Genomic DNA, 256,540 nt, shown 5'->3' with positions numbered 1-256,540 from the left:
TCCATTAGCTATTCTTTCTGATGCTCTTCTTCCCTCTGCCCCCAAGACAGGCCCCACTGTGTGTTGTTCCCCACCAGGTGTCCATGTGTTCTCATCATTCAGCTCTCACTTATGAATGAGAACATGCAGTGTTTGGTTTTCTGTTCCTGTGTTAATTTCCTGAGGATAATGGCTTCTGGCTTCATTCGTGTCCCTGCAAAGGACATGATCTCATTCCTTTTTATGGCTGCATAGTATTCTATGATGTATATGTACCACATTTTCTTTATCCAGTCTATCATTGATGGGCATTTGAGTTGATTCTGAAATCAACCAATTGTGGTTGTGAATAGTGCGCAGTGAACATTCATGTGCATGTATCTTTAAAATAGAATTATTTATATTCCTTTGCATATATACCCAGTAATGGAATTGCTGAGTCAAATGGTATTTTTGCTTCTAGATCTTTGAGGAATCGCCACAATATCTTCCACAATGGTTGAACTAATTTACACTCTTACCAACAGTGTAAAAGCATTTCCTTTTCTCCACAACCTCGCCAGCATCTGTTGTTTCCTGACCTTTTAATAATCATCATTCTGACTGGCATGAGATGGTGTCTCATCGTAGTTATGATTTGCATTTCTCTAATGATCAGTGATGTTGAGCTTTCTTTCATATGTGTCAGCCACATGAATGTCTTCTTTTGAGAAGTGTCTGTTCGTGTCCTTTGCCGACTTTTTAATGGGATTGTTTTTTTCTTGTAAATTTAAGTTCCTTGTAGACTCTAGATATTAGACGTTTATTAGATAGATAGATTGCAAAAATTTTCTCCCATTCTATAGGTTGTCTGTTCACTCTGATGATAGTTGCTTTTGCTGTGCAGAAGCTCTTTAGTTTAATTACATCCCATTTGTCAATTTTTGCTTTTGTTGCAGTTGCTTTCAGTGTTTTCATTATTAAATCGCTGCCCATGCCTATGTCTTGAATGGTATTGCCTAGGGTTTCTTCTAGGGTTTTTATGGTTTTAGGTTTTATGTTTAAGCATTTAATCCATCTTGAGTTAACTTTTGTAGAAGGTGTAAGGAGAGGGTCCACCTTCAATTTTTGCATATTGCTCTCTAGTTCTCCCAGCCCCACTTATTAGATAGGGAATCCTTTCCCCATTGCTTATTTTTCACTCTTCTTTTTAAAAGAACCCTTCAAAAAAGATAGACAATCTTTTAGAAAAAAAATAGATATAGGACTATCAACAGTAAAAAAGTTGCAATGCTAGTTGAGATAATGCCATAAAATTCATGTTTTAGTTATGAGAAAGATATAATATGGATACTATTCTTGCACTAGTCAAACTGGTTAATGAATATTTAGCAATTTTAATTTTAATTTTATTGTTGCAGTAATATACAATATACCAAATATTCATGATTATAAAAGGAGAGTAGAAATTAGCTAATACAGTAATGATTCCTTGACCACATAAGCAAGCTTTGCTCAGAGTTGGGGTTGTAAATTAGGTGACTCAACAAGGAGAAGTTAAATAATTTTTCAGTTTTTTAATTAGGCAAAATAAATTGCACAAAATCTGTCTGATTTCTAAGAATAAAATTTATCTTATTTGTGAGGAAGAGGAAATGGACTGAGATCAGCATAAAACATACTTCTGGGCAGTTGTGAATAATATGACAGGCTGGTTTAGAGCCTAGAAGAGGAGAAATTGAAATATTGTAGGCAAGTAAGTCTAGGGTAAAGCCATGTGGATGAACATATGGGAGAAGGCACTGCCAAAAGCTGTCCATTGGAAAAATTTTTTCTCGCCACTGTCTTTTAAGGTCAGTCTGGGCAATGCGTCTCCCATCTACCATAAGGAGAGATAGAGAATATTCAACAAATTAAAGAAACATTTAGAAGGTGATCGGTAAGGAAAAGAAGAAAAGCAAGTCTAAAAATGCTTTTTGTGTTAGGTGTTACTTGTGCTCACCAATAATGTCTGGCTCCTTTCCAGGCATTTGAGAAACTACACTTTCCAGCATCATTGGAGTTAGGCAGATTTGGGGACTAAATCTGACCAATGGCAGTTGCCATCCATTTTCAGATTGCACCCACATACCCAGGTGACCCATCCAGGAACCAAGCCCAAGTCTTTTCCTTCTGTGTAAGCTTGTTGTAGATATGAGCCAAAGAAGGGGCAGTGTCCAACACTGGTGGATTACATGGGAGTCTGGGCTCTCTGCTCAAGCATCTTAACTTCTGATATTGTTCATGCTCACATCTGGACTTACCAATTCTGTGTTATGATGGATTGCTGCCAGCTCTGTGAGGCAATGGATCTATGACAGACCCCAGTTGCTGACGGGCATTTGTAGAACATCAGTCAATTGGTATCCCACGGTCAGGTGCCCCATCTCCACCAGGGCATGCCATGAGTTGTTTTTCAAAGGTATATTGCATGGCCTTGTTCCAAAACTTCAGGTACATACATGTGATTCCCCATATTGGGCTTTCCAGAAGCTCCAAAGGTCATCTTTACCTACCACCAATACCTCTAATACCATAGAGTCTACCAGGTTGCATGGCCCAGACAGTAGAACTGCTTATACCACTGTCTAGACTTGCAGCCCAGCCAAGGTTTTCCTGTTCTGGGTCCCCCCAAATCTGACAGCCATTGGTATTATCCAGCATATGGGCCACAGCAGTAATCCCATGTGTAGAATAATGCGATATGCCACCCATATAACTCGGAGATGTTGAACTTTTTTTTTTTTTTTTTTTTTTTTTTTTTTTTTGTGGTGAGAACTAAAAGATGTGATCAGTTGTCTTTTATTTGAGAATGAATATCCTGGCATGTCCCCGTTCATAGGAACCCTATAATTTTAATAATGTGAAGGCCCCTGAATCTTTGTAGGGTTTATCTTCCATTCTGTAGAGCACTTGTGTCTTAAGGAGGATTATGATAACAACTTCTTGCCCATCTGGCCCAATTAACATAACAGCATTGATGCAGTAAATCAATGTACTCTTCTGCAAGATGTTCAAATAATTTGGAGGACAGGAGAGTTGACATAGTCCTAGGTCAAAACTGCAAATATGTAATATTGCCTATTCTATGTGAACAGGAGCCCTTTCTGACCTTAGCAGAATAGAATACATTCACCATATTAATGGATTTACATCATGTACCTGAGAACATAATGATCTCCTGTAGCAAAATACCACATCCAGCATGGCTGCTGCAATTGGGATTACAATTTCATTGAGTTTGCAGTAGTCTGCTTTCACTTTCCAGAATCCTTCCAGTTTTTGCAAGGGCCATATGGGTGAATTGATGGAGATTTAATACGGACCAACAACTCTGCATCTTCTAGATTCTTAAGAGAGTGGCACTAATTTTCACCATCCACTTAGGGATGTGATACTGGTTTTGATTTATTATATTTGCTGAATTTGTGTAACAATTTTAAAGACTTATACTTCCCCCTCTTCTATGATTATCTTTATGCCGCAGGCCAAGAACCCAATGTGAGGCTTGTAGCAATTATTTAGTATGTTATTCTCAATTATACTTTCAGGCACCAGGGAAATAACCACTTAAGAGATCTGAAGAAACAGTGGGCCCAAAAAAGCCAGATGTTTCCCAGGATTCCATTTACTATCTGGTCTCTATATGGGGGGGCATAATGATGCTTCAAGTCTTGAGTATGACTGTCATTTCTGACTGTGTCCAACAAACCTTAAATGTTTGGCTGTCCCCCTTTTAATGCATGGCAGTAGGGTGACTAACTCAACTCAGTTTGCTTGGGAGATTTCTAATTTTAAAACAAGAGTCTCACGTTCCGAGATACCCCTCAGTTCTAGGCAAATCTGGATGGCCAATTATTCAAAAAATTATCCAAGTAAATGACTTTTGTGGAAGAAGTGGGAAATGCATTTTTAAGTATATTGCTATAGTATTTCAATTTCCTTCCTGCTGGAGTCTTAGCCTCCTCAGCCAGTGGGTTCTGGGTCTGAAAATTACCTCAGGTCCAACAACTTGGCACTAGATTATGACTCTTAACCAGTGCAGCTGCCTTTGGTCTCCTGGTCATTCATCCTTGATTTCTTCTGACAGCACAAGCTAGAGTACCTTTGTTGTAGTCCCATCTGTTTTGCCCCTAGTGACAATTTGTTTAATAAACTATTTCCATCTCTGTGGGTCAGGCCTCCTGGCTGCTACTCTGACCCTGCCACTTATTACAATACTTGCATTCACTTAGATTTGCAGTTAAGTGGTACCACCTGGCCTTTATTAGGTGTTCAACCCACTGCTATCAGTGGACTTAGTAGTAAGAGCCTCTCCTACCATCAAACCTGGGTTATAGGAGAGAGCCACCGCCGAACTTTTACTGATGTCAAAGCCCCATACCAGCACATTGTTTATGACCTTGGTAATTGGTGTCTTTTATAGGCCTTCCCATAGAACATTACCATCAGGTGGGGCTCCTGGCTTTATAAAGTGTGTTTACTCCGGCATGCCCACTTCCATGTGCTTTTTAATCCTTTTATCTACTGTCTGCAAATATTGTCTATATTTGAACTTCACATAGCATTGGTCGTTGCTTTTTTCGTGCTTCCAGAAGCCATCTTGTATGTACCATCACCTGAAGTCCTTACCAAACCATTAAATCCTGCTTCACAAGAATGCTCCCATATCAATAAACTCTTCCCTGCCCAATTTTATTTTCGGTTCTGCTTGATTAAGTACTCTCAGGAGTCAAACCCACAGGTTCTCCTCCAGTACCTGGCAATACACAATGGCAAGGTCTTGCAGCTTCTTTAAGGTACTAAGCCCTATTAGAACTAGCACATTTTTTGGCTGGGTTATGCTATGAGTTAACCCTAGTGTTAATGCCTAGTGGCCATAACAGGAGGCACCTGTTGTTTTGTGAGGGCGAGGGCTCTTCATTACCTTCAAGTAAGGTGGGTGAGCAGCCCTTATGAAGAAGGGATGGCCCACTTCTGCATTTTTGAAGTTCAGAAGACTCTGGGGTTCAAAATTTCTAGGGACATTCACAACTAGATGTTCTCTTCTCAAGTGTCAGGATCCCATTTTTCCCAGCCATGCCTTGATATTGTCATAACTGACCTGCCTCAGTGGGGCATTTAACCTTATCTGGAGCTCTACTATACCATTCACTCCTGGTCCTCAGCTTCTCTGCCTTCTTGCAGCACAAGAGGTTTTTGTAAGCTATCATAAAGGTGCATTGGATTTCATGCTTGCTGTTCAATTGCTCATCATTTTTCATTATTTTTTTCTTAGGTTGTAATGAGCTTAGCAATAGCCATCTGTTCTTGTTATCATTTTGGTAACTATTTCCCCGTTGCTTCTTGAAGATCTGATACTTCACACCAGGTAGTGTGTACCCTCCCCACCCCCAATAGCATACCTTCATGACTCAGTAATCTAGAGAGTTTTAATAACAGAGCATCCACCCACCTTATGCCCAGAGATGTCTATATTCCACTTACCAGAGACAGGGTCCCCATCTCAGTGTGCTGAAAGTGGTCTGGCTCCTAAACCCTATCTTATCAGCCACTTTCTCAGACCCTTCTTGTTATCAACTTGCATAGGTTGTTTCTTCCAAAAACAGATGCTTAAATAGAATTTGTTATGCAGGCTCTGTATTAAACATTAACACATGTGCAAAGGGGCCTGATCTTATCTGTATTTAAAATGTGGGGTTTTTTTTTCATTTCTCCTCACCCTAATGCCTTCCCTGAAGAAAGAAAACAAGATTTGACAGAGGGGGGAGAGTTGGAAAGCACCAGTCATACTCTGCCACAAATAAATCGTGGGGTGTAGGCCATCTCAAGAAGGTTGTGCACTTCAGCTAGCTAGTGCCCAAGCTGAGGCCATGCAGCTGAGGCAGACCCTCAAAAAAGCAGACAGCTGCAGGCTGTCTGCTGAAAGCATTCTCAGCAGCTGAGGCAAAAAGCCCTTTCTTGAAGGCTTTCTGAAGATCTGGGCAGTGCATCTCTCATCTGCCACAGGTAGAGACAGAGAAAATTAGACATACTAAAGAAACATTTAGGAAGTGATGGTTACAGGAAAAGGGAGAGAAAGAAGTCATATGCAATAATTTTTGTGGTAGATACTACTTGTGCTCACCAATACTATCTGGTTCCTTTCTGGGTGTCTGGGAAACTATACTTCCCAGCACTATTGGAGTTACACAGAGCCCTGGGACTCGCTCTGACCACGTTACTTCCCGTCAGAGATGGTGAGAAGCTGCTGCACAATCCAGCCACTCTTCCCCAGCCACCGTAACTGGGGAGCTACATATCACAGATGGAACATCAAAAAAATAATGGAGCCTGTATCCTTGAGGTAAGCAACTATAAGTTGGGACTCCAGAAGAGAGATTTAGGTGCAAATATAAATTTATGGGTCACAAGCATGTAGACAAAAGCTATGTTAATTGCTGATACCTACCAAGGAGTGCATACTGAGTAAATACAGGACATTAGACAGAGCTCTGAAGACTCCAACATTTAAAACTTAGGAGAAGACGCTAGCAAAGGAGAAAGAGAAATGCTCTAATTTGGGAGTGAAGAATGCAACTTCACTTTAGTAATAGGAAGGCATTAGTGATTGTAACAAGGAGAGTTTAAGTGGCAAAGGCCAGATTGGATTGGGTTGAAGAGAGAATGGCAGGTGAGGCAGGGTGTATACATGTACCTAGAAGGGGGATTATGAATGACAGGAGAGAGAAAACAATAGCTGGAAGTGGGAATGTCTCTTTTAGAGACTTTATAAATGTCATTAAGACACAGCTGATGTGTGTGATGACTGATATGGTAACATTCCTGAGAGGGGAAGAATCTAGGCAGGGGTACTAAGATACGTTTCTGGTGTTCCCTGAATTTCTCTTAGCCCTTCTTCAGAATCACGGGGTTTAACAGCTGAAAGCAATTTTGGAAATAATTCTGTTATCTTTATGATGAAAATGAGGTTTAAAGTGTTTTAGTGTCTCATCTATGGTCACACAAAAAGTGAGGAGTCAAAACTACAGAAAAATTCATATTTCATTGCTCCTAATCTGAATTTCAGCTTTTTAATTGACGGAATATTGTACTACCCCATTTTAAACTAATCTTTTTTGATAATTTTGCTAGAGAATGTTTTCTGAAGTTCATAAAGGCAAAACACTGTCCTTAGTATAAGGTATAGTCAACTTATAATTAATAATATACTTAGCAAATACTCCATGACTAATGCGATTAATTACAACATAATGTTTGTTGCATACACGTATGATAAATTTTATTCAAAGAAACCATTAAATGAAATATTTGGAGGTACATATTTGCAGGAACATTTTCAAAAGCAATCAGAGGATTTAAAGCTGATGCAATTTCCTTTTTTTTAAAAAAAAAAAAGTGACTACTGTGAAACAAGTTCTACTTTTATGTGTTCTTTGAAGAAGTTGACCAATTTCTCTAAAATTAAAATGTCATTATTGGTGTCTTTCTTAAATGGAGAGAGCATTTTTCAAGCTAAAAATAGGAAACATTGATTCATATAAAAGACAATTTGGCATGACACGGGTTTAAATCACTAAAGAGGCTCAATGTTTTGAAGTTTAATTTCAGTTTGTAAATAAACTTTTCTGTTTTATGGTCATCTATTTTATAATTAAAACACGTTTCCAAGATGTATGGTTCAAACCCTTAAAATACTGAGAAAGCTTAGTAAGATATAACACTAAAGATCAACTTGAGCCTTGGATGCTCCAATAGTAGCTTTATGCTAGTGCATTCTTCTTATAGTATAAAGGAGCAAAAGGACAAAGAAAATTTAAATGTTTTGAATAGTTCCTTTTATTTGAAAATTGTCAGTAATAGACTAGAGTTATGTTTCAATGATAATTTAATATCTGGGCCTGACACTGTGGCTCATGCCTGTAATCCCAACATTTTGGGAGGCTGGGATGGGAGGAATGCTTACCACCAGGAGTTTAAGACCAGCCTGGGCAACATAGCAAGACCCTGTCTCTACAAATAAATACTAATATTATCTGGGCATGGTGGCACATGCCTGTAGTCCTAGGGGCTGGGGTAGCTGAGGTGAGAGGATCCTTGAGCCCAGGAATTCAAGGCTGCAGTGAACTCTGATCACACCACTGGACTCCAGCTTGGGTAACAGGGCAAGATCCTGTCTCTAAAATATATATGACCAAGATAATCAAGGTACAATGACAAAAATTCCTTCCTTACAATGAGTTATAACTTTAGGAGAAACAGGTGCAAGGGAGGAATAATAGGTTCCTTTTACACATTAAAAAGCCACTAAAATATAATGTCCCCCAAATTTTACATACCCATGACAATAATTCTTTAAAATAATGACTGGATTCTTTATTATTACTATTATTGTACTTTAAGTTCTGGGGTACATGTGCAGAGCATACAGGTTTGTTACATAGGTATACGCATGCATGGTGGTTTGCTGCACCCATCAACTCATCATCTACATTAGGTATTTCTCCTAATGCTATCCCTCCCCTAGCCCCTCACCCCCTGACAGGCCCCAGCGTGTGATGTTCCCCTCCCTGTGTCCATGTGTTCTCATTGTTCAACTCCCACTTATGAGTGAGAACAGGCAGTTCTTTCTGTTCTTGTGTTAGTTTGCTGAGAATGATGGTTCCCAGCTTCATCCATGTTCCTGCAAAGGACATGAACTCATCCTTTTTTATGGCTGCATAGTATTCCATGGTGTATATGTGCCATATTTTCTTTATCCAGTCTATCATTAATGGACATTTGGGTTGGTTCCAAGTCTTTGCTATTGTGAATACTGCCGCAATAAACATACATATGCATGTGTCTTTATAGTAGAATGATTTATAATCCTTTGGCTATATACCCAGTAATGGGATTGCTGGGTCAAATGATATTTCTAATTCTAGATCCCTGAGGAATCACCACACTGTCTTCCACAATGGTTGAACTAGTTTACAGTCCCACCACAATGTAAAAGCATTCCTATTTCTCCACATCCTGTCCAGCATCTGTTGTTTCCTGACTTTTTAATGATCACCATTCTAACTGGTGTGAGATGGTATCTCATTGTGGTTTTGATTTGCATTTTTCTTTTTTTTTTTTTTTTTTTGAGACGGAGTCTTGCTGTGTGGCCCAGGCTGGAGTGCAGTGGCACGATCTCGGCTCACTGCAAGCTCCGCCTCCCGGGTTCACGCTATTCTCGCCTCAGCCTCCGAGTAGCTGGGACTACAGGCACCCGCCACCACACCCGGCTAGTTTTTTATATTTTTAGTAGAGACGGGGTTTCACCATGTTAGCCAGGATGGTCTCGATCTCCTGACCTTGTGATCCACCCGCCTCGGCCTCCCAAAGTGCTGGGATTACAGGCTTTGGCCACCACGCCCAGCCTGATTTGCATTTTTCTAATGACCATTGATGATGACCTTTTTTTCACATGTTTGTTGGCTGCATAAATATATATATATGTATGTGTATATATATGTATATATATGTATGTGTGTGTGTGTATATATACGTGTGTGTGTGTGTGTGCGTGTGTATATATATATATATTTTTTTCCTGGAGACCGAGTCTTGCTCTGTAACCCAGGCTGGAGCTCAGTGGTGTGATCTCAGCTCACTGCAGCCTCTGCCTCCTGAGTTCAAACAATTCTCCTGCCTCAGCCTCCAGAGCAGCTGGGACTACAGGCACGCACCACCACGCCCAGCTAATTTTGGTATTTTTAGTAGAGATGGGATTTCATCATATTGGCCACGCTGGTCTCGAACTCCTGACCTCATGATCCACCTGCCTCAGCCTCCCAAAGTGCTGGGATTACAGGTGTTGGCCACCATGCCTGGCCCATAAATGTATTCTTTTGAGAAGTGCCTGGTCATATCCTTTGCCCAGTTTTTGATGGAGTTGTTTTTCTCTTGGCAATTTGTTTAAGTTCTTTGTAGATTCTGCATATTAGCCCCTTGTCACATGGATAGATTGCAAAAATTTTCTCCCATTCTGTTCACTCTGATGATAGTATCTTTTGCTGTGCAGAAGTTATTTAGTTTAGTTAGATCCCATTAGTCAATTTTGGCTTTTGTTGCCACTGGTTTTCGTGTTTTAGTCATGAAGTCTTTGCCCATCCCTATGTCCTGAATGGTATTGCCTAGGATTTCTTCTAGGGTTGTTATGGTTTTATGTCTTATGTTTAAGTCTTTAATCCATATCGAGTTAATTTTTGTATAAGATGTAAGGAAGGGTCCAGTTTCAGTTTTCTGCATATGGCTAGCCAGTTTTCCCAACACCATTTATTAAATAGGGAATCCTTTCCCCATTTCTTGTTTTTGTCAGGTTTGTCAAAGATCAAATGGCTGTAGATGTGTGGTGTTATTTCTGAGGCCTCTGTTCTGTTACATTGGTCTATACATCTGTTTTGGTACCAGTACCATGCTGTTTTGGTTACTGTAGCCTTGTAGTATAGTTTGAAGTCAGTGTGATGCCACCTAGATTTGTTCTTTTTTCTTAGGATTGTCTTGGCTATGTGAGCTCTTTTTTGTTTCCATATGAAATTTAAAGTAGTGTTTTCCAATTCTGTGAAGAAAGTCAATGGTAGCTTGATGGGGATAGCATTGATTCTTCCTGTCCATGAGCATAGAATGTTTTTCCATTTATTTCTGCCCTCTCTTATTTCCTTGAACAGTGGTTTGTAGTTCTCCTTGAAGAGGTCCTTCACATCCCTTGTAAGTTGTCTTCCTAGGTATTTTATTCTTTGTAGCAATTGTGAATGGGAGTTCACTCATGATGTGGAACTCTGTTTATCTGTTATTGGTGTATAGGAATGCTTGTGATTTTTTGCACATTGATTTTGTATCCTGAGACTTTGCTGAAGTTGCTTATCAGTTTAAGGAGATTTTGGGCTGAGATGATGGGGTTTTCTAAATAAACAATCATATCATCTGCAAAAAGAGACAATTTGACTTCCTCTCTTCCTATTTGAATAGTTTTATTTCTTTTTCTTGCCTGATTGCCCTGGCCAGAACTTCCAATACTAAGCATAATAGGAGTAGTGAGAGAGGGCATCCTTGTCTTGTGCGTGTTTTCAAAGGGAATGCTTCCAGTTTTTGCCCATTCAGTATGATATTGGCTGTGGGTTTGTCATAAATAGCTCTTATTATTTTGAGATACATTCCATCAGTACCTAGTTTATTGAGAGTTTTTAGCATGAAAGGCTGTTTAATTTTGTTGGAGGCCTTTTCTGCATCTATTGAGATAAGCATATGGTTTTTGTCATTGGTTCTGTTTATGAGATGGATTACGTTTACTGATTTGCGTATATTGCACCAGCCTTGCATCCCAGGGATGAAGCCATCTTGATCGTGGTAGATAAGCTTTTTGATGTGCTGCTAGATTCAATTTGCCAGTATTTTATTGAGCATTTTTGCATCAATGTTCATCAGGGATATTGACCTGAAATTTTCTTTTTTTGTTGTGCCTCTGCCAGGTTTTGTTATCCAGATGATGTTGGCCTCAAAAAATGATTTAGGGGGGATTCCCTCTTTTTCTATTGTTTGGAATAGTTTCAGGAGGAATGGTACCAGCTCCTCTTTGTACCTCTAGTAGAATTCAGCTGTGAATGCGTCTGATCCTGGACTTTTTTTTGGTTGGTAGGCTATTACTGCCTCAATTTCAGAACTTGTTATTGGTCTTTTCAGGGATTCAAATTCTTCCTAGTTTAGACTTGGGAGGGTGTATGTGTTCCAGAATTTATCCATTTCTTCTAGATTTTCTAGTTTATTTGCATAGAGGTGTTTATAGTATTCTCTGATAGTAATCTTTATTTCTGTGGGGTCAGTGGTAATATCCCCTTTATCATTTTTGATTGCGTCTATTTGATTCTTTTCTCTTTTCTTCTTGATTAGTCTGGCTAGTGCCTATGTATTTTTGTTGATCTTTAAAAAAAAAAACAGTTCCTGGATTCACTGATTTTTATAAGCATTTTTCATGTCTCTGTCTCCTTCAGTTCAGCTCTGATCTGTTATTTTTTGTCTCTCTGCTAGCTTTTGAATTTGTTTGCTCTTGCTTCTCTAGTTCTTCTAATTGTGATGTTAGGGTGCTAATTTTAGATCTTTTCTACTTTTACCTGTGGGCATTTAGTGATATAAATTTCCTTCTAAACACGGCTTTAGCTGTGCCCCAGAGATTCTAGTATGTTGTGTCTTTGTTCTCATTGGTTTCAAAGAACTTATTTATTTCTGCCTTATTTTCATTATTTACCCAGTAAATAATGGAGCAGATACAGGTTATTCAGTTTTCATGTAGTTGTGTGGTTTTGGGTGAGTTTCTTAATTCTGAGTTCTAATTTGATTGTACTGTGGTCTGAGAGGCTGTTATGATTTCCGTTCTTTTGCATTTGCTCAGGAGTGTTTTACTTCCAATAATGTCAATTTTAGAATGAATGAGGTGTGGTTCTGAGAAGAATGTATATTCTGTTGATTTGCGGTGGAGTGTTCTGTAGACGTCTGTTAGGACAGCTTGGTCCAGAGCTGAGTTCAATTCTTGAATATCCTTGTTAATTTTCTGTCTCATTAATTTAATATTGCCAGTTGGATCTTAAAGTCTCCCACTATTATTGTGTGGGAGTCTAAGTCTCTTTATAGGTCTCTAATAACTTGCATTATGAATTTCAGTGCTCCTGTATTGGGTGCATATATATTTAGGATAGTTAGCCCCTCTTGTTGCATTGATCCCTTTACCGTTAGGTAATGTCATTCTTTGTCTTTTTTTTTTTTTTTTATCTTTATTGGTTTAAATTCTGTTTTAGCAGAGACTAGGATTGCAACCCCTGCTGCTGCTTCTTTTTTTTTTTTTTCTCTCCATTTGCTTGGTAAATATTTCTGCATCCCTTTATTTTGAGCCTATGTGTGTCTTTGCATGGGAGATGGGTCTTTTTAATACAATACACCAATGGGTCTTGACTCTTTATCCAATTTGCCCATCCGTGTCTTTTAATTGGGGCATTTAGCCCATTTACGTTTAAGGTTAATATTGTTATGTGTGAATTTCATCCTGACATTATGATGCTGGCTGGTTATTTTGTCTGTTAACTGATGCAGTTTCTTCATAGTGTCAATGATCTTCACAATTTGCTATGTTTCTGCAGTGGCTGTTACCAGTTCCTTTCCATGTTTAGTGCTTCCTTCAGGAGCTCTTGTAGGGCAGGCCTGGTGGTAACAAAATCTCTTAACATTTTCTTGTCTCTAAAGGATTTTATTTCTCCTTAACTTATGAAGCTTAGTTTGGCTGGATATGAAACTCTGGGTTGAAAATTCTTTAAGAATGTTGAATATTGGCCCCATTCTCTTCTGGCTTGTAGGGTTTCTACAGAGGGTTCTGCTGTTAGTCTGATGGGCTTCCCTTTGTGTGTAACCCAACCTTTCTCTTTGGCTGCCCTTAACATTTTTTCCTTCATTTCAACCTTGGTGAATCTTACAATGATGTGTCTTGGGGTTGCTCTTCTCGAGGAGTATCTTTGTTGTGTTTTCTGTATTTCCTGAATTTGAATGTTCCCTGTCTTACTAGGTTGGGGAAGTTCTCCTGGATAATATCCTGAAGAGTGCTTTCCAACTTGGTTCCATTCTCCCCATCACTTTCAGGTACACCAATAAAATGTAGGTTGGGTCTTTCCACATGGTCCTATATTTCTTGGAGTCTTTGTTCATTCCTTTTCATTCTTTTTTCTCTTATCTTGTCTTCACACCTTATTTCTTTAAGTTGATCTTTAATCTCTGATATCCTTTCTTCCGCTTGATTGATTCAGCTATTGATACTTGTGTATGCTTCATGAAGTTCTCATGCTTCACAAAGTTTTTCAGCTCCATCAGGTCATATATGTTTTTCTCTAAACTTATTATTCTAGTTAGCAATTTGTTTAATCTTTTTTCAAGGTTCTTAGCTTCCTTCCGTTGGGTTAGAACACGCTCCTTAGCTCAGAGGAGTTTGTTATTACCCATCAGAAGCCTACTTCTGTGAATTCGTCTAACTCATTCTCTGTCTAGTTTTGTTCCCTTGCTGGTGAGGAGTTGTGATACTTTGGAGGAGAAGAGGCATTCTGGTTTTTGGAATTTTCAGCCTTTTTGCGCTGGTTTCTCCCCATATTTGTGGATTTATCTACCTTTGGTCTTTGATGTTGGTGACCTTCAGATGGGGTTCTGTGTGGATGTCCTTTTTGTTGATGTTCATGCTATGGCTTTCTGTTTGTTTGAGTTCTCCTTCTAATAGTCAGGTCCCTCTGCTGCAGGTCTGCTGGAGTTTGCTGTGGGTCCACTCCAGACCCTGTTTGCCTAGGTATCACCTAGGCAACAGCAAAGACAGAATAGCAAATATTGCTGCCTCTCCTTTCCTCTGGATGTTTCATCCCATCCAGGGGCACCCACCAGATGCCACCCAGAGCTCTCCTGTATGAGGTGTCTGTCAGCCCCTGCTGCGAGGTGTCTCCCAGACAGGAGACACAGGTGTCAGGGACCCACTTGAGGAAGCAGACTGTCCCTTAGTGGAGCTCAAATGCTGTGCTGGGAGATCCACTGCACAGAGCCGGCAGGCAAGGACGTTTAAGTCTGCTGAAGCTACGCCCACATCTGCCCCTTCTTGCAGGTGCTCTGTCCCAAGGAGATGGGAGTTTTATCTATAAGCCCCTGACTGGTGCTGGTGCCTTTTCTTTTCAGAGATTCCCTGCCCAGAGAGGAGGAATCTAGAGAGGCAATCTGGCTACAGTGGCTTTGCTGAGTTGTGGAGGGCTCTGCCCAGTTGAATGACTTTGTTTTCACTGTGAGGGTAAAAATGCTTACTCAAGCCTCAGTAATGGCAGATGCCCCTCCCCCAACCAAGCTCCAGCATCCCAGGTCAACTTCAGACTGCTGTGCTGGTAGCAAGAATTTCAAGCCAGTGGATATTAACTTGGTGGGCTCTGTGGGTGTGGGATCTGCTGAGCTAGACCACTTGGCTCCCTGGCTTGGTAGCCCCCTTTCCAGCGGAGTGAATGGCTCTGTCTGGCGTTCCAGGCACCACTGGGATATGAAAAAAACTCCTGCAGCTAGCTCAGTGTTTGCCCAAATGGCTGCCCAGTTTTGTGCTTGAAACCCAGGGCCCTGGTGGTGTAGGCACCCTAGGGAATCTCCTAGTCTGTGGATGGTAAAGACCTTGGGAAAAGCGTAGTATCTGGGCTTGGATGCACCATTCCTCACAGCACAGTCCCTCACAGCTTCCCTTGCCTAGGGGAGGGAGTTTCCTGACGCCTTGCGCTTCCCAGGTGAGGCGATGCCCCACCCTGCTTCAGCTTGCCCTCTGTGGGTTGCACCCACTGTCTAACCAGTCCCAATGAGATGAATCGGGTACCTCAGTTGGAAATGCAGAAATCACCTGCCTCCTGAGTTGATCTTGCTGGGAGCTGCAGACTGGAGCTGTTCCTATTCGGCCATCTTCACAGCTTGATTCTTATGAGTTTTTTCTCATTATATGGATAACAAAACTAATGATTTAGAAGATGCTAAAATTTTAAAGGTCCATTACAGAAGAAATAGAATAAGAATCTAACGGTCATGGTTCTCAAATGCGAAATTTCATAAAGCATGTTATTTTTTTAAAAATGTAAATTAAAATAGTACTCAAAATTTATTGAAATAATCTGGATCAAAGTAATTATGTAGTTACTTTCAAATAAAATAATAAAACCATTGTAAATGTGGCATCAATTTTGAAAATATGATACCAACATTGATTTATAATTTTTTGCAAGAAAACTCCTTTCAAAATCATAATTTAAAAAATTATACTTCCTGATTTTACTGTAGAGTGCTAAGGAATTGTGAGCAAAATATATAAGGTGAATATGATAGTGATAATTCTCAACTGTAATATTTTTTACCTTCAATTGATTATTTTGACAATAGGAAAATTTAAATTATATTTATGTTAAAAACAGTGTAAAAATTCACCCAAATTTCTTCTGGATAAGTGGTCTTTTATCTGATGTTTAACATGATGTTTAACATGTTTTAATTTAAAGTTAAATCTGGGCCAGGTATGGTAACTCATGCCTGTAATCCCAACACTTTGGGAAGCTGAAGCAGGTAGATCCTTTGAGGCCATGAGTTTGAGACCATCCTAGGAAATGCAGCAAGATCACATCTCTACAGATTAAAATATGTGTGTGTGTGTGTGTGTGTGTGTGTGTGTGTATACATAGGTGTATATATGAATATGTGTGTATATATGTATGTGTGTATATAAAATCTGAAATTCATCATATCTACATTTATTCTCTAGCTATCCAAATGTCTTCATCATTTTACAGGATAACATAAAACTGACAGTACCTGATTAACTAGGAGTTGTGGATGGAGGCCTATTATAAATTTCCAGAAAGTTGACATAGTAGTTCATTTATATTAATATTATTCCATTGAAGACATGTCCTCTTTTTCTTCTTGGAAAGGTATCTCATATAATAAGAACTATTTCTTTTCTGAAATAATTTTCATTGAGTATATTACATTGAGGTTCCATGCTTCTGACACTTTTAACTCAAGAGACTGTGTGAGTATACACATATATTTTGAAATTTTTCCTTGGGCTCTCAGAAAAGTATTAAAGAAGTAAATAAGTAACTACAGGAATAAGAAGATACAAATGTTCATGAAACAAATTTGCTATCTACCATAGGACTGAACCTGTATTCCAAGGGACAGAAAGTACCCTTTTCCTCAAGGACCTTACCACTGAGGGAAGGTGATAAATAGACAAGCTAATTTCAGATAGTGAAAGAAAACCGAAAAAAAAATAAAGACATAATATGTTAGGAAGTACCTAAGGATCGAGGATCAGAAGCCAATTTAGATGGGATGAGAGAAAGTCTCAGGAACTCAACAAAGATCTAAATAACAAAGACCGGAAACAGGAGCAAGGCAAGAAAGGGAAGTACAAAAAAAAGCAACATCTCATGGCTAGAAAAGTCTTCGAAGTTTCAATGAACAGAAAAAAAGAGTGAGCCTAGAATAATGTTCCAGTGAAGGAAACAGTGGTAGAAAGAAAGGTTTTCTTATGGGCCAAGGAGAGAAAGGACCATGGAGCTCACGTGGAAAGGCAATCCCTTTTCTAGATAATTAATCGAGTTCCCATAGCATGTAGTGGAGATCCTAAAAGATATTACTTAGCAGAGATGGACTTTAGAGTTGTTCTTCGCAAGCAGTACTGTGCTTACAAATCACCTAGGGGAGCTTGTTAAAATGCAAACATGAATTAAATATGTCTGGCTCAGCAGTTAAGAGTCTATAATTGTAACAAGTTCCTAGGTGATACCAATAAAGCACTTTCTTCACTTACCACCTGGGAAGTGAGGGGAGGTGATAGCTTTCCTCCATCAACACCCCCTCTCCAGAGGGCACATCATCTGTTTCCCGGTCCTGCTCTTACATTAATGGGGTTGGGGTGCTGTGAGTGATTAGCACCAATTCTGCTGAAAAGGCACCTCTCCGCAAACTTTTTGAGAAAGTGGCTGTCCTAATAATTGAAGGTTCTATAGACCTCTCTTCCATGGACTTGTCTCCAAGATAACAGGAAAGCTCCTACTCATGTTTTGGTCCATTCTCTTACAAGTTTTTGATTACATCCAAAGTATCAGTGAAGAAATTAAGAAAAGTTTTCTGGACACATATTTTTTCCTGAATAAAATTGTATAATTTTAAAACTTTAGATTTTAAAAATTTAGAGCAAAACTGCTACAGGGGCATGATTTAAGGACAACTCTGGTTCCTTTGATTTATGAACCACTGATAATAGGGTGTAAGAACCCTCTTCTTTATGCCTCTTATACAGTTGCTACTAAATCATTAGAAAACCATGCAGTTGTTATATGACACGTAATGTGAGGGTGGGAGACAAACTATGCATGAGTGCAGCTAAGCAACACATCTCAATCCTAATACATCCTCTAAATATTTTTAATAGTTCTCATTTCTGATTAAAAAGCATAACATAAGAGGCTGTGAGGAGTGATCTGTCATCTGAAGCCTACACTCTGATAACTATCACTGATATAGATGTTTGATAGCAATAATGATAATTAGATCTTCATTGAAGATTTACCCATTGGGTAATAATGTTGAATCATATAAGTGACTCCTTGTAATTTAATCAAGTTTAGTATTATAGAACAATCACTAATATTTATGTAGCCTATGCTTTTTTTTTTTTTTTTTTTGTGCCATCTTATATATGACATCAGCCATGTAAGGGAGGCGTTACTATCATGACCAATGTCAAACCCATATAGCAGAGGAGGAAACTGAGGTTTACTAGAGAGATGAACTACCACAACTTAGACTCAGATCTCCTAACTTGCTCCCCTGTTTGTTAAATATTTATCGAAGCTCTACACTGTGCTAAAGCTGTGAAAATGCAATACAGAAAAAAAAATCAAAATTGAGTAATGAATAATGAGGGGAGACATTAACATAAAAATTATTTACCACTTATTTTTAGATAAGATTCTACTTACAGAAATTGAACTTAAGATGTAAAGTGAAATGGTCATATTTATGAAATTTAAAAGGAGACAGTGAAGTCACTGGTTTTTTTCTTCAACTCAAATACATACCAGTTTGTAAAAATTAAATAGAATTGCTATTTTAGTGATATTTTAAGTTATTAACAAATAATGACATCAACAGAAATATTGTATCACCTTACATACTCTTTACCTGTAACTTCAAGAACTGCCTGGAATTTCCCAAATTTCTATTGCCTGCATCACAATAACATCTAAACCCAAGATTGATTCAGAGAAAATTTCCTAGGATCCTCACCACTACTTGTGGTGACTTGACTTGAAATATCCAAAAGAAAGTGAAAGCTCTCCCCCACAGTCAATCAACTCCTTCCCCATTCACCCAGTTACCCCCAAAGACAAAATGGAAGTCATCTATTACTCCTGTCTCTACTAACTTCATAAAATACATCCAGTCCTGAAAGTTGGAGCTCCCTGAGGAGATTTTAATTGATATACCTTCGCCATTGTCACTGCCATTCCTTTAGGAACCTAGCATCACTTCTTAGGTTATTTCAGGAGATTCCTAAATGGTCTTGACTTGCCTCCCTGATCCCTTCCCTCCTCAGGGGTGTTTGCTGTGAAGCAAATGATGTATAGGTTCAGGGCCCTCCATTTGCAGAAACCCCTTCCAAGGTTGTGGAGGGCACTGTTCTGTTCACATAGTAATAGATTTTAGAAAATTTGCAAAAATATTTTGAGTGTGATAAGACTACTATATCCACTCTGACTTTCACTCATAATAATTAACTTATCAAAGGCACTGAAGTGGCTGGAGGTACTTTCGGGATCCAGGTAAGTGGAGATTGAGTTGTATTGCCAGCCACCCCAGCACTGACTCACCTAAATTTGTGACATCAAATTTCATAGCCAGAGGTGATAGCATGGTCTGAATCTGTTGTTCTATGCCTCATCTCAGAAGGGCGTGTTTAGAGGAAGAAACAAAAGAATTTAAACATACTAAGCCAAGAAGTTATTCTGCAGAAAATTCCCCCAATTTTGAGCCATATATAATTGTAAGCAGAGGATTCTGTCCTAAACAATGGCTAGTCAGAAGGTGTTCTCTCAGGAATATATTCACAAATACGTCACATACATTTATAAACACATTACTTTTGGGGGAGAGTGGATTAGCAGGCAGCAATAATGTTTAATAGAATGCACGTGTTGATAGAATATAAACCAGTATCAGTACTACAAAGTGTGAGAACATGTGTTTGAAATCATTCTTTATGAATCAAAATTACCACTAATAAATTTTGAGCAGTCATACTAGAAGAAACACTGGATTATCTTCCTATGCTATCTGTAGAATGTATTACAAAATTTTCATATGAAAAGCACAGCTAAACGTTGAGGGAAAAAAATATAGAGTGGATTTCCTGGCCAAGATGGCTCCCTAGAAGCAGTTAGTGTGTGCTGCTCTCATGGAGAGGTGAAGGAGTGATGAGTAAACACTAGCCCTTGAACTAGATTGTCCAGGTGAACATGTTGGAATTCATCAAGAAAGCAATACAATCCACAGAGATCAGAGACAAGCAAGACAGGACAGCTGCCCACCTGGGACTGGCGTGGAGCCAGTGGAGGCTCCTCAGCATGGAGAAATGATGAATGAGAGCCCCCAGGGCCCTACAGTTCTGCCGTGGACCTTTGCAACCCTGAGCTCAGGAGATCTTGTGTGAACTCCCCTCCAACCAGGACCTCCAGACTGACGTGGAGAGCTATGCGGAGTCTGGGCATAACCACCACTCAGGTACACATGAAATCCCAGGGGCCTTGGACCCCTAGGCACCAGCAACTGCAGCTCCAGCAACAGGGGAGGCCAGACTCCCTCACACATCCCCAGGATAAGGGCTGAAATGACAGGACTGAGGAGTGGATGGACTGCAGTCTTCACCTCCATTGCACTTCAGTGTATGAGGCCAGCTGGCCTGGGACCCTAGCATGGCCACCGCAGTCTCATTTGAGCTCTCTAGCTGGTAGCAGTTCTGCACTTCCCTGAGATGGAGCTCCCAGTGGTAGCAGACAGGTCCACCATTTTGCTGCCCTGCAGCTCCTGCCCCTGCTGCCCTCAGACTCAGAAGGGAGAAAAGTGGTTAAGGACTAATACAGGCCCCCAGCACAGTACAGCTAGCTGCCTTACAGAAAAGCAGCCAGACTTTTCCACACAGTTACCTGCCCCTGTTAGTCCTCACAGGGCAGGGCCTCTTGACTTGGGCCCCCAGTGCAACCATTCTGCCCTTGCCTGAACACTTGGGTCCAGAGGCAGCTCTGCATTTCCCTAGGGAGGATATCTCAGAGATAACCCACAATGCAGCTGCAGTGGTAGCACTGTTACTGCCTTTCAACTAGGGAAGGAAAAAAGGGCCTGGTTGCATTTCTGGCACCTCCAGCACACTGCAGCCACCATACAGAGAGGAGTCCAGTCTCGTTTTCCTGTGAGCACCCACCCCCTACTCTTCACCAGGTAGGGCCCCTGGCTGGAGACTGCATGGCAGTTGTCCCACCTCCCACTGACCATAGCCACTGGTAGTGGCTTTGTGTTCCCCTAGGGTGGAGCTCCCAGAGGTAACTGACAGCTCCTCTTCCATTGTAGTGGTTCTCTCCTTGCTGCCCTTAGACTGGCGAAGGAACAAAGACCCTGAGTGCTTTATTCAAACCTCTAGCATACTGCAGCTACCCCAAGGAGAAGAGACCAGTCTGTCTTCCCTCAAACCCCCTACAGCCCCCCTGCTCATCACCAGGCAGGGCCCTCCAGCCTGGGTCCACAACACAGCAACCCCACCCTAGGCTGGTCACTCCAATTGGTAGCAGCTCAGCATTTCTCTAGGGTGGAGCCCCAAGAGACAAGTGAAAGGCCTTCTGCCATTACCACTGCTAAGGTCCCTGCCTCTGCTGCCTCCAAGCAGGAAGTAACAACCCTGAGCTCACCCCAGGGATGCAGTGTGCAGTCCAAGAGTGCAACCAGCACTGAAGTGGGAGAGGAGCCCACAGTCTCAGAGCGCTGAGAAGGAGGACAATTGCAAATTCTAGGAAATAGAATCGTATCTGAGCAAGAGTCTACCTACCAGTGATTACACTTCAGTGCCACATAGTGGATCACAGCCCAAACTTCAATACCAAAAATACTTTACTAATATACAACCCCTTGAAACCAATGACAAGAATTCAGCTACAAATAAAGACCCGGCACAAAGCCTTGGCTCTCTGAAAACATCCAGAAATGAGCCCAACTGACTTTACTCAAATGACACAACAGTTCAAGGAACATCAGCCCATACAAATGAGAAATAAATAGTGCAAGAATTCTGGCAACTCAAAAAGCAAGAGTGTCATTTTTCCTCCGGCCCTACTAGTTCCCCAGGAATGGTTCTTAACCAGGTTTAAATGACACTGAATTCAGAATACAAACAGGAACAAAAATCATTGAGATTTAAGGAAAGTGAAAACCCAATCCAAAGAATCTAAGTATTGTAATAAACAGTACAGGTACTGAAACACAAAATGGCCATTTTAAGAAGGAACCAAACTGATAGAGCTGAAAAACATACTACAAGAATTTCATAGTACAATCGGAATAGACTCTGAGCAGAATGGATTCTGAGGAAAGAAACTCAGAGCTCAAAAACTGGTTCTCTGAACTATCTCAGACAAAAATAAACAAAAATCAGTAAAACGGAATGAACAAAATCTCTGAGAAACATGGGATTATGTAAAGAGACCGTATCTATGACTCATTAGCATCCCTGAAAGAGGAGAGAAAACAAGCAATTTGGAAAACATATTTGAGGATATCATTCACAAAAATTTCCCCAACCTCTCTAGAAGGGTCAACATTCAAATTTAGGAAATACAGAGAACCCCAGTGAGATACTATACAAGATGACCATGCCCAAGACACATATTCGTCAGATTCTCCAAGGTCAGTATGAAAGAAAAAAATATTAAAGGCAGTTGTAGAGAAGGGACAGATCACCTACAAAGGGAACCCCATTAGGCTAACACTGAAACTTTCAGCATAAATCCTACAAACCAGAAGAGATTGGAGGTCTATATTCAGTATTCTTAAAGAAAAGAAACTCCAAGAATCTCATATCAGGCCAAACTAAGTTTCATAAGCAAAAGAGAAATAAGATTCTTTTCAGATAAGCAAATGCTAAGGGAATTCATTACCAACAGACCTGCCTTACAAGAGGTCCTTAAGGGAGTGCTAATTATGGAAAGGAAAAACCTTACCAGTCACTACAAAAACACACTTAAATATATAGACTATTGACACCGTAAAGCAACTACACAACCAAGTCTTCACACTAACCAGCTAGCAACATGATGATAGGATCAAATCTGCACATATCAATATTAACCTTGAATGCAAACAGACTAGATGCCCCAATTAAAAGGCACAGAGTTCCAGGTTGGATAAAGAAGCAAGACCCAACTGTATGCTGTCCTCAAGAGACCCATCTCACATGCAGTGATACCAAAGAAAAATCTACGAAGCAAACAGAAGGAGGGGGGGAAAAAAAAAAGACATGGGAACAGGGATTGCTATTCTAATTTCAGACAAGACAGACTTTAAACCAAAAACTCAAATAAGAGTATTACATAACGGTAAAGGGTTCAATTCAGCAAGATAACCTAACTATGCTAAATATATATGCACCGAACACAGAAGCACCCAAGTGCATAAAACAAGTTCTTAGATACCTATGAGGAGACTTAGATAACCATATGATAATAGTGGGAGATTTCCAATACCCCACTGACAATATTAGATCATTGAGGCAGAAAACAAAGATATTTGACATCTGAACTCCACATTTGCCCAAATAGACCTAATAGACATCTAAAGAACTCTCTACCTGTAAACAATAGAATATACACTCTTCTCATCTGCACATGGCACGTACTCAGAAATTGACTATACAATCAAGCATAAAATAATTCTCAACAAATTGAAAAAATCATACCAATCACACTCTCGGACCACAATATTGGGGGAACCAGCCCCCAATATTTCAATGTAAGTTCTTTTCTGGTTTCCCTAAGTGTCGGCCAGTCCAAGAAATAAAGGGGAAGAGTACAAAAAAGAGAAATTTTAAAGCTGGATGTCCAGGGGAGACATCACATGTCAGCAGGTTCCGTGATGCTCCCTGAGCTGTAAAACCAGCAAGTTTTTATTAGCAATTTTCAAAGGGGCAGGAGTGTAAAAATAGGTTGTGGGTCACAGAGATCACATGCTTCAGGGGCAATAAAATATCACAAGGCAAATGGGTAGGGCAAGGTCACAAGGCCAGGGTGAAACTAGAGTTGCTGATGAAGTTTCATGTCCCTCTGTGTACACATTGTCATTGATAAATATCTTAACAGGGTTCAAGAGCAGAGAACCTGTCTGATTAGAATTTGCCAGGCTGGAATTTCCTAATCCTAGCAAGCCTGGGGGCGCTGTAGGAGACCAGGGCGTGTTTCATCCCTATCTACAACTGCATAAGGCAGACATTCCCAGAACAGCCATTTTAGAGGCCCCCTGAGAATGCATTCTTTTCCCAGGGCTGTTAATTATTAATATTCCTTACTGGGGAAAGAATTCAGCGATATTTCTCTTACCCGTTTTCGGCAGTAAGAGAAATATGGCTTTGTCCTGCCCAGCTCCCAGGCAGTCAGAGCTAATGGTTATCTCCCTTGTTCCCTGAACATCACTGTTATCCTGTTCTTTTTTCAAGGTGCCCAGATTTCATATTGTTCAAACACACATGCTTTACGAACAATTTGTGCAGTTAATCATCACAGGGTCCTGAGGCAACATACATCCTCATCTTACGAAGATGATGGGATTAAGAGATTAAAGACAGGCATAGGAAATTATAAGAGTATTGACTGGGGAAGTGATAAATGTCCATGAAATCTTCACAGTTTATGTTCAGAGATTGCAGTAAAGACAAGCGTAAGAAATTATAAAAGTATTAATTTAGAGAACTAACAAATGTCCATGAAATCTTCACAATTTATGTTCTTCTGTCATGGCTTCAGCAGTTCCCGCCGTTCGGGGTCCCTGACTTCCTGCAACACCTCAGTGCAATAAAATTAGAAATCAATGACAAGAAGATCACTCAAAACCATACAACTGCAAGGAAATTAAACAACCTGCTGCTGAATGGCTTTTGGGTAAATAATGAAATTAAGGTAGAAATTTAAAAAAAAAAATAGAACTAATGTGAACAAAGATACAACATACTAGAATTTCTGGGACACAGCTAAAACAATGTTGAGAGAAAAGTTTATAGTCCTAAGTGTTCATATCAAAAATTTAGATCTCAAATTAAAAGCCTACCATCACACCTTGAGGAACTAGAACAAAACAAGAGAAAACCCCAAAGCTAGTAGAAGACAAGAAATAACTGGCTGGGTGCGGTGGCTCACACCTGTAATCCCAGCACTTTGGGAGGCCAAGGCAGACAGATCATGAGGTCAGGAGATTGAGACCATCCTGGCTAACACAGTGAAACCCTGTCTCTACTAAAAATACAAAAAAATTTAGCTGGGCATGGTGGTGGGTACCTGTAGTCCCAGCTACTCAGGAGGCTGAGGCAGGAGAATGGCATGAACCCGGGAGGCGGAGCTTGCAGTGAGCCAAGATTGCACCACTGCACTCCAGCCTGGGCAATAGAACGAGACTCCATCTAAAAAATAATACTAATAACCAAAATCAAAGCCAAAATGAAAAAACTAAGACATGAAAACCATAAAAAGATGAATAAAACCAGAAATTGTTTTTTAAAAAGAATAAGATACCACTAGCTAGAATAATAAAAAACGAGAAGATCCAAGTAAACATCAGAAATAAAAAAGGCTACATTACTACCAATGCACATAAATACAAAAAAAAAACCCTCAGAGACTATGATCAACACCTCTTTGCACACAAACTAGAAAACCTACAAGAAATGGATAAATTTCTGGAAACATACAACTTCCCAAGACTGAACCAGGAAGAAACTTATACCCCAAACATACCAGTAACGAGTTCTGAAATTGAATCAGTAATAAAAAACCTGCCAACCAGAAAAAAGCCCAGGAGCAGACAGATTCACAAATTTTTCCACGCATATAAAGAAGAGCTGGTAAAATCCCTACTGAAACTATTCCAAAACATGAAGAAGGAGGGATTCCTTGCTGTTTCATTTTATGAGGCCAGCATCATTCTGATATCAAAACTGGGCAAAGACACACACAGCAAAAACAAAAAAAAGAAAACTTTAAGCCAATATCCTTGAGAAATATAGATACAACAATCCTCAAAAAAATACAAGCAAACTGAATGCAATAGCACATCAAAAAGCTAATCCACCACAATCAAGCAGGCTTTATTTCTGGAATGCAATGTTGGTTCAACATATGTAAATCAATAAATGTGATTCATCTTATAAACAAAACTAAAAACAAAAAACACATGATTATCTCAATAGATGCAGAAAAAGCTTTCAATAAAATTCAGCATCCCTTCATGCTAAAAACCCTTAAACTAGAAATCAAAGGAACATACCTCGAAATAATAGCCATCTGTGACAAACCCATAACCAATATCATACTTAATGGATGAAAGCTGGAAGCATTCCTCTTGAAAACTGGAACAAAACAAGAAAGCCCATTCTCACCATTCCTATTTAACATAATACTGGAAGTCCTAGTCAAGGCAATCAGGAAAGAGAAAGAAATAAAAGGAATCCAAATAAGAAGAGAGGAAGTCAAATTATTTGTTTGCAGATGATGTGATTTCATACTTAGAAAAACCCATAATCTGAGCCCAAATGCTCCTAGATCTGATAACTTCAGCAGTTTCTGAATACAACATCAGTGTATGAAAATCAGTAGCATTTCTATATACCAATAACACCCAAGCAGAGTGCCAAATAAAGAATACAATAAAATCCAAAATAGCCAAACACAAAAAATAAAATACCTAGAAATACAACCAGAGAAGTGAAAGATCTCCACAACAGGAATTACAAAACACTGATGAAAGAAATCAGATACGATACAAATGGAAAAACATTTCATGTTCATGGATAGGAATAATTGACATCATTAAAATGGCCATGCTGCCCAAAGCAATATACAGACCCAATGCTATTTCTATCAAACTACCAACAACATTCTTTACAGAATTAGGAAAACACTATTCTAAAATTTCATATGAAACCAATAAAAGAGCCCAAACAGCCAAAGTAATCCTGAGCAAAAAGAACGAAGCTAGAGGCCTTACATTACCTGACTTAACACTATACTATAAGGATACAGTAACCAAACGGCATGGTACAGGCACAAAAATAGTCACATAGACAAATGGAACAGAATGGAGAGCCCAGAAACAAATCTACACATCTACAACTATGTGATCTTTGACAAAGTAGACAGAAACAGGCAATTGGGAAAGGACTCCCTATTTAACAAATGGTGCTGGGATAACTGACTAGCCATAGACACAAGATTAAAACTGGACCCATTCCTTATATCATATACAAAAATCAACTTAAGATGAATTAAAGACTTAAATGTAAAACCTAAAACTATAAAAATCCTTGAAGAAAGCCTAGGAAATATTATTCCAGACATAGGCCTTGGTAAAGGTTTTGTCATAAAAACTCCAAAAGCAATTGCTACCAAAAAAAAAAAAAGTTGGCAAATGGAAACTAATTAAGCTAAGGAGCTTCAGCACAGCAAAAGAAACTATCAACAGACTAATTAGACAATCCACAGAATTAAAGAAAATATTTGCAAATCATGCATCTGACAAAAGTCAAATATCCAGAATCTATAAGGAACTGAAGCAAAAAAAAAAAATTATTAAAAAGGGGGCAGTGTATGAACAGACACTTTTCAAAGAAGATATACATGTGACCTAAAAGCATATGAAAAAAATGTTTATCATCACTAATCATTAGAGAAATGCAAATCAAAACCACAATGAGATATCGTCTCACACCAATCAAAATGGCCATTATTAAAAGTCATAAACAACAGATACTGGCAAGTCTACAGATAAAAGGGAATCCTTATACATTGCTGGTGGAAATGTAAATTCGTTCAGCCACTATAGAACACAGTTTGGTTATTTATCAAAAAACTTAAAACAGGCCTAACATTAGACTCAGCAGTCCCATCATTGGGTATATACTCAAAGGAATCTTAATTGTTCCACTATGAAGACACACGCATACATATGTTTATTGCACACTACTGACATAATAAAGACATGGAATCAACCTAAATGCCCATCAACAGTAGAATGGAGAAAGAAAATGTGGTACATATACACTATGAAATACTATGCATCCATAAAAAGAAATGAGATCATGTTTTTCGCAGCAACGTGGATGGCGCTAGAGACCACTATCCTAAGAAAACTAAGGCAGTAACAGAAAAACAAACACCACATGTTCACTTATAAGTGAGAGGTAAACATTCAGTACACATACACACAAAGAAGGAACCAATGGACACCAGGGCCTACTTGAGGGTGGAGGATGGGAGAAGGGTGAAGATTGAAAAACTACCTATTGAATACTATGTTATTACCTGAGTGATGAAGTAATATGTACACCAAACCCCTATGACATGCAATTTATTGTAGAACAAACTTGTGCATGGACCCTGAAACTTAAAGTTAATTTAATAAATAAAATAAATTTAATTAGCTCTTCCTCCACTTGTCTGTCCCAGTGCAAGGGATCTATGTGGCTGCTGGTATATGAAAATACTAACTAGCTTGTCCTTCCTCACTTACCAGAACTTCTAACCAGCAGTAAATTAATACATTGCTCTTGTTAACCTGGAGCATACACAGAGAGTTGAACTGGTTAGTAGGTTAGTCATAAAATCCTTACTAAAGCATTTGTGAAGACTGCCATTATCATCAAGGCCCACCTCTGCCCCACTGTACTGAATTCAAGTTTGGTGAGAATCAAGCTAACTGTATTTATTTGTTTTTGTCTGTCTGTTTGCTTGTCTTTTGTTTTTTGTTTTTGTTTTCTCCTGCCCAGCTCAGGGCCCAGGTTCTCACTGGTGGTGGTACCTGCTCCCAGACTGTCCTACCTCATTTTGTGTGTGTGTGTGTGTATGTATGTATATATATATACATAATATATATTATGAAAAAAATGTTTATCATCTGGGCAGAATGTGCAGGTTTGTTACATAGGTATACATGTGGCTTGCTGCAACTATCAACCCATCATTTACATTACGTATTTCTCCTAATGCTATCCTTCCCCTAGCCCCCCGCCCCCTGAAAGTTCCCAGTGTGTGATGTTCCCCTCCCTGTGTCCACGTGTTCTCACTGTCCAATTCCCACCCATGAGTGAGAACATGCAGTGTTTGGTTTTCTGTTCTTGTGTTAGTTTGCTGAGAATGATGGTTTCCAGCCCCATCCACATCCCTGAAAAGGAGATGAACTCATCTTTTTTATGGCTGCATAGTATTCCATGGTTTTCTCCCCATTTTGTGGATTTTTCTTGGATCTACCTTGGGTGTTTGATGTTGGTGAACTTCAAATAAGATCTCTGAGTGGATGTCCTTTTTATTGATGTTGATGCTATTCCTTTCTGTTTGTTGATTTTCCTTTCTAACAGTCAGGCCCCTCTGCTGCAGATCTGCTGGAGTTTGCTGGAGGTCAACACCAGACCCTGTTTCCCTGGGTATTACCAGCAGAGGCTGTAGAACAGCAAAAATTGTTGCCTGTTTCTTCCTCTGGAAGCTTCATCCCAGAGGGCTGCCTGCCAGATGTCAGCCAAAGCTCTCCTGTATGAGGTGTCTGTCAGCCCCTACTGGGAGGTGTCTCCCAGTTAGGAGACATGGGGGTCAGGGACCCACTTGAGGTAGTCTGACCCTTAGCAGAGCTCAAATGCTATCCTGAGAGATCTGCTGCTCTCTTCATAGCTGTTAGGCAGGGACATTTAAGTCTGGTGAAGCTGTGCCCACAGCCACCCCTTCCCCCAGATGTTCTTTCTCAGGGAGATGGGGGTTTTAGCTATAAGCTCCTGACTGGGGCTGCTGCCTTTTTTTCAGAGATGCCCTGCCCAGAGAGGAGGAATCTAGAGAGGCAATCTGGCCACAGTGGCCTTGCTGAGCTGCGGTGCGCTCCACCCAGTTCAAACTCCCCAGAGGCTTTGTGTACACCGTGAGGGTAAAACTGCCTACTCAAGCCTCAGCAATGGTGGATGCCCCTCCCCCCACCAAGTCCGAGCATCCCAGGTCGACTTCAGACTGCTGTGCTGGCAGCAAGAATTTCAAACCAGTGGATCTTAGCTTGTTGGGCTCCACGGGGGTGAGACCTACCAAGCCAGACCACTTGGTTTCCTGGCTTCAGCCCCCTTTCCAGGGGAGTGAACAGTTCTGTCTCACTGGTGTTCTAGGTGCCACTGAGGTATGAAAAACTCCTGCAGCTAGCTCGGTGTCTACCCAAATGGCTGCCCAGTTTTGTAGTTGAAACCCAGGACTCTGGTGGCATAGGTATCGTAGGGAGTCTTATAGTCTGCAGGTTGTGAAGACCATGGGGACAGTGCACTAAATGGGCTGGAGTGCACCATTCACAGTCCCTCACAGCTTCCTTTGGCTAGGGCAGGGAATTCCCTGACCCCTTGCACTTCCCAAGAGAGGTAACATCTCACCCTGCTTTGGCTCGCCCTCCATGGGCTGTACCCACTGTGCAGCTAGTCCCAGTGAGATGAACCGGGTTCCTCAGTTGGAAATGCAGAAATCATCTGCCTTGTGTGTTGATCTCGCTGAGAGCTGCAGACCAGAGCTGTTCCTATTTGGCCATCTTGCCAGCAATGCATCTTTATTTGTTTCTTATTTGGTTGTCTGCTTTTTTCTTGCAGTGGTGGCAGTAGAGTTGTTTTTGTGGTTATTGTTGTTCAGCAGTACAGCTTTTAAAACATAAAACACTTGACTGTATTTATAGGGAGACCAGCTGGCCCAGTAGGCCATGCTCTGGAGCAGCAATGTGCACTATAGAAGTCACTTGCCACCAATGGTTGTTGATCATTTGAAATGTGACCAGGTCAAATTGAGATGAGCTGTAAATGTAAAATTCACATCAAGTGTTGAAAACATAGTACACAAGAAAAAAGAATATAAAATAACTTGTAATTGTTATATTGATTTTATGCTGAAATGGTAATATTTTGAGTCTGTTGGCATAAATGAAACATTACTAAATTTTCTTTTTTTTTTTAGATGGAGTCTCACTCTGTCACCCAGGCTGGAGTGCAGTGGTGGAATCTCAGCTCACTCTAACTTCTGCCTCCTGGGTTCAAGCAGTTCTCCTGCCTCAGCCTTCTGAGTAGCTGGGATTGCAGGCAGACACTACCATGCCTGACTAATTTTTGTATTTTTGGTAGAGATAGGATTTCACCATGTTGGTCAGGCTGGTCTCGAACTCCTGACCTCATGATCTGCCTGACTCAGCCTCCCAAAGTGCTGGGGTTACAGGCATGAGCCACCACGTGTGTCTTCAATATTTTTTCTTTTCTTTTCTTATTTTTCTTTTCTTTTTTTTCTTTTTTTTTTTTTTTTTTTTGAGATGGAGTCTTGCTCTGTCACCAGGCTGAAGTGCAGTGGTGCGATCTCGGCTCACTGTAATCTCTGCCTCCTGAGTTCAAGTGATCCTCCTGCCTCAGCCTCCCAAGTAGCTGGGATTACAAGCACGTGACAGCATACCCAGCTAATTTTTGTATTTTTAGTAGAGACGGGGTTTCACCGTGTTAGCCAGGATGGTCTCAATCTCCTGACCTTGTGATCCGCCCACCTCGGCCTCCCAAAGTTTTATAGACATGAAAAAGATGCTTGAAAAATAAAACAAAACAAACACAAAAAACCAACACTTGTGTGGTGTGGCCAAGGGAAAAAATATGGAGGGAGAGACAGTGTATGTGACCAGGAATTTAATATTGTTTCTCTGGAACTTGTGATGTTTGTGTTTTGTGTTAGATTTTAAATTTTATAATATATTGTGATTTCCTTTCTCTTTCTTTTTTTTTTTTTTCTTCAACATTTGTGTTCCAGGATGCACGTGCAGGATGTGCAGGTTTGTTACACAGGTAAAATTGTGCCATGGTGATTTGCTGCACAGATCAACCCATCACTTTGATAGTAAGCCCAGCATCCATTAGTTATTCTGGAGGCTCTCCATCCCCACATCCCACCCGCTGACAGGTCCCAGCATGTGTTGTTCCCCAACAGGCATTCATGTGTTATCATTAAGCTCCCACTTATAAGTGAGAACATGCAGTGTTTGGTTTTCTGTTCCTGCGTTAGTTTGCTGAGGATAATGCCTTCCAGCTCCATCCATATCCCTTCAAAGGAACATAATTTTGTTCCTTTTTATGCCTGCATAATATTCCATGGCCATTGTGAACAGGGCAATAATGAAAATTTGCATGCATGAATATTTATAATATAATTTATTTTTTCATTGGATCTGTGAGTGTGTTTCTTTTTTGATTTTTTATTATACTTTAAGTTTTAGGGTACATGTGTACAACGTGCAAGTTTGTTATATATGTATACATGTGCCATGTTGGTGTGCTGCACCCATTAACTCATCATTTACATTAGGTATATCTCCTAATGCTATCCCTCCCCCCTTCCCATGACAGTCCCAGGTATGTGATGTTCCTCTTGTGTCCAAGTGTTCTCATTGTTCAATTCCCACCTATGAGTGAGAACATGCAGTGTGTGGTTTTCTGTTCTTGCAATAGTTTGCTGAGTATGATGGTTTCCAGCTGCATCCATGTCCCTACAAAGGACATGAACTCATCCCTTTTTATGGTTGCATAGTATTCCATGGTGTGTATGTGCCACATTTTCTTTATCCAGACTATCATTGATGGGCATTTGGGTTGGTTCCAAGTCTTTGCTATTGTGAATAGTGCCGCAATAAACATATGTGTCCCTGTGTCTTTATAACGGCATGATTTATAATCCTTTGGTTATATACCCAGTAAAGGGATGGCTGGGTCAAATGGTATTTCTAGTTCTAGATCCTTGAGGAATAGCCACACTGTCTTCCACAATGGTTGAACTAATTTACAGTCCCACGAACAGTGTAAAAGTGTTCCTATTTCTCCACATCCTCTCCAGCACGCCTGTTGTTTCCCGACCTTTTAGTGATCGCCATTCTAACTGGTGTGAGATGGTATCTCATTGTGGCTTTGATTTGCATTTCTCTGATGGTCAGTGATGATGAGCATTTTTTCATGTGTCTGTTGGCTGCATAAATGTCTTCTTCTGAGAAGTATCTGTTCATATCCATTGCCTACTTTTTGATGGGATTGTGTGATTTTTTCTTGTAAATTTGTTTGAGTTCTTTGTAGGTTCTGGACATAAGCCCATTATCAGATGAGTAGATTGCAAAAAAATTCTCCCATTCTGTATGTTGCCTGATCACTCTGATGGTAGTTTCTTTTGCTGTGCAGAAGCTCTTTAGTTTAATTAGACCTCATTTGTCAATTTTGGCTTTTGTTGTCATTGCTTTTGGTGTTTTAGACATGAAGTCGTTGCCCATGCCTATGTCCCGAATGGTATTGCCTAGATTTTCTTCTAGGGTTTTTATGGTATCAGGTCTAACATTTAAGTCTCTAATCCATCTTGAATTAATTTTCGTATAAGGTGTAAGGAAAGGATCCTGTTTCAGCTTTCTACTTATGGCTAGCCAATTTTCCCAGCACCATTTATTAAATAGGGAATCCTTTCCCCATTTCTTGTTTTTGTCAGGTTTGTCAAACATCGGATGGCTGTAGATGTGTGGTATTATTTCTGAGGGCTCTGTTCTGTTCCATTGGTCTATATCTCTGTTTTGGTACAAGTACCATGCTGTTTTGGTTACTGTAGCGTTGTAGTATAGTTTGAAGTCAGGTAGCGTGATGCCTCCAGCTTTGTTCTTTTGGCGTAGGATTGTCTTGGCAATGCAGGCTCTTTTTTTGTTGCATATGAACTTTAAAGCAGTTTTTTCCAATTCTGTGAAGAAAGTCATTAGTAGCTTAATGGGGATGGCATTGAATCTATAAATTACCTTGGGCAGTATGGCCATTTTCACAATATTGATTCTTCCTATCCATGAGCATGGAATAATCTTCCATTTGTTTGTGTCCTCTTTTATTTCATTGAGCAGTGGTTTGTAGTTCTCCTTGAAGAGGTCATTCACATCCCTTGTAAGTTTGATTCCTAGGTATTTTATTCTCTTTGTAGCAATTGTGAATGGGAATTCTCTCATGATTTGGCTCTCTGTTTGTCTGTTATTGGTGTATAAGAATGCTTGTGATTTTTGTACATTGATTTTGTATTCTGAGACTTCGCTGAAGTTGCTTATTAGCTTAAGGAGATTTTGGGCTGAGATGATGGGGTTTTCAAAATATACAATCATGTCATCTGCAAACAGAGACAATTTGACTTACTCTTTTCCTAATTGAATACCTTTATTTCTTTCTCCTGCCTGATTGCCCTGGCCAGAACTTCCAACACTATGTTGAATAGGAGTGGTGAGAGAGGGCATCCTTGTCTTGTGCCAGTTTTCAAAGGGAATGCTTCCAGTTTTTGCCCATTCAGTATGATATTGGCTTGAGTTTGTCATAAATAGCTCTTACTATTTTGAGATACGTTCCATCAATACCAAATTTGTGGAGAGTTTTTAGCCTGAAGGGGTGTTGAATTTTGTTAGAGGCCTTTTCTGCATCTATTGAGATAATCATGTGGTTTTTGTCTTTGGTTCTGTTTATATGCTGGATTACATTTATTGATTTGCGTATGTTGAACCCACCTTGCATCCCAAGGATGAAGCCCACTTGATCATGGTGGATAAGCTTTTTGATGTGCTGCTGGATTTGGTTTACCCGTATTTTATTGAGGATTTTTGCATTGATGTTCATCAGGGATATTGATCTAAACTTCTCTTTTTCTGCTGTGTCTCTGCCAGGCTTTGGTATCAGGATGATGTTGGCCTCATATAATGAGTGAGGAAGGATTCCCTCTTTTTCTATTGATTGGAATAGTTTCAGAAGGAATGGTACCAACTCTTCCTTGTACCTCTGGTAGAATTTGGCTGTGAATCCATCTGGTCCTGCACTTTTCTTGGTTGGTAGGCTATTAATTATTGCCTCAATTTCAGAGCCTGCTATTGGTCTATTCAGGGATTCAACTTCTTCCTGGTTTAGTCTTGGGAGAGTGTAAGTGTCCAGGAAATTATCCATTTCTTCTAGGTTTTCTAGTTTATTTGTGTAGAGGTGTTTATAGTATTCTCTGATGGTAGTTTGTACTTCTGTGGGGTCAGTGGTGATATCCCCTTTATCATTTTTTATTGCGTCTATGTGATTCTTCTCTCCTTTCTTCTTTATTAGTCTTGCTAGCGGTCTATCAATTTTGTTGATCCTTTCAAAAAAAAAAACAAGCTCCTGGATTCATTGATTTTTTGGAGGGTTTTTTGTGTGTCTGTCGCCTTCAGTTCTGCTCTGATCTTAGTTATTTCTTGCCTGCTGCTAGCTTTTGAATGTTTGCTCTTGCTTCTCTAGTTCTTCTAATTGTGATGCTAGGGTGTCAATTTTAGATCTTTCCTGCTTTCTCTTGTGGGTATTTAGTGCTATAAATTTCCCTCTACACACTGCTTTGAATGTGTCCCAGAGATTCTGGTATGTTGTATCTTTGTTCTCATTGGTTTCAAAGAACATCTTTATTTCTGCCTTCATTTCATTATATACCCAGTAGTCATTCAGGAGCAGGTTGTTCAGGTTCCATGTGGTTGAGCGGTTTTGATTGAGTTTCTTAGTCCTGAGTTCTAGTTTGATTGCACTGTGGTCTGAGAGACAGTTTGTTATAATTTCTGTTCTTTTACATTTGCTGAGGAGTGCTTTACTTCTAACTATGTGGTCAATTTTGTAATAAGTGCAATGTGGTGCTGAGAAGAATGTATATTCCATTGATTTGGGGTGGAGAGTTCTGTAGATGTCTATTAGGTCTGCTTGGTGCAGAGCTGAGTTCAATTCCTGTATATCCTTATTAACTTCTGTCTCATTGATCTGTCTAATGTTGACAGGGGGGTGTTGAAGTCTCCCATTATTATTGTATGGGAGTCTTAGTCTCTTTGTAAGTATCTAAGGACTTGCTTTATGAATCTGGGTGCTCCTGTATTGGGTGCATATATATTTAGGATAGTTAACTCTTCCTGTTGAATTGATCCCTTTACCATTATGTAATAGCCTTCTTTGTCTCTTTTGATCTTTGATGGTTTAAACTCTGTTTTATCAGAGACTAGGACTGCAACCTCTACTATTTTTTGTTCTCCATTTGCTTGGTAGATCTTCCTCCATCCCTTTATTTTGAGTCTATGTGTGTCTCTGTATGTGAGATGGATCTCCTGAATACAGCACACTGATGGGTCTTGACTCTTTATCCAATTTGCCAGTCTGTGTCTTTTAATTGGACCATTTAGTCCATTTACATTTAAGGTTAATATTGTTATGTGTGAGCTTAATCCTGTCATTATGATATTAGCTGGTTATTTTGCTCGTTAGTTGATGCAGTTTCTTCCTAGCATCGATGATCTTCATATTTTGGCATGTTTTTGCAATGGCTAGTACCGGTTGTTGCTTTCCATGTTTAGTGCTTCCTTCAGGGTCTCTTGTAGGGCAGGCCTGGTGGTGACAAAATCTCTAAGCATTTGCTTATCTGTAAAGGATTTTATTTCTCTTTCACTTATGAAACTTAGTTTGGCTGGATATGAAATTCTGGGTTGAAAGTTCTTTTCTTGAAGAATATTACTACTGGCCCCCACTCTCTTCTGGCTTGTAGAGTTTCTGCCGAGAGATCCACTGTTAGTCTGATGGGCTTCCCTTTGTGGGTAACCTGACCTTTCTCTCTGGCTGCTCTTAAGATTTTTTCCTTCATTTCAACTTTGGTGAATCTGACAATTATGTGTCTTGGAGTTGCTCTTCTTGAGGAGTATCTTTGTGGAGTTCTCTGTATATCCTGATTTTGAATGTTGGCCTTCCTTCCTAGATTGGGGAAGTTCTCCTGGATGATATCCTGAAGAATGTTTTCCAACTTGTTTCCATTTTCCCCCTCACTTTCAGGCACACCAATCAGACTTAGATTTGGTCTTTTCAAATAATTCCATATTTCTTGGAGGCTTTGTTCATTGCTTTATCCTCTTTTTTCTCTGGACTTCTCTTATCGCTTCATTTCATTCATTTGATCTTCAATCATTGGTACTCTTTCTTCCAGTTTATCAAGTCGGTTACTGCAGCTAGTGCATTTGTCACGTAATTCTCATGTCATGGTTTTCATCTCTATCAGTTTGTGTATGGCCTTCTCTGCATTGATTATTCTAGTTATCCATTCTTCCATTCTTTTTTCCAAGATTTTTAGCTTCTTTGCGCTGGGTACGTAGTTCCTCCTTTAGCTCTGAGAAGTTTGATCGACCGAAGCGGCCTTCTCTCAACTCGTCAAAGTCATTCTCCGTCCAGCTTTGATTCGTTGCTGGTGATGAGCTGCATTCCTTTGGAGAGGGAGATGCACTCTGATTTTTTTGAATTTCCAGCTTTTCTGCCCTGCTTTTTCCCCATCTTTGTGGTTTTATCTGCCTTTGGTCTTTGATGATGGCGATGTACTGATGGGGTTTTGGTGTGGGTGTCCCTTCTGTTTGTTAGTTTTCCTTCTAACAGTCAGGACCTTCAGCTGCAGGTCTGTTGGAGTTTGCTTGAGGTCCACTCCAGACCCTATTTGCCTGGGTATCAGCAGCGAAGGCTGCAGAAGATAGAATATTGCTGAATAGCGAGTGTTGCTGTCTGATTCTTGCTCTGGAAACTTCGTCTCAAGGTGTGCCCAGCCATTTGAGGTGTGAGGTGTTGGTCTGCACCTAGTGGGGGATGTCTCCCAGTTAGGTTACTCAAGGGTCAGGGACCCACTTGAGCATGCAGTCTGTGCGTTCTCAGATCTCAACCTCCGTGCTGGGAGAACCACTGCTCTCTTCAAAGCTGTCAGACACGGTCATTTACATCTGCAGAGGTTTCTGCTGCTTTTTGTTTAGCTATGCCCTGTCCCCAGAGGTGGAGTCTACAGAGGCAGGCAGGTCTCCTTGAACTGTGGTGGGCTCTACCCAGTTGGAGCTTCCAGGCCACTTTGTTTACTTACTTAAGCCTCAGCAATGGCGGGCGCCCCTCCCCCAGCCTTTCTGCTGCCTTGCAGTTAGATCTCAGACTGCTGTGCTAGCAATGAGGGAGGCTCCATGGGCATGGGACCCTCCAGGCCAGGTGTGGGATATAATCTCCTGTTGTGCCGTTTGCTAAGACCCTTGGTAAATGCAGTATTAGGGTGGGAGTTACCCAATTTTCCAGGTGTTGTGTGTCTCAGTTTCCCTTGGCTAGGAAAGGGGATTCCCTTCCCCCTTGTGCTTCCCAGGTGAGGCGATACCTCGCCCTGCTTCAGCTCTCGCTGGTTGGGCTGCACCAGCTGACCAGCACTGATTGTCCAGCACTCTCCAGTGAGATGAACCCAGTACCTCAGTTGAAAATGCAGAAATCACCCGTTTTCTGTGTCATTCGCACTGGGAGCTGGAGGCTGGAGCTGTTCCTATTCGGCCATCTTGCTCCGGGAACCAGGAATATATTGAAGAGACATCTGCACCCTCAGATTTATTGCAGCACTATTTACATTAGCCAAAATATGAAATAAGCCTAGGTGCTCAATAACAGATGAATGAATGAAGAATATGTGGTTTATGTACACAATGGAATAATCTCTAGCCATAAAAAAGAATTAAATCGTGTCATTTATGGCAACATGGATTGAACTGGAGGATATTAAGTGAAATACACCAGGAACAGAAAGTTAAACACTGCATGTTCTCATGCACATATGGAAGCTAAAACGTTGTTCTCATAGAAGTAAAAATAGAACAAAGGATCCTAGAGGCATGGGGCGAAGGAGGGAATAGGGAGAGAATTGTTAAAAGACACAAAATTACAGCTGGATAGAAGGAATAAGTTCTAGTGTTCTATAGAACTGTAAGATGACTATAGTTAATAACATATATATAACATATGTAGTTAACATAGTAACATATATACAACATATAGTTTCAAATGGCTAGAAGGATATTGAATGTCCTCAACACAAAGACATAATAAATGTTTGAGATAAAAATGTTAATTACCCTAACCTGATTACTATACACTATATGTCTCAAAACATCACTATGTATCCCATAAATATGTATATCATGTGCCAATTAAAAATGTGAAAAATTAAAAAGGGTAAGAAGTTTCAGTTAACAGAAGAAATAAATTCCTGAGATGAATTGACTAGCATGGTGACTATAATATTGTATATTTTAAAATTGCTAAGAGATTAACTTTAAATGTTCTCACCACAAAAAAACTGATAAATATATGAGATGATATGTTCAAATATTATACAATGTGGTACATACATCAAGCACTTTTTATACAATATATACAATTTTTATTTGTCAATTAAAAGAAGAAATATGCTGGACATGGTGGCTCACATTTGTAATCCCAGCACTTTGGGAGACCAAGGCAGGTGGATCACGAGGTCAGGAGATCGAGACCATCCTGACTAACACAGTGAAACCCCATCTCTACTAAAATTGCAAAAAAAAAAAAAAAAAAAAAAATTAACTAGGCATGGTGTCAGACACCTGTTAGTCCCAGTTACTCAGGAGGCCAAGACAGGAGAATGGTGTGAACCTGGGAGGTGGAGCTTGCAGTAAGCCCAGATTGTGCCACTGCACTCCAGCCTGGGGTGACAGAGCAAAACTCCATCTCAAAAAAAAAAAAGAAGGAGAAGAAAATAATTAAGGTGATAAAATGAATGTGCTTAGATCACTCTGAAAGTAGTCTCAAGAATGCATGGGAGGGAAGGAAAGATCCAGATTTTGTCCAGCGGAGAACCAAATTATACAATTTTAGGGGTTCTTTTTAAAAAAGCAACATTCCACATGTAGATATAAAACATAGGATGAAGAAGATGGCCAACTAGCTACAGTCTGCAGCTCTCATGAAGAAAAATGAAAACAGTGAGTGAATTCTGCACCTTAAGCTGAAATTTCCAGGTTCTCACATTGGGACTGACGAGGCAGATGACTCAACCGACGGAGACTGGCAAGAAGCAAGGTGGAGTGATGGCCCACCTGGGAGCAGCAAGGAGCCGAAGGAATCTCCATCACCAGCCAAGAAAAGTGGTGAGTAATTGTGTGGCCCCACCTGGGAAACCATGCTTATCCCATGGATCTTTTCAATCCATGGATCAGGAGATTCCTTTGTGAGCCCACACCACCAGGGCCTTGGGTGTGATACACAGAGTTGTATAGAGTCTTAGCAGAACAACCTCAGGAGTTTTATACACTCAGGAGTTTTATACACTCTGGCACCAAGAATCCTGGCAAGGTGGGAGATCTACTCATATACTTCCCGAGGAAGGGGGCTTAATCCAGAAGCCAAGCAGCAATGTTCTGTGGGCCCCATTTCCATGGCACCTCATCAGTTAAGACCCACTGGCCTGGAATTCCAGACAGACAGTGCAACAGGATGGAAACTGCCTGAGATGGATGAGTTCTCAAGGGGAAGGATGGCCACCATTTCTAAGGTTAGGTCAATTCAGTCATTCTAGCTTGCTGGGTCTTGGGAGTCCAGGCAGTCTGGATGAGAAGGAATCCCCCATAGTGCAGCACAGTTGCTGTGCCAGATTGTGGCCAGACTGCTTTTTTTAAGTGGGACCCCACTTGATTTCTCTTCACTGGCCAGGGCCTCCCTGTGGAAATTTTAGCAACTCCAGTTAAGGTTATATAAACAGAACTCTGATTTCTCCCTTAGATGAAGACTGCAGGGGGAGGGCCAGCTGACATCTCTATGGTTTTGTCAACTCAGCCTTTCCAGTTTGCTGGCTCTGAAGATTCAGGTGGTACAGATGAGGAAGGGTTCTCCCAGTGCAGGACACCTGCTCTACCAAAAAGCAGCCAGACTGCTTCTTTAAGCAGGTCCTTGATCCCATCCTTCCTGACTGGGTGAGAATTCCTAACAGAGGTCTCCAGACAACTCCTACAGGAGCATCTGGGCCAGCAACAGGTCAATACTCCACCTGGGATGGAGCTCCCAGAGAAAGGAGCAGACTGCCATCTTTGCTGTTTTGCAGCCTTCTCTGGTGATACCTCCAAGCAAGGGAAAAACCAAGGCAAGTAGGGTTTGGAGTCACCACTCAGCAAATCACAGCAGCCCTACAGAAATGGGGCCTGACTGTTAAACAGAAAGCAACAACAACAGTAATATCAACAAAAAAAGAGCCCGCAAAACCCTCAAAGTTTAGCAACCTCAAAAATAGAAGGTAAATAAGCCCACAAATATGAGAAAGAATCCATGCAAAAAAGCTGAAAACTCAAAAAGCCAGAGAGCTGCTTTTCCTCCAAATGACCACAACACTTCTCCAGCAAGGGCACAGAACTGGTCTGAGGCTGAGATGGCTGAATTGACAGAAGTAGGCTTCAGAAGGTGGGTAATAATGAACTTCACTGAGCTAAAGGAGCATGTTCTAAGCCAATGCAAAGAAGCTAAGAATCATGATAAAACATTACAGGAGCTGATAACCGGAATAGCCATTTTAAAGAAGAATATAAATAACCTGATAGAGCTGTAAAACACTATACGAGAACTTCACAAAGCAATCACAAGTATCAATAGCAAAGTAGACTAACAAGAGGGAAGAATCTCAGAGCTTGAAGACTATCTTTCTGAAATAAGACCAACAAAAATAGAGAAAAAAGAATGAAAAGAAATGAACAAAGTCTCTGAGAAATATGAGACTGTGTATAAAGTCTGAACCTACAACTGATTGGGGTACCTAAAATAGACAGGGAGAATGGAACCAAGTTGGAAAATATACTTCGGGATATCATCAAGAAGAATTTCCCCAACCTAGCAAGACAGGCCAACATTCAAATTCAGGAAATCCAGAGAACCTCAGTAAGATACTCCATATGAAATTCAACCCCAAGACACATAATCATCAGATTCTCTTAAGTTTGAAATGAAAGAAAAAATGTTAAGGGCAGCTGGAGAGAAAGACCAGGTTACCTACAAAGGGAAACCCATAAGACTAACAGTGGATCTCTCAGTGGAAATCCTACAAGCTAGAAGAGACTGAGGGTCAAATTCAAGATCTTTAAAGAAAATAATTTCCAACTCAGAATTTCATAGCAGCCAAACTAAGCTTCATAAATGAAGGAGAAAGAAGAACTTTTTCAGACAAGCAAATGCTGAGAGAATTCATCACTACCAGACCTGCTTTGCAAGAGGTCCTGAACGAAGCACTAAATATGAAAAGAAACCTAATGAGCTACTACAAAACACACTGAAGTACACAGACCAGTGCCACCATGAAGCAAGCACATAAACAAGTCTGCAAAATAACCAGTTAGTATCATGAAGACAGGATCAAATCCACACATATCAATACTAACCTTAAATGTAAATGGGCTAAATGGCCCAATTAAAAGACAAAGAATGGCAAGCTGGATAGCGTATAGACTCATCAGTACACTGTCTTCAAGAGACCCATCTCATGTGCAAAGACACACAGGCTCAAAATTAAGGGATGCAGGAAAATTTACCAAGCAAATGGAAAACAAAAAGAAGAGGGGTTACAACCCTAGTTTCTGACAAAACAGACTTTAAACCAACAAAGATTAAAAAAGACAAAGAAAAGCATACATAATAATAAAGAGTTTAATTCAACAAGAAGACCTAACTATACTAAATATATATGCACCCAATACAGAAGCACCCAGATTTATAATGCAAGTTCTTAGAGAACTGCAAAGAGACTTAGACTCCCACACAATAATAGTGGGAGACTTTAACAACCCACTGACAATATTAGATCATTGAGACAGAAAATTAACAAAGATATTCAGGACCTGAACTCAACTCTGGATCCAGTGGATCTGATAGGTATCTACAGAACTCCCCACACCAAAGCAACAGAATATACATTTTTATCACCACATGGCACTTAATCTAAATTGATCACATAACTGGAAGTAAAACACACCTCAGCAAATTCAAAGGAAATGAAATCATAACAGTCTGTCAGACCACAATGCAATCAAACTAGAACTCAAAACTATGAAATTCACTGAAAACCACACAACTACATGGAAATTGAACAACCTTCTCCTAAATGACTTCTGGGTAAATAATGAAATTAAGGCAGAAATCCAGAGGTTCTTTGAAACTAATAAGAATAAAGGAACAATGAATCAGAATCTCTGAGATATGGCTAAAGTAGTGTTAAGAGGGAAATTTATAGCAGTAAATTCCCACATCAAAAAGCTGGAAAGATTTCAAATTAACAAGCTAACATCACCACTAAAAGAACTAGAGAACCAAGATCAAACAAACGCCAAAGCTAGAAAGCAATAAATAACCAAGATCAGAGCAAAACTGAAGGAGATAGAAACACAAAAATGCTTCAAAAAATCAATGAATCCAGGAGCTGAGTTTTTAAAAAATCAATTAATAGAATACTAGCTACATTAACAAAAGAGAGAAAAATCAAATAGACACAATCAGAAACGGTAAGGGGGATTATCACCACTGACCTCAGAGAAATACAAGCAATCATCAAAGAATACTAAAAACACCTCTATGCACATAAACTAAAACTAAAAAATCTGAAGAAATGGATAAATTCCTGGACACATACAGCCTTCCATGACTGAACCAGGAAGAAACTGAACTCCTGAATAGACCAATAATGAGTTCTGAAATTAAGGCAGTAACAAATAGCCTACCAACCAAAAAAAGCCCAGGAGCAGATGGATTTACAGCTGAATTCCACCACAGGTACAAAGAAGAGGTGGTACCATTTCTTTCTTTTACTTTCTTTTTTTTTTTTTTAATTTTACTTTAAGTTCTGGGATACAAGGGCAGAATGTGGTAGTACCATTTTTGCTGAAATTACTCTAAACAATTGAAAAGGAAGGACTCCTTCCTAACTCATTTCATGAGGCTAGCATCATCCTAAGACGAAAACCTGGCACAGTTACAACAGAAAAAGATAACTTCAGGCCAATATTCCTGATGAGCATTATGCAAAAATCCTTAATAATATACTGGCAAATTAAATCCAGCAGCACATCAAAAAGTTTATCCACTATGATCAAGTTAGCTTCATCCCCAGGATGCAAGGTTGGTTCAACATATGCAAATCAATAAACGTGATTCATCACATAAACAGCATTAAAGACAAAAGCCACATGATTATCTCAATAGATGCTGAAAAGGCCTTCATGTTAAAAACTCCCAATAACTAGGTATTGAAGGAACATACCTCAAAATAATAAAAGTCATATATGGCAAAACCATAGCCAATATTACACTAAAGGCAAAATCTGGAAGTCTTTCCCTTGAAAACCAGCACAAGACAAAGATGTCCTCTCTCACCACTCCTATTTAACATGGTATTGGAGTTTCTGGCCAGGGCAATCAGGCAAGAGAAAGAATTAAAGGGTATTTAAATAGGGAGAAAGGAATTCAAATTATCTTTGTTTGCAGATGGCATGGTTCTATATCTAGAAAAAAATCCCATCATCTCAGCCCCAAAACCTGTTAAGCTGATGAGCAACTTCAGCAAAGTCTCAGGATAAAAAAATTAAATGTGCAATAATCACTAGCATTCCATATGCCAACAACAGGCAAGCAGAAAGCCAAATCATGGATGACCTCCCATTTACAATTTCTATAAAAAGAATAAAATATCTAGGAATACAGCTAATAAGGGAAGTGAAGAACCTCTTCAAAGAGAACTACAAATCACTGCTCAAGGAAATCGGAGAGGACACAAATGAAAAAACATTCTATGGTCATGGATAGAAAGAATCAATTTTGTAAAAATGGCCATATTGCCCAAAGTAATTTATGGATTCTATGCTATTCCTATTAAACTACCATTGAAATTCTTCACATAATTAGAAAAAACTATTTTAAAATTCATATGGAACAAAAAGAACCCAAATAGCTAAGGTAATCCTAAGCAAAAAGAACAAAGCTGAAGGCATTACACCACCTGACTTCAATCTATACTACAAGGCTACAGTTATCAAAACAGCATGGTACTGGTACAGAAACAGACACACAGATATTGGAACAGAATAGAAAACTCAGAAATAAGATCACACACCTACAACCACCTGATCTTCAATAATCCTGATAAAAAAAACAAAAAAGCAATGGGAAAAGGATTCTCTGTTTAATAAATGGTGCTGGGAGAACTGGCTAGCCAAATGCAGCAAATTGAAACTGGACCCCTTCCTTACGCCTTATAAAGAATTAACTAACGAGGAATTAAACATTTAAATGTAAAACCCCAAACTATAAAAACCCTAGAAAAAAATCTAGCAATACCATTCAGGACATAGGCATGGGAAAAGATTTCATGATGAAAATGCCAAAAGCAATTGCGACAAAAATCAAAATTGACAAATGAGTTGTAGTTAAACTAAAGAGCTTCTGCATAGCAAAAGAAACTATCATTAGAGTGAACAAAAAAAAAATCTACAGAATGGGAGAAAAATTTCTTTGTCCACTGACAAAGGTCTAATATACAGGTTGTACAAGAAATTTAAATTTATAAGAAAAAAACAACCCATTAAAAAGTAGGCAAAGGAATGAACAGACGCTTCTCAAAAGAAGACATTTGTGTGGCCAAACATATGAAAAAAAGCTAAACATCACTGATCATTAGTAAAATGCGAATCAAAACCACAATGAGATACCATCACATGGCTGTCAGAATGGTGATTATTAAAAAGTCTAGAAACGATAGATGCTGGTGAGGTTGTGGAGAAAAACTGACACTTTTACACTGTTAGTGGGAATGTAAATTACTTCAACCATTAGGGAAGACAGTGTGGTGGTTCTTCAGAGATCTAGAGGCAGAAATACCATTTGACTTAGCAATTCCATTACTGGGTATATATGCAAAGGAATATAAATTATTCTATTGTAGAAGGGGGAAGGCAAGATGGCTGAATAGGAAGAGCTCCAGGCTACAGCTCCCAGTGTGAGTGACACAGAAGACAGGTGATTTCTGCATTTCCAACTGAGATACCAGGTTCATCTCACTGGGGCGTGTCAGACAGTGGGTACAGGACAGTGGGGGCAGCCCACCAAGCAAGAGCCGAAGGAGGGAGAGGCATCGCCTCCCCTGGGAAGTGCAAGGGGTAATGGAATTCCCTTTCCTAGCCAAGGGAAACCGTGACACATGGCACCTGGAAAATGGGGCCACTCTTACCCTAATACTGCGCTGGTCCAAGGGTCTTAGCAAACAGCACACCAGAAGATTATATCCCGTGCTTGGCTTGGAGGGTCCGACGCCCACGGGGCCTCCCTCATTGCTAACACAGCAGTCTGAGATCTAATTGCAAGGTGGCAGTGAGGCTGTGAGAGGGGTGCCCGCCATTGCTGAGGCTTGAGTAGGTAAACAAAGTGGCTGGGAAGCTCGAACATTTGCCGTTCAGCAATATTCACTCTTCTGCAGCCTCTGCTGCTGATACCCAGGCAAACAGCATCTGGAGTGGAACTCAAGAAAACTCCAAAAGACCAGCAGCTGAGGGTCCTGACTGTTAGAAGAAAAACTAACAAATAGAAAGGACATCCATACCAAAACCCCATCTGTACATTACCATCATCAAAGACCAAAGCTAGACAAAACCACAAAGATGGGAAAAAAACAGAACAGAAAAGCTGAAAATTCTAAAAATCAGAGCGCCTCTCCCCCTCCAAAGGAACACAGCTCCTTGCCAGCAATGGAACAAAGCTGGACAGAGAATGACTTTGATGAGTTGAGAGAAGAAGGCTTCAGATGATCAAACTTCTCCGAGCTAAAGAAGGAATTTTGAACCCATTGCAAAGAAGCTAAAAACCTTGAAAAAAGGTTAGACTAATAGCTAACTAGAATAACCAATGTAGAGAAGTCTTTAAATGACCTAATAGACCTGAAAACCATGGCATGAGAACTACATGACAAACACACAAGCCTCAGTAACTGATTCGATCAACTGGAAGAAAGGGTATCAGTGATTGAAGATCAAATGAATGAAATGAAGTGAGAAGAGAAGTTTAAAGAAAAAAGAGTAAAAAGAAATGAACGAAGCCTCCAAGAAATACGGGACTATGTGAAAAGACTAAATCTATGTCTGATTGGTGTACCTGAAAGTGATGGGGAGAATGTAACCAAGATGGAAAACACTCTGCAGGATATTATCCAGGAGAACTTCCCCAACCTAGCAAGGTAGGCCAACATTCAAATTCAGGAAATACAGAGAAGGCCACAAAGTTAATCCTCGAGAAGAGCAACTCCAAGACACATAATTGTCAGATTCACCAAAGTTGAAATGAAGGAAAAAATCTTAAGAGCAGCCAGAGAGAAAGATCAGGTTACCCACAAAGGGAAACCCATCAGACTAACAGTGGATCTCTCAGCAGAATCTCTACAAGCCAGAAGAGAGTGGGGGCCAATATTCAAATTCTTAAAAGAATTTTCAACCCAGAATTTCATATCCAGCCAAACTAAGTTTCATAAGTGAAGGAGAAATAAAATCCTTTACAGATAAGCAAATGCTTAGAGATTTTGTCACCACCAGGCCTGCCCTACAAGAGCTCCTGAAGGAAGCACTAAATATGGAGAGGAACAACCGGTTCCAGCCACTGCAGAAACATACCAAAATATAAAGTCCATCGATGCTAGGAGGAAACTGCATCAACTACTGAGCAAAATAACCAACTAACATCATAATGACAGGATCAAATTCACACATAACAATATTAACTTTAAATGTAAATGGACTAAATGCTCCAATCAAAAGACACAGACTAGCAAATAGGATAAAGAGTCAAGATCCATCAGTGTGCTGTATTCAGGCGACTCATCTCACGTGCAGAGACACACATAGGCTCAAAATAAAGGGATGGAGGAAGATCTACCAAGCAAATGGAAAACAAAAAAAGGCAGGGGTTGCAATCCTAGTCTCTGATAAAACAGACTTTAAACCAACAAAGATCAAGAGAGACAAAGAAGGCCATTACATAATGGTAAAGGGATCAATTCAACAGGAAGAGTTAACTATCCTAAATATATATGCACCCAATACAGGAGCACCCAGATTCATAAAGCAAGTCCTTAGAAACTTACAAAGAGACTAAGACTCCCATACAATAATAATGGGAGACTTCAACACCCCCCTGTCAACATTAGACAGATCAACGAGACAAGTTAATAAGGATATGCAGGAATTGAACTCAGCTCTGCACCAAGCAGACCTAATAGACATCTACAGAACTCTCCACCCCAAATCAATGGAATATACATTCTTCTCAGCACCACATTGCACTTATTACAAAATTGACCACATAGTTAGAAGTAAAGCACTCCTCAGCAAATGTAAAAGAACAGAAATTATAACAAACTGTCTCTCAGACCACAGTGCAATCAAACTAGAACTCAGGACTAAGAAACTCAATCAAAACCGCTCAACCACATGGAACCTGAACAACCTGCTCCTGAATGACTACTGGGTATATAATGAAATGAAGGCAGAAATAAAGATGTTCTTTGAAACCAATGAGAACAAAGATACAACATACCAGAATCTCTGGGACACATTCAAAGCAGTGTGTAGAGGGAAATTTATAGCACTAAATACCCACAAGAGAAAGCAGGAAAGATCTAAAATTGACACCCTAGCATCACAATTAGAAGAACAGAGAAGCAAGAGCAAACATTCAAAAGCTAGCAGCAGGCAAGAAATAACTAAGATCAGAGCAGAACTGAAGGAGATACAGACACAAAAAACCCTCCAAAAAATCAATGAATCCAGGAGCTTGTTTTTTTTTGAAAGGATCAACAAAATTGATAGACCGCTAGCAAGACTAATAAAGAAGAAAGGAGAGAAGAATCACATAGACGCAATAAAAAATGATAAAGGGGATATCACCACTGACCCCACAGAAGTACAAACTACCATCAGAGAATACTATAAACACCTCTACACAAATAAACTAGAAAACCTAGAAGAAATGGATAATTTCCTGGACACTTACACTCTCCCAAGACTAAACCAGGAAGAAGTTGAATCCCTGAATAGACCAATAGCAGGCTCTGAAATTGAGGCAATAATTAATAGCCTACCAACCAAAAAAAGTGCAGGACCAGATGGATTCACAGCCGAATTCTACCAGAGGTACAAGGAGCAGCTGGTACCATTCCTTCTGAAACCATTCCAATCAATAGAAAAAGAGGGAATCCTCCCTCACTCATTTTATGAGGCCAACATCATCCTGATACCAAAGCCTGGCAGAGACACAGCAAAAAACGAATTTTAGACCAATATTCCTGATGAACGTCGATGCAAAAATCCTCAATAAAATACTGGCAAACTGAATCCAGAAGCACATCAAAAAACTTATCCACCATGATTAAGTGGACTTCATCCCTGGGGTGCAAGACTGGTTCAACATACGCAAATCAATAAACGTAATCCAGCATATAAACAGAACCAAAGACATAAACCACATGATTGTCTCAATAGATGCACAAAAGGCCTCTGACAAAATTCAACAGCCCTTCAAGCTAAAAACTCTCAATAAATTTGGTATTGATGGAACGTATCTCAAAATAATAAGAGCTATTTATGACAAACCCACAGGCAATATCATACTGAATAGGCAAATCTGGAAGCATTCTCTTTGAAAACATGCACAAGACAAGGATGCCCTCTCTCACCACTCCTATTATGCTTAGTATTGGAAGTTCTGGCCAGGGCAATCAGGCAAGAGAAAGAAAGAAAAGCTATTCAAATAGGAAGAGAGGAAGTCAAATTGTCTCTGTTTGCAGATGACATGATTGTATATTTCGAAACCCCATCATCTCAGCCCAAAATCTCCTTAAGCTGGTAAGCAACTTCAGCAAAGTCTTAGGATACAAAATCAGTGTGCAAAAATCACAAGCATTCTTGTACACCAATAACAGACAAACAGAGAGCCAAATCATGAATGAACTCCCATTCACAATACCTTCAAAGAGAATAAAATACCTAGGAATGCAACTTACAAGGGATGTAAAGGACCTCTTCAAAGAGAACTACAAACCACTGCTCAGTGAAATAAAAGAGGACACAAACAAATGGAAGAACATATGCTCATGGATAGGAAGAATCAATATCGTGAAAATGGCCATACTGCCCAAGGTAATTTATAGATTCAATGCCATCCCCATCAAGCTACCAATGACTTTCTTCACAGAATTGGAAAAAACTGCTTTAAAGTTCATATGCAACAAAAAAAGAGCCCGTATTGCCAAGATAATCCTAAGTCAAAAAGAACAAAGCTGGAGGCATTACACTACCTGACTTCAAACTATACTACAACGCTACAGTAACCAAAACAGTATGGTACTGGTACCCAAACAGAGATATAGACCAATGGAACAGAACAGAGCCCTCAGAAATAATACCACACATCTACAGCCATCCGATCTTTGACAAACCTGACAAAAACAAGAAATGGGGAAAGGATTCCCTATTTAATAAATGGTGCTGGGAAAATTGGCTAGCCATAAGTAGAAAGCTGAAACAGGATCCTTTCCTTACTCCTTATATGAAAATTAATTCAAGATGGATTAGAGACTTAAATGTTAGACCTAATACCATAAAAACCCTAGAAGAAAACCTAGGTAATATCATTCAGGACATAGGCATGGGCAAGGGCTTCATGTCTGAAACACAAAAAGCAAAGGCAACAAAAGCCAAAATTGATAAATGGGATCTCATTAAACTAAAGAGCTTCTGCACAGCAAAAGAAACTACCATCAGAGTGAACAGGCAACCTACACAATGGAAGAAAATTTTTGCAATCTACTCATCAGACAAAGGGCTAGTATCCAGAACCTACAAAGAACTCAAACAAATCTACAAGAAAAAAAACAATCCCATCAAAAAGTGGGCAAAGGATATGAACAGATATTCTCAAAAGAAGACATTCATACTGCCAACAGACACATGAAAAAATGCTCATCATTACTGGCCATCAGAGAAATGCAAATCAAAACCACAATGAGATACCATCTCACACCAGTTAGAAGGTCAATCATTAAAAAATCAGGAAACAACAGGTGCTGGAGATGATGTGGAGAAATAGGAACACTGTTACACTGTTGGTGGGATTGTAAACTCATTCAACCATTGTGGAAAACAGTATGGCGATTCCTCAAGGATCTAGAACTAGAAATACCATATGACCCAGCCATCCCATTACTGGTTATATATACCCAAAGGATTATAAATCATGCTGCTATAAAGACACATGCACACGTATGTTTATTGAGGCACTATTCACAATAGCAAAGACTTGGAACCAACCCAAATGTCCATCAGTGACAGACTGGATTAAGAAAATGTGGCACATATACACCATGGAATACTATGCAGCCATAAAAAAGGATGAGTTCGTGTCCTTTGTACGGACATAGATGCAGCCAGAAACCATCATTCTCAGCAAACTATCGCAAGTACAGAAAACCAAACACTGCATGTTCTCACTCATAGGTGTGAATTGAACAATGAGATCACTTGGACACAGGAAGGGGAACATCACACACCAGGGCCCATTGTGGGGAGGGGGGATCGGGGCGGGATGGCATTGGGAGTTTTACCTGATGTAAATGACGAGTTGATGGGTGCTGAGAAGTTGATGGGTGCAGCACAGCAACATGGCACATGTATACATATGTAGCAAATCTGCCCGTTGTGCACATGTACCCTAGAACTTAAAGTATAATAAAAAAATAAAATATATATATGTGTGTGTGTGTGTGTGTATGTATGTGTGTATATATATATATATATATTCCTTTCCTTTGGATAAATGTGCAGGAATAAGATTGCTGGATTATATGGTTTTTCTTTTGGTAGTTTTTGGAGGAACTTCCATGATCTTCTCCATAATGCCTGTACTAATTTACATTCCAACAAACAGTGTATAAGAATACCCCTTTCCCTGAATACTCACCAGCATTTGTTATTGTTTGTCTTTCTAATAGCCATCCTAACTGGGGTGAGATGATACCTCATTGTGCTTTTGATTTGCATTTTGTGATGATTAGTGATGAATATTTTTTCATATACTTGTTGGCCATATATGTCATTGTGTGAGAAATGTCTGCTCAGATTATTTGCACATTTTATTTGAAATTTTGGTTGTTGAGATGTTTGAGTTACTTCTATATTCTAAATATTCTGTTGGATGAATAGTTTGCATATATTTTCTCCCATCATATAGGTTTCATCTTCACTCTGTTGATTGTTTTTTTTGTTGTTCTATAGAAGCTATTTAGTGTGATATAGTCCCATTTGTTTATTTTTGCTTTCGTTGCCTGTGCTTTTGAAGATTTTACACAAAAAATCTTTGCCCAGACCAATGTCCTGAATCATTTCTGCTATGTTTTCTTCTAGAAGTTTTAAAATTTATAGTCTGAATTCAATCTGTTTTGAGTTGATTTTTGTATAGCATGAGAGATGGGGCTCTAATTTCATTATTTGGATTTAAATACCATGTTCCCATTATCATTTATTGAAGAGACTGTCTTTAATGGGTGTCATTAGCACTGTTGTCAAAAATCAGTCGGCTCTAAATATGTGTATTAATTTCTGGCTTCTCTGTTCTGTTACATTGGTCTGTGTGTCTGTTTTATGCCAGTGCCATGCTGTTTTGGTTACTGCAGCTTTGCAGTATATTTTGAAATCAGGTAGTATGATGTTTCCAGCTTTGTTATTTTTGCTCTTTGGAGTCTTCTGTGGTTCCACACAAACTTTAAGACTATTTTTCTATTTCTGTGAATAACATCTTGGTATTTGATAGGGATTACATTGAATCTGTAGATTGCTTTGAGTAGTATAGTCATCTTAACAATATCCTTATCCGTGAGTGTGAGATATCTTTTCATTTGCTTATGTCTTCTTCAATTACTTTTATCAGTGTTATGTAGTTTTCATTGTATAGGTCTTTCACCTATTTGGTTACATTTATTTCTAGGTATTTTAGGTTTCTGGGTTTTTTTTTTTTATTTTTTATTTTTTGTAATTATTGTAAATGGAATTACCTTTTTTCTTTGTTTTTCAACTAGTTCATTATTCGTATATTGAAACACTACCAACTTTTGTAAGTTAATTTTGTAGCCTGTAACTTCACTGTATTTATTAATTAATTTGAAGACTTTTTTGATAGAGCCTTTAGGTTTTTCTATATATAAGACCATACAATCTTCAAACAGAAACAATCTGAGTTCTGTCTTTCCAGTTTAGATATATTTAGGTTTCTTTCTCCTGCCTAGTTGCTCTGACTAGGACTTCCAGTACTATATTAAATAAGAGTGGTATGAGTGGACACTCTTGTGTTCTAGTTTCTAGAGAAAGAGCTTTCAGATTTCCCCCATTCAGTATGATGTTAGCTGTAGGGTTTTCATATATGGCCTTTATTATATATCTAATTTATTGACATTGTGTATCTAATTTCCTTGTATATCTAATTTATTGACAGTTTATATCATGAATGATATTTGGGTTTTATAAAATGCTTATTCTATTGAGATGATCATATGATTTTTATTCTTCATTCTGCTTATGTAATGAGGACGTTCATTGATTTTTGTATGTTGAACCATCCTTGCATTCCTGAGATAAATCCCATTTTATCATGGTGTATCTTTTTGATATGTTGGTGGATTTAGTTTGTTACATTGTATTAGGGTTTTTGTGTCTATGTTCATCAGGAATATCAACCTGTAGCTTTCTTTTTTGTTATGTCCTTATTTGTTTTGGTATCAGAGTTATGCTGTTCTCATAGAATGAGTTAGACCTCAATTTTTGGAATAGTTTGAGAAGAATTGGTATTAATTCTTCTTTAAAAGTTTGGTAGAATTCAGTGGTGAAGCCATCTGGTCATGAACTTTTTATTGTTGGAAGACTTTTAATTACTGATTCAACCTCATTACTTGTTATTGATCTATTCAACTTTTCTATTTCTTCTTGGTTTAATCTTGGTAGGTTGACTGTGTCAAAGATTTATTCATTTCCTCTAGGCTTTCAAACTTATCAGCGTATAGTTTATAATAATCTCTAATGGTCCTTTGTATTTCTGTGGTATCAATTGTGAAATCTGCTTGTTCATTTCTAACTTTATTTGGATCTTTTCTCTCTCTTTTTTTTTTTTTTTTTTTTGACGGAGTCTTGCTTTTTTGCCCAGGCTGGAGTCTAGTGGCACAATCTTGGCTCACTGTAAGCTCTGACTCCCAGGTTCATGCCATTCTCCTTCCTCAGCCTCCCAAGTAGCTGGGACTACAGGTGCCATCCACCATGCCAGGCTAATTTTTTCTATTTTTAGTAGAGACAGGATTTCACCATGTTAGCCAGGATGGTCTTGATCTCTTGATCTCGTGATCCACCCACCTCGGCCTCCCAAAGTGCTGGGATTACAGGAGTGAGCCACTGCGCCTGGCCTAGACTTACCTCTCAATACTGCTTTTGCTGTATTCCATAGGATTTGGTATGTTGTGTCCTATTTTCATTTCTTTCAAGGAATTTTAAAATTTATTTCTTAATTTCTTCTTACCCATGGATTGTTTAGGAGCATGTTGTTTAATTTCCATGTATTTGTATGATTTGAAATGTCCCTTTTTTTAAATTGACTTCTAGTTTTATTCCATTGTGGTCAGATAAGATTTTTTATATGATTTCAGTGTTTTAAAATTTTTTGAGACTTCTTTTATGTTCTCACATGTGGTCAATTATCTCCTGCCAGGGAATTCAAGATGATGGGGAAGCTGGTTGTCTGCCTCAATCTCACTTTTTCCAGTTTAGAAACCACAAGTTGGGGATAATTTTTCTGCATACTTGGCTAGAGTGAGAATTAGGTGGATAACCAGCAAAATTGGTGAAAGGGCATGATGGATGTGGAAATCTAGTTCTCTTATGAGTTGCTCCATTTTTTTCACTTTGCTGTGGTTCCAGAAACTGTCTCATCTTCATATCAGTACATCATACATTTCTCTTTGCCTTTTTTATTTTTATTTTGAGATGGAGTCTTGCTCTGTCACCAGGCTGGAGTGCAGTGGCACAATATCGGCTCACTAAAATCTCCACCTCCTGGGTTAAAGCAATTTTCCTGCCTCAGCGTCCCAAGTAGCTGGGACTATTGTGCATGCCACCACACGCAGCTAATTTTTGTATTTTTAGTGGAGATGGGGTTTCACCATGTTGTCCAGGATGGTCTCAATCTCTTGACCTTGTGATCTGCCCACCTCAGCCTCCCACAGTGCTGGGATTGCAGGCGTGAACTACCACCCTTGGCTTATCTTTGACTTTTGACCAGGGGTATTCAGTCTTTTGGCTTCCCTGGCCACATTGGAAGAATTGTCTTGGGCCACACATAAAATACACAAACACTAACGATAGCTGATGAACTTTAAAAACAAAATTTGCAAAAAAACAAACTTACCTTGTTAGGGTCAGTTACTGGTTCCTTACTTTGTTAATTTGGAATGATCATGATTCCCTGTTTGCTGTTGTTTCTTATGTTTATATATCTATGTCTTTGCATTGAATGATTCATTATTTATTCCAGTCATCTCTAGCTTGTTTTGGTTTTTATTCGATATATTTACTTAGACGTACTTTACCACTAGGTCCCTGACTCCATTTTGGCTCTAGATGGCATCTTAGGCTAAGGTTTGCCTCAGGTGGAGCTCTGCCCCTCCTGAATGAGGGAGGTCTGTTATATCCTAGCAGTATGGGAAGGTTGGCTAGGGGGTTTGTGCCCAGGGAACCTGTGGGATGAATTTTCACAGTGCTAGTGAACAGTCACTCTGATCTGACAGCTCCTTAGGCTGAGTTATAGGGCAGAGTTTCCAAGGCTGGGGATGATATTCCTGCCTACCCCCTTTGTTTCTGTCCTCAGGGGTATTTCTCCCTTGATGCTTCGTGTGAGTTAAGACAGGGTAGATCTCCTGCCCAGGAAACCCAAGATGATGGGGAAGCTGGTTGTCTCCCTCAATCTCACTTTTTCCAATTTAGAAACCACAGTTGGGAAAAAATTTTCTGCATACTTGGAAAAAGTGAGAATCAGGAGACAACCAGCAAAATTTGGGGAGGGGCATGATAGATGTGGAAATCCAATTCTCTTAATGAGTTGCCCAGTTTTTTCACTTTATTGTGGTTCCAGAAACTGTCTCATCTTCATATTTGAGTTCTGGGATATTTCTGGTAATAATCTTGGTGCTGTATATATGTATTTTTGGTATTCTGTTGGTTGCGAGAGACAGAGGCTAGGCAGTGCTTCAGCTAGCTTCTACACAGCAATTTGGAACTCAAATTCTCTCTCGTTTATTATTTTATTAAATGTGTTTTCTTTACCTTTTCCCTTTTCTTCTTCTGGAATGCTCACAATGTGAATATTTGTTCGTTTAATGGTGTCCTATACATAAATTTGTAGGCTTTCATCATTCTTTTTTCTTTATCTCTTTTTCTTTGGTCTGTTATTTCACAATAACTGTCTTCTAGTTCAGAGACTTCTTTCTTCTGCCTAATCTAGTCTGTTTTTGAAGCTCTCAATTACATTTTTATCTCATTAGTTGAGTTATTCAGCTGTGGAATTCATATTTGTATCTTTTTATTTTCCAGTATCTACTTTGTTGAATTTCTCATTAAATTCCTTAATTGTTTTTCTGATTTTATTGAATTGTCTATCTGTATTATTTTGTATCTTCACTAAATTTCCTTAAGATTATTATTCTGAATTTTTTTGTGACATTTTGCTTATTTCCTTATGATTGGGGTCTGTTACTGGAGAATTATTGTGGTCCCTCAAAGGTGTCATGTTTCCTTACTTTTTCATGTTTGATGTGTCCTTCCATTGATTTCTATGCATCTGGCAGAAGGGTCACCCTCTCCAGTTTTATGAAGTAGATGTTGTAGAAAAGATTTATTCATTTAGATGGGTATTGGGCTGTTGGTTTGATGAGGTGTGTTGGCTTTGGTTCTAGGTGGATGCAGTAGTGTAGGCTGTATATAGTTTCTTCAGCTATAATCTATATTAGTAATGTTTGTAAGTGTGTCTGTGGCTTAAGCTGAGAAACATAGTGGTGGCAGTGCAGCTTTGCCAGAAATAGGCTTGCTGGGCTGTTTCTCAGGTCAGAGCACATGATGGGTCAGCCAAGGAGTCTGGCTTATTGGAGTTGAGGGTCTGCTACTCCAGCTGGGGCACAAGCATGTAGTTGCTTAGCCAGCCTGGGGACATGCCTGTCAGGTGTAGCCTCTTTTTGTTTCTCAAGCCTGGGACATGACCACCCAACTACTTAACTGGCCTGGGTGTGTGTTTTAGTGGTGGCCCTCAGGGCTGTTTCTCAGGCCCAGGAGGTCAGTGCACAGCTACTCAACTGGCTTGAATGCATGTCTGTCAGGGATGGCATGTGGAGTTGTTTTTCAGTCCCAGAACACAGGTGCACAGCTCACTGGTCAACTTGAGGACATTTCTGCCAGGGGCTGTTTCTCGGGTGTGAATTGCAGGCAGAGTTTTTGGGCAATCCAGGGCAGGGGCATTTCTCTGTGGGTCAGGCATGCCACAGGGCTGTTTCTCAGGCATTGGACATGAACATGTGGCCACTCTACCAGCCTAGGGGTACGGCACCTGCTCAGTGGGGGACCTTTGGGGGGGATGGGGAGTGAGGCACACAGCAGTCTGCTGGCTCAAGAGTAAGTTCACCCTGGGTGGGTGTGCAAGACTTTTTTCCAACTGGAAGTGTAGGTAGTGGTGGCTGGTTTGTTTCCCTGCTTTGCAGGACCAGGGTCACAGCTGATCCTGGGCCCAAGCTCTACACAGCTGGGTTTGTGGTGGTCAGCCCCCCGCTCCCCACCACCCGGTGTGGGCTTGATGCAATAAAAATGGAGCCCCAGTGCTTCAGAAGTGCAGTGGCTACTTGCCCCCAGAGGAAGACACACTCCAGAGAAGGCCCTGATCTCAACATGGCACTGTGCTGCAGCAGCTTGACTGGGTGTAGGGTGGGAGTATACATCTCATGCTCCTAATCTGGAGCAGTGCACCTATGTGAAGCCCTAACAGCTCTTTCAATTGGGCACAGGGCTTTGAGAGAACTGTATGATACTCCTGTACTAAGGATTTTAGGTATTTACGGTGGCAGTGGGGGCTGATGGGATTTTTCTGCTTACCTTCCTCCCTCACCTCCTCCGCCTCTGCAAGTGGAAGTCCCTCTTGTCTGCACCAATCTGATCTGGGTGGGGAAGATAGGACTTCAGAGGCCAGGTGCCTCCAGACTGCCTTCCTGAGTTTCAATCACCATAGATACATCTCCACTCCCCTGCCGCACTCCAGTGTTTTCCCTTCAACACCTGAGTCAATTCTTAGCTGTATTTTCATTGTCTTGGTCTTTTCTTGCAGGGGGAATGAGCACCAAGCATCTGCAGTCAGCCATCTTGCTGATGATGTCACTCCCATTTTGTACCTTGACCAATATGTCCCAATCCCCACTCCCACTCTCCAGCCCTTAGTAACCACCATCTACTCTCTATTTCTATGAGTTTCATTTTAGAGTCCATGTATAAGTGAGGTCTCACAGTATTTGTCTCTCTGTGCCGGACTTTTTTCACTTAGCAAAATGTCCTCCAGATTCATCTATGTTGTCACAAATGGCAAGATTTCCTTTTTTTAAAGGATGAATAGTGTTTATTTTGTAAATATACCATAGTTTTTAATCCATTCATCCACTGATGAACACTTAGGATGACTTTATAATTTGGCCACTGTGAATAATGCTGCAATGAACATGGGAGTGCAGATATCTCTTCAGTGTACTCATTTCTTTTGACTGTATACTCAGAAGACTACTTGGTGGATTATATGATAGTTCCGTTATTAATTTGAGGAATCTCCATACTGGTTTACGTAATAGCTTACCAATTTACATTCCTTCCAACAATGTGCTATTGTAATTGGGATTGTTTTCTTGATTTCTTTTTCAGATAATTCATTGTTAGTGTTTACAAAGGCAACTGATTTTTGTACATTGATTTTGTATTCTGAAACTTGATTGAATTCATTTATTAGTTCTAAAAGTTCTTTGAAGCCTTTAAAGCTTTTAATGCATAGGATTATGTCATCTGCAGAGACAGTTTACTTCCTTTGTGATTTTAATACTTTTTTTTTCTCTTGTTTAATTGCTCTAGCTAGGACTTTCAGTACTACTTGAATAGAAGTTGTGAGAGTGAATATTGTTCCAGATCTTAGAGGAAACGCTTTCAGCTTTTCATCATTGAGTATGATGTAAGCTGTGGGCTTGTCACATATGGTTTTGTTTTTTTTTTTTTGAGACAGAGTCTTGCTCTGTCGCCCAGGCTGGAGTGCTGTGGCCGGATCTCAGCTCACTGCAAGCTCCGCCTCCCGGGTTCCCGCCATTCTCCTGCCTCAGCCTCCCGAGTAGCTGGGACTACAGGCGCCCGCCACCTCGCCCGGCTAGTTTTTTGTATTTTTTAGTAGAGACGGGGTTTCACCGTGTTAGCCAGGATGGTCTCGATCTCCTGACCTCCTGATCCGCCCGTCTCGGCCTCCCAAAGTGCTGGGATTACAGGCTTGAGCTACCGCGCCCGGCCTCGCTTATGGTTTTTATGATGTTGAGGTGCATTCCTTCTGTAACTAATTTATTGGTAGTTTTTATCATGAAAGGATGTTGAATTTCATTAGATAATTTTTCTTGATACATTCATAATATATTTGTCCTATATTCTGTTAATGTGGTATATCAATTTATTGATTTGCATATATTGAACCATTCTTACATCCCATTAATAAATCCCACCTTACCACAGTGAATAATCATTTTAATGTGCTGTTAAGTTTGGTTCACTAGTGTTTTGATGAGGATTTTTGCATCTATGTTCATCAGAGATACTGGATTGTAATTTTCTTGTAATGGTATTGTCTGGCTTTGGTATCAGGGCCTCATATAATTCACTTGAAAGTTATTTCTTTTTCTTTGATTTTTGGAAGACTTTCAGAAGGATTGGTATTAGTTCTTCTTTAAATGTTTAATAGAATTCAGCAGTGAAGCCATCAGGTCCTGGGCTTTTTTTGGTGAGTGATTTTTTAAAAAAAATTATTAATTCAGTCTCCTTGCTTGTTATTGATCTGCTCAGATTTTCTACTTCATAATTCAGTCTTAGATTGTATGTATCTAGAAATGTATCCATTCCTTCTAGGTTATCCAATTAGTTGGTGTATAATTGGTAATAGTCTTCTTATTAACCTCTTTATTTCTGTGTCTTTAGTTGTAATAGCTCCTTGTTTATTTCTGATTTTGAGTCTTCTGGCTTTTTCTTAGTGAAAGGTATATCAACTTATCTTTTAAAATATAACAACTCTTAGGTTTATTAATCTCATCCATTATTTTCCTAGCTTCTATTTTTTCCTGGCCTGATCTTTATTATCTTCCTTATACAAATTTTTTCTTGGTTTGTTCTTGTTTTTTCAGACCCTTTTGGCGTAATGTTAGTTTGCGTATTTGGATTTTTTCCTTTATAATGTAGGCATTTACTGTTTTTGATGCATTCCACAAGCTTTCATATGTTTTGTTTCCATTTTATTTTGTATTAATATAATTTTTAATTTCTATTTAAATTTCCTTTTTTTTTTTTTTTTTTTTTTTGAGACAGAGTCTTTGCTCTTTTGCCCAGGCTGGAGTGCAGTGGCGTGATCTCGGCTCACTGCAAGCTCTGCCTTCTGGATTAACACCATTCTCCCACCTCGGCCTCCCGAGTAGCTGGGACTACAGGTGCCCACCACCACGCCCAGCTAATTTTTTGTATTTTTAGTAGAGACGGGGTTTCACCATGTTAACCAGGATGGTCTCGATCTCCTGATCTTGTGATCCACCCGCCTTGGCCTTCCAAAGTGCTGGGATTACAGGTGTAAGCCACCATGCCCGGCCTTAATTTCTTTTTTGATCCATTAGTTGATCAGAAACCTATTGCTTAATTTCCACATATTTATGAATTTTCCTATCTTCCTATCATTGCTTTTTAGTTTCATATTATTGTAGTTGAAAGAGATATTTGAGATGGTTTCAATCTTCTTAAATTTGTTTTGTTTTATGACACAACATATGATAAATCCTGGAGAATGTTTCATGTGTATTTGAGAAGGATATGTATTCTGCTGCTGTTAGATGGAATGATCTTTCTATATGTCTGCTAGGTTCCTTTGGTTTATCATTCAAGTCCACTTCATCCTTATTGATATTTTTTCTTTTTGGTATGGATAATATATCCGTTGTTGAAAGTAGAATATTAAATTCCCCCACTGTTATATTGCTGTGTATTTCTCCTTTGTGTTAATATCTGCCTATTATATTCAGATGATCTGATAGTAGGTGCCTATATATTTATAATTGTTATAACCTCTTGATAAATTGACATCTTTATTATATATGAACACTTTGTCTAATGCAGGCATTTACTACTACATTCGAATTTTATAGTTTTACAGTTTTTGACTTAGTCTTTTTTTTTCTTTTGTAAGTATAGGCACCCCTGCTCTCTTTGGTTATAATTTGCTTAGAATATCTTTTTTCATTCATTTACTTTCTATGTGTCCTCAAGCCTAAAGCGAGTATTTTGTACACAGAATGTTATTGGATCATATTTTTCAACTTATTAATTTTTTTTTATTTCAATAGGTTTTTGGAGAACAGGTGGTGTTTGGTTACATGAATAACTTCTTTAGTGATGATCTCTGAGATTTTGGTACACCAAACATTCAGGCAATGTACACTGTACCAGTGTGTAGTCTTTTAATCCTCTCCCTGCTCCCATCCTTACCTTAGGTCCCAAAAGTCCATTGCATTATTTCCACACCTTTGCATCCTCATAGCTTAGTTCCCACTTATGATTGAGAACATAAAATGTTTGGTTTTCCATTCCTGAGTTACTTCATTTAGAACAATGGTCTCCAGTTCCATCTAGATTTCTGCAAATGCCATTATTTCATTCCTTTTTATGGCTGAGTAGCATTCCATGGTATATATTGATATGATTTGGCTGTGTCTCCACCCAAATCTCATCTTGAATACCCACATGTTGTGGGAAAGACCTGGTGGGAGGTAACTGAATCATGGAGTAGGTCTTTCCCATGCCATTCTTGGGATAGTGAAAACGTTTCACAAGATCTGATGATTTTAAAAAATGAGAGGTTTCCCGCACAAGCTCTCTTTCTTTGCCTGCCACCATCCATGTAAGATATGACTTGCTCCTCTTTGCCTTCCACCATGATTTTGAGGCCTCACTAGTCACGTGGAACTGTAAGTCCATTAAATCTCTCTTTTTTTTTTTTTTTGTAAATCGTCCAGTCTCGATGTGTCTTTATCAGCAGTGTGAAAAGGAACTAATACGTATATACACCACAATTTATCCATTCATTGATGAGCATTTAGGCTGGTTTCATATATTTGCAATTGTGAATTGTGCTGCTATAAACATGCATTTGCAAGTATATGTTTTGTATAATACCTTCTTTTCCTCTGGGTAGACATCCAGGAATGGGATTGCTGGATCAAATGGTAGTTCTACTTTTAGTTCTTTAAGCAATCTCCACACTGTTTTCCATAGTAGAATGATTATTCCTTCAAATATGTTGACCAAACTTTTAGATTTCTCCTCAGGAGCAGTGATTATTCTTAGGTTTGTTCTTTTAACATAATCTCAAACTTCCTGAAGGTTTTGCTCATGTTTTAATTTTTATCTTTGTCCTTATTGGGTTGGGTTAATTCAAAAGCCTTGTCTTCAAGCTCTGATGTTCTTTTTTCTGCTTGTTCAATTCTATTGCTGAGACTTTCCAGTGGATTTTGCATTTCTCTAAGTATGTCCTTCATTTCCAGAAGTGACTGTTTTTTATTTATGCTGTTTATCTATTTTTCTATTCATATCCTGTGACATTAAAGTTTCTTTAAGTTTGTATTCACCTTTCTCTGGTGCCTTCTTGAGTAGCTTAAAAATCAACCTTCTGAATTATTCTGGCAATTCAGAGATTTCTTTTCAGTTTGGATCCATTGCTGGTGAGTTATTGTAATCTTTTGGGGGTGTTAAATAACCTTGTTTTTCCATCATTTCATAAACCAGAATTGTTTTTCTGGTTTCTTCTCATTTGGGTAGACTATGTCAGAGGGAAGATATGGTGCTCAAGAGCTGCTGTTCAGATTCTTTTGTCTTATGGGGATGTGGTGCTCTCCGCATTCCCCTAGGGATGGGGCTTTCTGAGAGCTCAACTAGAGTGATTGTTATTTCTCTTCTGGATCCAGCCACACAGCAGAGCTACTAGGCTCTGGGCTGGTTCTGTGGAGTGTCTGCAAAGAGTCCTGTGATGTGATCCATCTTCAGGTCTCTCAGTCATGGATACCAGAACCTGTTCCAATGCGTGTAGCAGGGGCGTGAAGTGGACTCTGTGAGAGTCCTTGGTTGTATTTTTGCTTAGTGTGCTGGTTTTGTGTTGGTTGGCCTCTGGCCAGGAGGTGGTGCTTTCAAGGGAGTATCAGCTGCAGTATTACAGGGAGTATATAAGCTTGCCCTAAGGTCATCTGGATAAGTATTTGGGTGTCTCAGGTGGTGGGTGGGCCACAGAGCTTCCAAGAAATTATGTCCTTTGTCTTTAGCTACCAGAGCAGGTAGAGAAAGACCATCAAGTAGGGGTGGGGTCTGGTGTGTCTGAGCTCAGACTCTCCTTGGGCAGGGCATGCTTCAGCTGTTGTGGGGGGTGGGGGCATGGTTCTCAGGCTGATGAAGTTACATTACCAGGGAGATTATGGCTGCTTCTGCCACATCATACAGGTCACCAGAGAAGTGGGGGAAAGCCAGGAGTGACAGGCCTTACCCAGCTCCCATACAGCTGGAAAAGCTGGTCTCGCTCCCACTGTGTCCCCCTAACCACACTGAGTTTATTTCCAGGCAGCCAGTGAGCAGGGCTGAGAACTTGCCCCAGGCTACAAGCCTGCCTTCTGAGAAAGTAAACAAGGCTTTCAGGTTTCAGGCCTCCCCAGCTTCTGCAGCTTCTATGTTCATATCTGTTCTCCAGGTCACTCCCTCCCCCAGTTTCTGTCCAGGAAACTTCACCTTCAGTTGAAATTGTTACAAAGTTCAGCTGAATGTTTCCTTTCCCCTCATCTTTCCCCATTTCCACTGCCAGCAAGGACCCCTATGAGATAAAGTCAGAAATGGCTTCCCTGGGGACTGAGAGGGCCCACAGGACCCCTCCCTGTGCTTCCTCTACCCCCATATTTTGCTCAGCTCTCTAAATTTGTCTCAGCTCCGGGTAACGTCAGATCCTTCTCCTGTGATCTGGACCTTCAGGTTTCCCAGGGAGGATGTGTGTTTGGGGGTGGATGTTCCCTCTTTTACACTTTGAATACTCACATTCTTTCGGCTGTCTCACAGAACCTGCAACAGCAAGCCGCTTCCTTCAAAGGGCCTGTGGAGTCTCTGATTTTCTTGGTATGTTACTGTACTAATTCTTGGAGCAAAAGTTCACAGTGTGAGCCTCCACACGCTGCTCTGAGTGGGAATTGGAAGTTAGTCCTGTCTCCTATCTGCCATTTCTTTCCAACTGAGATCATATTTTTTAATCCATTTAAACACTGTGTCTTTTGATTGGAAAATACATTCATTTGCATGTAAAGTAATAATCGATATGTAAGAACTTTTGCCATTTTGTTTACTAATTGTTTCATCATTCCTTTTTTCCATTATACCGTTCTTTTCTTCCTCCTTTGTAATTTGTTAAATTTTTAGAGTGCATGCTTTGACTTTTTTTTTAAATCTTTGTGTATTCACTAGAGGTTTATTTTTTCTTTGTGTTCACCACGGGACTTATATGAAACATCTTATAACATTCTATTTTGAACTGAAAACTTAAGTTCAATAGCATACAAAACCCACACTTCTACTTCTCTCCTCACCGCCTTTTAGGCTATTGATGTTACATTGTATATCTTTCTACTTTATTTATCAGCAAATTGTAGCTATAGTTATTTTTAATACTTTGGTCTTTTAACTTTTGTATAGAGTCAAAAGTCATTTACACACCATTATTACAGTATTAGAGTATACTGGATTTGACTAAATATTTACCTTTACCAGTGAATTTTGTACAGATGGTCCCCAACTTACATTGGTTTGACTTATAATTTTGTGACTTTATGATGGGTTTATTAGGATGTTTCCCCATTATAAGTTGAGAAACATTTGTACTTTCATACGTTTTCATGTTGCTATGTAGCATCCTTTTGTTTCAACTCTAAGAACTTCATTATTTCTGGTAAGGCAGGTCTACTGGTGATGACTTCTCTCAGGTTTTCTTTGTCAGGGAACGTCTCTCTGTCCTTCATATGTGAAGGACAGCTTTGCCATGTATAGTATTACTTGTTGATAGTTTGTTTTTTCTTTTTGCACTTTGAATATGTTCTCTCACTTCCCTTACAAGGGTTTCGTTGAAACCCTTACAAGGGTTTCGTTGAAAAGTCTGCTGATAGTCTTATGAAGGTTCCTTGTGTGTAATAAGACACTTTTCTCTTGGTGCTGTCAAGATGCTGTCTTTGATTTTTGAACATTTGATCATAATATGTCTCAGAATATTTTTCACTGGGTCTGATAGAGTTTGCATATTTGTCCCTGCCTAAATCTCATGTCGAATTGTAATTCTTAGACTAGTGGGAGGTGTTTGGATCATGGAGGTGAATCCCTTGTGGCTTAGTGCTGTTTTCATGATAGTGAGTGAGTTCTCACAAGGTCTGGTCACTTAAAAGTATGTGGCATGCCACCCCTGCTCCATTTTCTTTCTTTCTCTCTCTCTCTCTCTCTTTCTTTCTCCTACTTTCATCATGTGACAGGCCTGTTCCCCCTTCACCTTCTGGCATGATTGAAAGTTCCTTGAGGAGCTTCACCAGAAGCTGAGCAGATGCCAGCCCCATGCTTCCTGTAAAACGTGCAGAACCATTAGCCAATTAAGTCTATTTTCTTTATAAGTTACACAGTCTCAAGTATTTCTTTATAGCAATGTATGAACAGCCTAATACAGGGTCAATCTTGCTTAGGGGTTTTTGAGCTCCATGAATCTGGTTGTCTATAATCCTCTCAATATTTGGGAAGTTTTCAGCTACTATTTATTTAAATAAGTGTTCTTTAACTTTCTCTCTTCTTTCAGAAACTCCCATAATTAATAATATATTTGTATTTGGTGGTGTCCCATAAGTCTCTTATGCTTCCTTCATTCTTTTTCTTCCTACAATTGGGTAATTTCAACTTTTCTGTCTTCAAGTGCACTCAGACAACTAGCCCATCACCAGGTGCACAGACTGGTGTGGCTTCCTGTGGGTTTCTGGGAAGGCTTCCCCTGGGTCACTGGGTAGTTCTCTGGACAGGCAGTGTTGGCCCCAGCCCATAGATGAGAGGGACTTAAAACAGTTGCAGGGCTGCTTCAGGTTCCACAGCTGAGACTAAGTTTGACAGGTCTGCCTCCAGGAACTCAGACAAGCATGTCTCCCCCTGGGGACCTCATGGGGCAGGACTGCTTGCAGTCTGCAGCTGACAGAGCTGAAGACAAGTCTCTTAGCCATTTCAGGGTCCACAGGAAGAAACAAAGTCAGCAGGCCAGTCACTCAAGGCATAAATGGCATGACTTTACCTGGGTTCCTTGGTGGGTGATTGTGGTAGGAGGATCAAGGCCAAACATGGCTGCAACTGAGTTCTGAGGATGACAGGGCCATTTCCAGGTCTGGAACTGGGACCATAGCCTGTGAGATTTCTACATGGGCACAGTTCTACCCTCTAGAATGGCCTCACTAGGTCTTGAGCTCCAGTAGGGTTTCACAAACTCCTATCTGAATTCCAGAGCTCCCACAAAGGCACTTTTGCCTTTGTTGCTTGAGAGGATACAAGCAGGGGAGCTCCTATTTTACCATCTTGCTGATGTCACTCTCTCCCTTTCTCAAAACACTTCCAATTATTCCACTGAAAAAAAAAAAATCCATTATCATTCATCTAATTCATTACTCCATTAATCACTATTTTTTGAGTACATACTATAACAAAGGTACTGTTAAGAATTGGAGGAATTATAAAGCATGGTTTGTGTCCATAAGGATCTTGCGGTCTAAGAAGACAAACATAAGCAAGATATCAACATAACAATTTAGTACACACAATCAGGCAGTATTTGCTTTAGAAATGAAATGAGCTCATCTTGGGGCAGATGGAATTTTTGAAATTTCCTGATTCAGATTAGTTTCTTACTAAGGCTAATTTTAATAGTATCAAATCTCACCCTGACTTAAAAAAAGAAAAAGGCAGGAAAGGTCCCAATTTCAAGAAGAGTAAATATAGTTCTCTTATCACTAATTCATGACAGCTTGCTCTTATGTCTCATTATGAAAAAAGAAAATGATAGAACAGTAGCAAGGATTACTTTTTGAGAAACCAGAATTTCAGAAAACAGGTATGTGTTAAAGATTGTTATCATGAAATTCACTTTCAATATTCTTTTCTTGTCATTTAAACATTAAGAAAAAAAACTTATTCAGAGAAATAATTTTTCCGTTCCTTTTATAAGTATAAGCACTCCCTAAAAATAATTGGTAAAATCCTTAATTATAGATCTCGTCTACTTATTAACATCCTCTTCAATGGTCAATATTCACATCAATAGTGTTTTGTTAAATAATCCATGGAATAATGACAAGCAACTCTTTTAAAACTAAGAAATACTAAATTTTTAAAAGTAACAATGAGAAAATATTTGCAAAAGTATGTTTTTTTGTATTTTATGGACACAAACCTTTCAGAAATTACCTAAATCAGAAATCAGGGTTTTGCAATAGTCTTTATTATAAAATTTTGGATACTGAGTAGCTAATATTTTAAGTTAATTTTTTAAAGTATTTTTCTATGAAAAAATAATCTACATTATTGGACTGAAATATGGAGATATGTAAAATAAAAATTCTGAGATACTTACTCTACATTGCTTAGTAGCCACTATTACCCTTTCAGTATAGTATTTAGAAAAGGTTTCTAACTAAGCTGTTCAAGTGTAATAAGTCCAGAGACTCTTGGGAATGTAATTATCTTATTTGTTTTGAATCAGACTGTCTGCAGTTAGTCTAGTGTTTTAATAAGGTCTACAAGGATTAGAACTAGTCAACATATGAATTATGAAACCCCTAATCAACCTGAAGAACAGAAAAAAATCAACTCGTAGGAAAAATGTGGTACTCTTGCAAGACTGTGGAACACCATTCAGAACCATAGCAGGGGTAGACTTGAAAACCAGGAAATATAGTTTCAACGAAGAAAGGTTTTGTTACCTAGGGGGATAAAATAGCATATGCTTCTAAAGATGTGAACTTTCTTTTTAAAAAATAATCTGTGAGTTTACATCATCCTGTAAACTTTCCCAAAAGAAATAGGAAGCTATTCATCTACTATAGCTAACAAAGTGCAGAAATGTGTTATTGCAATATTTTAACAAACATCACAGGTAGTTTTAAAATGTAATCCTTTAGCTTACCTTTTTTGGAAAGAAAATAGTTATTTTTTTCTAAGACATGTACCATCATATACTTGATGAAAATGTTTTTCCATAATTTGTCATTGAGATTATTAGCTTTTCAGCATTTAATATGGCAAATTGTGGTTAACTTCTAGCCTATTTTCTTCTAGTCAAACTCTGAAGATGTTATGTTTTAAAAATCTTAATAGGCAGAAATCTACAGTCCTCAAACTGAGGCTCAAAATGAAAAAGACAAGTCAAAGAAAGAATATTTATTTTGATGGAGCAAACACATTCAAAACTAAGAAAATAGGGCAGTTTTCTCAGAAGAAATTAGCCCTCCAGTTGATTTAGAGAGAACTTACTAAGTAAGCTGTCTCATTGTGTATCCATCTATTAAGAAATCCACCTATAAAGAGAGGTCCACAAGGTGATTTCATGGGGCCTAGATAAAGAAACACTGTGGTGTAGTTTAAATATTTCTCCAACATTTACTTCAAGGAAAGGATCCCTGATTATCTGCCAGTTATTAAGTACCGAAAGGTGAATCGCTTTTGATAAACTTGTTAAAATGTCTCTTAATTCCATCCAACTACTTTTCTTACAGTTCTTACATCTCAGTCTTCCCATATTAGTTTCTCTTCTGAGATGAGAATGTGATGATCAGTTTGTGAACATCGTCTGTTTGGCAGCTGTTTCTGATTTATGTTTTGTTACAAACCAGTACCATGTGAGTTAGGGTCCCCTATGGCTCCTCCAGGGGCTGTATCATTTCTGATAAGACTAAGACTCTCTTAGATGGAGACCAGGCTCCCTAACAAAGGTAGCCATAGCTTGGCTAGCACATGCAGGGATCCGAGTGAAACTATTTATCATAAAGACAGTGCTGGAAATTACAATCTCTATTGGTGAGTGGATTCAGAGTCCAATTCCCATTAGGACTGACCCAAGCTATTTTTAGTACCATATTCATTTATAAAAGTTACAAGAAATGTCTAAAAACATGGCAGTCAAGATAATTCTACAAAGTATTCTAAAGTCCCCAAATACAAACTGCCTGAACTTAAATATTGTTCAACTGATTAAGCAGATAGGTTATTGGAGAGCTAACTCTTTAAATATAAACAGCCTTTATGTTATCATTTAGATTCAGGTTTAGAGTTCAAAGAATATTTTTAAAAGGGGTTGAGGGTTTACTGTATCATTTTCTCCCTTAGGTGTTTTGGGATTTGTAATTTATTTTAGATTTGATCAGATTGTCTTAAGTCTCCTCAGTGGATGGAAAACAATTTGTCTACACTCAGCTCTAACAGTAAAAATGGGAACTTTGGAGACATGAAGTATAAAGAAATATCAAGTTCATTATATAAACAAAAGGGGTTATTTTACTGTAGATGTAATAAGTAATAATTGAATATTTATTAGATTAAATGGCAATGTAGGGAGGAATGTTTTCTAGTTTACCAAAAATTAAACAATGCATCAAGCACATTTTAGATTTATTTTATTATTTTTAATGAACTATGTTTAACATTTTACAAATCTTCAGGTTGTTACAATTTTCAGCAGTAAATATAGTAGTAACAGCAATAAATACACCGAAATATGAGATTTCTCTGAAAGAATACAAAAAATAGAAACACCTGGAAATAAGAAGGCAAAATGTCAATTCTAGATCTGAAATAGAAATTAATACAGCTGAATTCCTTTACAATGCTGGTACATGGGAAAATGAGAAACTCATGCGCCTTATAAATGAATGTGTGACTTTGAGCTTCACCTTTCTGGGAAGTTTTGAGGGACATCATTTGACCCACAGATCTCTAAAACCCTATAATACATATCAATACCAGAGGATTCAAACACATAGTGGCCTGAAAATGATTGCCAAAGCAAAGAAGTGCTTTCATTCCTCAACATTTGTGATCTTTGTGGTATACTATGTATTATAAAAGGGCATAATCCCTATACAACTGCATAAAGTCATAAAAATTGATTTATAAAGTCTCAAGATCATAATATGTATTCAAAAATACATATAGCTGTGCTTTAGTAAATGAATCCATCAGTTAGTCGAGAGATAGTTTTGCCTTTAATATATATCCAAAGTATATACAATGGATCGACAAATGTTAACAATTTGTGACCAAAATCATCTAGGTTTATATTTGAAAAAACCTTAGTTTTCAATTTAAAAATTTAAGAAAGTTGTGAATATTGTTTATTATCACTTGGGTTAAGAAAAGGTAGATGGCTTCAGCTTTTTAACAGGAAATTTGTGAACTACTCACAAATGAGAAGTCACACTCTTTTGATCATTAGAAAAGATAAATTGCCTATAATTACCAATTGCGAACAGCATGTGCAGTGTAAAAATAATGTTTTATTCTGAAATCAAACAAGTAGTTCCAGAAAAGCCCTTGGGATACATCATCTCATTTCCCTTACACAAAAATGAATAAAATAAGTGGCATACCTGAATGGTATACCCTTACACCAATATGTGTATTTCATTACCAAGCTGAGATGAAACATTTTTATTTAAAGGTGGGAAAAATAAACACTTAAAATATAAAGTTTTGCTATATAGTTTCTGACTTCATTCCAACATAATTTATCATCAATATATACTGTATTCAAAAAACAAGAAATACTACTCACATGCAAAATTTATTGTTCCAACATGAAACACTAGGTCTATATTTTTAATAAAACTGCACATCTGTTTAATTTGGTTAACTGAAAGAAAATGCACACTTAAAAAAGATGTTATATCCTTCTACTAATGCAAGTCTATATCAAAGGCACTTCAGCAGAGCACTAACTTTAACCTTTTCCAAATCATTTTCATTCGTGCTGCTTTTGATGTATCTTTCTGTGTAAGACCAATAAGAAGCCTTCTCTAATTGTTATAAGCCTTATCACTTAAAAAAAAAAAAAAGAAAAGGAAGCCTATGTATTACCCAAAACATTTATTTCTTCTATGGATTGGAGTAATATATAGCAAATATTTACCTAGGGTCTTTATGTTCTTTGGGTTAACACAGAATGGTAGGAAGGTTATTTGACAGGTTAGATGTTGCAGAAGTTGCAGGAAAAAATTGCACATCTAGCTATAATTTTACTGAAGCAAATGGGCTATTTTGGTTCACTGAACTTGTTGACGGTCTCTATGTTGCTCCCATGTTGAATAGCAGGGAATGAAAAACAAAGCAATTTAGGATTTTTACCCCCACAAGGGAAAGGTGCTTCAGACATTTGCCTTCAGGGAAATTTTAAGAAAAATGGGATCAGTTGATTTTAATGAATAATGAGCTTTTTATTTTTAGGATGTATGAATGGTAATTGAGTTAATTAAAAAGTTGTTCACATTGAATGCTTGCTATGATGAAAAGAATATAGATATATTACTTACAAAACTGAAAAAAGAAGTTGCAAAGGCTATAAGTAACTTAGGGAAAAGCTTTTACTTTCCCCCTGAAATTGAAACTGTTTTTCTTAAACATTTTTTAAGCAAATCAATATCTGGATATACAACTACTATACTGAAGGTATTTTTGAGCCTCAGAAAAAATGGCATTTCTTTTTCTTCTCATCAACATTTAAGAAAAATAAATCAATGTTTATTTTTATCTCCACATATTTTATTTTAGTGTTCAAAAGAAACTTTCACATCATTTTTTAAAATTTCATAGCCTTTAAGTGACTGAGTTCAGGTTTTTAGAGTAGAAGAAATATATTAAAACCAATTTAGCCTAAAAGTATCAGTGAGCCTTAAATCAAAGTCATAGATTATTTTTTCAGATTTGTAAAAAGTTTTCCTTGACAGCTAAGCTTGCTTCATTGTTGAGGGGAAGAAAAAATAATTAATTTTTAAATAAAAATTGCCAAATTTCTAAATTACAAATTAATACCTTACTTATTTTGTGAAGTTATATCCAAAAACAACCAAAGAGCTGGTGTCTCCCTCTCTAATGACCAAGTAGCTTCTTGCTCATATTATATAAACGTAGGATTTACGTTTGGGATGATACAATACGCATGCTGTTTAAAGACCAAACAACATTTTCTTTGAGATAACTCCAGAGTAACATCAGTCCAAGTCATTTATCAAGTTATTTTTAAGTATAGGCAGAAGAGGACGTAATAGTAACATTTAAAAGAATATGATGCCTGAAGTCAGTTTTGTTTCTAAATGTTCCATGGGGTAGTCACCATGGCAGAGGCAACATTTTTGGAGGCAACTTGAGGAGTATATATTTCACTGTTTATTCTTAAGAGAGTCAAGGCCAAACTGGCTGGCCGAGCAACATTTTCAGAAAACTAACATCTTGATGCTATTTTACATTTTGAAAACTTGGATACTGTAATTCATTACCCAAAAATAAATGAATAGGCCAGAAAAAGCATTCCTTGGTATCTTTCTCTCTGATTACTGAATTACCATTTACTCTGCTTGAGACATGTCCAAGAACCATGAGATTGCTCAGTCTCAACTTCTTAAGTTCATACTGCAATTTACAACAAGAAGCAAGAATAAACGGCATGAGACAGCAGACACACAATCCCTGTTGGAGTTAATTTATGGGAATCAGTGGGCGTTCCTCTCGCTTCTTCCAGATGTTAGTCTTGCTATCTCTTTTGGCTAGTGGTGGTCTGCCCCTTCTTTTAGTGGGGGATGTATTAGCTTCAAAATCTTCAACAGTGCTTTTCCTTCCTAGGGACTCTTCCCCAGGGTGCTCCATAATCACTCCACTCCCTCCATCCAGGATGTGCCTTAAAGTTGGGTCCTCAGGGGAACAGACGGTGGTTCCACTCTCACTGCTGCTTAGGTCTAAATCTTCTAAGTAAAGGATCTTGGGCTGATGCATGCTTTTGATGAATGTTTTCTCCCTCTCGAGCTTTCTACTTGAGTGAAGCTCATTCAAGTCCACCCCAGAGTCCAGACTGGTGTCATTGCTCTGGGTTCTCTTGCCCTTTTTCAGGTCTATAAAGGAGTGCCTCACTTGCGCAACTGGCTTTCCATCAAGAGACACAAACCAGGCTCTGGGATGCGGGGAGGGCTTTCCTTTGGACAGCTCCAGGAGGGTCTGTTCTGAAATTCCTTGAAGTTCTGATGAAAATGGAGTCATGACAACAGCCTCATTTAGTGTTCCAGGAACAGAGACGGATTCCAGTAAACTGCTTGAATATCGGCTCCAATCTGAAGCTTGGGATGGCAAGCTCTGTTGACCTTCAAGTATGATATCCTCTTCCCTGGCATCTGGGGGCTGTGCATGAGAATGAATTGGCATTTTGGGCAAGGTCTGCGTAAAGTTCTCTCGATTTACTGGTTCCATCAGTTGGCCATAGACTAACTGTCCCTTTCTTGGCAAAGTAGCTGACTTAGCAGTATGTAGCTGTTCCGGCGTGGAGAAAAGGTCAGATGTTTGAAGAATGGCAATGGGCTGGCTGTAAATATGCATAAGCTGTTCAGGAATATGGGAACGCCCATAAGCCTCCTCATTACCTGTGAGATACCTCTTTTCATCTTGAGCATCACCTAGAGATGAAGATAGATTGTTGTTAATATGTTTAGGTTGTTTGGACCCTACACTGGGCTCCAAAGACTGTGTTGGGTTTCTTGAGTAATTATTTTGATTGACTGATAGAAATGCAACATCTTCATTGTAGATTTTAAAATCGTCCCGAGTTTTTACCATGGAAACTCTTTCTTCTGTTTCTGCCTTTGATGGTTCCTTTTTCTGAGGACTATATGAGGAGTTTTTGGCATTGAATAACTGTGACTTGTCCTCAGCTTTTAATGCAACTTTAACTGTACTGATATGATTTATGTGTGTTGTTGAAGTTGTCTGGTCTCTCTTGAGGACCTCAAGTTTAGTGATATTTCTTTCTCTTTTCTGTGGAGTACCACACTTATCCCTAGAGTAGAAGAGAAGGCAAAAACTATTTAAAAGTTATGACACAAATGGTTCATTTTTTAAAAATCACTCCACAATCTACACATCATATATGTGCAATGCTATTGTGAGATATGCAGATTAAAAATAAAGATATATTGTAAAATTAAATTTATTTCTACAAATAAACTTTTCAATGTACAGAATACACTGAAATGATACCATACCTTGATAATTTCTGTTTATAGCCATTAATATTTTCTTACCTGCAATAACAAAGTAGTACAGCAAAAAATCCAATGACAATGACTATTGTTCCTCCTAATATGGCTGTAAGAAATACTGTATGGTAGGCAGTTATGTCCTTGGAATCTTCATTTATACCTGAACCTACATGGTTCAATATAAACAAAGAGAAAATGTTATTTTAGATCAAATTCTCAACTATGTCACATGCTGGGTGAGGCACATTGAATAGGTTACACACTTTTATTTGTTTGCTCCCCTCCTATGACAGATTTCCCTATGGGTGAAGTAAACCTTCCCTATCTGTTGGCTTCATTGACTGACTCGCTTTAACCAATGAAATGTGAGCATATTAAATAAATTTGCATGGTATGGCTCTGCCCTCTTGCTCAAGCCTTCTAATATGTGAATAGCATATCCCAGAGAGTTTTCATTCCTTCAACCTGGCGTCTAGAATGAGAGTATCTGTTGAACTGAATGAAGCCAAGTCCAACAGTGTAGCAGACAACCTGAAACACTCATGAAATGTAAGTAGCAAATAAGTGTTTGATATCGTTAGCCACCGAGACAGCAGGGTTGTTTGTTACTGCAGCAATGGCTATGACAGAAGATGCTGAGATGCTGCTATAGAAAGCTTAAAACATACGACATTGGCTTCCAGGCCAGGCAGTGAGAAAACTGTTTCAACAGGCAGTAAAACTGGTGATCCAAGTAACAAAAAAATTGGTAAAATAAACTGGGAGAAAATATTTTTAACTAATTTGAGCTTTGTACAAAGAGATTTTAAGATAGAATGTTGATTATCAGCTGTATTTACTATTTTATTTAATCTTTAAAAATTTTAAAGACAAATTCAAAAAAAGGATTTACCAAAGCAAGCAGGGGTATAAAGAAATAGAATCCAAAAATTCTAAGACTTGAAGGATTAAGAGTTGCATCTCCTTCTACCTGGGCTCTAGAGTAAATGGAGCACAACTGACCCACTATCCTCCTGCTATGAGAACATACGTATAGGAATGGCATTGTGATAAGCTTTACTGCAGTAAAAGCTGACTAGGATGATTTCAACATAAAAATGAATGCTAGTGGTAAAAACACACATATTAAGACCAATGGAACAGAACAGAGAACCTATAAATAAATCCATACATCTATAGTGAACTCATTTTCAACAAAGATGCCAAGAACACATACTGGGGAAAGGACAGTCTCTTCAATACACAGTGCTGGGAAAACTGGATATCCTTATGCAGAAGAACGAAACTAGACTCTTATCTCTTAACCATATACAAAAATCAAATCAAAATAGATTAAAGACTTAAATCTAAGACCTCAAATTACAAAATCACCAAAAGAAAACACTGAGGAAACTCTCCAATAAATCTGGGCAAAGATTTATTGAGTAATATCCTGCAAGTACAGGTGACCAAAGCAAAAATGGGATAACATCAAAAGCTTCTGTAGAGCAAAACAAACAATCAACAAAGAGAAGAGACAACCCACAGAATGGGAGAAAATAATAACCAGAATATATAAGGAACTCAATTCAACAGGAAAAATTCTAATAATCCCATTAAAAAATGACTAGAAGACTTGAATAGAACACTTCTCAAAAAAAGACAAACAAATGGCAAACAGGTATATGAAAAGAAGCTCGACATATTTGATCAGAGAACTGCAAATCAAAACTACCATAAGATCATCTTATCCCCCCCAGTTCACATGACTTTTATCCAAAAGACAGGCAATAATGAATGCTGGTGAGGATGTAGAGAAAAGGGAACCCTCCTACACTGTTGGTGAGAATGTAAATTAATATAGTCACTATGGAGAACAATTAGGATGTTCCTCAAAAAAAATAGAGCTACCATATGACTCATCAACCCCACTGCTATATACCCAAAAGAAAGGAACTCAGTATATCAAAGAGATATCAGCACTCCCATATTCATTGCAGCACTGTTCACAGTAGCCAAGATTTGAAAATGACCTAAGTGTCTATCAACAGATGAATGGATAAAGGAAATGTGGCATATATACACAATGGAGTACTATTCAACCATAAAAAAGGATGTGATCCTGTCATCTGCAACAACATGAAAGGGAGTTTAGGACATTGTGTTAAGTGAAATAAGCTAGGCACAGAAAAATAGACTTTGCATGTTCTCATTCATCTGTGGGAGCTAAACACTAAAACAACTGGAAATTGAGGGTAGAATGATGGTTTACCAGAGGCTAGGAAGGGTAGTGTGGGGTTAGGGGAGAGTAGGGATGGTTAGTTAATTAGAATGAGTAAGATCTAGTATTTTGATGGTACAACAGAGTGAATACAGACGATAATTGTACATTTAAAAATAAAGAGTATAATTAAAACATTTATAACAAATAAATGCTTGAGGTGATAAATACCCCATTTATGTTGATGTGATTATTATGCATGATTATTTTGCATTGTATGCCTGTATTAAAATAGCTCATGTACCTGAGAAATATAAATACCTATTATGTACCCACAAAGATAAAACATTTAAAAACATGATAAAGATGAATGCTATTGGGCAGCTAATCTTGAGGTAATCTGCTTCAATATCACAAAGACTTCAATATCACAAAGCTCAAAAAGGTATATAATAAGTCTACTTATCAGTACCAATTATATTCTAATATGTATTCAGGGAGATAGGGTAAGAAGAGTGAGTGGTGGGGCAACTGGTTTCTGGTCATCTTTACCATGAGAAAACATCCAGAATGAGGCTCCCACCTGCACTGAGGACACTGAAGAATTTGAGGGACCACCACCTCTTTAATTTTATCTTTCAAATTTTGCACTAAAGATTTGGAGAAACAGTATTGCAGTTATGCATGTAGACTTTACAGCCAAAGTGTCTGAATTGGAACTCTCACCTCACCACTTATTTTTATTCAGTCTTGGGAAAGTTTCATTTCTTTTGTATCTACTTCCCCTATCTGTAGAGCAGTAACAGTTATTTAATCCTCAGCAGTTCACATGGGTTAGATATGAGTAAATACTTGTGAAACACTTAGACCAGTGCTTGGCTCATGATAAGCGCTCAGTTTTAGCTATACCACACTATTCTTGAATGAAGCTTTAAGGTTATATTAAAACGGGCACTCTACTATTGGCCATGATTTCACAGATGGTGACTGATCTATCTTATTTAATAGACAAACACAACACTGTACGATATGAAATTTTGTCAAACAAGAAATGAGAGTAACTTTCTGCTATCTGTAGATTTGTATGGAGGTTTGGTTTGATTATAACTGGGCATAAATGAGTTTGTTTCCAGAATGGAATAATGCTAACAACTCCACAGGAATCCAACAAAACTCACATTTGGAAACAGGATGTTGACATATTGAGTTTGCCCCAAATCCTATATGTATGGCAGTAGCAAGAGAATGCATCTGTCTGTGTGCATGCATGTCTAAAAGGAGTTAGGTAGAAAAACATTGTTTTTCATTCAAGTATATTTAAAATGCACATTTAAAACACTTGCTTATTAAACTGTACTCAACCACCTACTCTCCTACACCAATCTGAAAAATTAATCTCTTGCACTTAATATTTTTCCAAGGAATTCTAGAATTCTATTTAAACTTTAAAAAACAAATTAACCACATTTATAACTAAAGAAGCTCTGCAAACACTAGCTCATCATAGGCACAATTTTGAGATTTTATGTATCTTAAAATGTTTAAGGACATTAGGAATTGTGTCATAATCAACATATAGATATTTGGTCTCTGTCCCTAGTTTCTGGCACAGAGCTTATAAAACACTTGGAATTTCCTGAGCAACAGGGGTTCTAGGAGTGTCTTTTGTTCTATTATGTGGTCTTTGACCCTGTTTCCTAACATAGAGCTCCTAAATCCCTTGGAATTTTCTGGGTGTTGGGAGTATCTTTTGTTCTAACTTGACTCTGGGCGGGCTCATGCCTGGGGGCTGGTGACCAACAAGCCATGCTTAGAAGCTTGTAGCTTTCAGCACCACCCCTCATACTCCGGGAAGGAGAATGGCTGGAGATTAAGTTAATAATTGATCATGCCTGCACGAGGAAGCCTCCATCAACATCCCTCAAGTGTAGGGTGTGTAAAGCCTCTAGGTTGATAAACACATCCACGGGCCAGAAGGGTGATATACCCCAACTCTATGGGGGAAAAAGCTCCTGTACACAGGACCATTGCCCTATGTACCTTTTCATCTGCTCTTCATCCGTATCCTTTATCGTTTCCTTTATTACAAGCTGTTAAGTGTAAGTAAGTGTTCCCCTGATTTCTGTGAGCTACCACAGCAAATAATCAAACCTGAGGAGAGAATTGTGCAAACCCACCCATTTGAAGCCAAATCTGAGAACCTGCTGCTTGCAATGGGCACCTGAAATGGGGGCAGTCCTATGGGATTAAACCTTTAACCTGAGGGGTCTGATGCTAACTGTAAGTAGACAATGTCAGGACTGAATTGAATTATAGGATATAATCAACGTCCACTGAAAATTGGAGAATTGGTTGGTGTGTGGAAAGACCATGTGAAGACACCTTGAGAAAATGGCCATGTAGAAGCCAGGAAGAGACCTCACCAACCCTGACAGCACCTTGACCTTGGACAGTAGCCTCCAGACTGTGAGAACATAAATTTCTGTTAATAGCCAGTTACTACTCTGCAGTTATTTTGTTATGGCAGCCTGAGCAGACTAACACAATATCCAACTCTCCCAATTTAGAAACAAGAAAACTAATGCTCAGTTGGGTAAGTACCTATTTCAAGCTCACTCAGTTAATTACAGACAAAGTAAGGGCTATCATCAAGTTATCCATATTTCTAATGTAGTATTCCTTTGATTGATATGCTTGCAGAATAAATTCTTCAAAAGCATCACTAGAAGATCTCTAATTCAAACTAAACAAGAAGCCCCTACTTTTATTTTCGTACTCATCCAAACAACATCTTTTCCAATAAATAATCTGGAACAGAACTTCCACGTGGTTTTAGAAAATAATTTTGGCTTTTGTAATTCATAAAGCTATCTTACGTAATTCAGTTATTTTAGATATATTTTTAGTGTAAGTACATTTCTCTATAAAACTGAAATGCTCCATAGGTTATTTTTATTAAAAATGAAATGAGTTGTATGAAATTAGTTTTTCATCGATATTTCATTATAGTTGCAAATATAGAATGGGATAAGGCCAGACAGCTGGCAAGATTGTATGATATTTTGCATCATGAAAAGCAAAAGTAACCACCCTCTGGTTTCTGAATAAATAATCTTGTAAGCACTAAGTTCAAATAGAAATAAAAAGAACATTTCTCGTGATTATATATGGCTACCTAGTCCCAGCTTCTCAAGAGGCTGAAGTGGGAAGATCCAGAGTTTGAGCCCAGCCTGAGCAGGCAACATAGCAAGACCCAATCAAAAAAGAAAATTCAAACTTGCCAACACAGAATGAAAATAAAAATCAAACTTGATTTTAAAAATTAGAGAAAACCGATAGCCTTCAAAATAATAGATAGTTATAATAATGTTAGATGACAAAATGCTGCAGATAAACATATGTAAAATGCCATCCATGTTCTGGATCAGGGTAAGTACTAGGACTATTCCTAATCAGTATGAAATACCCAGGTAGCAACTACCCCTCAGCTGTGAGCCAAAACACTTGATAAACCAAAAGAATTATCTCTAATGCATGTATATCATAATCTTCAATCATGTAGTCAACTTTCACTCTAAAATCTTCACTAAAATAACACTAAACTTTTGCTTTGTTTTTAATCTGTAAAAACACAAACCTACAAAAATAAAGGAATATAAGCTATCATAATTGACTCATGAAAGCTGGTGGCAGGGAAAGCCAAGAAGCAATTTGATTTATGCCAACACATACCCAAAAGGCCCAGGGTAGCAGGCTGACAGTGCAACCAGTCTAGACTACTGCAGGTTAGAGAATTTTTCTTTTTTTCAAAATTTAATGGCTAAAATATGCAATGTTTGAATATTTTGAGGAATGTACACAACTTGAGATCAATGTAGGGTTTCCTGAGGTACAAATTACCTAGATAATTTGACAACATGTTAAATATAAGGAAATAAAATTCTCATTCTTCCTAGAATATGAACAGATCTTCCCTAGGGGACAATTCATGGTTTTGCTCCCCAGCCTCCATCTTCCTTCTGTTCAAAATGTCAGACCAATTTTCATTTAGTACGGGGGTGTCCAATCTTTTAGCTGCCTTGGGCCACACATAAAATACATTAATGATAGCTCATGAGCTCAAAAAAAAAAAAATCACAAAAAAACTCAATGTTTTTAGGAAGTTTACAAATTTGTATTGGGTCTCATTCAAAGCTGTCCTAGGTTGCATACAGCCTGTGGGCTGGGGGTTGAACAAGCTTGATTTAATACATCCTCAGTCTTTTCTTGAATGATGGTGTCTGCAGACTTCCAAGAGCCCTTCCTCTCCTCCTCAATCCCCACCAAGTAACATGTGTGCTCATGACCCAAAAGTGGGCCAATGGGATGATCATTCTTCAGCCCTAGAATGACCAGGAATAGTATAAGGAAAATATTGGAAAGGGCTGGAAAGGGTTGGAGCCAGCCACCACACAGCAGCAACCTGGCAAAGGTTGTCAAGCAGGCTGCTAACTAGGCCATCTGGCACGGCAAGGAGTCCTGCCTTTCAGCATGTGGTTCTTCAGCCTTCCCTGGGTTCCTGTGAACTCCCTACATCCTTCTAATATAGCATATTTTTAAATTACTCAAAGTATTTTTCTGTTGCTTGCAACCCAAAGCTCTGATTTGGACAGAATTTATTCATAAAAAAAAAGTAGACTAAGAAAATACTTGATTTGAACAAACTTCACTCTTCACAGATTCATCAGATATAACTATAAGAGACCTTATACACATGAAAAAAAAAAAAATGCTGAGATCAAGTTCCTATCCCATTGTCATACAGCTTGTAAGTGGCAGTGCTTAGAATAAAACTGAGGTCTGCTGCTATCAATTCCAGCAAGACTATTTGGATTATATGTTTTAATTACTTTCATATTTTACAATACCTCTAGTTCCTGGAAGTGGAGCTGCTATCCAGTAGCCCAAATGTGGTGCATCATATGTCCAGATTAAATGACTGTTATGTTCCTTGACCATTCCCCGACCATGATTTACCCAAGCACCTAAAAAGGAAGGTATGTAAAAAATACCAGTTAATTACAGTTATATATCTTAAGAACTGATGGTCATGCATAGAATACGTTATGGGACTTTTTCAAAGATTATGAAAACTGTGGCAATATATTATCATAGGCTAATAAATATCACATCATATTATAATATGGTATATACTGTAATAGAATAATTTGGATCATTTGTCATGACCAAAAAACACTGTAAATAAACTAAGGATGGCCAGGTGCAGTGGCTCAAGCCGGTAATCCCAGAACTTTGGGAGGCCAAGGCATGTGGATCACAAGGTCAGGTGTTCAAGACCAGTCTGGCCAACATGGTGAAACCCCGTCTCCATTAAAAACACAAAAATTATCAATTACGACACCTATTATTGTAATAGGTACTGAAATAAACTCACCTTAGAATCAGACCTTCAAAAAACTGGATCACTAAGCCTTAATCACAGAATTCGTGAAAAACTCATCTATTAATTTGGTGAGTTTTAAAATTAAAAAGTACTAAATTTTCACATTTTTGATATTAATACATGTTTTTGGCATACAAATTAAGAATTGTCATTCCAAAAACATTGTCATTTTATATTAAAACAAAATAGTTATTTTAAAAAAACACAAAAATTAGCCAGGCGTGGTGGTGCATGCCTGTAATCCCACATACTCAGGAGGCTGAGGCAGGAGAATCGCTTGAGCCTGGGAGGTGGAGGCTGCAGTGAGCTGAGAGTGTGCTACTGCACTCCAGCCTGGGTGACAGAGCAAGACTCTGTCTCAAAAAAAGAAAATAATAATAATAAAATAAACTAAGGACATAGACATACTTAGAAAAATCATGACTCTCCAGATTCTATTTAAACTGCATATTAAGATAGCTTGTATCACGTGTTCTGATATTCTGATTAAATATACTGTTTTATGGCCTTAATTTTTTACTAAATATTGTTTTCGTCTAGTACTGTTGATATTGTTCTTATAGAACTAGATCTTCTAAACTTTCAATAAATGTTACCTCATCCAGTAAAATTTGCTGTCAGAAGAAAAAAGAATTCAGTAAAACCTATACCTCTTATGAAGTTTTATTTATAAATAGCATAACAAAGCTATTTGAGTTTGGTGTATATTTGTATTATGGTTTATTGATTTATTATAGGGAATTATCTACAACATGTAAAAAAGTATTTTAATAAGGTAGAGAAACTTGAAAATGATGAGAATAATTTAATCTATTGCTTTTAAACAGTCCACAAGTGTTACATCAGTGATAAATCAATTCAAAAAATGTTGCCACTGAAAGGTACATTAGAGATAAATGCCTTGGCCAGAAAGAACAATCAGCAACCAGGGACTCAAACAACAGATATTCTTTTTTTAAGTGCCTTAACACAGCTTCCTCATTCAACAAATCAGGAAACTGAGGCCCAAATAAGTTAAATGACTTATTCCAAATAGTACTGCTGGTAAACAGACTAGACTCCTAATCTTAGAGTTTTTAATCTAATGATTTCAGTAGCATACTATCATGGTTATATAGTTTCCACTCTTTCTTTAAAACATAGATACATTACTGCTTATATTCTATAGTGAAAACATATGTGTTTTGGGGGTCTTATTACCCACATGAAATCCCATTTCAAGTCTCCTTTGAGGATCTATTGTGCCCTATTCTCCATCAACATGATCAGTATAGGGTTCTACCCCAGCTTCAACACGTGACTTGAAGTCTAAATAAATCTGTGCATTCAATTTGCAGGTCACAAAGACAGGTTCTAAGATGGGCATGCAAACTCCACTCTACAACTACAGTGAGTCCAAGGGCTTCTGCTATATATAGCTCCTAAGAAAATCTCTGCACTGGCCTTCAACCTGGCAAAGTATAACATTAGAGCACCTACAGCCTTCTTGTCACTCTGAAGGGAATTCCTATCCTAGAAAGGTGCTAATACAGAGCAAACAGATGGGAGTTGGGGAGGAGAGAAACCAAGCCCAAGCCCTGTGAAACTAACTAGACTGTACATGACTCACCCAAGGAAGTCCTACCTCTAAACTTTTCAGCTGTGGGCTGATCATTTTCCTTTTTCTTTTCTTTCTTTTTTTGGTAACTTACACTCCTACCTTATTTACATGGGAACCCATGAACAAAACAAAAGGAAGCTGAGGATGAAAATATACATATATTTCCAGCTGCTATTTAGGAGGCAAAACCCAGAGAACAAAACTAGTATCTAAGGGGTTTCTTTGGAAAAACAATTACTCTTTCTATCTCTTAATAACATAATGTTATTTTTTTTCATGAAACTAGCATACATTTCCCAATTGCCTTAAACCATGCTCTTAGATAGGTATTATGAGCTTATCAAAACAAAAGCAAACTTCTAAGAACAGAGATAATTTTAAAAAATTATTTCTACCTCAGAATGGTGGTGCTACAAAAAGGTAATGGAATGAATAAATAATGCTATTTTTTGACATGTGTATTCCCATCATTTCCCCAATAGTTGTATTATATTAAAGTGAGGTCAATTTTGGTCACTAACAAATACATTTGTGATGTTACTGAAAAACTAGAGCTGTATCAAGTTCTAAGATAAAATAGTCAGCTAGTCAATTGACAAATATGCAAAATATTCAGAATATTTTAAGCTAGCTCACATACCTGTGTTCATATCAAATGTCCAAGCAGGTATGCGATCCCCTGCACTTACATCATTCAGACGTAGAAGAGGAAGAGAAATCTGAATAGAGCCATTGACTTTTAGTTCTTTTCCTCCAGAATATATTTTCACACATATTGCAGCAAGAGGGGTCAATTCAATGTTTTCAAAACCTATAAAAGAGGACAGTTTATTAAAATCATATATAAACAGAAGTGGTAGTTACCTAATTATTATGGGTCTAAAATAAGTAGTTCCTCTATTTCACCAAGGGTTATCTATTTTAATATCAAATAGATACTGAATACACATTAAGGATTTTTAAAACGTAATTTTAAAATATTGTCTAAATATAGGCTATGCAATGTAACATAAATCAATATGAACCTAAGTTATCTAAGTCATCTGATACAAGGGCACTAGAATCCAATTCAATATTTTTATAAATCTAAAAAGCAACAACCAAAAAAACCCCATCTCATACAGAACCACACTCAAATAAAGGCTCCATCATACACCATCAATGCAGATGTGGATTTGAAATATCTGGCCCTCTCTTTTCCAAGACCATCTGTTTCAAGGAGTGCTAGAACCCACAGATCCAGCTGCACTTCTTACATAAAAAGCATTCAGATTAAAAGTATAATTTTTAATGGATAGGTTTAGGCAATTAAACATGAAACAAAATCACTGTAATATTACTTGATAAAAATTATGTCTTAATATACTTGATTATTCATACAATTGAAAGAATATAAACTTAGATTTTAAATCTAATACTAGACTTCCAAGCTTGAAAAGTAGGAGAAAGGGAGATAACAGAATTGGTTATATTGTTTTGCCTAAGGTTTTAAAGATTTAATTATACAATTTATAGTAAGGCTTCTTAAATATCAGGAACTATCTACAGATATCTGTTACACTCTGGGCAGAGAGAGGGAGCAGAAAGTGCCTTTCTTTTGCTTTTGAAATATTAGCAATGCCAAACAAAGTTATAATATATACCAGAATATTTATGAAGAATAAAATTATAGATTTTTAAATTACAGTATTTCTACAAATAGATGGTGAAAGTATACTTTTTATCTATTTGCTTTTGGTCTACACTTTTGAATCTTTGGCTTCAAAACTAGAATTTTGTTCATTCATTTAACAAATATTTACAGAGTCCCTACCAGCACCATGCACTCATATGGGCCCCAAAGACACAGTAAATACATAATTTCTGATATTGTCTGCAATACTTTCTTCATAATTCCTATCAAATATCCTTTTCCCCCCCATGTATTTACTCCTCATCAGTTTTTTCCCCCATCCAAATGTAAGTGCATGATAATCTAGAAAAGGAACATAATTAGGTGGTCAAAAAAGGCCTCCTGTCTGAGGAGGGCACATCTGGGCTGCAGCCAAATGGGAAGGACCTCCAAGAACTTTCCAGGCAGAATAAACAAGTCCAAAGCCTCCAAATTAGAAGTGATCTTGGCAGGTGCAGGAAAGAAAGGTGGCCACAGGGCTAGAGGGCAGCACGGGAGACAGGCAAGAGTGGAGGGCCTTGGCAGCCACAGAAAGGGTACTCATTATCATGACTACTTATCATCTGGAATGGCTTCAACCATCAGACAGGGCAAGTAGTGGCTTATTGAAAATTTTCAATTAAATATAAGAATTAACTGTAGTAAATTACCTGAAGGACTAATATTAAATGAGCAAAGCAGTGCCATATATATTTTATAGGCTGGTATTGCTAGTAAGTCATCCACTGCAAGCACAAATCAAATGTTGTATAAATTGTTAAGTAACTACATCAAACTATTCAGTAAAACCAGTTGGCTGGCTTTCTGAAGTACCTGCCTCAACCCCACCCTTCAGCTCTGTGCAGTCAGTGGCTTTACAAACTGTTGACACAGACACACCAGCATTTGAGATAAAGCCAACTCGGAGGAGAAAAGCATGGTGCAAGGGGAAAAAGACTGATAAAAAAAATGAGAAGGAGAACAAAACTTTTATGAAAGAACATTCGTATCCTCACTGAACTCTAGAACTGTGTAATCTTAATAGAGTGACCACTAGCTGCATGTGGCTATTTAAATTAAGTTCCTCAGTGCACTGGTCATGTTTCAAGAGCACAACAGCCACATGTTGGACAGAGAAGAGTATTTCCATTTGGCAGCACTGCTCTAGAACTTTTTAAATGAGAGCAGCATTCTCAGGATAATCCAAACTTTTAATGAATACTCTCAAAAGCAGGTAATACAGTGTTGGGGGACAGAGTTCATTGTGACCCTTTTCCACTGGACCTAATGAGTCTTGGCCATGAACACACTTCAGAGCCATGAGCTTCATTTGTGATAGTGTGTACAGATACCATTCTAGTAAACGTTTTTATTTACAGCATGCTGTAGGTTACATCTGGAAAATCTTGGCAGATGTCTTAGTTTGGCTTCCTCAAGAAGCAGACCCTGAGATAATAATTTGAGTGCAAATAGTTTATTTTGTAGGTAAGCCCAGGAAGCACCTATCACTAAGAGAAGCATAATTCAGAAGGAAGGAAGGGAGCCAACACAGGATATGTTAACAAGCAGGTTATCACTGTGGTAACTCCAGCTCAGTTCCACTGGGGACATACACTGGCTCAGAGTTGTCCTAGCCACACCAGCTCTTATGTGTCATTAGTTGACAGCTTGCCCCATGTGATGGTCAAGTGTGCTTCCTGGAACCAAGGAATGCCCTCAGGCAGTCACAGATGTGTGCAGTAGGAAAAGCAGGTTTGTAACAGAAGAATGAGTGGCACCTGGCTGGGGCACTGATAGCATCAACTACAGCAAGCAAAACAAAACAAAACAAAACTATCTAACCAAAATACTTATTTCCTGTTATCACTCATTGCTGGCTGTTCCTCAAATGAAACAAAATATCTGGAAAAAAAGATGAAACTATCAGAATTATAGACTGTTTGAGGTTATTTTAAACAGTGGATTTTCAGTTAGGTTACAATGAGTGGTAAAAATGGTAGAACAGGCCTGTGATCCCAGCACGTTGGGAGGCTGAGGTGGGTGGATTGTTGAGCAGAGGAGTTAAGACCAGCCGAGGCAACATGGCGAAACCCCATCTCTACAAAAAATAAAAAAATTGGCTGGGTGTGGTGGTGCACGCCTGTAGTCCTAGCTACTTGGGAGGCTTAGGTAGGAAGATCACTTGAACCTGGGTGGTTAAGGCTGCAGTGAACCAAAATCATGCCACTGCACTCCAGCTTGGGAAACAGAGCAAGACCCTATCTCAAAAGAAAAAAATGGCGGAACAAGTATGGATATACAGAGGGAAATGATGTTTTTAAGGGGTTTATTTATGAATGTATTTTTAAATGTAAAATTCCATTGTTCCCCTAACTTTTATATTATGACAGCCTTATAGAAATGAGTGCTGTTGACTCTGAAATACATATATTTTCAGTATTTATATTTTATACAGAGAATAGCAAATATTTACAATAGCTTACTCCAATCTATAAACTTTTTTATATCTCAATTATTGACACTTCTCATCAGTTGGTTAAAAATGAATAGGTAGAATTATGAAAAAAATACAAACTGAATTTTAATTTTTAAATGTATTAAATTTTCAAAGCTATACAATAATCATAACTATTTTCTGTACCTTACCTGCTTTGGCTCAAATAAAATTTAATAAATTTAGAAGAAATCAAAATTTCCATGCATTTGAAATAATGTATGCAGAGTTTTTCTTTCATTGAATAATATATATTTAATTGGATAAAGGGAATTATTATATACATTTTAATAACTAGATTTATGTCTCAAGTGATGTGTATTATCCATAGCTTAAATATTGAATATTTAATAGCTATCTAAATAGCTAAATATTTGATGAAAGATTTGTGTACTAATGTTTCTAACTATATTATGCAAAAAGATAATACCTGGTTTATTGAGAGTAATTCCAGTTGTATGCAGAAAATTGTCCACTTTCAAAAACTGTTGTAGAACTGTAAGATAGCCGGTAACGTTGCTTATATGATGGTTGTCAGGAAGTTTAATTAAGGCTTTTGAAAACTGAACACTTGGTTGAGATTTGGCATCTGGAATAAAGGAAACCTTATTAACAAAGAGATAAAGGCATGTTGACCATAGCAGCATTGGTCAGGATGTTTTACTTTAAAAGAAGCAATTATAATTATTGCTAAATATCATTAGCATCTTCTCATGTAATTATTTTAAATGCAGAACTAAGAAATTTTCCTTTCTTTAGATGACACAACGCACCTTTGTAACTGATTGATTCTGCTGCCCAGAATTTCCTCACCCTTTTCTTTCCACTCTGGGGAACCCCACACTGACCATTTTTAGCCCATGTGTTTCATTTGGGGTCTCATTTCTGTAACAGTAGTGGAGTTGATGGTGCATGCCAGAATGGGCTGAAACCAATTAAAAGCATCTCATTCTCTTGGCCACAGTGATTTGTTCAATGATGGGCCCTGTCCCAAGCACAGTTAATGAGATGTAATGTGTGTTTTGCTTGGACTGTATTTTATGTGAGCAGGTATACATCCAGGAGTTGTAACAGCCATCTTGCAATAAAAAATGAAAGCTTGTTTAAAAATCGAGGCAGCATTCAAAGAGTGGAGAGTTGAGAAACTGAGAACCAGTTTTCAGTTATTTCTACTGAAGTCCTGATCGAGCCATGTCTAAAGTTTGTCCTATTCCTACAGTTACCATCTATAAGAGAAATAAATAAATGCTTCTTTTGGGCTTAAGCTAGATTAAACTGGGTTTTCAGTAACTTGCAACAGAAAAGTGTCTCTGATGATATTCAGCCACATACTTAAGTCGGTAAGCTTCTCTATCAGTTAACTAACCACGCATTAAAAGTCTTTCAAATTCCAGGTACTCAATTTATAAATATCTCAGTAACTGAATTTTTCCTAAGTATAAATATCTCAGTATCTTCTAACATTATTTATCGAGAATTCAGTGACAATATTGATATTTCTGTAATCAACAGATTTTGAATTTAATAATTCAAAGATCAACTCTTACACCTGAAAATTATCAGAAACATCAGCTTTTGCTTTGAACTTTAGTAAGGTCACCGATGAAGACAGAAGTAATCAATTAAATTATTAGAATAGAAAAGACATCAGTTTTTAAAGAGCTGCATGACAATAAATGATAAATGAAACAATGTAAGACTTCTCAGTTTGTAGTTTTTGTGTGTGTGAAGCTAGAAAAAGTAATACCTGGAAAATAGTTAAGAAAAGTAACATAATTATATGCTTTTGTTTGGTTGTTGAGGATACAATCTAAAGCCGTCTGATCACTCACAGGTACTACCTACGACTTGCTCTTTTAATATGTGGCTTAATTATTTTGAAGACCACATTTCTTAACAACTGAATACATGCACACTAAGCAAAATGTCTAGCTGAGCTTCTGTCAGGTTTTTACATTCCTAAATGTTCTAATTTCTCCTTTGGCCATAAATACATAAACACACAGGCTTAATTTCCACTGTACAAACCTAATGAAACATTTTATGGAAGTTTAGCAGTAAGGATATGTATTTTTCACAGAAAGATTTAACATCATTATGAAACATTCATACTTTCCTGCCTGGCCTTATGAATGGGTCACCTTTTAGGAAAATGAGACAGTAAAAGGAAGGGATTTGAGAATTCAAGAGGACTCACAGTGTTCTCACAGAAACCTGCCAAGGCATGGCCAGTACTTTCCAGACAAATGAGTGCTTACCATTGCTTGGCACAGTGGCAAAGGATTGGTACGGGACATGGTCACACAGATCCATTTCATGCATTCCAGCAGAAACTATGATTTTTAATGGGGTTTGAAGATGCCAGTAAGGGGTAGAGATGCATCAAAGCAAACACTGAAGAGGAACTGTGAAGAAGCTAATTTCATTAACGCCCCAACAGCATTAAACATAGCCTCTCTGTATACTTGTGGTTCTTATTTACTTTCCATTCTTTCACACAAGGCTCCACATCTACCATTCTGCCATACACAGCAAAAGTCACTAGCTCAAAATTCTGGCAAGGCCAGGCATGGCAGCTCCCAGCACTTTGGGAGGCTAAGATGGGCAGATCACTTGAGGTCAGGAGTTTGAGACCAGCCTGGCCAACATGGTGAAACCCCATCTCTATGAAAAACATAAAAATTAGCTAGGCGTGGTGGTACATGCCTGTGGTGTCAGCTACTTGGGAGGCTGAGGTGGAAGGATCACTTGAGTCCAGGAGGTGGAGGTTGCAGCAAGTCAAGATTGCACCACTATACTCCAGCCTGGGTGACAGAGCCAGCTGTCTCAAAAACAAACAAACAAACAAAAGCTGGCCAGGCACAGTGGCTCATGACTGTAATCCTAGCATTTTGGGAGGCTGAGTCGAGTGGTTTACCAGAGGACAGGAGTTCAAGACCATCCTGACCAACATGGAGAAACCCCGTCTCTACTAAAAATACAAAATTAGCTGGGTGTGGTAGCACATGCCTGTAATACCAGCTACTTGGGAAGCTGAGGCAAGAGAATCACTTGAACCCGGGAGGCAGAGGTTATGGTGAGCCGAGATCACGTCATTGTACTCAAGCCTGGGCAACTCAAGCGAAACTCCATCCCAAAGGAAAAAAAAAATCTGGCAAATGTCTTGGTATTTCATAAGTAAGAGATTCTACAGCCTCACTCAGTAAATTGCTTCAAGATTCAGCAAGCCCTAGTTTATTTTCTTCCCAAATAATAAATTTTCTGGTTTCATACTTTAGGAAGAGATAAGACAGCATCTAAATACGAAAAGAACTTTCACAGAGAGTTCTTTTTACCATGACGCTCTTACTGGACTCTACCTTGAGGGCTTTCTCACTTTATCAGTCATTCCTATTACACTTTAGACCTAAACATAAATTTACCAATACAAAATAAACAGGTAAATTGTTGTCATTTATAGAGGTTTCCTAAAATATGCAATCAAAGAGTCACAGAATTCTAAGGTTTCTACGGGTTGCGGGAAGTTAGGATGAAATGATCATCTTCATGGCTAGTAAAGCAGAATTGGAGGACACAGTTTGAATCAGTACCCAAAATATGATTTCTGCATTCTTCCCCTTGGGATACACAAGTGAGCCAAATCACATCTACAGAGCAGATACTTTACTACCAAGTCTTAGGCACCTCCCACGAAAGCGACAAATTTAATGCGGGAGGCAGGAAGGAGGCAATCTGCAAATTAGCCCCAAAGGCCTGAGCAATATGTCCTGCCCTTTCCTCAATTTCTCCCACCATGGAAGCCCCAGTAAGAAATGTGACTTGGAAAGAAGAACAGAAGTTCTCTACAATGTGCCTATTTGAGGGGCTAAAATAGTAACGGAAAAAATGATTCCTGTTACACAAAAAAGCCACACCATTCATTTGACAGTAAAATAAGTATCAATTCAGATCAACTTATAGTCAGTACTAATCATACTGAACAATTTAGATTTTCTCAAGTTATAATTCACACTGATTCTTGGTGAAGAAGTGCAGCTATACAACAATAACTTTAAGTGTTTACTTAGAAGTATGGTACTTACCAGCTAATTTTCCAGTAATTAAAACAGTGTCTTCAAATAGCCATATATTTGCTTGACTTTGCGGGAACAGTGAAAGTGTAACTGATGAATATACTGTGAAATATAGCACAGTTAGAATATTGTACTTAACGTGAGGGGGAAAAAACTAGGACAAATATAGTTTCATAACAGCAAGTCTCAAAAAGTGTGTGTGTCGCGGGGAACAACTGCTTGATGGGAAGAGCAATTCAAAACAAAGGAAGAATGAATATAAAATATGATGGAGGAAAAAGGTCACAATAAAGTAAGAAGAAAACATTGGTTAACACTATTTATTTTACTAATCTGTTCCATGTGATAGTAGTAGTCTATACAAAGGTGATGAATGATGTTCTGTAACCCCAGATATAAATGATCAAGTTAAATGCTTGAATAACCCCCCGATATATTTTCTCTAATTGTTACTTGTTATTAATATTAAAAAAAATTTTTTTGGCTCCATGATTCAAGCTTCTCTAGACTAAAACTATATCCACTTTTCATTTTTACCTTCTCACATAAGAGCACAGTGCTCTTCTGCACACGGTGTGGTTTGCCAAAACGATCCTGAGCTGGCAGAGAAGGAAACAATTTAACGCACAAAATGATTCAAAGTCAACCTTTAGTAGTAATGCAGGATGGAGGTAAACCTGCCTACAAGTGTAGGCAGCTGAACTACCTGTTGGGATGAGTTAAGTGCAGATTACCTGAAAGATATTATTTCAAGCTTGGAGCAAGAAGCTGGCACAAAAGACCATTTTACAAGCAAGATCAAATCAAACTTATCAATCCTTCAAAAGAAAAATCAGTTTTGAGGAGTTCCCAAAGCACAAGTTCTCGTTTGATATCTTTCCTCTATGCTGTGTATTTAAAATAGAAATAGGATGGCATCCTCAAATCTCTTAAGAGAAAACATAGTTGCATGGAAATACTTTTATTATTTTGAGATATTTCAAAGAATTTAAAGAAAATATGGAGAAAAGTAAAATACAAAAAGTATACAATGATGTATGGAGGTAAAATGAAATATACTTTTCTCCTTCCATAGGAAAAGAGAACTACCAAATAAAAATGTAATTTCAATTTCAGAATATATTAACATTTAGACTGATTAATGGATTAAATTGGAGAGGTGGGAGGGTCACAGTTTGAACGTCAAGGTGATTTTAAGTAAGACATTAACCCATATTTGGATACTTTCTCAGTCACACGTCTATTAAACATGAAGAGAATCTGAACCTCAAACACATTCAGATTTCTTTTCCCATGAAAATTGTTTCCTATTATAAACGGGATGTAATACCTACTGTGAAAAACTTGAGGAACACAGAAAATAAGATGAAAGTGATGATCTTTGCAATACCACCACAGGAACAATCATTAATAATATTTTATTATAGCTCTTTGTTGGGTATTCCTGTGATTTTTTAAAATAGTGAATTATGATATTGTATACAGAATACTGTTGCCCTGCCTTTTTCATTTAATAACGTATTTCTCTCAAAACGTACTTTTTGTAACATTTTTAACACACATATTTCATTTATTAAGGTATCAAGATTTACTTATTTACTGCATTAATCCCATAGATTTAGAATGTTTCCATTTCACTATTACAAAAATATTGCATCAACTTCCTGGTGCATGAACGTCTGTCCACTGTATTTAATATTTTAACATGCGTTTATTTGTGCAGATTCATAAAGTGGAATACTGGGTCAAAGTTTATGAAGATTTTGAAGACTTTGACACAAACATTTCAAAAATTTTTACCGAGGTAATTTTGCCAGTTTGTACTTCTACCGAGAATGTTTGAGAATGCTGATCCTATCTTGTTTGACAATATTAAAGATAATCATTTAACAACTTTTTTAAGGTAAAAAAAATCTAAGAAGTGTGTATTTCTTTGGTGTACTGATCTTAGATTATTAAAGCATGTTGTCATATTTACTAACCATTTGTATTTCCTGTTTTGAAAATTGATAGGCCATGATTTTGTCCATTTACCTTATTTAGTCAGGGTCTTGGCATTTTCATATTGATTTGTATGAATTCTTTACATATTAAGGACATTATGCCTTATTGTTCCAAATATATTTCCAACCTTAGTTGCTTTTTATGTTTATGACATACAGGAGTTTATTAAAATAATATGTTCATATATAGCTTATGGCACCTTTTATTGGTTTTAAATTTAAACAGACCATCCTAACTGAAAGGTCAGATAGTTTATTTTCTTATTTAATATAATTATTTTACACATTTGATCGATCTAAGCAATATATTTTCACATATGGATTCAATTAATTTATTCCAAATAGTTAACCAAAATATATCTATCATTTAATGACTATCCAACCTTTTCTCAATGATTTCTAATGGCATCTTATTATAGATAACATTTTTATAAATACTGTGTCCAATTTGCACCATAATACAACTTATAGCACAATATCACTCACTGTTAATTTTGTAGATATATAATATTTTAGTTGTCTGTAATGGCAAATCGCCCCTAGGAGATGTATTTTTACAAGATTCCCATGTATCTTTGCACATTTATTCTTTAAAGATTATTTTTGCCAATTTTAAAAAATGAATTAAATCTATAATATGTTAGGGAGGTTTCAGATAGTTTACCTGTTGGGACATAACACCCTGAACTAAAACAGGCCCAAGAGAACTTGTTTGCCCATTCTACTATGTGAGGATACCGAAGATATCATCTATAAACAAAAAAGCCCTCACCAGACACAGAATCTGCTGGCACCTTGATCTTAGACTTCCCAGACACCAGAACTACAAGAAATAAATTCCTCTTCTTTACAAGCTACCCAGCTTAGAGTATTTCATTATAGCAGCCTGAAAAGACCAAGACAATGTTTTCTTCAAAGTGGCACTCCCTTCTAACCTCTTTATACTGACTTAAGCTTTCTCATTTTCAGCTTACCAGAACAAGATATTCCCCAAACAGAGAAAAAAATTCATTTATATTTAGCAAAAACAAAACAAAACAAAAATAGTGTTTAAGTGCTTACTTGGCATTCTTCTGGTTTTCCAAGGCAGAGGGGTCAACACGTAGCCATCTTTGTAAGCAATAATAGTTAAACTAAGTCCTAATTTGTAGGGTACTTTTATCAGGACTGCTCCATTGCTTTTTGTTACTGTGGAATTTGTCTTCGTGTAGTTTACAAACACTTCTACAACTGCTTGGCTCAGGTACTGACGACTGATGATGTCATTCACCTGAACTTTCAGCATAAATACAGACACTGGAAAGAAAAAGGTAGAAATTGCAGCGTGTTGTATCCTATAATGCATATGTCAGTCTTTAAGTGTCATTCAATATATCTAAATAACAGTACAAAACTGTTGTTAAACTTAGGAACTACACATAAATACATATAATAATGAATAATTCATTATTCTTCCTAAAATGAAATAAATTTTAATACAGTAAAGTGCTCCATAACAACATTTCAGTCAATGATGGACCACATATATAATCTTCAAGAAGATTATGATGGAGCTAAAAAATTCCCATTGCCTAGTGACATCATAGCCATCATAGTGTTGCAGTGCAATGCATTACTCACGTGTTAGTGGTGATGCTGGTGTAAACAAACCTGTGCTGCCAGTTGTATGAAAGTATAGCATATATAATTAGGTACAGCATATAAAACTTGATAATCGATGACTACATTACTGGTTTATGAATTTACTCTACTGTTTAATCATTATTTTACAACGCAGTCCTTCTACACACAAAAATAAAAGTTAATTGTAAAAAAGACTCAGGAGGTATTCCAAAAAAATAAAGGCATCGTTATCTTAGGAGATGACAGTTCCATGCATGCTGCTGCCCCTGAAGACCTTCCAGTGGGACAAGATGTGGAGGTGGAAAACAATAATATTGATGATCCTGCCCTGTGTAAGCCTGGGCTAATGTTTATATTTGTGTCTTAGTTTTTAACAAAAAAAGCTTAAAAAGTAAAAAGTAAAAAATTTTAAAAATAGAAAAAGATCTTATCAAATAAGGATAGAAAAAAAATTTGTACATCTGTACAATGTGCTTCTTTTAAGCTAAGTGTTATTACAAAAGAATCAAAAAGTTTAAATTTTTTTGTTTATGAAGTTATAGTAAGCTAAGGTTAACTTATTGAAGAAAAATATGTTTTTCTAAATTTAATATAGCCTAAGCATACCACTGTGGAGTGTTTGCATAGTCTACAGTAGTATACGGTAATGTCCTAGGGCTTCACATTCACTCACACTCACTCATAGCAACTTCCAGTCCTGCAAGCTCCATCATGGTAAGTGCCCTTTACAAGTATACTATTTTTTTAAAAAATCTTTTGTATGGTCTTTTTGTTGTGCCTTTTCTATGCTAAGTTTAGATGCACTGACACTTAACATTGTGTTATAATTGCCTGCAGTATTCAGTAGAGTAACATGCTGTACAGGCTTATAGCTTAGGAGCAATAGGCTATACCATATAACCTAGGTGTGTAGTAGGCTATACCATCTAGGTTTGTGTAAGTACATTATGATGTTCACAAAACAAAATCACCTAACAATGCATTTCTCATAGTGTCTTGCCATTGTTAAGTTATACATGGCTGTATTTGTTATTAAGGCACAATATTACTCCATTTTTTTCCTATCAATTAAAAAAGGAGAAGAAAGGACAGCAGTTAATAATGGGAAGATTGAGGTTCTCTCTTAAGGAAAATACATTTTTATTGTGTTTCACTAACTCTAATGCTATCAATAGCAACAAGAGACAGACAAATTCCTAGACAGTCAGAAATGGGTCCCCTTTCAGTGCCAACCTTCAAGCCAAAGAAAGCCTGAAACCGGAAAACTGAACTGCCAGTTCTGGACAGTGTCCACGACCAGAGTGAGAACTACTATCTTTGTCTTACCCTCTCTCTCTTGATTGGTTCCTTTTGGATGATGGCTTTTCACCAACTGAATGGTGCTTTTTCCAAGATGACCCAGGGACTAGCATGTACTTCCCCATTCTAAGCCCACAAAAACTCCAGACTCAGACTCACAGATGGCTACCCTGCTTTCAGGGTCCCCTCTTCACTGACAGCTTTCCTTTTGTTGCTCAATACAATTCTTCTCTGCCCTACTTATTCTCCAGTGTCTGTGTACTTTATTCTTCTTGGGCATGGGACAAGAACCCAGAACTCACCAGACTGTGGGCAGCAGAAACAAACAAGCTGTAACCTTGACGTCTGCCCAATGGGCTGTGGATAGTGGGAATAAAGTAGCTGTAACATGCTCCCGCTCACCAAGCTATGGAAGTGGAGAGCTGCAACATTTCTGGAAGCTCAGACCTTGGGACCCCCTCAAGCCACAGTTGTAACATCCTTTGGGGCCCCATGATCACTGGCATCTCTGAATTCATGGCATCTCATGTTCCCCTAGTCTAGATGCCAGCACCCAACACAGAAGCCACTTGTGGCATGCCCAGTCCAGCCACAGGCTGAGTGTGGAGCCAGTGCAGGATCTGAGCAGGCGTGAGCCGAGCACAGCCTGCTGGGCTGAGCAACATGCAGACAGAGTCAGCTGCAGAGATTTCTGGTTGTCAAAGCAGCACCGTAGGAATCTTGTAACACTATCAAGTTATACAGATTTAACACATTCCAAATGTAGTCAAAGTTCTCAGAATAAAATGCCACTACTGCATGGCTCGCTCTTTTATTTATTTCCGCTGTCTGGAAAGCAGAAGATGTTTTTCAGTGCCAAATATACAAAATATCAAAAATCCTTCCCCAAAATATCAAAAAGCATTATCCATTAGGTATATAATAAAACAAGGCTGAGCACGATGGCTCATGCCTGTAATCCCCGCATTTTAGGAGGCTGAGGCAGGAGGATTGCTTGAGGCCACGAGTTTGAGACCAGCCTAGGCAACATAGTGAGATGCTATCTCTACAAAAAAAATCAAAATTAGCTGGGTGTACTGGCATGTGCCAGCTACTTGGGAGGGTGAGATGGGAGGATCATTTAGCCAGGAGGTCAAGGCGGCAGTGAGCCATGATCTCACCATTGCACTGCAGCCTGGGCAACACAGCATGACCCCATATCCTAAAAAAAGAGAAAGAAAAGAAACCAACATATCTTGAGGAAAATGAAAACTAAAGTCTGTTTTTTACTTAAACCTCTAGTCTTACTCCTTAAGTACAGATCTTGATAACGTCTGCCCAAGAAAGTTTGTACCACCATGAAAGTGCTTTTGTAAGCATGTATCACATCTCTGTGAAAGATGCTTTCTCTTCCCTGTAAAATGGGTTCTGGAGTCAGTCACTATCCACCTCTGCCATTCCCTAGACATGTGACGTTGGGTAAGTTAGCTCCCAAAGTCCACTTGCTCATATGTAAAATCAGGAAAATAGCTACTTTGAGATAATAAAATGAAATAATGTGTCCAGTACAAAGCTTGTGTATCACTTAATGTGATTGGTAATAAAAATTATTATTCCACGATTAGAGAGCACTTCACAAACATTAGAGTACACTGATAAGAAATACAAAGATTGATTATGCTGCAATGCATTTGCATAAACCTATTTTTACTCAAAATTTGTATCAAGAACAGCACATCAGATAAAAAATTCTAGTCAATGTTGACGGAGCCTCAATATTGCTATCAAAATAGTTATACCTTGTCCGTTCTTTGTTAAACTGGACCTTAAATTGCTTCTGGATCAAAACGACATTTCAAATACAAATATAACTTTTGCAATAATCACCCAGTCCTAGGGAAGGTTCAATCCACCAAACTAAAAAACAAACAAACAAACAAAAAGCTCTGATCCCTTCCAGAGTCTAAAAGGTTAAATGTTATCCAAACACTATTCTCTCTCTCTCTCTCTCTCTCTCTCTCTCTCTCTCACACACACACACACACACACACACAGATATAAACATATTTCGGTATATGTTTATGAAATATATTATGAAAATTTTAACCATAATAAGAACTAAAATGTGCTGGGGGTAATGAGCCATGCATTGTGTTAGTTTCTAAGTACATTATTCTACTTACTCTTCAAAAAAAACTCATTGAAGAGATATTGTTGTTTTATTTTATACATATTGGTAACTGAGAGTTGCAAGTTTGAAAATGAACCATGGCTAACCCTCAGTAAATGGAGGAAACAGGACATAAACTCAGGACACCTCTCATCAAAGCTTATCTTGTAAACCATTGCCCTACATCTGCCTGGTTCCTCTCTTAAAAGCAATTATCATCTCAGTTTAGAGTGTGGAGATGGGAAGAATTGATTGAGAATAGCAAAGAGAAGATTATATCAAGTCATACCTTAAAATGAGGTCCATTAGTCTGTCTGAAACAATTTCCTGAACAACAATCTCATATATATTCAAATATAAATATGAGGAAGAGATTCCAAGGTGATATAGAGATAAGTAAAGTTTATCCACACATCTGCTTTGCATTATTAATAATAATAGAAAACCTTGTGAGGGGTCAAATTACTTTGAGTAGTCATTAGTATCATTACTTTTAAGAGATAAATTGAAGAACATTCAGTAATAAAAGACCAAATAAGCTTTGGGTCTTAAGCTGTTCCTCAAACTATTTTTCCATTGTATCATAAATTCAGCCCATTAATAGTATTTTGTTATAAAACAAATATGTTTGTAACAACTTAAAATCAAAAAATGAAGGTAAAGAATAAATATATGTGCCTCAGATTACCTTTATAAAAATTATAACAGACAATTATAACAGTTGGGGAGATCTGATCTAACCAAACCCTTCCTCTTGCCTGTAGCCTTCAAGCTACCTTAATTATTCCTGGGCTAAGGCGGGCTAGCACTGTGAGATATTTAGTTTATAGTTTAAATAATAATCGCCCTTACTCAAAAATGTAACTGCCTTTGTAAAGTTAGTGAGATAATCGGGTTAGGAGGATGTGAGGAGCCTGAATTCTAAGGTGTAGAATGCCAGCCATTCTTCTGGAGGTCACAAGGTATGCAACTTCCCCAATTACTCCTGCAAATAACATCACTATTGTAGAACCTAAGGACTGGCCATTTGAGATATCTTTTCAGGTTTTTTAATGTCTGAATTGATGGCTCCACCACTCCTGTGGCAGCATCCAGAAGCAACTCAGCTCAAGAGGACAGCTTTGACTCCCTATGATTTCATCTCTGACCCAACCAATCAGCAGAAAGTACCCACTGCCTAGCCACTGCCACCCCGCCCCCTGCTTCCCCCAAACTGATAGCAGTGACAGCCCATGTGGAGCAGCCACTGTGAGGATGCCAGCTGCAGCAGGGGAGGCACAGCTGGGGCTGCACAATCCACAGGGCCAGAGGGACCCCTGCCCCTACCGGCAGGAGCCCACACTCCTGGGCACAGCTGCAGCTGCAGACCCCAGCATCTCTCTGCTCTCAGGGTCCCAGGAAGCTCCCTTCCCTCACAGGCTTGAAAGTGTCTGCTTCCACTGTCTGGCTTCTCCCTGCTCCCAGTGCCAGCTCTGGGGCAAAGCAAAGTTGTGGCCAAGCACAGGCACTTTTGCAACCCAGCTGAATGTGCACACACTTGGGGCAGCACTGATAGGCCAGCCCCCTGCCACCTAGGCCTCCTCCAGACTTTGGGCACTGAAGGCTACAGGAGGGAAACAGCAGAGGCTGAGGGTGGCTCCACGCGGGATTGTGGGTACTCCTCAGCACAAACAACCTGCGCACCATGGACAACATGATTGATGGTGGCAGGAGTCAGGTTCCTGGGCAGGAATGGGTGGGTCCCTGGTGAAGCCCCACCTTCAGGCCAGGGATGGTCTGAAGCATGGAGGCCAGGCTGCCAGTTCCACAGACCAGAATGAGAACTTACGGTGCATTTCCTGGCCCACTCATGGACCAATCAGCATATACTTCCTCTACTCTGAAGCCCATAAAAACCCTGGACTCAGCCAGACTCAGGCAGAGGACAGGATGATGTGCCTGCGGATAGGAGCTATTCACTCTGGATTGCCTCTGACTTGAGGGCCACAGAGATGTTAGGGTGACCTGCTTATGGATAGGAGCTACCCACTCCAGGTATCCTCTCTCCACTGACGGCTGCACAATCATTAAGATGACCTAACTGAAGACAGAAGCTACCCACTCCAGGTCTTCCCTCCACTGAGAGCTGTATTCATCAGGATAACCTGCCTGTGGATAAAAGCTACCTACCCGCTCTGGGTCTCCTCTCTGCTGAGGGTTATAGACATTGGGACAACCTGCCTCTGGATAGGAGCTACCCACTCTGGGTCTCCTCTCTGCTGAGGGCTGTCCTCATCGAGATGTCCTGCCTGTGGAAAGGAGCTACCCACGTCAGGGTATCATTTATACCTACACTGATAACACCCATCCTACAGTCTCCTGAGAGCTGTACTTTTGCTCAATAAAGCACCTCTTCACCTTGCTCACCCTCCAGTTGTCTGTGCACTTCATTTTTCCTGGATGTGGGATAAGAACTCAGGTCCCACTGAATGGTTGGGACTGAAAGAGCTGTAACACATACAGGGTTGACATATGCCCCTCCACTCACCACATTGCAGGTAACAAGAAGGAAAGAGAATAGCTGTGGTCCTTCAGGAAGCCCAGACCTAGGAGCTCCCTGAGTCAAGTCTGAGACACCCTCTTTGAGGCTCTGTGGTTCCTGTAGCCTCCAAGCTTCCAGATGCCACTGTGTTCCCTGGTGCCTGTAGTGGAAGCCATTTGAGGTACACCTGGTCCAGCCACAGCCTTGCAGGGAGCCAGCACCCATGCCAGCACCTGGAGCTGCCTGCCCTGTCACAGTTGGTATGTCTGACTGTGTGCAGTGGCTGTTCACTCACTCACGCACCCCTCACTGCTCTGTGCCTGGCTCACCCTTGGCAGGCATGAGATCCAGGCCAGTAGTGTGAGCTGAGTGCAGCCTGCTGGGCCAAGTGGGAAGGATGAGCCCAGTGGGCCTGAGCAAAACTCGAGCAAAGAAACCACCAGCCACAAAGGTTTGTGGCTGGCAAAGTGATACCCCAAGGATCCTGTGACAAAACAACCTTTGAAAAACCTCCAAATTCTTGGGGGAGACTGATTTGAGTAATAAATAAACTGGTCTTCTGTTCAGCTGGCTCTGTGTGAACTAAACTCTTTCTTTATTGCAATTCCCCTGCCTTGATAAATCGGCTGTATCTGGGAAGTAGGCAAGAAGAACCCATTGGTCAGTTATATCCCAAGTCTTATATGTACAGACCGCAAAAATCTCAATATACCTTTGTAAAATACATAACATCAAATCCATTTTATTCATTTTAAAAAATGAAGATTCAGATAGGTCATGGAAATTGACCAAAGTCTCACAGATGGTAAGAGGCCACGCCAGTCTTCAAATACACCCACTGTTACAGTCGGTAGTCAGACATGAGCAAGGCAGGAGAGGACCCACCCTCACCAGGAATGTCAGGCAAACATCAGGAAATGGTGATGCAGTTGTTAAATTGTCTCTCCATAATAATAATTGGTCACAGCCAGCACCAGGGAAGGGCAGTCTCCCAGTAGATAGAAAATCTAAAACTGGTGATCAGTAGCTTCCTGATGAGATCTCAGGAGTTGGGTGAGTGGGCCCAAGCAGGTGCACTAAGAGGTAAAATAGCAGAGTTTAACTGAAATATGACCTTCCTCTAGGAACGCTTGACTGGTGAGGGAAAATGCCTCAAGTGAGCATGTGTACAAGTTCAGTAAACACACTGCACATGCAGCCACTCCCAAGTGCTAGCAGGCCACTGCACATGCAGACAGCCCACTCCACAGGAAGAATCAGAGAAGTAAAGCAACCCTGGAAGCTGCCAATATGCAAGACCCCAAGTCAAAAGTCAAACCGTGCACTTGAATCTCAAGTTGCCTGCTTGACCCTCTTCCAGGTGCACTTTACTTTTGTTCCTGCTCTAAAACCTTTTAATAAACTTTCCTGCCTGCTCTAAAACCTCCCTTGCTCTCTCTCTGCCTTACATCCCTCGGTTGAATTCTTTCTTCTGAGAAGGCAAGAACTGAGGTGGCTGCAGACCCATATGGATTCACCACTGCCAACACCACGGAGGACTCCAAAGCCATCTTTGAACTATGGAACAGTGGGGCTTGGGGTGACACTACTAAATTAACTCAAGTAATATATGATTGCAATCATCATTGAGAATTTAAATTCTTATTTAACATCAATTAAAAAGAAAAAGCATCACCTGGCCAAATACACATATACTCATGCCAAACCATGTCCTCAAACTCAAATGGAAAATATAACACTTGGGTTTAAAAAAAAAAAAAAAAAGGTTATAATAGTAAGATATATCAGTGGCTCCCAACCTTTTTGGCACCAGGCTCTGGTTTCAGAGAAGACAATTTTTCCATGACCAGGTTAGGGGGATAGTTTCAGGATGATTCAAATGTATTACATTTATTGTGTACTTTATTATTATTACATTGTAATATATGATGAAATAATTATACAACTCCCCTCAGTGGGAGCCCTGAGCTTGTTTTCTTGTATCTAGATGGTCCCATCTCGGGGTGATGGGAGAGAGTGACAGATCATCAGGAATTAGATTTTTATAAGGAGCATGCAACCTAGATCCCTCACATGCTCAGTTCAAAATAGGGTTCATGCTCCTATGAGAAAGTAATGCTGCCACTGATCTGACAAGAGGCGGAGCCCAGGCGGTAATGTGAGTGATGGGGAGTGGCAGTAAACACAGATGAAGCTTCACTGACTCACCCGCTGCTCACTTTCTGCTGTGAGGCCCAGTTCCTGATAGGTCTCAGTATCTTTATCTGTCCGTGTCCAAGGGGTTTCAGACCCCTGATATATATGACATGATGGGCTTCTAAACCAAATGTACTTGGATAGGTACTTGGATAGTATTAAAAAACTGTATGTGTAGAGAAAAAGTAGCTGCTGCTCAATTTGAAATAATTCCCCCAGCCACCCAGTCCCTAATCCTTCAGTCAAAATTTACTGAGCCACCAGCATAAAGCACCCAACTAGTATAGGCCAGACAGATTCTATCTGGACCTCAAAATATGAATACAGTTACAGGGATGCTAATGGTTGCTGGAACTGAATTACCTTGGAAAGTCTATGAGGCCTTACCATTGTGCTTTCTAGTGCTTCCCTAGTCCCTCTCCTTCCAGAAGCTGGGCTGTACAGCCCTTCCAGCTGATCTGTGAACTACATAATAATCTTTCCTAGAAAGTCCTTTCATTTCTTGTAGCCAGAGTTTGTTTCTGTTGCTTGCTCCTTAAGTAAGCACATTAAATATGTACAACTGTAAATAAAGGATAATATTTACCAGGCCACTATTTTATAGACATAGATACCTGTTATAGAATGTGAAGGAATTAAGGATACTGTTGAGTACCAAAAGCATGATAAACCATAGGAGAGACAAACTGAACATAACTAACTCATAAGGGAATTAGGATTCTCTATTCAAATTCAATAAGAGATCTTGTTCAAACCAAATGTACCTACAGTGGCTCCTTCAACAGCATATTCAATAGGGAATTTTTATTAATTCATTTGTTTAAAAGATCAATTTCAGAGAGTCTGAGAGCCTTTGGATTTACAGACAAATCCCAATGTGTGGTAGGATCTTAAGCTAAATTCGCAAAAGAAAAAAAACTGCATATTCCATCTGTTTCATCCTTGTAAAAGTACAGTTGCCAAATTAAGACACACTAAAACCCTCCTGACATTCTGAAGCTGGATTTGATTTATAAAATGTTTTCTAAAACGTGTTCTAATCCAGAATGGATGATTTTATTTTTTCACATGCAATAATGTTAATATAAATCTGATGAGAAAATATCATATTTAGAAAAAAACAGATTTGCAAAGGTCAAGTCTTGATGATCCAAATCACAATCCCCTCTCTGATGAGATCGCCTATATCTATATCTTAAAGTGCTTAGTGGACTCAGTGCATAATACAGGCCTGACCAACGGGGTCCTCTCTAGCTCAAAATGGAAACAACCGACTTGCAGTTGTTTCCTCCTTAATCCCACTTAGTTAGAGCTGACATCATAAATCACAGGTTTTATACATACATACATGTTTAGTTGTGTGACACACACACATATCCAGCCCAGTGCTGGAAACTTTACACATATTATCCAATTTCATCCTAACACACACCTGTAAGACATTTCCCAACTTTAAAGCAAGGAAATTGCGGTGGCTCACGCCTGTAATCCCAGCACCCTGGGAGGCCAAGGCAGGTGGATCACGAGGTCAAGAGATTGAGACCATCCTGGCCAACATGGTGAAACTCTATCTCTATTAAAAATACAAAAATTAGCTAGGTGTGGTGGCACGTGCCTGTAGTCCCAGCTACTCAGGAGACTGAGACAGGAGAATTGCTTGAACCCGGGAGGCAGAGGTTGCAGTGAACTGAGATCGCGCCACTGCACTCCAGCCTGGCTAGAGAGAGAGATTCTGTCTCCAAACAAACAAACAAACAAGCAAACAAAAAACCGAAAAGCTGCACAGCTCATAAGGTTATAGCCAGGATTCACAGGCAAGTCCCTCTGACTCCAAGTCCCACGTTCCACATTAACTCTTACTGAAAAGCATTAGGGATTTGGTTTTCATCATATTTACTAACTTATTTTCTCACAACCAATGCTCAGAAGGAAATTATCATTGACTGACTCTCTGAGACTCTTTTCCCCATCCTCAGACTTGGTTTGTCTCTCACCTCAGCACAAGCCACAGCAAAAGCAGCATTTAAAAACAAACGAACAAAAAAAAAAAAAAAACCTCAGCTGAAAGCCTGGTCAAAGTAATTAATGAGGCATGAACAACTCTTTTTTACTTCAAGTAAAAGGAAAAGTTACAAAGAATTAGCTGCTTATGACTTCTGATAACAGGATGCTTCTGATTTCTATGATGTAAACAGCTTGATCAAGCAAGCAGCATAGTCAGCCAGAAGCAATATATATCCCTAGTAATCCTCTACCAGTTCTCTCCTCCAAAAAAGTAAAAATAAATAAATAAAATACTTTGGCATTTAGACAGGGCAGATTCCATGAATAAATATATGATTTTCAGCTGGAGGTGCTTTTGTCTACCTACCCTTCTCCAGTGTAATTGTTTAGCTTTCAATGAGTATATTTATTTTCTCTGTCACTTAATTATAATCATTATGTCTCGCCCACATAATCATCTTTTCCACATATCACTATTTGTTTTAAAATGGTTCAATATTAAATGATTCAACTGCACCCTTAGAAAACATAATCTAAATGTTGAGAGAAACAAGTAAAAATAAAATACATATCAGTGAGCTAGGTCCTGAGGTTGCTGGAGAAGATTTAACTATTTAGCAGATGGTTTCAAGCATCGTTAAGTAGTGAGAATCACTAAAATTCAAATAATAAATAGGTATAAAGGAATATTCTAGAAAAAAATATTAGAACCAATATTATATTACGGTCTTCCTATAGAATACAAATAGGTAACTAAAAGTCCAAAAGGGCTTAAAAAATACTGCTAACTATATATATTTGGGTGACGTTTACATTTTTATGTAGGTAGGCTGAAAATATCACAATCCCACTTCTTTTCAAGAGACTCTGACATCATCCTATTATGTTGTCACCATTATGTAGGTTACAACTATACACATGGAGAAGCTACCTCATTTTCAGATTTATCCAGTACAAAAACTCACCTACTTCATTTCCATTATGTTTCAAAAGCAAGTATCTATAATAATTTCATTTCATATGCTACAACTTTATCTCCTATAGGAATACATTGCTAAAATAAAAAGATTTTATAAACTGACTATAGGTCAAATTTTTAAAACAAGATTTTAATGAGATAAATTCAAAAAACTTTATTGAGGTTTATGTATCCTGAGAACTAGGAAAAATGGAGAACACAAAAATATAGGGGAATAAAATGGTTGGAAACAATAGAAATGTTCATTTACATGAATTCATTCAACAAATGTTTACTGATTACCTATTTTTGCTCAGACATGCACAAGATGGGGACTGGGGATACAGAAAGCAATAGAAAACAGACTTTCCTTGATGTATAATTCTGAGGGGAAACAACACGTGAGGAAAAACACAGAATTTCTGATATTACAATAAAGGAGGTAGAAAAGGAGTACTGAAACAGACAAAAGAACTTCCTATAGTATCAAACACAATCTTCTAGAAATTATGTAGAAATTAATTTAAAATATGTATAAAAATTCCTGTATCAAAAAATAATGACACTAATATCTACTTCGATATCAGTTTACACTATCATTTTTTTTTTAAACAGGAAGAATGTCAACATTTTGAGTCCAGATCATCTGAGGACTTGCCCATGAATTCTCACCTATTTTTCATGATCTGACTTTTTGATCTACTTCTGTGGAGATACTGTGGTAGGGACCCAAAAGATACCAGGTTTCTGCTTACCTCCCAAATCAGGCTTCTTGGGGTCATTCAGAGGCCTAGTTTGCTCTCTACCCACCATTTTCTTTTTTTTTTTTTTTTTTTTTTTTTTTTTTTTTTTTTTTGAGACGGAGTCTCACGCTGTTGCCCAGGCTGGAGTGCAGTGGCGCGATCTCGGCTCACTGCAAGCTCCGCCTCCCGGGTTCCCGCCATTCTCCTGCCTCAGCCTCCTGAGTAGCTGGGACTACAGGCGCCCGCCACCGCGCCCGGCTAATTTTTTGTATTTTTAGTAGAGACGGGGTTTCACTGTGGTCTCGATCTCCTGACCTTGTGATCCGCCCGCCTCGGCCTCCCAAAGTGCTGGGATTACAGGCTTGAGCCACCGCGCCCGGCCACCCACCATTTTCACACAAAATATTCAGTTACCAAGAACTCTTAGTTTTGAGGTAGGTATACAAATACCTGAAGAAATCTGGTTCCAAATTTAATTTAATTCCAAATTTAAATGTCTAGGTATTTAAATCATTAGTAGAAACATAACCATCATGGTTTCACTAAACATAATATCAACTGTTTTCTAACACTTTAGGCAAGCATTCAAAATTCTCTGAGATCTGACCACCACCTCCCTTTCTAGTCTTTTTTCCCCACTCATCATACTCATATCAGATATGGGCAAATTACAGCCTGCCTGCCAACTCTGACCCACTCTGATTTTGTAAATAAAGTTTTACTGGAACACGGTCATGCTATTTCATTTATACATTACCTGTGGCTACACTTGCTACGATGGCAAAGTTTGCTACAATGCTATCTGGCACTCTACAGAAAAAGTTTGCAGAACCCGGTACTATACTGTCTCATAAACAGTCATTGGTCACTAACCAAGACAACCCACTTTCCTGCTACAGTGTAATTATTCATCTCTTTCTTCCACCTGAAATACCCTTTTAAAAATCTCTACCTGTTAAAATCCTAACCTATCCTTCAAAGTATGGTCAAATGTCCCCTTTTCAAATAAATGTCCCCTCAGCCCAAGCAGATGGGATCTCCTCTTCTGTACTGACCAGATTAATGACACATGATATATTCTGGCATGTTTGCCTTTTCTGTGCATCTTCTCTCTGCAAAAGGCAGGTTCTTGACAGCCCCTATTGTTTCCAACTCAGTCATGAGTCATACTAAAGCTTGAGCTAAATAAGAGTTAGTGTGTGGATACTTACTAAATGAAAGAGGAGTGCGGGGGAAGAGACAGAAGAAGAGGAGTTGCAGAGAGAAAAGGAATGAAGGGAGAGAGGTAGAAAAAGGAGAAAGAGATCAGAAGTGGCCAGGCACCTGAAAAAAGGAATGATAATTGCAGGATTTCGGCAGGGGCCACCAGAAATTATAGCCAGCTTTCCAGCCCCAGTATTGGGTACAAAATTTTAAGCTTAATCCCACACTTGACAGTGAAAAATATTTTACATTACTAAAATAATTACAGCAAGAACTAAATAACAAGATTCCTCTTCCTTTCAGAAAGTAATACCATTTTTTTTTTTCATAAGAATCTTTAACCTGGAATTTTTGACTAGAAAAAAACAATTTTGACTGAAGAATGATACTAGGGAGTAGCAAAACTTCCTAAATAATATAAGGGAACTATATCCTGGCAAAGAGTAAATTAAACATTTTATTTTTACTACTATAAAACAATATCAACAAAGTAGTTTTATGAGTCTTTCTCCCAGGGTACTAGCACAATTTCCCTGTTTAATTGGAATGAGGGCTGAAAGTTCAGAAAAGAGTTGAGGACAACGAAGGAGCTTATAAAGAAAAAGGACCATATTATTAGGCATTCTGAAAAGTGGGATAGAAAGGGTTTAATCAGTTTACTCTCTGCAGCATTTCAAATATGGACACACAAGCCTCCTTCTTTTAAAGAAACAACAGGGTGCTGAATTAAAAAAAAAAAATCAGTAAAATAGAAAAGCCTCCTTTCCGTTGCTTAAGCCCCAGATTGGATCCAAACTCTTATTTGGCTTTGAGGTTTAAAAGAAAAAGAAAAAAATATGTGCGTGTTTGAATCAAAAACAAATTTACTTGCAGTAAACTAATATTTATTACAGAGAAAATGTCAATTCTACGAAGAAATTAATAAGATAGAATAAAGACATGATCTCCAAAGGTATAAAATGTTATGGAGCAAATAAAATACATTTTTTATCCATTAGGACTGAAGGCTTAAATAAGTGTGATTCGCCAGAGCTAATGAAATGGATAACATAAAAAGGACCTTTATAACTTAAGAACTAACACACAATAGACAACTCAACAGAGAACAAATGAGAGAGCTGAGTCATTACTATTCAGACTCCGGTCCTTCTTGCCTACCTAAAGGACCCTTTTTCCTCAATGGAAATCAATCAATCTGACCCAAGCTCCTAAAACAGATTGTTCAAACTCACTCCACAGGCATTTATCATCCTGACTTGTTTTTTCTTCCCAATTTTTCATCCTTCCTTAGAATCACAAGCATTTATTCACTAACTCAGACATTTATTCAAGATTTATTAAGGATACTTTATGTGATGGCACTAGGTAGAGAGAGACAGAGAGGCTTCAGCCCAGTGAGGAAAGCTCGAGATAATTTTAAGTGTTTGAAAAAGCACTGGTCACCACTGCCATGTAAGTACTGAGCACCTAACTCAGACTAACGTGAGAGTGCTCCTCTGTGAGGACAAAATCAGAATTGAGTTTTGAAAATGGGGTGTGAGGGGAAGGAGTGAATAGCACAGCTCCCTGAACCTGGGAATTCAATCACAGATACTTATCCTTAAGACCCAGCTCAGATATACCCTCTGCGCTGAGGCATGGTGTGACTGATTTCCCCTTCCTTTGAATCTGAGTTATCGCCTAAGATCAGGGTCATGTTTGGCATAATAGATGAAAAGAAGACAGAGAAAGTAAATTTTTTTCCTGAGGTTACTCAGCAAAATTTTTTTTTTTTTTTTTTTTTTTTTTTTGAGATGGAGTCTCTCTCGCCCAGGCTGGAGTGCAGTGGTGTGATCTCGGCTCACTGCAAGCTCCGCCTCCCAGGTTCACACCATTCTCCTGCCTCAGCCTCCCAAGTAGCTGGGACTACAGGTGCCCACCACCATGCCCGGATAATTTTTTGTATTTTTAGTAGAGACAGGGTTTCACCGTGTTAGCCAGGATGGTCTCGATCTCCTGACCTCGTTATCCACCCGCCTTGGCCTCCCAAAGTTCTGGGATTACAGGCGTGAGCCACAGCGCCCGGCCTACTCAGCATAAATTCTTAACGAGGAAAGAACAAAGAGGTTAAGAAGAATATGTAAAGGTTCTGCCAAAGATAGAAATACATGAGCTGATGAAACATAAGAAGATATTCCTCCTTAGAGGAAAGATGGGAATTTAGCAATTCATTCGGCAAGCATATGCTAAGTGACATCATCCTCTGCTCTCAATGTCCTTTTCTGAGCCCACTGCATCTCTCAGCTCATTTCCCCTTCTTTATCTTCATCCATTCTGATCCACAATGGCCTCCTGACACTTTCTTGAACACTCCAGGCATGCTGTCACCTCCGGGTCTTTGCATAGGTAATTCCTTCCTAGAATTGTCTTCTCCCTGAAATCCAAATGGCTTACTCCCTCACTTTCTAGAAATCTTTGTCAAAATGACACTTTTCATGACTCCTCTCCTCCCAATCTGACTTTCCTGTGTTTCGGTGGTCCCAAGACCACCTTAAGGTTGGTGATTCACCAAAAGGAATCAAATGTCCTTGCACTATGCTTTATTATAGAAAAGGATGAAGAGTAAAACAACATGAAAAACGTATTTCTTCTAGCTGTTAGCTGCAGGGACACAGGCAGTGTCTCTGCATAGGGAAGGCCAATAGAGTCTTAGGGTCCAAAGCTGTCAAGGCATTGGTCATGTGGACACATTCCTGTAACATAACTAGCGAGGGCAGCAGAAACACAGGACCCCCAGCATAAATATCAAGTGTATATCATGATCTTGCTAAATGATCCTGAAGTCTTGACAAGCTGGAACAGCATACCCCATTGCTCCAGGTATATAAAATATCATCATCAATCAGTAAAATAAAGAACACTCTGAGGGCCACATTCCCAGAAGCCGGCCAAGGACAATCATAGCTCCAGGCTTCATGACAAGCAAGGACAGAGCAACCAAACCTGCTGTGCTAACCCACTTCTCAACTTTGATCTATTCTTTCCATAATATTTTTCCATACTACCTTCTTAACACATATATAACTTTTTCACTAGGTTCATTTTCTGTTTCCCCAACTAGAATGTTAACTCTGTAAGGTCACTGACATTCTCATTTTATTTACTATATCCTCAAATATCAATACTTATTTTTGAATGAATGAATACTTGAATTAATGAATGAACTCCTTACTCTTGTACCAGTACATGGGACTACTGGCTCAAAACCACTTAATAATTGCAAGGAGAGATGCAAATATGTGAAATGAGGTAGAAGGCCTTGAAGTAGAGGGTGGGACAAGAAGATGGGTAAGCAATCATTTCTGGCACAGAACATTTGTAAGTTTTGTACTTTAAACAAAGTACAAATTCTTTAATTCTTTACCATTTTTTCCTTCGGCAACTTCTTCAATAAATATACTAATTCTTTTGATGTTAAAAAAGGATTTAAATGCAAGATTAGGACCACCATTGTTGCTCTGCCTTAGAAAAACAAACATATGAAGATTAAATTCATCATTTATCTGTTACCCAACTTTAAGTAATTAATTGGAAAAATACTAGAACCAAAATTGAAGTTGGCAATAAAAATGAGAATAATACAGTTGAAAATAATTTTAAAAAAAGACATAAGGGGGAAAGTCTCACTTGAGAAAACAAATTTTTGAATGTAGAATTACAAAATCTATTTCACACAGACTATTTATAATAAATTATTATTTAAAAGAGCCATTTGTTGGGACTCTTAACAGTATTGTTCATCCTCCAGGTGTTTCAAATTATTGATAATCTATATGAGAGAGACAAAAGGACCTTTGGGGAATCAACAATTACTGAATGTTCCCTCTCATGAATGTAACAATGGAAATCTGGTTAGATCCATTTGCTAGGGTACAATACCCCCTTGGGGATGAATTAAGTGTGAATTACTTGAATTGGATACAGAGTACCCTAGCCTCCTTTGCAGCTTAATGACTCAATGCCCCTAAGTATTCCCAATTTAGTATAATTGATGAATGAAGTCTGGAGACGACTGTATCATCTCCAGGCCAAAAGGAGAATCAGGCTATTGCTATTTATATAATTAATACCCTGAAAAGGATTTATTGTCCAAAACTGAAAATGCCCACAAAAAATTATTCCCCCAAAGTTCCCCAAAAGGATGCAATATCCCCAAACACCAAATAATTGTAAAACATGATTACCATTTTGAGCTGCACAACTCTGAGCCAGGGGAAATGGGGTAAGACGGAACTCATTATTGGAGTCTATGTTAACACTTCTCAATAGAATGAGCTTTAAGATAGGGTTAACTGTCTGTACCAACTGGGATGGCCAGTGGCCTCCACTTCCTGCCAAGAGAACTGTCTAGCACAGCCCAAAGGCCATCATCTCTATCTATGCCCTGTGCAACCAGACAACCCAGTCCTCTCCATCCTGCAGCAAAGAAGTTTTCTTAACTGCACGGTAAACATTCATTCGCTGTATGAATGCATGGCGTATCATGCATTCAAAACTTGATCACTGGTATATCATGCATTCAAGTTTTAAAAACATTAAAATGTGAAACAGTTGATCACAGAATAAAAAAAAATGGTGCTGTAAAGCATATATGACCACAGTGCCTTGAATCTAGTTAAGTCCCTTTTTTTTAAGCACCTATTTTTAGTGGTTCCATATCTTTAATGCTGAAAAGAAACAGTGTGATCTATCTTTTGTTAGAATGTATACAGGCTTGTCAATTCACATCTAAAATAAACAACATAATGAACAAAAATTTAGTAAATCAATTCTGTGTCATACCTAGAACAGAACATCATCAAAAGCCTGAGATTTGGGGCAGGTCCCAAACTATGCTCAAAGCTACCAAAGGTGATACAACGAACTCATAGGGTGCCAGAAGATATTTTAAATTTTCCATGCAAGCACAATGATACTAACATCTGTTAGATACCACAAACTCCAGGGAATTTACAATTTCAGCATTAGATCATACGATGTTCAATCAAATGACATGGTTCTTTGTAAAGCTGTGTTTTCAGTGACTGCTCTGATAGAAAGTAAATACTTCATGAAAATAAATTTGAGCAGGAAATGAAGGTGGAAATTTTCAGTCTTATTCCAATGTTGGCAAAGTTGCGCACACATATCCCATTAAGCAATTAGCAAATATGTTTTTTTTTCAAATGACTACTAAGTTAGACATTACATAGTCTGGTTACCAAACAACTACTGAGACACTGAGGGGACTGTGAACCAAGAAAGTTTTGGAGCCTTTGTTTTGTGCAGTCTTAATGCTACGTACTTTTATTAAGCACCTACTATATGCAAGATCTGTACTCGGCACTGAGAGAGACACAAATAAATTAGCTGCCTTTAATATGTATACAAGTCAGTAGGAAAGAGTGACAGTACCAAGAAAATTACAGGTAAAGTGAGAGTTTAGAGAATTGTAAAATTAAATTATTCTGGCTAACAATGTTAAGCAAGAAATCAGTCATTTATGAACTCTTAGTGTACATCTAACAGGTGCTTGTTCACTTTATTGTCTTAGTAAGAACATTCTAGAAAACATGTTTTGTTTGAAAAAAACATTTAGTATTCTAAATACACTTTTATTTTCTGAAAGCATGACTGATTGCTTGATTGCTTGAGTCAATGAAATGTTGAATGAGAATCTTATAAAACCTCAAGATTATCAATTTTCATAATGTGTTACTATTGTTAACCTTCTCTAGAATGCTTAACTCTCTTGGCCCAGAACAGCAGTTCTCAACCCTGGCTATACATTAGACTTACCTAGGAGACTAAACTTTTGCTACCTTCCCAGGCCCCACCCCAGTCCCAATTAAGTTAAAATCGCTGCAGATGGAGTCTAGAGAAGCACATTTTTAAAAGGTTTCAGATGATTACTAGTGCACAGCCAAGATGTGACCTAAAATGATAAACAGGTAATATCCTGAAGGGATAGGGATATGAGGATATGACCTAAAGCCATCTTCTTCGGTTCATATTTAATTGTTCTGTTTCTCTTACTATAACAATAAGAATTGAAATTACTTATCTTCAATATCATTGATATTTTATGACTTACTCCCAAATCCTGATGCATACCCCTAGAGGCACAAGCACCCCAGAATATCAGAGAGGTAGGATACTGACAAAAATGAAAGCTGACTTTTGATGGCTGCCAGATATGCTGATAGTTATTATTAATTTTTTTAAACAAATTACTGTTATCTGCCATTTTCTGCTCATTTATTTCTGCATCCTTCCCATATTAGAAATGTCTGCTTAACTCAGGGTTTGGGTACATTTAATGTGTTTAATTAGAGGGGTTTTGTTTGTTTGTTTGTTTTCTCTTTTTTTTTTTTTTACATGATGTACATAGAAAATTTGGAAAATATGAAAAACTATAGAGAAAAATAAAAATATTTCCTAATCCCGTTTTTCAGAGGTCACTTGATTTCCATCCAGCACTTTTAAAAGCATACTGAAAAAAGCAGACCTATAAAATTCAGATCATATTGTGATTACTTATGTCTACATTTGTATAAGCACAGTAATGTATTAAAGAAACTCACCAAATTGTTAATATTGACTATATCAGTAGGAGTCATTCTGGAGAGGGGATACTATGTGACTCACCAAAATGTATGACATGACAACTACAGTGCACATGTATTAAGCAGGAGGGGAAAAAGAAAATTAGACAATAAAGAATATTATGGCCAGGCGTGGTGGCTCACGCCTGCAATCTCAGCACTTTGGGAGGCCGAGGTGGGCAGATCACCTGAAGTCAGGAGTTCGAGACCAGCCTAGCCAACATGGTGAAATCCCATCTCCACTAAAAATACAAAAATTAGCCGGGTATAGTGGCAGGTGTCTGTAATTCCAGCTACTCAGGAGGCTGAGTCAGGAGAATCGCTTGAACCCAGGAGGTAGAGGTTGCAGTGACCGGAGATTGCACCATTGCATTTCAGAGCGAGACTCCATCTCAAAAAAAGAAAAGAATATTATATGCTGTGTTTTTCAGTTAAGATTATATTGAAACATACAACCATGGTACTAAATATTTCTAAAATTATCTTGTTTCTTATTTAAGAAAATCCTATGGGTTATTATTAACTATTTTCTTATTACTATATGTTTAGACCTAATTTTTCACATTTGCAAACAATGCTTTAATCAAAATCTATTTTCATATACCTTTGTCTGAATTTACAATTGCTTCCTGGGGAGGAGAAATAATAGGTCAAAGCTGTGAACTGTTCATAGCTTCTTGATGTGCATTGCTAAAATGCTTTCCAGAATGTGATGCCAATTTACACTGTAAACAGGAGAGTATTCCTACATTATTTTACTGTAGTCAATATATCAATGTGACTCCTCCTGTCTCCGCAGGGAGTTAACAGGGAAATGAATGCTCAGTATGCTTTGAAATCATTATATTTTCCTTTAACTTAGCTTTCATTCCCAAGATTGTTATTTTTTTTTCCTCACAACAGTCTCTTGATAGGTTAAGAGAGCTTCTTATAAAGAAAATTAAACACACAAACAATAGCCTGATAGCAACAACAGTCCAATATATATTATTTTGTTGTTTTGGGATTCCATTGGTGAACTCACATAATTTATTTACAGTGAAATAAAGTGGGAAAAAATGAAATATCCATTTTTCCCTTTTACAGAAACCTTTCTCTCCTTGTTCTATCAATGCGCAAAGTATGTTTAGATCAATGAAGAAAAAAATGGAACTCAGAAACTGCAAGATACATGCTTCAGCATGTCTTTCAGAAAGGGTTTGAAATCTTCTGTCAGCATTTCATTTAAGCAGATGAGACACACCATGCTGGGAGAGTGGGGAAAGTGGTTAGATTTAAACAGAATTAGATGGAGCATTTTCTCCAAAGTTTCTCTGACACTTTAGTAAATTGTAGGGTTTTCCCTGTAATTTAACATCTGAAGGGAATACTGACCAGTAAATACAAATTCAGGTGCTATAAGAACACTGAGTGCCTTAAAGAAGAGCACAGCATGAATAGCACAGCATGAATGAGATACAGTCTACAGCATTAGTAGATGGCAACTGTATTGCCAGGAAGGCTTGGAAATTTTAAGCAAAATAAAGAAAATATATATTAAATTGAAATGTCTTAAAAGAAAAAGCAGACATGACACAACACATGTGCAATACACATTTCATACGAAAAACGTCTGTAGGTAGCATCTCAGTATTTTAAAAAAATTAAGATATCAATTAAATTTGCCTCAGTAAACATGAATACTGACCAGGAATTAAGTAAAATGCCAGGTCCAGTAGAAGTATATGGCATAACAGCTTCTATTTATTCAACACCTTCTTTGAGTTAGTAGCTAGCTGTGTTAGATGTTTATGTAAGTATATTTAATAATCCCCAATTTCAAGCCTGAATTAATTCAAAATCTAATGGGAAAGGCATACAAAATTATACAAACAAAGTATTATAGGGATAGAGAAGAGGGAAATATGGATTCTAAATGAGGGAATATGGGATATTTTCAAGTAGGAAATAATTGAGACTGAATTTGAAAGAGTAGATTTGAAAACCTAGAGTTGAGTCAAGGGCACATCAGAAAGAAGGAATAGTGTGAGAAAAGGAGCAAAAGTGTTGTCTTTTTGTTTTGTTTTGTTTTTAAGGCATGTTAAGGGAATGACAGTCAGCTGTAGCAAGAAAAAAGCCTGGGAACAATGGAGGCGACTGGATTTCATTCCGCTGCTGATGTAAGGAAGGTGGAGCTGTGTGTGACAAGACCTTTCTGGTATAGAAAGACCTCTCTAGGAGCAATTTGTAAAATGGCCTTAGACAGTCAGAAACTGGATATAGCTATTGAAATAGTTTAGGAGCAAGAAAAGAAAATCAAAATTAGAGCAGAGGCGGTAACAAAGGAGGATCAGAAGCAAAAGCATTTCAGATTTGGCAAATGACACAATATTGAGATGGGGAAAATTTTAAACGATACTGTGATTTTTGAGTTTCGATAACCAGATGAACAGAAATAATAGTCATTTATTTATAATAACATTTATTGAGCACCTAATAATTGTCAGTCAAGGTGATAGGCACTATCAGCCAAACAGCAAAATAGCAATAGACCATACTCCATAGGACTGGAAAGTCTAGCAGGAGGCTGCAGACAAATCCATATGTCATGACAACTGAGCGTGAAGAAAGCGTGCATTAATAAATCATGGGATTTGGAAACACAGCAGGACACAAAGCCCGGACTGGGTCCAGAAAGATTCCTGATAGAAGTGAAAGGTGACACCAGAAAGTCTCTCCTCACCTTAGCGAGCAGAAGCTATCCAGACAGAAGAGACTTCCAGGCAGAGAGAGAAAAATCACTGAGGCCTAAGATAGCAGCTGGCAGAAACTGCAGAGAGGAAAGCCTGACTACAGCACGGAATGCAAGAGAGAAGGAGACAGAGAAGCGGGAGGGGCATCTGATCAGAAGCATCCATTACAGTAGACTCATATACGGTCCTCTTGGAAAGAAAAATAAATGAACCTTTTTTTTTTTTATCTTGGTGATTCAATGATGTAACTCCATGTAAAAGATCTCTCCTCTTAATACCAGAAAAGTAATTCTTTAATCCCTTTGAGAATCTTATTTATGTATGGATCTCTCCTTACTCCCATCTCAACTGCACCCCCAACAAAGAAAAGCATGCATCATAAATACATGAAAATTCTTCGTACAATTTCTTGGGCTAGGAGATTACCATAAACTAAGGTTCTAAATATTTATTTTTATTGTATTTATTTTTACTCATGTTCTCTTCTTCACATTTTTAAAAGAAGAGTAATTGTTTTCAGTACCACCGCTATTTTTCAAAAATGTGTTCTGCCTTCATGAGTAAGAATGGGCTCTTTTCCCAGAGAGGCTGTATAGTCTATTTTAAGAGCTAAACAGCCAGGGTTCTAACCCCAGCTCCATCTCTCACTACCCATATCATCGTGCCAAGTTACACTGTCTGCCTGAATTTTGTTCTATGAAATGAGGACAACGACAGCACCTAACAGACATACCTCACAGGGTTATAAGAGGATTGCATAAAATAATATAGTCAATGTGCTTAGAACAGCAACTGGTCCTGAAGTATTACTACAGTAAGTACAACAACAACAACAAACTCTCAGAAAAGAAAAATAGAAGAGGAAGAACATGAAAAATATTGCATTATTAACCACAAAAATGCAAACTGTACAACTACTTTTGAGGGGAACTTAAACAGACCTAGAAATGTTGAAAGTGTACATACCATATAATTCAGCAATTCCATTTCTTTGTATGAACTCTATATAAATTGTTATTTGCCTCTAAAAGGAGATACCTACTAAACAGATCATTGCACCAGCATACTACAAAGCCAAAGATAAAGCCTACCTGTCCATCAGTGTGACTTATTTATACAATGGAATGTTATGCAGTAATTATAGTAAGTTAATGAGATGCAAATATATCAATAAGGAAAGTCCTTCAAACATGATGTTAAGTGAAGAAAACTGCAAAAGCATATGTATAATATGTGTATATATCTATTACAGTTTTTTAAACAGAAAATGATTGACACCAATTCAAGACAGTGATTAATTCTGGGTAAGGAAGGAAAAGGGATGAAAATGAGGATTGATTCTATCTTTGATTTTTATTTCTCAAAGGAGAGAGAGGCCAGGCAAGGTGGCTTACACCCGTAATCCCCGTGCTTTGGGAGGCTGAGGCAGGATGATCCCTTAAAACCAGGAGTTCAAGACCGGCCTGGGCAATTTAGTGATACCCTCTCTCTACAAAAAAATTTAAAAATCAGCTGGGTGTGGTGGTGCACACCTGCAGTCCCAGCTACTGGGGATGCTGAGGTGGGAAGATCCCTTGACCCCAGGAGTTTGAGGCTGCAGTGAGCCCTCCAGCCTGAGAGACAGATCAAGATTATCTCCAAAAAAAACAATTCAAATTTAAAGTTTTGATTTTAAAAAGAGGGAGAGACAAAATTTGAAGCAAACACAGCAAAAAGCTAATATTTGATTAATCTCAGTGGTGAGCACATGGGGATCCATTACATACGGACTTTGCTTCTATGTTTGAAATCTTAAGGATTTAAAAATTTAAGAAAAACAAAAGTGGAAGAATTCATTACTATGCTGAACATGTGAATATAAAAATACAAACCGCAATCTTAGTTCCTATTTCCTGCTTAAGTTCTACTAGCTACACCTCTATCTAGAGACAAATAGCAAAGAAAACTTCTATTACTTTCCAGCCACCCTCTTTTATGTAGGCGATCAAAATACGCTGATCAAAAAGCAGGTAATTACATAGTAAATTGTTGGGAAATCAGTCCCTTTATAAATGAAAGTTTGTCTCTCCTTCCCTGAGTTCCCACAGCACTTTTAAATGTTAACAGAGCATATTATGACGGCCTGCCTTATATTTTTATGTTTATGTCCTCTCTGCCTATAAACAGTACCTTGAAACCAAATCAGTCCCAGCTAGGTATGGTGACTCATGCTTGTAATCCTAGCATTCTGTAAGGGGGAGGCCTGAGGATTGCTTGAGCCCAGGAGTTCAAGACCAGCCTAGGCAACGTAATGAGTCCCTGTCTCCACAAAAATTTAAAAATTAGCCAGGCGTGGTGGCATGTGCCTGTAGTCCCAGCTACTTGGGAGGCTGAGGTAAGAGGAGGATGGCTTGGGTGCAGGAGGTCGAGGCTGCAGTGAGCTGTGATTGTGCCACCTACACTTCAGCCTGGTTGACAGAGCAAAACTCAAGTCTCAAACAAACAACACACACACACACACACACACACACACACACACACACACACACACCCCCCTCAGTTCCTTTGAAAAGCAAGCCAAAGAGATTCTGGGCATAGTAAATGTTTACCTGCCCTTGCACTGAATGTGAGAGTTGTACTCTATGCCCATCTATTTGACTATTGAATAATTTTCCATTTTGCAGTTCAGCATATCATGTTGTTTTAATTACTGGATGTTACAGACTTTAAGGAATTACCACCTCTGAAGTAAATTTTTCTAATTCTTGCTCTTCTGACAAAGCCTTAGAGAATAACACAAACTGCTTTGGGTTAAGAACTGAGCAATCTTCAAATCTTTTATTTAGCTGGCTATCTAGACATGGTTGCCTTATTAGCCCTTGCCATACTTGTCAATCAGTTCCACCTAACCGATCGGCATAACTATTCAGGAAGCAATTACTGTGAACTCAATACAAGTCCAGGGGTGATGCCTTCCTGCCATTAGCCGGGCTCTGAAAGCACAGAGAAAAATGATCATTTTAATGTGACTGAATCCTTTATTTTCAGTTACAACCAAAGTGGACTAAAAATAATTCCTAAATAACACTCTGATTTATTTTTGTCCCACCAATTCTAAACTTTCATTTGATGTATTACTTTAATTTGGACACAATTTATATCATGACTAGTAATTTTTAGTAAACTCCTGGTGGATCCTGTTTGGTCTTTATAATTCATGACTTTCTTCTGCTTCCTACTTGTAGACACAGAATAAATAGTAAAATTTCCAGACACTTTTCTCTTAATGTGTAGTTTCTTTCATCTCATCTTTTAACAAAAGTCACATAAAATGTTGTTTTACTTGTGAATATTGTTAACATTAGAAAAATTTTTAACTATTTAGATGGAAATGCCCTACCAATTTGAGAACTCAACCAGCCTCAAATTTCACAGAACACTATCTTCCAGATCTAATCAATATATTAATCAGTCTGCTGCCTCCATTATGATGTTAATGCCCTTCTCTGTTGTGGAGTGGTAACTGCAATACTAGAGAGAAACACAATTTACTATTCCGTTGAGGTATTTAAAAAAAAAAGATTTCATCTGCTCCGCAGAATTCTAAAAAGACTGTTCAAAGTCACCATTTTAATGGACAAATGATACTGTCCAACACAATGCCACAATGCCAAGGCCAGCAAAGGAAAAAGAAAAATACTCTTGTTTTTCGCATAAAGAAGAACATTATCTTTTCAATAAAAGGTTTTCCACAGTACCACAGCCAGTATTTGTTGGCTTCTTAGTATGCTGGGAATATTCTAGCTCATGTTAAGATTTTCTGAACAGAAGAAGAATAAAAACTACTGTTTGAATTCAAAACAAAAGGCGTCAACAATAGTGAAAAGTCAAAGCTCAGATGAATACCTCACTGAATTTTGGCTTTCAAATATATTTTTCTTGCTTTCTTGCTTTAGGTAATGTTCCAAAGACAATATTGTTTCTAGGTTGTTTTAAAAGAAAAACAGTAATTTTATTCCACAATATGCTTTAATACTTCTTACTACAGAAACATATGTACTTTTAAAAGTGAATTTACAGGAAGCACAATTTGTTTTCATTAAAAAACAAATCTGGCCTCATTTATTAGAAAGTTATAAAATGGGTATATACCTTTTCTCTCTCCCTACCTATTCAACCCTTACTAATAGTATATAAATCAATGAAATAAAAGGTTTATACTTCTGATTTAATTTACTAAAAGTAATCTCTAATAATTATTGATAAGTATCTGTTGAATTAGGTATTTTACACATATTATCTCTAATACTTACAATAACTCTAAAGGATGTAATTCTATCCCAGAGGAAGTTTAATGAGTTTGCCCAAGATCATCCCCCAGAAGGGGAAGAACAGATTTTAAACTACAGTTGCCATCACACTAAAGCCCATGCTCTAGTCACCAAACCATGCAGCCCTAGAATGAGTCCTGCTGGTTACATGAATGGCAGATGCCCGTGTGAGTGCATAGAACCCTGACCATCCCTGAGCCCCATTTCCCTTAACCACCCCTCAGACCACTACCCTCTCACTTCATGCTCTCCAGGGCAGCCGCACAGGTCTTCCTTCAAGACTCAGACTCACCAAGGTCTTTCTTGTCCAACATGAACGTTGAGCTGGTCAGTTTTTGTTTTTTTAGACGGAGTCTTGCTGTGTCGTCCAGGCTGGAGTGCAGTGGCGCGATCTCGGCTCACGGCAAGCTCCGCCTCCCGGGTTCCCCGGGTTCACGCCTTTGTCCTGCCTCAGCCTCCCGACTAGCTGGGGCTACAGGCGCCCACCACCACGCCCAGTTAATTTTTTGTATTTTTAGCAGAGACCAGGTTTCACCTTGTTAGCCAGGATGGTCTTTATCTCCTGACCTCGTGATACGCCCGCCTCGGCCTCCCAAAGTGCTGGGATTACAGGCGTGAGCCACCGTGCCCGGCCACCCAGCTTTTTTAAGTGCCAAAAAGCAGTTGATTGATTGCCCTCATTTGTTATGCTATTTGTGAAAATAGAACTTTCATTTGATAATTATTGAAGACTGATTAATTAAATGTACTTGTTTGCAATATAGATTTAGAAACGTGTTTTTATAAGTCAGAGGCCCTTGGGCAGTATTTTGAGGAGAAAAAAAAGGATTCATGTTGGGAAGACAGAATCCAAGGACATTTAAATTAGTACTGTGAAGTGAACAAATAAATGAAAGTGAGAAAAAGGATGTGAGTGGGAGTGAGACGGCATGAGGTTATCATCACGGACCAAAAAGTAACAAAACTCAGTGCTAATAAGAGACAAAAACAAAGGCAGAAATGGAAAGAAACAAAAGTACGGAACAGGCAAAGAAAGTGACTCTAAAAAATGCCCCAGGTTTAAGAATTGTACTTCAGTATATTAATATGATTGACAGTTCTCCAACTCAAAGCATTTTATGGTATTACTCAAGTCAACATATTCCCATTCATTTTAACACCATCAGCATTTACCCCAAACTCATACATCTTAAATACTTTCTAATAAAAAAGAATGTTGGAATACCTATTATGTGTCTAGCACTGTGAGAGGCATGAGGATACAGCGGAAGAACAAAGAGATACAGTCCATGGAGCTTACTCTCACAAGGAGAAAGACAACTATCCATTAGTCCCATTTAAACATACGCTGGGACATACTAGGGGCACAAAGAAAAAGGTAGAATGAGAGATTATGTTTCATAGCAATGCACTTAATTAAACATTACAAAACTCTAGGAAAATTAGCAAAAAAAGGAAGATAATAACAAGTCAAGTAAATATTATTTAAATTATCCTGAGCATTTTAGAAGCAAATACATAAATAACAAAAGATACTTAATTCCTTGGATACTTCCCTATATATATATATATATATATATATATTCATAACATATTATGAACCAACATGCTTTTATAGAGCACTTACTGAGCACAAGGCATTCTGGGACATAAAATGAGTGAATACAGTACCAATGCCCTAAAGAAATTCATAAGCTCAAGAGAAAGACAAGATAAACACACCAGAAACAATTAGAAACTAATTTAAAAAGACATATTATCAAATATTGACTCACCAAATAGAGATTATAAGTGATACAGTTAGATAAAGATAATCATGGACCAGAAAAGCCTCATGGAGAAAGCACAGCTAAGTTGGTTTCTGCTGGAGTTTGGAATATAAAAGAGGTAGGGCAGTGTCAATGAGAGAAAAGTGTCAACAGATTAAAAATTTGCTTGAAGTTAGGGCTTAGTGTAAGAAATAACATATAGAGTCAGTTAAGACTTTTGCTTTAAAGTTATGGAAATACAACCAGAATTTGCTGAGGCCAAAAAAAAAAAAAAAAGAATTTATTAAGTCATGGAATACAAGGAAGGGTTATATAAGCAGGCCAGGGGAAGTTAACTATCCATCCAGATCTTAGGAATAACTGGAACCAGGAACTCCATTTCTGTGTACTGCCTGGCTGGCTTTCTCCACAGGGTGGGGACTGTGGCAGATGACAATTCCCAGTTTTTACATCTTACCATTTCCATCATCAAATATGGAAGGATGATGGTGTTATAATCAGAATAAAGTTGGGAAGAAGTACCAGACAGCCAATGCTATCTACATTCACCATAAAAGTTACAGCCAAAGAGTAGAGTTGACCAATGGGAAATGACCCCAGGTTGGTGGGAAATAAAAAACAAAATAAATGGAAAGCCTAGAAGAGAGTATGTAGCTAAATTATTACTTTCTTACAACACTTGGACTTACCACAATCTGGTGCACATATATTAGTATAAATAAAGTATGCTATTTGCACAAATAAAACAGGCCAAAGTAAACCTTCTTTTTGCCACAGAACAGTCTATAAGATTCATTTATTCATTCATTACTTGAAATTCTATACTTTTTCATTTTTACATCGCTTATTTAAAAGTTTTTAATAATTGTTTTACCATTACCATTTTTTTAAAAGTATGACTTGCACACTGAAAATTATCTAGATCTTAAGAAAGGTATCCTGAAGCTTTTAGAGATGAAAACTCCCGGTGTATATAAGTAAGCTTCAATTGGTTCTGCAATTGTGTGTGTGTGTGTGTGTGTGTGTGTGTGTGTGTGCATGTGGAAAGATAGTAATAGAGCAAATATGAAATTTTAACAACTGTTGTATCTTGGTGGAGGGCATATGGATTTTCATTACCCAATTTCAATGTTTCAGTATATTTCAAAGTATTCATTATAAACAATTGGAGGCAGATAGAAGCCTCATGGAAACTTCAACTTTATATGACAATAAAATGAAAATTTAGGAAAGACAACAATGTTTCAGCAAGATGCATGCAGCAAGGGTATGGTCTGAGTTACAGGGAAGCAAAAATGAGGAACTCTAACAGATGCAATCATCCAGACAGACGGTGTTGGGGCCTAGACAGGGAAAGTGGCCATAAAAATCAAACAGCAGGGACAAATACTAAAAACACTGTCATTGGACACTTACAAAGAGGGAAAAGACAGAATCAATGAAGATTCCATGCCCTCCAAGTTGGATGAGTAGAGAAATGGTGGAAATAAATAAGGTCTAAAGAGGAAGCAAATCTGTTGGGTTAAGACAGTATCTTTCGTTAAACAGATTTATACGTTGCCTTTTCACAATTCACACTCTGAATGGTGGTGCAAGTGGTATAAACTCCCGCTTAGTCTCTAAAAGCCAAAAAAGACAACACACCACACAAGTACCCTGAGAACACTGGGCTAGAGCCCGAGGGAGAACAGCCATAGTCAGCCCATATGCTTCTCCTCTTAAGCCACCTGTCTCGGCGTCTCAGTTCCCTCAGCCTGGAACAGTTACAGAATTTCAGAGATTTTTAAAAATGCAAAAACTGCATGACAGGTGCTTTATGTGATAAGAACAAACTTCAATTGTATCCACAAAATACATCAATGCATATAGCTTAAAATAAATATATGCCCTTTCTTCTGCTTCGATAATTTCTAGCTAAGTGGCCTCTTGCTATGAGTGCATCTCTAGGCTAACCTGAAAAAAAGAAAATTTCATGAATATTAAAAATTCTTGATATGTATTAGTTTTCATGAACTTTCCAATTTAACAGAAGCCCAGGCAACTGCTATGCGCAATTATATTTTTTAAAGTCTCAATTTAGATATTGCAACCACAATAATTAACAAAATATATTTTAAATCACTCACTGCCATGGTGGGGTGTGGAAATGAAATTTGAAGTCACTGAAAGGGAAATAAAAGAAGTTGTTTCATGATGCATTGGGGGAAATGGCCAGCAGGCTGGCGCAGGTGGGGAAGAGAGGTTATAGGAGATATCAACACACAACTGGTCTGTGGTGTTGTTTTCATGTTGAGGATTGACATGTTCAGAAAACAGCACAATCTGGTCAAGATGGTGACACTCCCACTGTTTTTGTGGCAGGGGAAAGTATTTCTATTATATATCAATATAAAGGCAAAAAGTACCAATTGCTAATTCATAGTAGATCCCAATAAATTGACAGAAATGGGGTTTATGTTTGAATTCTGAATACAGTTTCCTTATTTAAGAAAGGAAGATGCATTACCAGTCTGGTTTCTTCAAGAAATGTGGGTACTAGGGAAGAAGCTACATTTAGTTTTCTTTTCTAATCCAGTTAAGCCCTAAAAATAGGAAATAAAATGGAAAATTCTAGAGACTTGATGAACTTTGGATGTGTGTCCCCGCCCAAATCTCATGTTGAAATGTAATCCTGTGTTGGAACTGGGGCCTGGTGGGAGGTGACAGGATCATGGGGGCAGATTTCCCACGAATGGTTTACCACCATGCCCTTGGTGCTGTCCTTGCCATAGTCAGTACTGGCAAGATCTGGTCGCTTAAAAGTGGCACCTCCCACTTTCTCTCGGTCATTCTTCCTCTATGTGAAGCGCCTGCTCTCTCTTTGCCTTCTACCATGACTGGATGCTCCCAGAGGCTTCCTCAGAAGCAGATGCTTCTATGTTTCCTGTACAGCCTGTACAACCATAAGCCAATTAAACCTCCTTCCTTAAAAATTACTAAGTCTCAAGTAGTTATAGCCGTGCAAGAACGGCTTAATATACATAGTGTACCTTTTTCCATCCTTTTGCTTTCAGCCTAAGTATATCATGATATTTGAAGTAGCTTCCTTTAGACAACGTATTGTTGGGTTATATTTCTTTTGGTTGGTTGGTTTTTGTCCAGTCTTCCAATCTGTAATTTAAGTGCTATATTTGGATCATTGATACTTAATATAATTGTTAATATGTCAGAGCTTAAGTCTGCACTTTATTATTGTCACAGAAAGATAAAATAGATCTTAGACAAACATTAAAATAGTTTCCTTTTTCTTCCTTTCTACATAATTTTGAGACTCACTTTTAAGTGTGCTTTCTTCTGGGAAACTCAGGCCAAATTACTTTCCCCCAAACCTGTTTCCACAGTAGCCTATACATACTTCAAATATACTCATCACACTATTATTATGTGTGGTCTTCTTATCTATGTCCCAACTGACTATTCTCTGCAAGCAGTGACAATGTATTTTATTTCTATATATTTGGCACCATGCATGGTGCCTGGCAAATAGACATTCAATGAGTTTTGTTTAAAAAGAAAAAAAATAGTGAAATCAGTCTTGTAGGAATCTTGTATATTCTCACCAACCCCATAGATATACTGGCACATGATGTGTTGAATTTGCATAAATGCCAAATTTTGCTTTTCAAAGCAGGTATTGCTCTTCATCCAAAACCTGTATACTTTGACCACTTCAGTCCTAAGGTCCTACAGTCTTTTCCCCACATAAGAGCCTTTTCTTATATAATCTGGAGAAGCCAGCTCAAGCATGTGAATGAAAGAACATATTCAATTACCCAAATAATCATCTATATGGAGACCTTAATTTATTCATTCAATACATATTTATACAGGGATATAGCCCCAAGCAAAGCAATTATTGCACCTGGCCTGATCTGGCTTCCAAACTAAAGGAAAAGATAAATATGGAAATACGGAACAGATGCCTAGCCACCAATTAATTACAGACCTTTCACAAGTAGGAGGTGCCTCTGAGAGTGCATAACAGAGGAACCTAGCTCAGACAGGAAAGTCAATGAAAAACCTTTTTTTTTAAAAAAAAAAAAAAAAAAAAAAAAAAAAAGTGGTATTTAAGCTAATATCTGAAGTTTGAATGTAATTATCCAGGTAATTGGGGTGGGGGATGGGCAGTGCCTGTGTTGGATGTGGGTAGTGTTAAAAACCAGAGGAACAACCTGTGTTAAGGCACTGAGGCACAAAACCTGTCACTCCCGAGGTACAGAGAACTGGAGCAGTGATGAAGTGGGAAAGAAGCTGGAGTTGAGACTGCAGTAGTGAATCATGCAAAGCCTTACAGGTCACATTACGATTTTTGACTTGGTTCTCAATGTAACTAATGTGTACTTAAAAATAATCATTATAGTAATCAGCATAGGAGGGCAGGGTAGGGAACAATCCCCAAGGCTTTTCTGGGGAGTCTGGATTTCAGAGCATCAAGAATGGACATAAGGAGGCCGGTTGATGTGCTAATATGAGCTAGTGCTAAGAGTAACCTGAGCTAGAACAGAGGCAGTAAACATGGGGAAAAATTAACAGAGGAGGAATATATTTAGAAAGTAGACTCCTAAATGGATTTGCTGATAGATGAAGAGGAGTGTAGAGCTGGTAGCAAGCACAGCACCACTCTCTCTGGCTGCTGGAGCACTTCATTGGTTTTTAGTAACCATAAGGAAGGAAATATTTATTTTGGCTAGCATGGTAGGAAATCAAGAGTCTAGGTTTATTATTAAACTGTGATACCTGTGATATAGCCATATAAAGATATCAAAATAATTGGTAGATATATTCAGGAGTGAGCTCTGGGGAGTCTTAGCATATATATGATATTTAAAGCAACTGGAGTGGATATGATCACCTGGGGGTGAGGAGGATGAGAAGAGAGTCAGAGAATGTTAAACAGAAAAATAAATTTTGTTTCTACTTTCATGTTTTAGAATGTAAGGATATTTTAATGACATGCATATTATAGTTTCAAATGTGTTATGATTATAATATTAATATATAATTTTCAATATAATATAGAGAGCAAATTATTTGAGTTATAGACTTTCTACTATACTATTGATAAGGAGTATTGATAAAGAAGAAAGGGGAGTAAATTGGGCCAAGGTTGTTAGAGCCATGATGGGCCCATGTACCATCCCTGCATAGCGTCCTGATCTTTAAGCCAGTCCTTATATACAGAAAGCACAATCACCACAACAGGACTGCGATTTGTCAAGGGGTGTCTATATCTTTTTCACCTTCAGTTCTATGCCCTAGATTGTTCTCTAAAGCTGCAGCTTTCCAAGCTCAACACATGCTATTATTTATCTTTGGAACATCAGAATGTGCTGAGATACAAATTTCTCCTTTTGGATTTCAAAGTGAAAGATAAATTCTGTAAGATAGAGCTAGTCCTCAAAGTACAGAAATTCTCTCTGCCATTCACTCTTCATAGTCTCTTGCGTTTCCAATGTAATCAGTTATTAATGATACCATGAGAAGTGTGAATCAAAAAAAGAAAAATATGGGTTTCACTGAGTTTAGAGATGATATTAATTCCAAAAGCCTGGAACAGCATTGGTGATAAAAATAGCAAGTTAAATTACAGATTTAAATCACTGTAGACTGAAATTACCATTTTGACCCCAAAACAGCTTAGAGACCAAAGATTAATACTTATCTCAGGAGAGAGGAAAAGGTTTAGGTTTTTATAAATGCCTTCTTCGGGAATTACTAACAACCAGGGTAAGCCCTCATCTGCTAAAACTGATTGAGGTTTATAATCAGGCCTGGAGGGATTAGATGACTGGAAAATCATCAGAGCCCATATTAAGATTAACTCAATCTCAGTGACTATCTTTCAGTGGAAGAGCCATGAGCCAAATGCAGAGCTTCTGGATTGACTGCCAACAGATTCTGAACGAAGGGTTTTTTCAGGTATAAGGTATCCCACCTGTTTATTATATAACAAAACCTAGATATGAATCAATTCCAAGTCATGCGATTTATCAGAAGATATTTATTACATATTGGCAGCCATTGCACCAACAGAAGGGAGAAACTAAGGCTGAAAGAAGTGACCGAGATACGTGCATTCTAAGCAATCACAAATCTTTTAAGGGTTTAGAGCCTTCTGGTTGGATTGTTTATACGGCTGTCATGCTTGCTAATTTCACCCATCATATCTGCACAATAACAACAACAAAAAAATCTTCACATGTTAAGAAAACACAATGTTTTTTGAGTCTAAATGTTATTTGAGTTTGAATGTTACCTTTGTTCTCTTATTGAGTCCACTTACAAAGGCTTAATTAACCATGGTAGGTTTTCTGACCCCTTTCAGGGGTCGGAGATGCCTTTGAAAATCTCAAAGCACATTGAACACTCGATAATGGCAGATTGTCTAATTAATTTCAGGGTTCCCAGGAACCCCCTACGCCCTTCTATTGGCTCCCTAGAACCTCTGCGTTGCCATGAGGTAGAAGGCAGGACTTGGACACCCCAAACAGAGAACGAGCTAAAACAGGGACAGGGCAGAAGCAGCTTTCCATAAGACATGCTCACCAGTGTGCCATGGAAACAACCCGGAGTTACCACCCCTTTCCACAGCAATGACCCAATAACCCAAAAGCTACTACCCTTCCCTAGAAATCTCTGCATAAACCATCCTTTAACGTATATGTAGTTAAAAGTAAGTATAAATATGACTACAAAACTGCCCAGAGCTGCTACTCTCTGCCTATGGTGTAGCCCTGTGCTGCAGGAGCAGTCACGAAGTTGTAACACCATAGGAGCCATAACACTGATGGTTTAATCAAGCTGCGGTCTTCTACTCTACCACTGACTCACCACTGAATTCTTTCCTGGGTGAGGCCAAGAACCTTTGCAGGCTAAGCCCCACTTTGGGGCTTGCCTGTCCTGCATCAATAAAGTATAAAGGAATGAGAGTCCTTTACATATACATGGGGGGAAAAGGATTCACTACTTGGGAGGCCCTTCCTGCTCCACGGACTGTTGACTTGCCTGACTCCCTCCCTCGTCTCTTGGAGCCTCCAAAGTCTTCACTTCCAACATCTTTACATCCTACATTTGCCAAGCTTTATCGGTGCATAGACTTCTCTCCTATTTGAAATAGTATACTACGGTACAGAAGCAATTTTAAAATACACATTCTTTTGACTCCTCTGATTCACAAACTTGAAGCAGTTGATAGTGAAAGTTTTAGGTTATGAACAAGCTCAACCCTTGTCATACTTGCTATGAAGGAAATTAGCAAATTATCCTTAACAGTTTTATCAGACTTTGTAACTGCCAGTGTTACCACAATTTCTTTTAAGGGTGTCTACCTTAAAAGAATGTCTTTTAAGGGTTTCTAGCTCGTGTCTTACACTTTTCAAACACTGCCAGAGCAAAGAACATAAAAGAAGGTCATTTCTACCTCATTCTAGTTCTAAGAGCATATGATTCCAAGAAAGTTTATTATAAAGCATAGATATGAGTATAATCTTGGAAGGGAATACTTTTGTGTTTTTTTAAAAAAATTATTACATATTTTAATTAATATTAGGCATTGCTTTCTTTATTGTAAATAGCATTAGATCAGATTAGCTGTTTCATACAATACTATAAAAATAATGTTTATAGTCAAAATCTGATTAATATAAAGAAAGTGAAATTTTTACAAGTATTAAGTCATAGCTTTTCTGCTAAACTTCCAGAATTAAACAGCACAAATATATTGAAAAATATACTTCAGGAAGTACTTATTTTATGAAGAGAAGTTATTTGTCTTTAAATACAAATACTTTGAAAGTACCAGTTCATTTAAATATAAATAATTAGATGGGTTTTTTAACTTCAGGTGTACAAACCAAATTAACCATAATCCCTTGCATGACACACCCTTATCACTGATCCATGAATGGTTCATTTTACTTAAATAGTTAAATAAAGTCTACTATGCCCATTATTTTGGTGATATTTTTCCCCTTACACAAAAGCATGTTCTTCATCTATTTCATTCTTACAGTAAATGGATATTTTTCTGGTAATCTTGTTTCAGTCACCCAGACATTTATAAACAAACCCTACTCATGCAAATGTCAAAGAACATTAGCAGCATGTTTCAAGTTTTAAATAAACTTAATTCATTTAATTCTACTGAGCCATAATTTGACATCTTAATTTTTACCCTTTCCCAAAACACAGGAAAGGAGGCAAGGGTGGAATGAGTCACAAACCCCAGGACATCTGCTGTCTCTAACTCCTGGTTATAGTTAATCCATTAAGAAAAACAAATCACCTGTCTATCCATCCTGTTTCTGTTTGTGTCATGTTCCTATTATAAAAAGCAGAGGAATAGGTCAGTGGGAATAAAAGCATGAACACTGGTTTTATTTTATTTCAGAAAGGACAAAGGATATGGAATTTTATAATGTCTTTGGTGCCCAGGGTCCTCACAGCATGAGCTATGAGTTGAAGCTGAACATTTCTACCAGTTGACTGGTCAACTGCTTACGTAAAGACCAGCTAGCATATGGATCCACACATACGAATTGCTGTTGGTTTAGCCAAGTAAATGTTCTACATCTCAGCAGAGCCAACAAGTAAGTTAAAAATATGTAATTTGGCTGGGCACAGTGGCTCACGCCTGTAATCCCAGCTACTTGGGAGGCTGAGACACGATAATCGCTTGAACCCAGGAGGCGGAGGTTGCAGTGAGCTGAGACTGTACCACTGCACTCCAGCCTGGGGGACAGAGTGAGATCCTGTGTCTATATATATATAATTTATAAATGATATTTCTTTACTGAACAGGAACAAAACTGAACTAAGTACAAAAAGTGATTATACTGGCAAATGAAATATTAACTTAAATGTTATATTATTCCCTAAATTGTTATGATATAGAAATCTGCTTGAGGGAAAAAAAAAGCATATTAAATAGAAATTGAAATGTCACATATAAATGAAATTAATTTTAAATCTTACTTTCTGTGTAAGATATAGAACCTTAATGTGGAGAACTTTGGCATTATCAGCTCAAGGTTTGAAGAGTAATACATGACTGAGGCATGCTATAATTCTGGTTCACTAAGTCCCTGAGGCATATTTGACACATTAATAATGATGGAAAGTGATTACCATTTCCCTGACACTCGCTGCCCTACATGAAATGGCACTCTCAATCACTCACTCATTTTAGGCCCAAATAAATTGGCCTTATATTCACAGGCATTATTAACAAGAATGTAAAAATACAGCCTAGTCATTGTGACACGAACAATCATAAAAGAAAAAAAAATTAAATGGCACAGAATCTGATATGTCTTGGACATGTGAATTGTGCTGATGCAAAAGGCCAATTAAAGAGGCATCTCCAAACAGAATCTTCAAAGCAAACAGAGCTATTTTCTTACGCTTACACAGTTATATAGCAATTAATATTTTGGTCAACAGACTACATATATGACAGTGGTGGTCCCATAAGAGTATAATACCATTTTTACTTTGCCTTTTCTATGTTTAGATACACAAGTACTTAAAATTGTGTTACAAGTGCCTACAGTATTCAGTAGAGTCACATGCTGTACAGATTTGTTGCCTAGGAGTGATAGGCTATAACATATAGTCTAGGTGTGTAGTCGGCTATACCATTTAGGTTTGTGTAAGTACACCCTATGATGTTCACAGAATGACAGTCACCTAATGACGCATATTTCAGAAAATGTCCTTGTTGTTCAATAATGCAGGACTGCATTTTACTACCACACATATCTTTCATGGTTTTAGACTCTTCCAGATAAGTATTTCAAAGCAAACTTTACCAACAGCAAATGGAAAATAGTGTATCAATTTCCTAGCTAAGGCAACTTGGACAAAAGGAAATTAAGAAACATTACACTAAGCCAAGTAAATGAATGACAACAATACCAGAGCTAACCTAGTCAGACAGACATTGAAAGAGAATCAAGTTCAATATTTATATACTTGGGGGAAGAGCTTTATTACAGAAAAATAATTGGTACAGTTTCTACTTACTCACATTAAGAACACTATAAAGCTGCTACTAAAACAAACTGGACTCAAATTCAACACAATAACATATGTGTTATCAACACCAAGAAATAACTCCTTTTGGTATTAAAATCCTGGAAAGAAATAATAATTACCCCATCTGGGAATATGGCCTTTGAGGCATGATTACTTGGTTATTTTGAATTCCACTTTTCCTGTTGATTTTTCAAATTCCTTGAAAAGAAAAAAGTAAGTAAATAAGTGCTTTCATGGATGGGAGATTTAAGTGGCTACCAAGGGCAGGAGAAAATGGTGAGATGTAGGACAAAAAGTACAAAGTAGCAGATATGTAAGATGAGTAAGTCTAAAGACCTAAGGTACAGCATGAAGACTATAGTTAGAATACTGTACTGTATACTGGAAATTTGGTGAGAGTAGGTTTTGGTGTTATCACACCAAAAAAGGTAACTATGTGAGAGGATGGATATGTTAATTTGCTTGACTATAGTAATTATTTCACTATGTATAAGCCTATTAAAATATCCTGTTGTTATAATATATACAATTAAAAAATAAAGTTAGCCAGGTACAGTAGCCCACATCTGTAATCCCAGCATTGTGGGAGGCTGAGGTGGGCAGATCACCTGAGGTCAGGAGTTCAAGAACAGCTTGGTCAACATGGCGAAACCCTGTCTCTACTAAAAAAAAAAATACAAAAATTAGCCGGGCATGGTGGCAGGCACCTGTAATCCCAGCTACTTAAGAGGTTAAGGCAGGAGAATCACTTGAACCTGGGAGGCGGAGGTTGCAGTGCATCTGAGATTGCACCACTACACTCCAGTCTGGGCAACAGAGCAAGAGTCTGTATTTAAAAAAAAAAAAAAAGTTAAAAAGAAGTTTAAATTAAGTTATTTTAAGAAAAAGCATACAGTAATACTACACAATACATTTCATTATTTTTAAAGTAATCATCTTAAGAGAGGTAAGTTCCACCTACATAGAATATTGGGGAACAAAAACATTTTTCACTTCAAAAGTATATCAGTTGGCCAAGCAATTCCACTCCTAGGCATTTATCCAACAGATATGAAAACATGTACACACAAAGATTTGTATAAGAATGTAGCAGCTTCATTCAGTATAGCTAAAACTGGAAACAACCCAAATACCCATCAACAGAAAAATCAATAAACTGATCTGTGGTAATTCATACAATGGAATACTATTCAGCAATAAAAAGGAATAAACTACTAAATGTGCTACAAAATGAATAAAATCTATGGAAATTATACTAAGCTAAAGAAGCTGGACACATGCTATTTGATTCCATTTTGTGAAGTTCTATAAAATGCAAAATTAATCTATGATGAAAACAAAACCAACACAGCAGACATCGCCAGGTGAGGGACAGGAATTCTCTAGGAAGGGGCTATGAGGAAACTTTCTAAGGTGATATAAACATCTACATCTCAATAGGGTGATGTTTACATGGGTATATCTATTTGTCAAGAGTGTACAGTAAAATATGTACAATTCATATATGTACATTTTACCTCTAAAAGGACCTATTAAGAAAAAAAAAAAAACTCAGTCCATACTACCCAAAGCAGTTTCCAGATTCAATGGAATCTCTATCAAAATACCAATGGCATACTTCACAGAAATAGAAAAAAAAAAACCCTAAAATTTATGTGGAACTACAAAAAGCTCCAAATAGCCAAAGCCATCCTGAGCTTTAAAAAAAAAAAAAAACTGGAGAACTCACATTGCCGGACTTGAAATTATACTGCAGAGCCATAGTAACCAAAACAGCATTGTAACTGGCATAAAAACAGACACAGAGACCAATGGAACAGAATAGAGAACCCAAAAATAAATCTATTCATCCACGGTGAACTCATTTTCAACCAAGTTGCCAAGAACATACATTAGTGAAAGGACAGTCTATTCGATAAATAGTGCTGGGAAAACTGGATATCCTTATGCAGAAGAATAAAACTAGACCCCTATCCCTCACCATATACAAAAATCAAATCAAAATGGATTAAAGATTTAAATCTAAGACCCCAAACTACGAAGCTACCACAAAAAAACACTGGAGAAATTTTCCAGGACATTGGTCTGCACCAAGATTTATTGAGTAATACCCTATAAGCACAGGCAACCAAAGCAAAAATAGATAAATGAGATCACATCAAAAGCGTCTGCAGAGCAAAGGAAACAATTAACAAAGTGAAGAGATAACCCATAGAATGGGAGAAAATATCTGCCAACTATCCATCTGACAAAGGATTCATAACCAGAATATATAAGGAACTCAAACAATTCAATATGCAAAAAATCCAATAATCCTATTTAAAATTAGGCAAAAGATGTACATAGACATTTCCCAAAAGAAAACATACAAATGGCAAACAGGTATATGAAAAGGTGCTCAACACCACTGATCATCAGAGAAACGCAAATTAAAACTACAATGATAGCTCATCTCATCCCAGTTAAAATGGCTTTTATCCAAAGACAGGCAATAAGAAATGCCGATGAGGATGTGGAGAAAAAGAAACCCTTGTACACCACTGGTGGGAATGTAAATTAGTACAACCACTATAGAAAATAGTAGGAGGTTCCTCAAAAAATTAAAAATAGAGGTACCATATGATCCAGCAATACCGCTGTTAGGTATATACCCCAAAGAAAGCAAATCAGTATATTGAAGAGATATCTGTACTGCCATGTTTATTGCAGCACTATTCACAATCGCCAAGATTTGGAAGCAACCTAAGTGTCCATTAACAGATAATGGATAAAGAAAACGTGATACATATACACGATGGAGTACTATTCAACCATTAAAAAGGATCAGATCCTCTCATTTGCAGCAACATGAATGGAACAGGAGAACATTAAGTGAAATAAGCCAGGCACAGACCAACTTTGCATATTCTTACTCATTTGTGGGAACTAAAATGTAAAACCATTAAACTCATGGAGATAGAGATTAGAACGATGGTTATCAGAGGCTGGGAAGGGTATTGGGAGGGGAGAAAAAGTGGGGATGGTTAATGAGTATAAAAATATAGTCAGAATGAATAAGATCTACTACTTGATAGCACAACAGGGTAACTGTAGTAAACAATAACTTATTGTATATTTTAACATAACTGAAAGTGTAATTGGAATGTTTACAACAAAAATGATAAATGTTTGAGGTGATAAACACCTCATTTACCCTGATGTGATAATTATTCATTTTATGCCTGTATCAAAATATCTCATGTAGCCCATAAGTATATACACCTACTATGTTCCCATAAAAATTAAAAATTAAAAACAAATCCCACATAGTGGAAACAGGTAGAAGTATGGGTGAAAAAACAATGGCAGAATTTTGACTACTGTTAAAGTTGGGTGACAGGTATAGGCTTTTATTACACTATCCTGTTTACTTTCTATATATTTAACATCTTGCAAAATAAAAAATTTAAAAATAGATATCACTGAAATATGCAATCAAAAATTATCATACCATGAAAATATGCCTCTCAAGAAGCTTTCTCTGTACCGAAAAGACATTTCTATAATCCCTAGAGATCCCCTGTGTCTCTGCTTCACATGGAGAATTTTAAACGGAGCTCATTATTTTTCCCCAGCTCCTCTCGCCCTCAACCCCAGCATGCCTCCCATCTAATGGGCTATCAGAATGAGTATAATACAGTTGTACCAACTACCACTAGCCCCCAAATTAATTCTTCTCAGCACCCTCAAATATTTATTTCTAACAAATACGGGTACAGATGGAGAAATAAGAGCTGTTGTATACACTGGAGAAAACAATTGATTTGATGGATACCAACCTTAGTCTTTATTTTCACTGCTCTCTGAAGATGGTGTTTTTGTAAGTTAATGAGAAAATGGAAATGTACTTTTATTTGCTGATTTTTAAAAATTTTTTCACATTTAAGTTTTTTTGTTTCATCTTGCTTTCTTGTTTCTCAGAAATATAAAGAGGCATAAATTTTTAGAATAATAAAATCCAGAGAATACTAAGCAAGGGCAATGGTGAATTTCTCTACTATGGACAGATAAGGCTTAGTCATATATCAGTCATTTAATGTGTCATATTCATTTTCTAAATTTTGCCTGAGAAAAGTCCTACAGTTTTTCAAATGGTACGTCCAAAGAATCAGAAGCATCATACAGAGGTAAAGAATGAACTCAAGCTCAATCACAGCTATTTAAAGGTATATAATATGTTAAAATCCTCCTGGGTCATAAGAGGATTAAGTATACTCAGGTAAAGAATTTTGGTTCATGCTTGTAAACCCAACATTTTGGGAGGCTGAGGTGGGAGGATTGCTTGAGCCCAGAGTTCCAGAGTGTGAGACTAGCCTGGGCAAAAAAGCAGGACCCTATCTCTACAAAAAATAAAAAAATTAAAAATTAGCTGGGCGCAGTGGCATGAACCTGTAGTTCAGCTATTCAGGAGGCTGTGCCCAGGAGGTTAAGACTGAGTTGAGCCACGATCACGCCACTGCACTCAACCGTGTCTCAGAAAAAAAACCCGAAAATTCTTGATAGAACCTAATAAGTAGGCCCAAGTACTGGTATCAATCAGTTTTCTGTAGTCAGCATAAGATAAACACTGATATTAACTAAAATTAAAGATCCAAAATTTATATACTTTACAACTTCTACTTACAAATTTTACTACATAACATTTATTTTTATAAATCCCCTGCTAAACTCCAATGGAGAGTTTCTCCAATGAAGAAGAATACTGAGAAAGTGAATTCATTCATTCATTCATCCATTCAACAAATGGTTGAATGTCTATGGGTACAAACCAGGTGCTCTTCGAGATATTAGAAATATAGCAGTGAACAAAACAAAGTCCACGCTTTCACAGAGCTTATGTTCTATCAAGGGAAAACAGGCTTATTAGAACAGCTGAGAATAATGAGTACCATGGAGGAGAATGAATCCCGGTAAGAGCAAAAAGGATGCGCAGATTACTATTTTAAACACCTGGTCAGGAAAAGGTCTCTCAGTTACTGAGACACTTGAGCAAATCTGAAAAATGTGAAGTTCCAGAATTCCAGGCAGAGAAAATGGCAAGCGCAAAGGCCACACACTTGGGTCCACTTGCAAGCTAAAGAAAATAGAACTAGTGTGGCTACAGTGGAGTGAGTTAGGGTAAGGGCTAAAGGAGACGGGAGAAAAGGAGGATACAAAGGATCTAGACATTGGTAGGCCATTTTCACGATCTGGGCATCTAGTATGAGAGAGATGGGAAGCCATTGGAGGACTGTGAGCAGAAATTATCCTATTTATTTTATTTTTTTTTTAAGATCCCTAGCTGTGTGAGGAGAACAGACAGTAGGAAAACAAAGGTTGAAATAGGAAGACCAGTTCAATAGAGAGATCACAATGCATTCAAAGGAATATGTTAACTTCATTTGTCTATAAGCTGTGTTGCATTATAAGACTCAATATTCCAGTAACTAAAACAGCAGTCAATTGAATTGCTCCCTTGTTTGCCACTGGCTTGGGTAATTAGAGTTTTTGAGGAAGAAGAATCATCATAAGTTACTTTTCAGGTTCTAGTTTGATCTATTGAATAGTGTGGTTCCTTTATTCAATCTAATAAGTAAATAAAACAAAAACTGCTACTTTCCCAGACAATCATCTTTTTCAGAATATTCCCTCACAAATATCAGAAAGCAAACATTTTAATTTGCATGCTTGATTCAGGTTTCATATTATTGCAGTTATTCATAACCCTAATCACAACATGTATGTATTACAGTAGTCAAAACTTATTTAATATTCCTGAAAGGTACACTGAAATAAAAATATACTGCAAACCATAAAACCCACCAACACTCTCCCAGACTTCTGCTTCATAGTGAATTTATGAAATATCTCTATTAATGAGGCCAACCAATGTGATATATCCAATTTCCTTAAGTTCAGCGAATGGCATGTCTAACAGTAGCCTCACCCAAACCACGTTATCACTTTCAGTTATTAAAAGCTGGGTAGGAAAACCACCATACACTATACCTTTCAAGACTTTTAGCCACACTTGAGTGTTACTAATTGGTTTCAGAGGGTGTCAGAAACACATGCTTTCCTGCACACTTTGGTGATTTCATCCTATGCTCAGAGCACTCTGATAAATTAAATCATCCTGGCTGTGTCATGAATCGCAGCTGGCATGCCTGTGTACTGCTTTTTGATGATGAGCAAGCAATACAAAACGTGATGCTGATTCCACTCTTTAAAATCTCATTTTCAGCACTCATATAGTGTTACCAGGCAAGATTTTAAAACAAAAACAAACGTCATAATAAAATTCACTTTGGTTTCACAAAATCTAAGCCCTCGTGCCAGAAAATTGGAGGCTTTTTTTCTTTCCAAATAGCAGACAGAATCTACAGCCAGGAAGCGAAGTGGGTTGGGGGGTAGGGAGATGCAATATACATGGATAATCCAGCTATTTGCTTACCGATGGAGCTGTAATGGGGGTAGAGGGAGAAACTGCAAAACTGTTACAGCCACCTATACCACAGCCGTATTTCTGCACTTTCATTGAACAGTGTCAAGAATCTGCCTCATTTAAGTTCTACTGACAAGTAAGGAGATTTCCCTCTCCAGGGATAGGCTTTTGCTGTACTAATACCACTCCAGACTTCACCATATGAATCCCCCTCTCCTTTTCCCTTTCCTTCAATTACAAACTCCTATTTTGTTTTGCTTCATCTTATTGTACTAAAAGCATTCTTTGCAATAAGATGAACCCTTAAACCCTTCCTGGGGTAAGGAGAAAGAGAAATAAATAAAAAAATCAAGATTTCTCTCTTCATGGCTAAATTTAAATATAGCAGGCATGGAGAAATGGTGAAAAGGGATGTGTGGGTGTCCATGGCAAGATTTCTCAATCTCTAGGAGAGAAAAGGATAGAGAACAAAATGCTTAAGGGATTTAAGAACCTGTGTGTGTGTGTGTGTGTGTGTGTGCAGTCATTCCCACGGCGGAGGGTAGAATTCAGGCAGAAGGGAGGGAAAAGAAAATCAATCCAGGCAGTCACCCACCCCCAGCCTTCCCGACCCCTCTCCAACCCACTGCAGTGCTCTGAGCTGCCCAGAAAGCTCATTACCCGAAGAGCAGATTCCCTACACCAGATCAAGGGACCAAAGGCTGTGTAGCCAGTCTGGGGCGAGAGATCGGGAGGGATGGTGAGAGGAACGAGGATGGGAATGGCTAGGGAAGGGGCGAAGAAGCCGGCGAGGCCCTAAGAGATCGCCGGCCAAGACTGAAACGCCGGGCTGGGCAGCCAGGACCTACCTGGAACCGTCAAGGTGGACGTCGCCCCAGGCACCTCTGGCCTCTCCTCCTCAGCCTCCTCCAGCTGCTTTTGCTGTTGCTGCTGCTGCTGCTGCTGCTGTTGAATGAGGCTGAGGTCGGAGCGGCTGAGTTCCGCTCGGGCGGCCGCGGGGACCAGCCGCGCCTTCAGCAGCACCGCTGCCAGGCCGAGAAGCAGGGTGCAAGGGACACGCCGGCAGAGCCTCGCCATGGCCGAGAGCCAGAGGGCCGCGGCGGCATATTGCGGGGCTCCGGGCGGCGGCGGGCGCCAGGGCTGCGGGCTCCCGGCAGCGCCCGCTCGCTCGCTCCCCCTCGCGCAGTCTGCCAAGCACTCCCTCACCGGGAGGAGGAAGAGGCTCGGGAGGCGGAGGGGGCGGAGGAGGAGGAAAGGGGAGTTTGCATCCTTGCGCATGTGACGCGCGGGGAGGGGCGAGCCCAGGCCCGCGGCCCCGCGCCCCGCAGCCACCTGGGGCCGGGCTGCTCCGAGAAGACGCGAATGCTGGGGCTGCAGCCCGGGTGGAGGGCCCTAGGGGAAACAGAAAGGGGAGGCCTTCTGGGAGCTGGTAGACGCTCAGTCTCCACTTCCCACTGAGGCACGGGGAAGATTTGCAGAGAGTGGAATAAAATTCCCTCCACCTGAGCCCAAAGTAGCAGAGAAGGTGGTATATTGATTACTCCCATCCAGCACATAACGTGGCACCAACGGATCAAAAGGCCAGGATCTCAACCAAATAGGCTTTGCTGCATCACCGCCATCACTGGTTAGCTAGAAGTTAAACTGCAGCGCGCCAGATTTTGACTAAACTTCTTTTCTCTACCCTAGTGGGAATTTCTTTCCATATCATAAAATATTCTTAATTACATTTTGTCTAATTCTAGCCTACCCTTTTCATTTGTTAAAAAAAAAAAAAAAAAACTTACTAAATACTAGTTGCTTACCATGTGCCAGCATTTCCTCAGGTGTTTGGAATAAGTAAAATACAATCCCTGCATTCCAGGAGCTCATCATCTATTAGGGGAGAGGAACACAGAAACAAATTAGAACCCAATGTGGTGCTACAAACAGAAAAGCATTACAAGTCCAGAGGTCTTAGAATTGGAAGAAAATATCTCGTGTATGTAGGGGCTATGAAACACCAGGGGAGGTAGAATATAAAAAAGAGTAAGACTTCCACACGGGAGAAATCAGGAATGTGGAAGTGTGTGTGTGTGAAACCCAGAGGTGTGTAAGCACAGTGGGCTTGGAAAAGTGTGAACAATTATTCTAATGGAAGAATGACAGTGTTTTAGATTGAAGAGCCGAGTGGAGACCAGGTCATTAAAAAATAATAGTAATAACAAGGATTTCTGTAGTACTTACTGCGAGCTTAAGGACTTAACATTTGTTAACCTCTGGAATAAACTTAGATGCTGTATACAGAAATTGAAATTTACACTGTAGATGATAATGAAAGAAATTAATCAGGGAAGAAACTTGCTACCAGTTGTGCATTTTAGAAGAATCACTTTGCTCTCAGTATGGCAGATGGATTAAAGGGGGATAAATTGGAAGAGAAGATGCCAGTTTAGAGGTGTTTGCCAAAACCCATGAGGAGATGCCAAAGGTCATTGAAACTGAAAAGGAAAAGAGTAGGAGACACAGTATATAAGACTACAATAAACAGATACGGTTAATTGGGAAGAGGAGGAGATGTGCCTAGCGTGAACACCTAAATTGACAAATTGAGATCTTAAGTGGCTGCTTATGACCTTATCAACGTTAACTGGCCTAGAGTAATGAGCCCTGGCTTGTTCAGTTGTGGTCTCTTTGTATTTGGAGTACCTGTGGGACATCTCATAGTGCAATATAAATGTCATCTGCTGTGACATCACCCCATTTACCATGGTTGTTCATTGTCCTTTTCCACCCTCATCATTCTTACCTTGTCCCTCCCAGTGTTTTCAATATGCTGGAAAACAACAAACTTCTCAGTACTGGAAAAGTATTTTTTGGTTAAGCAGATGAAAATAGTGTATATATAACTAATGGTTTAGATATTTTGTCCCTTCCAAATTTCATATTGAAATGTGACCTCCAACGGTGGAGGTGGGGCCTAGTGGGAGGTCTTTGGTTCATAGGAGAGAATTCCTCATGAATGGCTTGGTGCGCTCCTCATGGTAATGACTGAGTTCCTGCTATGAGCTCACAAGAGATCTGGTTGTTTAAATGTGTGGCAACTCCCTTCTCTCTCTCGCTTGCTCCCTCTCCTATCATGTGACACTCTGGCTCCCTTTCACCATCCACCATGATTGTAAGCTTCCTAAGGTCTCACCAGAGCAGGTGCCGGCACCACAGTTCCATCGTACAGCCAGCAGAACTGACCCAAAGTAAACCGCTTTTCTTTATGTCACTGGGCTGACATAAAGAAAATGGACTGACACAATAACCATAAATAAAATAACAATAGGCATTTTGCATATATTATCTCATTATATCTTCGGATCATCTCTACAAATTAGCTCTCATTATCCTATTTAGCAAATGGAAACACCGGAGATCAGAGAGGCTCCGTGTCTTGCCAGAGGCTACATTTACAGTATGTGACTTTACCTTTCTGCACCGTTTGAGACTTCTGCTGTGAGTTTGTATTGCTTTTTTAGTGATTTTTAAACAAAAATATGGTATGTGGACCACATAATTTTGGGGAAAATAGACACTAAAGTGAGGCCACTCACACTAAGCATCATTCTTCCATCAGGACTTTATTTCCCTGGTCTGTGTGAGGCAGGAGCCCTGGGGAGAGGGGCTCCAGAGCTGAAGGCAGCAAGCTTCCATTAGTCTCATCAAGCTGTTTTTATTGCAATCTCTTCCAAGTTACCTCTGCTCCTGGAGAGAAGAAAGGAGAAAATGGAAATGGCTCCAAAAACCTGACTGGTGGATGAGAAGGAAAGGAATGCTGCCAGGATTTCTGTCATCCTGCCTTGGGGTAGCCAAGTTATTTTTAATATAGTAGAAGCAGATCTTCTGGAGGCAAAGCCAGTGGGTCATGGACCCCAGTAGAGGGTGGACCTCAACTCTTTCACTACTATGGACTGTTTCAAGAGATAAGTGTTGTCAATCAAGAGTATTTAAATGGTTTTTAAGTGCTTCATTATTTGTGTAGTTTATGCTTAATTTCTGTGCAATATAAAAAGCCATATTATCTGATGCAATTGGGGCTAGTACTTGGCAAATGAAAAACATTAATCAAGAGACCAAAGTCAATACATCCTAAATATATCTTAAACCACCTATTTTACCCGAGATAAATAAATATATATTCGTTCACGAATCTTTTGATGTAGGGCCAAGAATTTTTCTTTGAGTATTCAACCACATCCTAGAGTCGGAAGTCATAAACCACAATTATGATACACCACTATAATTTGCAGGTTTAGTTTAAGTGGAAGTTCTCAAAGACCCTTGCCACACAATCAGAGTGCCAAGTCATTCTATGTTCATTCTATGTTAAGTTGCAAAATAACAAAGAACACAACAATATTTAAAATGGGCCAAGGACTTGAATAGTCATTATTTTCAAAGAAGATATAAAAATGGCCAATAAGCACATGAAAAAATGCTGAACATCAACAGTCATTAGGAAAATGCAAATCAATCACAATGAAATACAACTTTACACTCATTAGGATGGCTATAATTTTTTTTAATGGAAAACACGTGTTGGCAAGGATGTGGAGAAATTGGAACCCTCACACATTGCTGGTAAACTGGTGCAGCTGCTGTGGAAAACAATTTGGCAGTTCCTCAAAAACTAGACTAAAATTAAGGGTTATATAGCAGGGAAGAAATGGAACTATGTGTTGGAAAATGGGGATTAGGGAAGAATAAGGAAGAGAAGATGGTCAACAGGAAGCAGGTGGTTGGTTAGGCAATTATGACAAATAAGAGGTCTGAGATCTCATTGTCCGGATGCCATGATCTGTTACGTTTCAGTTCCTTGATACTCTCTGGGAGGCCTGCAGGTGCTTTCCTGAGAAAGGAACTCAGATAACACAAATGTAAATTTTTCAAGTTTTAAGACTGGTAGGGTCAATTTCTATGTTTATTAAAAATAAACCATAAATATCAGTTCTATGGGACAATTGACCTCATTTCAGTAGACATAAAAATACCCCCCAAAGATGTACATGAGGTAATTCATAGAAGCTGTGAATATGTTACCTTACACATAGTTGGACTTTAAAATCCAAAGTGCCTTAAAAGGATTTGTCAGCAATGTAAAACTAATTTATCATTCAATACATGATAAAGTAATGAAGTTTATCCAGTGACAAGACTGCATGCAACTAGGAGAGGATAGAGAATTGGTAGGGAGAAGAGCTGGATTTGGAGAATTAAAAGTGAGAAGATGGGATTATTTCTGTATGGTAAATAAACCAGATTCTCAGTTCTGTCATTGAATCACTGCTATACTGCAGCTGCTTTAGGGTTCCCTTGAAAGGCTAGGGCTGTCCATTGGAAATAAAGTAAAATTAATTACTAGTATGTCATCTCTGTTTGTTGGGAATCATTAAATACTTGTGGAATGATTGAGAGAAGACCTTTCTGGTTCAGTTTGTGCTGGTAATTTAGCACCACATGGTGGTGAAGTGGTTGGTTCTGGTTTAATAGTCAAGGTGCAAGTCAGAAAGTCAAAATTGGTATTACAAAATAGGAAATTTACTTATTTAATACTTTTTTTCCTTTTTGTTTCCTCACTAAAGTATACTGAAAAATTCAAAATTACTGATTTGTCTCCAGAAGAGGTGATAATATCCCTGAATTTTAAAGATGTTTATGTCACTTATAATCTCAAAAACAACTTTATCTGCATTGTTCAAAGATGAAAAAAAGTATAAGCCACCAGAATTTTCTATGAAAAATTTACCATGTACCATACACAAGATCGAAAATAATTTCTATTACTCTGGTGAAGAGCATAATTCTCCAAATTGAAAACTACTAATAATAATGTAGATCAGTTGACACTTTTTGAATAACTTAGTGGTAACTAATTAATATTCTGAATACAGGATTAACTAAAAAGTAACCCCTAAAGACTCCATTTTAACACCTAATATCTGAGAAAGGAAGTAAAATAACTTTGAGATTAATTACTTTGAAACAAAGTAGGCATTTTTAAATAATGTGAAGGTAAATTGCTATGTAATGACCAAAGTCGAAACCTAAATATTACTTTTATTAAAACTGATTATATATTTGTCATGCTTCAGGAAAATGGGGTTGACAAGGAAATGGTATGAAAGGGACCATAGCCAAGTAACTTTCTAGGAAAGTCAGAACACTTTAGAGAGTGAATAAAACATTACTTGGAAAAATATTGTTGTTGCACCAATTGATATTCAGGCATTGCAACGTATTCACTAGATAACAGCAATTCTATTTTATGAGCTATGTTTAGTAATCTAGGTAATGTTGCACAGCAGAAAGCATCCTGGACCAGGAATTTGAATGTGTAAGCATTAGTCCCAATCCTGCTAGTAACTGCCTTGGCCAAGTAATGAATTCTCTGGGCATTGTTAACATTAAGGGGTGGAGTCAAACTTCTTCTAACTTATGACTTTTAGGAGTTTGACCTTGATGTGCCTAAAAGTTGTCCTGTTTAGGGTTCACTGAGCTTCCAGAATTGTAGGTTGCTATTTTTTAAATCAAATTTGGAATTTTTGACTTCAAATAATTTGTCTGCCCCATTCTTTCTCTGAGACTGTTTTTCCACCTAGTTAGGTTGTACCATGAGTCATTGAGGCTATTAATTATTTTTTCTTTTTTTTCTGCTCTGTGCTTCAGTTTGGATAAATTCTGTTGATCTAAATTCATTGATCTTTTATTCTATGCTACCCCACTCTATTTTGATCCCCCCTCCAATGGATTTCTGATTTCAGATATTACTTTTAATCCTAAAATATTCATTCAAGTGTATTTAATTGGTTTCCCAATCTTTCCTGAAATGCCCATCACTTCATCCGTAATATTCATGTTTTCCTATAGACTTTTGAGGATTTTCATCATAGTTATTTAAAGTCATGTCAGCTATGGGTACACAAAGGCATACAGAATGGACCCTGGAGATTCAGAAGTGGGGAGGGTGAGAGGGAGTGAGGGATAGCAAACTACACATTGGGTATGATGTACACTGCTCGGGTGATGTGTACACTCATATCTCAGACCTTGCCACTTTACAATTCATCCATGTAACCAAAAACCACTTGTACACCAAAAGCTATTGAAATAAAAACAAACTGAAAGATAAAATGTTTTTAAATATAAAAATAACAAAATTAAAGTCATGTCTGCTAAATTGTTTGTGGGTCTGTTTCTATTGACTGATTTTTCTCAAAACTCTGGGTTATATTTTCTCACATTTTCCCATTTCTTCGCATTCTTCCCCACCCTTCTCCCCTCCACAACATTGTGAATGATACATTGCAGAGTCTCTAAGTTGTGTCATCTTCCCCTGAAAGTAAATCTTTACCAGCAGTCAGTTAAATTACAAGTGTATCATAAACTTGGGGAAGCTTGGTTTTATGATTTGGTAGGGTGGGCCTGTTTTGGCTTTGCCCTTCATCCTAGGGTGAATTAATTAATCTTTGGATGTACTACTTATTCCTAAGGCATAGATCCAATGGGGTTTCATTGGAAAGATAGGTTTTTCCAAGCCCTGTAACTGAGTAAGACTTGAACTTCCATCTCTTGTTTCTCGTGCAGTGGATAGTAGTAGCTGGTATAACTGCCCTGTTCTTTCAGCTCTCCCTCTGTTGTTTTCCTCTGGGCCCCTTATAGCTTCACTCAGTGCTGGGTTCAGCCAAGGATTTGAGGGAAATATTTCCCACCTCCCACGCTGTGGCTGCTTCCTTTCGTGGAATTTTCTCCTCAATTTCTAGCCATAGTGGCAGTCTCATCATTCCAGGAAAGAAAGACAGCTTTCTGTTGTATTCTATCCGCACCATAGGGAATAACTTCAGGGGAAAGTGTAGCTGCCTTCTTTAACAGTTAAATCCCCTTCAATTTCTGCCTGCTTTCAGTAACTTCAATGTCTTCAAAGGATTGTTTTCCACTGTATTTTGTTCAGAATTAATTTATCATTGTTACCTGACAAAGCTATCCTGCCATTATTGAAATTAGAAACCTCTATTAAACTTTAAATGCCTATGGTTCTGTTCTTGGTCACTAAAATTATTTATAATCTTTTTTTCTAATCAAGCATATCAAAGTATTATGATACCTGTCATCAAGTTGCTTTGTTTACAAGAAAGTTTTTAATTAAAAAAAAATTTTTTTGTAGAGATGGGGGGGTCTGTCTTGCCCAGACTGGTCTAGAACTCCTGGCCTCAAGCAAACCTCCTACCTTGGCCTCCCAAAATGTCAAGATTACAGACATGAGCCGCTGTGCCCAGCTGGTTGCCTTGTTTTTAGATCTAGCTTATGTACAAGTAACAGACTGAACAAATGCAAAGGGTATTTGGGGTATAACCTAGCCAAAGAGTGTTTGGTATGGTAAACTCAGCAGGTAATTCTGACCCATTCATGATTTCAGCAGGCTCTTCATCAGGAGTTACAAACTCAAATTCCTACAATGGCTAGGCAAATGAGTAATGAGAACTTAGTCTCATGAAATAAACAGAAGTCTCTCTAGGATTTATGCTAACCCCAAAATTGCTTGACCATCTTAGTGCAGACCTTGCTCGGTTCCAACGTTGTATCCAAGCAAGAACACAGGCTCCTATCCTCAAGAATACTGCAGCTCTTAGAATTCAGAATATCTGTCTTTGGGGTATTCATAATACATTAATGGTGCCAACTAGTTCATTTATTTTTAAAATACTTTGAGGCCAAACAAAACATCAGGCCACTGTTTTCAACTTGTGATTTTGCTCCTGATCCCAAATACTCCCTGGGATTGTTCTACCTCATCTCTTGATGCTAATTCTGACCCTCCTTCTCCCAATATGTTCTAGATCTGCTTTCCTTTCCTTATCCACATCATTTCATTTAAAATTTATTTTGTCCCTTAATGTATAAAACTGCTCAAGTATTTTCCATCTGTAAAATGAACTTTCCTACTTTTGCTTTCACCTCAAACTACAGCCCTTTCTCTTCCTTTCTAAGCCAAGCCAAGCATAATGCCTATCCATTGCTTGACCCACTGGAATCTGGGTTTAGTGCTTGACCACGCCACTGAAATGGCTCTCTGTAAGGTCACCAATAACCTACTCTTCTTCATTCATCTTACTTCATTTCCCTATGGTCTTGTGTCACAGTCTTTCTCGACTTTCTTTTTACTTCTATAGCCAATCCTCGCGGCTCCTGGCCATCCCATCCTCCTTTTAAATGTAAAAATTCAGTGCACTGCCTTCTTCCTGTCTCCTTACTTTACACATTTCTCCTGAACCGTCTCATCCAATCTCATCCATTAACTTCTACTAATACCTATATTATTTCTCTGGCTTTGATCTTTCTCCTGAATACCAAGGCTTATGTTTACAAGAACCTGCTGGAAATTTCCATCTAGATATGCCATAAGTACCTCAAATGTAATGTACCTTTTCCGCTCCTAAACTCTCTGCTCTTCCCTAAATCTCTGCCCCTTTGCTCCTATTTCCTGTCTCAATTCTTAGTCCAGCCAATCACCTAACCCAGAAACCTATGGATTCTACATCATACATTATCCTAAATGTCTCCTTTCTATTCCCAATTGTTACTAGCCTGGTTTATTTAAGCCCTTATCACCTCTTTTTGGCAGTAGTATGAAAATATTGCCAGCCATCATTCTATCTTCTAATATGTTAATATACTAATATATGTAATTACTTTGCATATATTTAATATTTCCAAAGATAACGCTACATAATGAGGTAGATATCATGATGTCTATTATAAAGGGTATAATAAAAAGGTATGGAGGGTCTAGGTGGTTTGTGCAAGGAAAGACACTACTGTAGAACACATTAAGAAAGAACAACCCGGGGGCATAAATCTCTACCACATGCTAGTGTGAGAGCTTAATCACTCTCTGAGCTGATTTTCAAATCAGTAAAATGGGTATCAATATAGTATCTATAATATTAGCTGTTATGATATAAATTATTCATAATAAATAGACATATCACCAAAGCAAAAAACAAAGAAAGCTACTTCCTAGAAATAAGTAGTATAATTTCTCTTTCTAAAATGCATACAGTTCTGTCACTTTTTGCCAACCTGGCTGCTGGTGGTTGAATTTTATCATATTTCAGGCCTGTTCAAAAATGTTTCTTCATATGGTTTGGCTGTGTCCCCACCCAAAATCTCGTCTCAAATTGTAATTCCCATAATCCCCACATGTCAAAGAAGAGACCAGATGGAGGTAATTGAATCAGGGGGGCAGTTTCCCCCATGCTGTTCTCTTAATAGTGAGTTCTCACGAGATCCAATGGTTTATAAGTGTTTGGTAGTTCCTCCTGCATTCATTCTCCTTCACGCTGCCTTGTGAAGAAGGTGCCTTGTTTCCCCTTTGCCTTTAGCCATGATTATGTTTCTGGAGGCCTCCCCAGCCATGCTGAACTGTGAGTCAATTAGACCTCTCTCCTTTATAAATTACCCAGTTTCAGGCAGTTCTTTATAGCAGTGTGAAACAGACTAATACAACTCTCTATAATGGCTTTCTTCATTAATGATTTATCACCATGATAAGGTTCAAAGAATGTTTAAAATTAATCTGGGAAAAGAGAATTCCATGGTTCAAAATTTTCTTCTTGGACCAATCAAGTGAATGAAGGACGAGACTTACTGGATAAGCACTTAACATATGCCTTTGATAACCCCTTTTCTGGCATTTTCACAAAATCCCCACAAATTGACCCTCTGTGGACCAAGATACTCCCACAGAGGGTAAACTTGCAAGTGACTGGGAAGAGCTTTGAACTCAAGTGGTTTGAACAGTTTTCAAAATGATTTCAGGCAGGATGTGGTGGCTCACACCTGTAATCCCAAAACTCTGGGAGGCCAAGGCAGGTGGATCACTTGAGCTCAGGAGTTTGAGACCAGCCTGGACAACATGGTAAGAACCCATCTCAAAAAAATAAAATCATTTCATTTGTGTTATCTCATTTGATCCTTAAGAGCAACTAGTAAGTCAGGCAGGACAGAAAGGCTCTGCCCATTTTCTAATTCTCACACTCAAAATACTTCCATGTGTAGGTGCTGTACATTTTACATCTTAATTACAGCCAAAATATCAAGTATAGTGGTCAGGATAGGGGTAGTTATGACTTGCTGGTCCAGGGGAACTATCACATCTAACTAAGCATATAATGTTAGAAGCAAGGACAGTGGTTACTTTTGCAGGGCAGGGGTGAGATATGATTAGAAAGAGACAGAAGGGGGCTTCTGGATGCTGGCAATACTCTTATTTCATTTCCATAGGAATTTATGGTGGTGTATTATGCTACTTCAGTGTAATTTCCCAAGCATCTCAAAACTTAATTTTCTTCTTGGTACTTTTCATTTATGAAAATAGGTATTTTCATACTAGAATTGCATATGTATACTGCAATTGCATATATGCAATGGCATATATACACTATAATTAAAAATTATAAAAGAAAGATGTAAACGTGCATTTTAAAAGGATTCTGATAATGTAAAAATAATAAATGTTAGCATAATGAATTTAGAAATGTTTGTTTAGAAATAAAATAATTCTTGTATTTCAGGCAGATACATATTTGCCTTTCTAAGGATGGCTTTTAATGTGGTACATTTGGCTCTTTTTGTGTTTCTTTTCCTCAAATAATTGACATTCAAGACTTGAAGTTTTAGAGAAAGTTACCTCTCTGAGGTCATCCTTTTATCTCATAATTGCTAGCTCATGTAATTAAAAAACAAAAACACATCACAGAAAGGATAAACCCCATACACAAAAGTGGCACCATATGCTTATGTTTATTGTACAGTCACAAGTTACATGTTGGAAATCAAGCGGAACACTGTACCAGTTTTCACTAACTCAAATCAAGTTAGCAAATTACAAATTTTAGAACAGATTCATTTTCTGTCTCACCCAATGTGGGTGACCACAAACATATTTACTTTCTATGTTATTAGGTAGCAAATTAATTTGATACACTACACAGCTTCCAAGTTACCTCAGGATATTTCAAAGTGTTTCAAAACTAGTAAAGAATAATTCATTTCCAGCCTGAAATACAATGCAGAATGGACCATTTAGGGGTAAATAACCTCACTTAATCGCTCTTTCCTGCTAACAAAAATAATACAAATATTTGTTTATATTAGGCTTAGTACATTAATGACAACTTTGAGATTATCTAGATTTGGTTACATTGTTATATTGCACTTGAGAAAAATGACAAAAAACATCAAAGATTCAGTACCTCTCCCAAGAAGTTCATTACATATCAGAAATTACAATGAAATATAAGCATATATTCCATGCTGCATATTTCTATTGCTCAAACCAGTCAACCAACAAACTAAAAGGAATAATCTCCGAAACACTGAGTATTAAGTAATTTCATCTACCTTTTTTGATCCTACAATCATGTTTCAAATTTTAGGTGTTTTTCTTTAAATTAGTCATCAAACTACTATATATACTAGCTATCCAAGAATACAAACAAGGTGATACTGAGATGGGTAGTGGCTGTACACAGGTATTCCAAGAACGACTCATTCTTCTCCACCAAGCTCATCATTACATTTTGCAACTTAGGAAGTTCTACCAACTTAGGAATTCTGTTTGCCTTACAAAAATCACTAATCTATTATATATACAATGCTTTTATCACACAAATCTCTCCCTTAGGGTCATGATTCACTATCAAAAATCTTTCACAGCCCTCTTAAGCCAGTAAAGTCTCTTTTACTAACACTTGAGTTTTCTTTATGGAAACGTAAGTGTTAATGAGAATTAACTACGAATAAGTAGTTTAATAACACAGGTAGAATGATGGCAATAATATTTTGACTAATTGTTTTACCTTTCAGATTCAGAATTACAGTGATAATCGTTAAGGGAAAAGAGAAAGAAAGAGAAAAAATGATTCACATGTATTTTTCTCAAAATATCAATTTTGAAATAAATACCTATATAAAAATCAAAATCGGTATATTTCTTAACAATGTCAAATGTTTTCAATATCTTCTAGTTCATTTATGTGCTTTCTTAAAACTGAATCAGATCGTAAGAATTTTATACTTCAAAATGGATTTTTATTCTCAATAAATCACAAATACAGTAGTATTTCAAATGTTTTAGAAATTTAAAGTTTTCATAGGGCAAGTTTTTGATATTTAATCATGATAAAAAGAATCCCAACATTTTCTTCAGAAAGTAGGCTTTCAAATTACACTTTTCCATATTTTTGTAGATATATAAATGTTCATTTTTTGAAGGAAAATCTATGCTATTATACAAAACTATATTTCATAAAGGTAATTTAAGAAATTATGTTAATTTCCAAATTACAGCATCTTTCAATATCCAATACAAGATTATTTTCAAGATAGATGCCATAAAATGAATAGATGGCACAAAAGCAAATCCTAACACATTTGTCAAAGAGTGACTTTCTATCCAACATATTTTCAGAAATGACTGTTACTAGGTGGTAAAACTGTTAAGGTAAAATTTGTTATAGACTAACTTACTGATTGGTGGCAGGCAACACTTGGCCCTAGGATAAAAATATTTTTCTTAAAAAAATTTAAATTTATTGGTAATAAAAATATTTACTGCATGTGATTAAGCTTTTTCAAGCTATTAATACAAATCTATACTTCAAGACCCATTACTTTTGAAATTCACTAAAGCTAAATAGAGAGTCTTGTCTACAGTCCTACCTTGTATACCTCAACTAAATGTGCTCCTATTTTATGAATATTTTCTTAAGATTAGCTCAGTCATTTCTGCAGGAAATTATGAGATATGGCAAGGTAAATTTCAATTATTTTTAAAACACAGCAAAATAGTCAATTATTTAAGGGAAATATTTATCATTACCTAATGAGGACAGCAGTTAAAGAGCTATTAAACTCTCTATTTCTAATGCACAACATGATGTAATTGCACAAAAATAGGTATAATTGATCAGCATCCCCAGGCCTTGAGGAACTGTGAATAAATCATATATTCCTCTAGAAGGTTCACCACTCTACAGAGCCATATAAAACTACAACTTTCTACCTATGTGGCTTTTATTAAAAATTCTAGAAAATTAATTTATACTAACAAACTTCAGAAAGCTTTAAAAGGTTTTCAATAACTTGAACTGCTTATAAAAATTTTTTTAGAAGTTATTCTGATAGCTAAGACTGATTTTACACATTACCTTGCTTAAACAGGGGTAATATTCCTGTAACATTATGCTATTGCTAGAGGTAAATCAGTGAGTCACCTTAAGAGTTTTTATTCCAAGCATTACTCATAAAGTTGGGGTAAGGGGTCCAGGTTCCTGTCAACTGTAAGGATTCCTCATTGATATTGACCCATTCTCAGTAACAGTTTTGGAAATATAAGGAAAAATACATGAATGGGGGAAAATAAATTAATACTAACTAAAAACTCTGCTCTACTCTAAGAATGTACTACTTACTATAAGCATAAGCAACTATCTCAAAGAACTACATAGTATTTTACTAAAAATGCTTTTTTTATACTGTAAATAGCCAGACTAAAACAATGGAATAAATATGCTTTGAAAATAATTTCCAACTCCATATGGCTTTAAGCATTATGATATTCAGTTGAAATTAAACAATTACACAAAAGAGGCATTTGTGATTATGGAACTAATTTTTAGTATAGGTTGGCTTGAAGGATTTGACATAAAATTTATACAAGTTAAAATGTAATAAAATATTGTGGATTTAATATAAACAAAAGTGTTATAGGATCTACCCAATTTTCATATTAAAACAAAATATTGTACCTTTGTTATTAAAAGCAAGAATTTTGATAGTATCATGTATGTGTTTATAAAGTTCCACGATATAAGAGATTAAAAAAATCTAAATCTAAGTTCATGCAGTTATAAAGTCTTTAGTATCCTGAAAAGTAAACTGTAGTGTAATATGTATTAACATTAAGTACCTATACAAAAGACATAATTGCTGAGGTCCAAATTTGGACTGCTTTAAAACAACAACAACAACAAAAAATGAAATTCAATACATTAAATCAGAAACAGTAACTGAAGGAGGTACTATTTTATATAAAGTAGTAAATCAGGTACTATCTGTCTTATATACATTGAATAAAAACTATCCCTTGAAATTTTATTATTTAAATACCTAAAAACACAAGTCACTCTATGTTATTAAATGTATGTCTGAACTTATTTATCAGGAGAAGGTTGACAAATGCTCATTTCGTGGTGAATGCCAATTAGCACTATCAGCAGTAAAGCCTTGGATTTTTACTCCTCATGAAGAAAGTTTAAATCTATAATAAAGTTGCTAATTCTAGTGGGTCAAGATGTAGCATAACTTAAAAACTGCAGTTAAGTTTCTGAGTTTCCTTCACCATTTTCATGAGGTTGAAGTTGTTCCCTTTCTTGTTCCTCTTGAGGTGGCCGGACCCGTTTAAAAAAGCCCATCTGTCAGTTGAAGAAAAACCGTTATTACTGTCACATCAGTGTAGAATACGAAAAGTATTTTCTGAGTGACTATATTGCCACTAAGAAAATTCAAATTGTATTTCACAGAATTTATCTTCCCTCAAATAATAAGTAATGCTCATCAAGCATCATTCATTACAGGTCCCTTTCTTCCTTCCCTTACTTTTCATTCTTCTTTTCCTTCTGCCCTTTCCCTTTTCTTCTGTTTTCTCTCTCTCCTTCTTTTTCTCTTTCTAAGTTCGTTACTTACCCTGTACATTACAAATACCAAAACAGCCAGTAGCAACAATCCTGCAAGAACTGCTAAAATGATCACCCACACAGGCACAGGCATGGGTGCTGGCTGAATGCCCCAGGTGACATTAGTGGTAACCTATCGAGGAATAAAGATATTAGTTTTAAAAACAGTGCATTGACTTAATCAACAAATATCTGAGAAAATATTATATTTTATTTTAATGGAATTCACAGTATATTCTTTTCCTGCATATGATAATTTAGTGATTTCACATTTGGTATCAAGAGCATGCACATACACACATGAAACTCCCAATGACAGGTTGACTTCTGATTGCATCTGAAACGCAATCTTTTTTTAGACAGTCTTGCCCTGTATGTAGCCCAAGCTGGAATGCAGGGGCATGAACTCGGCTCACTGCAACCTCCACCTTCCGAGTTCAAGTGATTCTCATGCTTCAGCCTCCCCAGTAGCTGGAATTACAGGCATGCACCACCATACCCAGCTAATTTTTCTGTATTTTTCGTAGCGAAGGGGTTTCACCATGTTGGCCAGGCTGGTCTTGAACTCCTGGCCTCAAATGATCCACCTGTCTCAGCCTCCCAAAGTGCTGGGATTACAGGTGTGAGGCACCACACCCAGCTTGAAATGATTTTTAAATAATCCAATCCAGTTTATCACGTGCTGATCCCATTTTTACTCCTTAAATATCTCCAAAATGCCTCACTTGTTGCAGTTAATTTCCAACTTTCTAACGTTGTAAAGGAAAATTCCTAAAATTTCCCCAATATAATGTAGTATATACTAAGAAATTTCTTACACTGGACAAGATGCTAAACTGAAAGGTCTAGCTTTAATCATTCCAAGGTAGGGGAGTAAAATGATAATATTAAACTAGGTTATAATACTATCATGTAATTTCATCAGTTTAAATTATCAAAAGAGTTAAGCTGTCATTTTTTTAAAAACAAATAAAAACATGTACAGCATTTGAATTGAGTACATTTACTGTATTCACCTAAACCAATGACTTACCAATGTGGAGTTGGTGATATCCTCAATTGGAAGATTTTTATAAGGAAACTCTATGACATTAAATGAAGCAGATGACTTCAGAGAATAGGAATGATTCTGATTTTCCTTCTGTTTGGAAATAACAATTAGATGATTTTCCAGATATTAGGCCTTTTATATTTCTTTGAAAACACTGGATATGTTTGCTAAATGCTGCACCTGTCTACTTACATTCATAAAGGTCTCAGTCCACAGTAATGACTTTACGTACAAGATTGCACTCTTTCCTCTGTCTAATCTTCCAACTTGGCAGACAATCTTCAAGCACTGAGCGACTCCACAACCCTGCCAAAACAAATCCTTCACTTATAAGCAAAGGTCATTCTATCATCTCTTCAACATTTGAAAATTCACCATTTTTTTTTTCTTTTTGTGTGATGTTCAAAGAGATTATCCAGATTCTTTTGTCTTGTAAATAGATAGGCTAATATTTGAGTCTATGAATGCTTTTTATTGTGAAGGGGTTGGTATGTTTCTTTTCTTTTCTCTTCTTTTGCCACACATGTAGTTCCTTGTAAATGAAAGGGTTGGTTTTAATGTGATTTGTTATAGAAGGATAAGATCCATAATATTAAAAGATTCATTCTATGACTAGAACTCAATATTCTTTAGGCAAACTCAGAACATGGTGATATTTGTAAGATATAAAAACCAGATCTCAACATCCCCGTGGAAAAGAAAACAGAATTTTTAATGGGTATTCCATGGAAGGCCTACAAAAATCAAATCACATGCTGATGGCCTCTGACGCATTTAATGTTTCAATCAGTAACCTCAAGGTTGGCAGGCAAAAGAAATAAATATTCAATACCTTCTATATGCTTCTATATACTGTATTAGACATATCACATGTACACACCCATGACAATGCCGCCCAGTAGTGATACCATTTGCTGATGATCAGGAATAGAAAAGAGTTTCCTTGACCTGATAAAGGGCATTGATAAAAAGCTCACAGCTAACATCATACTTCATACTTCTTTCTCCCTAAGGTCACAAATAAGACAATAGAAATCAAGCCATTTCTACTCAATATTGTACAGAATGTTCTAGCCAGTGCAATTAAGAAAAATTAAGGCCAGGTACGGTGGCTCACTCCTGTAATCCAAGCACTTTGAGAGGCTGAAGCAGGCATATCACTGCAGGTCAGGAGTTCGAGACCAGCCTGGCCAACATGGTGAAACCCCACCTCTACTCAAAATACAAAAATTAGCCAGGTGTGACGGTGGGCACCTGTAATCCCAGCTACTTGGGAGGCTGAGGCAGGAGAATCACTTGAACCTGGGAGGCAGAAGTTGCAGTAAGCTGAGATCATGCCACTGCACTCCAGCCTGGGTGACAGAGCTAGACTCTTTATCAAAAAAATAAAAATAAAAATAAAAGTAAAAGGTGTCCAGATTAGAAATGACAAAGTAAAGCTATCTCTTTGTAGATGACGGGATCTTACATATAGAAAACACTAAATAATCCATATTAATACAATTTAAGCTAAAAAAACAAGTACAGAAAAGGTACAGAACACAAGATCAATATGCAAATATAAGTCATATTTCAGTATACTATCAATAAGAAATCCAAAAAAGAAATTAAGAAAACAGCATTGAGGTCAAGAGCAGTGGCTCACACCTGTAACTCCAACACTTTCGGAAACCGAGGTGGGAAGGTCATTTGAGGCCAGTAGTTCAAGACCAGCCTAAGCAACATAGTGAGATCCTATCTCTACAAAAATGAAATTTAAAAATTAGCCAGGGGTGGTGGGTGCACTTATAGTCCTAGCTACTCAGGAGGCTGAGGCAGGAGGATTGCTTGAGCCCAAGAGTTCGAGGTTGCAGTAAGCTATAACTATGCCACTGTCCTCCAGCATAGGTGACAGAATAAGACCCTGTCTCTAAAAAATAAAAATAAAAATAGGCTGGATGCAGTGGCTCATACCTGTAATTCCAGAACTTTGGGACGCCAAGGTGAGTGGATCACCTGAGGTCAGGAGTTCGAGACCAGACTGACCAACATGGTGAAATCCATCTATACTAAAAAATACAAAAAATTAGCCAGGCCTGGTGGTGAGCGCCTGTAATCCCAGCTACTCGGTAGGCTGAGGCAGAAGAACTGCTTGAGCCTGGGAGGCGGAGGTTGCAGTGAGTCGAGATCATGCCATTGGACTCCAGCCTGGACAACAAGAGCAAAAACTCCATCTCAAAAATAATAATAAATAATAATAAAATAAAAGAGCATTGAAAAGAATACACAGAAATCATGTAACCAAGGATGTGCAAGACAAGTACACTAAAAATGACAAAATATTGTTGAAAAAATTGTAGAATAAATAAAAAGAAAGACATACCATGTTCATGAACTGAAATATGTAATGTTAAGATACTCCCCAAATTGAAACAGGCTCAAGAAAATTGCTACCAAAATTCCAACTACCTTGTTTGCAGAAATGGACAAGCTGATCCTAAAATCCATAAGGAATCACAAGGGACTCTAAATAACCAAAATAATCTTAAAAGGAAGAAAATGTATTCATATTTCCCTATTTCAAAACCTGAACTCCAGAGCTACAGTAATCAAAACAATACTTGTATTAAGGATATACATATAGGTCAACTGAATAGAATTGAACATCTAGAAATAAACCCATATATTTATAATCAATTCATCTCCAACAAGACTGCCAAGACCATTTAAGGGGAAAGAATAATTTCTTCAACAAATGATGCTGAGACAAACGGATAGCCACATACAAAAGAATAAATCTGGACCCCTACCTGACACCATACACAAAAATTAACTCCAAATGAATCAGGGATGTAAATGTAAGAGCTGTAAGTGTAAAACTTATAAAACCAAAAAAGCCTAGGTATAAATCTTCATGGCCTGTATTGGGCAATGGTTTCAAAAATATGACAACAAAAATACAAGCAACAAAAGAAGACATAGATAAATTGAACTTCAGATTTAAAAATTTTGGGGCATTAAAGGACACCATCAAGAAATTAAAAAGACAATTCACACAGAATGAAACAAAACCTGCGTAATCATAAATCTAATGAAGGTAGTATCCAGAATATATACAGAACTCTTTACAACTCAACAATAAAAGGCAAACAACTCAATTTAAAAATGGGCAAAAAAGTTGAATAGGTATTTGTCTAAAAAAGATATACAAATGAAAAGATGCTGAATATCATCAGTCAATAGGGAAATGCATATCAAAACCACAATGAGTTACCTCTTCACACCAACCAGGATATCCTGATTATAAAAATTTTAAAACAAACAAAACCAGAAAATAATAAGTGTTGACAAAGATGTGGAGAGAATAGGACCCTCATATATTGCTGGCTGGGACTGTAAAATGCTGCAGCAACTTTGGAAAATAGTTTGGCAGTTCCTCAAAAAGTTAAGCATAGAGTTTCCATATGACCTAGCAATTACACTCTTATGTTTATTCTCAATAAAACTGAAAAACATCTTTACATGGAAATTTATGCACGAATGTTCATAGCAACACTATTCAAAATACACAAAAAGTAGAAATAATCGAAATGTTGATCAACTGATGAATGGATAAACAAAAGGTGGTATGTCCACACAATGGAGTATTATTCAGGCATAAAAATGAAGTACTAAAGCATGCCACAACATAGATCTTGAAAACATGCTATGTGAAAGAAGGCTAGACACAAAAGGCCACATGTTGTATGATACTACATTTATGAAATGTCCAGAATAGGCAAATCAGTAGGAATGCAGGTTAGTGGTCACCAGGGGCTGATGATAGGGGAGAATGGATAAACTGCTTAATGGGTATAGCATTTCTTTTTGGGGTGACAAAAATGTTTACAATTATAGTGGTAATGGTGGTTCAATGTTGTAATTATACTGAAAAACACCAAATTATACACTTTAAAATCATTAAAACAGTTAATTTTATGTAAGCTTTGTCTCAATTTAAAAAAGCAGATTCTGAAAGAGGACAGAAAGTGCAAGATCAAAAGTGGGGTTGGGAGGTAGAAGGCAGTTTCTATTTCCCATGAGTTGGTCAGGGAATTCCTCTGACATAAGTTTACTTTTAAGGACATGAGAAGGATATGGGAAAATAAGCTACAAGGATATCTGGACAAAGAATTTCAGGCAGATGGAAGAGCAATTACAAAGCATTGAGGAATAAACATGCTTGGGGCTATCTGCTCAATGAAGAGCAAGGTGGAAAATTTGAGAAACAGAATAGTAAGGAGAGGAGATGCAAGCAGAGAGGCAGGAAGGGCCTGTTAATGTTGGGCTTAAAGGTCATTGTAGCCTCTTGCTTTCTCATTGAGTTAGACGGGAAGGCACTGGAGTGACACAACCTGACCTGTATTTAAAATGATCACTGTGGCTTCTATGGCATACAAAGTATAGTGGGGAGAAAGGCAGAAATACAGAGGCCAACCAGGAGTTTGGCAATAGTACAATTGAGAAGGGAAAGTAGCCTGGGTTAGGTTGTGTTAGTGATGAAACTAGTGAGAAGGGGCCAGATTCTAGGCATTTTGAAAGTAAATATTGATACAATTTGTTGAAATACAAGACGTGAGATTTGAGATAAAGAGAGGGGTCAAGCATGAGGTCCAGGTGTTAGAGAATGTAGCTGATATTTACTAAAATTAACTAAGAACTTTATGGAAAGAGCAGACTTGGGAAAACCCAAGGGTATATATTGAGAATTAAGTTTGAGATTCCTATTAGATATTTAAAAGCAGTTTCTAGTAAGCAGTTGGATATTGGAATCTGAAGTTCAATGCAGAAGATCACACTGGAAATATAAATCAAAGGCATCTATACCAGATGGTATTTACAGCCATGAGAGTCAATAGAAGGAAGTGATTAAGTGAACGAAAGTCACTAGGCAGTTGAACTGGATGAGAACTAACAAGAACCACAGAATTTGGTGTTGTAAAAGTAACCAGTGATCACTATTAAACATAAGCAGTGCTGGGCCTGGTGGTTCATGCCTGTCATCCCAGCACTTTAGAAGGCTGATGTGGGCAGATTGCTTGAGCTCAGGAATTCGAGACCAGCCTGGGCAATATGGTGAAACCTCATCTCAACAAAAAATACAAAAATTAGCTGGGCATGGTGGTGAGCGCCTGTAGTCCCAGCTATTTGGGGGACTGAGAGGGAAGGATTGCTTGAGCCTGGGAGGTCAAGGCCTCAGTGAGCTGTGTTTGTGTCATTGCACTCCAGCCTGGGTGATAAAGTGAGGCTCTGTCTCAAAAAACAAACCAACAAAAAACACTATACCAGGTTCTCTACTAGAGATTTGGAGATTTGTTGATTAAAAGAAAAAAAAAAAGCAATCGCCTTTAAAAACATTATAGCCATTATATAGGCTAACTCAACAAAGGTTAATCAAATGCTAATTATTATTCCAATGTATTTCTGTTGGGACCTTCTGGATTTTTTAGTATCGTACTAAAGCCTCAGAGATTAGGAGGAGGCCAAGAAAGAGGACAGTTAAAGAACTAGAGTAGGAAAATTAAGTTGGGACATAAACTAGTTCTATTAGCCATCTACAAAAATAGATCATTTGAAGAAAATATGGCATTAATCTGACTAGGAAAAAGGAAAGTAAGAGGAATGCATGGTATAAAAATAAATGTAGTTGTTCAAGCACAGCTGTTGTTATTTTTGAAATGTTCTTTGGTGTCAGTTCTATAGTCACATATTTTTAAATGTCTATAGTGCACGTACTTGAAATGGCACTTACCAAAGTGTGAATATCTCCTTCACTGAGGGCAAGATCCCGCTTAGTGATGAGATGGTCCCGCTCACCTTGCCCAGCAACTGTGTCATTCTTTTCAGTTGCTTGCAAAGATGAAATCTAATGCAATCACATTAACAAAATGGTGGTAAATGATAATGAAAAACATTTTATATCAGCATTTGATATAAACTCTTAATACGAATAAAAAATAGTGAATGAGCCGGGCGCGGTGACTCACGCCTATAATCCCAGTACTTTGGGAGGCCGAGGCGGGCAGATCACAAGGTCAGGAGATCGAGACCACGGTGAAACCCCGTCTCTACTAAAAATACAAAAAATTAGCCGGGCGCGGTAGTGGGCACCTGTAGTCCCAGCTACTCAGGAGGCTGAGGCAGGAGAATGGCCTGAACCCAGGAGGCGAAGCTTGCAGTGAGCCGAGATCGCGCCACTGCACTCCAGCCTGGCGGACACAGCGAGACTCCGTCTCGGAAAAAAAAAAAAATAGTGAATGAAAATTTAGTATGATAGAATATTTACCACTCTGTATATGGTGAGCAGTAAGGACAGAAAATAAAGATTAGTCTTTATTATGTACCAAAAAGGTTAGCTCTCCCTAACCATTATTTTCAGCCCTTGCTTACCTCGAAGTAACACACAGAAATGGCCTGAAATTCCACAGTACATTTGTGATGTCAATCATGGGTATATTTTTTATTTTGTTTCTTTACCTTTCCTTAGACCATACTGTATAATTGTTTCTAGTAAAAATCTATGGAGATGACTATATCCAAAAGTCAAAAGAATCATGAGTAAAATGGTAAAGCTTATCCCAATTTTAGCAACAAAACACCCTTGATGTGATATTACACCCTGAACAAACAACAATGTGATGGAGCCAAGGTCAAACTGAGTCCCTGAAGAACATCTCATGAGGCTCAGTAAGCACTCCATGAAGATACGGTTCACTAGGATGTCACAGAATTAATTCTTACCCATTATACAAATGAACTTATCCTGAGTGTACTGCTTATGAACTAAACAATTTTTTGCAGAGTGGGTTCTATATTAAAATAGTTGTTTTATTTTATGAATTTCTTTTATAGGTTTAGAAAGAAGGCAATGAAATATCATTATAATGAAGAGCTGCTATAAAGCACATTACCTTAATTCTCAAAGGGTTGATCTCCATATCTGAAGTGCAGTTCATTGGTCCATCAATATCATAATGAAGGATATACAACAGAGTATTATTGTTGTATTTATAAGGCCACTGAAGATGGAGCATTGCCTTGCTGAATGAACTTGGACCATTGTTTCTCAGCTAATGAGAAAAAAGAAAATGTATCTACACCTTGGGCAAAAATCTGTTCCATAATCCTTCCCCTACATCAACTTTAGAAATCATGTTAGCAATAGGTTTTGAACAACAGCACAGTTTCCACAGTTAACCTCTAATTACAATGTGGCTATTTTAATGCAAAAATTATCAAACTCAACATTTGTCTCTAACACAGAGTAATATGTGTCAGGATAAAAATATAAACAAGGTTGGGCACAGTGGCTCACATCTGTAATCCCAGCACTTTGGGAGGCCGAGGCGGGCAGATCCCTTGAGGTCAGGAGTTCATGCCCAGCCTGGTCAACATGGTGAAACCCCGTCGGTGAAACCCTGTCTCCACTAAAAATACAAAAATTAGCCAGGCATGGTGGTGCACACGTGTAATCCCAGCAACTCGGGAAGCAGAGGCAGGAGAACTGTCTGAACCCAGGAGGCAGAGCTTGCAGTGAGCTGAGATCGGGCCACTGCACTCTAGCCTGGGCAACAGAGAAAGACTCCACCTCAAAAAAAAAAAAAAAAAAAAACATATATATATATATATATATATATATATATATATGTATAAACAAAAGGTGAAATATTTAAAAATTATTAATGAAGGATGACAAAGAAAATTTTCTTCTATAGAAATACAGTTTTGATTATTTGCCATAGGTATTTTCATTTTTAGCCAGAACTACAAAATGCCCATGAGAAAGTACCAGTGACTTATTTCTTTTATTCAAGTAGAACAATTGATTTTAAACAACAAATTATATAAACTGCTTTATTTAAACAAAGCTATTTGTCAAATAAAAATGAATTTATGAAAAAGGAAAATATTCAAACAAATCTCTGACACATAATTAACCAATGTAGTTTACATAAAAATTACATAGAATTTTTTTTTTTAAGTAGCTTAGTTGTTCCTCTCTTCGTTGGCTCGTTCACTAGGTTTGGGTAAAATCCAACAACTGCAAACCTCATAGATGTGCTGAACAACTGGCCCAACGTCTTCTTCAGTCTCAGGGTTCTCCTTGTGCTCCCAGTTTGGAATCGGAAGAAAGATATGATCAGGACTCGAGACTCTAAATAATGACCAAAGAAAACCTACCATGAATATCAAAATGATATAGTCAGTCCATTTTCAAAAGTGCCCTGTATTCATTACTCAAGTGAATAAAATTAGATCTAATTTTTAAAAATACTTCAAGAGAAAACTAATGAACACACACATGCACAAAAACTGCTCTTAGGAAATGTACATGTAACAGGTGAATTGATAATTTGTGTAAAAGTTCAATAAACTTATTTTGTGCATGTTGTTGCCATGTTTTGTTCCTTTTGAGGATCACCCAGTATTGGGGATTTGGAACATACCTAGGATTTTATTTCTACAGGAGCTAATGCCCTAGTAAAACCACCACTAAACATGTAGTGTCTACTGTCCAGAAGAGGCTAAGGCCTGAGAGTTACCTTTAAAAAGCAATCGTGAGAATGAGATACTCAACTAAGTATTCATACTGACCCTCTTATCTCAACTGCAGCTAAAACAGCAAGGTCAACTTTGTGAGATACAACCGGGCTTACTTTGTCAAACAGATTTGAGCTGAAAAAGAAAAAAAAAATACTTAAAACTGAATTAGACATATAACCACCAAAAACATACAAGAGGCAAATCCAGTGAAACTAAAAATTAACAAAAGAAACAAGTGTAAAGCTTATACCTCAAAATAGTTATTTTCACTAACATTTAATTCCAAGAAGATGAACGTTTTATTTCTGGATTTTAAATTTTGTTTTACAAACTCAAACTTGACAATAAAGTTATTCTTATAATGTAAATATTGATTTTAAAATGCTATAATCAAGCAATAAAATTTAATCTGTGCTATTCTATATTTAAAATATATTACATAGTATATTTACAACAAATAATATTTATTTGATAGTTAGAAGTGAATATAAGTTGTTTTCATACCTTTGGATTTGTAAGTCAAATTTCACAGAAGTATCCATCTCTGACTGCTGGTGCACACTGAAACGAAGACCAGCTAAGAGCTGAAGGAGAGAGGAAAAGATAGTAATGTTAGTCAATGTCTAATTAGCAAAATTTCAAATCCAATGTCTAAATAAAAAATAATGTTCTAAAATGGGGTTTTTCTGAGCTTACAATAAAACTGAACAAAGATAATTAAATCTTATTTTCTATCAAATCTGTTTTACTTAATATACCTGGGCCAATCCATAAGACAGCCTATTTAACAATTATTAATCATAATTATACCTCCTTATAATACTATCTTTCTAAAAAATGCAAAAGTAAATATTTGTTGATCCAGTGAAAGTCTAGCAACTAGGTGCAATGATTTGATAACAGGAAGCTAACAACCAAAGTATGTTCTGTGTTCATAGCCCAGAAAAGAAGAAATGGATGATTTACTAGAGTAAGAGAACCTGGATAAAGAAGGCATGAGTAGGGCCACAACCAGAATTTCTCCATACACTTCTCATAACACTCCCAACACCAAATATCCTAACTCCTGCAGCAGAAAATTGGTAGATTTTAAATAAAACAACTGAACCACCAGGTACAAAAAAGGCTTCTTGGGGATCAATGACACATAAAAACAGTACTTCCTGGATACTGCCTCCCACTCCACAAAGTCTGGAGTTGGCTACTTGGAATAAGCAGAAACTATATAATAACCAGAAAGCTAGAGAGAATGAGAATATGAGAAAATAAAAGGCATGCTCATTGTTAATAAAACATGTAATACATGTGAAAAATTGAACTTAGGGTAATTTTTTCAAGTTCTCTTCCCTAAGATACCGTACATCTAGAAATAATAATGACTTGTAATAGAAGACATACTAAAGAAACATGGAATACTTACAACTATATTACTACATATCTTCAAAGTACCCGTATCAATATGTCATTAATTAAATTCTATTGAATAAGTCACACAGCATATACTGCCATTTTGTCCTTGCTACTAGGAATTCTACAAGGTATATTTTGTTTACTTTTTAGAGGATTTGGAAAGTGAGCCATTGGCTGCTGCTTTTCAAGCTCCTGGGCACCCTACTCTACCATCTGAAGGGGAGCCTTATTCAACTAACCTTTGCTTTGATCCTCTGTGTGGGGCCTGTGATGGAATCTAGCTCACCTAGGATTGACAGTCTTAGTAGTTGCCAGAGTAGCTTTTCAGGATCCATTAAGGCATCAGTGAAAAGAGCAAAATTATTATTTCAGTCCTTAGTTTAAACCATGTTCTCATCCATTTACTAAAGTGAAGGAGGCGTACAGAGCAGCTGATTGCAAACCAAGTAAGAGCACAACCAATTGTTTCGTATCTTAGTTAAAACTAAGCAAAACTCTGCTAATCATTTAACTGTTATATCGAAACCAATTTAAGGACATTGTTTTGAAGCGCTTATTTTTAAAAATTACTATGAGCCCAGAGAACAATATGCTTTTCTATTTGCTGGGGAGAAAAAAATCTGTTTAATTAAATTGTCTTACTTGAGTTCCAGCCTTCATTGGGTTTCCAAGGTCACATACCACCTGGCGAGTTTGGTTTTCTGTCTTAAATGCACAGGAAAGTCTTGCTAAGGCCTTTGATAGACAAAGAAAAAGGATACAAAAGGAAATAAAATATCATGCAGTTGGATATTTCAGTTTCTTGTCCTAAGCAAATAAATCTAGTTGAGCAAACCAGGAGGTAAGGAAAAAGCCAGAATTGGGTACAATTGCCACATGGAAATGCAGAAGTGTTTCTAAAAGATCCCTAGAGGGCTACCATACATAACCATAAAGCCTCTGATAAATAATTTGATGGACAGGCTTAGACACTTTATCTATCTAACCTCATTTCCAGGCACTTAGCTTGCAATTCTAAAAATGTCATATCAATGCATTATGCAAAGTATTAGGCTTAAAAGGAATTATGTAAGAGAGGCACTCCATTGTCTAGCAATTTAGCCTTAGGTAGAATAGCTAAGCTTGTGCTTCACTAAATAGGGGAGCAACTCATTAATGTTAATAAGATCTGTGAGTGCATTTCGATTTTTAAAGAGGCAGTCTGCTTACTTCACTGTTTCGGACAACCCCGATGAAATCAGCCTGCAGTGGAATGGAAACGATGAGCTCAGCTTCATAGGCACCTTCTCCTTGATTCTGAGCCTTAACAATCAATGTCAGAGGGTTGTCATCCCCAATATAGATCTTCTTTTGATCACTACAAGTTAACAATACAAATCCAGACTGAGAAAAAAAGACTAGATGGGGAAAGTGTGACTGTTCAAAGAAACAAGAGTTAAATACATAGCACCAACACGTTCAACAGTGTCTCAAGATATTTTAAGACTACTTCACAGCTTGATAGAAAACAGCAAATAGCACACTGGGTGCAAATCCAATGTTCTCTCAGTAAAAATAAACATTGATGCCACTAATAGATCACTATCATTCATATCTATTACTGAAGTGAATTATATGTACTTTGTAATTCCCCAATATTTTTCTAAAAGCTAAATTAATCATGTGTCATAATTCTCACAATATTCTTTATAATTCATATACCATACAAAATGGTAAGGATATTCCTTGAGTTCAAAGTATATTTGCAATGAAATGTATCTTTAAAATTATACAATATTACTTTGTGATATTACCCAAAGTTGAATGCCTGTCAACCTAAGCAACTAGTGAAAACACAGTAGATATTTTCTTTAGAAGCTCAATATTGATAGCTTTAGTATTATAGAAACTCACGCATTACCCTCCAGTATAACTAATTCTCGTTAAAATATGTTAGTCCTTTGAATAGAAAAATGTACCCTTCCATTTAAATTTCTTACTACATTATTTATTATTTCAAGCAAAACTTACCTATCTACAAAAACTTCCAGTTTGGGTTTACAGACATTGTCTTCACCACAGTCAAGTAGAATGTGAGCCTAGAAAAAAACATTTTATTTTTCTACATGAAAAATACCAATGCAGGCGGCATAAGCAGTGTTTATCAATATCTATGTGGTTATACACGTATGTACACGTGTACATATTTTCATGTACTCATCAGCTTGTTTGTATACCTTAATGCAAAAGAGACCATGGCCACTTATTTTTAAACAGGTCAGTATAGCCAGTCAAGAATGAGAAAGAAGAAAAAGATTCATAGGATATAACACAGTTCCTTGGAACCTTTCAGTTCTATCTCAAATTAAGCTGTTATCATCTTTGAATGAGGACTGGTGTAAAAGAGAAAGTAATAGTCAAGAAATGAGGGTTCATTTTTACTCTGCTGCTAGCTAAGTTGTGAGATGTCGGGCAAAATAGACTCCCTTCTAGAGTTTCTCATTATGGACTGTGCCTCCACCAATATCATGGAAATAGGGCTGCAGAGGATAAAAGAATAAGGAGCTGTACGTATTCAGCAGACAGGCAGAGAGACCAAGGGGCAAAAGAGACTAGATAAAATGAGTCCAGCATTGCATGGTCATTTGGAAAAAGATGAAGGAAAAGGAGCTTGAAGCATTATAGCTAGCCAATCAGGGTAGGTGAAAAAAGCAAAGACCTGAACTTTTTTCCCTTCTAGATCTGGCCAGAAGAATGTTCCAGCTAGAGCAAAATGGAAAAACCCAAAAGAGAGAAACACTGGGAAAAAAGCAGAGGAGCTGGGTAGGATGTGAAAGAAGAAACATAAAAATTAAGAGAAGAATGGAAAATAAAGATGAGGCCATTTTTGCTTCAAGCACAGAAGTAGACAAAAAGAAGAGAGAAAAAGATTTAAAGGAAAAGAAAAACGGAGTCCCTCAAAAAACGGATGATGATTGATGATGATTGTACACTTCCAAGTAACACGGAATGTCTGGAATTAAGGCTTCAACATACACATTTTGGGGGAACACAGTTCAGCCCTTAGCAATATTTAAAATATTGTCATTTTTACATAGAATCACTTAAAAATTATCAGTGGAATATTTTGCATTCTATTTCTTACTGTCTTCAAAATCCAGAATGTATTATATACTTTCAGCACATCTGAATTCAAATACTTAAGTTTTATTAGAAATTTTTTTGTATTTAGAATTCATATAATTCACAGTTGAAAAAGTAGATTCAAATACTCAAGTTGTTCTAAAGATACTAAAAGTTTTGCAGTAAGAGAATTAAGCATCAGCTTTTAACATTAAATTAATTAAAATTAAATAAAATTTTAAAATCAGTTCCTCAGTGACACCAAGCCCATTTCAAGTGCTCAGAAGCCACATGAGGCTTGCAAGTGGCTGTACATTGGATAGAGATTCTTAACTGTCGTTTTAATTTGAAGGAAACACAAAAATATATGTGAATTAATTCATTTACCTAGATATATGCAGTTGCTATAAGCCTTTTTCAAAAAGGACCATTAGAAGAACTATATGGTGATTCTTTACATCATGCCAAATATAAATCAAGGCTTGATTAGATTATATCATGAAGAAAGTGTGGACTTTACAGATAACAAATTAACTAGTGATAAGGTATGTATGTATAACATGCCCAGTTAGAATGTTAGATGAGTATCTTAAGTTTGCAATGAGACATATGTATAAAATATTAATGAAACTGTAATATAGAGATACTTGGCTAACATCACTCTGTAGGGGAAGAAAAGGATTTAGCTGGCATTGAAGCAGCCATAGTATTAAAATATGCTGTCAGGAAAGATAGTTTCAGAAATGGAAAAGCAATGTCTTCCATGCTCAGACAACCAAATCTCTACAGTTATATATATTATATCTTGCACAAAGTAAGAAATTAATATGTATTTGAGGCCGGGCATGGTGGCTCATGCCTGTAATCTCAGCACTTTGGGAGGCCAAGCCAGGTGGATCATGAGGTCAGGAGATCAAGACTGTCCTGGTCAACATGGTGAAATCCCGTCTCTACTAAAATACAAAAAATTAGCTGGGTGTGGTGGTGGGTGCCTGTAGTCCCAGCTACTCAGGAGGCTGAGGCAGGGGAATCGCCTGAACACGGGAGGCGGAGGTTGCAGCGAGCCAAAATTGAGCCACTGCACTCCAGCCTGGCAACAGAGCAAGACTTCACCTCAAAAAAAAAAAAAAAAAAAAAAAAGGACTTAATGTGTATTTGAATCAAAAAAATGAGAGAAAAAAAACCCAACTCTTTCTGCAGAAAACACTAAATCTCCAACACCAAAGGATCAGGGAGCAGAAAGGGAAACACTAGAACTGCACTGTCCAATATAGTAGCTACTTGCAAGCCTCATGCGGCTTCTGAGCACTTGAAATGGGCTTGATGTCACTGAGCAACTGATTTTTAAATTTTATTTAATTCTAATTAATTTAATGTTAAAAGCTGATGCTTAATTGTCTTACTGCAAAACTTTTAGTATCTTTAGAACAACTTAAGTACTTATTTGAATCTACTTTTTCAACTGTTAATTACATGAATTCTAAATACAAAAAAAATTTCTAATAAAACCTAAGTATTTGAATTTAGATGTGTTAAAAGTGTATAACACACTCTGGATTTTGAAGACAGTAAGAAATAGAATGCAAAATATTCCACTGATAATTTTTAAGCGATTCCATGTAAAAATGACAATATTTTAAATATTGTTAAGGGCTGAACTGTGTCCCCCCAAAATATATATGTTGAAGCCTTAATCCCCAGTATCTCAGAATGGAACTGTATTTGGCGATATAGTCTTTCAAGAGATTATTAAGTTAAAATGTCTTTAGGGTGGACCCTAATCCAATGACTGACGCTTAAAAAGAGATTAGGACACAGACACACACATGAAAGGAAGACCATGTGAAGACACAAGAAGGTGACTGGTGACCATCTACAAGCCAAGAAGAGAGGCCTCAGAAGAAATGAGCCCTGCTGACTCTTGATCTCAGACTTCTAGGCTCCAAAATTAGGAGAGAATAAATTTCTGTTGTTTAAGCCACCCATTCTGTGGTACTTTGTTATGACAACCCTAGTAAACTAATACAGATATATTTTTTAAATAAATTTCACCTATACGTTTTCTACCTTTTAAAAAATGTTGCTAACCAGCAAATTAAAAATTACAAATTTAAAATTACAATTAAAACTTTATATTTCTATTTGACAGCAAAAAGAGAGTGCAGAGAAGAGCTTGTAATGTAACCAGCGAAATGAAGGATCCATTTTAGAGAAAAGCAAATGATAACAATGGTGGAGTAATTAATTAACATAAAAACAAGAGTGAATAACAAAGCTAAGCATGCAGAAAGAAACATACCTAAAAATTAATATGTCACTGATGGAACAAATGTAGGACACAGAGAAGACCAAAAAAAATTTTTTTCAAACAATGAAGAATGAGAATAGGTAGGAAGAAAAGGAAGTCACATATTACTGCAGTTATTTTTGCCCTCCAAGAGGTTTCAAAAGTTAGCCTACTTGATTAGCCAGTTTTAACACGGTGTTGGCATTAAAGAGATTGGATGGGGAGTTTGGAAAACTAATCAGAAGTAGTGATAACAATGATAATAAAAGATTTCTAAAAAATTATAAAACTATAAACAGAAAATAACCATAACCCATATATGAAAGCATATTATATAAAGGGACAAGTAACAATTAACTTTGAAAGAAAGTATAATACTGAATGACAGACATTAAGAGGCTCAGGTGGTCATTATTAAACTATTAATCAACATAATATTGTACATTCAATAAAAATAAAAAATGTAAATAATATAAACACAGAAGTATGGTTATAAGTTCTGTGTTAATGAATACTAGAAAATGGCACATATACCATGATTATTAATGTACAGAATGAAATTGTTAAAATATAAATATTAGAAAAGACTTTTAAAAATATTTTAATTTGCCTTTTGTTACCGTCACATATAGTAATCTCAAATTACAAAACCAGAAAACAAACCAAAAAAAAAGAGCTTATGGGATCTTAGAAAGACCAAAAAAAAAAAAAAAAAAAAAAAATGACAACCTAAATTTAGGGCAAAGAGTTCTATGAAAGAAGAAATATTAATGTAAAAACATGAACATGTAATTTAAAAAGGAGAAATAGTAATTAGAATTAACAATATTTAAATACATTATACATAATATTTTCTAAAACTAGAATACCACCTATCAAATTTTGTTGCTTTCTTTGGTTTTCTGAAAAGAATTATTTATTTACTATATATGCACTTTTTAAGATTAAAATATCAAAGATAACATAGACATCAAATATCTTTAGCGAAATACTAAAATATGTAAACAAACTGGCACATTGCTGTTCTCCTTGAATTATTTTCCTATTTCACGTATATGAAATGTGATCCTGTCTTTCTCTGTATATCTATGTTAAGTGGCTTTAAATATCTCTGACTTGAAAATTCAGATTCTCAAAAAAATAAAAAGAAAAAAGAAAAAAAAATAGAAAATTCAGATCCCTAACCTTCTGACTTTGACTAAACATCTATCAACATAATAAAGGAAATTTTCTCTAATATTTAATAACATGAATTGTAAGGAAAAATCACAAAATATCACACTAGTGGTAAATTGAGTACAGTACCTGTCGACTAATGTTAGCAGGCGTGAACTGGTTAAGAATGGGTTGCAAGCCTGTTGTATCAGCAGCTGTTCTATAATCCAACCAATATTCCATAAAAATGGTAATTGGAGTGAGTTTGTCTCTAAATTCAGATTCATCCTAGAAATGGAAAGGCTTTGAATTAATGATAACATCAACCTAAATTATCTGGAGAAATCCGTAAGTGCACATTACAAAGCCAGCTGTATTCATCCCTGAGCCTTCAATTCTAACAAAATTCTCTGGAAAATTATACTTATGTAGAAATAGAATATCCAAAAGATTATCCTTATCAAGTGAGAACGTTTACTCAATTTTTGTTTTACAATGTACTATTTGATTCACACGAAAGTACGAGACATGTTAACATGAGCACTCACACACACCCAACATAATAAGAACATTATTGATACTGCTTACGCTACCCAAATACTTCTTTCTCTTCCTCCCTCTGCACTCCTTCTCAATAGGATCACACGTAGGCTTCTGTGACTTCCTTTCTGTCCTACACTCTCATTAAGATCTATCCATTCTATTGCATGTAGCCTACGTTAATTTTGTACTGTTGAGTACTATTTCGTCATGTAAATATACCACAATTCATTTATCCATTCTGTTGAAGGCTATTTTTATTGTTTATGGGTTATGTTTTTGCTATTACAGAAATTGCTGTGATTATTCTTACACATAGTGACAAGTATATTTGTCAGCTCCATAGTAACACATCATTTTCCAAAGTCTTCAAAACAATTCACACTGCCGTCAGCAATGTATAAGAATTCTTAATTCACATCTTGACCAATTAATAGGTATTCGCGGACTTTGTTTAAATGTAAGATTCTATTTCTTCATAGCCATAACTTGGGATATTTGTCTTGCTTCTTAAATCACGAAGTTTTTAAAATTTAATCTCAAACCTTTTTTGTACTTAAGACAGTCACGTTTCTTCTTTAATCTATTCATGTGGCAAATTACATTTTTAGACTTAATATTAACCCAGTCTAGGATAAACAATAAGCCCAACTTGGTTTATGTATCTTTTTTTACAAACTGCTAAGACTTATTTGCTTATAATGTCTTAGTAATCTTACATCTATTGTAACATTAGAATGAAATTCTCCCTTCTGGTACTATTTTTGACCAGTCCAGGAAACAATTACACCAGTTTCACAGATTGACTTTGAAATATTTTGGTTTTTTATTCTTTCAAAGAGCTATATAAAATTGAGAAATCTTATTCTTGAATGTTTGGTAGATACTGCCTATAAAACTATCTGGGCTTTGTTTTTTGTAAAGATTAACTGCCAATTCTATTTGTTAAGTGTTCAGAGGATTATTCAGGTTTTCTGTTTCTTCTTATGAGAGTTGCATTGTTTTACTAAGAATTTTCATGTTTTGTCTAAGTTTTCCTATGTACTAGCCCAAGGTTATTCATAATATTCTGTTAATTCCTCCCTTATCTGTAATGCCCCACTTCAATTCTTAATTTTGTGGTGTTTTCTTCTTACTTTCATTTTTTCTTAACTTTCATTTAAATTAAATAGCATTTAAGGCTACACATTTATCTTTGTATTCTACTGTTGTGATAGCCTATACATTTTGATATGTTATATTTTCATTGTAATATAGTTGCAAGTAAATTTCCATTATGATCTTGTTTTTGACCCATAAGTTATTTAAAAATCCTACTTCCCAATTCCCAGTTGATCTTTTTGTTATGGATTTCTAACAACTGCACTGTAATGGCATGTATTCTATAAAATTACTTTTTCAAATTTGTTTAGACTTCCTTTATGGCCTATGCATGGTCAGTTTTTATATTCTTTAATTATTAGGTGTAGATTCTATATAAGTCTGTTAAATCAAGTTCATTAATTATGTTGTTGTCTAAATATTTACTGATGTTTTTGTCTTGTTTTGTTTTTTTCCTTTAAATAAAATAAGAGTCTCACCCAGGCTGGTCTCAAACTCTTGGCCTCAAGGGATCTTCCTGCTTTGGCCTCCCAAAGTGCCAGGATTATAAGCTTGAGCCACTGTGCCCAGCCCCTTTATTTCTTTAAACATTTTATACAAATTTGTACTCTGTAACTGGCCTTTGCGGGTCTAAAATCTGATGCTTCTTCTAGTGGCTTCTTTGTGTGTGTGTGTGTGTGTGTGTGTTTAATGAATTCATATTTCATCAAATTTAACCTGTGGAAATCCTGGGGCCCATACTGGATAGCCCCCCTTCAGCAAGGTTTTACATTTGGCTCTTGCTGGAATCAGGACGCACCTCTGTCGTAAGAACACTCAGCCTTATACATATGTTGGAATTCCTGTGCTGGTGTCTGCAATTACCACCTGCCCTCTCCTTCAGCTTCATCCTTTGCCAGCAACTCTGGCTCATATATTTGCTTATACTCCACAATTCAGATTTTTGCAACTGGAGTTTTTTTGTTGATTGATTATTTTTTTGGACCCTGATGATTTCTTTTACTGTCTTGAAAGTCCAGTTGCATTTAACAAATATGTTTTTCATAATTTGTTCAGTAGTATTGTTGTGGAAAGGCCATTTGTAATATCCAATCTGCCAGAAGTAGTAGTTCATCATTCAGGTTTGACACTTTACAAAGCTAAATTTCCTTTGTATATTTTTCTGTTTTTCCTTTTGATCTAACACTAATTTACAGAAAGTGAAAATCATTTAGATAAAAAAGAAAAACTAATGACTGAAAAGGAAAAACAAGCTAGCAGAAAAGTTATCTCTTACCCGCAGATATGCTATCAATTCCTCACACTGCATCAGTCCCCCCCTTGAAATAGTCATGTTCTTGGAGTGACTTGGGGACCTGCTGTAGAGAAACAGTGCTCGTCGAATTGCTCCCTTTTGCTTGAGTTTATCCAAAAGAAGTTCCACCTGGAAATCTACGTAAACCAAAGGATTTATAACCAACATATTCTTTATGGACACCTATCTATTCTACTCTAGAGTTTTCATGTAAACAGAGATCTTTATTCCTTAAGAAGTAAATTGTTTCTAATTAATTTAAAATGTCATTACATTATAATGAGACTATAACATATTAATTCTGAAAAAAATTTAATAATAATTATTTCCCTAAGTAATGTCATAAATAATTCCCCCAAAAATGATAGTAGTAAGCCAATTATCAGACAGGAGAAATGCTATCGTTTAATTTAAGCTGAGAGGAGGAAATCCAGAGGATGAAACACGTGAATTAAGACTTCCACCATAAATTCAAGTAGCAAGAGTCTTGCTGATTTTGATTAAGAAGTATTTGCTCATATGTACTCATACCATCATATTAAACACTATGATGAATGAACAGTTTGCCCCACTTGAAACTCCTGCTTCCAGTGAAGCTATCATATCAAATTGTCAGATGAATATGCCTTCAGGAAGCAAGTGACCAAACAGAGTTAAATACATCAAGAATCATTGTAAAACAAGTATGTAGCAATTAGGATTACTGCCTTGTAAGATTCAGTTCTTTAAGTAGTTTCTTAAGAGAGTGCAAATCTTTAAAACCAGAAGTCACGTTACTAGTTTCTCTAAAAGTTGACCATTTCAAATTTGGGTGAACACCCAGGGTTATTTTGCTTCATGTTCTGCTCTACTTGGCCACATTGTCCTCCATGCTGTTTCTCAACCACTGAGCATATCTCCTGCTTCAGGCCTGCTGAAACTGCTAGTTCCTCTGTGTCAAACACTCCTCCACACATCCCAAAGCTCCCTCATTTCCGTCAGGTCTCTACTGAAAAGTTGTCTCCTAGGGAGACCTTGCTTGGCTGCCCTGTGTAAACTTTTACACACAAACACACACCCAACGGTTTCAGTTTCTTCTCTGCTTTATTATTCTTTACCACTTGCCATTAACATACTGACAAACCTTTGCAATAATTATTTAACACTACTATCTTGCTCTCAGGACCACATCAACCATTTTAGGAAAAGAAGAGTAGAGTTTGCTGTGTGAATTAAACTGCATGACCAAAACTTTTTCTCCTCCTTCTCACTATTTCTAAACCACCTCTACTCCTGAGATTGCTGGGGGCTGCCCCAAGACATAAAACACAGACTTCTCAGCAGATCATCTACTTACAAACAATAACATTCATGCCTCCCCAGAGTTCATTACCTCACATTTGTAACTGCTTAACCTTACAAAGGTCATGTTTCCCACTTTGTGGGCTATTTAGCTCATAATGTCCATAAATAAGTGTATTAGTTTTGAATTAGCTTAAGAGTTACCAAAGAATATAATAATTATGTTGAAATCTTAAATGCCTTGAAACATAAACATTCAAATAAAAAATTGTAACAACTCGAGTAACTATTTGAATATTCTAAAATATTTTTTACGTGCTGTGTATGCAGTATCATTAAAATAATATGATTTTTCATAGAACACTTACTAAGCTTTCTGGGAAGTACTCCTTTGCCATCTGCCTTTAAGCAGAACCTAACATTAAAGCTGTGGAAAAATAAAAAACATACATAAATCCTATAATCCAGTTTAGACATATTTTTTATTATCATCCACATCTAATATTTCTAATACATAGTTTGTATTGTGAAGCCTTACATCTTTCTTCATGTCTTAATATTATTCTAAAAACATGAAACTCTATACACTAACCTAACTCATCCTTCAGTAATTTAAGCACACTTCCTTTCATGGTACCTTGATGAGAAAAAGAGAAAGAATGTCCTAACTTCCTCTCAAGCTTATAGAACCTGTTGATAAATCTAAAGGTGGGAAATGACAGTTCAGATTTTTATTTATTTATTTATTTATTTATTTATTTATTTATTTATTTTGAGACAGAGTCTCACTCTGTTGCCCAGGCTGGAGTGCAGTGGCACGATCTCAGTTCACTGCAACCTCTGCCTCATGAGTTCAAGCAATTCTCCTGCCTATGCCTCGCGAGTAGCTAGGATTACAGGCATGCACCACCACACCCGGCTAATTTTTGTATTTTTAGTAGAGATGGGGTTTCACCACATTAGCCAGGCTGGTCTCAAACTCCTGACCTCAGGTGATTTGCCAGCCTGGGTCTCCCAAACTACTGGGATTACAGGCGTGAGCTACAGTGCCTAGCCGACAGTTTAGATTTTAAAAATTGTCCTGTTGATAAAAAGACCCACCAAAGCTTTCTTTAATTAGCAATCTTCTTTACAGCAGTGTTCTTCACATTTAGTAGCAGGTTTTGAAATCGGTTGAATGAGTTGTGTTCAGCATCTTAAGAAAAATTTTTTTTTTTTTTGAGACTCAGTGGCGCGATCTCGACTCACTGCAAGCTCCGCCTCCTGGGTTCACGCCATTCTCCTGCCTCAGTCTCCTATGTAGCTGGGAGTACAGGCGCCCACCACGGCACCCGGCTAATTTTTTGTATTTTTAGTAGAGACGGGGTTTCACAGTGTTAGCCAGGATGGTCTCAATCTCCTGACCTCGTGATCCGTCCGTCTCGGCCTCCCAAAGTGCTGCGATTACAGGCATGAGCCACTGCGCCCGGCAAGAAAAAATTTTTAATAAATAAAACTGATTTAGGTATCGAAGGTAAGTATGATTTTCTGAAATGCTTGATTTAATAACTTTTATGTGTTTATAATGCAAAATGTTATTTCTTACTATGTGCCATACTCAAAAATCATATGATGTTACTGCTCTAGTTAGTGCATTTGAAGCCTCTGAATTACTAACATAATTAGAAGCAGATTATTGGCAACTTCACAGAGGTATGCAGGGTAGAAAAGCAGAAAAACTTACAGCAAAATCTTGAAAACAACTTCACTGCCAATCAATAAAAATGAAGAGCAAATATTACTGAATTTTTAATGTAATCCAATTAAAGAAATGAAAATTTCAAAACTGTAATAACTATAATTCAAAAATATTAAAAAGCAAATTCAGGAAAAATATCTTTAATTGGCTCTTTTGAAGTAAAATTTCTCTAGGTACCAATCATTTCCTCCTTGATCATAAGTTCTCTGCAACTTTTCTGTGTAAGTAAGGAACATAAATAGTGTTTCCCAAAGTGGGAACTCATGAGTGACTACTCATGGTGATTTTGGTAGTATATGGGTCAAGATTTTTCATTAGTTTTATATTTATATTGATATGTATGAGAAAGATACTCGTTTCTACATTTTGCTTTTAAATACTATGAGGTAAAGCATGAGACAACTTAAAAAATATCTATAATGGGCCGGGCGCGGTGGCTCAAGCCTGTAATCCCAGCACTTTGGGAGGCCAAGACGGGCAGATCATGAGGTCAGGAGATCGAGACCATCATGGCTAACACGGTGAAACCCCGTCTATACTAAAAAAATACAAAAAACTAGCCAGGCGAGGTGGTGGGCGCCTGTAGCCCCAGCTACTTGGGAGGCTGAGGCAGGAGAATGGCGTGAGCCCGGGAGGCGGAGCTTGCAGTGAGCTGAGATCCGGCCACTGCACTCCAGCCTGGGTGACAGAGCGAGACTCCATCTCAAAAAAAAAAAAAAAAAAATATATATATATATATATATGTAAAATGAAAATAGAGCAAAAATTACTGAAGTAGCATACAAATGACAAAGATGAGAGAAAGAATGGAGTAGAGAAGAATTCAGACATTTAACTTATAAAAAAATATTATATTTTTCTTTGGAAATTAGTAAAGGAATAAGCAGAAAATATACTAGAGCAAAATAATTTTTTTCAAACAGCTGCTGTTCACAGATATTAAATCTGAAAAACAAGATATCTTTTAAAAATTTAATTGTTCATGGGCCTGTTTGGAATTACATATAAATGAACTGAGATCTTATTAGCTTTTCTTTCTTTTTGAAAATATTCATTGACCATGCATAATTCTTTAAAAATTAATTTCATACTAATTTACAGAGTATTTTTACAGCTCTTTTTTGGAGCACTATTTCTATAATCCAATTTATAACATGAAAATAGAGTATAAGGCCAGGTGCAATGGCTCACGCCTATAATCCTAACACTTTAGGAGACTGAGGCAGGATGACTGCTTGAGCACAGCAGTCTTCGAGACCAATCTGAGCAATATAGGGAGACCCCATCTCTACAAAAAATTTAAAACATTAGCTGGGTATGGTGCCACACGCCTGTAGTACCAGCTACTAGAGAGGCCAAGGTGGAAGGATCACTTAAGCCTGGGAGGTCAAGGCTACAGAGAGCTGTGGTTGTGCCACTGCACTCCGGTCAGGGCAACAGAGGCAGACCTTGCTTCAAATAAAAAAGAATAGAAAAAACAGTATACTCACAGAAACTGTTTTAGCAATATTTCAGCCCTACCACCTTCACTTTTCAATTGTTCTTACAATGCTTGAACAATAATCACAATAATAACTATTATTAAACAAATACCCTTACCAGGAAACTTTGAGAGCTGTTCCAGGCAGTGAGCAGGTTTTATTGTCTTGATTTAAAATGCTAGGGTACACTTCAAGACCAGCATTTACAGTGATAACTGGTCGGGCCCTAGTGGGGGAAAAAAAGATGAAGAAAAAAGTTATTTATAAAGTTAGGTTGATCGAAATATTTTTGGTTCATATTCACTACATATATAGTACAATGTTTACTAAAAGTATTGTCTGTAATAGTAAAAGGAACAGGAACAACATAACTGTAGGTGATCAAATGTCTCAGTTGCCCAGAACTGTCCTAATTTTAGCACAGAAACTCATGCATCCTGCGAAATCGCTCAGTTCCAGGCAAAGTGGGACAATGGCTGACCTATATGAATTCAGTCACTAAAGCAGGATGGCTAAATAAGTTGTGAGATATCTACCAAATTCACTGCACTACCATGGAGAAAATGAGCGCAATGACCTCTAAGACATAACCAACATATAGTTTTAGTGAGAGAGAAAAAAAAAAAAAACCCCAAAATGTACAAAGGATGTCTACGGATAGACATACATACATACATACATACATAATATGATTTTTTAATGCATAGAATATTTCTAATAGAAGAAACAAATAAATTATTAGCTGGTGTGAGGGAAAACATTTTTTTATATACCCTTCTTGTACTGTTTGCATTTTTACCACATACATTATATAATTAACAGCAATTTAAAAAACTAAAAACAATAAATTAAAATAAATACAGTTTTCCTGAGTTCAGATACACAGGTTGAAATCCTATACAAAGATACAGCTGGCTCAAGTCAATCAATGTGCCTGTCTCAAAATGATAAATCTCTGAAATCTGTTAAGTATTGTATAGTTACAATTACTATAGTATACAGTTATTGTATAGTATACAATTAAATTGACCCATCACAAACTCTACACAGCACTAATGTTAGTATTCCTGCCATGTATAAACTCAGATCATAGATATGTAAACATCTTAACTACCTGGGATGCCAACTGATATTCTGAGGAACTGATGAAATACAGAGAATAACTGGGGATATATAAGAAATTGGGAAATAGAAATATATAAATTCATACATATTGCTCTAGTAAAAATATTCATTTCGGGTTTCATCAGATACTAACCTTGTGGTCAGAGAATACCAAGACATAAGCATGAGGTTAATTTCCTGCTTCTTATAGGAAAATGTAAACCCAGACAATTTTTAGAGAGATTAAAACGGCAGGAGAATACCTTTGAACATAATTTAAAAGACAAAGAACGGGCGAGCAAAGTGGCTCACACCTGTAATCCCAGCACTTTGGGAGGCTGAGGCAGGTGGATCACTTGAGGCTAGGAGGTCAAGACCAGCCCAGGCAACATGGCAAGACCCTGTCTCTACCAAAAATACACAAAATTAGCCAGGTGTTGTGGCGCATGCCTGTAGTCCCAGCTCCTTGGGAAGCTGAGGCACGAGAATCACTAGGACCTGGGAGGCGAAGGTTGCATTGAGCCAAGATTGCACCACTGTACTCCAGACTGGGCAAAAAAAAAAAAAAAAAAAGACAGACGTTCCAGTGTTCAATAGCACCACAGATTGGCTATAGTTAACAATAATTTATTGTACATTTCAAAATAGCTGGCTGGGCATAGTGGCTCATGACAGTAATCACAGCACTTTGGGAGGCTGAGGTGAGTGGATCACTTCAGGCTAGGAGTTCAGGACCAGTGTGGCCAACAGGGCAAAACCCTGTCTCTACTAAAATTACAAAAATTAGCCGGTGTGGTGGCATGTGCCTATAACCCCAGCTACTTGGGAGGTCGAGGCATGAGAATGGCTTGAACCCAGGGCGCAGAGGTTCCAGGGAGCCGAGATGGTCCCATTGCAACGAAACTCTGTCTCCAAAGAAAAGAAAAAATCAAAATAGCTACAAGAGAGGCTAGAAGAGAGGATTCTGAATGTTTCCAACACAAATAAATGATAAATGTTTGAGATGATGAATATCCTAATTACTCTGATTTGATCATTACATTGTATGAATGTATCAAAATATCACATGTACCCCATAAATATGTGCAATTATTACGTATCAATAAAAATAATACTATTTGCCTGCAGCAAATCATGAATAGAAAGAACAAATTTTATCATTTCAAGAAAATTAAACTAAAATTCAAACACTGACAGTTAAAAAACGTTCAAATAATTCAGAATATTCCTATATTACAGGATACAGAAAATGCTCACCTGTATAAGATAGCTCGATCTACACCAAAAGCTCCTACAATTAAGTCTTAAGAAAGAATGGAAAAACATGTTAATAATGATAATAGTTTTTAAAATGTATATACCATTCTATAAAATTTTCAATGAACATAAAAAGGCTGGAACATATTCTCAAAACTATTCATTAAGAGGTTGTAAGATATCATATAAAAGGATAAAATATATGAAAACTGTAAACAAACTACCATCAGTGGAAAATGCTTATTATAAAGTAGACTTTCATCTAGGTGGAGATAAATCCTTTAAATGAATATTTAGTAAAAAGTAGCAACGATAAGCATACACCTGCCAAACATACATACTGCCAAAGGAAAAAGCTTTATAGATGCCTGTGGATTTTACAATCTTATTATAAAATTTCTTTTCTATTTCCTATATATAATATATATGTATATACATATAAATATAAAATATGATAGCAGCACTCAAATCATCAAGAATGAAACACATTAGTTTTCATATGCCACTGGTTCAAATGGTTCACAGTTCAGGAAAAGAAAAATGAGAGCTCTATCTCACAGCTCATAGCTCTATCTATACCCAAGCTAAATTTGAGGAAGTCTTTTCTAAACAGAAAAGCACATGAAAAAAAACATAAAAACAGAGAGATTTGATTACATAAAAGTTTAAAACTTTAAGCTCAAAATGCAAATGTGACAAACTAGAAAATACATACAAGCGTTAAGGAGTTAATATTCGTAACATTTAAGTTACTGTGAAAATTTTTAAAAAATGAATGAATGAAAGAAAAACAAAATACCATCCCAGTAGCAAAGAAGAAAAAAAGACACAAAAAGGAAATTCACAGAAGTAAATATGTATATACACAAATAACAACATGAGGTTGATTCTTAACTATACATTAGATTATTAGTAAAAATAATCATTTTTATTTGTGTATAGTGAAGAACCAACCTCATGGCCGGGCATGGTGGATCATGCCTGTAATCCCAGCACTTTGGGAGGCTGAGGCAGGCAGATCACGAGGTCAGGAGTTTGAGACCAGCCTGACTAAGACCAGCCTGATCAACAAGGTGAAACTCCATCACTACTAAAAATACAAAAATTAGCCAGGTGTGGTGGCACCTGCCTGTAATCCCAGCTACTCAGGAGGCTGAGGCAGAAGAATCGCTTGAACCTGGGCGGTGAAGTTTACAGTGAGCAGAGATCACACCACTGCACTCCAGCCTGGGTGACAGAGTGAGACTTAGTTTCAAAAACAAAAAAAGAATCAAACGCATGCCTTATTTCTAGAATCACAAACTGTTAGTTAAAATACCCAGTCCACCTGTTATACAGTTTAAAATTATTTTAAAAGAGGCACAAGTGTGGGAAAACAATGACTCATTGACTGCTGGTGAGTGCTTTAAAAAGTTGACAAAAACCTTCCTGTGGAGGGAGTGGGATGGTAACTTGACCATGTGTATCAACATCCTTAAAAAAAGAAGTGCACACACTTGACACAGTGATTCTTGAATTTTGTCCTAATGACATAATCAGAGATATGCAAAAGAATTATAAAGAAAGATAAAAATGCCACAAAATAAGGTAAATAAGATACGATACAGCTATTTGTTACAAAGGGAAACAAAATTCGTGTTTTAGAAGAGTAATAAAGAAATGTTCCTGAAACGTTGAATAAAACACACCATAAACAGCATATAAAACCATGATTTCCTTTTTAAAAAAATGTGTGTGACTGCATAGTAAAAAAAAAATCGAAAAGATATGCTTTGATGTATTTTCTAAAAGTTCTATAATAAATATATTGCATTTATAACAAAAGAACTCTAAAATAATATTAATTTATGAGAATCAACTTCATGTCTTATTTCTGGAAACAGACCAACATACTTGTATATTGAGCTCGTATTAAGTGTTTCAACACAAAGGTCATCTAAATTTTCTACACTGTATTTCATTTAAAGAAAAGATCTATTTTGATCCTAGATACATTTATAATGCTTCAAAGTGTGTAAGAACCAGAAAAAGGTCTTGCTTGCTCTATTGGACCCATGCAGGGGGCAACTTGGGCAAACTGCCTTTCTCAGTCTCTTTTTACATTCAGAAATGGTATAATAATGAGCTACAAAAATGAGCTTAAATTAACTCATGTATTAATTCCCAGCACTTTGGGAGGCCACAGCAGGTGGATCGCTTGAGCTCATGAGTTTGAGACCAGCCTGGGCAACATGGCAAAAACCACTCTTTGCAAACCATACAAAAAGTAGCCAGGCATGGTGGTGCGTGCCTGTAGTCCCAGCTACTCAGGAGGCTGAGGTGGGAGGATGGCTTCAGCCCAGAAGGTGGAGGCTGTAATGAGCCAAGATTGTGCCACTGTACTCCAGCCTGGGCAACAGAGCCATTCCTTGTCCATAAAAAAAAAAAAAAAAAAAAAAAAAAAATCACAACTATTAGTCAAGTACATAAATTCTACATAATTAAAAAAATAAAAAAGATAGGTAACATTAAAACAGCTTAGAATGAGCATTTAGCTTTTGTTTATAGCTTCTGTAATACTCTTCTCTGACATTTCATTAAAGACTACAGGAGAAACTCAGAGTGTACTGTATACACTCCCAGGAAAGACAGCTGACTTTTATTCATATCCTCTTAGGTGATGGGAATGATGCCTTGAATATTTTAGAGGTTTGATCAACACATGAAATACTGAATTGCAATAATTTATAATATAAATCAAGAACAGTAACTAATACTATTTGCTATTAGGACTGAAAAATCTAAGGGCTCTATGTGTTGATAAGACAGCACCTGGATATCCATTTTTGTCTATATCTGTGGCTCCTTTCATTGAATAGCCAAAGCTTGGTGGCATGCTTCGAGCAGCCCACTGCCCTTCAAGGATTTGAGATGGGACTGCGTTCAAGCCAGTTGATCTTCCATTGAAGATATAAACAATTCCTTTTTTATCTTCACCCCCATATGGAGCAGCAATTGCAATATCTGTGGGGAAAAAGAGGAGGGGGAAGGAAGCAGGAGGAAAAGAAAGGGAAGAATGAGGAAGGAACGAGAGAAGAGGGGGAAGAGGACAAGGATGAAGAGAAAAATGTTTCAGTACTTGTAATTATTTGTACAGATCTTAATATTTATAGAACCCATTTATCATGATAAATATTAATTTGAAGTTCAGTAGGGTACTCCTTATCCACAAGCAATAATCTAATTCAAGGAAACTCAAGCAAAACTGTACAGAAAAGACATTAATTTAGAGCCAGATGATCTGGCTCTGACCTTAAACAAATCACTTAAACTTTCTGGACCACAAATGCTTCCTCGTTAAAACTAGGAGGTAGGGGATGGGAGAAGGGCACATCAAAAGATTCATCTAAAGTTTATTTTCACTCTCAAAATTCTAGTTAATTTATTTGCGGATGGTATTGTTTTTTCTGAACAGAAGCCAATCTGCTCAGAAATTTGAAAGTTGTTGACTTCATCTTGATCTTGCTCAACTTACACTGAAATAAGATAAATGAATAACATTTTAAATCTTTAAAAAACCCCAAACACCAAATGATCTTTTCTACTTCTAAAATATATTACCAATCTGCCCACTTCTCTCTGCTGCTGCTGCCACCCTAGACAAGTCATTGCCGTATTTTGCTTTTAAACAGCCTTTTAAGAGGCCTCCCACTTCTACCCTTGCCTCTGTAACTTTCTCTTCTAAAAGGCCAAACATTCACCATATCATGTCACACCCATCCCCTTCTTAAAATCCTTCAATTAGTTCCCAAAGCATTTAGAGTAAGTTCTAAACCCTACCTGGTATTCCCATTATTTAGTATGCAAATCTCATTCTTCTCCCCATCCCCACCCCCACACCATCCAGTTTTTTACCCTTATTTACTCTTCCCAGCAATCCTGGCCTTTTTTTCTGTTTCTTAAACACCCCAAGCTAGTTGCCAACTATGGACTTATATTTGCTGTTCTCTCTGCCTTAACAGCTTTTGCTCCAGAGCTTTTACAACTCTATTCCTTCTATTTGTCCCAATGATAGATCAATGTCATTGACATTAGATCAGATGTCATTCTGTCAGCAAGCTATTCCCTAGCTACCCTATGCAGCAGTGCGCCACCCCCTCAACCCCCTACTTTCTCTATCACCCTCTCTATCCCAAAACTCTTATTATATTACCTTGCCTTGTAAAAAAATCCACCATCTTTATCACTATCTGGATTTCCCCATTGTTTACTTATTCAATGACCACACAAAATAAGTAAGCTATAGAACATAAGCTTCATGAGACCAAGGACATGTCGTATCTTGCCTATCACAGACTCTAAGTACCAGCCATAACAAATTGCCTCAATTTCCTTAATGTACACGAGCTGTCTCACAGCTCCTTAATAAGCCATGCCTCACTGTCTCATGGCTCCCCTGAAACATTGATAATACCTTGATAACTCATCCTTTATGAGACCATTAAGCCTGGGATCTCAAACACTGATGATCACACTGAGGTGCTTTTTTTTTTTTTTTTAACACATATATGCTGTCCCCATTGGATGCTGAGTTTCTTAAAGACATGAGTAGACTGATTTATACTCATTTTTACCACCTAGAAGAGTGCCTGGCCTGCAGTAAATACCAACTAAGAATTTGTTATCCTTAAAAATGAGTACCTTAGTTACGTAAAAGTATTCTTTTTATCCTTTTTTAACCCTTAAAAGGTAAGTTGGCCGGGTGCAGTGGCTCACGCCTGTAATCCTAGCACTTTGGGAGGCCAAGGCAGGTGGGTCACAAGGTCAAGAGATCAAGACCATCCTGGCCAACATGGTGAAACTCCATGTCTACTAAAAATACAAAAATTAGCCAAGCGTGGTGGTTGGTGCCTGTAGTCCCAGCTACTCAGGAGGCTTAGGCAAGGGAATTGCTTGAACCCGGGAGGTGGAGGTTGCAGTGAGCCGAGATGGTGCTACTGCACTCCAGCCTAGTGACAGAGTAAGACTCTGTCTAAAAAAACAAAACAAACAAACAAACAAACAAAAACAAAGATAAGCATAACTTCTATACTGACATATGCATTAATAAAGTATTTATTAAAATAGGCTGGCCACGGTAGCTCATGTTTTAATCCTATCACGTTTGGAGGCCGAGGCAGGCAGATTGCTTAAGCCCAGGAGTTTGAGACCAGCTTTGGCAACATGGCAAAGCCCCATCTCTACAAAAAATACAAAAATTAGCCATGCAAGGAGGTGCACACTAGTAGTCCCAGCTACTTGGGACGGTGAGGTAAGAGAACTGCTTGAGCCTGGGAGGTCAAGTCTGCAGTGAGCTATGATCGTACCACTGCACTGGTACGTGACAGCTTGGGTGACAGAGGAAGACCCTGTCTCAATAAATAATAAAAATATAAAGTATTCATTAAAATATAATTTTCCAACAAAAGATGGCTCCAATGTTGAGTGACTGTTTAATAAAAATTATCTGTAACTTTCTAAACCCTTCATTATTTTATACATGTTAATCATCTTCTCTCTTCACTATCATCTGTCGAGTCTGGAAGATCCTACACCTTCACACAATCAGTTTCTTCCTTTGATCATTTTAGTTGCTCTTTCCTGTTTTTCTTTATTTCCTCTGCTTTTCCTGGAAGAGTACTGATCAAAACTGCACATAATTACCTTTGGGCTATATAAAATTTTGGAACATAACTTTATTGTTTTGTTTTCAAAATCCCTCTTGATGATGCCTAGGGTGCGGGCAGGTGGAGAGGAATATAGGAATACAGGAGCAATGACACTTAATGTCTTCATGTATGAACAACAACAAAAGATCTAACTTATAACTAATTGAACATATATATGCATAATGTAACTATATTTACACATATGTATTAAATACTATACATAAATACAGCTCAGATAATTTTTCACTAAAGACATTATCATTCACAATCTACTATTTGGTACAGTAAGACCCAAGGAGAAACCCTGGGAGACCATAATCATCCTCTATGGTATCTATCTATATTTTACCCCTTTGTAAAATCATTGTAAAACTTCACATTTTTTAAGCTGTTGTCTATATTTGTTGTACTGACAGACAATACATTATAACAAAAACTTAGAAAGCTGGAAGAGATGTTGGCTAGATCATAATAATGAGAAAACTTTCTTTAAAGTAACTGGAATAACATCAAGACAAGGTGACAGCAAACATGACCAGGCTTCCCAGAAAACCTGGGCGACAGAGGCTCAGCTACATAGCAAAGAATTCATTAACTTTATTCATGGTGGAACCTCAAACTTAGCCCTGTGTTTCCTATGTAGTTTTTGTTATGATTAAGTAATGATTTGGTCTGTTCTATAGTGTTCTTTTCACATTTTATTATGAACTTCATACCATAGCTCCATTTGATTTATGCTAAGTTCTCTTGGCGGTAAAAATCTTCAAGCCTCTATTTTAGGTAGCAAATGTACCTCTGAGTAGATGTTCCATACCACTGAAACTTCTATGGTTGGCCAGGCACAGTGGCTCACATCTGTAATTCCAGCACTTCGTGCAGCTGAGGCAGGAGGATCACTTGAGCTCAGGAGTTAGAGACCAGCCTGGGTAATATGGCAAGACCTGAGCTCTACTAAAAATCAAAAAAATTAGCAGGGCATGGTGGTAGGAGCCTGTAGTCCCAGCTACTCAGGAGGCCGAAGTGGGAGGATCTCTTGACCCTGGGAGGTCGAAGCTGCAGTGAGCCCTGATTGCACCACTGCATTGTAGCCTGGGTGACAGTGAGATGCTGCCTCAAAAATAAAAACAATAATAAAAAATAAAAAAAAGAAAGAAACATGTAGGGTTAATCTTCCAGATGACACTTCTAGTAAATGATATCACCTACCCACAAGACAGGTGTAAAATCTTGAGGGCAAACAATATTTACCTTTCCACTATTATTTGAGACATACAACAAGTCATTTGTATTTTTAAAGTTTTCTTCTTAATGTATACCTTTCCTTTAAGTTTTAAGGAGGCATATGCTTACTATCCTGTTGATTACACAAACTAGTTCAACTATCCATTCTGTGATCTCTAGAAAGGTTTTTAATAGATTTTTAAAAAGAATTCTTGGTAATTTGTGACCAATATTTCATGTTTCTGAAGAGTTCTAAAGTAAAAGCAAACTTTCCTTTTTAAAGATATCGACAACTATTAAAATGGTACTATTATAAAAGAATAGGCTTATACTTTCAATATGCCACCATGAAGGGAGATATAACATCCCTCAGAACATTTTGGACAGCTACAACAAAGTTATGGCTTTAAAATTATTAATGGGAAATCATCTCTTTGAGGTATGCATTAGTCAGCATTGCCTTGACAATGTGCCTAGAAGCATTTTTTTAACACTTGTAGCCAAATGAACAGAAGAGGGCACTGCTGCTAAGCAGGATGCAGAAACACATGAAGCCACCAGCTAGCAGGAGGTGCCAGGGGAATGAAGGTTCATTTCAGAAAGTAATCATTCTGACCTTCTAATTGGAGGCTGAGTGAATAATAACTCATGAGAGTCAATTTTTGAAATCTTTGCTCTGATTTTTAAAGAAAAATAGCAATCTGTCTTTAAATTTGGTGTGTTACTCACTGACACACAATCCACCTTTCCAGGAAGGAGATTTGCTTGTGTAGACTCCTACAGATGGAGTTACAGGACTTTTCCAGGTGGACACAGATAATCAGGGACCTGCAGCTGCTAAACTTTGATCTTACCATTGAAACCATCCTGGTCCAGATCTCCCAAAGGAGCGATGGCACTGCCAAACCGTGCAAAGACCTCAAACCCATTCAGCTTTGTTGTCTGGAAGTCTCCTGAAGCTCTCTGTAGAGACACTGAGACCTGCCCCACCTCCTGGAGTTTGCCATCAGAGCCACGATCCATGAAGAGAGGTGCTCCAATAAACACATCTGCATAACTAAAAGAACAGAATCTTCTCACCAAAGCAAGATCACATTTCATATCTTAGTAGGCATTTTCTTTCTTATTACAACTCACTTTTCCTCTTTCTGCATCTCTCACACCCACAGTGAAACACAAAATGATTACCAGAGCACCCATTTCAAATTCAAACCTTCCTTTAATTCTTTTAAGAAACTATGAGTAATTCATACAATTATTTGTTCATGTTATAAAAGCTACTGAAAAAAACAGAACATACATAGAGGTTTTCTTTTTTTTTTCTATTTTATTTTATTTTATTTTATTTTATTTTTGAGACGGATCTCATTCTGTCTCCCAGGCTGGAGTGCAGTGGCATGAGCTCGGCTCACTGCAAACTCCGCCTCTTGGGTTCATGCCATTCTCCTGCCTCAGCCTCCACAGTAGCTGGGACTACAGGCGCCCGCCACCACACCCGGCTAAATTTTTGTATTCCTAGTACAGACGGGGTTTCACTGTGTTAGCCAGGATGGTCTCGATCTCCTGACCTTGTGATCCGCCCACCCTGGCCTCCCAAAGTGCTGGGATTACAGGCATGAGCCACCACACCCGGCCACAAACATAGAGGTTTTCTAGAATTCATGATTAAGGTTGCTTCAAATTGTTTCCTTAAACAGAAAGATTAGCAGAAAAGGAATACAAAAACAGCAGAAAAAAATGTTTAGTTTGAGTAAAGTATTCATAAACATGAGAAGATAACTTTCTGGAAACATTTTTTTAAACTTACTCATCTCCATTAATGTCAGTGGCAGCTACAGAAAACCCGAAATATGCAGCCATCTGGATGAAAAGATGAAAATGAAATGTTTATATTTCATTCAATTAGTTTAGACAATTAACATTTGTAAGATATGTACCAAATAGAAAGGGTTATTTTTTTTCTCTGCATATAGTGCTTCAATCTAAATGTCTTGTCTTTTGTTTATTCTACCAACACAATGACAATCAGGTAATGAGGCTTGTTGTTTTCCTAGACACAATATATTCCTAGGACACAATATATTACATGTATATCATTCCAGTGTTGTTGACATATGACATTTAAGTCTAAGGACTATCAATTCTCCTTCCTAGGCCTACCCTATTATCTCCCTTTCTCTCCATTTCCCAAAACATACCAGACACAAGCACACTAACAAAGATATATAGTCACAGACAAATGTTGTGATTGAACCCAACAAGTTTTATATGGATGCCTATGTCATGAGGTTAATAAATAATTATTCATAATAGATAATAATTGGCTCCCCTATGTGAAACTACTACTACTGTTTAAAAATTACTATTTGGAAAGATATTGAAAGGAGCTCATTTTTGTGTCATACCTCTATCGATTACTTGCCACATGGTTTTGCTTTTGAATTACACACAGTACAAATGTGTTTGGGTTTATTATGAGCTTATAATGCACAGGGAGCAGAAATGTCCTTTTCCCTACCACAGGACACCACTGGCTTTCATAGGGTGAGCAGCTTAGCTGTAAATAAATGTGAAAAAGGAAAGCTCTAAAGAGAGCTCAAAGTGCAAAACAAAACTAAAAGAGATGACAGATTAAATACAAAGTAAGGTGAAAAATGAGTCAACAAACCAAACAAGGAAAGTTAGCAATGCTTCTCAAATTTGATTGGCTCAGATATCAAGACAGAATGATAAGGGAGATTCCTACATTATCTATTTTGGGTTGATACAGTGTAATTGGGAAAATGAAAGGTGTGTTCTGTTTTAAATGACAAGATCAAAGCTGGTGAAATAAAACATACTGTGCTTGGGGTACAAGGTTGATGTGCTGACTAGAATGTAACAGAATAATATTCATGGGCCTTAGTGACCTACAGTGTTTGGCTTGGAAGTGTAAAGAAAGGATGGCATTTACTGAGACACATTTTGTCCCGGGCACTATGATTCAAATGTTTTCTTTTGATTCTCACAACTGTCCCATGAGGAAGTTGCCAGCATCCCTATTTTTATAAATAAGGAACCAAATTTTCAGCAGCAAATACCTTATCCAATGCAATAACAGACCGAGCATGGAAAACCCAGGTTTGTACCCATATAAAAGCCAACTTTCCCACTCCTCTCTAGTCACCCCCACTTCCCAATAGTAGAAGAAGAATAAAGCAAGTATCACTGACTGCATGCAGTAGGATCCAGACTCATACATGGTCACCAGACAGGAGAAGCTGCTTGAGCTGGAGAAGCCACAACTGAACAAAGGGAACACCCCTGCAGCAACCCTAACTGCCTGTCAACAGCAGGGCTCCCCAGGTTGTGCCTCAATCCTGACTGCCACAGAAATGGGAAGAGGTTTCTGCGGACCATGAGTCTAGTCAGTCATCCTATCAATCCTATCCCAAAGCCCAACAATCTCAACTGAACAAAAAGGCTTGGATCCCAGATCTGCAAGCTTTGAGAAAGATTTTTCTCTACCTACTGTTTAAATTTTTCTTCATCATTACCAACTTATGGTATAATTATCTGAGACATACAACAGAGAATATTATAAAATGCCTGAACTCGCAGAGAATGTCTAATACTTAAAAAGCACTAGCATTTTTTAGCTGAGAAATATCTTATTTCATGTAGTACAAATGAAGTTCACTTGTAATATCTATAATACACACCTGTGCCATGCTTTCTGTTGCATCTAATAAAATTATAAGGTATAGATCATCCTTAGAAAAGAATTTAATGTTACCAGTAAAGAAAAAGAAAGTCTTTGTGGTTTTGTGTGTATGTGATTTTGTATTTCCTAAAAAAACAAAAAGGCAGACAAAAACAAGCCAAAATATCCAAATTACTTTGGCTAAAGCAAAGATGAAATATGTAAAGCCCATCTTATATGTAGAATATTGAATGTTATGGAATCATTAAATCATTCTGATACTGCCAAAGAAAGTTTTAAGACATTAGGAAACTCTGATAATAAAATATTGAGTGAAAAAGGCAAGACAAAATGAAAAATACAGAGTAAACCAATTTTTGTTTATACACACACACACACACTCAAAAGAGAAATGATAATAGTTTGACCAAAATGATAAGAGTTGGATGAATTATCTATTTGATGAGATTATAGTTCACTTTTACACTTTTATATTTCACAAATCTACTCCAATGAGTACATACGGCCTTTATAGTGGGAGAGGGCGATCATATTCTGGAAGCATACCTGATCGCCAGTAAAATTGTATATGGAGGACATGTTCTTCCCATCATAAATATAAACCTGTGAAGGAAAAACAGAAATATATGAAATCTAGTAAAATAGAAGATAACTTAGAGATTTAAAAAAAAAATACCTTTTAACTGTCCTACCATTCCCAAAGTCCTTGCTGCTCTTGGAACTCCTGAAACAAAGTCTGAAACAAAAAACCAAATTATTCATTTTTTTAAGACAACACTGGAAGTTGCAGACAAGAAGTGACTATGTCAGCAAGCTTTAAGTTTTACTACTTCAGTTCAAAACAAACAATCAATTTAGAAAAACTGGTACTCTGTAATAAATAGCCCAGCATATTTAAACTATAAAATCAAAATTTACCAAATACAAATTCTTGAAGGCTCTCAAACATATGCAAATAAGCCTTCAAGTCATTTGTAATACTGTTAAACAAGAATAGACAAGATAAAGTAACCTAAGAACGAAGAAAAACTAAATGTACAGTAATGAAAAATAATACGGAGCAAACTGAAGTGGGGTAAATATGGCTGTGGCACAGAAATGTGATCAAAATCTGGTAAAGTCTGTGATTCCGAAATGGAGCTCTGAAGGAAGATGGATGGACAATGAAAGGATTGGATAATAACGGTACAGAGATGGCCCAGAAGGTAACAAAGGATGCCTAACGAAAGAAGAAACTAAGCCTCTCCCAGAGGAATGAATTTGCTGAAGGCAAGGAGGAAAACGCTAAAGAAATCACTAACAGTGTTGGGGGCTAAAAAGAAGCAGAAAGGAAAGGCACTGAAGCCAAGTGTAGCCATCTCAATTTCAGCAGCCACTAGAAGAAGTTTAGCAGAGACCTAGCCTGGACTCTCGCCAGTGTGCCAACATCTCTCTCATTTCTTCTGTTATATTCCATAACAATGGTTTAAAACTGCTTAAAATTTTCTTTTTTTCTTTTTTTTGAGACAGGGTCTCGGCTCTGTCACCCAGGCTGGAGTGCAGTGGCAGGTGCAATCACAGTTCATGGCGGCTTCAACCTCCTTGGGCTCTGGCGATCCTCCCACCTCAGCCTCCTGAGTATCTGGACACTGGTGTGCATCGCTGCCCCCAGTTAATTTTTGTATTTTTTCCGGAGGCTTGATTTTGCCATGTTGTCCAGACTGTTCTCGAATTCTAGGGCTCAAGGGATTCACTCGCCTTGGCCTCCCAAAGTGCTGAGATTACAGGCTTGAGCCACAGCACCCAGCCGCTCAAACTGCTTAAAATTTTCTTTTTTTTTTTTTTTTTGAGACAGGGTCTCGGCTCTGTCACCCAGGCTGGAGTGCAGTGGCAGGCGCAATCACAGCTCATGGCAGCTTCAACGTCCCTGGGCTCTGGCGATCCTCCCACCTCAGCCTCCTGAATATCTGGACACTGGTATGCGTCACCGTGCCCAGCTAATTTTTGTATTTTTTCTAGAGGCTGGATTTTGCCATGTTGTCCAGACTATTCTCGAGCTCCAGGGCTCAAGGGATCCACTCGCCTTGGCCTCCCAAAGTGCTGAGATTACAGGCTTGAGCCACAGCACCCAGCCGCTCAAACTGTTCAAAAATTTCAATGCCACATGTTTCAAATGCTTAATCTAATTTTTTTAAAGATTATAGTTCGAGAACTTCATACCATCTATGCCATCACCATTGAAATCTCCGACAGCCACAGAGTAACCTAAACAGGAAACCAAAGGGGAGAAGCGTCAGGACAAGGAAGTTATCTTCAGCAGGCTTGTTGAGTAAGCATTCCTTGAAAATATTTTCAAGAAACTCCTTTAATTATGTAATATTTTGTCCCCTAGTCATAACAGATTCATATGTATATGACACATAAATTTTAAATGAAACAACTCAGTTAAATACTCAAATAGGCTATTGTTATTATAAAACTACAATTGTCTTATTAACTTTACAAAGGAGTCTGTTAAAAATGGCAAATTTACAATTCATCAAAAAGAAGCAACAAATAAATTCTCTCAGCAAGTACTATTTCTGTCATATATGACTTGTTTTAATATATTAGAAAGAAATTTAAAGAGAGAACACATGTTAATAAGTCCTAAAGACCAAAACTTTTATTTAACATCATGAATAAAACTTCAGGAGTTAGAATGCCTCCATTTGAATCTCTGAACAGCAAGTTACAAGCGAATGACTTTGGGCAAGTTATTTTGCATCTCAGTGCCTTGGTGTTTTCACCTACAAAATGAGAATAATACAATATGCTTGACTTGTGAGGATTAAATGAGCGAATACAAATCAAGTCACCTTGAGGAATGCCCAGAACACAGTAAGCATATCTTAAAAGCTAGCTATTATTATTATCACTGCACAAATAATCGCTCTCTTCAATTTCAATTACTGAAATGTAACATAACCAAAGTACTCATTAACAATTTGAAATTGTATATTCTGTATGTTTTAAAAAATCCTAATCTATTTCACATAAAATATTTTTCTGCTTAGAAGACCATAAGCAGATAAAAGCAAATATACCACAATTCCAAAAATGAGTAAATTTTGGTTTTACCTACCCAAATAACTGTCATCAAAAATAGCTTGTGCAGTCCGAGTTGCTAATTGGTTATTATACTTGATGCTGTAAACATTGGGGTCATATTTAGATACGATTTCTGCCACTTGATCCGAAATAAGCTGACCTAAAAAGAAGTATATAGATGTGTATATATATATAAAATAAATAACCTTCGAATGGGATCTTTATGATTTTATGATGCAGATAATGTACCTGCATGAAAGAAAACAATATTAGATATTAGTGCTTCTAATTATTAGCCTTACATAATTCTCCTTGATCATACTCAATTTGAAAATGGATATTCTTAACTTAAAATTATTTCTGTTTAAGCCAGTACTTAAAATCAGTCTCCGTTAATAAAAATTTAAGAAAACAGGATTTGTCTTAAACCACTAGAAAGCAATGTTAAATATATGGAAAAATGAAATCAAAGGCTATCACCCAACTAATCCATTAAAACATGAAAAATTTACTGACACAATACTGTTACCTTTATCATCAGAATGACTGCTTCAATTGATATCTTTTTAACTAGTAATTTAAACATCTTTAGGAAACAACCTGAATGGAGAGTTCACCTTTGTTCACAACCTTGTTATTAAGCAGACAAGAAATCTAGATGACTACACAAAAATCAGCTTGCCCTCCATGCCAAGAAAGGATAGCTGGTTTATTAAATGTTATCTCCACAATATGGATACAATAATCTCTTATCATTCCTGCTGTTTTAGAAAGAAATGTGTAACAGCTAACATTTTCAGTCCTGTTCCCATCTGTTCAGTCACAGAGATTGAATCTACAGGACAGAAACACTTTCTCTGTCTTTATCACTACTTTATCATCTGGGCTTAAGCACTACCAAGAACATATGAAATTCAATAAACATTTCCTGAATCGAAGAACAGAGGAAAATTCATTATATCTTCTGAATAAAACATTATTCTTTTCCCCATTCTAACAACTACAATTCTGAGATCTGTGGAAAAATTCATTCTAACGTACTTATCCAGGGTGACATCTGCTGATTTTAATGTTATTAAAACAAAATACTATCTGCCAATTCACTGAGTCTGCTAGCTATATATTACATAAAACTTGTAATAAAATTTTAATAAATATATTAATAGTACCTCTCTGTCCTAATTTATTACTGTGTCCTAATTATTGCACATTCCTATTTATATTATTCTTATTTATGCAATACCTATGGCATTAAAAAAAATTCATACATGTTCACAGCTATATCTCTTAAAAAGACAGAGTTAACAAGTAGTCCTAACTGAGAATCACAAAATTTAGTTTCCTTGACAGTTTTGGTTCCCAGGCATCCGCATCAGATACTTCCTTCCCCTCCACTGAATGACATAGTCAGCAATAAAGAAGAAAAATAAATCTGTATTTCTATACCTAACTAAAAAGTATTAATATCCCCTATTTTCTCATATGTACTTTAGAACTGCTATTTTTGTTGTAAAACAGTAAAACTCAATTATAATTTTTTAAAATCATTTTATTTCCCAATAGATGTATAATCCATAGAAATTCCAATTTTTCAGTTTTGCTATGTTTTAGAAAGAGACAGGGATCACATTCTGATCCCTGTCTGTGATGCCTGAATTTTCTGTTTTTTTATTCCCTCCTTTGCCTTCTCTTTCAACATTTTACTTATTCCTATTTTTCATTCCTTCTTATTCTCCTTCCATCCTGTCATCCTCCAGCAAATCTCCTTCTTTAGCTTCCCTCTCCACAAGACAAAAGCAAGCATCAGTTTTTCTACAAAGAAGCAATTCAGGAAAGCATAGTGTACAATACAAGAGTAAAATTTGAAACTTTCAAATCAATATAGTCAAAGGATTTCTAATTCTTCCAAACACTGACAATGCTTGAATAACAGAATGCTAATACAAAATAGTTCAACTTATAAATAGTACTTTTTAGCAGAAACTAAACATGTCAATATATTAATGAGATAAATAACTGTATATCTCTAATGATACACAAAGAAAGCAAATATTTAGTTATCTATTTTCAAACTGTCAGCAATAATCTGTTGTACATATGTTCGAATGACAATTTAATTAGGCCTCCCAGAATGACTGAAGAATAATATAATAATGTATCTTTATATCAATGCCAGTTTAACATTTTTTAAAAACCTAATAAGGTTCTCTAATTTTATTTTATATATATTTTTTGAGACAGAGTGTCTCTCTGTTGCCCAGACTGGAGTACAGTGGTATGATCTTGCCTCACTACAACTTCCTCCTCCTGGGTTCAAGTGATTCTCTTGCCTCAGCCTCCTGAGTAGCTGGGATTACAGGCCCACACCACCATGTCCAGCTAATGTGTGTATTTTTAGTAGAGACGGGGTTTCACCATGTTGGCCAGGTTGGTCTCTAACTCCTGACCTCAGGTGATCGCCTACCTTGGTCTCCCAAAGTGCGGGGATTACAGGCGTGGGCCACCACACCTGGCTTTATTTTTTTATGTTTTATTTTTTTGGCAGAGACAGGGTCTCACTTTGCTGCCCAGGCTGGTTGTGAACTCCTGGCTTCAAGCGAGCCTTCCGCCTCAGCTTCCCAAAGTGCTGGCATTACAGGCATGAGCCAGGGCACCCAGAAAAGATCTTCAATTTTTAGGACGTCCCCAACACCTAGAGATCATTCTCAATATCAGTAATAAGAAAATAATCACTTAAATATCCTAACGAGCAACTTCAAAATACTTTCAAAACCTGCAACTTTTAGAATGCCACAGTTGGCCTATACAGATTGGTTTTGCACACTGCCTAATGATTGTATCATGGCCCCTAGAGTATAGATATGAAGAAGTATATATCACACACAATAAAAATAAATTACTTAAAATTACTATATATATTTACTTTTAAAATATATTTAACACAAAAGTATGTATTTACTCTTTAAATATTTAGTTTATTTTCTTCTAGGAATATACACACATTTAATATATATTATATATGTTATATTCTTTTAAAAAACACTGTGTAAAATGGAGTGTTTATATACTTTAATTGTTATTTCCATTTCTTTCTTTAAAATAATTTGTAAAATGTCATAGGCATACAATAAGCCAGGTGAATCAGTGACACATAGTCAATAATTGTAATTTAAAAAATATTAACCTACCTTGCCAATAAAAGCTACCAGGACCACCAAGAAGTACTCTGTCAGCCTAGATGAAATCACACAACAAAAAGGTATATATTTAAAGAACAAGTATCTCTCAAATGATAGAAATCAATGAAAAACAAAAGATATATATGTATTTGTATATATGACTGACCAATACAGTAATGTATCTTTATATCATTACCAGGGTAATTAAGATGCTTTTTTTTTTTTTCTTCTTCGTATAAACAAGGTCTTCCCTCACCCAGGCTGTTCTCAAACTCCTGGCTTTAAGCAATCTTCCCAGCTCAGCCTCTTAAAGTGTTGAGTCTTATATGTACCTGTCTATCTGTCTGTCTGTCTATCTATCTAGCTATCTAATCTATATTAAGGCAAACAAAATCATAAATCTCAAATTCATCTAACTCAGTTTCAGTGGTTTTCACTGTATCTTTTCTGAAACAAAATTTAAAAGAAAAGTTATAATGTATTCATTTAATATATGAAAATATACAACTTCTTGTGGATCTTGGCTGCTTCACATATTTGAAATGAGGTACTAATGCAATGTATTATCAGGTTACAATTTTTTAAAGTCACTTCTTAATTTTGTATATTAAATTTGTGACTATATATAGCAAATTTTCTTTCTATAATCACTGAAGAATTTTCTGCTAAAGGAAATACTTTTAGTGTCTCAGATCTAAACAAGAGTGAAGTTGAGAATAAAATTTTCAGGGTGTATTATACATATACAAATTATGCTTGCCTAGCATTTCTTACATTTAACTAAAAGTGTCTAATTCTAGGTATATTGTGTTTGAGCACAATATTTTAGAAATCTCTTCTTGCTGGAGGTAAGATACATTTTTTTCCCCTCCAAATGTACATATAGCCCTTCCAAGTTTTCAACAGACTATCTTTTGCCTTGGCTATGTAAAAGACACTTCTAAGTCATCAGCCCTAAAAAGACACCCTTTTCTCAGAAATGTGTTTAAGAAGGTGAACACCTAATTTAGCAATGACTTTCACAGTATGAAAGTACTTTTGGGGTTATGGTTGTATAGGCATAAATACAGAAAAGATGGACATTATATATTTTAAAAATATATAATACCTATTTGGAAATGTATCATACAAGTTTAAACCTAATATTTATTAATATACTTTATCTCTGGCTTACTTACATTCTGAATTTTGAGTAATATAGTATGAAATTTAGAGTATTAAAAACAAATTACCTAGTTAGGAGAGTTAACTATAATTATCAGTACCTAGTCTAGAAAAAAATTAATAAAATACAAATACAGATAAAATATAATTTGTTTTTAAAAATTGAGACGAGGTCTTGCTCTGTTGCTCAGGCTGGAATGCTGTGTCATGAACATGGCTCAATGCAGCCTCACTCACTGCAGTTCAAGCAATCTTCATGCCTTAGCCTCCCAAAGAGCTGGGACCACAAGCACATGTCACCATGCCTGGCTAATTTTTAATTCTTTGTGGAGATGGTGTCCCACTATGTTGCTCAGGCTGGTCTCCTGGGCTCAAGTGATCCTCCTACCTCAGCCTCCCAAAGTGCTGGGACTACTGGCATGAGCCACTGCACCCAGCCTACAAATTTTTAAAATAAGAAAAATGCTTTATTAGTTCTTATGCATCATATTATTTCAATTTCAGTTGTTTTCATACATTTAAGGCACTTCTCTTTGCTCACATTTCTAAGAAAGCCTACATATAAGCTTTCTAAGGAAGGGCTACACACAATCAATCAACATATTTTTCAGATTTCTCTAGAAAGAATACTCTCAATTTGATATTCAAAATGTGCATACTTCCCCACCATCAAAATAAATAAACACACAAAAGAAAAGTAAAGAAAAGTACTTCAGAAAATTTACCTTTGAACATTTAAATGGAATTCCTATTTTCAGAAAATAGATTAAAAATATTAATTCTGAAGAGAATATTAATTTAGTTAAAAATACATAGAGCCCTGCCTATGAGATTTCTTACAATTATTACACATTACATAAGTGAAGTCAGCTTCACTTAGTGCCTATAGGCACATAATAGATGGCAAACATGCATGTTTCCCAGCTTTTATGTAACTCTAATTTTGTAATAAAGCTCTCATTAACAGCTTTTGTAAGAAAAACAATTTTAATTAAAAATATAGAACTTTAATATGCTATAAATTCATATAACTGGAAATGTTAATATTAAGTCATAATAGTTACCTATCATTTACTGAGGAGATTGTCTACTTTCCTCCATTCCCAGAGTGATGGGGGATGTCTCCCTATTTCAAATAAGCAATGTTTACTAGGGAGGGAATAATATAAGACAAAGAATGTCAAAATGAATGGATCGTTTTATTAACTGTTTTCATTAAAGAGGTAACAGCTGTAAAGGAACTGAGCGACCAGTTTATTTTTAACCACAGTTTAGTCAGTAAGGTAGGTCTGAATCTCTTTCAGTCTTAAATGAGAACTTACTTTAGTAAAATCAATGCTGAATCCTCCTTGACAAAATCCCTGTCCATCAGCATCAATATCTTCTAAAATAAAAAGATTGGAAATATACACAAACCCAAAACAAAGAACACAAAACAAAACATGAGAAAACCTGGTATCACTAGAATCATAAGATAATGTACTATTTTCTGAGAGTGGTCATTCACTCGGGCACTTAGTTATTACCACATTCCAAGAGAGTGAGTATGCATGTTTATCAGCACCATTTACTCAGATATGGAAACAAAGATTAAATACCTGAACCAGTCACCAGAGAACAAAGAAACCAACTAAAATGATAAATTTCAAACCCTTTTTTTATCCACAATCCACAAAAAGATTATAATTTATATCACAACCCAACACACATTGTGTGTATAAAACATATAGAGACAATTTAAAATCTTACGAAATAGTATTTGTATTATTGCATAGAATACACTCTAACATTTTCTATTTTATTTCATTCTATTTTTTTAGAAAAACTATTGTGGTTGTGACCTACTCCACTGATTCCATAAAACACTAACAAGTTGTGATCTGCAAGTTAAAAGTTCTGATCTGAAATTCCTTTCTTCCTATTACCCTAAGACCTTTGTTGTTATTAATAGCAGCAAAGAGATACATACATTCCTATACATTATAGCCAACAACAAAGATGAATAACATAGCTCAGAATTTCAGGAAATGGACAGACCAGAACTTAATGCTCTTCAAAAAGTAAAATATAAAGCTCTCCTCACACGTTTAGTATGGAGATCTAATTAAAGTAACCATCTTTTCATGACACTTTCGGGTATTTTCCAACCATAGTAGGCTCAATAGTTTTGCTCTCGTGTAGTTGTTCCCTTTTTAGTAGTTCTCACAGAAAGGGACTAATTCTGAGCAATTAGCCAATTAATTTAAATTAATTTTAATCATGAGCAATACAGTACCTAGAACACATGTAAGGATGAATCTGAACACTTCCCCCTTATTTTACTTTGAGGATAACAGAGAACAATGGAAAACACTATCCTTCAGTTATCAAAGATTTACTGTGGCCAATGTTACAAATACATTAAAAAGTTGTACTGTTACTTTATTTGCCACCCAAATACAGGAACCAAAAATATCTGTTTTCAGTCATAAGGACAAACTTCTAAGGACTTCTGCCAAATAATCCCATCAGAAATTTTGAACCCATTTTTAAAACCTGGAAACTGCCCAAAGATTACATATTTAATATCTAAATTTTTTTTAAGTTTTTTTTTTTTTTTTTTTTAAAGAAAATAGCCTCAAGAGTATAATGCTAAACCAATGTAAATTTTTCTAACCAAAAGGGAGTGGGAAAATGTGGGGCTGGGGTTTCCAGCATCCAGTGAATCAGACTAAGGAATTCTGCTCTAACCTCAAGTTAGAGCAAGTCAGCTATTTATTTCCTTTATTCAAGTTGCATCTGGGGAACTATTTCAAGCTATTTATAAAGACATCCTTTTTTTGATTATCATACTGTACAATTATCTGCTTTATTTGGTTTCCCAGAGTATCCAGTTAAAAAGCATGACTGTCCCTTAAAATTTTCTTAACAGGTATATATTAAACTGAGTGCTTTTGCCAATTTAAAGACTTCATGTTGAATATAAACTATTTTGTTGCAGGCTCTGGTACTTATTCCTACAGATGGTTAACACTTCTCCCACTTGTTAGGTCTGGTAATGACATTACAAATAGTAATATTATTGATTCTGATAGTAAGATCAGCTAGGGTTTATTAAGCCTTTACTCTGAGTCAGGTATTATGCTAAAGCATTTTACATGACATTATCTTTTTTAAGTCTTTACACCAATCCTGTGAGAGATACTATTATTACTCAATAATTTGTACAGATAATGGAACTGATGCTTAGGGAAATTAGGTAACTTGACCATGGCCAACCAACTAGTAAATAAGAGAGTGAGACTTGAACCCAGAAGTGCCTATACCACTACACTGCACTGTCTTAATAATATCTTTATCAATCCCTGAGTAATGACAAAGGGAAAGGAAAAGCCAACTAGAAATCATTACTGAGAAAAATCTATGTTCAAATAATATTAGCATCAGAAGGCAGACAGAAGGAACAGAAGATTCAGTCTGATCATGGAGTCGAAAGGGTATTCGCATCATATGATTCGTGGCTAGGCAATTTAGAACAGAAGAACATCTGATCTACTGCATAATGTCCTTTGTCATTGCTCAGGAAATGATAAGCATATTGTTGATTTCAGACAGTGCAGTGTAGTGGTGTAGACACGTGTGGGGTCAGGTCTATACTCTTATTTACTAGCTGGTTGGCCATGGTGGAGTTACTTAATTTCCCTAAGTAACTTGGCTTTTTGTTTTTTGAGGTTGTTTTTTATGCTTTTCCTAAGAGTCGAGGTTTTATCATGCAGTTATGAAAAAGCTGAAAGCAAATGTAATCAGTAATAAGGTAAGTTAGTAACAGACAGTGAAATTCCTTATCCAGGATGTCCACATAAGTCAGGTTAAAAACAGAACCAACCAACTACCCAAACCACCAAAACAAACAAACAAAAAGAAAAAACCCAAAAGCAAACAAATAAACAAAACAACCCACAATCTGCCACCAAGACAAGCAAAGTTACTAAGAAGTTAGCAATGTAGTCCCACAAAACTGACACCACCTCATAAAACCAATTATTGGTTTGCATAATTTACTGAAGTATGAAACAGATAAAAAAAACACTAAATTTATATCTCTGAAGTTTTTTGTGTGAATTGGTGTTTTACCAATGATGAAACAAAGGCCCAGAGTGGTTAGGTGAATTACCCACAGCTATAGGTGGACTGTCAGCAGAAAATCAGAATATAACCCAGGTTCTGACTTCCACTCCTAAGTCTTCTTCTCTGAACAAGATGCCCTTCATAATTTAGGCCTATTATAGGTGGTTTAATATTTCAAAGGTTGAATCAAAAAGCATGTACAATAATCAAGGGTTACTGAAAGCGCCAGGCCTATTAGAAACAAAGGCATGCACTTTGCTTTTTTGTTTTTTGAGATTGTTCTTTAAGCTTCCCCTAAGATTTCAGGTTTTATTATTTAGATCAGGGTTCAGCAAACTTTTCCTGTAAAAAGCCGAACAGTAAATATTTTAGGCTCATAGTGTAGCAACTCAACTCTCAGAACTCTACTAGATCATTATAGATAACACATCAACAAATGGGTGTGGCTGTATTCCAATAAAACTTTATTCACAAAAAGAGGCCCACAAGCCACAGTTCATTGACCCGATTTGGATACCTTAGAGAATATAGCTTTAAATGACTTTATACTTTCTGTGCCTAAACCAAATAAGAGCATTCTGTGAACAAGGGAATCATCGTTAGAATGCATGTTTTCAGGAGATTTCCATGTATTCTTACATATCAGGAATTATTCAAACCTAGGTCATGAAAGCAGTAGGTATTCTTTATAGAAAAGCTGTGCTTAATACAGAAGCAACTGAAATGGAAAACATTTTCTATTGTGAATAATGTAGAGGAAAAGTTCTTTTGGAATAGACAAACTTAGGTTTAAATCCTCATTTGACCATTCAGAACTTCAACACTGACCTATTCTATATGTACCCTGAAAATAGTGAAAGTCAGTCATAGCAGCTACTTCTCTACACGTACTTGATGCTCCAGAGTGGGTGGCTTGCTCCTTTTGTTTACTCCTGTTTCTTTGCACCTCTTTCTGCCCAGAATATCCCTACTCTCAACCCCATGAGATATGGAAATAAAATTGCTTCAACTATGTGAATCTCAGTTCCCACATGCATCAAATGAAAATAAGGGTGTATTGTGTGTGTGTGTACATCATATAAGTAATAAGTAACAAACCTGGCATACAATGGTTAACTCATTCTTCATAGCTATTAAATTATCTTCTCAAATAGGAACATTTTTGCAATAAAGAAATTAAAAATACAAATTTAATCTTCAGATTCTCTACATACTACCAAAGATGACAGTACCATAACCAAAATACCAACATAAAGATGGCGGTACAGATGGCATCCAAGCCCTGAGGATAAAGCCTCAATTTCCCTCATCCTGTGCAGTGTATGCTTTCTAACCTAATTTTTTCTCTTTCCTAACAAACAATACGGATTTGGGCAGGTATCACTCTTTTAATGTTCACTTCCCACTTATAATAGGTAGGATCAAAGTGTTGGGCTAAGAAAATAAGTGTTTATTGAAATAATCTGCAGTTTCCCGTAGGTTTAACTACTTAGAATTTGAAGGACAAAACAGTCCCTTTGACCTGGTATCACATGTCACCTAACATGGACAAAACAAATATAGGAGTAAGAGTCTTACATGTTGTGCATTTGTTACTAATTTTCTCTAATAAACTATGTGGTGACCAGTGGAACACAAAAAATAATGGCCTAAGGGCTCTAGGCATAAACACTATACTACATTTCAGTAATCTATTTTTATGCTTCTGGTACAAGGAAGATCTAAAGTAGTAGCTAATTCAGCAAAGGGTAGCGGGGCACAAAAGGATTGGAATCTCCAAAGATAAGAGGATGTACAGATTTTGGAAAAGCATAATCAAAATTATAATTGCTTCAAGTCATCTTTAGTCATGATATTAATTCCTTTTGAAATTTCAAGTAATATTAGCAAAGAGCATAAAATCCTCTGGATCACCAAAAGGGGGTGGGCTTGGTAGCAGGTTAACAAAAAAACTCTGATTAAGAGCAGGAAAATTCAGAGTCAAGACTCCTGAGTTCAATGTTCATCTTCTTATATAAACTTTGGCTCTTTAAGACATAATATTTTTTACTTTCAACATCATTATTAGTATAAAGCAGGAGTTCTCAAACTTTGGTATCTATCAGAATTGCCTTGCAGAGTCTGTTAAAAATTCAGGTACCCAGGCCTGACCTAGAGATACTGAATCTTTAGTTGTAGGGTCCACATCTTCTCTATTAGAGAAGCTCAACTGAGCATCTTTTGACTATTAGTCATCAAAAATACAGGTTCTTAAAATCATATACGAATGAAGGAAGATGAAAATGAGTTCTTAGAAAAAGTAAACCTGTTTACTTCACATTTGTAATCTCTTTACCTTAGTAGGATTGTTTTCATTTTGTTCTCGTAATATGTCTATATGTTTTAATCACACATACACACACACACACATATTTTTAACAAACTAGGCTTCCCACCCCTCTTCTTAAAGGCTGGTACAATATCCTGTACATACGTGATCTGCATGGAGCATACTCAACAGTCTTTGTTCCATCTTGAAGAAAGCATGTTCCAACAGGCTCTCGCTCCTGTTTCAACTCAGTCCTCCAATGGTACAATGGGGCACAGGCCTAAAATCAAAGGTTTAGTCCATGACATAAAGATTTTCTAAAAATTTAGTGTTTCAGATGCTCTATACTACTTCAGAATATAACACCACTTTCTCTTTTTTTGAGATGGGGTCTCAGTCTGTTGCCCAGGCTGGAGTGCATTGACATGATCATGGCTTACTGCAGCCTTGAACCCCTGAGCTCAAGTAATTGGCCTTACCCTCTTGAGTAGCATGCGGCATGGGACCACATGTGAATGCTACCATGCCTGGCTAATTTTCTAAAATTTTTTGTAGAAACAGGGTCTCACTATGTTTCCCAGGCTAGTCTCTAACTGAACTCAAGCAATCCTCCTGCCTCAGCCTCCCAACGTGCTAGTTGTGAGCTAACACACCCACCACACCTGGCCAACTTGCAAAGCATTCATAGAAATTAATCAAACCTATCCTATACCTTAAATTCCTTATCATAGTGGTAAATAAAGAATTTAAAAGAAGTCTTTGTCTCACATTATTTCGAAGGCCATATTTGTGGTCCAAATTTTTTTTCAAAATAGTTAGAAAAATTGTTATTTCAGGTAGTATATTTCTTGATGTAATATGCTATGCTAAAGGTAGAGACCAAATTAGGTTTTGAACTAAGTAACACTCATGCATATGGAATATATCCCCTAAATTATACAGCAAATAATTTATTAAGAGAGCAAAAGAATGTGCAGTATTTACTTTATTTACTTTCCAAAAAAACTGACCTTTTTGTTTTCAGCATTCTAGATTGAAATACCACATATAGTAGCAGAGTAATGAATGCTTTAACAGCATAGTAATCTACCAAATGTGTAACAATTCATTTAGTGAAAAAGGTTTAATTGGTTTTCTGTAACACTTTTTGAAGCAAAGTGCTAACATAAGCACCGCAGAACATCAGCACTGACTTATTCTATATGTACCCTGAAAACAGTGAAAGTAGGTCATAGCAGCTACTTCTCTACATGTACTTGATGTTCCAGAGTGGGTAGCCTGCTCCTTTTGCTTACTCCTGCTTCTTTGCATTTCTTTCTGCCTAGAATATCTCCACTCTTAACCCAGTCCTTCACCTCCAATTGCTGAAATGTGGCACATCCTTTAAAGTCTGCTGAAACTTCACCTCCTAAGTAAATCTTTCCCTATGCAGCATAATTAGATGAAAAAATAAAGGCAATAATAAATACTATGTAAATAATTAAAATAGGTGGAGCGGTCTCTGAGGAAATTAAATGAAAGCTGAAATCTGAATGACAAAGGGCCAGCCAAGTAGAAATCATAAAGAAAACTAATACAAGCAGAGGGAACACAAACACTAAGGTACTAACTGAAATGATTTGGAATGTGGAAGAGATAAAGACAAGCCTGGCTTTAGTATGTAAGATGGAGTGAGAGGAGACCAAAGACATAGCCAGTGACTTGTTTTTGGAGATGTTTTTAAGACAGTATGAGCTTTTCATACTTATTCAGACAGTGACAGAAAGCCACTTGACTGTTTTAATCAAGGTAAAATGCTCTGGTTCACTCTGGTCCTTCTTGCAGTTAGGGTAAGAGAAGCAGCAGCAGGATGAGAAGAGCCATTGCATTGGTCCAAGGAGGTAATGATGGTGGCTTGTTGCAGGGTAGAAATACTGGACATGTAGATCTACTGATAAATGTGAGATATATTTTTGAGACAGATTGTGAGTGCTCACTAGTGAATAGGGCGGAAAGCCAGGCCTCCTAATAAACTGGGAAATATATATATATACAAAAAATAGTTTTTTATTTGTTTTTCTTCTCTCATGGAAGGAAACAAGAGTCCTATTTTGGCCACGTTCATTTGGAAGCCAAATAGCTAGTCTGGAAATATGACTTAAAGGGTCCAGGGAGAATTAAAAGCTAGAGATATAGATTTGGGGATTATACTTACAGCCATAGGAGAGACTAGGAACCTCTAGGTAAAAGTTGTAGTTAGAAGAAGCAAAGGAAGTTAAATAGAGATCAAGGACACCCCAATATTTGGAAATTGAATGGAAGAGGAGCCATTAGAGGAGACTACCAAAGAGCAGCCTTAAGATAGGAGAAAAACCAGGAAAATACAGTTCACAGAAACCAAGAGAAGAAAAATTTAGTAAAAAAAAAAGGGATGTTGACCATTCTGAATAATGCTGAGAGTGCAAGAAAGATAAAAACAAATACCAGCAGAGAAAACAAAACATAATGGTATGTATGTATGTACATATGTATAAATGCTAGTGGATTTCAGTGACCTGAAAGTCAATGGTGACATAGGAAAGGGAATGTGAAGTAAAGAACTGGGATGGCTACCATAGAAAACATTTCAGAAAGTGTTTGAGAAGAGGAGCAGAGGAATGGACAGCGGCATAGGGGGAGATGAGGTGAAGGAAGGTTGTTACTTCTTTTTCTTTGTTCTGTATCCCACTTCAACATCATGTTGTATTTTCAAAGAGAGGAAGTGGCCGGGCTCGGTGGCTCACGCCTGTAATCCCAGCACTTTGGGAGGCCGAGGTGGGCAGATCACCTGAGGTCAGGAGTTAGAGACCAGCCTGGTCAACATGGCGAAACGTTGTCTCTACTAAAAATACAAAAATTAGTCAGGCGTGGTGGCAGATGCCTGTAATCCCAGCTACTTGGGAGGCTGCAGCAGGAGAAATGCTTGACCCTGGGAGGCGGAGGTTGCAGTGAGCCGAGATAGCACCACTACACTCCAGCCTGGGCGACAGAGCAAGACTCCATCTCGCGGGGGGAGTGGGGGGGATAAAAAAAAAAAAGGAGAGAGAAAGAGAGGAAGTAGTAAAGCATTTGTTAACCAAAGCCACACTATTCCTATACTTGGCTGGGTGGAAATAAACTGATAGGAACTATCAAGTGGGGCAGGTAAAACAAAGTAGGAATGAGGGTGAAAAGAAGTGAAAGCCTGTTGAAGAAGGGCAAGAGAGATGGCCTCTTTGGACACAGTGGCATTTGATCAGAGCTGTCTTATGTTGTTATACCCTGCACCCTTGAGCATACTGAATTCTACTATCAGCCTGAAAATATAAAACCTCCTGTGTCTCTACATAAACTGACTAAACTCACCTGTGAGTAAATATCCAGAAGACTTACCAAAATTTTATCTTGTTTCGACCTCACAGATGCTCCAAACCACTGGTGGGACTTAAATTCCAATGGATCATCCTTGGCATAATCTCTATTGCCTAAAAAAGAATATTGTGAGTAGTAAGACCCAAAATATACTGTTCTTAATAAAACAGTTTATTTTTATCCAGCCAGGTTGAGAAATAGTACACCTTTGATTAATCAAATACTCCACTGGTTATTTTTCTCATATACACTTTATACACATTAGAGACTTTCAACTAATCAGAAACATAGAATACACGATAACCCAGAAGTGCCTCGGTATTATTATTAGTCCCATTAAGTATCATAATACACGATTGAAAAAGCAATTGTAAATAGTTTTCCAGTTGCTCAACTGTTAGATAATTAACCATTAAACAAATACATATGATCATCTATTCCCAGAAGTTCTTTCTGTGGGGCATAAAGATATTTATGAAAATTAAATGGTATGAAACACTTTTGTGTAAAATGCTATAAAAGACAAGACTGAGACCTGTGCCTGTGACATAACAATGCAAGAATTAGAATCCAGGAAACTTGATTTGGTTGGTAGAAAAAAGAGTTCAATACGGCACAATACAATCAAACACTTATTTTCATTACTTCAGTCCTCACTATTGAGAAAATTATTTCTGTACACTAAAACTCCAGTGTCAAAAACAAAATGATGCATTGGGATAGACCAAACATCACTATACTCTTAACAATACAAGTATACTTGCCTACAGCACACCTGGGATAGTACTCAAAAATGTCAATATCGTGGAAGACAAAATGAGTAGGAAACGCTTCTAGATTAAAAGAGACCACTAAGGCATGGCAACCAAATGTAAGATGTGATCTCTGATTGAATTTTATGTCCAAATAAGTTTTTTCAAAGTTACAAGGACTTTATTGGGATAAATGTGGAAATGTGAATTGTGAACTAGATAACAGTAATAATGTATAATTCAGCAACAATTACATTGTTACTATTAATATTACATTATTCATAATAATGATTCGTTTCTAATATGTGATGACTATATTGTAGTTACATAAGAAAATGTCCTAGTTTATAGGCGATACATGCTGAAGTATTTAGGGGTTAAGTGTAACAATGTCTGCAACAATGGGTGAAACTAGGTGAACAGTGTATTGTTCATTGTATTAATGAAATTCAAATTTTTACAGGTTTGAAAATTTTCAAAATAATATTTAAGACATAGTAATCAATAAGTACAAAATATATGTACAAGACCAATGGTACCTTCTCACCTTTTTAACACTTTATTGTATTTACTCTAACTATAAAAGTCTTATTCATTACAAAACAAACCAAAACATAAAACAAAGCCATATATAAAGATAAATGTAAATACCACAACCCCACTATAAAAAAATGACCACTGTTAACACATTACCATCTATCCTAAAGACTTGTTTCATGAATATATGCATGTTTTTATATGTAAAATAGATATTAAGTCAATATTTAAGATAACATTAAACTTATCATTATAACCCATAATAAGCCACTTATAAAGGCAGATCTATAATATCATTTTCATTGTTGTGTAGTATCCTATTATATAGCCACAGAATACTTTATTTAATCAATCCCCTACATCTCCCTCAATTTCAAATTTAGGAATATTTCTATTTTTGGAGGGCAGTAGTGTGATCACAGCTCACTGCAGCCTCAACCTCCTACGCTCAAGCGATCCTCCCACTTCAGCCTCTAGAGAAGCTGGGTCTACAGATGCATGCCACCATGCCTGGCTAATTTTTGTTCTTTCTATAGAAACAGGGTTTCATCATGTTGTCCAGGCTAGTCTTGACCACCTGAGCTCAAGGTCAACCTGCCTCAGCCTCCCAAACTGCTGAGATTACAGGTGTGAGCCACCATGCCTGGCTGATACACTTATTTTTATGTGAAATAATACTTTTATCCCTCATCCCCAGTCTCTGAAACAAGTCATGCTTATTCCCACCTGCAGGCATTTAGGTCTGAGGTCCTCTTGCCTAGAAACTTTATTCCCTACACTCTGGATGCAAATCCTAACTGAAAATTTAGGTGTGTTTCTCTATTCATTATGCTAACCCATGATGAAATGGTAGTCTGCCTCTTATGGAAACATTTATTTAACACAAGAGATAATCATAGGAGCAAGCAGTTATGGTAGAAAATAGTACAGGAACCCGTAGAGAGTTATAGGAAAGCGAGGGCACACAGTACAAGTGAGGAAATGTTTTCTGAGCCGAAAGAAAATCTTTTTTTTTCAAGATTATCCACAGAAGAGTGGATAATCTTGAATTTTTTAAGATAATTGTGAGTTGTTCACTGTAACTACAGAGAATGATCAGGAAGGCAATGGTTATCAAGAGCCTTTTCTTCTTTTACTTTTTTTTTTTGAGATAGAGTCTTGCTCTGTCACCCACGCTGGAGTATAGTGGTGTAATCTCAGCTCACTGCAACCTCCGCCTCCTGGGTACAAGCGATTCTCCTGCCTCAGCCTGCTGAGTAGTTGGGATTACAGGCGCCCGCCACCACGCCCAGCTAATTTTTTGTACTCTCAGTAGAGACAACGTTTCACCATGTCGGCCAGGCTGGTCTTCAACTCGTGACCTCAGGTGATCTGCCCACCTCAGTCTCCCAAAGTGCTGGAATTGCAGGCATGAGCCACCTTGCCTGGCCAAGAGCCTTTTTTTCTTAATCGATACATAATAATTTTACATATTCAAGGGGTACAAAGTGATGTTTCAATACATATAATCTATACTTATCAGGTCAGTGTTATCAGCAAGTTCATCATCTTGAATATTTAGTACTTTTTTTTGTTGGGAACATTCGATTCCTTCCTTCTACCTATTTGAAATTAGATAATACATTATTTTTAACTATAATAATCCTACAGTGGTAGAAAACACTAGAACTTACTCCTCCTATCCAGTTGTAATTTTGCCGCCATTCTCCCTACCTTTCCCAGCCTCTAGTATCTTCTACATTTTACTTCTATGACATCAACTTTTTCTTAGCTTCCACCGATGAGTGAAAACACACAGTGTTTAATTTTCTGTTCCTGGCTTATTTCACTTAACATAATACCCTCCCGTTTCATGCATGTTGCCATAAATGACAGGACTTCATTCTTTTCATGGCTGAAAACACACACACACACACACACACACACACACACACACACACACACTACATTTTTCCACTGTATATACATATTCCTGAACACAGACAGGAATATATATACATTTTATATATATATATATAAAATAATGTATACACACACACATATATATGTACACACCATGTTTTATCTATTCATCTGTTGTTAAACACCTGAACTGATTTCATATCTTGGTGATTGTGTACAGTGGTTCCAATAAACATGGGACACAGATGTCTGTTTGACATACTGATTTCCTTTCCTTTGGATAAATACCTAGTAGTGGGATAGCCAGATGATATGGTATTTCATTTGTAGTTTTAGAAGAACCTCCGTACTGTACTCCATAGTAGCTGTAGTAATTTACATTCCCACTTTTGTCAAGAGCGTTTATGCCATGCTAAGAATGGGCTTTATGGGATTTTTGAGTTGCCTTCTATGTTAAGTATTTTTTCTCAATTATTATATTCCTGAAAAGTGAAATTTATTCTTTATTAATGGTTATCCAATCTCTCCCTACCACTTTGAAAATTTACCTCCATGAATGTTTTTCTTAACAAATGTTACTTCTCTTTAAACTTGTATACGGTGGCACAAGATGCTGCTGGGCACTGTCAAGCAGCATAGGCCTGCATAGCTACCATGTTCTGTTTCCTATTTCTTTAAAAAAGTATCAAAAGCATCCCTTGCCATAACAGTTATGGATATCTGTCTTTGAGGACATCAGGGTTAGCTTAAGCTAGAAAATTCATGCAAAATCAGTACGAATTTGACATATCTTTTTGGAAACCAAAGTAGTCCAGTATAACTGGATATAATGCACTGGCATACACTGGCACCCAAAACTTAGTCCATGGTCTTCAAAAAGAAAAACATCATCCACTGCTTTCAATGCCTTCAGCTGCAACACAGTTACAACCTCATGTTACCATCTTTTTAAGAAGTTTGCTTATTAGGAAGTTTTTCTTTACTAATCAAAATTGTTTTTCTGGAGACCAAGTCTTAAAATCCTTGACTCAACATTACATAGAAGCTTCACCCAGAGGAAGTGTAAACAGAGTGGGTGAAGAGAAAGCAAAAGAAAGCCTGCTCTCCAGACAAACAGACAAGAAGTTCATTCATGACCTGGCTGAAACTGGCAGCTATCCTGAGGCACATGAGTGAAGTAAATATTCTGAATCACAGCCCTGAAGTCAGCATTTAGAATGATGTTGAACCTCCTCAGATGGCCTGGACTATGCTGACACACTTGAAAAGGAAACAGGACACAGACAACCACAGAAACTCAAAGGCTGGAAGAAATGCTTTCGCAGGCAACAGCCAAGAGTACCAAGATTTCTGTCCATAATCACAAAAGCCATTGGAAGATTAGCTCTGTTCACCCAGATAAATAAAAAAGAAAAAAGAGTATCTCACACAATAAAATAATTTTATTTAATTATCTAAATAAATAAAAGTATTTAAATAAATCTTAAATATCATTTATTTAATAATCTTTAAATCTCTCTAATAAAGTTCAGAAGAAATTGCTCTGTATTATGTAAATTAACATACAGCTCTGTCCTACCACTTTCAAAAATACAGAGGAAAATTTTGCTAGAGAAACTTGAAATTAATAAGCAAGTAAATCACTAGAGACTGGAAAATTTCATGTCTGTTTTGCCAGGTTTTCAAACTTGTCATTTGCATTTTATCAAACTCCCATGACTGCATGCTTGAGGACAGAAGCAAATGAGAAAAGCAGATTGCCGTAGCTTTTGACTCTACTCCTTATTAGCAGCCAACTCTTTTCCCTGGTGTTTCCAAAGGCACTGTCAACACATTCGGCATTCGACTTGCTGGACAATTATGGGCAGTGCTTATTTTTAAGATACAATTACCTTCTTACCCTAAGCAAAATGTTTTGTTTCTTCTTTTCATACCAAAAGAACATCCCTTGGAACAAGATTATGTCACCTTTTTGTGAAAAGGCCAAAGTGAACAAGAATGCTAAAGCATTAGAAAAGCAAGAGAGTAAACTTCCATTTTGAAGCTAAATGCGGTTTTAGTCACTTGGCTCCTATTCATTACTATGACTTGTATGAATAATGAAATAATTCAGGTCCTTAACTTACTTTTTGCTAAAACAAATGAACAAAAAAAGTAAAAAGAAAAAAAAGGCTATTAAAACAATACCACCCTGCATTCATAGACAATTCACAGACTTTCTTAAGCAGCTTTTTACTTTAAACATCACTTGCTTAGTTGTACTTCCTGTAACAAATTTGCTAGGAAAAAAATCTCCCAATAAAGCATGCTTATTTATTATGTAAAAATGGACAGGTTAGTGGAAATCTCTTTGATTATCCATTTATTTATTTAAATAAATGATAAATCATGGGTACCTCCTATGTCTCTATGCTAGTAATATAGCATTAAATGAGACAGATAAGTCTTTGCTTTTGAAGGAGAAAAGCAATACATAATTATATAAAATATTTTCAGAGAGCCATAAGTACCATAAGAGAAATTTGAGAGAAAATGATTTGGAGGTCAGACAACTACTGTTATCATGCATTTATTTGTAACTCAATGCTATTTTGAAATAATGTATTCCATTGATTCAGAGCTGCAAATATTCAGATACTAGCATGCCTAAAATCTGAATGTGTACAATAGTCAATGGTGATGTATTTATAATGGTGACACTTTTAGTATTTTTAGTAGTACATAAATAGTACATCAAAGGCACCTTTACATTCACAGTCAACTGATTTTTGACAAAGATGCCAATGCCAAGCAAATTCAGTGGCAAAGAAATAGTCTTTTCAACAAATGGTGCTGGGACAACTAGATACCCATATACAAAAAAATTAATTTGGAACCATACCTCAAACCGTACCAGAAAATTAACTCAACACAGATCACAGGCATTTTTAAATGTAAGAGCTAAAACTATATAACTCTTAAAATAAAACAAGGAAATAAATCTTCATGAACTCGGGTTAGGCAATGATTTAGAAAACCAACCGCATAGTGATAAAACAGTAGATATATCAGCCAATTAAAATTAAAAATTTTTGTGCTTCAAAAACACCATTTAAAAAGTAAAAAGACAACTCTCAAAATTGGGGAAATTACTTGCTTATCAAATACTGGATTAAAAAAAATGTATCCTAAATAATATGAAAAAAAAAAAACTCCTACAACTCAGTAAGACAAACAACCAAATTAAAACCAAGCAAAGAATTTGAATAGATGTTTCTCCAAAGAAGAAATAACAGCCAGTAAGCACAAGAAAAGATGTTCAACATTATTCATCATCAGGTAAATGCAAATCAAAACCACAATAAAATATGGCTTCACATTCATTAGGATGGTTATTATAATATAAAAAAGACAGAATATGAGTGTCCATACGGATATGGAGACACTGAAACCCTCATACATTTCTAATAGAAATGTAAAATGGTACAGCCACTTTTGAAAATAGTTTGACAATTTTTTAAAAAGGTAAATGTAGATTACCATATGACGCAGCAATTCCACTCCTAGACATCTATCCAAGAGAAAGGAAAACATATGTCCACACAAAGATTTGCACATGAATGTTCAGAGTAGCATTATTCATAATAGCCAAGAAGCAGAAAACACTCAAATGTGCATCTACTGGTGTAAACAAAATGTTTATTCATTCAGTTGAATACTGTTAGGCATAAAAACGGAATGTAGCACTGATACATGCTATAATATGAATATCTATGTATCACATAATTCCGTTTATATAAAATATTCAAAACCAAAATATGTAGACACAGAAAGTAAATTAATAGCTGCTTAGGGCAGGAGGTACAAATGGGGACAGACTGATGTTGGACACATTTCTTTTTAAGGTAATGGAGATGCTGTGGAATTAGGCTGTAGTAATAGCTATAAAACTCTATAAATATAGTAAAAATTCATTGAATTAAACACTTAAAACACGTCAATGTTATGGTAAATTATATCTCAATAAAGCTGTTTTTAAAAATGACAAATTTGTCAGGAGAAAAAGTACCTGTGGCATTGAACAGAAATGTGTGTGTGTGTGTGTGTGTGTGCGCGCGTGCGCGCGCATGAAATGACTTTTTCAAAATTAATTAAAAATAGATGTGTCAGGAGAGTAATAGACCAAGAATAAAAATGAATAATATAATAGATCAAGAATGAAAATGGATAATAGAAAACAAAATTTAAAAACCCAGAAAGAGCTAATAAGCCTATGAAAAAAGACTCAAGCTTACCAGAAATAACAGAAATGAATATTAAAATAAGACATATGTTTCACCTGTCAGGCAAAGGAAGATAGTATTAAATTTGGTTCAAATATTGCTTGTGTCAGTATTGTCCTATTTGGCAAAGATGTATCAGAAATCCTGAAACACACACTGCTATGACTTCTACATTTATTTTTAAAAAATTAACTAAAAGAAATTTGGTAATACAAACTAAGACTAATAAGCACGTCAAAGGTTTGTTATAAAACAACAGAATGTCCAACAGAATAGGAGACAGAGTAAATAATAACTTTATGTATTTTGCATATTTACACACAGAAACACACACACACAGAATATACACAGGCCATAAGGCACATGCACAAATACACACACAAAAGTATATCCTATGGCCACTGGCTTCCTGAGTGGTGGGATTTAAGTAGGTCTGGTTTTCTCATATTTTCATCAATGGATGTGCATTATTTATAAAATGTTTTAAAGGTTTTCAAAAAAAGTAGTGTGGATAAGTATCCTTCAATCCTCATATACAAAAGCTTAGTTTGACGCTCCTACATCCCCTCTTAATTAACTTTATGTTTACATTTTCATCTCACACATGTAAAGGAGTTTTAGTTCATAAAATTCAAGAAAAAATTTTAATTACACAAGCTCTTCTTTCTTTAAGCATTAACGTTCCTAGGAACCTCTTCCTTCTTTTTTTAAGCATTAACCTTCCTAGGAACCTCTATTCTATGTTATAGAATCAAACTATTAGAGTAGAATATTGCATAAAATAACTAATTAAAAAATAAAAATTCTAGATAACTACTGAAGACTAAAATGGTGGTTAATGATTTCGTTGATTTAGTAAGGAAATACAGTTTGTTAATTTATTTAAGAAACTCTGACAGACAGTAGGTAGTGATAAGATATTAGAACAGTACTAATAATGAAAGGACAATTTGCTTTATAAACTTCCAAAGTGTCTTCAAATGTCTCTTGAAGCTTACCTGTACTGTCTTAAAATGGCCAAGAGACCAAGGTCCCCAAATCCAAAGTGTTTGAAAAATAAATCATTTATATATACACAAAACTGAGTTCTGCAGCCATAATCCATGGACATGTCAAAGTGTTACTAATTTATACAAAACCATCCAGAAACATCTTTTACATAAAATAAGACACAGCTGTTTCCCAAACATAAACAAAAAGAGTCAGAAAAGCAGAACCAGAAGAAAACAGGAATGAAGCTCATTTCACTGGGATTGGTATTCATTGAGTTAGTCAGTTATTACTGCCACAGCCAATAAAGAATCAAAATCTCCCTCTTCTTCCATGAGCAATTCCGACGGTCCTGCTGGAGTGCAGCACAAAGAATACAGGCCTTTTGAAAACACTCACTGCTTTATCAATGCTGGTTTGTTTCCTTCTAGTCATGAGAAGGAAATGATCCTGAAAGCATCTAACATTTTAAGACAAAAACTCTTTACTGGGAATTAAAAAAAAAAAAAAAGCCAATCCTATGTTAAGTCCTAAAGAACGGGTTGAATCAGGTCAAAGTGAGCAGGGAAAGGAAGAGCCTTTAAAAGAGCTTGTGAGTTTGGTTTCAGTAAAACGCTGAAAACATTAAAATACTGACTAACTGTATGACTGAGAGTCAATTAGTAATAAACGAATTCGACTACAAGATTTCTAAAGTGCTTACCAGCTCTCTGTGTAATTCTGTAACGGAATAACAGATTTTATCAGGAGAAATATTTTTATTTTTAAAAATTCCTTGGTATAAATTTGTTTTGTATTAACAAGGGAAGGGAAACTACTTTTCTTTTTAACTTTTTAGAGTACAGGACAGCTGCAACTGTAGAAATACCTAGACACAACTCTGGAAGACAGAAAATTCACCAATAGGAGGAAGTAAAACTTAAAGGAGGTTAGTTTAGGGTCTGCCTGAGTGTTTTAATTGCAACTAGATGGAAACTGTACTGCACAAGCTAGAAAACAGCTAAATGTTTTAAAAACCTAGTTATACCCAGAAAATATTCCACAGCATTTTTCTTGACCATAGAACTGGCATAGCCAAGGTTTACTCTCAACCTACGGCCAGGCCCTTCTAGGAACAAATGGCAAGCATTACAGCAAGCTGTTTTGGGCAGGAAAAATAGTAATCTGACCTATGCCCTTCGGTATGACAGAAATAGTTAGTGGTAGCTGACATCCATTCGCTGTATTTGGAATATAAAGGTAGGAGCTTCTCCTTTAAAAAAACAAACAAATAAAAAACAACAACCACCACAAAAAAAACATACTTAACAAATAGGTAGGTAAGCCTGCATTTCTAAGCAAAAAGACTTTCATACGGTGGTGAAACATGGTTTCTTTTCTCAAAGCACATTAGCAGTCTATCTTTTTGGGAGAAAAAAAAACACACACACACACATTACTAAGAAACATGGCCAAGGATCAGTCTATCAGTAACATCTGCTTCCCTAGAAAAGGAAAACATGTTATAAGAGGATTTTCTCAAATGTCACAATAACAGAAGTTAAAATGCAAACCAAGCTATAATCAATTTAAGAAATATCCACAATTATCTTTATTTCTTTCCTTTTCCATACTTATTTAGTTCCCTACAGTTCTAGTATGGGCACAACACAAACAATCCTTTCTTCACCTGTATAATGCTTTCTTGTTTACAAAGTATTGAAAGTAATGACAAGAATGGCAATTACTTTTGCACCAACCTAATACCTTCATAGACATTGTTTTTTTTAAAAAAAAAAAAATCAGATATGGGGTCTCATTATATTGCCCAGGCTGGTCTCAAACTCCTGGACTCAAGCAATCCTCCTGCCTCCGCCTCCCGAAGTGCTGGGATTACAGGCATGAGCCACCAGGCCACCATGCTTGACTAATATTATCTCATTTGATCTACATGGCAACCCTGAGAGGTAGGTATTATGCTTATTTGACAAATGAGGAAATTGCGGATGGTGCTTGCCCAGGGTCATAGTTAATAGGCATCAGAGTCTGAATCTGAGCCTACATCTTCTAAATCTAGTTTGAATTCTTTATAACCAAAGCTGCCAAGGGAAAAAGAACAAGAGAGACAGCAATGCCTACTTATATAAGCATGGTTCTTGTCTTAGCATAGCTTGCAGTATAACCAATATCAGTTGTGGCTTACAGCTGTAATCCTAGCACTTTGGGAGGCTGAGATGGGAGGATCGCTTGAGGCCAGGAGTTTGAGACCAGGCTGGTCTAACATAGGAAGACCCCATCTCTCTTTTTTAAAGAAAAAAGAAAACAAATAATTTAAAAAGAAAATACATAAAAGGTCACCGTGGTAGGCAGAATAATATCCCTGAGATATTCAACTTCTAATTCCCAGAAACTGACACATAAATATGTGACCTTACAAGGCAAAAAGGACTTTGCAGAAGTGATCAAATTAAGGACCTTGAAATAAGAAGTAAGTCTGGATTATCTGGGTGGACCCATTAAAATCACAAGGGTTGCGGGGGTGGGGGGCAGTAGGGTCAATGTTCAAGTAATACAGCATGAGAACGAACCCAGTAGCTATTGCTGGCTTTGAAGATAAGGGAAGGAACCACAAGACAAAGAATACGAATGGCTCTACCAGCTGGAAATGGAGAGGAAACAGTTTCTCACCTTGATTTAGCCCGGTGAATCCATTTTGGACATCTGACCTCCAGAACTAAAGATAACAAATTTGTTATCTTTGGTAACTTATGACAACAGCAACAGGAAACTAATGTGGCCATGAAGGCAAAACAGATAACAGACTACATGAACAGTCTAGGCTTGCTACATGAATAGTCTCAATATTGTTTTGCATAGCAATCTATTACAGTTTGGAATAACTTTACTACTGAAAATACATAGATCATTAATCCCTAAACTAAATCATACAATTAATCTTTTCTTCAGTTCTGCTTTTCCACATCCACTTGTGAGTTTTCCACGTATCAATCATCTTAGACTAAAACAAAGAAATCATACCCCCAAATAACTGTTTCATTTTCACTAATTCTATAACATATCAAAGTTCACATTATTCTTTCAATTTAGGGGGAAAAACCTATTCCGTCATTATGAAGACCCTATTTAAAACTCTATAAATTATGAAGAGTCACTGGATGAAAAGGTTTAAAAATCCAAGAGGGCAACTGCTATTTCCAAAGCAAGTTGTAATATTTCAATCATTGCATAAACATATAAAATAAGAAAATTTTTAAAACATCTTAGTTGTGGCTTTGTTTATATATTCTATCAAGCAAATACGGCGGAAAAAGAAAAATAAAGATGACAAGCCAGAGTGAAGATCTTGAAAGAAAACTAACAGGGTAGCACATTTTGGAAATAAATTTTGCAAATCTAAATTTTGGACTAAGGTTTCCTTTAGCTCCTGAAGGCTCACTAAAGCACAGACATTATTCAAAAATCAAAGCAGCAAGTAACTTTTCCATCCTGGATTGCACCTTCTACTAAATTAAACTTCGTATCATGAAACTCCACATTTTTTAAAGTCATGTCTATAATATTTTGAATATATGTATATGATAATATTCATTATTTCATGTAACTTCTATCATTTTACCAAAAAAGTGACTAGGAAAATTAATAAAATGGGTACTGAACGTATTAGTTCATCTGCAGTGTTCATGTGAAATTTACAAGGAACCAGAAATTCAAGATGTCCCTATGGAGCTCTAGATCCTTCTATCTCTAATATAATACTCTATGTGCATTAAGATTTAAAGGTAAATTTATTTGGCTAGACCTTTAGAGTATATTTTTAAAAACTCATTTATATCTTTCCTCAGCTATTTCCAGTTTTATTCCTCATCATGCCCTCAACACCATAACCCCACCACCACACACATATAACCCTTATGCCCACATACATATACATACATGTAGGACACATGGAATTACTTGATTTTCAGTCACTAACTCCTTTTACTAAGCATACACATACTGTTTTCTCAAGCTGTAACCCTCTTTGACATCTAAGGAATTTCATCTCATTTTTCATTAGCTAGCTCAAATGTCACCAACTAATCTAGGAAGCCTTCTTCAAAGTCCCCAGGCAAAGTTAGATACTTTCCAGTTATGCCTCCTTTATTTTGGTATGAATCTATTTGCATCTGCTGTTCAGAATTACAGTAAAATAACTTTTAGACTAGTCTCTCAAATATATTTTTGAAAGCCTCTCTCTTATCCCCAACTCAAACCACCAAAATCATGCTACAGGATAGGAAAGAAAGCACATCAAAAGTGTCCATCTGTCCAAAAGCTAAAAAAGTTGTGTTATAATACCTTAAAAGCAAAATCCAGATTTTCTTAATTAGTTACTAGTGCATGTCTTAATGCATGTGACAAGCAACTTTTAACAGTTAAATGACCTTTATCTAGTATATAAATAGATAATTATATACTATATAATATCCAGGGACCTCACAGGTAAACACAAAGTAAAATCAGTTCATGAATTACTAATTAGCCCAACAGATAAACAGGGTTATTTGCAAAGGATGTTTCTTTCCCATTACCGTTTTCCAGTCAAAAGGAGAAAAAGGCACCCTCTTAATCCTATACCTTTTAGTTCCCTCTACAGCTCATAATCCTCTTAATCTTCTTAGTTGTGAAAGATAAGACAGGCTTTCCAGGTCTTTCACAGATATAAGACTTGGACTCACCCAAACAGACACTACTATAAAAGTTTTAAAACTCTAGCAAATGATGCAAAGATGGTTAAGAAATTATTCTCATGGTGCTATTCCACATTCAGCAACAGCAGTTCCAGCAACAATAAAATCCACCAGTTGTTCTTTTGTTAGCTTCTCTTGGTTCCTGCCTATTTTTTCAGATAACTGTGAAGTTATCAATATCCTTCCAATAAATTCTTGTTCTGTTAAATTTAGCTAGAGTCTATTTCTATTACTTTTCATGAAGAGTCCAAAACTTGCATGCAACACACACACAGGCAACCCACCATAGGGAAATGGAATAAATGGTGAGTGGAAATAAATGTGTTCCCTGCCTTTAGATAGCTTATAGTCTACTCAGGGAAACAAACATACTATAACATCAGTAAGAAAAAAAAAATCAACAAAAAATTCAGCTTAATAAAGAAAGGAAACTGTACTCAGTGCACTGAGACTACCAATATGGCAGAACCTGACCTAAAAGGCAAATGGGAGAGGAAAGGACCATTTTACAAAACATTACTTAATGCCAAGCATTTAGAGTATCTCCAAGCACTTTACCGTAAAATTGTTTATTGTGATTCTAGAGCTAGCTGAGGTTTGTTCTTTTTTGTAGGAAGGAATATAGTTACTATTCTGTTTTTTCAAAGGAGAAACAGACTATACAGCAACTTGCCTAGAATATTTCATATAGTTACAAACTTAAAATGTTGATGTAACAATCATCTGGGGCTTCTTACGTCTCAATTAAACTTTCAGACTCAGAAAACTACCAAAGGCCATATGCAGCACCAGTCTATTTACAAGGATATAAGACAGAACCACAGCTTTCCAGCAGGACAGAACCAGACATACCTCTTTGGTGAGAATCCTTACATGAACTTTCCTATACAGCTGTCCACCCAGCTGTCCAGAGTACTTCTCTTTGCCCTGCCAGGTGACGGCTCAGATTTGAAGAAACAAAACCTGGTAGACACAGGAGTCATTCGGGCTTCAAATCCTCTTGTCCCCACAGAAATGACATCTTTTGCAACAACTCTATAGCCATAGCTTCCAGAGTCGCCACAAAACACATGCCAGTTTTAAATCACTATACTCAAGGAACCCCAAAGCTATGATACCCCTATCAGGTACTTAGTCTATTTATACTTTCTCCCAATCCAAATGCAACTTAACATCTGGGGCCATTTTTAGCATAAGCAATGATACCTAGTCATTTAGTCACTCAGATACTCAGTAAGTCAGACTAGAAACTTAAAGGAAGACCAAACTGGCATGCAGAATAGAAAGTGGTTTTAATAACCATTTTCCAGCAGCTGATTATTGATAATATTCCATTTTAATATCCCTATATGTGTTATTCAGTTTAGTTTCCATGATGCTATGGTAACAAGCATCCCCCAAATCTCAAGTAGTTAAAAATAACAATAGTTTTTTTTTGTACACACACATATGAGTAAGAGTCTAATCTTTATGTCTTCCTTACTACAGGCCTCAGGTTGACAGAAGTTCTACCATTTAAACTATCACTACTCACTATGCCATCTGGGAAGGGGCAGAATAATGCCCCAGCTCTTAAACCCTGCCACCCAGAAATGACACGATTCTGCTCATGTTTTATGGGCCAGAAAAAGTCACATGGGCATACCAAAGTTCTTCCCAGAAGTTTAAAAAAATGTGAATAACGACAAAGTGTTGTAATGTCTCCCACATCATACAATTACAGCTAATTTTCTTGAGACTATTTCATAAAGTAAATTATTTCCCAAATATTAAAAACATGAGGACAGGGCACTTTTAAGCATTAAAATCTGTTCTGGGCTCAGAAACACAAGAAAGTAAATAAACTAACCAATTTATACTCTTCATGATCACCCCTGGAATGTATTATACAACAGAGAATGGCAGGTAATTTTCCCAAGGTAATGTTAGAAAAAAATGACAGAGGCTAGATTTGAGCCCATGTCTGTTTAACTACAAGGCCTATTCCTTTTCATGACACCATGAGGTATAACAAATAATGGAGAGATGAAAAAGAGTCAAAGAGGAAAGCCCACAATAGTATCAAGAAGTTTAGGAGGGATAAAAGAATGTGATCATGTCAAGCAGACAAAGAGCAGAAACTTTAAGGAGGGAATGGCCAATGGGGTGATTGTAAAAGAGCAGTCCAAAGAGATGAGGGACCATAACCATCCACTGAAGCCAGCAAATAGGCTGCTGCTAACAATCGCAGCTAGAATCACTGCTGGGTTGGGTCGGTGCCACAACCCAACAGTGATTCTATTGGGTTGAAGCATGGAAAGTGATGAAGACACAATATGTATTCAAAAATCATGGATGTAAAGGAAAGAAAAGAGAAAGATATGACTAAGAAAAGATACATCTCCAAGGGAAAACAGTTTTTGATTAGTTTTTCAGGTAAAAACACTTTAAAGATACTTCAAAATTGGGGAAGAAAGGAAAAGGGAGAATGCAGCAGGGATACAGAAGCAAATGAAGGAATAGGGAGGGTCTCTAAGAAGGCAAAAGGGAGGAATAGCAACTTGAAACAGCTCATGTTTACTGAGCCATTTCAGTATGCCAATCCCTGTCCTAAGCACTTAAAAAGTCTTCACTTATATGTAAATTAACTCATTTGGTGTAATCCACACCTATGGAGCAGGTTGATGAGAATACTCTACTAGGGAGAAGAGGGTAACCTAATAGTAACCTGTATAACATCAACAGCTGGTAACTGGCAGAACCAGAGTTTGAGCCCCAGGGAGGTTGCCTTCAGAAACCCCACATATCTGCTCAGCCTCTGTCTCCCTTGAATAATAAAAAAGAGAAAAGACATTTGTATTGTAGAGATGCTTATATGTTTGGTCTAGGATGGGATGAAGAGTACTTGGGAGAGAGACATAAAGAAAGTTTAGCAGGATGCTATAAGCTATAAGCATTTCTTCCTTGAAACTCAATACAATATGGTTTAATGTGGCTGTTTTAGATATACATTTTCTTGACTGGGTTATTTAAATCTATGTTGTCCTCTTACATTCAAATAAACACTATTTGAATAAAAATACTAACGTAAAAAAATTAAGTCTTAATTTCTTTTCCACTGGGGAGGTCTCAGAAGTTATACAAAAGGATTACAAAAATATCATAAACAGGGACAAAAGATACACATATACATAAGAATATATGTATTATACATATAAATATATTTTATATATGTATGTACATCTATGACAACTAAAGGACTTTATTTATTTCCTTACTATACAAAAACTTCTTATCGTACATTCATCTCTTCAATTTATTGGGCACTAACTTGTGCCGGGCACCAGACAATGTTCTAGGCCCTGGAGTTTCAGCAATGAACAAAGATAAAAAACTGTCCTCATGGAACTTACATTCTAATTGAGGGAAAGAGACAGTCACTAAAAATAAATAAATAACATATAACAATGTAAGCACTACTGGGAAACATAGAGAAGAGGATGGAAGTACAAGGTGAGAAGGGGGAGTTGCAATTTTAAGTAAGATGGTCAGGGCATCACTGAGAAGATCATATTTGAGCCATTCTCAAAATGATGGTGAAGCAGATACTCAGTGAACATTTAGGGAAAGAATGTCCCGGCAGGAAACACAGCCCAGGTAAGGGTGAGGTGGGAAAGTGTCTACTGTTTATGAGGCACAGAACAGCACAGAGAATCAAAGGGAGGAAGCGGAGTGAGCTCATTGTTTTAATCCCCTGGTCATTTGGGGCTGGCTCTTGCCCTCTGAAAAAAGCCATAGCTCCTGTCACGTTGCTCTCTATACCTAGTATTCTGTTTTCAGATTCTGGTAACCACTGCCTTCAGGCCTAGAGGCCACATTTTAACTAGTGCTGATATACAATCAATCCCCAGGTACCTGCACAGTCCTCTGTAAATAGTCAAATTACCCCAATTTAAATGTGCCATCTCGTTGCTGGCAGTGCCTTAATTAAAAAATCTAGGACAATAGTCCAGATGGGAGACAATGGAGCTTGGACCAGGATATTAGCAGTGGACTGATGAGAAACAGTTACATTTTGACCTACTGAAAGATGCAATGTCAAACATGGCTCCAGATTCTGGACTAAACACTGAAAGGATGGAGTGCCATAAACTGAGATTCATTTATTGAAATCACAAATTAACAGAAAATATGTACAAATATACTAAAAGTAGCTCACAGGAAAAGGGATACTGAAGGCTTACCAACAAATATGAAGACATTCAGTCTTACTAGTAATTAAAGAAATGCAAATTACCATAACAGATACTATTTCCTCCTACAAAACTGACAAAGATTTAAAAATACGGTAATAAATGAGGTTGCCATGGGTTTCAAAACATAACTGGAGGGGTGTAAACTTCTGTGAGGGAAAGTTTATAATACCTAACAAAACTTTAAATATACATATCCAAAGATCTCCTTTATCATACAGATATATTCACATATTTGTACAAATACTTGTGTATAACATTTTCACTACAGCAGTGTTCATAATAAAAGACTGGAAATAATCGAAGTATCCACTAGTAGAACATATAATTTAAGCAAACAAGGTATACATATACAATATAATAGTATCAGTGATTTACAAAATATGAGGTAAATTCATATACCGATAAGGAAAGATCTACAAGAGATTTCTACTGTTAGAACAGTGCGGGGAGGCATCAGATTTTTGAGTTGCCTTTCCTTCAAGGATGCATACATATATAGACATAAGAAAATTCTAGAAGGATAAATGAAATTGTTAAGAGTGATTGCCTCAGGCTGAGCACAGTAGGCCACACCTGTAGTCTCAGCACTTCGGGAGGTTGAGGGGGGCAGACTGCTTGAGCCCAGATGTTTTGAGACCAGCCTGGGCAATATGGCAAAACCCCATCTCTTTAAAAAAAAATACATAAAAACTAGCCGGGCTGGTGGCACACCTCTGTAGTCCCAACTCCTTGTGGGGCTGAGGTGGGAAGATCACTTGAGCCTGGGAGGCGGAGGCTGCAATGAGCCATGATCACACCACTGCACTCCAGCCCAAGTGACAGAGCGAGACTCTATCTCAAAAAAAAAAAAGTGATTGTCTCTGAGAAGACTGATGTGAGTGAATGTTTCATTGTACATGCTTTGAGACTGTTTAAAATTTGTTTTACCATGTGCACATATTATTTTCAATAAACAAAAAATTATCTGAAGCAATAAATTATCCTGCAATACACAAAAACCTACGGTGTTAAGTATAGAAACATCTGAACAGTTCGACCTATCAAAATCTAAACTGTGGTTTCGTTTTATTAGTTCTCATATTTTGTTAGACAATAAATGCCCTAAAACCATCATATTCTGAGTCACAGGTATTTCTCCATTTATGGTAAAATTGAGCCTTTTTACAAACTCTTGGAGTTTTCCAAGTATTAGCCATATATGGAAAAATACAACAGAGTTTAATGTAGATAATTTTAAATGGAAAAAAAAAAAAACCCAAAAACATGTGCATGTGATCTGGTTCCCATTAACAGCTGGCTTAATGACTAACAATCATTTTGGCACTGATCACAATGTCAAATGGAACAGTCCACATCATGATTCCTGTTTCACTGACATATTTCCCAGAATCAATATATTTTAGTACTGGCAGGAAATAACAATATGGAAAAAGGGATTAATTTTGTGTAGGTTTATCTTAAAGCACTCTGTCAAAGCCAGCAAATCAGAATCAATAAAAAATTTTGTAAGACTATTATGCTAGAAGAATGTCACACTATTTCCTTAATGATTATATAAGATTTCACAAATATAAATAAATATACCAATATAAATGTGTACAGAATTCTGCATATTTTATTTCACTGGTAAAAATGTAAAACTTATTTCTCATCTTTCGCATGCTATTTTTCTCCTTGCTCCCACAATCCTGACACTGAAATTTGTCCCTAAGATAAAATTCTCCTGTTATCAGAACCATAACATATAATTTTCCCAACAAAGCCTTGATAAGTGTTGTTTACGGCACCTAAGTCTACTTGAATGCAAAAGATTCCTCAACTGCTTTTTTTTTTTTTTCTTGAGATGGAGTCTCCCTCTGTCGTCCAGGCTGGAGTGCAGTGGCGTGATCTCAGCTCACTGTAACTTCCACCTCCCAGGTTCAAGAGATTCTCTTACCTCAGCCTCCTGAGTAGCTGGGATTACAGACGTGCACCACACCCAGCTAATTTTTGTATTTTTAGTAGAGACAGGGTTTCAACATGTTGCTGAGGCTGGTCTGGAACTCCTGACCTTGTGATCCCCCCGCCTCAGCCTCCCGAAGTGCTGGGATTACAGGCGTGAGCCACCACGCCTGGCCTCCTCAACTGCTTTTTATAGCACAGCCCAAGGCTTGGATATATTCATGATCTGAGATTTGGTCTTCTATAATAATCACTGAATCATGCTTCACTTTGGTTGACAGAGAAGCAGCAAAAAAGTCTTTCTGTGCCTATGAGCTCCCGATTCTCAGAAAAAGTAAAAAAAATCTTAATAGATTCATCCCAAATTTCTGTGGGTTGATACTATCAGTTTATGGCAGAAGACATCTGAACCAAAGGAAATACAATGTAATTTTAATACTTTCATCTACCAAAAAAATTGTAGGAAAAAATCATGTAATAAATCGTTTGTCTTTACATAATTTTCCCTGTGGGTCTGAGGCGCGTATAGATATTATTGTATTAAATGGCTACATTTAAACCAATTGCTAGAAAAAAATCAAATGAAATCAATGAAAAGAAAATTGTGCATCAATATTTACCTGTTGCATCAAATTCAATTGGCTGGCACCGGCGGGTTGAAGACCAGTCACATTTGAGGACTTGCCCTCCTTCCACAATCCCAGGCTGGGTCGTGTTTGCTTTGGGAGCTCCCACGAGAAGAAACATGCGGCTAAAATACAAAAGGGGTAGACAAAAGTTTAAATGAAATAAAGCGTGAGCAATATCTTCTGATTTATGAGGAGCAACCATTCTCTTACCAACAAATCTTTTTTAAAACCATTTGCTGGCCGGGCGCGGTGGCTCAAGCCTGTAATCCCAGCACTTTGGGAGGCCGAGACGGTCAGATCACGAGGTCAGGAGATCGAGACCATCCTGGCTAACACGGTGAAACCCCGTCTCTACTAAAAAATACAAAAAACTAGCCGGGTGAGGTGGCGGGCGCCTGTAGTCCCAGCTACTCAGGAGGCTGAGGCAGGAGAATGGCGTGAACCCGGGAGGCGGAGCTTGCAGTGAGCTGAGATCCCGCCACTGCACTCCAGCCTGGGCAACAGAGTCAGACTCCATCTCAAAAAAAAAAAAAAAAAAAAAAACACAAAAAAAACCATTTGCTATTCACGGAGAGCATAATCTCCATTATTCATTTGGTATTCTCTTGCATGCATACATAATTTGATATCGTTTATTTTCCTAATAACTTTATAAGGCAAGTTCAGGGTTACATTCATTTAGGAATTTATGCAGGTCAATCATACACTTTAAATATGTACAGTTTATTGTATGTCAAATATCTCAGTAAAGCTGTTAAAAATGTATGCTCCCTACAGGCAGGAAAGTTTTGTTTTGGTGTTCTGGTGTGTGCGTGTGTGTGTGTGTGCGTGAGCGTGTGAGAATTGCTATGCATTTTCTATATCCTGAATGTTGAGCAAAAAATATAAATATAGTCTAAATAAATTATTCCTAAGTATAATTATAAATATTATTTTTCCATTTAGAAAAAATTATCTTGCATTAAAAATACTGCTGTAATTTTTATTTTATTCTACTTTTTTTTTTTTTTTAAGAGACAAGGTCTTGCTCTGTCACCTAGGCTGGAGTGCAATGGCACAATCATAACTCAGCTCAACTCCAACCTCCAACTCCTGGTTCAAGCAATCCTCCTGCCTCAGCCTCCTGAGTAGGTAGAACTACAGGCATATGCCACCATGCTCAGCTAATTTTTTAAAACATTTTTTGTAGGGGTGGGGTCTCACTACATTGCCGAGGCTTAATTTTTTTAATAGCTAACTATTTAATTTAAAAATTTCTTATCGCAAGATTAATCAAATCAATTCTTGGTCAAAGATTAGGACCACTATTCAATTCCTTTGTCATTAAGGTAAAATAAACCAAAGACACAATAATCAGGAGTAAAATTTTTAATTCTAAAGAGATCTTTTCTTTTGTTGTTTTCTATTCCTTCATAAAACACATGAATTGAGTGTTTCTTCTACATAAAGCAAGGTCCCGAGCACTAGAGATACCAGATGAAAAAACAACCTTGGTTCCTGGTTTTGTTTTTTTTTTATTTATTTTTTTTTTCATTTGTTTGTTTTTTTGAGACAGTCTTGCTCTTTTCACCCACGCTAGAATGCAATGGCATGATCTTGGCTCACTGTATCCTCCGCCTCCCTGGTTCAAGTGATTCTCCTGCCTCAGTCTCCTGAGTAGCTGGGATTACAGGCACCCACCACCACGCCTGCCTAATTTTTATATTTTTAGTAGAGACGGGGTTTCACCATATTGTGGTCAGGCTGGTCTCGAACTCCTGACCTCTGCCTGCCTTGGCCTCCCAAAGAGCTGGGATTACAGGCGTGAGCCACTGTGCTCAGCTGGTTCCTGCTCTTAATGGAGGAATTATCTTAAATTCTCTTAGAGGCAAAGGCAAGAAACTGTCAACAAATTACTATTACAAGTCCTACCACGTAAGCAAAAAATTAGCTGAGAGAGATTTTTGGGAATAGGGAGGGGGGATCTTCTTTAGACAGAGCAGTTATCTCCAAGGATGAGAGGGGAAAGATTTTCTCTAGGTAAAGGGAAGTCTCTCTAAGGAAATCGTCTTTAAAGAATGGGGAAGAAAGTCCTCTTTTAGATAAAGTAGACTGAGAAGTTATTTCTAAGGAACTCACCACAACATTAAGATGCACAGGATCAGAGGGAGGGTGCCTAGGAGCATTTGTGTATTGAGGATGGAGGGGAGTGGGGAGTGGGGATGAGGGAAGTGGAATGAAAAGATGGAGGGAATACGCAAGGCAGAAGTAGAAAGACCCGGGCAAGAAAGAACCTTCAGGAGCTACGAAGAAATGTATGGCTGAAGGAGAGGGCAAGCCAGGAGTGGCACAAGATAAGGTCAAGGAACCTGGCAATAGCTAAGTCAAACAGGGCCTTTTGGCCATGGTTAAACTTTGTTTTATCCAAGGTTCATTTGAAGACATCGAGTTTTTTAAGGAGAAGAATGAAATCATCTACTAAAGAAAACTAAATTTTATGCCTTATGGGGAAAGCATTAAGGGAGAGGGAGAAAAAAATGGAACAAGGAAAGCAAAGGGCTGACCACAACTCAGGGAGCAGATGAGCGTGATCTGCAGTAGGAGGGTGGGTGGAGAGACAGATGACAGATGGAAAAAAACATCTGGAGTAGAACAGCAATAGCTGGAGGCCTGAATATGAGAGAAAAGACATTTAAGAATGCCACCTAGGTTTCCTTCTTGCGTGCATTGATGGGAGAAAAGCCTAGAGAGCAGAGAAGCAGAAGGCAGATTAAGTACTTACAGGAGTTCAAGACTAGCCTAGGCAACATAGTAAGACCCTCATCTCTACAAAGAATAAAATAATTCACTGGGTGTGGTGGCATGCACCTGTGGTCCCAACTTTGGGGGTGGAGCTGGGGTCCTGAGACAGGAGGACGGCTTGAGTCCCCGACATTGAGGCTGAAGTGAGCTGTGATTACAAGTGCTAGAAAGTAAGCAAACAGCCTGGGTGAAACGGCGAGTCCCTGTCTCAAGAAATAAAATAAAATAAGTATTTACAGAAAAACCATGAATTCTATTATCAATATGTTTGTTTGAGATATCTGTGAGTTATCCAATTGTAGTCTGAAACCCTGTCTGACAGTATGCTGTATCAGAACACAGATGGGGGAATTCAGCCAGGTAAAACAGGATACAGGTAGACAAAAACAATCCTAAAATGCTATCACCATAACAATTTTATTTCATTAAATACTAAGTCACTTAAATTATCCTGGCAAAGGAAACATTTACAATTGCTTTTCACCTTTTTGTGAAATTAGAACGAATGTACATCTTAAATATGGAATGCATTCATTTGAACTCTTAAAATCAATTTGTTATTCTGGATAGTAGCTGCCAAATCTCATCTACACTAGACAAAAGCTGGCTGTACGAATTGCAGGGTTACAAAGAATCCCGTTTTCTGACACTTATCTTAAAAATCCACAAATTCAAAATAAAGATGTAACTCCCAACCAAACCACGCCCTGTTTAATAGAGCTTCATGCAGTCATATTTGGCATCAGTAAAAGACCAATGTTGGCTCTCTCCTATCACAGCAAAATGATTCCGGGTAGAAAATGAACTTAGTTTTCATTCAGCAAAAATCTTTTATAAGAAAAAAAGAGGTTGGGCACAGTGGCTCACGCCTGTAATCTCAACACTTTGGGCGGCTGAGGCAGGTGGATCACTTGAGGTCAGGAGTTCGAGACCAACGTGGCAAAACCCCATCTCTACTAAAAATTTTAAAAAATTAGCCAGGCATGGTGGCATGAGCCTGTAATCCCAGCTACTAAGGAGGCTGAGGCAGGAGAATCGCTTGAACCCAGGAGGTGGAAGTTGCAGTGAGCCAAGATGGCACCACTGCAGTCCAGCAGCCTGGGCAACAGAGGAAAACTCTGTCTCAAAAAAAAAAAAAGGCTACAAGTAAGAGAGTCCCTACCTCCCATAACTAAGAGAGCAGCTCGTCATCAAAACCCCATTGGTTCTTTATCTAGAGCAGAGCTGGCTAACACAGTGAAACTTTGTGTGTGTGTGTGTGTGTGTGTGTGTGTATGTAAACTATAATATGTAAATTTATTACATACACAATTTTTTAACAGGTTTAAAATTTGACCTCAAAATCACACAACTACCCCTTTTCATCAGAATTAAATGATTTTTGAGTGCATACTAGAGCAAAAGAACAGTTCAGATAAGTTTGCTTTTCAGGGTCAATATCTTGAATAGTGCTTGCTTGGGTCATTGCCACAGTAGTCCTAAGGAGAGTAATATAAGCACAGGTATGTACACGTTCTTAAGTGTTGTGGATAATACCAGGTTCTAGGTCAGGACAGGAAAACTGGTTCTCAGGCTTTGCCTGGAAACCTACAAGCAAAAATCACTTCTGGATTGTCTTCAAATAGTACCTTACAGCAGTGGTTCCCAACTTTTTCTTCCCCAGACATAGAGGGGGATGCTTTCAGGATAAAACTGTCCAACTCAGGTCATCAGGCATTAGATTCTCATAAGAAGCATGTAACCTAGATCCCTTGCATGCACACTTCACAACAGGGTTCACACAATAGTGTTTGCTCCTATGAGAATCTAATGCCACCGCTGATCTGACAGGAGGCAGAGCTCAGGTGGTAATGCTCACTTTCCTGCTGTGCAACATGGTCCCTAACAGGCTGTAGGCCAGTACTCGTCCATGGCCCGAGGGCTGGGGATCCCTGTCTTACAATATCTTTTATAATTTTTTGGTCAAAACTATTCTGCCTATCTTATGATAAATTGCCTCTTTGAATGCAGGGTACTCTAATTCATCTTTTGAGCCTGCCACATAAGAACTCAAGAAAAGTTTAAATGGACAGTGGTGTAGCAAAGTCAATTCAATAGCTATGTCTCAATCTTAAAGTAGCCATATATAAATAAGTCATTTCCACTATGTCTGAACCCCTCAAAAATGCAGAAAGCATCTTCTATTAAACATCCAATTATTTAAATTACCCTTAAAACAATTTCCTTATGTAACATCTCTACTTAATTTTGGGTTTCAGATACTTTCTTTACTTGGCACTATAAGACAGAGAGAGTTGGAAAGTTATTAGAAGGCCTTCAACAAAGACAGAGAAAAAGAGCCCGGTAGGAGAGTTCTCTGAATGAAAACAGCACTCTACTGGCAGCACATAGTTTGAGTTCCTTGGATAAGACCAGGAACAAGCCTGTTGCTTTTCATCAGGCTATTTGCACATTTTAGGCACGAAATGATGGTACTCAGGTGTACAAATATGGATGTTCATTAAGTTTTCCTAAGCATACCTTCATGTGCAGACTTGCACACTGGTGAAATGCCACAGAAATGGCAGAATAATATAAAAGGAATGTGTCAATATTTACATGCTAAATTTGTGAGGGAAAAAAGCAGAGGAATGAAGTTTTTCATCCAAAATGCCATCTCGATATGAAACTTATCATTAAGATATTTACATTTTTTAAAGAGAACAATGAAGAGATGGAGAAAGCAAAATTATCTTAGACATATGTTAAAGTCTTACGAGGAAGTTGCATAGTGAAAAACAAATATTTGCATAGAAAACTGGATTCAAGGTGATAAAAGATGCTATATAAAAAAACTAAGGAATAAAAAGCAACACAGGCCAAGCACGGTAGCTCACACCTGTAATCCTAGTACTTTGGGAGGCCCAGTCAGGCGGATCACTTGAGGTCAGGAGTTCAAAACCAGCCTGGCCAACATGGTGAAACTCCATCTCTAACAAAAATACAAAAATTAGCCAGAAATTGCTTGAATCCAGGAGGCAGAGGTTGCAGCAAGCCAAGATTGTGCCACTGCACTCCAGCCTGGGCAACAGAGTGAGACTCCACCTCAAAAAAAAAAAAGGAACACACGCTACAAAAAACAAAGTTAATACTCTATAAAAATAATTGTTACTTGAATTTCATCTAAGAATGACTAATGAATGTGTACAACAGCTTAATTAGGGTAAGAAAACTGACAGACCAGAAAAAAAAAAAAAGTTTGTGATCTAAGCAGCACTATCTAAGGGAAACAGTTTGGAATTAAAATTTACAGACACTGCAAATCAACTGAAGGAATAACTTTGAATCTCTGTTCCCTTTTCTATTGAATGGAGACAACAATGCCCACTATAATTACTTTAAAAACAAATTTTCTGAAGGTGATAATAAATAAATGCAAACTTAGAAAATCTGAAATACCAGGAAAATACAAGAGGATGGTATTTAATTATCATCTTGGTCCTGAAAACAATTGATGTCATTAATAAGTTATTCCCTAAAAGAGTAGAAAATGTAAAACTTAAATTCTGCCTTTAAAAGGGCTTTTCTTTCCTCAGTTTTTTCAAAGGGCCATTAATGGTCAAGTGATTAACTCAAAGGAAGGAGAAAAAGAGAAAGAAGGGTAGAAAAATTGGCTTAAACATTTCTTATCAATAGTGGAGAGGTGGGGAGAATACACAGGGTGAGGCAAGGTTGACAAGAGTTTTCACTGATGAGCAGTGTAAATCTGAAGCTGAGTGACTTAATTTCTTATGCCTGCAACTCTCTCCTGATAGACTCCATTTCCCTCCAAAAAGTGTGTCCAAGAACATCATCAGAATCCCCATCCTCTACATTTTTTTTTAATGACTGGAAACATTGCCATTAAGTAACTCTCTGGGACTTCAAAATTAAGGTTTACATCCACGCCAAGAAGTGCTAAAATATAAAGGATTGAGTTTGGGAGAGGGGACAGAAAGATGGATGGAAAGGAGGAAAAGAGATAGAGGAAAAGAAAAAGAAAAGAAGGACAAGAGATAGAAAACGAGAAAACAGAGAGAGATAGGGAGGGAGAGGTATCAGAGGAGGAAGTGAGCGGGAGACAGACAAGAGGCTCAGAGGAACCAATCGGGAGGATGGCCTTTGGATGTACTCCCTATCCAAAGTGTACTTGAAGGGCAGTTGATTCAGGGAATGTGATCTTGACAACCAAGAAGGGGCAACCTGCCAAACAATGACAAGTCCATTTTTCAAACCCTCCAAATAAACTAACTTGTTTGTCTGCTTTCAGCACTGACCTTTCTAAGATAAAGCATGTTTAATATATTTAGCTGACTCTGAGTTGATCAATGAGCCTTCACCAAAAGGAACTTCTGAAAAACTATCATACATGTATACAGAAATAAATGTGTATGAAATAGTACTGAATGTTATTTCAAAGCTACAATTCCAGTTTCAGATTTGCTTTTCATTTTTTAAAGAACGCTTTTTTGAATCAAAAGAAAAACAAAAATGCCAGTTAACAACTACATGATGTAAAACAGAAGCAGTAACTATAATTTCCATATATTTTCCCTTGTCTTTCATAATGCTCTATAAAACATTGTTATGTCCTTAATCAGAAGTAATCAATATAGGAATTGCTTTCTAAAAAATAAAATTATAGTCTAATTTTATGTCCCCTAGTATACATTTATATTATTTATGATGAGAAAAATCAACCAATATAGTCAGAGCTACTCTGAAGTTTATAAAAAATGAGCTGGCATCATTTTGTAAAGTGTTGTGAAAACAGTTAAAATGGTAAGAGTAGAAATGGTACATGAAGTTTTAAAAATACACACAGGTTGGGACAGATTGCAAGTGACCTTAATCCACGTTAAGCAGTTTGGACTTTCTTGCTGGCAACGGAAGCTTTATTATGAAAATTTTTGCAACAGAATACCAGGATGAAAAAGGATGTTACAGAAAGATAAAACAAATAGAAACAGATAAGATGTTCTGCAGGTTTAAGAGCCAAATGATGGGCAGAGGGATTGGGGAGGACCTGAGTGCCATGGACTACATTTGTCATAACTATACTGAAATAAGGAGTAGAAAGCAGAGATGGAATCAAGAAAACCTTTAAAAGGAAGAATTTCTAGGAGCTTCTGCCTGCTGACTAATCACTGACTGATATTAAGGTAGTGAAGTAGGAGAGACACAGAAAAATAGAACATGAGAGGGAGGAATATGAAATTATTTCCAAGGTTACAGAGGAAATGATGCCACCATTAATAGAAACAGAGGTGCAACTGACATCTCTTGGTGAAGAGTTCCTTCTTAGTTAAATTGAGTTAAGACAGGCTAGTCAATGAAAAATGATTTACAGGCCAGGCCACTGGAATATCAAGTCAGAGATCTACTTTTAGATTTAAGATACAGCCAGGGCAGGAGTTTTACTTAAAAGGCTTTCAGATATTGCAAACATGAAGTTAGGACTGAGAACCATTGAAGGACCTTCTGCTTGTAAGACACACACATCTACACATTGTCAACTGTAAGATAAGGCTCCATTAGTGTTTAATGGGGGAAAAGGCAAGAATCCAGTGTTATTCATCATAGCATTATTTTAAAATAAAGAAATACATAAAATGAGAACTGTATGACATATATTTGAAGAATTTTAAAATTGTTGTTATTTTCTTTAAAAATTCAATATCTGAATTTTTAAAAGTGGGATTTGAATTTTACACTGTCTTTGGATCCCTCCCTTTCTTACCCTCTACTCACACCAACCTACTCAAATAACTAGACTGCAAACTCTTCTGCCTCCGTTTCCTCCTGATCTGTAAGAATGAGTGTATCTGTTTCCCCTTACTTCCCCTCTGGTGGTGTGGGCTATAGAATGAAATGAGATACAAGTGCTTAGCAAATTATAAAACATGTTTACCAAAATAAGATGTCATCATTATAATTAAACCTAGGATGTAATTTTTAATTTTTCCAATTAGTCTCCACAAGAAAAGTATGACTTTAATTATTGGCCTGCATACAGTCTTTAAATTTTAGTTTTACAAACATAGCATAAATGCTTACAGGGAAAAAAAAAACAGAATGCAAATGCTTTATTTTTCATAATTTTGAAAATCACTATTTTTGGGAATTTTTACTTCAAACACGACTATTTCTGGAGTGATTTTTTGAGGGGAGCCTTAACATTTTGCTTAGTACTTTATTTGTCCTTCCCTTTAATAAATACTCATTAACTTTCACAACAAAACTATGTAGATAATTCAATAATAATTTTCTATCAAGAGAAAAATTAGGCAGAAAATAATTCTACAGCTTCCTCAAGGTATGTGGACACCAAAACTGGAAAAAGCAACAGGAGTGGACGTCATAACCACTGCTCCTCATGAATCCTTCTCCCCTCAGAAGAAAGGTGCTCTTTAATTGACAAATACTTTTTCATTATGTGGCTTTTCTTCTTTTAAAAGTTGATGGTAATACCAAATAACAATAAATGCAACTGGTAATATTGGAAATGGCATCCCATGTACCTTGGATTCCAACGCTTGTTAAATTTAAAATGCCCTTTTAGAAAATTCAGCATAATTTTACATAAATTTTTGTTAAATCTGAAAAGCTCAGTGAGTAAAAACCTCTGTTCATACACATTTCATTTAAAAAAAAAAAAGAAAAAAAAAAAACTCAAGGTTGGTTTCCATTTTTTAAGTTACCTATACCTAGAGCCTCTCTAGTCTATCAGTAACAAAGTTGCTGATGAATATTTCAAAATATTATATGAAACCAAACCCAAGTTCAATTTCTCCTTATCATTAAAGGTCTATGAGTGAAGTCATGTAAACCTGTGAGGTCATAACATAGTCACTGATTACAATGAGTGGCCAAAGATTAATCACCCTGGCTTGTAATCAGCAGTAGCAAATATCATGAATATTTCAACATTACTGCATTTTCCAAAGGAAAAAAAAAAAACAACACTTGAAGTTTATCAGCCTCTCATTTATCTTACACTAAACTTAGAGCATTGCTGAAGAATTAACAGTAACATTTGTAAAACACTGCCATTAACTTTAAAGTTTTTTGTTGTTTTGTGTTTTGTTTTTGTTTTTGATTTTGTTTGTTTTTGTTTCTCAGACAGTCTCTTTCTGCCGCCCAGGCCGGAGTGTAGTGGCACAATCTCCATTCGCTGCAACCTCCACTTTCCAAGCAATCCTCTCATCTCAGCCTCCCGCAGAGCTGGGATTCCAGGTGTGCACCACCATGTCTGGTTAATTTTTGTATTAAGTATTTAAATGCTAATTTTTGACCGAAGACATATATTTTCAAAATCATTAGAATTTCTGTACAAATTAAATCTAAAATTGAACCCTTGGGAGCAACTAAAATGTTCTGTCTCATAAAGGCATACACTTGAAAGTATCTGAAAACAAAAATGTTTAAAGATAACGTTTGGTATACACCCCTGTGGTTAAAAATAATAACTAAAAAGATAACGCTGACTAAAATGACTAAATGGAATGTGAAATTGGTAAATGTTGCCTAAATAATGATTATTTTTATCATGTTGGAAAATCTGTGCACCAGGTCTCACAGAAAGCACTGTAACTGCTAACAACAAATAAAACTAAGCTTGCTACATAAAATAATGTCTCCACTAACAAAGTTTCCACTAACTGCATCCAATCTGTATTGCTGCGAAGGTTGTTACCAAAATGAATGATACTCAGTAACATTCAGAAAAACACTCAGACTAAATTCTGCTGAATGTTCTAAACCAGTCACAGAAAAACGTTAAGACCACCCTCAAATTAGGCATGTATGTAGTGGAAGATGGTTCTATCCACGTACTAACCGTCAAAATTATCCTCCACTTCACCCCAAAGGGACATCTTATACAGAAAATATGCTAACAAAAATATGTTGTTACAATGTCTAAGCGTTTAGAAGGCACTCTAAGAACAGTTTCTCTCTTGAAAACAATATTTAAACATCATTTAAAAAACAAAAAACAAAAAAAAAAAACAGTGAACACTCATTAAAACAGTACTCCTAACGCTACCATGGGGGTGGGGTGGTGAGAATGATGTCAGCATTCAGTAAAGTGAGAGACAATTTCTAACACAATAATGACAATAACTGTTACAAATCCTGACGGCCCTTGCAACGCGAAACGTTGGCAACTTGAAAACATAACTGAATTATGAAATACTGCAATATTCAAATGACCTGCAGTGAGTGAAAACTCAGCAAACACCCTTGTTCCTTCTGAACAATGACCTAAATAGTGAATCACTATAAAAAGAACAGATGACACATTCAATTCATCTGTTCAACCTCAAATGTGCAAATGTCTGACAGTCCCAGAGATAAGACACAATGAATTCAATAGGACAGTATGGTCATTTTAAGTCATCAGAATGTCTGCAAAAGGAGTGAAGAGAAACAGAATCAGACAGAGGCGGAAAGAGTGGGGGAGGGCTTGTTTAGGGAGACTGAAAAGGACGGGCGTTAAGCCTGTAAAGCAGAAAAAGGCTACCAAGAAGCCTAACTGGTACAGGAGAAAAAGAAGTTCGGGGATGATATTGACCAAATCCTCGACGCTGGCACAGGAGGTGGGGAGTCCGGCAAGACCAGCCTTTGTTGACTTCCCACTTTCCCCGATTTTTAAGCACAGGTCTGCTTTAAAACTCTCCCGCTGCCCCTAACCAATTTTAAGAGGTGAGGAGCGGGATGTAACTGGGTGATGGGTACCAAGGGGAGTTCATTTCCCCAAATATTTCCTCCACCCAGGACATAAACCACTCTGAGGGGTAGGATGGGTGAGACAGACAGACGCCGGGATCTCTCGGAAATCAATCCCAATGGAGAAAGGGGCCGGGTGGGTGCGCGCGGTGGGGGAGGGGGCCGGCTCCGGTTCCAAGTGCGGCCACTTACGAAGACGCGCTGGGCACGAAGAAATCCACGGCGAAGCCGAAGTAACTTCCCTCGGGGCCAGAGTACTCGGCAGGACTGTCCACGTCTAGGTTGAAGGCGCGGCACAGAGGTAGCAGGAGTCCCGAGAGAAGAAGCGGGAGGCCGCGGGGACCGAGGCGCAGCCGTCGCCGCGGCGGAGAAGCCATCGTGGGAGAGCGCGCGGGACGCCGAGCCGGGAGCGGTGGCCACCTCCCCCCGCCCCACCGAGGCGCCCAGTGCCAGCGGCCCGCCGCCTGCGCGCGCCCAAACTTGCCGGCCGCTCTCGGCTAGCCCGGGACAGCTCCGGGGCAGGCAGGAGGGCTGAGCTTCGGAGCGACCGCCAGGGACAAGGGGCGCAGAGCGCGCGGAGCGGGGACAGCAGCGCAGACGGCCCCTGGCTTCCCTCCGGCTCCGCCGCTTCTGAGGCTGGGGACTGCCGGGGTGAGCGCCGCACCTCGGGCCTGAGAGCAGCGGCTGCACTGGGAGGAGACCTGGGAGGAGGAGGAGCCGGCCCGGGAGGCTGTGCCGCGGAGCTGGAGGAGGAAGTGGGGGAGGAGAGGCGCCCTTCCACAGGGGAGAGCTCAGCGCACTTCCGTGAGTGCAGTCGCCGCCTGTCCCGAGATCCGGGAGTCTGTGCCGGAGTCCCCAGCTCCTGAGCCTGGGTCAGCGGCAGCGCTCCTGGACGAAGGCCTCAGGCTGAGCACTGGAGGAGGCGTGGGGGCGGGGGCGGGGACACACGGTCCAGCGTCCCAATCCACCCGCGTCCACGGGAGAAGCAAGGGCAGTCCACGTTCCCTTGTCCCGTGCGACTTTTGTTTAAAAATGAGGAAAGCTTTTTATCAGCTTCTCGTGTTTCTGCTACTTAGTCTGGCAGGCTCTCACGAACGAAACTTTGTAATTAATGGTCGTTAATTACACTCCATCCCACAAACACTGAACTTAATTACAGATTTCCAGAAAGCCACCATAGCCTCTTGCAGGTGTGTAAAGCTTAACTTAGTAATCAAAGAAAGGATTGGCAGGGCAAAGAATTGGCAGTGATCGTTTTGAATCAAGTCAGAATAATCGAAGCCTTATTCCCAGTTTGTTAGCTGCCCTTGTATGATTTAGAAAAACTGATTTGTTGATTTAGGATGTTTGGATAGACATAATTTCAGAGCTGGAAAAGGACTGCACACAGGTGAAATAAGGCCCCTCGTGCTTGTTTGCCACTGCTGTGTTCCATCAAGCCTTGACCAAACTGGACTGAGAGAGGGCCTTGAGGACAGGAGCCTTAACCTTTTTCTTAGTATTCCTATTTTCTAGCACCTTGCCAAGCAGATAGTAATGGATCAATAAAATGTCGAATCAGTGAATAAATAGCAGACGAAATCAGCAAAGTGCCCAGAGAAGTGACTCTTACATATTTCAAGTGTTTCATGTGCTACAGAATCTGTTGAACAAGATAAAGGTTAAGTGCATTGTGTGGACTTTAACAACTTACAAGTAAGTACTGGAACAGTAATTTCTGTTTTCCCAAAGTAACTATTAAAACTCAATCACAATATACATTAATAACTATCAAATAATCCTGTAAAAGGATGGAAGTGAAATGCCTAATTTGAATTTATAATATTTATTGGACCAGGTCCAGGTGCTCATGCTGGTAATCTCAGCACTTTGGGAGACTGAGGCAGGAGGATTGTTTGAGACCAGGAGTTCCAGGGGAACATAGGGAGACCTCATTTCCACAAAAATTTAAAAATTAGCTGGGAGTGTGGTGCATGACTGTAGTCCTAGCTATGCCGGGGGTAAGGCAGGTAGATAGATCGCTTAGGCCCAGGAGTTCCAGGTTACAATGAGTCATGAGCCTGCCACTGCACTCCAGCCTGAGTGACAGAACAAGACCCTGTGTTAAAAAAAAAAAAAAAAAGGCCGGGCGTGGTGGCTCATGCCTGTAGTCCTAGCACTTTGGGAGGCTGAAGCAGGCGAATTGCCTGAGCTCAGGAGTTCCAGACCAGCCTGGGCAACACGGTGAAACCCCATCTCTACTAAAATACAAAAAATTAGCCAAGGGTGGCAGCATGTGCCTGCAGTCCCAGCTACTCAGGAGACTGAGGCAGGAGAATTGCTTGAACCCAGGAGGCGGAGGCTGCAGTGAGCTGAGATGGTGCCACTGCACTCCAGCCCAGGCCATAGAGTGAGATTCCATCTCAAAAAAAAAAAAAAAAAGTATTAAATATTTCCATTTTTTAATTTGACTAAAAGATATGCAGCAAAACCTTTGGCATGTTTTACAAGGCATGGTCTAGCATCTGCCTAAATTACTGATTGAGAGAGGAAATCTGACACAAATCCTTACACATAAATGCAAATATGTGTAAGGTGAGCTTATTTCTCACCTTCTTTCCTAATACACCAAAGAGGCTACGGATATGTATGCATAAACCCAAAGGGTCTTTTATGTCTTAAAAACATGAGAACCAGTCTACCTGGAAATCCATCCAGGTGAGGAAGACAGAAGAGTTTAAACTCTGGCTAGATCCAGTAAGTCTCCCACTCCTCAACTTCTGATTCCAGGACAGGGGTCCAACAGACCAGGGTGGAGTGAAGAAATGCGAGAGGACCAGGGAAAGGAAGAAGCCAACAAAATGACGACACATGTACACCCACCAAAACTTGAGTGAACAACACACCCCCAAATAGGTCTACAAATTACTGAAAGCACTTATTCTTGAGCCATTCTTTATGAGTTTATTTTGAATGAGCAGTCTTGAAAATCAAGGAATTTGTTTTTTTTAAAAAGGCAAACAGGCCATGGACTATAGCTCATGCCTGTAATCCCAGCATTTTGGGAGGTCAAGGTAGGTGGATCACCTGAGGTCAGGAGATCAAGACCAGCTTGGCCAACACAGTGACACCCCATCTCTACTAAAAATACAAAAATTAGCCAGGCGCGGTGGCTTACTCACACCTGTAATCCCAGCACTTTGGGAGGCCGAAGTGGGTGGATCACGAGGTCAGGGGTTTAAGACCAGCCTGGCCAAGATGGTGAAACCCTGTCTCTACTAAAAATACAAAAATTAGCTGGGTGCAGTGACAGACACCTGTAATCGCAGCTACTCAGGAGGCTGAGGCAGGAGAGTCACTTGAACCTGGGGAGTGGAGGTTGCAGTGAGCCAAGATCACGCCACTGCACTTTAGCTTGGATGACAGAATGAGACTCTGTCTCAGGAAAAAAAAAAAAAAAAAAGCCAGGTGTACTGGTGTGTGCCTGTAATCTCAGCTACTCAGGAGACTGAGGCAGGAGAATCGCTTGAACCTAGGAGGTGGAGGCTGCAGTGAGCTAAGATATTGTGGTATTGTGGGCCACTGCACTCCAGCCTGGGTGACAGAGTGAGACTTTGTCTAACAACAAAAAAAAGGAAACATACATTTCAATTAGGAAACTATGAAGCAGACTAACCCAGTGGCTTTAGAAACTTGGGGTTATAAATGCAGGCATGTCTTTGTGTGACCATACTTGAGCAGCCACTCACACAGTGCCCTGCAAATTGTATTGTAGAACATGTCAATTCAGCTAATGCTGATTCAAAATCCACATTCCACCTGGTGCTATGTGCATGGGAGAGAGAAAAGAATGTTTTAGTCTATGAAAGAATGGTGATGCCCCTCCCCCACCCCATGACACTACTCTTTAAACTACATTATAACAGTTTTCCAACTTAAAAGGAGAACTTCTGTGTATACATTAAGTATTCATTGAATATAATCCTTTTCTTAGAAAATAAAATATTGGATAGTAAAAAGAATTTGTACTTTGAATTTTATCCTCTACTACCCTATACTTTAGTAAAAATATTGATTCCAGTGGTTTCTGTAAAATAAAGCGCCTGGGTTCCATTCCTGGCTTTGCCAACTACCAGTTGTGTGACCCTGGGCAAATCAATCAACCAGTCTGTGCCTCGGTTTTCTTATCTGTGAAAGGGAAAGGGAAATAATACTATGTCTATCTCAACAACAAAAGTTATTGTTGCCATTAATACTTTTACGACTAATAGTTTACCATGGTAGCAATAGCAAATTTTTTTTTTTTTTTTTTTGAGACGGAGTCTCACTCTGTCATCAGACTGGAGTGCAGTGATGCCATCTCAGCTCACTGCAACCTCGGCCTCTTGGGTTCAAGCAATTCTCCTGCTGTAAATTTTTATGACTATTATTACACTCTCTTAGTTCCCCTAGTGCCTATCCAACAGGTCCTTCAATAACCGTAATCAAACCAGGGCTTCACGCAGCTCTGTCTCTGCAAACAAAGGAACTTAGTCCATAATTTAAGAGGAATTTCAAATTTTATCTCTCTCAAAGAACCTCAAAGGAGATTCAGATCATAACCCATGGGAACTTCAGAAATCTGCTTCTTCTACTCTCCATTTCTCTGGAGGCTTTAACCCACTAAACCCTGCCCTAGAATTTTTGTTGCTGTTTTTGTCTAACTCACTCCTGTCTCTCCTCTCTTGGCTGTTTATTAGGGAGATTGACTTGTTCTCTTTTCACCCCCATAACCTCCACTCCCAGTGCTGCCCTTTCCTATCTGATCTCTAACAGAAAAGATTCTGGCCAGCACTTCTGCTCTTTGGGTGAATGGGAAAGAAGAGAAGGTAGGCAGTAAACGTGTCACCTTTCTGGGCCATGTTTCCTAAACTACCCCTTCAATGTTAGGATTCCCCAAGTCTCAGTTCTTGAGTCACTGCATTTCTCCTCAGGGTGATCTTATGCATTGTCATGCTCTCAACTCTCACTTCTTACCACCTCCCACCTCACAAAGGAGCCTTAGCCATATTAAACTACTTAACATTTCTCCAGAGTGCTATCTTTGCTCAAAGGGCTCCATCTTCCTGGGCAACATTAGTTCTCCCTGCAAACATTTTCCACAAGCTCCCATCCTTCTGTTATATACAAACATACACAATGTCCTCAAAGTGGCTGTTTCCTACTCTTCTTTCATTGCTTGTATTAGGCATCATCCTGTCCCCTAGAAAGACTTCTCTTAGGAACCACACCCGATTGTCTTTGTATCCTTGGAGCTTACAGACCTTAGGAATTAATTCCGTTGTCCAGGAACTTAATAACTAACATATCCCCACTGTTTTGCAAGGCTGAAGTGGGAGAATCACCTGAGCCCAGGAGATTGGGACCAACCTAGGCAGCATATCAGAACCCATGTCTCCTAGGAAGACTCATTGGGAACCATCCCTTATTGTCTTTGTATTCTTGGAGCTTACAGGACCTTAGGAATTAATTCCATTGTCCAGAGACTTAATAATAACTAACATATTTCCAGTTCTTTGCAAGGTTGAAGTGGGAGGATCACCTGAGCCCAGGAGATTGAGACCAGCCTGGGCAGCATAGCAAGAACTCAATGACATTACTATATAAACTCAAGTATGAAGAGAAAGTTAATGAGTAGATTAAGAAAACATACATTGGCCAAGCAAGGAAGATCATGCCTGTAATCACAACACTCTAGGAAGCCATGGCAAGAGGATGGAATGAGGTCAGACATTTGAGACCAACCAGGGCAACATAACGAGACCCGATTTCTACAAACTTGGGAGGCTGAGGCAGGAGGATCACTTGAGCCCAGAAGCTTGAGGTTGTAGTGAACTGCAATCACACCACTGCACTCTAGTCTGGGCAATAGAGCAATACTCTGTCTGTCTCTTGCTATCTCTCCATACATATATGTATACATATACATATATATGTCATAAATATATATTAAAACTTATTGTTTCTACTAGAGTCAAACTTACATTGTAAATATCAAGTCATATTTCCTCCTGGAGTTATACATTTATTGAGCACCTTCCTTGTGGTCCTATTTCCATAAGCCTCCTTTTTCATACTTATCTTTCAGAGTTGGTACAATCTATGATAGAAGATATATAAAACTGAGATTCAAAGCACCAAAATAGAAATCATGACCAGGTTCATTGGCTCACATCTGTAATCCAGCCCTTTGGGAGGCCAAGGTGTGCAGATCGCTTGAGCCAAGGAGTTTGAGACCAGCCTGGTCAATATGACAAATCCCCATCTCTACAAAAAATAAAAAAATTACCCAGACATGTTGCCATGTGCCTATAGTCCCCCCTGGAGTGTGAGCTGGACTTAGTGAACTGCTTTTAGTGAGGAGAATAAAGAGAAAGTGACTGTGGGAGTTTGTTGACTAGGGCATAAAAGGCACTGAAGCTTCCTTTTGTTCTCTCTTGGAGGGGAAGCCAGCTGCCATGTTGTGAGGACACACAAGCTGCCTTATGGAGAAGCCCACATGGTGAGGACCTGAGGCCTCCTCCCAACCGCAATGTGAACAAATAATTTTCAGACTGGATTCTGCTTCCCAATTAGGCCCTTAGATGATAGCAACTCCTGCCAGCCTATAAATCTCAAGTGAGACCCTGAGCCAGGACCATCCGTCTAAGTAGCTCTTTAATTACTGACCCATGGAAACTGAGATAATGTTTGTTGTTTTGAGCCAATATAATTGGGGTGTAAAATTTGTTATTCAGCAATAGATAACTAATACAGTGAGTTTATAAAAGTAATTTGCTAAGGTCACAGAGCTAGGAAGTATTAGAGATGATCTAGCCAGTTTATAATAGCTAAGGTGACCATGCAATTTATTGTTGAACTGAGGCGCTTTAGAGACTAATAGAAACACTAATAATAATTATATTGATACAACAGCTATACACTGGAACTTTCCAGGGCAAACTGGAACATAGGATCATCCTAATTACATCCTATGCTCTCTATTGCTACACAATTCTGTTTTCAATGTAAGTAAGTATATACAGTATGGCCTGTGCAACAATGTAAGTTTAGCACAAAGAAAGGATAATTCACTTATTCAGACAGAGACTGCTAGCTAGCTATCCAATATTCATTGTCTGCTTCTTGTTTGGTAATAAAATCCCTATACTGTGTGGTGGCAACAGTGCTCTAGCTAGAAAAAAAGAAACCATATCCAGCTTCCTACAGATGAACAAGATATGCCAGTAGAAGTTGTCAGGTGGAGCTTATAGGGAATTTCTTTTAGGGGGGCTATCTTAACTATCACAAGGAACCTTTTTTGTGCTTCAGTTTCTGTGTAGCTGCTGCCTAAGACATGGATGTGATAGTCGGAGCTGCAGCAGCCACATTGTGAACATGAAGCCCTACTTGGTAATATAGGTCATGACCTAAGAATTATGGAACAGAAAGTTTGTGTTTCTGGTAACCATGGAGCCATCATACTGGTTTCGAACTGTAAACCTGTATTATGCAATGGAAAAATATACCTTTATCTTTGTTAAGCTGTTATGACTTGGATTTTCAGTTATACCTTGACTAACCTAATCTTAACTGATATACTCACCTTAATTCCTCAAACAGAGATTTAAATTTTGAGTGCCAAAAATCTTTATTCTTAAGCTATTTGGACAAAAATTACTCTAAATATACTGACCACTCTAAAAGAGAAGAGTAGCTAAAAGAGAAACATTGTCAGGTAGTTTTTTTTGATGATACAAGGTTATTATTATGTACAGAAAGATGTGTCAGCTCACTGTTTAGGGTCTTTAAAAGTTTATATGCCCCATGGAAGCTCTTCTAATTGTTGACATTAATAAAACAAGTATGAATTAAGTCATTGTGAGCAATACTCTAATTTTCAGATGGTCTGGTGCCATCACTAATTTTGTTCCTTCTGGGAGGTTTTCTAAAATATCCACCCTTACTTCCTCTAAAACTTGAAAACTAGTGAAAGATTTTCACCTTTCAGTCTTTATGGATATATTTGGATTTAATAGAAAACGATGATATTCACTAAGATGTTAGATACAGAACTCTTAATTGCAAAATAGCATTCGATTTAGCACATAGAAACAAAAAAATTAAAGGTTTTATGCATTTCAGCATTTTGTGAAGCATAAAGGGTTCTACCATTGGATTTCTTTTCTTCTAAGTTTTGACTAAATTGCCAGTATGGAGATGGTTACATGAATTAATTGTATTCTTTAGTTATAAGAGAGTCCTTAGGAAACTTTCTTATTCTATCTAGTTCTAACTATTTCAGTTTAGACTACCTATTGTTAACAAGAATTTCTAAGCTGTACTTTAGTGAAGTACTCTCTATACAGAATAAATCTTGTTCATATGTCTAAAATATCTAGGATAAATATATGGAAGAAACTTCAAGGACAACCTAACAATATGACTGGCCTGAAATGCAATAATAAAGAACACTTGTTAAGACGTATGAAAACTAAGGCTAGATGATCATTTGATAAGGATGTAATAAATATGTGTTGTCTACTATAGCTTTCTGAAATGATGAAAATATTCCATATCTATATTGTCTGAATACTTGCATTACCCATATATGGCTCTTGAGCTCTTAAAATTGACTAGTATGATGGAAAAATTAAATTTCAACTTAAAAAATATTTTCATTGCCACATGTATCTAATGGCTCCCAAACTGGATAGCATAGTTATAGATGGTATTGATGCAGAGGTTAAAGAATCAGATTTCATAGATTCTAAAGTCTCTTCTAACTTTATACTGCCATAGCTGCAAAAATAAATGGTAAAACTTTTTCTCCATTACTGCTCTGCTCTGAACCAAATTTTTCTGTCTTTAATATTAGGAATTCATTTATTCATTAATTTAATCATCATAGAATTAGTGTGCCAAGTGCAGTGGAAAAAAAAAAAAAAGCTGCTCTGGTATCAACATTTTTGACCTTGCTTTTCCCTTTCACTGCCTTCAATATCTCTTCTCCTTTGGGACTCATGTCTCACTGTCAAATGTGATAGCAAGGTACCAGGCTATGGACACCAAACCCTAAATGCAGGGACTTCCAGATTCAGCAGATATTTCTCTGCTTGGAAGGAGCAAACCCACAAAAATATATGGGGTCGTGCAGGAATAATAAGGACCCTGAGTCAGATCAGATTGATTTTAATGTAAATAATGTGATGTTACTTGCACATGTGAGATTGCATGTGGGCTGTACATAATGCCCACTGTTGCCAGGATTCTTGCCAGTGTTCCAAGAATTCTCAAAGGGGCTTAAGCCAATATTAAGTTCCCAATCTCACTGGTACCTCACCTTCTGCATCTGGTTTATTTACTCAACCTTGCACATACTTCATCCAAACTGAAAAATGGAATATTGCCCCTTTTACATTTATTCCACAAAGGAATCTGAATGCATGGTGGTTGCATGTAGCAGAATTCTGTAGAAAGTCTGACAGTGATGGTGGAGGGTAGTATTTGAGAGTAATGCAGTGGAGACCAGCTAACCACTTACAGTTGAATAGTAGACATATTTACAGCCCTCAGCCATTCCTACCATGGGAACATTGCGTTGACTGTGTCTCCTTCTCAGCCTCCTGGCCTGCCATTGTGTTGTGTGCACTCCTTGCCACCAGACCTTCTTTTTTTTCCCTTGTCCTCATTCCTAGGCCCCTGTGTCTTCCTTCTGGGCCAAGGTCATGTCTCAATCTTTCTCAGATTTCATACTGAGCAACTAAGACTTCTCTTTGTTTTGCCCTATTTTTTTCAGACCATGTTTGGGATATACATTGCAAGTCTCAAAATTTTGAATGAAAAACTAAATTTAAAATGTTCTTACTCTAAAAAGGATCTCGTTCCTGAGTTTGAAATACAATTTTCTTTCTCATATGACTACATATGCTATATAAGTATATATTGTTACGAGAAAAAGATGCCTCAGAGAGGACTTGGCCATTGTCATAAAAGCAATAAAAGGTGTTACAGGGACTAGAATGCAGGTCTCTTGAAAGGGATTTATCTTTCTATTGTATTATCACCATAAACAATATGAGTTAAATAAGATTTTATAAACATGTCTGAGAATCTTATAATTACTTACATATTATATCCAATAGGAAATCTTTCTTGACTACCAAAAATGGCATAACAAACATTTGAAAAATAAATCATATAAAAATGAAAAATGCATAGGTAAAAAAGTGAACATAGCTTGATGTATATATGTATTTTTAAATGGTATTTCACATGGGCACATTAGTTAAGAATTCAGCCAATACTTTGAAAATCCAGTGTTACATATAGGAAGCAGAACTTTTAACCAAAAAAAAAAGAGAGAGAAAATTTTTTCCTCTTGGAACTGAGTTAGAGAAGCAAGTAGATAATGATAATTATTTTGACAAAATTATGCCGTGATCACCAAGAATACCTTTTGAGGATGCCAGAAGATAGATTTACCAATGCTTATTGAATTATAAAACCTTTACTGACTCAGTGCTACATACAAGATGCTATGGCATATTGTGGTACATCCTACAGCACTTTCAAGAAAGAAGAGGCTGAGGCAGGTGGACTGCTAGAGGCCAGGAGCTGAAGACCAGCCTGGGCAACACAACGAGACTCAGTCTCTACAAAAAATAAAAAAATGTTAGTCAGAAGTGGTGCCCCATGCCTGTAGTCCTAGCTACTCAGGAGACTTAAGCAGGAGCCCAAGAGTTTGAAGATGCAGTGAGCTATGATCATGTCACTGCACTCCAGCCTGGGCAACAGAGTGAGACCCTCTCTCTTTAAAAAAAAAAAAAAGGAATGAAATGAAGTATTTGTCAGGACTCTTTCAATTACAAGTGACAATATCCTAATTCACATTAGCTAAAGTGAAAAAGAGACTGGATTGATTCACATAACCCAGAAGTGCAGCTTTGGTTCTGACTTCAAACACAACACAATTCTTTTTCCAGCTCTGCTTTCTTCTTTATGTTGGCCTTACCCTCTCCGACTGCATCAGGCTGTACAATTGACCAGGGAAAATAGTTATATGTCCTAGTTTAGCAATCCATAGATGATAAAGCTTCCCTCTTCTCAAGTAAGTATCTCAACTCAAGGGAATGATTTATATTGACTGTGTTTATAATAACTGCTCACCCCTGAACCAATCACTGTATTCAGAGAGTGAGATACTATGGTTGGCTACAGGTCAGGTGATAACTCCTGTGGGAAGAATGTGGCACAGCACTGTGGTCGATGAATGTTGTTATTACTTAAGATGGAGGAAGGGCAGTTCCACAAAGATAGAGATGTAACCAGGCATACAAATACAACATTTGGCTACTGCAGACTCGTAAGTAACATGTCCTGTCCTCAAGGAGTTTTCCACATATAACTCTTGGTACTTATGTAAGAGGAAAATAATTCCCACATGTGCCCCCACTTTTTTGTTTCAATATTAATCAGTTATCCTGATTATGAAACTTGAAAAATATTACCCTAGCCCTTCTTACTGTTAATTAAATCTGTTTTTGTTAGTTTTAAACCAAGTATGAAAATTATGTAATCATTGGCATAATATTTTTGTGGTTAAAATACAATGTTGGCTTAAAACTTTTTGTATTATAAATTATACATTTATCTTCAGATATTGTGGGAACTATGTCAGCTAACAAGCCATTTCCTCAGTTAACCCTACTTCTGTGGTTGGGATGATTTGAAAACTGTAAACCTTGCTACACCTTGGTTGGTACTGTATTTGGAGACAATGTATTTTAGCCTTGACAACAAAATTTACCATTATTTTTAGAGAAATTTCATTTGCTAGAAAGCATTTGTATTATTTTATACTCATGCTGCCTGGTGTATGGAGTGAAATTAAATGCCTGATGTTTCCATTATATATTTTTACTAAATGTGTCTCACATGCAATAGAGTGAAATACAGCTTTTATTGCATTAAGGCCAAGATCTCTGTGTTAGTTTGATACTATAATACCGCCTAGTCAATCCTGAGGAATACGGATACATTAAATTACATGTAGGCATAATTTATAAACAAAAAGGATTCTCACGGTAATTATGAAATGTTATATATTTTCTTTTACTACAACATATATAATTTCTATTCTAGACAAAAACATACATATATTTGTGTGATACCTACAAATAACAGTTGATTTCACCTTTTTCCCAAGAAAAAGGGAAAACAATCCTTATTTAATGAGTATCAGAGTTCAAAATATTTCTTTGGTGAGTTCAGGCTCAGAAGAGTCAGAAGGGATCTACTATGCCAACTATCTGTACGTATCTATGATTTCATCATACTCTTTATTTCAGCAACTAAAATGTCACAAATAACTTTTTAAAAAAATTCTGAGTAGAAGTTCTGTTACTATACTAGAAATGTGTGTTTTCACCACAAGTTCTTTCACTTTCACTGTAGCAAAAGAAATGCAGGTTGATCTCCCTAAATGTCCTTGGGAAGTGGCTACTATTGAGTTTTCTTGGGTTCTCCTCACCTCCTGAGGGTAAAAGAGAACCCCAGGAAGATTACATTTGAATCTTTCACCTGCCACTGAAAAGCAGCCATCTCAGAAATGTCAATATCACTTGTCTAATAATCAATCCTTCTCTTCAATTAAATAGCATTTCCTTCATGCTTTAACTCATTGGTTTTCAAACGTTTCTTAGCAGCGGAACCCTTCAAATGGCACACCAACTGAATTTACATATATAAGACTAAGAAAAAGCAGGACCCAGACGCCGCCAGAGGACCACCGTCAAGTACACCTGAAAACTACAGCTTTCAACACTTCACACCACCTTTGTTTTATGATACACCTATCATGCTGTAGCTATGATGAGAGCATACAAACAAATAAAAGACTCAGTCATTTCCCTCAGGCACGTTCATTTTCATTTTTTTATAGTGGTTTCAGCATATTCACCTACAATTTATATGGTTCTCCACTCAAATAAACCTCCCTGAGCATCTACCTTCCCTATTCTCCTCTCCCTTTCATAATGCTCAAAAACATCTGCACACTTTTTATCCCACTTCTGCCTCATCTCAGCTGCATTTTTGCTGTGTAGCCCATATCAAGACTTTAACCCATATCAGTCAAAGTCTCCACCAAGCCCATTTCCGCAGGGGACGGTGCTATTTTGCTCCCATTCAACCCCCTCTCCAATAATCCATATTAGATACGTGAGGAAGAATAGAAATAATCTTTTCAATTTCCATTTTATAATTAGATATATATAAACAAAAATGCTCTGTTGGTACCTGGGACACTGCGTATGATGACGATGATACAAATGTGCACGTGCTCCAGTGGCATCATTTGCAGGAGCAATACACAGCTATATGGCCACCTACCTCAAGCCTCCCCTGTGCTGAAGAAAATCTTGCTAGGGGGTGTATCTCAAAAGGCGGTCTGAGGACCACTGCCATCCGGGGTCTTTGTACTAAAAGTGGGATGCCAGGCCTAGCTAAATCAGGATTTCTGGGGTGGAGATGATGAGACCTGATTATTTT

General features: G+C 37.5%; 2 protein-coding genes and 1 long non-coding RNA gene across 5 annotated transcripts; 1 reads left to right on the top strand and 2 right to left on the bottom strand.

Moving 5' to 3' along the window:
• Nucleotides 1-69,786: 69,786 nt before the first annotated feature.
• FAM171B (family with sequence similarity 171 member B) lies at nucleotides 69,787-141,746 on the bottom strand. The gene is made up of 8 exons (XM_015110508.3): nucleotides 141,403-141,746; nucleotides 94,950-95,183; nucleotides 91,894-91,986; nucleotides 88,242-88,400; nucleotides 84,307-84,477; nucleotides 81,531-81,647; nucleotides 74,466-74,589; nucleotides 69,787-74,221 (listed from the first exon to the last, which is right to left on the bottom strand). Exons 1-8 carry the CDS (start codon nucleotides 141,629-141,631, stop codon nucleotides 72,877-72,879), a joined length of 2,472 nt encoding a protein of 823 aa, XP_014965994.3. The 5' UTR covers nucleotides 141,632-141,746; the 3' UTR covers nucleotides 69,787-72,876.
• A 10,615-nt stretch (nucleotides 141,747-152,361) lies between these two features.
• ITGAV (integrin subunit alpha V) lies at nucleotides 152,362-243,680 on the bottom strand. 3 transcript variants are annotated; one of them, XM_015110495.3, is made up of 30 exons: nucleotides 243,185-243,680; nucleotides 231,455-231,585; nucleotides 211,507-211,598; nucleotides 208,282-208,396; nucleotides 203,024-203,082; nucleotides 200,547-200,592; nucleotides 197,393-197,518; nucleotides 196,489-196,533; nucleotides 194,982-195,025; nucleotides 194,836-194,892; nucleotides 192,394-192,446; nucleotides 191,441-191,643; nucleotides 186,490-186,681; nucleotides 183,679-183,724; nucleotides 181,436-181,543; nucleotides 178,467-178,525; nucleotides 176,800-176,954; nucleotides 174,033-174,170; nucleotides 169,349-169,416; nucleotides 168,548-168,695; nucleotides 167,981-168,073; nucleotides 166,433-166,512; nucleotides 165,980-166,060; nucleotides 165,434-165,539; nucleotides 164,296-164,454; nucleotides 163,137-163,250; nucleotides 157,559-157,672; nucleotides 157,349-157,456; nucleotides 156,326-156,448; nucleotides 152,362-156,054 (listed from the first exon to the last, which is right to left on the bottom strand). In XM_015110495.3, the coding sequence occupies exons 1-30, from the start codon at nucleotides 243,367-243,369 to the stop codon at nucleotides 155,959-155,961; spliced, it is 3,144 nt and encodes a 1,047-aa protein (XP_014965981.1). In that variant the 5' UTR covers nucleotides 243,370-243,680; the 3' UTR covers nucleotides 152,362-155,958.
• An 827-nt stretch (nucleotides 243,681-244,507) lies between these two features.
• On the top strand, nucleotides 244,508-255,906 carry LOC106992659 (uncharacterized). Its single transcript, XR_001438683.3, has 2 exons — nucleotides 244,508-244,687; nucleotides 255,694-255,906. It is a non-coding gene; the product is annotated as an uncharacterized LOC106992659 (long non-coding RNA).
• The last annotated feature ends 634 nt before the right edge of the window (nucleotides 255,907-256,540 follow it).

The sequence above is a fragment of the Macaca mulatta genome, chromosome 12 (assembly GCF_049350105.2).
Source record: "Macaca mulatta isolate MMU2019108-1 chromosome 12, T2T-MMU8v2.0, whole genome shotgun sequence".
Classification (NCBI taxonomy): domain Eukaryota; kingdom Metazoa; phylum Chordata; class Mammalia; order Primates; family Cercopithecidae; genus Macaca; species Macaca mulatta.
The sequence above is the reverse complement of the archived record's forward strand: the minus strand, read 5'-3'. Positions and strand labels throughout refer to the sequence as shown.

What these genes read in the sequence shown, in the direction of transcription:
- FAM171B (XM_015110508.3), bottom strand. Translation starts at nt 141,631, where the DNA reads ATGGCGAGGCTCTGCCGGCGTGTCCCTTGCACCCTGCTTCTCGGCCTG. An exon ending in AATTACTGGAAAATTAGCTG is followed by an intron (nt 88,401 to 91,893) that starts GTAAGTACCATA and finishes CCTTTATTCCAG; the next exon opens with ATGCCAAATCTCAACCAAGT. An exon ending in TCCACTTCCAGGAACTAGAG is followed by an intron (nt 74,590 to 81,530) that starts GTATTGTAAAAT and finishes TGAACCATGTAG; the next exon opens with GTTCAGGTATAAATGAAGAT.
- ITGAV (XM_015110495.3), bottom strand. Translation starts at nt 243,369, where the DNA reads ATGGCTTCTCCGCCGCGGCGACGGCTGCGCCTCGGTCCCCGCGGCCTC. An exon ending in AATTGAATTTGATGCAACAG is followed by an intron (nt 211,599 to 231,454) that starts GTAAATATTGAT and finishes ATTCTTTTTTAG; the next exon opens with GCAATAGAGATTATGCCAAG. An exon ending in CGAAACAAGATAAAATTTTG is followed by an intron (nt 208,397 to 211,506) that starts GTAAGTCTTCTG and finishes CTTTGATTTTAG; the next exon opens with GCCTGTGCCCCATTGTACCA.